The sequence below is a fragment of the Talpa europaea genome (assembly GCF_964194135.1).
Source record: "Talpa europaea genome assembly, chromosome: 10".
Taxonomy (NCBI): domain Eukaryota; kingdom Metazoa; phylum Chordata; class Mammalia; order Eulipotyphla; family Talpidae; genus Talpa; species Talpa europaea.
In genome coordinates this window covers 5,274,741-5,543,130 of record NC_140077.1, presented here as the reverse complement: position 1 = coordinate 5,543,130, position 268,390 = coordinate 5,274,741, and the positions used below count along the sequence as shown (strand labels likewise).

The 268,390-nt window shown below is 50.9% G+C and overlaps 4 protein-coding genes across 15 annotated transcripts; 3 read left to right on the top strand and 1 right to left on the bottom strand.

The window, feature by feature from the left end:
* Positions 1–46,456: 46,456 nt before the first annotated feature.
* PLEKHA1 (pleckstrin homology domain containing A1) lies at positions 46,457–86,614 on the top strand (the record flags this gene model as incomplete). 12 transcript variants are annotated; one of them, XM_084244577.1, is made up of 12 exons in its annotated part: positions 46,457–46,597; positions 52,796–52,852; positions 56,076–56,121; positions 61,710–61,807; positions 68,530–68,655; positions 73,801–73,944; positions 75,620–75,688; positions 81,473–81,537; positions 82,128–82,191; positions 83,652–83,741; positions 84,917–84,992; positions 86,303–86,514. In XM_084244577.1, the coding sequence occupies 12 exons, from the start codon at positions 46,457–46,459 to the stop codon at positions 86,512–86,514; spliced, it is 1,188 nt and encodes a 395-aa protein (XP_084100703.1). The 12 variants fall into 12 exon arrangements, with proteins under 12 accessions (XP_084100703.1, XP_084100709.1, XP_084100708.1 ...); XM_084244583.1 differs by having other exon boundaries at positions 61,710–61,774; positions 84,952–84,992; positions 86,303–86,510; XM_084244582.1 differs by having other exon boundaries at positions 68,539–68,655; positions 84,952–84,992; positions 86,303–86,510.
* Positions 86,615–109,364: 22,750 nt separating this feature from the next.
* On the top strand, positions 109,365–157,597 carry HTRA1 (HtrA serine peptidase 1). The gene is made up of 9 exons (XM_084246082.1): positions 109,365–109,854; positions 132,102–132,201; positions 132,841–133,045; positions 148,976–149,170; positions 150,054–150,086; positions 152,485–152,599; positions 153,770–153,827; positions 155,539–155,634; positions 156,924–157,597. Exons 1-9 carry the CDS (start codon positions 109,380–109,382, stop codon positions 157,090–157,092), a joined length of 1,446 nt encoding a protein of 481 aa, XP_084102208.1. The 5' UTR covers positions 109,365–109,379; the 3' UTR covers positions 157,093–157,597.
* A 30,950-nt stretch (positions 157,598–188,547) lies between these two features.
* LOC311178162 (scavenger receptor cysteine-rich domain-containing protein DMBT1-like) lies at positions 188,548–238,033 on the top strand (the record flags this gene model as incomplete). The annotated part of the gene is given in 29 exon segments (XM_084244538.1): positions 188,548–188,595; positions 189,615–189,655; positions 203,990–204,031; positions 204,201–204,296; positions 204,470–204,484; positions 205,306–205,347; positions 206,567–206,583; positions 206,830–207,153; positions 209,913–210,296; positions 213,052–213,435; positions 215,780–215,799; positions 215,801–216,180; positions 218,292–218,306; positions 218,308–218,708; positions 221,164–221,487; positions 221,866–221,892; positions 223,425–223,578; positions 223,862–224,064; positions 224,444–224,764; positions 225,354–225,374; positions 226,308–226,337; positions 227,220–227,249; positions 227,397–227,616; positions 228,868–229,076; positions 229,661–229,845; positions 231,463–231,851; positions 233,762–234,036; positions 235,591–235,660; positions 237,919–238,033. Coding segments are annotated over 29 exon segments (4,782 nt in total).
* A 4,996-nt stretch (positions 238,034–243,029) lies between these two features.
* On the bottom strand, positions 243,030–252,598 carry LOC311178161 (uncharacterized protein C10orf120 homolog; the record flags this gene model as incomplete). Its single annotated transcript, XM_084244537.1, has 4 exons — positions 243,030–243,773; positions 244,295–244,370; positions 244,444–244,517; positions 252,500–252,598. 4 exons carry the CDS (start codon positions 252,596–252,598, stop codon positions 243,030–243,032), a joined length of 993 nt encoding a protein of 330 aa, XP_084100663.1.
* Between the last annotated feature and the right edge of the window lie 15,792 nt (positions 252,599–268,390).

The following is a 268,390-nucleotide window of genomic DNA, read 5'->3' as shown; positions in this document are numbered from 1 at the left end:
CCCAGTGCTTGTATAAATAAATAAATAAATAAATCTTTAAAAAAAAAAAATAAGAATATGGTACCTCTGTACAGCATGCAGCTAAAAGATACTGGTCAAGTCTTCTCTTTTTTTTAAGATTTATTTATTTATGCATACAAGAGCTGGGGTACAGGTCACAGATGCAGGGGGTGAGAGGATTTACCAGAGACAGGGTGGGGAGCAGAACAGACAGACTGACTGAAATACACTGCTGAGGGGAGCAGCAGGCAAGACAAGAGAGGTCTGCTGCGCCATGTGGGTTGCTCCCTGGCTGGCCAGGGATCAAACTCCTGCTGCAGTGGCTGGTGATAGCTTTATAGTTCTGTCTTTAACCCCTGCACCACCAGGGAGACCCAACATGTGCATATTTTAACACAAAATTATAGGCCCAAGGTATGTGCAGATTTGACTCTCTATTGTGCAACTGCCCTCTGACAACGATGCTGCGATTTTCTCTCTCCACCAGCAGTGAGGACCTACCTGCCCCTCTTGCCCCACTCGCTCCCTGCCAGTTCTGGCTGCTTGGGAGAGGCAGGCCAATCCACAGTCAGGGCTGATGTGACTGAGGACAAAGGTAGCTTCAACCTCTATTCTACCAAACAGGATTTCCTGGTTTCTTGGCCACTGGGAGACACCTTCCCCTGACCCACTTCTCACCCAAACACAGGGGCCTGGTTTGCTCCAAGATTCCCTGAAGGAGAGGAAACACTTTTGCTGCAGCATCAGGAAAGCCCCTCTGGAAGCTGGCGGCTGAGGGTGTGACGGGCCTGCAGCTGGCAGCTTGGGGTGGGTGTGAGTCAAGCCCGCGCTCCCGAACAGCTCCCGAGTCCGGAACACAGTGATTAAGTTCTCCTAATCTCTGCATCACTGAACAGCAAGATCAACTGCTTGGCTCCCCAGCCAGCTCCCCGTGAGTCACTCGTGAGTCACTCGCCATCCTCACTCTGGCCAGGTGTGATTCTGCCTCAGGTGACCTTGAGCCACCCAGGGAGTAAAGGATGCCTGCTGTCTCCTCCCACCCCAGCGAGATGTGGAAGCACCACCGCTCAATATTGCAAACAAAGTCATTTGGCGCTAGAGTCTATCTTTCTGCTGGCTCAGCACTAGCAGGTAAGTGCCCCTTTCTCTCCCTATGTCCTGGCCATGGCACCCCAGCTGAAGCGTCCCGGGACAGGGGGCACCTTATTAAATGACAGGAAATGCATTCACGCAGGGGCCAAGCCCCAGCGGCCTGGGAGCACCCCCAGAGTAGCCCTTGACTGGTGTGGAGCCAGGCCTAGCTCTGCCCTGCTTAGCTCACGCTCCTGATGTAGGTTACTCCCTGAACTAGGGCAGGCTGCAGGTGCTCCCTTTGTGCTCACTCTTAACCCTTGAAAGAAAGAAGTAGCAACAAAGGCCCACAGTCATGTCAAGGGGCAGAAATCTCGGAGAGAAGTGCAGGCCTCTCTCACAGAGCAGATGCTTCGTTCTCGTCTTGCTCTTTTACAGATGCTGTTCATTTCCGTCAGCCTCGCACAGACCCGGTTCCACCTCCCTTCCCTGCAGTGTCTAGCTGTGTGACTTTTGTCAAATTGCATAACCTTTCTGGGCCTCTGTTCCTTATCCTCTCATTGGCAAGATGAAGGCGGTGAGGGAGGGGGGTGATGGGCAGGAAAATGGCCCCAAAGATATCCATACCCTCATTCCTGGCACCTGTGTTTTACTGTCTATGGCCAAGGGGATTTTGCAATTGTGATTAAGGATTTTGAGGGGGGGAGGGGGGAGGGGGGGTGGAGTATCCAGGTGGGCCTGATGCAATCACTAGAGTTCCTTTAAAATGGAGGCAGCTGGGTCTCCCTGGGCTAAGCACTGCACTGTGAAGCAATCCACAGCCTCTGCAGCACGAGTTCGATCCCTGGCTGGTCAGGGAGCAACCCACATGGGGCAGCAGACAGCTCCGGTCTTGCCTGCTGCTCCCCTCAGCAGTGTATTTCTCTCTGTCTGCCTGTTCTGTTCCCCACTCTGTCTCTGGTGAATCCGCTCACCACCACCACCCCCATCTCTGGCCTATACCCCAGTTCTTGTGTGCATAAATAAATAAATCTTAAAAAAAAAAATGGAGGTAGCAGATCAGAGGGACAGAGGGTGATGGAACAGTCGATGCAGTGATTGAAAAGATGCAGTGGGAACCCCAGGAATGTGAGCAGTCTCCAGCAGCTAGAAGGAAACAGAGTCTACCCTGGAGCCGAGGAGGGACCCAGCCCGTCCCAGCCCGTCCGCGCCTTGACTTAGGCTGGGAAAAACTGACTGTAGACCCAAGGCCCCTAGAGTCATAAGAGGACAAATGTGTGTAGTTAATTAAGGCAACTAAGTTTATAGTCATTTGTCATAGCAACCAGAAAAAAACAAAGAACAGGTGAGGCCCAGCTAGGAGGGAGGCCAATGAGCCAGCAAGGTGTCAACCTTGCAGGTAGGTGTCTAGTTGCAGGTTTCTAGGTAAGGAAGGTGCCTCCAGGGAGGTCTGTAAGAAGCTCAAGCAACGTCTGCTGCCCAGCTCTGCCTGACCACCCATCTGGAGCCCAGTCCTGTGGGGAGAAGCTCCAGGGAGAAGGACTGTATCCCAGGGGCCTCCCACAGCCTCCTGGTACCAGCCGTGCTGCTTTGAGCCCAGGCAGAAGCAGGACCCAGAAGGCAGAAGCCATATCTCCCCCATTTCTCATGCGACGCACCTGGCTGCGGCCCAGCAGGTGCTGGCTGGCATGTTCTGGCTCCCTGGGGGGTGCCAAGCCACACTGCAGGCAGACCTCAGGCTCGCCTGAGTCACCGCCCAGGTGGCCATGGAGAAACACCCACCTCGGCCACTCCAGGCAGATGGAGGGGCTGGAGCCACAGACAGAGCCGTCCTGAGATTCCCCTAAAGAAAGAACTCAGGGGGCCTCCCCGGTGGCGCAGCGGTTGAGCGCTGGGTTGCGAAGCTGCCCGCGGTCTCTGTGGCGCCGGTTCGATCCCCGGCTGCTCCCCAGCCACTGGCGGAGGATCCCACATGGCGCGCAGACCTCTCCTGCCGCCCACTGCTCCCCTCAGCAGTGTGCTTCGGTCCTTCTGCCTGCTCTGCTCCCCGCTCTGGCTCTGGTGAATTCTCTCACCCTCCCGCGCTTCTGACTGTACCCAGTGCATGTATAAACAAAACAAACAAACAAAATAATAAATAAATAAAACATGCCTCCATAAAAAAAAAACAAAAAACTATCCTTTAAAAAAAAAAAAAAAGAAAGAACTCAGGGAGTTCTGGGGGGTTAGGGGGCCCTCTATTGAAGCCTTGGGACCCTCAGGCCCCACGGGACTGGCCTGTGGGCATCACCAAGGTGGTATTCTGGGGCAGGAGATCCCTCGAAGATCCAGGAGCTGCTGCACAGCGGCTCCCTTACCTGCACAGGGCTGGTCGCCTCACACTTTGTAATGTGGCTGTTTCCTGGGACTCATGAGTGACTTTGGAATTCCCACATGCGTTCTGAGTCCACCAGGAAAGCCACCGACCTGGTGACCAGGTGAGTGGCCGAGTGTCACAGGCTTCTGCTCCAGGGCCCCTCTCCACATGCCCCCTTGACACCCAGCTTTGCTAAGCCAGCAGCCCTGCTGCCTCCACTGGCAGGGGCCTGCAGCCTGCGGCTGAGGCTGGGGTGGGGATTTGCTGCTCCAGTGCCCTCTGCTTTTGTGAGCCAGCACTCACCTGCTCGGCTGCATGCCTGCCCAGCAGTCTCTCTCCCTCCAGATGTGCTGCAGCCCCTCCTGCTCGCCCCACCACAGCCCTGTCCACACAGCAGGCCAAAAGACCCAAACAGGGCATAAATGGATCATATTTTCACTCTGTCACTTTAAAATCCTCTCCTGCATTCCACATTTATTAGCTAAAATAGATTTAGCTAATAAAATTCCAGGATGACCAGTTAAAACCTGGATTCCAGATAAATCATGCACCATATTTTTAGTCTGAGCCTGTCCCAAAACGTAACTGAAATTCAGATTTAACGGGGTATCCAGCAAATCTTAATTGAATTGGATGGATGCAAGTTCAGCTCCTGGCCTGGGCCAGCAAGGTCCTTGGGGCCCACCTTTTTCTCCTCTTGGACCTCATAGTAGGCCCTCATGTGCTCTCACACCCCACATTAAATATCGACTCCTTCTCTGCCTCAGAGCCCTTGCATTTTCCGTTCTCTCTGCCTGGAATGGTTCTCCCCGGACCTCAATGAGCTGGCAGTTTGTCTGCTCTGGGTCACCTCCTGGCAGGGGCCGGTGAGCTCCCCTGACCCCCTCCAGCCTCTCTCTGCCTCTTCAGCCTCCCATTTTCTCTCTGCTGCACACCCAAGTCCAATGCTCCCAGGGCTGGAAAATCTCAGGACCAGCCAAGTGGAAAAGGCACGGGAAGACCGTGAAGTGATTCTCCATCGACAGGGCCTGACGGAGGGTCAGGGCAAAGCTCTGGAAGAGCCGGCCTGGTTCTCCCGCCACATTACCTACGGTTCCCCCTTCTCTGAGGGTGCTGGAGAGAGCAGGTGGGGGAGGGAGGAGGTGGTGTTTCTCTCTGGGGTCTTTCACTCCCCAAGTCTCCCTGGGGCCTTGTTCGGAAGCATCTTGGGTCTTTCCCGCTGACACCTGCCTGCTCGCCCGCCTCAAGCTTGGCTCCTCTAGCCCAGTGGGAAGGATACTCTGGAAAATTCCTCCTGGTCACCCAGTGTTTAGGAAGACCTCGCACGGGGTCTCAGCATTGCTGCAAGTGTTGCCCTGAACCCCTTTCTCAGAACAGGACGTCCTGAGTCATTTTAGAACTTCAAATTTTGAGGGCAGGCAGGGAGAGAGGGTGAGAGAGCCTCTTTATTTCAACCAGATGCTCTCCTTCTGGACAGTCCTGACAGTCCCGTATGTTCTGGATTCAAGCTTCTTAAAGGACTGCAGAGGCGACGGTTGTCTGCGGCTGGGAGCAGTTTTCTTTCTTTTCCCCAAAATCTCAGAGGGTCACCCCGACAAAATACAGGGAAAGCAAACAACCAGAAAAGGAAAGGTTTGGGGCTGACCCTGCCCTGTCTGTGGCGCCCACAGCAAAAAGCTCTCAGCGTGTCTAAAGGCAGACATGCGGCCTGCACGCGTCTGTTGGGGTGGACAGTAAACGTCTGTGTCCTGGGACCAGCCCACGGGGCTCACTTCAGGTCCGTGGTGCAGAGCTGCACAGTCCACATCTTTGTTCGCTGAAGGGGAGAATCCTGAAAGTGGGCTTTATTCTGTAGCGCATGAAACCACAGTCCCTTTCTCCGCAGAAAAAGGGTAAAGAAATACGGGTTTGTGGTTTGCTCCTCCCTGGCCCTCACTGTCGGGGAAGAACTGAACCCCAAAGCTGCCACCCCAGGCAGGAGGCCGATGGCCGGCACGGTGTTCTAGGGGACCCACGAACGTCGCTGCCCCCTCAGGCCCCACCCTGACCACCTCCTCCCCTGTGAGCCCTGTCCCCTTCCGGCTTGACTTTTCCCCGTCAAGGAGCCTTAGAGTTCACTCTTTACTGTCTATTGTCTGCTGCTTTTGTCTGCCCCTCCCGCCCCGGCCCACCTGCTCCTCTCCCACCCAACCAGGAGGGAGTTCATTGTGTTTTCACCTGACACGGGGTGGCTGTTGGAAGTCTGCATCTGAATGTAGCTGGGAAGTGAGCTCTAGGGGGGCTCTTTGTTATGTGACAGGACCCCAGGAAGGGGAAAGCACCTCCTTTTGCATCCCAATGCCTGGGAGATTTGTTGGTCAATCTTCGCCTCCTGGGTGAGAAAGGCCTGAAAGCTAAGTATCCTTTTCAGAGTGCTGGTCTTGTGGGGGCCCCTCTCCCTCAGGCACTGCACCCCAGAGTCTATCAGAGTGACTCCTGGCTCACCCTTTTGGCAGGCCTGGGGCAGGGGGAAGAAGAGGCTACAGTGCAGGTGGAGGTGGCCTCTGGCCGTCAGGAAGCAGCAACCTGGGCCCAGACCTAGGCCCCTGCCTAAGACAGAGGTCAGGGGTGTCACAGGCTGGAGAATCCCCTGGACACCCGGCCCTGGGGGATCCTGCAGAACCAATCATGGCCCCTCGGGCAGATTGGACCCTTTCCAGGACCCCTCCTGTGAGCCTGGTGGCCACAGTGACAGCCACACCCCTTGACTGAACGCTGCACCTGGTCCCCCTTCCACCAAGACCTGAGTTGGTGATGAACTTTGAAGGGTTCTTGGTGAGCTACAGGATATTTTTGCCCTTTCTTGGGACACATCTGTCCTTGGGAAAACAAAAAGGGGTAGACTCAGGTAGGATTATGCCCAGATGGAGTGGTCGTGTCTGCGTGCCAAAACCTCAGAAATAATTTATCATTAATGACCTGTAACGCCCCTCTGACTCAAATCCCATTAGGCATCTGTTCTTTGGGGTGAAGCTCCGATTGTTTCTGGAAATCTTCTGCCTCCGCTCTTCTTGAAGACAAGCCTATCTTACTAGACCAGGTATCTCTGGGCCACCTGTTTCCCTAACATCTTATGTGGCCTCCAGTGATGCCCATGGGTTCCTGTTCCATGTGCCAGGGTGGGGGGGAGCAGGGAAGATGGTAGAGACTTGCTTCTCCCCACTCAGTTCTCCCCTGGCTGCAGAGACAAAAGACATGGACTTAAATAACCACAATTCAGGGAGAACAAGGAAGGAACTTGAACGGAGAGGCCTGGGGCTCCGGGCTGACTCCTCTTGTTATAGAGCAGCCCCGATATTAAACGGGTTCCTGGCTGTGGGTCCTCACCCGCGCGCTTTAAAGGGACTAATTGTTAGGGGGAAAAGGATGTCCCAAAGCAAATTCCATATAGGCTTTGCGGACTCCACCCCCACCCCAGGTCAAAGCCAAAGACACTGGGAACTCCACATCCCATCCCCACAGTGTCTTTGGCTTTGACCTGGGGTGGGGGTGGAGTCCGCAAAGCCTATATGGAATTTGCTTTGGGACATCCTTTTCCCCCTAACATTATGAATACTCTGCTACAGACACACACAAAAGGGTTAATAAAAGGTTTATTTACAAGAGAAAAAAAAATAAGGAAAATGTACAACTCAGGGAGAAAATAGGGAAATAAAGTCTTTAATGCGTCCTACCCGATCCGCCGACCTGGAAACCCAAAGGCCCTCTCAGAGCTGGCCGGACGCTGCGAGCTGGCGGGGAGCCAATATGGGGGATCCCCAAAGCCCACGTGTCTGCCTTTTGTATCCACCTGGCTGCTTCACCCCACCCTCAGGTCCCAGCCACCTTCCCTTGGGTGGTGATGGGATTTGGAGTTCCCAGTGTCTTTGGCTTTGACCTGGGGTGGGGGTGGAGTCCACAAAGCCTGTATGGAATTTGCTTTGGGACAGCCTTTTCCCCCTAACACTCTCAGCTGGTTGGAGAAATGACACGGGCAATGACTCAGGTTCAAGGTAGAGCAACAACAAAGCAACATCTTGGGGGCCCAGTAGGTGTGATCCTCCCCACTTCTAACAGAACCCCTTCTGTGTCGGGCCCTGGGCTTCCCCGCTGCTCAAGTGAAGGTCTCTCCCCAGCCCGTTATCCCGGCGTCCCTGCCAATTGCTCTGCAGAGAGGAGGGAGCTGGAGGGAGCTACAGAGGACTGACCACCAGCCTGTGACTTGGGTGCTGGAGACACCGGGACTCGAGAGGTGCCAGCTTTAGGTGGCGCTGGACCCGGAGGCCAGACTTCTGCCTGGTGGCCGGCTGAGGAAGGAGGGTGGACGCCCTTCACCGGCAATACAACAGCCAAGTTGCAGAAGTGAGGGGAGCATGGGGACCTGGACTTTGAAGAGCAAGGCTGAGATTCAGAGGCCCCGAGAGCACAATGACAGGGCCAGGAACGGAGCTGACTCAGGCCGGGGGATCCTTTACTCTCCCCCACCCCATGTGCCTGCTGGGCGGGTGTCGGCCTTGCTTTCCCCAGTCCCTGGGAGATGACGAAGAGCCACATTCTGGGGACCTGGACCGTGGCTCAAGGGTTCCTAGGAGAGGTGCAGAGGGAAGGAAAGGCCTGGAAACTCCGGTCAAGGTTAAGGGGGGGAGCATTTTCAGTCTTGGGGGGGGGGTGTCTTGGGGTCAGTCAACACTTGATTTATTTTAGCACGTGGAAGGAAGGTGTCAGCTTGGAGAATCAGCTGCTCAGGACCTGGCAGCCTTCAGTGGGTAGAGACTGTGAGACAGGCAGAGTAAACCAGAGACTGCGGGGAGCTGCTGGGAGGCAGATTCAGAGGAAGATTAAAAGTAACTATAATTAACTTAGTGCCCTGGAGTTAGGCAAGATAATCATTTGAAAAGTCCTTTTTATTTATTTTTTTAAAGATTTATTTATTTATGCATACAAGAACTGGGGTACAGAGGTGCGGGGCAGGGGTGGGGGTGAGAGGATTCACCAGAGACAGAGTGGGGAGCAGAACAGGCAGATCGACTGAAACGCACTGCTGAGGGGAGCAGCGGGCGAGACAGGAGAGGTCTGCTGCGCCCTTGGGTCAGCTCCCTGGCCAGGGTGCTGCCATAGTTGCGGATTGTGCTGCCACTCAAGCACCTGCACCACCAGGGAGGCCCCTGAAAAGTCCTTTTTATATAATATCTCACATTTGAAGAATTAGGTGGCTTGAAGAAGTATTTATATGGACAGCACTCTACTTCCTGCGCAGACCTGGGGACGGAGGAGCCACAGGCTCTGGGTGTAGAAAGTCAACCCCACCGTCAGCCCTTCTTGCTCCTTCCTTGCATGTTTGTGAAAGGTTCGGCGCGGTAAAGAAAAGGAGAGCCAGGGACCAGGAAAATGAATATAAGAAAGTGAAAATCAAAATCAACAAAAAACTATGAACCAGAGACACTTTTTGGGGGTGGGGGGCGGGAGGGGAAGGATTGGGGTCAGAATGGGGCGTTTGCAATTGTATGGGGGAATATAAAAATAAAATTTATTATTTAAAAAAAAAAAAAAAAAAGACAAGGAGAGCCAGGCTACATTTCTCAAAGGGAGGGAAAGTTTATTGCGCCCCGGGCGGACCTCACAGACCCAAGGCGGGGGTCAGTGAAGCCGCGCACGTTGTTAGGGGGAAGCAGGGTTTTATAGGGCGAGGAGAGGTCAGGTGGGTAGTTGGGCTCGTACGGCGGGAAAAGTTTGTAGGGCAGGTAGAGGTTCTTTGTCTGAGATGAGACTCGTAGTGGGAGGGGGGAGGCTCATTGTCTGAGTCCTCCAGGCAGGTATCCGCATTCCTGCCCCCCAGGTGGGCTTCCTGGTTGGCTCCTGCATTCCGGCCTGCTGCATGGACCTTTCATAGGGCGGACCTCACAGTTTGTCTCTGTGGGGCCAGACAGCCCCATAGAGTCGCAGGTGACTTACATTCCCCCCCAACATGGATGCCTACTTGAACCAGGTTATTGTGAGGAGCCAAGGTTCTTGGAAGAGGAAATGAGGAGGGAGGTAACTATAACTTGAACATGTTCAGAGTTCATTGGGGGTAAAAGGAAAGTAAGACTGACTGTTGGTGAACGGAGGGTTAGGGGTGCTTTGGTAAAAGGGTAAATTCACAGGGCCTCCCCGGTGGCGCAGCAGTTGAGTGCCGGGTTGCGAAGCTGCCCGCGGCCTCTGCGACGCCAGTTCGATCCCCAGCTGCTCCCCGGCCACCACTGGAGGAGGGTCTTGCATGGCGCGCAGAACTCTCCTGCCGCCCGCTGCTCCCCTCAGCAGTGTACTTCGGTCCTTCTGCCTGCTCTGCTCCCCGCTCTGGCTCTGGTGAATTCTCTCGCCCTCCCGCGCTTCTGACTGTACCCAGTGCATGTATAAACAAAAGAAACAAACAAACAAATAAATAAATCATAAATAAATAAAAATACATGCCTCTTTAAAAAAAAAAAGGGTAAATTCACAACCTTTCTAGAAAAATCAAAAGTCTTCAAAATTTCATTGCCCTTGGCTGGTATTCCACAACATGCAATTTATACAAAGATATATAAATATGATTTTTCAGCACAGTATTATTTATTAGGAGAAGTTGGAAGTTACCAAATTTCATCCAGCAGAACATAAACAGGTAGGTCTTTTTTCCCACAGGGAACAAAGGTGTACAGGTCATGTTGCCAAGTTCAAAATAAAAGACACAGACAGGGTCTTCCTGGTGGAGCAAGGGGTTAAGACGCAACCTGTGAAGCCATTGGCAGCCGCTGTAGCACTGGTTCGATCCCAGGCCAGGGAGCTGCCCACATGGCGCAGCAGACCTCTCCTGTCTCGCCTGAAATCCAGCAGTGGATTTCAGTAGATCTGCCTCTTCTGCTCCCCACTCTGTCTCTGGTGGATCCTCTTACCACCACGCCCACCCCACCCCCCGCACCTCTGGCCTGTACCCCAGGTCTTGTATGCATAAATAAATAAATCTTTAAAAAAATAAAAATAAAAGACACAGACATACTTATCCCCACCCCTTCCACTAAGTACAGCTAAGCACCCTGAATGTTTTCTACAAGACAAACACAGGGAGACTGTAAGGTGGAGAGAAGGCAGATTAGCTGGAGACCTCAGGAGACAAGGAATGGCTTGGCAGTGATTCCCTGGCTTTTGCAAGTGATTCCCATGCTGTTTGCAAGTCAGAAATGTCAGTGGGTGCAGACAAAAAAGCCCAGGAGAGCCTGCTTCGTCTCGCCAGAGGGCGTGGCAGGGCAGAGGCACTTGGTCCATGTCGGCTCCGCTTCAGCCAAACACTACAGAAAGTGTGACCCCCACCTCCGCCCAAGTCAGCAAAGCCAAAGTCTGAGCGAAAGCCCAGACTTCTGCCACCATGAGACGAGAGTGAGGTTCTCTCTCCTCCACCCCACAGGCAGGGAGTTGTCAGAACAGGTCAGGTGGGAAGGAGACACCTGTGGTAACCAGCACTCCTCCCTAGGTGTTGGTGCAGAACACCCAGGGAGCCTGGGCTCCTGCTCCCAGATCCAGGCGGCTCTGCCCAGCAGGGGCGCAGCCAGGTGTGGGAAGAGTTAGGGCTTTCACTAGTGAGAGCAGAAACCAAGCCCTCCGCCCTCAGTGTCCGTGGAGATGATGTGGAGAGCAAGATGAGCACCCCTATTTTTCGCAGCAGGGAGGTATCCGCTGAGACCTAGTGGGGAGCCAGTACTTCCAACTCCACCCAGCGATGACAAGGAGGCCTCCACTCTGGTGCAACAGAGTCCAAGCGGAGGGACTGGAAGTCTGCTCCTCCCCAGCAACCACAGGGGGTCCTTGCCACCTGCCAGAGCGGTGCCACCAAAGACCCACTAAGACAGTGTTATGGGGGAAAGGCTGTCCTAAAGCTAATCCCATACAGGCTTTGTGGACTCCACCCCTACCCCAGGCCAAAGCCAAAGACACTGGGAACTCCAAATCCCATCCCCACCAAAGGGAAGGTGGCTGGGACCTGAGGGTGGGGTTCAGCAGCCAGGTTGGTATAAAGCCAGACCCGTGGGCTTTGGGGGGGTCCCCCATTTTGGCTCTCCACCAGCTCACAGCACCCAGCCAGCCCTGAGAGTGCCTTTGGGTTTCCAGGTCGGCCGATCGGGTAGGACGCATTAAAAACTTTATTTCCCTATTTTCTCCCTGAGTTGTACATTTTCCTTATTTCCTTTTCCCTTGTAAATAAACCTTTTATTAACCTTTTGTGTGTGCCTGCAGTGGAGTATTCATAAGTCCCTTGTAAGCGCGGTGAGGACCCACAGCCAGGCACCCGTTCAATATCGGGGCTGCCCTATAACGACAGGAGTTCAGGATTATCCAGAATCTCATAATATTTGACCCAAATGGCCATATTCCAATCAAAGTCCGCTCATCATACCAAGAACCACGAAGGACTCAACTAATGAGGAAAAACAAACAGCAGACGCCCACCCCAAGGTGCTGCAGAACCAAACTGATCTGACGAAGATGTTAAAGCAGCATCACTAAAATGCTTCAGTGAGTAATTGCAAAAAGACTGAGGCAGATCGGGCCTCCCTGGTGGCGCAGGCGGTTAAGTGCAGCGCTGTGGAGCTGTCCGCAGCCTCTGCAGAGTGGGTTCGATCCCGGCCGGCGAGCAAGGGTCCCTCATGGCGCGCAGACCTCTCCTGCCGCCCGCTGCTCCCCTCAGCAGTGTCCTTCGGTCCTTCTGCCTGCTCTGCTCCCCGCTCTGGCTCTGGTGAATTCTCTCACCCTCCCGCGCCTCTGACTGTACCCAGTGCATGTATAAACAAAACAAAAACAAACAAGCAAAACAAATAAAGAAAAACATGCCTCTATTAAAAAAAAAAAAAAAATCTTAAAAAAAAAAAAAAAAAAAAAGAAATTAGAAATTACCAAATCTGAGCAAAGGAGAAAAAAACAGACTGAGAAATAAAATGTACAAAGAGTCTCAGGGACCCATGGGACTACAGTTAAAAGTATGTCATCACAGAGCCTCCCTGGTGGCGCAGGGGTTAAAGTCTCAGCACAATCAAGCTATCACCAGCCACTGTGTCCTGAGTTCGATCCCTGGCCAGGGAGCTACCCACATGGCACAGCAGACCTCTCCTGTCTCCCTGCTGCTCCCCTCAGCAGTGGATTTCAGTAAGATTAGCCTGTAGTGCTCCCACTCTGTCTCTGGTGAATCCTCTCACCCCTCATACTCTTGTTCCCTTGTTCTTGGCCTATACCCTTGTTCTTGTAGACATAAATAAATTAAAAAAAAAAAAAAAGGATGTCATCACAGTTTCAGAGTGAGGTTGAAAGGCATTCAAAGAAATAATAGCTGAAAGTAACCCTAATGTGGCAGAAAACATACACCTACAATTTCAGAAAATTCATGGCCCACTTGTGAAATCTACAGACAAATAAAGTATCTTAAAAGCAGCCAAAGAGAAATGATTCATTACCTGTAGGGAAAATACTATTCGCATGACAGCAGATTTTCTATCAGAGGCCCCGGGAATCAGAAGGTAGGGGCCTCGTGACAGAACCACCAACACAGAATTCTATATCCAGTAACAATATCCTTCCAGAATAAAGGACAAAGCAAAACATTATCAGATGAAGAAAAATGAAGAGAATGTGTTGCCTGCAGACATACAGACTCTCAAGGAGCAGCTACAGGAAGCTCCCCAAACACAAATGGCTGTCACTGCACATGCCATCGAATAGCTCAGATAAAGAGCAGCAATGCCAAATGCTGGTGGGAACCTGGAGAAAATTGAACTTTTGCAGTGCAGCTGCAAAAGGGCCCAGCCATGCTGGAAAATGTTTTGCAGTTTTCTTGTTGTTGGGTTTTTTTTTTTTTAAATATATTTTATTTTATATAATTCTTACATCATTTTTCATTTTTGCACAATGTATGCATTTTCATTTTGGTTTTATTCCCCATAAAATTCCCACCCCCCTTATTTTGACCCTAATCCCTCTGCCCCTTCACTCCCCCCAGTAGAGTGTCTCTGGTTTATGGTTGCTTATTGATTTTGATTTTTACTTTTTTATAATTAGTGTTTTTCCTGGTCCCTTATTTAGGTTTTACATTTTCTAAATTCCTGCTATGAGTGAGGCCATCCAGTATTTTTCTTTTCTTTCTGTTTTTTTTTTTTTTTTTTTTAACTGAACAGTTTGTTTTTTCAGTCATGTATGATGACAGACATTTTGGTCAATGAACCGCCTACAACTGTGTCCCAGGAGGCGGCACTTTATGGCTCAGGTGTGTAGAGTCCTCTACCGTTCAGGTCTGCAGAATGTTCACACATAACAAAATTGCCCCATTTCTCTGAATAGATTTTCATCAGTAAGCAGAGTGTGATCCTGCACTTACATATGCCCTAGAAATTGCACTCTTGGCTTTTATTAGAGACATGAAGATTATGTGCTCACAAAAATGCGTGTGAGATTGTTTCTATCAGTTTTTTAAAAAGATTTATTTTTATTTATTCATGCATACAAGAACTGGGGTGCAGACTAGAGGAGAGGGGGTGGTGGTGAGAGGATTCACCAAAGACAGAGTGGGGAGCAACAGAACAGGCAGACTGACTGAAATCCACTGCTGAGGGGAGCAGCAGGGAGACAGGAGAGGTCTGCTGTGCCATGTGGGTCAGCTCCCTGGCAGGGATCGAACTCATGTCACAGTGGCTGCTGACAGCTTCATAGTGCTAAGACGTAATCCTGTGCCACCAGGGAGGCCCGACAGCAGTTTTATTTTTAACTGTTCCAAACTGGAAACAGTCAAGACGATGCAAAGCATTGCAGTCCATCCTCCGTGGAATGCTAACCTGCAATAAATAAAAAGGAATGAACTGCTGGTGTGAGATAGACCTTGCATGGATCTCAAGGGCAATCTCAGAAGGTCACCTGATGTGTATATCTGAGTTCAGACCACTACTGAGCAGCTTGTAAACAGTAAACATTTATTAGAGTTCTAGAAGCCGGAAATCCAAGCTCAGGATGCCAGCATGGGTGAGGCCAGTGTCCTGGGCTCCAGACTGGTTGTTGTACCCTCCCCTGGTGGAAGGGCCAGGTCATTTCCAGAATCTCAGGCCTCTTTGACAAAAGCCATTAATCTCACTTGTGAGGGCTCTACCCTGATGATGGAGTCACTGCCCAGAGGCCCCAGCCACAAATAGAACAAGAATGGGGGCTGGGATTAGTACATATGAATTAAGATATGGGGCCTGGGGCAGCAGACACACATTCCGACCAAGAGCAGTCTAGGGCCATATATGTGTCATTCTCAAAATGTCAAAATTATAGAGTCATAGAACACATCAGTGGTCACCAGGGGTCAAGGATATTGGTGGAGGAAGAGGCGTGGTTATGACTATAAAAATGTAGCACAAGGGAGAGCTCTGTGGTAATGGAGCAGTTCTGTGTCTTGCTTATGGTTGTTTCCAGAACCTGTAAGTGTGACCAAAGGGTATGGTGCTATGCACACCTCGTGCACCAGTGTCAGCTTCCAGGTTTTGATGTTGTATTTTAATCATGTGAAATTGATTGTGAATCTGTTGGGGAAACCGGTTGAGGATGCATTATCTTTGCAACTTCCCATGAATCCATAATTATTTCAAAATAAAGTTTTGTGCGGGCCTCCCCGGTGGCGCAGCGGTTGAGCGCTGGGTTGCAAAGCAGCCCGCGGCCTATGCCGCGCCGGTTCGATCCCCGGCTGCTCCCCGGCCACCGGAGGAGGGTCCCGCATGGTGCGCAGACCTCTCCTGCCACCCGCTGCTCCCCTCAGCAGTGTACCTCGGTCCTTCTGCCTGCTCTGCTCCCTGCTCTGGCTCTGGTGAATTCTCTCACCCTCCCGCGCTTCTGATTGTACCCAGTGCATGTATAAACAAAAACAAACAAACAAACAAATAAATAAAAAAAATGCCTCTATAAAAAAAAATAAAGTTTTGTGCAAGAGTATATAGAGCATAATACCCTTTTGTAAGCCCACTTGGTGGTCTCTAAAGAAATATTTGTGTAAGAGAGGTGTCTGGGAGGGTGTTTGCCCAATTTTTGAGTGACTTTACTGAAAAGTGGTGTTGGGAATGATTTCCACTCCCTTCTATGAACTGTGGAAGTTGATTTCAACTTAAAATCTAAAGTAAATAAAAGGCCCCTGGTGGATGCTGGAAAGGGGAAGGGGAGATGGAAGGGATGTGGCCTGCAGAGGTGGTGGTGACATTAGTATGGCTGACTGCATGGATAGAGAGCCATGCTTTAGCCTCAGGGGAGAATCTGTTATAGGACAGGGAGAGGGGCAGCCCAAACCCCGCAAACCTGCCTATTTTAAATGGGTTTTGCCATCCGCCGCATCAACACAAAACATATGACACTTTAATGGGAAGGATCTTTAATAAAACTAGGAAACAATACAGGAAAGGCAAAGAGTCTAGTTTCTAAATGAAGCACCCAAAGTTACCCGTCCCCTTGTGGGTAAAACTCCATCCAAATGGGATCGGCCCAGAGCAAGGCCCCAAAGCCTGCCACAAGTCTAAAGCATCTTCCAGTGGGGACCCACAGAAAAGAGTCAGAAACAACCAGACAAGCCCGGAAGGAAAAGAGCAAAATCAACATCCAGATAAAAGCTGCCATTGTCACCTCCCCATGGGTCTCACCCACATCTGTGTCACCCAGTCCACGACCAAAAGACAAGCGCAGCTTCTTCACGTGTCTCTAAGCTCCATGTGCCTCCTCCAGGTCTCCTGGCTCCATCCTGCTTCCTTCCTCAGTCTCTTCTTCAGCTTCTCCTCTTCCTGCTCAGCTCCACCCTCCCTTGGGTGGGGCAGGGAACCTCCCCCTTTCCTGGGGACCACCCTGTTGCAATACCTCCCACCTTCCTTGGGGTGACAGCCCCTCTAGACCCAATTCTGCAGACCAGAGGCCCAGGCAATTAACTTACCTTACTCCCTATCTCCTCTTCACCATGTCCCTAAGAATCCCTCTTACTTTAGTTAATTTTCAAGTTCCCACTTCGTGCAGACACTTTTTTTAAAAAGATTTATTTATTTATGCATACAGAGCTGAGGTATAAGCCAGAGGTGTGGGGGTGTGAGAGGATTCACCAGAGACAGAGTGGGGAGCAGAACAGGCTGATTGACTGAAACAAACTGCTGAGGGGAGCAGCGGGTGAGGCAGGAGAGGTCTGCTGTGCCATGTGGGTAGCTCCCTGGCCGGGGATTGAACTCATGGTGCAGTGGCTGCTGATAGCTTGATTGTGCTGAGACTTTAACCCCTGCACCACCAGGGAGTCCCTCTTTCTTGTCTTTGAAGACAGACTAGTTGGCATGGCAAGAAAGTTAAGACTCTTTTTTCCAGGTGTGAGAGGCCTGTTTCCTCCTCTGTAGAATGGAGGAAATCCCTGCAGGGCTATTGTGAGCTAAAAAGGAGACAATTTATGCAAATCTGGACCTAAGTCTGGATCTAAAGCAGGTCTGGCCCACATAGTAGCTCCCTTCACCCTTTGTGTCCATCCCAAAAGAGATTAGAAGTCCTAGTCCCCCCATTGTCTTAAAGAAGTGGTGAAAGGCTAGATGCAAAAAAAGAGTAAAAAGATGCAGAACAGTCCTGGGGGAGAATCAGGCACCAGGTAAATGGCGGCGTGCAGACTCAGTGGATTTTTGTATGACATTTTTGGGGCTCTTTCATGTAACTGAAAGTGGGTTTCATCTTTCTACGGAGAGCCTGCAGAGAAGGGTGGGGGTGTCAGGAGACTTGAGGACTTTCTAGGCTCTGCTATGGGCAAGTCTCCTTCCCTATCTGGGCCCCCTTGATTGTGTAGGGTTGACGGAAGGACAAGGCTGGCTGCCTCTGGGCATGGTGATAAGAGAGAGGTCAACCCTGGTGAATGGTCCTCAGTTAGGGTGGCTTTGCAGATGGGGCTTTGTTCCTCGCCCAGGGGGAGGCTGTGACTGAAGGAGCTGTCTCCTCTCCCACTGACTCACAATGAGTAGGGTGACACCCCTCTCTCCAGATCACTCTTCCTGGAAGTCGCCCCCACTTTGCAGCTTGCTGATGCCAGTTGTTTCTTCTCCAATGAGGCAATGATGCCCCCTCCTCCTGAGAAAGAAGTGGATACTGCCCAGGGGGCAGCCCCACCCCAGACTGGGAGAGCCCCTGACCTGAGCTTGCCCAGACTGCTTGGAGTGGGCACTTTGTCTCGTTCACATAGCTCCGGAATATTCACCCTGTTGCCAAGCTAGACCCCAGTGTGCTTTCGAAGAAGCCACATGCTGCTTCTTTTCAGGATACTGGTTATGCTGGTTACTGGGCAGGGGCATCTGTCTGCCCCTGAGGGTGGAAGGCCTTTAAGGTAACTGGGATCTTACTCATACCACTAATGCCGGGAAGTGGGGGTGGCCTCTGGGTCAAGGGAGAACTGTCATAAACTGCCATATCTCTCCCATCGCTCATCTAGTGATTCACTCCAGCCACTGTTCATTCAGGTATTTGTTTCTTTTTTTTTTTTTTTAAAGATTTATTTATTTATGATACAAGAGCTGGGGTACAGGCCAGAGATGTCGGGGGTGGGAGAGAGGATTCACCAGAGACAGAGCGGGGAACAGAACAGGCAGACTGACTGAAACACATTGCTGAGGGGAGCAGCGGGCGAGTCAGGAGAGGTCTGCAAGCCATGTAGGTTGCTCCCTGGCCAGGGATCGAACTCATGCTGCAGAGGCTGCAGATTGCTTCATAGTGCAGTGCTTAACCCCTTGCGCCACCAGGGAGGCCCTCAGGTATTTGTTTCTCTTTGATTTCATTCAACTATTAGTTTATTCGCACACTCATTCATTCATTTCTTCAGCTAGACATACATTTGTTCACCAATCCAGTCATCCACCCATCTACCCACCCACCCACACATCCACCCACCTCTAGTCCACCCCGTGATCTGGATGGTCTATAATTAAAGCCAGGCAATCGACAGGCACAGATGTCCTCCCATATCTAAAGCATCATCTTTTGGCAGCGAGGAGGGCAGGGCCTAACACCCATTGCCAGGTTACTCTGTGCCAGACGCAGAGATGACCTCACACCACACTTGATCTTCACACTAATCCCAGAGGCAGGTACTAACCTCCCCACCTACGGAGAGAGAAATCAAGCCCAGAGAGACTAGGTGACCTGTTCAGAGACAGACAACTAGCAGGAGACAGAGCAGGATCCCACCCATTTTTCCTGGCTCGACAGCCTGGGCCTCCCGCGCTGCTGGCGGGGCTCACGGCACACAGGGTGCCTTACATCGCCGACACTGACCAGGTCCCCTCGGCTGTGTTGGACAGCCAGGCTGTGCACCTGGGCATTGCGTGCCTTGGAGAAAAACAAGAAGCTAAGAGTCTGAACTTGAACTCAGGACTTCAGACTGCGAAAGTGTGACTCTTCCCACAGCCTGCTCGGAGAATTCACCACCGAGGGCAGCACATTCTGAGTGGCTCCGGTCACGGGGTGCATGGGAAGAACTCTGGGTTCTGGGAAGGGGGCAAAATGTTTCTGGAGGAGAGAGAACCAAGTCAGGCCTGCAGGGCTGGGGACCGAGCTGCCAAGTGGAGGACACTCCCATGGGGCCGGGTACAGAGTGTCTGTTTAGGGGTTTGGCTAGAGCAGAAAAGGAAGGAGATGAGGCTGTCATATAGGTGGGGCTTCCCCACAGGAGAGATTCCTCCAAGGCCAGAACGTCTAACCCACCAACCCCACCATGTCCCTCTCTTACGTAAATCCCTCCGATGCCGCCTCCCCATGTTCCCTGCGTAAAGCCGCACCCTTCGCTGGCTCACAGCCCTCTGCCCTCTGCCACCCCGCCTGCCCACCCGAGCCCCGGGGTCCTGGCTGTGGGCCTCCCACCCTGACATCCTGTGTGGGTGCTTGCACGGGCCGGCTCCTCCCAGCCATGACTCAGAGGGCAACTTTTGTTTCAAGGCACCGCACGGGCAGGCCCGCCGCTCCCTGGCCCGGCTCCTGCACCCAAAACAAACAGTCTGGCGGGCGGCATGTGGGCACCAGAGTCAAGTGGGGGAGGGCATTTCAGGATAATCAGAAGAGTCACCTAAGAAAAGCCTGTTTGTTAGGAACTGAGGATGATGAATGCAGGAGTGGGGCTAGCGGGGAAGGGAGGGCCGCGGGGAAGGCCCTGGACACCCTCACAGAGCCCCTGGCAGAGCTCCCCCTCCCCCCAGCCAGCAGGGAGAGGACCCTGCCGCCCAGCACAGCGTTGCCCGGCCAGCGGGAACTTCGGGAGCCAAGGGCATCCTCTGGCGATGGCGAAGCTTCCATCACACCATGGGAGACGATCACCAGGCTTGGTAAGCAGCTTTCTCCACCACGCCGACCGTCTCTCCATGGCGAGAGGCATGAGGCGTGAGGAGCTGTTGATCCAGACTGGGTGTCCACAGGGCTCGTTGGGCTGCCAGCGGAAGGGAGAGCGGTGTGATGGCCTTATTCACGTGACTGAAGTGAAGCACAAGAGGGAAATCAGAGGAAAGGAGCCCTGAGGCAGGAAATGTCACGAGTCCCCCCCCTCCAGTCCCCCACAGCACCCTATACACTTTCTAGGCAGCTCTAAGGGCTCCCTGGGAAGGGGTGGCGATCCCATGGGATCAGGGCCACTGGAGGCCCTAGGATGGAGTTCCAGGTGGGCCAGGGTCCGCATAGCTGGGCCCATGGGTTCCATGCATAAGGGGTCCCTTCTCTGCACCCCCTGAGCCCAACTCCATGGGTGCTGTGTGGGCTCAGCCTGTGAATCAGGCCTGGAGGCCTGGAATGTTGTCCCCTGGAGCTGCCACCAGCAAGAAGAGCCTTGGACAACTGCACACCACCTCATGCCAGCTTATCTCCTGACTTCCTGCCAGGCTGTCCTTTGTGGTCTCCCAGCCCTTCTTAGACCTGGCACCTGCTTGGTTCCTGCCAGTCTCCTTTTCCAAAGCCAGGTCTGCCCCAGGGGGTACCCACCTTCCTGGCAGGAGGCCTGCCTTCCTGCCTATGCCTTGAGCTCTCCAATTTCCAGGGCACTGTGCTGGGGATGAGGCTATAGAGATAATTAAGATATGATCTCTACCCTTAAGGAAACCATGGTCCCCTGGCAGAGGCACCTCTATAATTTAAAAACGGAGAGCAGTGCGGTCGTAGAGAAGGGCAGGTGATTTTTCCTTAGAAGTTCAAAAAGAGGGGCCTCCCTGGGGGTTCAGGGGTTAAAGACAGCACTGTCAAGCTCTCACCAGCCACTGCAACAAGAATTGGATCCCTGACCAGGGAGCTGACCCACATGGCTCAGCAGACCTCTCCTGTCTCCCCGCTGCTCCCCTCAGCAGTGGATTTCAGTAGATCCACCTGTTCTGCTCCCTGCTCTGTCTGTGGTGAGCCCTCTCACCCCCCCCCACCTCTGGCCTGTACCCCAGTTCTTGTGTGCATAAATAAATAAATCATTTTTTTAAAACAAGAAATTCAGAAAGATTTGTTTCGAGAGGATGTGTTTTGCCTGGGGTCTGCATGCTTGCCTCTGTGCACGCAGGCTTTTTTGTGTGCGATTGGGGATGGCATTAGGAGTTGGAGGGAAAGCCATCTGGGACTATGACAGCAACATGAAAAAAGAAATGGGGGGGGGCAGGGAAAAGAACCAAAATGTCCTTCTTAGGAGACCGGATACACTGTGCTTCATGCAGTATTACCCAGCTGTGCATAAGAAACAACAAACTAATACAACGTACAATGACGCAGATAGACCTTACAGACCCACGCTGAGCCCAGAAGTTAGACCCCCAAAGAGTACATAACGCAGCGTGTAATGACGATTACATGAAGTTCAAGATGGAGCAAAACCCATGGAGACAGAGATGGGACCGTGAACCTCAGGCCAGAGGATGCCCCTGGAGAGTTACACGTATCTTGATGGGGGTTGGTTCCACTGTTGATCCGCTTGGTATGGGGAGTTACAGATTTAGTATCTGTCTCACTCAGACCAGGTGACTTACACAGAACTTATCCCTCACAGTTCTGGAGACTAATAAAGTGCACGGTCAAGGTGCTGGTGGGTCAGCCTGGTGCAGGCCCCCTCCCCGCTGAGTCCTCCCCTGGCAGGAGGTGGGACAGTGAGGGCGCTTCAGGGTCTCCATACGGGCACCAAGCTTACTGGATCGGGCTCCACCCTATGGCCTCATTTAACCTTAATTCCCCTCCTAAAGTCTCAGGCCCCAGATACAGTCATGTTCGACACAGGGATTTTGGGGAGGACACAAGCATTCGGTCCATGGCCCTCTATTTGAGAGCTACGTCAAAACAAAACAAAGAAAGAAAATAATAATAATCCCAGTGTCAATCCTCACTGGCACGATTGACTTGGTGGGGTGGGGTGGGGTCTTGCCCGTGGAATTTTTAAAAAGCGCTCCCCGTGTCTCTAACACCAGCTGGACCTGAGAGCCCGCTTGATCTCTTGAAGCTGCCAGCACTTGAACCTGGCGGGGGAAGCCAGCTGCAGCGTGGCTGAGGAAATCAGTGCAAAGCTCCCTTTTATCCGCAGGAAGTCTTGCATGAAGCGCGGGTGCAGAAGTCTCCTGTCACCCAGCCTCCCGCAGGCCCGGCTCAGCCACCCCCTGCAGCCCCTGGAACACCCCGCTGAGGAGGCTGGAAAGCCATGATTGCAAAAAGCCCCGGTGGCTCTGGGGATCCATGTGAGCGGAGACGCGGGTTCTCACAGCTGCGATGGCTGGGGGTCGCCGAGGGAACGCTGGGCATTGTTCCGGGCTGACTGCAGCTTCCATTGTCGGGCTCTGATTACAGCTTTTGTTTCACCATAAAGTACAGTTATTAAATGCCAGCCGGGAACAAAGATGTATTTACAAGCTAGGGGGTCGGTGAAGGCAAGCTATTTTCAGAGCTGCCCCTGCTGCGGCTCTGGGATGGGGAGGTGGGGGTGGGCCCCTTTCAGCTTTTAGGTGAAAGTGAAATGTTTCTGAAGGAGCCAGAGATGATTGAAAATGATGAAGAAGCCACCCCAGTCCTATTCTAGTCTGCCGAGGCGATCAATTTATGTTTACTGATTTTCTTTTCTCTTTTTTAAAGATTTATTTATTTATGCATACAAGAGTTGGGGTGCAGGCCAGAGGTGTGGGGGGTGAGAGGATTCACCAGAGACAGAGCGGGGAGCAGAACAGGCAGATTGACTGAAATCCACTGCTGAGGGGAGTAGCAGGGGAGACAGGAGAGGTCTGCTGTGCCATGTGGGTGAACTCGTGCTGCAGAGGCGCAGATATAGCTTCATAGTGCTGTGTTTAACCCCTTGTGCCACCAGGGAGGCCCTGTTTACTGATTTTCATGGCCAGGAGATGGGGGACTGGGTTGCATTTGGGAAAGGAAATTGAAGTCCTCCTGTATTAGTGGATTTCTCCAGGGAAAAAAAAAATTAACAGCACATAGCATGATAGATAGATAGATAGATAGATAGATAGATAGATAGAGAGAGAGAGAGATAGAGAGATAATGGGTGGGTGGGTGGATGGATGGATACATTTACTGCAGGAACTGTCAGGCTATTACAGGGCCTAGAAGCACTCTGATTTCTCTGCAAACTGGAGAGCCAGGAAAGCTGGTGCTGTAATTCCGCCGGAGTCTGGATAATTGAGATGCCAATGGCATAAATCCTGGTCTGAGTCAGAAAGCCCGAGAGCCAGGAATGCCCTATGTCTGCAGGCAGGAGAAGATGGAAGTCACAGCTCAAAGACAGTGAGTTTCCCTTGTCCGCCTTTTGTTTTCCTCAGGCCCTAACCTGTTTGGATGAGGCCCACCCACACTAGGGAGGCCATCTCTACTCAGGTTACAGATTCAAATGTTAATCTCTTCCGGAGACACCCTCACAGTCACACCCAGAATCCTGTTTTACCGGCATCCCCCAGCCCAGTCAGGCTGCAACACCAATCAGCCACCACATCCCCAGGGTTCCACATGACTTGCTGGGCTATACCCCATTCTCCAGGACCCTAGACCCAACACTGCAGCCTTCCACCCCAGTCTGCCCCTATATGTACAAAGTTCACAGCAGCTGAAGTGATTCTAGAACTTACTGCACAGGCGAGACTGAAGGTGTCATCCACCCTGGTCAGCTAGTATCAGGAACTGGGCTCAAATAATACAATCCCTGGCGTGGATGATATGACACATGGGTGAGATGTGTCTAGCGCTTTTGAAGGGCTTGACTTGCGTTAGTTCATTTAAGACTCATGATGAGGCTGTCAAGTAGGAATTGTCAACTCCATTGTACAGGTGAGAAACTGTTAAGGCTCAGAGATACAAGGTAACAAACCCAGAGTCACATCCAGCCAAGGGGGATGAGCACAGGCTCCTTCTTGCCTTCCCTGGGGTGGTGTCCATGAAGTGCAGAAGGATGCACTAGAAGCTTGAGGTGCTTAAGCTTCCCTTCCTCTGGGGGAGAGCATGGTGCACAGGCAGCCCTCCCCAATGCTTGAGGCATTGGTTCTTTTTTTTTTTTTTAAAGATTTATTTATTTATGCATACAAGAACTGGGGTGGAAGCCAGAGGTGTGGGGGGGGAGGGTGAGAGGATTCACCAGAGACAGAGTGGGGAGCAGAACAGGCAGACTGACCGAAACACACTGCTGAGGGGAGCAGCGGGCGAGTCAAGAGAGGTCTGCTGCGCCATGTGGGTAGCTCCCTGCCCGGGGATTGATCTCGTGCTGCAGCGGCTGCGGATAGCTTCATAGGTTGCGTGTTAACCCCTTGCACCACCAGGGAGGCCCGAGGCATTGGTTCTTGTTGAATTTAAATAAACTTTTCTGACCAAGATGGAGGAGAGAGACAGATGCCCTTTGAAAGGTTCGGCGCGGTAAAGAAGAGCCAGGCCACGTTTCCTTGGGGGAAGGGAAAGTTTATTGCTCCCGGGCGGACCTCACAAACCCAAGGTGGGGGTCAGTGAAGCCGCGCACTTTGTTAGGGGGAAGCAGGGTTTTATAGGGTGAGGAGAGGTCAGGTGGGAAGTTGGGCTCCTACGGCGGCGGGAAAAGTTTGTAGGGCAGGTAGAGGTTCTTTGTCTGAGACGAGAACTCGTAGGGGGAGGGGGGAAGGCGCAGCGCAGCGCCTGACTCCTCCAGGCAGGTATCCGCATTTCTGCCCCCCAGGTGGGCTTCCTGGTTGGCTCCTGCATTCCGGCCCCCTGCATGGACCTTTCACCGTTGACTTAAAGAAACATGGCTAGAACTGGGTAGGTGAGTTGCAGAGGTCTGAGGAAGAAATGTTACAGGCGAAAGAGCCTGTAAAGCTGTAGAGGTCTCTGGTGGCTGATTCCTAGATCTTCTGCCTGAAGTCCTTCACCTTCTAGAATGTTCTCTACTCTAGCACAGCAACTTATAACCTACCTGTGGTCTTGGATGAGCCCTCTGGTCATACAATCTTGCTTTCTCTGTTTTCCCACCATGCTGTGATCACACTGCCACCTGCACTCAGGATGATTACTGTAGGACTCAACTGGGTCCTGATGGGCCTGGAGTCTTGCCAGACCCCAGAGATCATGGGGCTGCTGGGGACCTTTGGGGCTCTGGTGCCATTGGGTGACCTTCAGGCTCCCTTCCTTGTTGCTCAAGACAGGACAGACCTGGTGCTCCTTTCTAGAAGTCCTGGAAACAATCATCTCCTCTGACTTCCAATTGTTCCCCCTTTTGAGCCTGTATCTGGGTGGGTTGGTGGCTTGTTGAGAAAACCTGTTCTTGTATTTCAGTGAGCATGCCAGTGTCTCAGAGCGCCTGCGTAAAGGAAGAGGGTGCTCCTGCGTGGGACCCAAGAACTTGCTCCCAAAGAAGAACGCAGGCACCTGATCTGTCATCAGGCAGGTCACTTAATCCAGCCCCACCCAGGAAATTGCTCACAACCATCCTCCTTCCTCACTCTTGGCTGGGGCCAGGCACATGGGAGGAACAGGAGAGGCGCCTCTGACTCCACTACCACAAAGCAGGCCAAGCACCCTTCTTGGTGTGTGGGGAGAAATAGGGAGAAATAGGAGAAATAGGGAAGCACTGTTTTTAACTCTCTGCCGCCCAGTTTCTGGAGGGGACATTGAAGCGACAAAGCAGGTTTCGGAGAGTTTCGTGCGTGGTTAGTTCTTGTTCAGTCTTGATCCCAGCTCTAGGGAGACAAGCGGTGTACCCCAGGAGTTGCTCCTCTCCTCTTCTGATTCTGACTCTGTCCATAGAGGGGGCTGGGAGCCCTTCATTTCATTTTTCAGCCAGTGATTTTCAACCTTCTGGGTATTGAGGATTCAGCGATGAGTAAAATAAATAAAATCCCTGTCCGTGTGGAGGTTATATTCTAGTGTAACATGCAGAAAGTAAACAAGGTATGTAAATAAATAGTTTGTGGAAAAGCTATCACTGCTAAGGAGACAAAAAACAAAGAGGGGAGGGCCTCCCCGGTGGTGCAAGGGGTTAAGTTGTAGCATTTTGAAGCTAGCACCAGCCACTGCAGCAGGAGTTCAATCCCGGGCCAGGGAGCTACCCACATGGTGCAGCAGACCTCTCCTGACTCCCCGCTGCTCCCCTCAGTAGTGTATTTCAGTCAATCTGCCTGTTCTGCTCCCCACTCTGTCTCTGGTGAATCCTCTCCCCCCCCCCCACCCCGCTTCCACCCAGGTCTTGTATGCATAAATAAATAAATCTTAAAAAAACCAAAGAGGGAAAGGGAGCTGGGAAGATTTGTTGAGAGGAGGGGTGCTCAGGTTGTGTGACAGAGCTCCATACCCTTCTGAGTGCCTTTGGATGCGGGGCATGGTTGTTCTATTTTGTGTCCCCAAAGCTAATGTCTTAACTGGAGGATCCGGGCTCACCATGGAAGCAGGTGGAAGGGGCTCCCACAAAATTTTTTTCTCCAGATTTTATTTATTTTTTGTGTATATGTAGTCCAGAGGTGCTGGGGGTGAGAGGATTCACCAGACACGGAGGTGGTGGGGGCAGAACTGGCGGATCCACTGAAACACACTGCTGAGGGGAGCAGCAGGCAAGACAGGAGAGGTCTGCTGAGCCATGTGGGTCAGCTCCCTGGCCGGGGATGGAACTCAGGCTGTCTCGGTGATAGTGCTGAGACTTAACAGTTAAGTTAGGCCACCAGGGAGGGCCCCTCCACCAATATTTTTGAAGGAAACATCAACAGGCGAGACATGGTGGTGACAAGGACAGCAATGGTTAAAAGGTGAGTTGCAGATTCTTGAATTCAGATACCTCCTCTCCCTTTTCTTCAGAAGAAAAGCATCTGTGGAATATTCCAGCATTCTTCAGTGCTGCCTGTCAGTCCTGAGTGTTCTTGGTTTGCTCCCAGACTGTAATTTCAACAAGGGAATATTCCACACACTTTTTTTTTTTTTTTAATAACACTGAAAGCACTGTTATGTAATAACCTCAACATCCAAAAAAAGTCTGGGGGGAGGATGGGGGGGGAATGCAGAGAGCTTGTCTTTTCTTCTTCTTCTTTTTTTCTTTGTTCTCTGAATTACACCATCTAACCCCGAGCTTTCCATATGGAAGGGTGTTAACAGATTCTGGTTAAATCCTCAAAATAGCCTGGGTTTTCCTTACCGTGTGCTTTGGGTAATTCAAGTTACTTCTTTCATTGTCTGTAGATGTGATTCTGTAAAGCATATATGTCTTGGGGCTTGATAGGTGAAAGGAAGCATTTAAAACCACTCAATCATTGATGCCAAAGAGCAGTGACAAATAGAAAAAAGTTTTTTTTCTGGGTCTTTTGATTCTCTCTGGACTAATCTCTGGGCTGGGTTTTCAGATCAAATAGAAGATGCTAATTTGAATTTCAGATACATAGGGAGTCAATTTTGTTTTTGTTTGTTATGTCCTAGATATCCCATCTAGAATGTTCTAGAATTTCAGAACTGGAGAACCCTTCTGGACCTCCTAGCTAGGGAAGGCAAGCTTAAGTGTCTTGAGGGATCAGGCAGCTGCCATCTGGGATTTTTTGGTGAAAGCTCCCCATTTTTAAATGTTAGCCACATATTTAGTTTCTGAAAGACCCACTGTGAGAAGGCCAGGAAACAAAGCTCTAGCCAGTTTATAAAGTTCGAGGAGACCAATCCTCTTCACTATTATACAGGAAGACACGAGGCCCCAAGAAGACAGGTGTTAGTGAGGCTACACAGCTAAGACTCTGTAAAAGATACTAGAACAATCATCTTGGAGATGTTGATGAGAAGCAGTTGAAGAGAAACAGTCTGAAAGAGTCAGGAAGGAAGGATTCCATGCAGTTTGCAGAACGTTTTCACCTCCATGAAATCAAGGGATTGTGTGAGACATTCTGTAAAATGAGTACATGAGGTCATTGTGGGTCAGAAAGAGAAAGGGTCGTCCTCTGCCTAAGGTCACGCATGTAAGTCCCCACAGGTAAGCCGAGGGTTATTTTTTCACTCCATCTCTGATTCAGATGAGATCCTATCAAACCTTCCCTGGGGATCCAATTTTCCTGCCTCATAAACAGAATGAAGTTAGGAGGCTGGGCCAGGTGTGCAGACTTTTAAACCAGCCCACCAATAAAAAAGGGCTTAAGCAGTCAGGGTCCACATGTCGCCAGGCCCCTGGGCATCATGCCACCAGGCTCATCCGCATTTACCTTGTGTTTTCTGTCTTAGCAGCTGTACAGTGCGTCTTACTGCTGGACCTTGATTTGTCCTCTGTACATCTTCTCAAAGGAAGGATGTCCTGAAAGGTGTTAATAAAGATTGTGAAGGGGAAGGATGTGATCTAAGGCTGCGCAGGGGAAGGAAAGGAAGAAGAACACAAATATTTATCCAGATCCCCGTGTGCCAGGCTCTGCGACGAGTGGCTTATATTCCCAGCTCTTTGCAGATCTGACTAATTCACATTTTTCGGGTTTCAGCTCAAATATCAGAGAGCCTTTCTCAGAGAACCCTGTCCCCGGCCCCACTATCACTTTAACCCACTCAGTTTCTCTGGTGCCTGACAATGTGCAAATATCTTGCTTGTTAGGGCTGCACTGCCTCCCCCTGCACAGCGAGGTCAGCATGAGGGTAGGAGGAGGACAGACCGCCTCGGCCTCCTGTGTGCCCAGTGTCTACACGGGGCAAGACACACAGTAGGTGCTTAACAGGCATGTTCACTGTTCATGAGCAAACATATATGAGGGCGCATATTTATGCTCCATCCTTCCTGAAAGACTTTCAAGTCAGCCTTCTTTAAGGCTGTCCTCGAAGAGGAGGAGGTGGGGTTTGCTCCAGGCGAGAGGAAGGGTTAGGGCCGAGGGAATGGCGTGCCGTTGTGAAGCGTTTTCCTCCAGGACACACACTGTGCATTCTTGCTTCCTGGACCGACGAGGGGCAGCTTGCAAACAAATGATCTAGGAACCAACGAAGTCTATTTTTAACGACCTCAGAGCCTCGCAGCTCCAGGCGATGACGTCAGAGAGTTCCTCCCGGAGTTCCACCCTGGAGCCACGCCCCGAGGCCCTGGAAAACTACGAATCCCAGGGTGCACCGCCGCGCAGGGACCCAGAGCTCCGTGCGCGGCCCTCCTCGACGCGCCCGAGGCCGCGTCCTCGGGAACCAGGAAGACGTCGAGACCCGGCCCGCCACGCCGCGGGGAGCGGCGCGGCGCCTGCCGGGACTTGTAGTCCCCCGGGCTGGGAGCGCCCGCCGGGATCGCGCCGCCGTCTGGGGGCCGGGGCGGCGCGTGCGCGCGTGCGCAGTGCGCGGCGGGCCGTCGTGGGCGCCGCTCGGGCAGCGGGTGCCGGGGCTGCCGGGGCTGCCGGGGCCGCGGCGCGCGGGGGCTGCGGGCCGAGGGTCGCGGCCAAGTTCGGCGCCGCGCGGGGCGGGGCCGGGCTCCGGGAGCGCCGCGCCGGCCGAGGCGAGCTGGAAGGCGTCGCGCGTCCGCCGAGGGGCCGGCGGGCGCTGGTGAGTGCGGGGCGCGGGCGGGCGGGCGGGCGGCGGCGCCCCCAGTCCCGGCGCGTGCGCCCCGCGCGGCGGCCCTACCTGGGCGAGGCCGCGGCGCTCACCTGGGCGCGCCGGGTCGGGCCGCGGGAGGGGGCGGCGTCCGGTTCCCGCGGCTCCTTATTGTTCCCTGACCTCGGCCGCGGCGTCCGGCCGGGGCGCGGGGGGCCGGGGCGCGCGGGGGGTCGCGGGGGGCCGGGGCGCGCGGGGGGTCGCGGGGGGCCGGCGGGGCGCGGAGGGACGCGGGGGGCCGGCGGGGCGCGGAGGGACGCGGAGGGACGCGGGGGGCCGGCGGGGCGCCGGCGGGGCGCGGGGGGCCGGCGGGGCGCGGAGGGACGCGGGGGGCCGGCGTGGCGCGCGGGGTCCGGGGCGCGGGGGGCCGGCGGGGCGCGCGGGGGGCCGGCGGGGCGCGCGGGGGGCCGGCGGGGCGCGGGAGCCGTCGCCCTCCTGGGCGCGGCCGCTGTCCCGGGGCCCGGCGGCGCCGACGGCCGGAGCGGCTGGACCCCCGGCTGCGCGCACCGGGGTGGGGGCCCCTGCCTGGCGGGCGCTGTCTGATATTTTCACGCGCTTTCACTTTAGGGCCGGGAGCCCCCGGCCCCCCGCCCCGAGGCCCGGGCCCGCGCGGCGTCCTCGCACCTTCCGGGGCGCCGGGGCGCGGGGAGCCCCGGGGGCGCGCAGGCGGCGCCGGGCGGGGCGGCCGGGGCTTCCCTCGGACGCTCCGGCGCCCCCGGCCCGCCCCGTCGGGGAGGCGCGGGCTCAGCGACCGCCGTCCTGGGGGTGCCGCGCGCGGCCCCGGCAGAACCCGGGGGCTCCGCGCCCCGGAGCAGGCACCGTGGACGGGGCGCGCCGGTAATGAAACTCAGCTGCTCCGTCGGGGACGGGGCCAGGAGGAGGTTCGGGGGGACAAACCCGGGCGGGTTGGGCCGTGCCTCCCCCCCCCGTGCCCTCCTGCACCTCTGTAGAACTTGGGGGCTCCTGCTCCGAGGGGTCATGTCCGTCTTCACGCGATTTCCTTTGCCTTAATGAAGTCGTCGCCCTCTGTGAATTCGCTTTCTAGCTAGAAAACCTTATTTCCTGTGTGTTAGTGGCTGGAACTAGCAGCGCTGCAGGTTTGTACCGTCGTCTCTTACCTTAGAGCCTCTCGCCTCGCTGCTCAGCCCCCTCCGGCCCTCGCTTCTATACTCTCTGTGTGAATTTCATGTCGCTGACACACTTCACAGCACAATTTGGGTAAGCTTTCCAGGATGCAGAGGAAAACTTGCAAAACATCGTTTTGTAAAATTATATTTTTATTTTGGAGAATGGCTATTTCAGAATAGTAAGAGTCAGCCTAGCGTGCCTGTGACTTTTCATCCTCAAGTTCTCAACACACTTGTGGGTAAAAAAAAAAAAAAAATGTTTCCCCAAACAGTTTGCTTAAATATTCCTTATCTTGCCATATCTCACCTAGGGAAATTGCATCTTAGAGCACTTACTGACATATTTAGGAAAGAATGTTTAAGCTTAGCAGAATTTGGGTGGAGTTAGTTTATTTAACATGGTGTTGTGGACCCACCGTGGGTTCCCTGAGAGGTTTCTCTTGAAGGGTAGACCTGTGTCAGGGGCTCTGGCTGTGAATCTGTGGTGAGCAGTGGATAACTTGTGACGTTAAGAAGGTGTGTGATTTATATATTAAAAATAGCTTCATAATCTCACTGCTAATTAGTAGTTTGTTGCTTGGGGGGAGGAGGTAGCAGGCTAGTATCTTTTTATTTTCCAGTTTTAGCAATGTTGCAAAATAGGAAAGAGGAGGTTTGTAAGTTTGAGATTGTCTGGGAGAGACAGTAAAACAGGATAAGTATACAATTGTTAGGAAACTGCCATGAGTTCATACACAGGAAGGATCTTTTTAGAAATGTTTAAGGGCATTAAGAATAGCATTGAATTATTCTCTCTGAAGAGTCCGTGGATAATAATACTCGTGTGTCGGCGGTTAACATATAGGATGTTGAAGGCTCCTAGGAAAATACTTGGGAAAGGTGGAAACGTTTTACATTTTCAGAGGAGCATTTTCCCAGAGATCATTTCATGCAGCTTTAAAAAAAAATGACTTTTGCTTCAACCTGAAAGTTTGTACTGTCATAATGCAAAATCCAGTCTTTTTGACTGTATGGTAATTTGTAACTCAGAACAAAATTTATGAAATAATTTATTAGCATAATTTAAGTCAGATTCTGACATTGAAATATTGCTTGGTATTAAATAGTTGCTCTTGTTTAAGTAACTGCCATTCAAGAATGAGGAAGATAAATACTTTTCTGAATAGAATGAATTACTCAGATGTGACAATAGTCACACTGCTTTTACTAGAGAAAATTTCAAGTGTTGTAGCAGTGACTGCCTCAGCTGTGAGCTGAGCAAATTCACAAGTACTGCTTTTTCACATGCTTGAACATTTACCTTTTGGTAATATTAAAATTTGATTTTAAATTTCAAGATGACTCAATCAGCAGTGCTATATAGTAAGATGACTTCAGTAGATGTTAAGCAATAGTTTTAATTCTTTTCACTTAAGTATAATATGTGGTGATTTTTGCCGTGGTATAGCAGAAAAGATTTCTCAGGGGCAGAGGTTTTTGGTAACTTTAGATGCTTATCTATAATGCTTGATTATTTTTAGAACCATAAAAACTGTGGGATGTTTTCCATTTAAAAATACAAAACCCTGTTGATGTTACATTCGCAGGACTCTTACACTTGATGGGTAACGTCAGACACACATTTGCACTCTTATTTCCCCTAGTAGCTGCTGTCTGATAAAGAATATGTGAGTTTATAATTCCTAGAAAACTTTTAATCAAATACATTTGCTGTTTAGTGTGAGATTTTTGACTAGTTGAATTGCTTTCATTCAGGAAGATAGTGTTTGGAGGATTATATGCTTTCTTTGCATTAGAATTTCTGTTTGGAGTCATTCTGCATTTTTTTTTTTTAAAGTAATAAGCCCAGAGTCTTAAATATTGCCTTAAATTTATTTTTCTACATGGCACCCTTATCAAACTTGACAGTTTTCTTCTCCCCACAGTTGCAGTTTTACCCCTTTAGACTGGCTAGCCGTTAGTCGTTTAGCCATTGAACTCTGGATTCCATACTCAGCTTAACCTCTTCCTGAGGAAAGGACAGTCACAGGCACTTAGACTTGGAAGCGCTCTCAGAGGACGTCTAAGGTGGCATCTCACCCAGGACAGTAAATCCCCCACGGGAGCGTCCAGTCAGGTGCTCCCTGTCATTACTCAGGGCAGGAGCGCGGGTCCCCGAGTTGTCAGATTATCCAGTCATCCGAGCGTGGTGAGAACAACCGTAGACATTTTTGCTTTTCACCGTTCGCTGCTTGGTTCAACTGTGCTTTGCAGGATCTCTCTCTTCCCCCTCTCCCTGCCTTATGACATCATGGGCAAATGATAGCTTTTCTATCATTTGCAGCTATTAAAAGCTCTGGTCTAATCTATTTTAGTTTAAACCTTCAATCTCCTGTACAATTTGAATCTCCTCCCCTCTCTTACCCCCCGCCAGGCTGCTTAGGGCTTGAAGCCCAGAGGAACTGCTGAGTTCCTGGGAATACGGAGCTGGGTCCCTTTGCTCCGGCCTCCTTGGAAGGGCACTCTTTAGAGGAAAACTGCAAGACAAGTATGTCTCACCTGGTGCTCTTGAAGCCTTCTCTGGGTTAACCGTGGCAAGCCATGGGTGTCCACTGATAGGCTTCCAAGCTGGAGTTGTGGGTGAGCACTCCCAGGGAGACGCCCCACTGCAGAGAGTTCCTGGATGGGAAGTTTGCGGCTAGACCCTTTGTTGGTCCATCGCCTCGTTCCTCTGTGTGCAGGGGTGAGGCGTGTTGGGGATTTTTCCTCTCTGCAGCCCTATTTTTTTGATAACATCAGCACAGCTCAAGTCCAGCTACCTGTGTAGTTGCCACACCCCACTGGAAACTCACTTCCTTATCATGCCAGATAGTGGCCCACCGGGGCCTCAGTGGTCCCCTTTCTGTGCTCAGCCACTTCTCTTTGTCCCGCTGCTCTGATAGGCACAGGGTTAGTCCCTCAGTCTGCTTTGTAAGCTTACAAAGCAGACTCTGAACTGGAGGACATGCCAGTTTCTCCCTCTTGTGGGCACTCCTGATCTTGGGGGTCCCCCTGTCCAGTTTGTAGGTGAAAACCAACTCCTTTCCCTCTGTTTGCCCTGATGACCTCGATTTTCCCCTCTCTTCTGAAAAGCACTCGCCTCCAGTGGCTTGATGGGCAGGCCCGGGAGACAGTGCCGCAGCCCTGAGGTGTGTGGGATGTGTCAGTGCCAGACGTTCTGCCCTTTGACCCCCAATGTCATGTAGCCTCAGATACGTTCGTCAGCAGTTTTGGGCCAAGAGTCTCCCTGCACATCCAGCTGCCATGCAGTGGGGCCCCGTGGCCCGGTGGGTTGTTGCTGTGCAGGATTTGCTTTTTCTTTTTTACTTTCTGACGTTTGTTTTTACTTTTTTGGCTCACTTCCTGGTTCCTGACTGGTAAAGTTTTAACTATGAATATATTAATTTATGACTAATTGTCTGATTTAATTACACCTTAGAGCATAAATAAAACTGAAGGGTAAAATTTGGGAAGGTTTTAATTTATCTGTTCTTCCCTCCTATTAGCTTTACTTAAATCCAAGCAGAAATACAGCTTTTGAACCTTTTTATTCCCATCTAAACAAACCAGTCAGTTAAATCTGCTAAATGATTTCTCATCAGGTGAGGATAAAACAACTTCTCTATCTGGAAACTTAAATGTTAATATTGGATTCAGTAATTAGGGATTCCTTAGGGCTTCGTTCAGGAAACACAGTAAGTCCTTATTTAGCATCGCTGATAGGTTCTTGGAAACAGCAACTTAAAGCAAAATGACATGTAACAGAAGCAGGTCCTCCAGTGTTTCAGTTCCACGTTACCTGGGATTGTTGTTTTAGATCAGAATGATGCTCCTTGAGGACCTGTGGTAGTTACTAAACACCTTCCATGTGTCAGTCATGCTAACAGGCACGGGACAAACAGTAAATAAGAAAGTGCCTGCCTTCTGGAGTCTGTTTCCCAGTGGGGGCAAACAGACAGGAAGCAGGTAGATAAGTAAAGGACCCTTCATCAGCAATAAATGCTAGGGATAGGATTGAAATAGGAAGATGGGAGGTGGCTAGGCTGCCAGGCCCATTTGCAGTTTTAGTTTGGCTTCAGGGCCTCCGGGTAGCCTAGGTGTTAAGTCTCAGTGCTGTCACCTCTGCCACCTGCGTTCCATCCTGGCCAGGGAGCTGACCCACATGACACAGCAGACCTCTCCTGTCTCCCCCGCTGCTCTCCTCAGCAGTGGATTTCAGTAGCTCCTCCGCCTGTTCTGCCCCCGACTCTGTCTCTGATGAATCCCCCCCCCCCAAATACTTCTGTCCTGCACGCCAGCTCTAATAAACAAACAAACAAACAAACAAACAAACAAATAAATAAATAAATGCCTTTTAAAAGAAGGCTTCACTGACAAGCTTTGGGTTAAAAGATCTGGAGTGGGGAGCTTGTGTGAACTAGTGGGTGTCCAGTGGACTAGTGGGTGTCCAGATGAGAGAGAGAAGGGGTGGGGCATTAAGGTAGGACCAGGGGCAGATGCCACCTGCATGTCTTTGAAGGGCTTTGCTTTTTACTGTGATAGAGGAGTTCACATTACAACAGTGATTCTCTTTTTTTAATTTAATTTTTATTTCCATTTCGGGGTTACAGTTTTGCTCTTCCATCAGTGCCCATGTCCCACTCACTGTCCCAAAGCAGTGATTCATGACCTGGGTGAGCATGCAGTTATCTGGGGAACTTTAAGAATGTGCTGATATCCGGAGATTCTGATTTAATCCCTCTGGAGGGGTCCTGACTAGGTATCGTCATTTTCAAAATATCAGGTAATTCTAACAGTCACAATTGAAGAGTTCTAAGCAAAGTAACAGCAAGTAGCCGGGGGTGTGGGCTCTGGAAGAGCGAGACTTCCCTGGTTTGTGACCTTGGACAAGTTATTCAAAAAAATACCCCGTGCCTCTGTTTTCTCATCTGTAAAATTGTTACCAGGATTAGATAGATTAGTGCTTATATGTTTAGGATAGTGCTTGGCAAGTAGTAAACCGTGAGTTTATTGCGTCAATGCTTGAAAATGTGTCTGTGCCGTCCTTTTGACTCCCGTGTTGCACAGAGCGGAGGGCGGAGGATGCAGGTGGCAGGGCCGGGCGGGCGGCTGGGCCGTGGCGGGCAGGCTCTGGGTCTCTTTTGAAGATGGAGCCGACAGGATTTGCTGATGGGTTGGGCATGAAAGGAGGGAGAAGTGGACTCAATCATGTGTGACTCCAGAGCTGTTTTGTCTGAACAGCTGGGAGAAGGGAGTGGCTGTTTGCTGGGAATGGAAAGACCAGAGGAAAGGCTTTCTGCGGGGAATATCTGGAACGCAGCTTAAGCTTGAGATTTGTGCTGAAAGAGTGTGTCAGCGTCGCGAAGGCAGTTGTGTGTAGGAGTCTGGCGTTCAGAGGGGTGAGCAGGCAGGACTGGGGGGAGCGGTTGGGAAGTTAGCAGTTTGTTCAGCCACAGGGAAGCACGACCATCTGGAGACTAAGTACCTGCAGCGAAGCAGGCCCAGGCCCGGCCGCCCCACACCCCATCATTCCTCTGAGGTTGGGAGCTGAAGTCTTTCTTAGGGATTCTGATGTGCTCTAGAATGAAAGATAATTCTTTTTTTCTTTTCTTTCTTAAAAAAGCTTTATTGAGGGCCCCCCTGGAGGCTCAGGGTTAAAGTCTCAGCACTATCAAGCTGTGGCCAGCCACTGTGCCATGAGTTCGATCCTCGGCCAGGGAGCTGCCCCACAGGGCTCAGCAGACCTCTCCTGTCTCGCCCTCTGCTCTCCTCAGCAGTGGATTTCAGTAGATCCTCCTCCTGTTCTGCTCCCCACTCTGTCTCTGGTGAATCCTCTCACTGCCTCCCCCTTACCCCCCACCTCTGGCCCACACCCCAGTTCTTGTGTGCATAAATAAATAAATCTTAAAAAAAGCTTTATTGAGATGATTCACCCATGTACAAGGTATACAAGTCAGTTATTTTTAGTATATTTGCAGAGTTACACGACCATCAGCACAATTTATGAATATTTTTTTCACCCAAAAAAGGAATCCTGTCTCCTCCCACCCCAGACATCACATCTCCCCCTCTCCCCTACCCCCAGGCAACCACTGACCTACTTCCTGAATTTAGTCTTGATGGATTTGCCTACTCTGGATATTTCATATCAGTGAAACCATGTAATAATTGTTTTGTTTAGAGAGCAGTGGTAATCATTAGTACCTCCTTTCTAGAGTCACTGGATACTAAGTCATTTGGTAAAGATGGGAGCTAGGAGGTCTTGCCATTGTAGAGACATTTTCCTCTATGTAATTAGTAAGAATAATTGGGGTGATATTTTCAGCTTGTATGAATATTCTGTTCCCTAGCAACCTGTTATCTAGTGGCTTTAGTGTTCATTGAAAGTCCTTGCTTGACTGCTACCTAAAGCCGTGCACGAAAACCAACTCAAAATGGATTAAGGAACTAGACATAAGACCTGAAACCATAAAATACATAGAAGGAAATATAGGCGAAACACTACGTGATATGCACATCAAAGACATCTTTACAGACACATCACCCAAAGCAGTGATAGTGAAGGCAAAGATCAACAGCTGGGACTACATCAAATTAAAGAGCTTCTGCACAGCAAAAGAAACAATAACAAAAACCAAGAGAAACCCCACCAACTGGGAGAACATTTTTGCACCCAACACTAATGATAAAAGACTGATCACAAAAATCTACAAAGAGCTGATGAGACTCAACCAAAACAAAGAAAATAATCCAGTCACAAAATGGGCAGAAGAGCTAAAAAGAAACTTCTCTGAAGAGGAAATGCAAATGGCCAACAGGCACATGAAAAAATGTTCAACATCACTTGTAATCAGGGAAATGCAACTCAAAGTACAATGAGATACCATCTTACACCAGTGAGAATGGCACATATTATAAAAACTAGCAACAAATGTTGGCTTGATTGTGGAGAAAAAGGAACTCTCCTGCACTGTTGGTGGGAGTGCAAACTGGTCCAACCACTATGGAGAGCTGTGTGGGGATTTCTGGACCTACTAAACATAGAGTTTCCATAGGATCCAGCAATTCCACGCCTAGGTATTTACCCAAAGGACACAGAAACATCAATTCCAAAGAGCACCTGCACCCCTATGTTATAGCAGCACTGTTTACAATAGCTAAGCTTTGGAAACAGCCCAGATGCCCAAAAACAGATGACTGGATCAAGAAGATGTGGTCCATATACACCATGGAATATTACTCAGCATTCAAAAAAGATAAACACATGCCATTTGCAGCAACATGGAAGGGATCATGCTCAGTGAAATAAGCCAGAAAGAAAAAGAAAAATACCAGATGGTCTCACTCATAGCAGGAATCTAGAAAAATAAGGGACCAGGAAAAAGAATAACTATAAGAAAGAAAATATCAAAATCAACAAACAACTATGTACCAGAGACACTCTGGGGGGGAGTGGGGGGCGGGGAAAGGAGGGCTTGGGGTCAAAATAAGGGGGTTGTAATTGTATGGGGAATATAAAAAATGAAATTTAAATAAGAAAATAAAATTAAATAAAAAAAAATAAAGCCAGCACCCCCTTGGAGTCAGGGAAAAAAAAAAAGTCCTTGCTTAAATCAGTGATATTGGGGTTGCAAAGTAATGATTTTCTATTATTCCATTTTCAAATATCCTAAATTCATAGTATCTCTAATTCAGATGCATTGTTAAAATTTTTCTGTTTGTTTATATTGTGAAAATCTTGGTTCCTAAAAACAAATAAATGCTTTATTTAAAAATGTCCTTTAATATTTAAAATATTTTTGAAAATATTTTATTTTAAATATTTAAATATTATATTTATTTTAGATATAATCCTGGCATCAGTATGTTTACCTTATCCTACAATGCTCAGAAATACTCAGTACATAAAATAATTTCAGAATTACAATACAATGTAGGCTTGCTGGATCATATATAATTCATGTGTGCTTTTGTAAATGGTGCCAGATTCACCTCATTAGTAATGTGCTGCTTTGCATTCTCACCAGCAATGAGAGAGAGTCCCTGTTTTCTTAAAATCTCACCAGTGTAGTATTTTGTCAAACGTTTCAATCTTTGCCAGTCTGATAGGTAGGACAAAGCATTTCTGTGTAGTATGGATTTTGAACTTTTCTGTTAGGAAGAATTGTGAGTATCTACCAAAGTAGGCATTCAACTGCTGTACATGAGGGGTGGAATCAATTTCCAGACTTCTGTTAATGTTATAGTTTGACCTTCCTCCCATGAATCATGAGTTCTCAATGGTGTTAATGAATCATTAAGTGTTCTTAATGGTGAATCTTTTCCACAAGTTTTTCAATTTATTTTGCTTGGATCCATCAGGCGGATCATTATCTATGGCAGCAATAATGTTACAGGGTGTATTTATTAAATAATGAGACATGAAAGTCAAAATTACTCCCTGGGCTGCGGAATGGATACTATATTAGGAGGCATGAAGACAGCTTTTATCTCCTTGTACATCTCCATCAGAGCTCCTGGGTGACCAAGTACACTGTCTGCGACTTAAATCCACCCACTGTCTCAGCACCTGACACTAGAGTCAGCCTGTCCTTAACAGCTTTTGAAGCCAGACATTGACTTTTCCTTTCTAGCTATGGGAGTCCTAGTAGGCGTCTTTCAATATCAGGCTGATTTGTCTGCATTGGAAATGTTTTTTAGTGTCACTGCCTTCATTAATTGACATCAGCACTTGCTGTTTCATTTTGTACTTTTTATGTTATGGAGATGACTTCCTTCCTTTAACCTCATGAACTGCTCTTTTAGTTTCTCACTTTTCATCTGAAGCTTCTCTCAGCCTTCATAGAATTGAAAAGTTAAGACCTTGTTACGGATTTGGTTTTGACTTAAGGGAATGTAGTGGTTGGTTTGATGTTCTATCCAGACCACTAAAACTTTATCCATATCGGCAGTAAGACTTTCACATTCTTATCAACCATGTATTCACTGACATACCATTTTATTTTTTTATTTTATTTATTTTTTTAAAGATTTTTTTGTTATTTATGCAAGAGATGGAGTACAGTTCAGAGACGGAGGAGGGTGAGAGGATCCACCAGAGACAGAGCGGGGAGCAGAAAAGGCAGAAGGACTGAAAGCACTGCTGAGGGGAGCAGCGGGCGAGACAGGAGAGGTCTGCCGCGCCATGTGGGAATCTCCCTGACTGCTGGGAATTGAACCTGTACTGCAGAGGCTGCGGACTGCTTGACAATGCTGTGCTCAACCCGCTGCGCCACTGGGGAGGCCCTGACATGCAATTTTAAATTTCCTTTGCATTTACAACTTGGCTAACTGCTGTAAGAGACCTGGCTTTCGGCTTATCTTGGTTTTCGTGCCTTCCTCACCAAGCTTAATCATTTCTAGCTTTTGATTCAAAGTGAGAGATGTGACTCCTTTCACTTGAAAACTTTGAGGTCATTGTGGGCTTATTAATTGGCCTAATTTTAATATTGTGGGATCTCAGGGACTAGGGAGGATCAAGGAGAGAGGGAGGGAGGGAGGTGAGAGGAAGGCCCATCAGGAGAGCAGACAGAACAGATAACAACTATTGTCTGATACGTTTGTTGTCTTTATGGTTTGTGGTGCCTCCCAGGCAGTTTCAGAAGTGGCAATAGAGATCATTGATCACAGACTGCCATGCAGAGATAATTTGGAAAAAATTGAAATATTGCAAGAATTACCAAAATGTGACACAGAGACACAAGAAAGCAGCTGCTATTGGAGAGTGGCATGCGTAGATTTGCTTGACACAGGTTTGCCACAAACCTTCCATTTGTTTTAAAAAAAAAAAAGGCAAGAACTGCACAATGCAGTGAAGCGAGGTGTGCAGCTATGGACAGACAATTTTACTGATCTTTTCACCCATATGTAGACATTTGGGCTGCTTCTAGTTTTGGGGCTATTATGAATAAAGCCACAATAAATATTTGTAAATTTAGTCTTAGCACACACATGTTTTCATATCTCTTGAGTAAATACGCAGGAATGGAGTGGCGGTGTTCCAGAGTGGGTGTACATGCAGTTTTATTGGCAGAACTTTTCCCGTAGTGGTTGTGCCATTTCCATCCACAATACCTGAATTCTGGATGTACAACATCTTTGACAGCATTTGACGTTGGCAGTGAGTGTGTGTGACATCTTTGCAAAAATTCGGGGTTATTCAGTGAGCCTTACCCTTCTAAAGTGTGTGGTTCTGAGCAAACATGTGCATGCATGGTGTCAGCTCCACCACAGTTAAGATAGTGACATGCACCCAAAAAATTCCCCTCATGCTCCTTTGTAGTCCCTCCTTTTCCTTGTCCTGAAGCCTAGCAACTCTGATCTGTACTCTTACTGGGTTTTTGTTTTATTTTTCAAATTTGCATGCAGTGATCTTTAAGGGCTTGGTGTGTGGGCCTGTGAGTCTTTTTTTTTTAAAGTATTTATTTATGCATACAAGAACTGGGGTACAGGCCAGAGATGTGGGCTGTGAGAGGATTCACCAGAGACAGAGTAGGGAACAGAATAGGCAGATCTACTGAAATACACAGCAGGAGAGGTCTGCTGCTCCCTGTGGGTCATCTCCTTGGCCAGGGATCAAACTGCTGTAGTGGCTGCTGATAGCTCCGTAGTGCTGCATCTTTTTCCTTTGGGCCACTGGGGAGGCCCCTGGGCCTGTGAGTCTTAACAAATGTGTGTGTCCCACCAATCTAGATATGGAACAGTTGAAGCTCTTCAAAAATTACCCTTTGAGTCAACCCCTTCACGACTCTCTCTTACCTACTTAGCTGTTTTCTGACCCTGTAGCTTTTTTGGTTTGCTTTTTTTCATTTAGCTAAATACATTTGATACTCATTATGTGTCAGTCGTTTGTTCCTTTATATTGCCAAGATGTGTATTCCATTTTAATTGGATCTAACAGTTTATTTACCAGTTGAAGGACATTTGGGTTGTTGCTGCTTTTTGCCAGTAGTGAATAGTGTTTGCTATAAACATTTACATACAGGTTTTTGTGTGAACATAAGCTTTTCATTCACATGTATAAATACTGAGCAGTGGCATCACTGGGTCATAGTACAGGGGCATGTTTGACTTTATATGAGACTGCTGGGGACCTCCCTGGTGACGCAAGGGTTAAGATGCAACCTATGAAGCAGACCTCTCCTGTCTTGCCTGCTGCTCCTCTCAGCAATGTGTTTCAGTCGATCTGCCTGTTCTGTTCCCCACTCTGTCTCAGGTGACTCCTCTCACCCTCCACACCTCTGGCCTGTACCCCAGTTCTTGTATGCATAAATAAATAAATCTTAAAAAAAAAAAAGACTGCCAACCTCTTCCCAAGTTGCTGTACCATTTTGCATTCCCACCAGCAGCGTGAGAATTCATTTGTTCTACATCCTTGCCAGCATTTGTTACCATCAGTTTTCTGTTTTTGTTTTAGCCATTCTATGAGGTATGTAGTGTTTTTATACTTTCCTGATTAATGATGAGTTTTTTAAAATGTGTCTGTTCAGAGTTTTGGCCCATTTTTCTATTTGTTGGTTTTGCCTTATTGAATTGTATTATTTTCTTGCTTGTTCTTGGATATCAGTTAATTAAAGATGTACTCAATATTTCCTCCCATTTTTTTTGCCTTGTCTTTTGGTTTCTGTCAAAGACTACATTTTAGTTTTGATTAATAATATACCCAGTGTATTAACCATTATATGGCTCAGACTGTGTCTTTTTTTTATCTTCACCCAAGGTCATGAAGACAGTCTCCTGTTGTTGTTTGTTTCTAAAGATTTATTTATTTATGCATGCATGCAAGAACTGGTGTGCAGACCAGAGGTGCAGGGGTTGAGAGGATTCACCAGAAACAGAGTGGGGAGCAAAACAGGAGGATCTACTGAAATCCACTGCTGAGAGGAGCAGCAGGCGAGACAGGAGAGGTCTGCTGCGCCATGTGGGTTAGCTCCCTGGGCAGGGATTGAACTTATGCAGCTGTGGCTGGCAATAGCTTGATAGCATTGAGACTTTAACCCCTGCGCCACCAAGGAGGCCCGGTCTTCTGTTTGTTTGTTTTTTTCCCCAAGCTTTATTGTTGCATAACTGATTGTTCTGATTGTTCCAACACTGTTTTTTAAGCAGGCTGTCTTTTCACTATGCATTGTCCTGGCCTCTTTGTTGAAAGTTAGTTGACGGTGTGTATAAGGTCTGTTTCTGGATGCTATTTTATTCCACTGATTTATCATATCTATTTCCTACCAATTCCGTACTGTTTTTTTGTTGTATCTTTATTGTTAAATCTTACAATCAAGTAGTATACGTGTTCCTGCTCATCCTTAGATTTACCTTCTCTCGATCATTTGTATTTCTATGTATATACTTCACTGTGTCAATGTTTAGAAACTGTCCTGCTGGAATTTGGATTACATCCATTATGTCAGTGCTTCGTTCCTTTCTCTGTGATTAGTATTCCATTATATGGATATAAAATGTTTTGCTTATCTGTTTACCTTTTGATGGGTCATTTCCACATTTTGGCCTTTGTGAGTAGTGCTGCTGGAAACATTCCCGTGTAAGTGTCCGAGTACCTGTTTTTCAGTTCCTGTGGGTAGATACTAGTAGTAGAAATCCTGAGTCATATAGTAATTTATATTTAACTTTTGAAGAACTATCAAACTGTTTTGCGCAACTGTTTTACATTCTACGAGCAAAGTGAGAGGATTCCAGTTTCTTCACCGTCTTGCCGAAATGTATTCTTTTCCAGCCATTCTGGTGGGTTGACGTGGTATCTCATTGTGGTTTTGATTTACAGTTCCCTAATGACTAGCGATGCTGAGTATATCCTTGTGCTCTGTTTGGCCAGGTCTATGTCTTTGGGAGAAATGTCTTTTCTAGTTCCTTGCTCAATGTTTTTAGTTGGGTGGTGGTTTTTGTTGGCGAGTTGTAAGAGTTATTTATATATTCAGGATACTGGACCCTTATCAGATTTATAATTTGCAAATAGTTTCTCCCGTTCTTTAGGTTGTCTTTATTTCTTAATATCCTTTAATACAGAGAAATGTTTAGTTTTTATGAAATCAAATTTATTTTTTCTTTTATGTTTTTGGTGTCATCTAAGAATTCATCCAAGATCATGAAGATTAACCCCTATTTTCCTTGAAGTTTTATATTGTCAGCTCTTCTTATGTTTAGATTGCTTATCCATTTCGAGTTAATTTTTGTACGTAGTGTGAGGGAGGAGTCCTGTTTCATTCTCTAGCATGTGGGTATCCAACTGCCCTGTTTGGTGAAGAGGCTATTCTTTCCATATCGTGTGATTTAGGCATGCTTGTTGAACATTAGTTGACCATAGATGTATGGGGTTTATCTCTGTGCTCTCAGTTCTGTTCCTTCAGCCTATGTTAGTCCTCAAGGCAATACCACACAAGCTAATAGTTGTGCTTTTTTAAAAATATAGTATATGTTAGCATAGCGTATTAATTCGTCAACATTTGATTATATTTTAGAGTTTTGTTTTAAACTTTGGGTTAGTTTATTTTATTTATTTTTTTAAAGATTTATTTATTTATTTGTACAAGCACTGGGTACAGTCAGAAGCGCGGGAGGGTGAGAGAATTCACCAGAGCCAGAGCAGGGAACAGAACAGGCAGACTGATGAAGTAGACTGCTGAGGGGAGCAGCAGGCATGGCAGGAGAGGTCTGCTGCGCCATGTGGGACCCTTGCCAGCGGTGGGGGATCGAACCTGCGCTGCAGAGGCTGCGGGCAGCTTCGCAGCCCAGAGCTCAACCGCTGCGCCACCAGGGGAGGCCCTGGGTTAGTTTATTGAAGAAATTGTCTCTTCTAAGTGCCAGGTTTATAATACTATAACACACGTACAAACTTTAAAAAAAAAAATGTATGCATGTAAGAGCTGGGGTGCAGGCCAGAGGTGCCTCAGGGGAGGAGGGGTGAGAGGATTCACCAGACAGAGTGGGGAGCAGAACAGGCAGATGGACTGAAATACACTGCTGAGGGGAGCCGTGGGGAGACAGGAGAGGTCTGCTGCGCCATGTGGGTCAGCTCCCTGGCTGGGGATCGAACTCTTGCAGCAGTGGCTGCAGATAACTTGACAGTGATGAGACCTAACCCCTTCCGCCACCAGGGAGGCCCACACACTGACAAACTTAATGGATCTTTTTTGTTTTAAAACTTTTGGTTTGTTCGACCATTTCTCTGGCTGTATATGGAGTAGTGATTTAGATGTGCAGTATGTACCAGGGTGTCTTCTGAGTGAAATTTTACTTTGGTTAAATTTACCTTTAACCTTTAAATGAAGAACTAGTTACAGAAAATCAACCTACCAAAAACTGGTGGTACTGGCAGTAGAAATGCCAGAAGAGGAATGATCTGCTGATTGACAGCATGTCAGAAAGGGATCATTTGCTATAATTTTGAGAGAAAAATGGCCGGAAAACTGCTTTTTACCCAAGTCCTGTTTTTTTTTTTTTTTTTTTTTTTAAAGATTTATCTATTCATGCATACAAGAACTGGGGTACAGGCCAGAGGTGTGGGGGGGGGTGAGAGGATTCACCAGAGACAGAGTGGGGAGCAGAACAGGCAGACTGACTGAAACACACTGCTGAGGGGAGCAGCGGGGAGACAGGAGAGGTCTGCTGCTACTTGTGGGTAGCTTCCAGGCCGGGGATCAGACAGGTGCTGCAGTGGCTGCCATAGCTTCGTAGGTTGTATCTTAACCCCTTATGCCATCAGGGACGCCCCCAAGTCCTGTTTTTTAATCTTTAATTAGTACAACAAAAATTTCAGTACTTGAGACTCAGGATATGACATGCCAGTGGAATCTCTTTTAGTCTGTGACTCTTTTTCTCTGCATTTATTTGCTGAAAAAAACCGGGCTATTTGTCCTGTTGTTTCCCACAGTCCGGCTTCTGCTGATTGAATCCCTGTGGGCGCGGTTTACTATATTCCCCTGTTAGTTCCTGCAGACTGGACGTTGGGCTTAGGGAGAGCTAGAGACTTGATCAGATTCAGATAGAAATTTTTTTGTTGATGTTCGCTTCTCTGGTGATGTCTGTGGCCTCCCTCTGGGGGCACGCAACTTGCTTCTCTCTCTCTTTTTTCCATTATGTCAGCTAATTTTATTTTGATTTTAGTTTTTAACAATTCTCAGAGCTTTCGAGGGCCAGGGTAGTATAGGGGTTAAGATATGAGCTAGGAGTTCCAGCGCCTGGATTCGTGTTTTGATTTATTACCTATGAGTTCTCGAACCTTGGACGCACGCTTCCCCTTCTGGGCCGTGAGTTTCTCATCGGCAGCAGCGCTCTGTGCACCTGTGTTTGTGCAGGCGCCTCTTTCCCTCTGCTAGTACACCTGCTTACTGAGTAAAAAGGAAAAGTTTCTTATCAGTGAAATGCGGATGGTGATGCCAACTCATAGAGTGGTTTTGAGAATTAAGTGGAAAAGAGTGTTGAAAAGAACCCCGCGTGGGACCTGTCCTAGAGCGAGGCCAGTGAGTGAGGGCTGTTCTTGTCGTCGTGTGAATTTTAGAGTAATTCTAAACCTGAAAGATTGTCTTGATTTATCAGTGAGGGATTTAAAGTTTGATAGTTTTGGGGCTCACTTGCGGTGGTTAATTATTAAACTGAGGTGAAAAGCACCGCTTTGTCCCCATTAGGGTATACAGTTCTCTTAGTAGCAGAAACATTAATTTTAATTTCAGAAGTGACTTTTGCCCATGCTTTTTGTGTGTTCATCTGAATGTTGGAAGATGGGCTCCTTGTTGAACAAACTGTATGTACCACAGCACATTTTATGCTCAAGTCCACTGAGAAATACTGTCGATGTCTTTATTTTACAGTGTAATGTTCAAGTTCAGAAATGCCTTATGTGGATCGTCAGAATCGCATTTGTGGTTTTCTAGACATTGAAGAAAATGAGAACAGTGGCAAGTTTCTTCGACGGTACTTCATCCTGGATACCAGAGAAGATAGCTTTGTATGGTACATGGACAACCCACAGGTTTGTAAAATCTGAGGACTGCCTTTCTTTGCAAGCACATGAGAGTTGTATTAATTCACGTCCTGACAGAATGTACAGCTGTTAGGACTGGTCTTCTCAACAGTGTGTGTTTGGGCATTTTTATTTCTACTGGCTGTGCTCTCCCTGGCCCTGCACGCCCCGAAGATGAAACTACACTTATTTGCTAAAAATGCATGCATGTATGTGTTTTTCCCTCTTTGGAAGAGAAACACTGTCTTTGTTATAAAATGCTCTAATTATTTAGGCTTAAGATGATAAGAGACTGGGCTAGAGCCTGCTCTGTTTTTTAAAGATTTATTTATTTATTTATTTACACAAGCACTGGGTACAGTCAGAAGCGCAGGAGGGTGAGAGAATTCACCAGAGCCAGAGCGGGGAGCAGAACAGGCAGAAGGAGCGAAGTACACTGCTGAGGCGAGCAGAGGGCGGCAGGAGAGGTCTGCGTGCCATGTGGGACCCTCCTCCAGTGGCCGGGGATCGAACCAGCTGCGGCAGCTTCGCAACCCGGCGCTCAACCGCTGCGCCACCGGGGAGGCCCGAGCCTGCTCTGTTTTAATCACCCTTACTGCTTGGCATATGTGGATTCTCTTCATCTTGCAGTGTCAGGCTTGAGTGCCCGCCGCTGTAGCGCCATTCCTGAAATTCAGTGCGCTTTGATTTCATTGTTGCCTTGCACAGCACTGGGGTAAATGTCAAATTAAAAACTAGAATCCTGGTTTTGAGATCTGTAAGAGTCCTTGGATGAGAGGTCCTCCTTCCAGGTAGTTTTAAGTTTTCTCTATCTGTGAAACGCTTCATTCAAGTTGAGATGTATGTTGAAAGGAAGTTTGTGTAAAGTAAGACCGGAGTCCCTGGGAAACCACTCAGCTGACCCGGGCTTCTTGTGCAGGTGAGAAAAGAAAGGTCAGGTTGTTGAGGAGAAAGCCAAGACTGCTGGAAGGACCATTGCATTGCACAGAGCAGGAGCTAGCGGTCCTGACAGCTAAGTGGAATTCTTCACTCCCTGACACTGATTTTTAGATCTATGCTAACGCATTTTTATTTGCTTATATTGAATTTGAGTTGTAAGGGACCTTAAGATTAATACAACCTCCTCCTTAATCAAGAAACCTACCCATCCCTGCTGTTCATCTTAGCCATCGTTTGAAACACACCTTGCTAAAAGGTATATTTGAGACAGCTTCTAGTATTATTTTTTCTGTGACACAGATTCTACTGCTTTTATTTTCTACCCATTTAAACCTACATCTGTCTTCCTGATTCTCTGTAAAGTAAGTTAAGTGCTGCATCTACATGCAGCCTTAAATTTTGGAGTGTGATTTATATTTTAATTCTGTTGATATTATATGAGCACTGCCTCTACAATTTTTCTTGCTAAGAACTGTCTATTCTCTATCTTTATCCTTATAGTGCCATTGACTCCCTGTTTTACTGGCTTATCTGGGTGTAACCAACTTTCTTGGGTGGTATAAAGCTGGCTCAGCAGCTACATGATTAATACTGTTATTTACTTGACCACAGTCAGTTGGAGAAGCAACAGGTCAGCAGAAAAATTTCATGTTTATCTTTTTTTTATACAAATCAGATTCCTCCCTCTTAATGACCCCATCTCTTTATCTGTGGCACAATACCCTTCCAAATGCTTTTTCCCGAGGTAGAAAGCAATTTAGTCCCCCTGACTCCCTCTAATTACTATTTACTAGTCTCAGTTTCTGGTTCTTCTCGCCCCAGCAAGCCGTTGCGTAGTTCTGCCCATGTTCTCTCCCTCTGTTGCTTTCTGTCCATGAGATCTGCTTGTCTGATCCATGCTTTCTCCGGAATTTCATTTAAAATTCCTTGATTGTTTTTCTGTCTTCATACATAATAGATTCTCCTCTGAATTCCTCATTAGTATTTCCCACTTAAACAGAGCGAAAGGGAAAAAAGTACAAATAGGGTATGTTCATTACACTGAGGGAAACGAACTTTGAATTCGGAACATGGGTGTGGTGCGTTGTGGAGGGAGCATGTCTGGATGGAGGTGGTGGTGACATTTGAAATTGACCTAGAAGGATGGCTGTGATTTTGGCTAAGAGGTGGAGTGTTCAGGGAACAGCAGGGCAAGAAATGGGCAAAGAGATAAAAGCAATCAAGCCTGTGACAGTTTTAGAGAACAGTGTCCCTGTGCTCTCGGCAGGAGAGTAGATGCTCATGTTCGCTCTCTGCCAGGTCTTGCTTGCGTGAACTTGTTTAAAGGCATCTTTCTGTGGTGGGATTAACGCGTTGGGTTTTCCGAATGTGGTGCAGGATTTTTAATGTGTTTCTATTCGGTTTGTTTTTACTCATTCCAACCAATGAGACTCTTACAGTCTTAATTTTGCCAGCCAGTATATTAGCCATCACTCCAGCTTTGTGTCACCTTTATACCTGTCAGTCCACATGCATTTCTTCATGGGAACTTTAGTAAAATAGGTTACTAAGATTATTATATGTTGAACCATATAAAATTGCCAATATAGATCATTTGATCTACAAAACGGCAATGTCATGTGATTCGGTCTAGTTGTTTTTAGGTTTTATACCTTGTTTATATTGATCATCATAACCCTTATGACAACAGATCAGTTTGGTTTACCTTTGTGTCAGAAGCCATTTTTCTTCTCCTATTTTTTTTTTTTAAGGTTTATTTATTTATGCATATAAGAGCTGGGGTACAGGCCAGATATGTAGGGGGGATGAGAGGATTCACCAGAGACAGAGTGGGGAACAAAACAGGTAGACTGACTGAAATACACTGCTGAGGGGAGCAGCAGGCAAGACAGGAGAGGTCTGCTGTGCCATGTGGGATGCTCCCTAGAGGGCTGGGGATTGAAATCATGCTGCAGAGGCTGTGGATTGCTTCATAATGCGATGCTTAACCCCTTGCACCACCAAGGAGGCCCCACACCTATTTTTTAACCACAAACCATTGGTTTAAGATCCAATCTAGTTGCTAAGGATCGACTTGGGACTTTCTGTGTTTTGATGAGGGCATGGGTAATGGTGAAGAATTTAATTAAAACAATCATATTATAAAATGAATTGAACTTGAAAAAAATGTTTTGGCAAAATGAGCGCAGGAATTCATAAGAATAAATGGCGTGGGCCTCCCTGGTGGCGCAAGGGGTTAAGCACAACCTCTGTAGCATGAGTTCGATCCCTGGCTAGCCAGGGAGAAACCCACATGGCGCAGCAGACCTCTCCTGACTCACCTGCTGCTCCCCTCAGCAGTGTATTTCAGACAGTCTGCCTGTTCAGTTCCCCACTATGTTTCTGGTGGATGCTCTCACCTACCACATCTCTGGCCTGTACCCCAGCTCTTATATGTAGAAATAAATAAATCTTAAAAAATAAATGGCTTAATTCCCTTTTTATCTTGAATATGTTATACAAGTTCTTTATTTGTTGTTCAGTACTAAATTACAAATTTTGAAGCCCACTTTGTTTTACTTGGCAGTAGTCATATTAGCCCACAGACACTTGCGTTGAACTGGTCTTTGTTTATTATCTCAGCTACTTGTATTTCCCTGTGCCACGCCGCTGCTGAATCTGTGGCCCAGTGTGTTAGACTGCCAGGACAGTTTCTCATTTCTCTTTCTCACACAGAGGCTTATAGCTGTATTCAGCCAGTTCAAATAAAAACAAGTCTTGAGTGGAAAGGTAGCAGTGTCTGAAAAAAATCACTTTGGTGGTAGTTAGGGGATCTTGAAGACATCCTAACCTTTCATTTCCTTATCTGAAAATAAAACAAACAAAAAAACAAGCAAAAGCCTCTAGCCACAAAACATTTTGTGTAAGAACACAGCCATTTAAAGTTACACTTTTCAAATTGTTATATTTTATTGTATATGCATATTTATTTATAATGTTATAGCAGATCAGGAGTGAAAGTTTTGAAAAGATCAGTCTCATTAATAACTGGTTCACGTGGGGACTATCTAGGAGTAACCGTTCCTGGCAAGCTTGTTGAGGTCAGAGAAAATTACCTCCTAATCTTTAGTGAGAACAAATGCATAGTTTTTTTTTAATGTACTTTATTATAAAGTCTGTTTAAAAGTTGATTCTGCACTATTTTGTACAACCTACAATGGAGGAACCTTGCAAAATAAGATTATTTTAATTTTATGTTTGAAATTGTCCATCAGTCTTTTAATTTCTCCTCCCCATATTCTTTTTTTTTTTTTAATTTATTTATTTATGTATACAAGAGCTGGAGTACAGGCCAGAGGTGTAGAGGGTAAGAGGATTCTCCAGAGACACAGTGGGGAACAGAATAGGTGTACTGGGCCTCCCTGGTGGCACAGGGTTAGGACACAGCCTATGAAGCTATTTGCAGCTTCTGCAGCACGAGTTTGATTCCTGGCCAGCCAGGGAGCAACCCACATGGTGCAGCAGACCTCTCCTGTCTTGCCCGCTGCTCCCCTCTCAGCAGTGTATTTCAGTCAGTCTGTCTGTTCGATTCCCCACTCTGTCTCTGGTGAATCCTCTCACCCCCCACATCTCTGGCCTGTACTCCAGCTCTTGTATGCATAAATAAATAAATCTTAAAAAAAAAAGAACAGGCAGACTGACTGAAATACACTGCTGAGGGGAGCAGCGGGCGAGTCAGGAGAGGTCTGCTGCACCATGTGGGTTTCTTCCTGGCTGGATGGGGAATCAAATTGTGCTGCGGAGGCTGTGGACTGCTTCATGGGTTGCATCTTAACTTAACCCCTTGAGCCGCCAGGGAGGTCCCCATATTCTTTTATCTGTTTTTCCTATTTCCTCCTTGACTCCTCTATAATCCATCTAATTTGTTATATTATAAAATATATTAATTAAAGCACTGTTTTGATTACAGGACTGCTCATAATAATTCTTTAATGGCTTCAAATTCTTAGTATAAATTTCTTGCTACTTTGTTTTATTTAGGTCCTGTGTAATTATGTTCTTGTTCAAGTTCCCAACAGCCGTTTTCACTGAAACCCTGTCTGACACCGCATTACGGCTCTACACAGTCCCTTTCCCTTTCCAGTCAGAGCACCCGGGTAGCCTCACCTGCTTGTGCTGTGGCTGGTCTTGTTTTCTTTGCCTGGAACATTCTCTTACCTGTTCTTTGTGTTTCAGAATTTTCTTTTAAAATTCAGCTTAAATGCTGTTCACTCCCCCAGAGTCTTTCCTGCTAGTCTTCGTGGGAATAACTCTCCTTAATTTTTTACCCTTAGTTCTTTCAAGACACAAACCACACATCAAATTTGTTAAGGACAGAATAAAAATATTTTGTATGAAAGTGCCAGTATATACATTCCTTGCTTATAGTTTAAAGAGTATCATTTAATATTTTTTTGGAAAATTAGTATCAATGTACGGTAAGTATAATGAATATTACTTAATTAATATAAATGATTTCAAGTGTATTTAAAAGTACATTTTACATGGGGTTGAATCCAATCTTTACAAGATACATTTGGTTAAAACTTTAATAGTACAGGGCCTCCCCGGTGGCGCAGCGGTTGAGCGCTGGGTTGCGAAGCTGCCCTCGGCCTCTGCAGCGCCGGTTCGATCCCCGGCTGCTCCCTGCCCACCAGAGGAGGGTCCCACTAGCATGCAGACCTCTCCTGCCGCCCACTGCTCCCCTTAGCAGTGTACTTCGGTCCTTCTGCCTGCTCTGCTCCCCCATCTGGCTCTGGTGAATTCTCTCACCCTCCTGCGCTTTTGATTGTACCCAGTGCTTGTATAAATAAATAAAAATAAATCTTTAAAAAAAAAAACTTTAAATAGTACAAAGTGAATATATATGTATATATACCCACATACATATATATGCGTTTGTTACAGTTGTATTGTTTCATGTCTCTAAATATTTTTTCCCATTGCTGTCAGGAAAAAAATCTGATCTTATGCCTTTTTAAACTCATGAAAAAGAAAATGAGTTTAGCAATAGTGATAAAAATGGTCTTTTTGTTATAGATTACATTGTGGTGGAATAGAATTCAATCTTGTTGCCCACATTGTCTGTTTGACTTCAAATCTAGTAAATACCTGAACTGAAAAGTTGTTTTGTAAAATGTGATAATAAAAAATCTAATTTCTTAACTTTTTTAGTGTGTATAGAACATCCATATATAAAATGAATTCTTAATATTGTGCTTTAATTATATATTAATAATTTGTTTCCAGAACCTGCCTTCTGGGTCATCACGTGTTGGAGCCATAAAACTTACCTACATTTCAAAGGTAACCTTTATGTGTTGTCTTATGTCCATGTAAGATGAAAATTCCTTAGAATGGGAGTAGATATAAAAGAAGTGACTGTCAGCAGCAGGAGCGCTCCTATTTTGCCCATTCTCTTCAACTAATCCACCTTTTCTATTTTCTACTCTGTCTCTAGTGACCTCCCGCACCTTTATGTGTCTGGCCTACACCCTGAGTCTTACTTGTAGCAGATACCTTGGATTACAGTTCCCAGCTTGCTCTATTGACGGGGAAGGAGCAGGGTGCATGTAAAAGAGAAAAAAAAGGAGTGACTTCCTTTCTTTGTCATTTAATGTTGATGTTAGACTCATATGCTAAAGATAGTATCTAGTTACTGTGTTTAGGAAGCCCTTTGATGATATTAGGAAGAACATAGGGTTAATGCAAAGGTTGTAGCAAAATGCAAAGGGTGACTTTTTAAAATTTTTTTTAAATATTTATTTTATACAAGAACCGGGGTACAGGCCAGATGCGTGGGAGGGTGAGAGGATTCACCAGGGACAGAGCAGGGAACAGAACAGGCAGACTGAGGGGAGCAGCGGGCGTGGCAGGAGAGGTCTGCGTGTCATGTGGGACCCTCGAACCAGTGCTGCAGAGGCTGCGGGCAGCTTCGCAGCGCAGCGTTCAACCACTGCGCCACCAGGGGAGGCCCCAAAGGGTGACTTTTAACTTTCATGATCAGGTACATGAATACTAGAAGTGGAAATCAGCTCACAGTTGGATTCTCTATTGGGGAAGTTTGGAGATTTTTCTAAATCTATTTTATTTGTTTTAAACTGTTCCTAATAATTTTTATTCCCATTACTTTGACTTTTGCTTATGTTTTATTTTGAGGGGTTTTAACCATCTTCATGATGGTTTCACTTTGTCTCTGCTAATTTCTGTTTTCTTTATTGATGTTTGTGGTATTTTTGCAATACTATTTTTTTCTTTTAAAACATTTAGACTTGATATTGGCAAGTAGTTTTTTCCTTGTGTTCTTACATTAGTGTTTTGGAAACTAAGATTGAGTTGCTGAGCTGCCAGCCCTGAAGTTTTTTTGTGTTTTACACAGAATGATAAGTTTGTTGATTATTGTTTAAGATATGGGCTGAGAAGAGTAGCAGCACAAAATGGATAAGTAATGTGCCTATGCATTCTGTTATGCATGAACATTCTTTTACGCATGCATTGGGATTTACTAGCAAAGGTTACAGCAGAAGATAATTTATAAATGTGCCTCTGTTTAAAAAAAGTTATTTTTATAAATAAAGTACTTGTTTTCAATTTTTTAAAAAGATTTATTTATTTATACAAGAACCGGGGTGCAGGCCAGATGCATGAGAGGATTCACCAGGGACAGAGTGGGGAACAGAACAGGCAGACTGACCGAAATACACTGCTGAGGGGAGCAGCGGGCAGGACAGGAGAGGTCTGCCGTGCCATGTGGGACCCTCGCCAGCTGGCCGGGATCTAACTGGCGCTGCAGAGGCTGCAGACAGCTTCACAGCCCTGTGCTCAACCGCCTGTGCCACCATGGGAGGCCCAATACTTGTTTTCAATATTAAAATAGAACTATTCATTTCCATTGACAAAAAGCCACTGGACAATAAAGATTACATATTTAAAGGGAAATATTTTATGTTAAAATGTAAATTTACAAAAGACAAATATTGTTTAAGTATACAAGTATTTCTGTCAGTTTGCAGCTTACATTCTATAGATAGTATTGTTAGGGGCATAGAATTCCATTGTAAATACATTTTAGAGTCCAGTTTACTAGATCGTGTACAGTCTGTGTATAAACTGTTGTAAGTAAACTGCTGGGCATCGCTTACTCTCAGTGACGTCGACAAGAAAGCTCGGCTTATTGGACTGGGCAGTGGAGGGAGAGCTCCCCTGTTGCTGGTGTCTTTTCAGTTGTTGTTGCCTAGACTCTTCAAAACTAGAGCTCTTTTTAAAACCAAAGTTATTTTTTCAGTAAAGCCAGCGGGCTGACTGGCCAGCTGCTTTCCCCTCCTCCCTTGTTCCCTTTTAAAATACAGCCTTCTCTCTGGTGGGCAGTTAACTTTCATTTCTGTTCCACAGCTTATTGTAGTTTAACTTATGTACGGTTAGTATTCCACTTTAGACATGCCACTTTTCCCCAGAATTTATTCCTAGAACAAATTTCAGTGTGACTCGGAGCTTTGAATTTGCTGGGATCTGTTAAGAACCCCAGACTTAGAATTCTTCTTGAAAGTCCAAGACAGTTGTGGAGATGTAAGTGGGCAGCAGCCTGGCAATTGTCATGAATGGATTTCTAGAAAAAGCGACATTGTCTGAAGAGAGAGCAGCAACTAGGTGCAGCCAGTTGCTTCACTTTCTGAAAGGAGCTGTGTGACCCTATTGTCCCTGGAATTCTGGTGTACAAGAGGGGTTCATGCCCCTTCAGGTTAATGCCTCCTGGATTTGGGGACTTTAAATATATACTCCACCCTTTCCTACCACTGTGCTCTCCTGCAGTTCTCAGTTAGTTTAGAAATAGTTTGGAAAGAATGCATCATTTCTGTGGCATATTCGTTGAGATTATTTTGAAAATTATCTTAAACTAAAAATATTTATATACGTAACACAGAGCTTAATGGTTTACTTTTTTTTTTAAGATTTATTTTTATTTATTTATTTATACAAGCACTGGGTACAGTCAGACACGCAGGAGGGTGAGAGAATTCACCAGAGCCAGAGCGGGGAGCAGAGCAGGCAGAAGGACCGAAGGACACTGCTGAGGGGAGCAGCGGGCGGCGGGAGAGGTCTGCGCGCCATGCGGGACCCTCCTCCGGTGGCCGGGGAGCAGCTGGGGATCCAACTGGTGCTGCAGAGGCTGCGGGCAGCTTCGCAATCCGGCGCTCAACTGCTGCGCCACCGGGGAGGCCCTTAATGGTTACCTTTCAATTGCACGTTTCTTTGAAGAAAAACAAGTTTGTTCAGAGAGATCATGGATGTATTATTTGTTTTAAACATCTTATAGTTGGGAGTCATATCCTATATTTGATTTACAGTTCTTTTTCAGTTTAATTTTAAAGTTGAAGCAGTTTAATTTTTAAACTTGAATCTTTAAAGTGTAAGTTTAGATCTCTGTGCTCCATGTGTAATTGTCGGGAAATCCTGTGTAGACGTCTGCACAGCATGTGAGGTTGGTTGTAGCATCACACGAGGAGGTGAATGACTCTTTTTTCTCTGGTAGGTTAGCGATGCGACTAAGCTAAGGCCGAAGGCTGAGTTCTGTTTTGGTAAGTAGTCATTTTGTTAATTATTTTAAGTTAGACTAATATAATTACACCCTATAGATAGGAAAACAGCCACAGAAAGTCCCACAGCACAAACCTCCTGGTCAATGATTATTCTAAGGCAAATTTCCTGAAACCACCATCCAGGTGCTCCCCTAAAGCCCCCTTCCTATACCCCGCCCAGTCACAGCCTCTCCTCCTGCCCGTGTGTAATCACTATGTAGGCATTAATAACGAATAGCCATCAGCTCCAGTGAGATTTCGGGTAATTCCCTACTTTCTACCTTGTATTTGTCTACATTAAATACATAAACGGCGAAAAGGATTTGGCTTTTAGTGGGTGGCTAAGAGGAGTTTACAGTTGAGGAACAGGGATAGTTGAGGGTAGCAGAGAAACTTGTTCAGCAAACATTCAAGGAATGTCAAGTGCAGCGGCAGTTGCTGTCCTTAAGGCTCTCGCGGGCAGGGGCATTGCAGGCTAATTACCTGTAATGACTGTGGTGCGTATCGCAGCACAGTAGGTAAAGAGGTGCACAGTCATTAAGCACTAAGGATCTTTGTGAGGATCTTCAGATCCTCACGTGGGATCTAGGGGTCAGGGAGGCCACATTGGATGAGGAGACACTTGAGTTGTCAGCTAACCCTGGTCATCCCTACCATTGGGGAGAAAAGGTGGAGGGAGGATCCCCCAGACAGAGGCAAAGGGAAGGGAGTTTTGCTTGTGAAGGGAACCAAACACTGAGTGAAGCTGGAGGAACTGAGGAGAGAAGAAGGCAGGCTGAGGGCAGGTGTCACGTGTTGGCAGGTGATTTTTTTTTTTTTTTTTTAACGAGTGGAGAAATTAGAGGGGAAGGAGAAATTAGAGGAAAGAAGTTTGTGGTTTCTTTTTGGCTAGGAGAGTTCTGATGCATTTAGATTATATAAGTGGCTTTTAAACTACTGTACTTAGGTAAAGACCTGAATTGGGATAGGGAAAAGAGGAAACATGAAAAGCACTAAAAGGACAAGTACAGGGACTAGATGACTGGATCTGTGGGAGCTGAAGGGAAGAGAGGTGCCAGGCAGGTCTACTGCAGTGGAGGGTGAGAATTTGAGGAGAGGCCGTGGGGTGCGCAGGGTGTTTGGTAAGGACTGTGAAGTGGTAGGGAACTTGCGGATGGAGCTGTGTTGGTGACAGTAATGCAGGACTGGATGGAGCTTAAAAAAAATGGAGAAGTTTGGAATCTCATAACCATGGGTAATAGTTGACGCTGGAGAATTGCTGGGCTCTCAGCAAGTGTGTCAGTGGGCATGTGTGATGAGGGCAGCGTGGCCGACTGACATCTGAAGGAACTATTTTACGTGGAGTAAAAATGATTGAGTTCCCTGATGGACTAGTGGTTAGGATCTGGCACTCTCATAAAGTAGAAAAGATCTTCCTCAGGGTAGAATTCATGTTCAAGTTCTAGTTGTCTTTTGTTGAGCCGTGGGGCTTCTCAGGGCAGAGTGCCAGGGTAGCCTTGACAAGGCCAGGGAGCAGAGGGCGCGTGAGCTGGACATGCTGGCCAGCTGACTGAACAGGGACTCCTTCTCATGCCTTCACCCCCACTGAGAAACAAAAAAAAAAGTTGCCTGTTTATAATTTGGTCATTAAATAGGAAAGTACCTCAGCCTTGTGTCTGAGAGGCTGGTTACTGGGGGCAGGTCAAGTCGCGGGGACTCTATGTCTTAGATTATATGCTGCACACACCCTTGACACGTCCTCTTGGTGTAAAACCTCAGAGTGACAGTTTGAAAGGACAGGGATATTCAACAACAGATTCGATACTCAGTTGGGGGCTTTAGAATGATGGATTTTGGTTGGAATCAAAGACTAATACAGCCATTTGCTGACCTGTCAGTAGTTGATGAGCTCTCTCCTGCTGGAGGAGCAAAGAATCACAGAATGTTTGCCCTCAGGAGGGAGGCACTGGCTTCTAAAATGAACCACAACTTCCCTTCAAAATAGCAGCATAAAGCGTTTCCCTCCCGTTTCCTCTCATATTGCCCAGAAACAGTGAGAGCAAGAAATACCCAAACCATTTTTCATGAAAGCAGCAGACACTGCTCTACCTATAGCCCGAGGGGTAGGACAGCGGGGAGTGTTTGGAGGTAAATACCATGGCAGAGGAGAAGAGGCCAAAGAGGAGCTGACCGTTCGGTGTCCTGCCCCTACCCAACTCTCACCAGCCTAGGTCCGGGAACTTACCGTGAAGGGTGGGGCAGAGAACAAGGCTTTTGCCTGAATGTCCACATGAGAAACCACTTCTAGTCCCTACCTCCATCTCACTCGGTCAGGCAGCCCCCGCCCCCTCCTCCAAGCAAGAACTGGCGTGTTTCGTGTCTGCAGAAATAGACTCAGTGATGTCCTGTGCTTGGAGACACTCGTCCCAGAGAAGGTGAGATGAGGCAGGAAACTGCAGATAGGATTACGTGAAAGTCCGCCCGCTGCACGCAGCCTTCTGGGGCCAGCCGGGGCATCAGGCAGCGCGGCACAGGCGGGATAAAACCTGGAGATGCCGAGGAAGAGACCCATGGGCAGGAACTGACCTCTGGGCATTTCTGCCAGGAGAGCTTGTCGATTAGTGAGCTCTACCAGCTGACAATACAACCCTGCAGCATTTCGGGGAGCTTTTGGTCTGTTTTTTTTAGCAACTTCTTTTAAAATATGAGGACTGTGCATGGTTACATGACATTTGCTGAGAGAAAACTATCATATAGGGAAAAGAATGTGAGAGTGAAAAGCTCAAGAAAAGTAAGATAAAGACAAAGCTAGATAACAGGAGAGAAATATAATTAGAGACTCTGTCAAGTCTAACACCAATAGAGAAGATGATGGAAGAACAGAGGAAACGTAGAAAATTGACAAAGAAATGATAAGATAAAATGTCTCAAAACCATTGATCTTCTCATATTGACATTTGAACCATAACCAGTTGACCCTACATTGTGAGATGACTTTTGTATGCAGTTAAGTTAATATTTGCACTTCAAGTTATATCTATTCGATGTTTTCACTCTGATGGTAAAAACTCAAAACGGAAAAGCTGTACGTCAGTGAAGGTGGCAAGAGCACTTGAGTGTTCTTGGGGATGTGCTCATGGACACGATGAAACCCTGGCTTTCAAAGCACAGCAGTGGACAGGTTTTGTACACTGTTTCTTAACATTCAGAGTGTCCTCCCAACTCCCACATTGCTGATACCCCACTTTTCAGTGATTCGCTCTACATTTTCACAGTACACTTGGCGGGACATTGTTCAGATGAGGGTGGGGTGCTACAGGCGATGATGAACAGCCATCTGTCCCCGGCACTGTGCCAGCTTCTTTATATACGTGGCCTCCTCCCCTCAAGGAGGGGTGGTGTCCTTCCCAGTTCACAGATGAGCAGGGTGGAGTGCAAGGTAGCAGCTGTTACAAGGTGATGTCGCTCGTTAGTGGGTGATGCCGGCAGCCTCATGGTGTCTTTTTAAAGGTGTATTTGCCCCTTGTCTGTCCTTGAAAGGAAGGTTTGTGTGTCTTGGGCAGGTCTACAGGGGTAGAGTTACTTAGTGCTTAGATTTTCAGACTTCAGAGGTTGTAGGCCGATGCCTTAACCTTGAGGAGGAAAAAGCCTGAGCTTCAGCCTACATAAGATTCATCCAGTCTTTTTAGAAATTAAAAACAAAAACCATATATTGATAGATATAGTATCTTAGCTATAATTTGTTAATGTGTATTTGTGGTGTTTGTAATTTCTCCAGTCTCTAGAATGACGTAAAAGAGCAATTTATAATGTGTTTAAATTTCTTTACTTTCTAGGCTGGTTGTTTTATAACACTTCACAAGATATGAATTGACTTCCTTTCTGAGACCTTCATCTCAATTCAAGGAAGCTCTGGTTTAGTGTATTGGTCTTAGTCCCAATTTCAAAATCTTGTGTGTTTAAGAAGCTTTTTTTCTCCTTGAGGGTTTTCATTTCCCCCTTCCCTTAGTCATATTCAACTGCATGCTGGTATATATCATTAAAAATGTTGATGAGTCTTTCGGAAGTTATTTTTAACATTTCAAAAATTACAGCAATGTAGCTGTTCAGATACTTTCGCTTCTAAAATAATGTTTTTAAAAGTAAATGCACATGATGTCTAATTAGTAAGCTTGAATTCAAGGATTGACTCTCTGCAGTGTGTAGACAACTGTGTGTGTAGGTAAATCAACCTTACACGGTGGGTAGTCACTAAAGGGGCATCTGTAACTTAAATTGCATTAATTCCAAATGTTTGAAGATTCTAAGTATAAAAAAAACATAAATGCTATAATAATGAAGGTGTTTACTTTTGTAATCCTGAGTTAGGGAGATTTTCTAAATATGACGTGAAAACAAGTGTTGTTAACGGAATAGCAAAAGATTGATAAACTGTATCTGTTTGATCAAAGATACTGTGATCAAAATGAGCAGACCACAGACAGGGAAGTGCTAGTGAGAGAACCGAGGGTTAAAATGAAAGCTCCTGTGAATCAATAAAAAATAAATTAACTCGAGAAATATGGGTGAAGAAAATGAAACTCATGAACCATCATGTGGCCCATAAACGTCGAGCTCATTGATCTTAGTGATCAGAGAACCTAAGATATGATCAGGAGGTGATTATTTACTGACTAGCTTGTGAAAGAGCCAGGGTCCAGCCAGGGAAGCACACTGTAGGTCTTTCCAACCCAGGGGCATCGTAGCCCAGCTGCTGGAAGGCTGAGAGCTCACGTGGGCTTGACGCACCTCCACAGTCAGGCCAGGGAGGAAGAGTGTTGCCAGATGTTAGAACTCTGGAAGGGCCGCGGTGCAGCTAGTGACTGGTGTCTGAGGCTGGAGTGGGGAGCGGCCAATAGCCTGGAGCTGCTGCTGCCACTGGAGGAAGGGTCAGCAGGAGTCTCCTTGCCCCATTTGCCTCCCCGTCCAGTCACTGGTCTGTACCTCCCATTGGCAGAACGTGACCCACCTGGCCAGGAAGTTTAGGAAATACCGTTTGCAGGCTCCCACCCCAGTCATGCAGCCTTGACAGCAAGGGGTGGTGCATTAGGAGCACAGCTGCCAGCAAGGCTGGGTGGGGATTAGCAGAGGAAGCCTCTGCACACTGTTGTTAGGCATGCAAGTGGATTTCATCTTTCAGGAAGACAATTTGCCAATTTATAGAGAATTTTAAGTGTGAATTCTCTGTGATTCAACAAATCTGTGTTAGGAATCTGTGTTCTACCCTGTAGAAATGCTAGCCAAATGCAGCCAAGTCTGAAGAGAGATGTATGCATGCTTTATTGGGGTACTTTATAGAACTTCAAAAATTGGAAATAGCTTAAATGTCCATTATTAGGGGATTGGCTATAGCTATATTGTTGTATATCCATTTAGTGAAAAACAAGTCTATTAAAAATGAGTTTTATCAGTGTTATTCAGTGATTAGAAAGTGGTTGTAAATACCGCCTAGTGTTTTCTCAAATCCAAGAGTCACAGTATTGAACCTAGCAGAGTTTTTAGTTGCTGCAAACAAATTTAGAGATAAGTGCAAAAGTTCGTATGTTGTAGTTTGTTTTTTCTCTCAACAGTTATGAATGCAGGGATGAGGAAATACTTTCTACAAGCCAATGATCAGCAGGACCTAGTAGAATGGGTAAATGTGTTGAACAAAGCTATTAAAATTACAGTAAGTATTTCTATTAATTTTTTTTGTTTAAATGCCTGAAAGTAATCTTTTTTTTTTTGAAAATACACTTACTGAATGTTATCAGCTCACCAACAGGTTGCACACTCAAAGTTTGTTTTAAAGACAGGTTTAGACTGTGAATATATTTTCTTGTACTTGGTGGTTATTGACCCTTGAGTGAGCTCATGAATGTCCTTTTTTTTAAAGATTTATTTATTTATGCATACAAGAGCTGGGGTACAGGCCAAAGATGCGGGGGGCTGAGAGGATTCACCAGAGACAGAGTGGGGAACAGAACAGGCAGACTGACTGAAATACACTGCTGAGGGGAGCAGCGGGCGAGTCAGGAGAGGTCTGCTGCGCCATGTGGGTTGCTCCCTGGCGGGCTGGGGATCGAACTCATGCTGCAGAGGCTGTGGATTATTTCATAGTGCGGTGCTTAACCCCTTGTGCCACCAGGGAGGCCCTCATGAATGTCTCTTTAGCCAATTCTATACCTAATAAGGATATATGTTCCTGTAGGGTTTTTTTTTTTTTTTTTAAAGATTTATTTATTTATTTATACAAGCACTGGGTACAGTTAGAAGCTCGGGAGGGTGAGAGAATTCACCGGAGCCAGAGCAGGGAGCAGAACAGGCAGAAGGACCGAAGTACACTGCTGAGGGGAGCAGCGGGCGGCAGGAGAGGTCTGCGCGCCATGTGGGACCCTCCCCTGGTGGTTGGGGAGCAGTTGGGAATCGAACCAGTGCTGCAGAGGCTGCGGGCAGCTTCGCAACCCAGCGCTCAACCGCTGCACCACCGGGGAGGCCCTGTTCCTGTAGGTTTTAACCACTGCTTATAGTAATGTTTATAGGGCAATTCATAAAGAGTCCTGCCGTGAGGACATGTTTTTATTCTTTGTGAGTGGAGTAGGGGGCTCTCTGCCACCTTCCCACGTGACAGCAGTAGACGGTCCTGTCAGCTCAGAGGACTAGGTCTGGCGTGAGGAGTGTGGTGAAGAAGGGAGCGGGGCGAGGGGAGGTAGAGACCAGGAGAAGGAGAACCCAGGGAGAGATAGGGCCTGGACCCAAAGAACTGTGGCTGCTAGAAGGTTCTGGACCCTTGGTCCTGGGAGCTGTCTAAGGCCGTGCATAACTTCTCTCCCCTGCATTTCCCCTCTAGTGTCAGGGCTTGGCCCTTGCACACCTCCCTGCTACAGCTGCTGGCTTCCTCCCTGGGCTTCTCCTCTCGTTTGGATTTCTAGTGAACATTACACTTAATGATCACTTCACCACACCAGAGGCAGGTTTTGCCCGCGTTATCTGGAGAAGTACAGATTAGGGTTGAGGGACAAACTAGCAGGAGTGAGGGACTTGTGCCAGTTTGACTAGTAAGTGGTTCTGGGTCCTGATCAAAGCATAGGGCCTTCCTGCTGCCAGGAGGAGTCCTGTCCTTACTCTTCTATTGCTGAAGCAAAAAGACAAGCTTTTCTGAGAATTTATTTTTGATGATGACAAGCAAGTGGATTGTCCTATTCCTTAATTAGATCTCTTTTTTCCCTCCTTATTCACTTTTGGAGAAACACATAGTAGGCCTTGGAAAGGGACAAGAAAGAATTTTGTGTGAGGTTTGTGTAAATTGGAAGTGTATTTTTGCTAAAGTACAGTTATTTACTCTAACCCTAAACAATTTATTCTCAGAAAACATATGTCCTGAAAGTCAGCATATGTTAGCCACTTGTTAGTCACCATCTGAGATGAATGATTTCATATTTATGTCACAACATAATAAAGAGTTAATGTCACTAGAGCTGTTCTCAGAGTGAAGTCGAATTTTTTGGCTTGTACCAGCACAGCTTGTTACCACATGACAGCAAACACCCACGCATTGCATCTGATCTGTACATGAAGCAGAAGTTATTTTAGGTTTGTGCAGTTTCAGGAAAGCAAATTCTTGAGGCAGTTCAGAAGTGTGTATTACTGAAAGAAATATTTAGCTGTTTTTAACTCTTTTAATAAATAAATTTTCCCTATTTGGAAAAATTTTCTTAGAAAAATGATGACTGGTAACTGGTGAATTAATTCATATTTTACAATTTGCAAGAATAAGCAGTATTGGTTTCTTAGTGCTTTATGAGAAAAAGCAGCGAGTATTATTAGGCTTTATCCATTTTGGGGTGCTTGAATTGCTGTATCCAGTTTATTAATAGCAGGAGACAATATAAATGACATTGTTAAGCTTATCTGAATGCAAGAGAAACTAATTAGGGTTTGGGTAATGTTTTAAAAATAGCTTTTGTGGTCTTGCAGCTTTATTTCACATGTTGAAAATTTTATACATTTTAAGATAAATCTGTTCATAAATGATATTTAGATTTTTATAATTCACATTTTGAAAATATAAATACATGTAGGATGTAAGAATCCTTGTCAACCAAGCGATTATTATTATTATATTAAGATGAATATAGAATTGCTAGCACTAGTAAAAATCATCTTTATATAGATACACATTTAACTCATAGGATAGCAATAAAAACTCTCCATGTTTTAATAAGATACATTTAATTTGCCCTTTAAAACAGTCTTTACAGCTTAAGTTTCATATGCATTTTACACATTTAAATGTATTAGTGTGTGGAATCTCTAATTTGCCATACTTCCTATGAAAATTGCTGTTGATATATGTGGATTTCTTTGGAAAATTAAAGTTTACATTTTAATATATGCACAGTTTAGTTTTCTGTGGATTCACTCCAAATGACATTTTGGCCAACTATGTAATTTAGTGGTCTGCTGAGTGCAATGTGATGTATCAACTTAAAATTTTTAGAAATCCAAAATTAGGTTTTAGAAATATGTGGTTTCAGAATGGGGGTGGTTAGAGGTAGTGGAAGGGATGGTGATTATTTAACTACTTCCTAATTATAGTGCCTTGCATCTTAACAGACTCCAATACCATAGTCTGGTGCTTTACATATTTCCTTGAAGTCTGAATATTTGTTGGTAGCTGCCATTTGAAGTGTTTTCCCCCTTCTTTGAATAAAAAGAAAGAGCCATAGGAGAGGAGTCAATCCTGAAGAGAGTGTTAATGACTCGAGTTCAAAAATCACTTTTGAAAGTCTGCTTTCCACCAGCTATTCATTTATCTGAATAATGTAAACATGGTGGCCTCTCATCCCTTACTGAGTCTTAAGGATTGGCCAAGACATAAGGTGCATTCTTGAACAGAAACCTGCTAGCTTTTAAAAGTATGTTTTCTCACCGTAGGTTTTAATTTAAAAATTAATACTGGATTTTAATTTAAAAATCCATGTTTTGAAAGTGTAGCAAAAATTCACCCCCTTTTCCCCCTTTAAATCGGCAGCAAGGAGCACACAGCAAGCTGAGTGCTGGACTCTGGGCCTGACAGGGGGGTCTGTGTGCAGAGGTGCAAGACTCCTCCTTCACTGCTCTCACTCCTGGCTCTGTGGGCTGCGTGGGCCCCTCAGGAGGGCCAGGTGCTCAGGAGTCTGTGTTCGAGCATTTTGGCTTCAGTCTTCAAGCCCTGCCCTTATTCTCCATTTCCTTCATCTCTTCATTCTTCAGTCAAGCTTACCTTTTCTATTCCTATATTACAATTTCCTCCTATTAGGATCCTACGTAAATGCCTACTAGAAATACATTCAGATCTCTCACAAAAAAAGTCACAATGAAAAAGGACAGAAAGCAAGAGAAAAGGAAGACAGGTCGCAGGTAGCGACCACACGTGTTTGTCCTTAACTCTTGCTCTGTGCGATGAGGTTCCTTTTCTGATTCTCTTAAACAGGTGTCTGATGGTGTCTTTTTTTTGTCCTAAAATATATTTACTTAATGATTGTACCAGTCCAGACTTTCCTTTAGAATTTTAAAGGGAGTTACCTATATCTGTGGGTATTTTGCTTTTTCTTAGGATTACTACAGTTCACATAGTTTTTTGTAAAAACGCCTTTCTTGTTTGATTCTTGAACTCTGGAACGAATCTGTATTCAGCGTTTTATTGTAAGGAGGAATTAGAACTAGTGGCTGTAACAGAATAGGCAAACAATTTTTTGGTTGGTTGTTTTTTTAAAGATTTATTTATTTATGCATACAAGAACTGGAGTACAGGCCAGAAGTGTCGGGGTGAGAGGCTCACCAGAGATAGAGTGGGGACTAGAACAGGCAGATGGACTAAAATACACTGCTGAGGGGAGCAGCAGGCGAGACAGGAGAGGTCTGCTGTGCCGTGTGGGTAGCTCCCTGGCTGGGGATCAAACTTGTGCTGCAGTGGCTGTGGATAGCTTCATAGATTGCTTCTTAACCCCTTGCGCCACCAGGGAGGCCCCGGAATAGGGAAACAATTTTTTTAATGTCATTTACTGGAAGAAAAATGGAAAAATCAGGGCCTCCCCTGGTGGTGCAGCAGTTGAGTGCTGGGCTGCGAAGTTGCCCGCAGCCTCTGCAGCGCCAGTTCAATCCCGGCCACCGGCAAGGGTCCCACATGGCGCCAAGGCCTCTCCTGCTGTGCCCACTGCTCCCCTCAGCAGTGTATTTCGTCACTCTGCCTGTTCTGTTCCCCGCTCTGGCTCTGGTGAATTCTCTTACCCTCCCGCGCTTCTGACTGTACCCAGTGCTTGTATAAATAAATAAATAAATCTTTAAAAAGAGAAAGAAAAATGGAAAAACCAGTATAAATTTTGTATATTTTAAGGTGCGATGAAGAGGGGTTTCGTTGGAAATTTCCATAGACATGGAAATTGACTGAATGACTAAATCCCCAACTAAATCCGTTTTCGTATTGCATTTAAAACACTGCAGACACCTAACCTCTTAGGACAGACTTTCCGATGGGTCCTGGAGTCAGTCTCTGTCTCTGATCCTAAGCCGAATAGCTGCCCATTTAGTCACTGGCCTCCTGCTGGCCGTCTGTCTCATTCCCCTTCTCTTCCATCCTTTCCCTGTCCACCCCTCGCCCCCCTGTTTCTGCCTGTGACTGGCACTGCGCTGTAAATGTGGATGTGAGGGTGGAGGGTGGGCTGAGGCCTGTGGAGAAAGCCTTAAAGGAAGCCTCTCTCTCGCAGTAAGCAGGAGGGAAGGAGAAGAGAGGGAGGCCGTTCAGAAGTCCCCAGACACCAGCTATTTATATCTGAAAATTATATTTATGTGAGTTGGGATCTACTACGCCTCGGCGCTTCTCATGCACAAATGGACCGTGTTTGCCCAATACTTTACAAGACCCGTCTTTGTAAAGCCTCGTCTGCAAACACGATTGTCTACCTGCTCTTTCACACAGCTGGTGGGAGTAGCCACCCACCTACACAAGGGCAGGGTCCTGGAGTAATGTTTGCCCAAGTGTGCTTTTTGGAACACCTACCTCATTGACATTTGGTGTTCTGCTTGAAGTACAGTTGTGTGGACTGCACTGTAGATTTGCTGCCACCGGATTCTGGATATGGGGCCTCAGGGTCTGACATTTTTAATAAGGTTCCTGGGTGATACTTCACATACGCCAAGGTGTGAGAAACCACACTGCTTAGGAGTCACGTTAGCCAGTGGTTTGGGTCTGTGATGTGAATGGTGTCCCCAGTAAGCAGAGCCGGACCTGTTGACAGGGTTTAACTGCATGGCAGGCAAGTGATTTAAGTTTAAATGTTTTTACACCACTATTCTTCAGTATTTGTTATGTTTCTGAAAGACTGCAAAGTCCTCAAATACCCTTTAAATCTTTGGAGAAACTAAATCATGGTCAGTATTAAAACTGGTATAGAGCATATTTTATTACTTTATTTTCAAAGCCTTATAAATTTATAATTCAATACAGACTACATGAAGCATTTTATAGACAGAAATACTGATAAGCCAGGTACCTTGTTCCCTGATTCAACAACAGAAGGAAAACTAAAATAGTATCATGTGTGTGTGTGTGTGTGTGTGTGTGTGTGTGTGTGTGAGAGAGAGAGGGAGAGAGAGAGAGAGATGTGTTTGATTCTGTTTTACTGGGGTATTGACATGTGAAACTTTGCTACTGCTGCAGGCATTGGTTGGTACACCTGTGATTTGTCATTGACACAAGCATTGGAATTATTTTCTAAAATTCCTTCTATGATTTAAGTTATTGTGAACATTTCAACTTTAAATTAATTCTAAGTATATTGTTTTTTCCTGCTGACTTCAGGTTTACCCATTGAATCTCTCAGCATTTATTGGCTATTTAATGTTTTCAATAGTAGACTGTCTGTGGAAGTCAGTATGCTTGGGATTGCCACAGCCCTGTCCTCGGGGACCCTGCAGAGTCATGGGTGGGCTTGGAGGAAAGGGAAGGTGCAGCACAGACCTCCACACAAGGCCGGGAATGTGTGTCCAGTTGAGTGTGGAAGAAGAAGAGCTGCACAGTCTCGGCCAGAGCTCAGTGCCGCTCCTACCTAAGTGTGTGCTTCCTCCTGCCTCTGAGCCTGTTTTCTGATCACTGTGGTGGAGAGAACCGCCCTGTACTAACAGGCTAATAGGAGGCTCAAGCGAGAAGGTGTGTGAAATAGTTCTCCCCTGGGTCAGCACAAGTACTATTGTAAAGCGTTGGTGTAACAGGAAAATTGGTATAAGGAGGTAAAGGGATACATATATTGTAAGTGATTTCTACGTAAGTCATTTATATCCGTGCACAATCAGCTGCCAGTTCTGAGATGAAAGAGCGCCGCACATGTCGTGCTGGGTGTACAGACTGATTCATTCAACTTACTCTTTTAGGTACCAAAGCAGTCAGACTCCCAGCCTCATTCTGAAAACCTAAGTCGGCCCGGTGAAAGCGGGAAGATGCAGGTGTCGTACAGGACCGACATTGTCGGGGGCGTGCCCATCATCACCCCCACACAGGTGAGGGAGAATGGCCCAGGGCCGCTTCCTGTGGTCACTGCCTTAACACGGCGCTCCATTAACATACGTGTGCAAGCTCAGATGTGTAATGCGTGGTGATTATATATACTGGATATGTAAGTAAAACCATAAAACTAATATATAAAATAATTTCTTTAAAAAGTATGAGTTTATTATAAAAATATTTGAAAGTCACAGATTAACAACGCTTACCACTTCTCACGGCTTCTCCGAGCCTTTCTTGCCCCTAGAAGTGGAGATACTTGGTAAAGAACTTTTTTTCACCTATAGCTCAGTATTTTCCAGGTCATCAAAAATTATTCTAGATCATTTTTAATGACACTGTAGTAGCTTTACTGTGAATTTGCCATACCAAGTGCTACGTTGCAGGACAGGTTCTTTTCTCATTTTGTCTTTATTTAATAAGACTCTGTGAGTAGGAAAATCCTAGGCTTTCTCCTGCGTCCTTCCCCTTGATTCTCAGGCTGCTATGGTATAGCATGGCGGGTTTGCCCCGTACCCAACAGTTCTGCAGCATCAACTGGGGGTCCTACAATTTAATTCAATTCTGGCTCTGCCTCGAGCCCACAGATTAAGGGCTCAGTCCCACAAGGCCCCCCATCTTTCTGCCCCCACTTCACTTGCCACACACAAGTTCAAATTGTCACCTGTGCTTCTGACCAATGGGCTATAATCTGAGGCTCCCATGACTTCCTCCTTGGAGCTGGTTAATTTGTTAGAACAGATCACAGAACTCAGGAAAATAGTTGACTTACTGTTTCTCAGTCAGTTATGAAAGGATTAAATAAAGGATACAGGAGCGCACCCAGTTAGAAGCGATGTGTAGGGCAAGGTGGGGGCAAGTGGGTTGGCGTCTCATATCGCTCTGGGCACTTCCCCATCACCTGAACGTGGTCCCCCCCCCCCGAAGTTCTCTGAACGATTAGGGATATTATGGAGACTTCATCACGTAGGCACAATTGATCCTTACTTCTGATTGCAGTCTTTCCACGGTCTGGAGAAGGAGGGTGGGTCTGAGCCATCCAAATTTCTCATCAGGACTTGTCACTGGTGACCAGTGGAGCCCAGTGGAGCCCCCTCATGACAAGAGGCACTGCCAGTGTGCTCACCACTTAGGAATCTAGGGTCCTGAGGAGCTCTGCGCCAAGCATGTGAACCGTGTTTAGACACATAGATAGTATTTTTTTTTTTAAAGATTTATTTAAACAAGCACTGGGTACAGTCAGAAGCAAGGGAGGGTGAGAATTATCCAGAGCGGGGAACAGATCAGGCAGACTGACAAAATACACTGCTGAGGGGAGCGGGGGGGGGGGGGGGGGCGCGGCAGGTTGGCTATGCCATGTGGGACCCTCGCCGGCGGCCGGGGATTGAACCAGCGCTGCGGAGGCTGCGGGCAGCTTCGCAGCCCAGCCCCTAACCGCTGCACCACCAGGGGAGGCCCCATAGGTAGTATATTTTAAAGGATAAAATCCTAGAAATAAAATTGCTGAGTCAGAGTTTATAAATAAACATAATTTTTTTTACAAATCTGTCTAGTCTTTGAGACTTCTTGTCCTATAGCTTGGCCTACACGAGCTAAACTGGGGTTTTGACTCAGTTCTCTCCCAGCACCACTCACATTCCAAGTCAGGTCTTACCTGGAGACAATGAAAAACACAACTTTATAAAAACTGGTGAAATAAAAACTTTTGTATGAACTTAAATTTCTTGTGCTGCCGTTGAATGGGTTTGTGATGCAAATTAAATTACCAGCTGGTTGAAAAACCAAAAAGGATATGGTAGGTAGTCGGTATTGCTAGTGTTGAGTGTGTTTATTGCTTGTGAGCCTTTTCAGACTTGCTTTGGCACGTCATAAACCTTTCTAAACTCAAGTTATTTTCTGGACCGTATCTTTCAGGTCTTTCATGAAGGGAGAGTGATTAGTAGAAATAGGATTCTTACCACATTAATTAGTTAGTGAATTAATGAGTGTTTTCTTTATGCTAGATAAAGCATATATTAATGAAAAAAAATTCCTGTTCTAACGAGAGCTTACATTTTACCCAAAGTTGGATAGAAAGTAAGCTAGGATTTTGTGCGTGCATGCGTGTTTATGTGCATGCGTATGCGCATGTATGCATGTTTACTTTTCCAGAAGCAATGCTTTTAACCTATAAAGCTTACAGTAAATCTGTAGCTGGACTAACCTACTTATATCTGTGGTACGTCTTGTGTCTGTAGTTGTATGATGGTAGTAAAGTATTGTAATCTATGGCTTTTAATTTTGAATAGAATCAAGGTTTAGTTGTCTCTTCATTTTGGTATAGACAATTCACTAAGTTCTGTGGTCTGTGGCAGGTGCCACATTGAAAAGATTCCAAAGATTGTTACTACTTTGTCATTTTGCATTTTTTTTATTTTAAGGTATTTATGTATCATAAAAGGATCTAGATCACAGATTACCGAGAAATATCAAAGTCTCATTTACATAACTAATTTATTCAGTAACTGTTGGGTTAGAAGTGAGTTAATTGCTGGGATTGCAAAATTTAGTACATTATTAGTGCTGTTGACTTCTCTAAATGTAGAATGTGAAATGATAGTAAATTATCAAAATTGACATTAGAATTTTCCACAGACCTTACTTGTTTTTGAAAATTCCTCAGGAGATACTTTGAATACTTAGTGTTTCTCTTGAAATTTAGGAGTTCTTGAAAGTAAACCTTTGGTTGACACATGTAGGATTCTAGATGAACTCATCTGTTGTATGTTGTATTTAAACAGAAAGCTGTGCTTTGAGGGAGCACAAAACCTTGAGTATAGCTAGTTTTTAAAAATACTGGGCTTACCTATAGATAAAAATAAAACTACAAAAACTACAGGAAAGAGCAAAAGAGAGATCTTCAGACAAAGATTTTTAGGACTTTGCATCAAAAGCATGGTACATAAAAGGAAAAAATTGATAAGTTGGGTTTTATTTATTTATTTATTTAAAAAATTATTTATTTATTGATACAAGCACTGGGTACAGTCAGAAGCGCGGGAGGGTGAGAGAATTCACCAGAGCCAGAGCGGGGAGCAGAGCAGGCAGAAGGACCGAAGGACACTGCTGAGGGGAGCAGCGGGTGGCAGGAGAGATCTGCGCGCCATGTGGGACCCTCCTTTGGTGGCCGGGGAGCAGCTGGGGATCAAACCGGCGCTGCAGAGGCGGCGGGCAGCTTCGCAACCCAGCGCTCAACCGCTGCACCACCAGGGAGGCCCAGATAAGTTGGGTTTTATTAAAATAACAAGTGTTTGCTCTGTGAAAGCCTGTTTAGGAGGATGATAAGCTCCACACAGTAAGAATTTATTTGCAGACTGCATTTTCTGTTTGTAAATTTTTAAGTTAAGCATTTGTAATATATAAAGAATTATCAAAACTGTATGGTAAGTAAAACAGGCAATCCAATTAGAAAATGGTCACACTCATGAACAGAGATTTTACCAAAAGATAAAAGATAGAAGCTGACAAGAAGCACTAAAGGGATGTTGGCCAGTCGGGGTACGCAAATCAGGACGACAGGGAGAGTCTCCTGCACACCTGCCAGAATGACTCAGAAATTGCTGCTTGCACACACGCTGACAGGAGGAGGAGAAACAATGGTACAGCCATTCTGAAAAATAGGTGGGCAGGCCTCCCTGGTGGCCTCAGGGTTGAGTCTTCGCCCCCATATCTCACTATGGCCTGAGTTCGATCCCCAGCCAGGGAGCTACCCACATGGCACAGCAGACCTCTCCTGTCTCCCCCACTGCTCCCCTCAGCAGTGTATTTCAGTAGATCTTTCTGTTCTGTTCCCCACTCTCTCTGGTGAATCTTCTCACACCCCTACACCTCTGGCTTCCACCCCAGTTCTTGTATGCATAAATAAATAAATTTTTAAAAAAAAAAAACAAGTGGGCAGTTTTTTTGTGCTGAAAGTAAACCTGCCATTACTCTGTGACCCAGAGCATAAACATGTGCTCCTTAGCATTTATCCTAGAGAGGTAGAGATTTACCTTCACAACACCTGTATGTGAATGTTTATAACAGCTTTGTTCTTTTTTTTAATAAGTTATATGTAAATCAATTTTGAGACCATTTGGCTTCACTTTTTTTAAGATTTGTTTATGCATACAAGAACTGGGATATAGGCCAGAGGTGGTGGGGGCGGGGGTGCGGTGAGAGGATTCACCAGAGACAGAGTGGGGAACAGAACAGGGAGATGGATCGAAACACACTGCTGAGGGGAGTAGCGGGGAGTCAGGAGAGGTCTGCTGCACCATGTGGGTAGCTCCCTGGCCGGGGATCAAACTCGTTCTACAGAGGCTGGGGATAGCTTCATAATGCTGGGCTTAACCCCTTGCACCACCAGGGAGGCCCAGCTTTGTTCTTGATAACTGAAAACCATAAACAACTCAGGTGCCCTTTCATGGGGTGGGGTGGGGAGAGCTCATACGCAAACATGAACACTATTTGGCACAAAGAGGGGCTGCACCATTGATGCAGTGAGACCCACCCTGGTGACGCTCCAGAGAATCATGCTGAATGACAAGCCAGTCTAGTCTTGAGAGCTGCCTCCTGTACTGACCCTTTCCGCCATTTTCTCTGCACGTCATAATAATGGAGTGGAGAACAAACTCATGGTCCCCAGGGATGGGGAATACTTCCATTAAGGGGGTTTCGCAAAGGAGCCTTGTGGTGGCGAACACAGTGTGGTGGTCATTGTGACAAAAATCTGTGTGGGATGAAGTAGTAGGAGGGTGCACGGAACCAGTGAGATCAAGTAAGGTTTGGGGAATGTTCCAGTGTCACTGTTGAGTATGTACATTTCTCTTTTAGATCACCTTCCTGGGAATCTGAATAATAATTTCAGAATAAAAAGTCTCCCTCCCTCTCCCCCGCAGTTTAGAAAGCATTGGTGACTTTTACAGAACTAGAGAAATAGAAATCTGTGGTTTAATCAGTGACATGAAATATATGAATAAGTATTTCAAATTAATTTGACACTTCAAAATCTCCTCCCTGAACAAGATAGATTGAGATTTATTACTAGGATGGCAACATGAAATGTAAGTGCTTTGAAATTAAACAAGCAAGAAAAAATTCTTTATTTTGCTTCATTTTAGAAAGAAGAAGTCAATGAATGTGGTGAAAGCGTTGACAGAAACCATTTGAAACGGTCCCAGAGCCACCTCCCGTACTTCGCTCCTAAGCCACCCTCGGATAGCGCTGTCATCAAGGCTGGGTACTGTGTAAAGCAGGGAGCCGTGGTGAGTAGCTTCACAGGGGATGTGATGTAATGAAAAGTATATAATAACACCCGCCCCAGATATGAATTGCTGATTGTGTCTGGGGAGAGACCCAAACTGTGAGCCTAGCATGGGGGGGTTGGGCGTTGGAGCTATAATGGGGGCGAGTCTGTGTTCTTAACTCATTGCTATATTTTTTTGGCCTGTGGGTGGTTGTGTAAGTTTAATGCTTGTTACCGCTGGCATTCCATTTTAAATGATTTCTCCTAACTATTTAAATGTATTCTAGAAAGTTTTTCTGTTGAGTTTTCCCTCCTGGGAGTGAGTCAGGGAAAGAGAGCTCCACTGGGCAGCAGGGAGTGGGGTGCAGAAGGGTCACTCTTGATTTGGTGGCCTGACTCAAAGTTCAGGACCTCGGCCTACTTAACCTCCCCAGCTCTCAGCTTCATTTTGAAGAAGACCATGTTCTGATGTAGCGTTTTCCTAAAAGGTGTAAAGCAGAAAGCGCCTCGTCCTCCTTAGAGCTGTTGTGGGTCACCCTGGGCAGCCCCACACAACCGGAGCAGTGAGGTGACTGTGGGAAGAGCAGGTACATTGACCAGTGTTTCCAGAGTTCCAAAGCCCCTTTCTAAAAATTTAATCATGTGAATTAAATCTCTAGAACTTCCTGAGGAAAATAAATGTCAAAAACATTTTCAGTGAGCAAAGAAGTACTTAAAACTCTGCCGGCAGTTGTGTTTGACTTCACAGCACTTTCTAACAATGCTTATTGGCTTAGGTCAGCTCAGGGAAAGACCTTTCACCGCTAATTATTTGACAACTCTAGGCTGCGGGAAATGAGGTGAGGGTTCTGACTAGCATGTCTGCTGGTAAAGCCAGAATTCTCAGGCTGCCTTAAGGAGACCTTCCTTTCTGTCTCACTCTTAAATCCAGGCTTTCACAAAACTGCCTTTCATTGGGGGCTGCCCTGGTGGCGCAGTGGGTTGAGCACAGCACTGTGAAGCTGTCCATACCCTCTGCAGTGCAGGTTCAATTCCTGGCTGGCCAGGGAGCAACCCACATGATGTGGCAGACCTCTCCTGTCTTGCCCGCTGCTCCCCTCAGCAGTGTTTTCAGTCTTCCGCCTGTTCTGCTCCCCACTCTGTCTCTGGTGCATTCTCTCACCCTCCTGTGCTTCTGGCCTGCACCCCAGCTCTTGTGTAAATAGATAAATCTTAAAAAAAACAAACAAAAAAACAACCTACCTTTCATTGACAAAAAATATTTGTATGAAGTAGGTTCACTTTATTAAATATTGTTTATTAAATACTGTCGCATTTTACTGATGAAACGATGCTGTTTAGTAACAGTTCCCGGGCTTGCTCTTGAACATTGAATGGCATTTACTTTGTGTGGCTAGGGGGTGGGCAGGATGGGGAAATGCTCTCTGTTTTTGGTAACTTTTAGAGCATCAAAAATATGCAAGCATATTATAAGTCATTAGAAAAAGCTAAGAGCCGAACGCCTAAGTGAATTAGGCGTTCACCGCCTGAGCAATGAGAGGGGTGAAGTTCCGTTTACTCCTTACACTGGGGGGTAGAAGGTTTCTTGGTGCTTGACATTTCTGACTGCGGGTTCCTATCAGAATAATCAAGTGGTTATTAACTTTTGACCTTCTTAGAAACAGAAGTCTTATGTCTGTGTTCATCTCTGCTAGATGAAAAACTGGAAGAGAAGATATTTTCAATTGGATGAAAACACAATAGGCTACTTCAAATCTGAACTGGTATGTTACTGTGTCATAAGTGTCACTTAGAAATGTTTGAGAACTGTTCCATTGTGATTGTCTCCGTGTCCTGTTCTCTACTTTTAAAATAATTCATGTCTGGTTTTGAGTGGTACATGAAATAGTTTATTTTGTTGTGATGCTTTTGATGAATGGTATTTTCATGTACTGCATCTTAAATAAAAAGATCCTATCTTCAAAGGCATTCTACCTTGAGCGAATTAAAAATATCAGAACTTCTCAGTCTACAAATTTCCTCTAAGAGGAAGAGGAGTGAAGAATGGAGTCTCTAAAGTCAGCATATTTAACCCTCTGTATTTCTACCTTCTCTTCTCTGCCCTGCCTTGACATTGTCTTACCCTATTTCAGATTGACTTTTGTCTTGATAAGTTTCTGTCTTATCTGGAGGTAGCATCAAAGATTGAATATTTCCTTTTTTCACTGTCACATGACCTGAGTTCTGTAGTAAGTTGCACGATAAATTGAATGCAGCGCTAGATGTGTTTGTACTGCACCTTCTTGTTTTATGGAGACCTTTGGGCGGGAAGGACGAGACTGTATACTTTATCTGAATGAAGGCACCCACGAAGCACTGTCATGTAGGGCTGACTGCACTGAGGGAAAGCTCTCTCTGCCTGGGCCAGTCTGCGTGCTACATGAGGCTCTTAGCACTGGAAATGTGGCTGTCCGTGCTCCCACGTGCTTTGGAGCCACGTGCACACTTGTCTCTAGCAGTGAATTACGTGAGCTCCTTGGGAACAAAGATTCTCTCAAACACAGTGTCTGGCCCTGGTAGGTAATCAGTACATGATTTTGAACATATGAAAAGTGGCATGGCATGGCAAGACTAGCCGCTTCAGCCTGGGACCTTTCTCAGATTTCAAATTCTAAGAAGTTTAATTGAAAGTAGTAGTTACATGGTTCAGCCGTGGGTCTCTGAAGGCTGTACTTGTGCTTGGTTGGCAAGCAGGTTGAATCGTTGCTTCTAATTACTGCCAGTACTTCTGGGAATGGCCATGCTTGTGCCAGACACCCATGAGCGTCCCATGGCCCCTAGTGCGCTGTTTTGGGAATTGAGAATAAGAGAGCAGGTGTGATGCTCTGACCTTCAGGAGTTCTGTTTTGCCAGCGAAATTGACAAGAATAACTCACCCACAGTAATTATAATGCAGTAATTCACCATGAAGGTGTACATCTACCTACCCCCCAAGAGTGCCTTGCTGTGGCGGCGGGGGGCACTGGGCAGCAGCTGTGCTTAGGGACCACTTCCCGCGTGTGCAAGTGCCTTGGGTGAGGTGCGTAAACACCAGTTTCAAGACCTGCAGAAAGGCTGCAGGCAGCTTGGAAGGAGATCTTAGGGACGTAGTGTGTCCTTAAGAAAGGCTGCATCACCAAGGTGCTCTCTGGCACAGAGTGGTCTGGAGTGGAAAAATGTTGACATTGATGGCTCCAACTTAGAAAGTGATTCAGGGCCTCCCTGGTGGGCTAGGGGTTAAGCACCGCACTATGAAGCAATCCGCAGCCTCTGGCCAGGGAGCAATCCACATGGCAAGGCTGACCTCTCCTGTCTCCCCGCTGCTCCCCTCAGCAGTATATTTCAGTCAGTCTGCCTGTTCTGTTCCTTGCTGTTTCTGGTGAATCCTCTCACACACACCCCCCCCCCCCCCGCATCTTTGGCCTGTACCCCAGCTCTTGTATGCATAAATAAATAAATCTTAAAAAAAAAACAAAACCTAAAAGTGATTCAGAAGAATTGGAATCTATATGTGAAGTTTAAAAAAAAAATCTTAACCAGTTTATTTGGTTTATGTATTTTTACTTGTGCTTGGAATGATGCGTGGTAAAAAATTGATGTTCAAGTTATGAAAGGGCTCGTTTACAAAACCTTTTGAGCATGGAGAAATTTAAACACTAAATAACTAGATAGTACAGTATTCTGGGTCTGTGGCGAGCCATTGCCCAGATTTCACCCTTATCAGCTCATGGCTGGCTTTTTTTCTGTGTCACTACCCACCACATGCCCCTTCACCTGTGAAGCAGATCCCAGACATCATTTCCTCTGTAAATAATTGAGTGTATATCTCCTAAGGATAAAGGTTTCTGAGTTTAAAAATTGGTTCCTTCATCCTTTTGTCCCCTTTTCCTCTTACTAATCCCAAACAAGTCAATCCTAAATGTTGTAGGTGAGGCAAGTCAGTGTAGTCGGTGGAGGGGCAGCGGCAGGGGCAGGAGCAAGCAGAGCCCGGTGTGATGCTCGGAGCCTAAGCGGAGCGAGGAGGTGCTCCTGGGGGCCAGCCCAGCACCGGTGGGAGAGAAGCATGCCGCGCTGGGAGAGGGGCACGGAAGGGCCTGAGGACTGCACGCATACTTGGTGGATGAAATAATAAATATGAAGGGTAGTGCTAGTCAGGGTCCTCACTGTCACAGAAGGGAGTAATACATACGGCAAAAGAGAAGATTTTTGTGTCAGTTTGGAATTGGATGTTGATTTGAACCTTTAATAAGTAATGATGCAACCTTTGAAGCTGTCCGCAGCCTGTGCGGCACCGAGTTTGATCCCCAGCCAGGGAGCAACCCACATGGCACAGCAGACTTCTCCTGACTCACCCGCTGCTCCCCTCAGCAGTGTATTTTAGTCAGTCCGCCTGTTCTGCTCCCCACTCTGTCTCTCATGAATCCTCTCACTCCCCACACACATTTTGGGCCTGTACCCCAGTTCTTGTATGTGTAAATACATTGTATGTATAAATAAATTGTATTTATAAATAAATCTTTAAAAAAAAGTACAGATCGATGAAGAAATAGATGTCAATGCAGTCATGCGTTTACACCTATCTATATGTGTGTAATACACTCCCCACCTCCATGCACTAATACACTACCAATTCTCACTGAAAGAAACCTAAACTTCATGGGAAAATGGCAAGATTTCAGACCCGAACAGGAGAAACATTAGGAGCATGGAATGTCTCGTGTCTAAGAGCAAGAAAGTTCTCACAGAACAATAGGGACATAGCAGAAAGACCCAGAATCCAACTTGAAAATGTTCCTCCTCACCAAAATTGAGACAATTTGAACATCTAAATAAGTAATGATGGTAACAAATTAAGCACAAGGTAGAAAGAGTATTTGGGCTTCATCAGTAAGGGGATGAATTCTGGTCATTTGCCACCTGATAAGATGGAAGAAGAGCAGTGCCGCTTGGCTTCCAAGACCTCTCTGCCCAGTGTGCATGACCTGAATCCCGTCATGAGGATGAGCGCACCTGAACAACAGGCATTCTGCAAAGTAGCTGCCCTGTGATCACTGCTAGAGTGGGATGATGGAAATCGGGGAGCTGGCTGCAGGAAGACAGGAGGTGTGGCACAATGCACCTTGGGATTCTGAACTGACGTTTTTGTTTTAATAACAGGTGTTGGGTGCAATGTTGTTTATGGTGGTTTTATTGTGCTAAGAGGAGGTCTTTGTGGGAGAGGTACCGAGATATCCAGGTTAGCAACTCACTCTTAAAGTGGGTTAGGAAAACCAGTTCTTTTTTAAGAATTGGGGTATAGGCCAGAGATGCGGGGGGTGAGAGGACTCACCATAGACAGAGTGGGGAACAGAACAGGCAGATGGACTGAAGTACACTGCTGAGGGGAGCAGCGGGCGAGACAGGAGAGGTCTGTCCCGCCATGTGGGTATCTCCCTGGCCAGCCAGAAATCAAACTCGTGCTACAGTGGCTGCGGATTGCTTCATAGGTTGCGTCTTAACCCCTGCGCCACCAGGGAGGCCCAGGAAAACCAGTTCTTGATGCTGTGTTTTCAACCTTTGTTTGATAGCTTCAAAATTTCAACATAGAAATATCGAGGTGGGAATATCAGGTAGAAAAGTGAGCAAAAGGTATTCGTGTAAATTCACAAGGAAATTAAAGTGGTCCTTAAATAAAAAGACACAATGTAACATAATTTGAGAAGGTGAAGTTCACAGATCTATCACTCACCTGTCATGAGAAAGCTGTAGCAGAGGGAAGAGTGGGCAAGTCCTTTCCCCCCAAACAACTGTAAATGCCATTCGCTAACAAAGGGAGCCAAAGACCCCTGGAGAAGTGCCTGATTTCAGAGCTGGGACAGACAGAGGACACGCGGAACCCAGAACATCCAGTTGTGACAGAAAACAGAAAGTGGCACAGAGGATGAGGGGAGGCCATCGACTGAAGGACCTTAGAAAGCAGCTGAAAGGCTCGCCGTGCCCAACATTCAGTTTGAATGCCAAGTAGTGACGATAATGAATTACAGCCCACAGCATAAAGCAAGTCCTGAGTAAATAAGTGGAGAAGGAAAAACATTACCTTATAGTAATATTCCAGCTTCTGTGTGTAGATGAATTGATGGGACTAGAAAAATTGCCATTTGGCAACCACTATGGAGATGATCCTTTCAGGCAAAAATTCTCAATGTTTCATAAAACGAGTGGGCAGATTATGAGGGGAAGCTGCATAGGGGCTGACTTTGTCCCCACAAGATGATAATGGCCAAGGGGAAAAAGTAACTTTACAGCTACTGGCAAACAGTTACAGGTCAGGGTTAACACACCAGCAGTGGGAGAAACCACTGTCATGTGCCTCTGAGAATAGTGTGCTGAGAACACAGCTTCACATCTGGTTTCCTGCCAAAGCTGTTCAACCTGAATCTAAGCACGACTCACATCAAACGAACCCAAAGTAAGGAACATTCTCCAGAGTAACTGGCCTCAACACTAGAACTCTAAGGCCATGAAAGAGAAAGACAAGAGCTTTTCTGCAATAAAGGAGACATGACAGTTACTAACAGGTGTGGTCCCAGATTGAACCCCATCACTGGTGTAAAGGAAGCTGGTGGGGCAATGAATGAAATCTGAACCTAGTCTGTGGACTAGGTAATAGTGTCGTATCAGTGTGGCATTTCAGGTTTTCATAACAGTATGATTTCACAGTTGGCATAAAGGGGACAGAGGTGTAAGCGAAAGCATTTGATGGTAAACTGCATCATAGTGACAGTTTGCCTTCAAACATTCCAAGAAAGCAATGCACTGCGTTCATATAAATATATTTACACAAACAACAATTTAGCAGATGTACAATTTTCACATTCAGAAAACAGGGTGCAAGAGATACAGAAATTTGTACTATTTTTGTATGTCTTAAAGTCTGAGATTATTTTAAAATGAACTGTTGTAAAACTTTAAATAATTTGTGGTTTTTAAGAAGTGTTTAGCCATGTTGTAATTGTTAATGCTGCATAAAATAGTAGTATGTCTTAATTTTGTGGTGTCATATTCAGTGAAATTCAGTTTTTGGTGTTTCATGGCATGTAAATGTTAATAGAACTAGTTATGTCCTCTATTTGGATCTGATATCTAGTTTTGAGACCCTTGGTGTGGTTTTTAACACCAGATGAATAGTAGTGAGTTGTGAAAAGTTTGGGATAACACATTTAAAACCTAGCCATGTCTTGGCACTTAGTAAATGTTCAGTAACTTGAGCTTGTTAAAATAATGGATTTCTATAAAAGTAATGTTCTTAAAATGACACATTTAGCTCAAAGAATGGTTATTAACTGCCCTTGTGCCTTTGTCAAAATAGCATTTCCAAAGAGGAAGTATCCACTTGCCAGGCACATAGGGCCCATCAAGGGAACGCCATGGTTAATGTCATTTAGTAAGCTGCCTTGTCATTGAGGCCAGAAATCATGTGAAGACAGGTTACATGCCAGTTTCAGAGATCTTAAGAATAGAGCCTCATGTATCTGTTTGCTCTCTTGCAGGAAAAGGAACCTCTCCGTGTAATACCACTTAAAGAGGTTCATAAAGTCCAGGAATGTAAGCAGAGGTAAGCCCCAGCCCTGGTGTGGAGCCTCGCCAGCTTCATGACACACCGTAGTGCTTGATTTGATAGATGTACCTACAGACTTTTTCTTGTATTACTTTTTGTGTTGTTTTTACCTCTTTATAGTTTGGATATGCTAGAACTTTCAGAACGCTCAGGTTGAAGTATCAATTTTTTTTTTTTTGTTTTATTTGAAAACTAAAATGTAGGGAAAGCCCTTATACTTATTAATGGAAGGGTAATATTTGTTGTGAACATCTTGTTCCAACATAATTAGCAACTTGATCTGTTATTAATTTTAGTATTTGAGGTTACTGTGCCAGCATTTCTTTGAGCAAACTGATTATACCTGAAAAGTTTGAACTTTAAAGTTGTTTGATGGACCTTTTCAAAAAAAAGATATTTAACTATAGAATAAGAACAATTTAATGCAAAAATAAATTGAAAAAGATAACTTGGTTTTATTAACTAGTACTTTATCTCTAATGCTTAATTCCTTACTGACAGATATTGGTACTGCCTAAGTTAAAAAATCAAATAATTGCCATTTAAGTACAATTGGAAAAATCTTTTCTTTTTTTTTTTTTTAACAGTGACATAATGATGAGGGACAACCTTTTTGAAATTGTAACATCGTCTCGAACTTTTTATGTGCAGGTAAGATGCTTCTTAGGAGATTATAGATCCTCCTGACAAGACATTAATAATTTCTAGAGGTGAAATAACTCTGCACTTGCTGCTTAGGAGAATAAGGAAAAAATATGGAAACTAAAATTCACCAACTTAACAAAAAATGTTATGTATGAGATTATTGGTCATCTGTTTAGCAAATAAGGGCATTTTTTGCTGTGAATTAGTCAAATTGAATTAAGTAGTAGTTGGAAGAAGGAAAATGCTGCTTAATAATGTGTGTACTTTAAAGTTTGATTATTTTTACACATACTTTGGAATTTCGATTGCATAATTTTTGGGGAAATTTTTTAAAGGGAGGAGATCTCAAATACCCATAATAAAAGTAGACAGATCTTAACAGTTTCACAAATGGTAGACAAGCATTCTGTATTTAAGTTAAAAATGACTAATTCCTGTCACATTGAATTATCTAGATTGGGAGATTTTTAAAAGAACAGTTTTTTTATTTTATAAAAATTACATAAGCCTATTGTAGAAAATATGGAAACAAGAAAGGAGTAATTTTAAAAACAGACTCCCACATCCGTTTTGATTTTTTTACTGCCTTTCTTAAGGCATCAGCTTTAATAACAAGGGGGTTCATGTACAATATTATATCTGTTTGCTTAATATATATGGATTTTTTTCCCACATTTTTTTCCCACATTACTAAATTTCCCTGAAAACATTCCAGAACCGCACCGTATTCTGCTGTGGGAATGCTCCACAAGTCAGCAGGCCTCTACTACTCCTTTTATGCACATGGATTCTTTACATTTACAGTGACACTATGGTCAGGAACATTTTTGTGCATAAATTTGCCGAAATTGTTTACTTTTTCAGGATGAGTTTGTAGATGTGAACCTTGTTAAAGTTTCCTGATGGAGAATAGCTCTCAGAGCATGAACCTTTGTAAGGTGCTCCTATTTGCAGTGAAGGAAAGTGTCCTCTTGACCTTTGCTTGCTTTGGGCTTTTCCTTTTAAAAAGTATTTGCTAATATTATTGGTTCAAAGAAACTATTTTGTATCTTCACATTTTTGAACGTTTAGATTCTAGAAATAGAGGGTAAAATAACAAGAAAAAAATAAATGTAAATGATGTCAAAATGGTTTTTAAATGACACGGTTACATCAGTACCCGTCAGACTCAGTGTAGCAGGAGGTAGGACGGAACGAGAAGGTGGTTCTTTGACTTCTTCCTTTTTTAGTTTTCTCTTTAGAAGAACTCATAATTGCAATTTTTAATGTGTCTGACCTTAAAATGTTCAGTGCCAAACTACGCTCTCTGTGATAACTTGCTTGGCAAAACCTAGTTTTAAAGAAGTCATCTCTAAACTCTTCCGGATACCACTGCCTACAAGTGATTTTGTGGTGGGCACTGCATGAGATCTGTGGAAGCGGGAGGCAGTTCTAGGCTGGGAGTGACCAGGCCCTCTCACCCGCAGGCCGACAGCCCCGAGGAGATGCACAGCTGGATCAAAGCCGTCTCGGGCGCCATCGTGGCTCAGCGGGGGCCTGGCAGATCCACATCTTCTGTATGTCTCCTGTTCTCTGGGGTGATGCTCCCTTGGTTCCCCCCATCCTGTTAAGTTCTCTTCCCTCATCTCCCCCTAATCCTCTGGTTCCCTTCTCTGTTGAGATTTATTTGCATGTTGACTTTTATACCAATTGGTCTTGCCAAAAAATAATGCATTTCTAATGTAATGCTTCCTTGTAGTGTTACGTAGACATAACTTTCTGTGCATTGTATTGTCTTAAATGCACAAGCAGGGCAGCTAAAGAATGAACGTTTCCTTGCTTTGTTTCAGGAATCTCCCTTGTCAGTATCCCTACGTTGAGTGTTAAACTTGACAGTTCCTAGTGTGGGATGTGGCTAATCACGTCTGTACCTTTAGCTGTAACACTATAGCTTGATGAACATCTCAATTCCCTCTGCCTCTAATTTAGTTGAGGGTTTTGGCTTCGTAAGTGCTGTGAGATCACTGAGTAGCTTAAACGCAGTTTAGTGCTCTCAGTCAGCATGTTCCATTTCACATTGTCGTTCTCATTTTCTCAGAGGTTAATTTAAAAGGCTGCTTCTTACCTTACCACTGTCGTATTTGTCTTTGTGGTGATGTAATACTAAGATCGAAACAGCCACACATCCTCAGAAATGATAAGAACAGTGTTTTTAACTTATCACTTCCAAATCATAGAAATAAGATTTGACGTTCAAATACCTTGACCTGTGGCCTCTGCCTGAAAATACAGATATACTAAGGAATGAAAAAATTTCAGGCGTCCCGAGATGAGGCCCTGTGGCTGCAGACTGTACACTAGTATGTGGCGCGATGGCCTGTGACTCCAGGCCACTGCCAGCGCTGGGTCTTCTGCACTTAGCACCTCCCGTCAGAGGTACCTGCTGAGCGGCTGCCGTCACGGTGCCCTGGCACTGACAGCTGCAGGCCGGTTTCCTCATTTCTTAGTTCAGTCGCTCTCCTCATAATCCTTTTTGGAATATCTCGGAAGTCACTTCATAGGTGTCAATCTCGTAATTGCCTGTGTTTTGTGTGACCTTTTCAGCAGTCAAGTATGAGACTCTCTGCAAAAACGTTGTCTGTTGGGAAGAGGAGAAGCTGGAGAAGGGCATTTGTGTTGGGTGCTTTGTGGTGGGGGCAGGTGGGACTCTCCGCTGTGACTCCAGCAGACATTCTCTTCCTCCCCCGTTCAGGTGAACTCTAATCTTAGCTTTGCACTGTGTTGCAGATGCGGCAGGCCAGAAGGCTGTCGAACCCTTGTATACAGAGGTATACACCAAGCGCTGGGGACTGCGGCACGTATGTGGGCGCTCACGCACACGTGCCTTCTTACTAGAGGGCCCGCCTTACTCACTACTCACCCCGATCCTAGAAAGTCGAGTTAACAAACTGCCTTTCGCAGTTACTGTAACGGACTTTGTCAACACTAACGCAACTGTTTCACTCCAGTCATCAGGTTGGATTCATGTGTTAAAGAAAGGAAAAGATAAATAATGAAAAAGAAAACTGTGCTCATTGAAAAAGTCACATCGAGCTATCATGTAGAAATTCATTTACTGAATTGCCATAAGTTTCAGTTTCTCTATTTGATGTATTTGTAAATTTTGAATCTGGCACTGCCCGACGTGCACCCCGTTCTAGCCGTGTGTGCAGACTCGGGAGTGAGCGAGTGTGGGGTGAGCCCTGCATCCTAGGGTGCAGGGTGCCGAGCACCGCCAGTCAGTGTCACTCTTGGGGGTCAGTTGGGGGCTGCGTGTCTTGGTGGCCCAAGCACCTGTTTCCCCAGTCCCTGAGTCGTAGAGGAACGTGCCCGGAGCTAGAAGGCCTGCGCTGGGGCATCCCTGTCCCAGGGTCTCCTCAGTTTTGTTCAAATAGAAGCTTTGCAAGCAGCACTCACCGCTGGGCTACTGCACCAGTTTTAGTGATTCATTAAACATGTGCCCCTTGTTACCTTTAGACTCTTAAGCCATCTGAATGTGGGACATAGTCAAAGCTAAATAAGTGAAATGAAATAAAAAATGGATGACCTCCACTGTCCTGGGTTACAGTGAAATTCAGAGAAGCAACAACTGAGTTGGTCAAACTGCCAGGCAAAAATCACAGCTCCGAAAAATGTTGAGTTCTGCTTCTGGAACCTACTATGGCCTTTTATTTTTTTATATTCTGCATTTTCATTTTTTATCTTTTTTATATCTGCAATAATTGCTAGTGTTGACTGAGAATATACTTTCAAATGAACGATGAAGCTGGGAGGCTCCCCTCTAAACACACTGGAGCCCCGTGTCCAGAGCGGCTGGCTGAGTTTTCATAGCGCCAGAAGCTGTCGAGTTCGACTTGGGTGACAGAGCGGGCTTCTTAGTGGACGTGGCGTTGGCTGTCCCTGCTTCACACTCGCTCTTAAATGCCTTGCTTTGGGGAGGAACTCGCACCTCAGACTGCATGGCTCGTGCTTCTGCTCTGTGTGCTGTGTGCGTGTGTGTTGTGCTGCGTTTGTTTTTCAGAGAATAAAGTCTCACACTGAGCTACTAACCTGCCGTTAATGATTGACCACGTCTGTCTGACCACTGGTCTCTCCACAGGAGCATTCCATCTGCCCCTCAGACTCCAAGCTCGCGCTCCGCCCTGCCGGGGCTGCAGCCTCCTCACATTCCACAGCCGCTCGCAGCAACTCTTTGGTCTCAAGCTTTGCCATGGAGAAGCGAGGATTTTACGAATCTCTTGCCAAGGTCAAGCCAGGGAACTTCAAGGTCCAGACTGTCTCTTCAAGAGAACCAGCTTCCAAAGTGACTGAACAAGCTCTGCTCAGACCTCAAAGTGAAAATGGCCCTCAGGAAAAAGACTGTGACCCACTGGACCTGGATGATGCCAGCCTCCCGGTCAGTGATGTGTGAGCTGCAGGCGCGGAGCCCGGCCCGCCTCAGCCCCTCGGTCTCCTATGAGACTCCAGCCAAAGATGATGAAGGGCGGAGCGGCTTGTGCATGTTATACTGCCTCTCAGATGCACTCTAGAAGCTGGCAACCCAAGAATCTAGGCCAAACTAAATAGAATTTCTTTTAAAAAGTAAAGAGGAAAAAAAAAACTGTCTCAGTATCAATTGTCTTAAGTTTTGTGTGTTCTCATTTGGGTGATAAAAAATGTGCGTGTGATGCTTTTTCATAGTGAATTCGACTGTGTCAATGTTTTAACACCTTAAAACATTAAAAATGCTTATTAATTATGTTGGTCATTTTTACAATGCTACTCTGACTTCCTGGTAGATGTTCGATATTTACACCTTCTCACTGGTTATTGAGTGAAATATTGCCAGACTAAGATCCTTACACCCACCGTGTCTGTGGTGCTGTGAAACACCTGCCTCGGCGTGAGGGGTTCTGCAGCGCTGCCCGCTCCAGAGGCCCGGGCCTTGAGGCTCGCTCAGCCCTGCAGAGCCGGGGCTGGTGACGGTGGCAGGCTGTCCCGGGGTTGAGTAGAGGGGAGAGTTAGGATTCAGAGAACTGTATCTTGGACGTTTGTGTGAAAAAGCTTAATCAGGATTTGCAGCAGTCAGTGCTTTCTTCAGTGAAAATTATTTAGTATGAAATTTTGGGGTGATGACTTTCTTATCCAGTTTTGTAAATGGGTCTTACCTCTATATTTGGATCAGTGTTAAGACCTCAAATTTATACGTAAAGACATCCTGCCCTTAGTCATTTTCAATTGTGGCCTCCTTTTTGTCACTACTAAACTCTATTCAAGTGCCTGTGCTTTTTTTATCTCGCTGAGGAAAGTTTTTAGATGAATGTGCTCAAAAGTTCGACAGGATTGCTTTTCAACATTGGGATAAAATTAATTTTCAGTAGCTTAGTTCGATGTGTTAAATAAAATACCATTTTATGTTAGGTACCAGAACGCTGGTATTCTATGACCTGTGCAATATATATATGTTTTTAAACAGGAATTTGAGTGCACACCTAACACGGGGGCGTCGTGAACACAAGCTCCTGTTCGAAAGGGTCTTAGTTTCAGGTGTCGATTCACAGACCAGCTCGAGCAAGTACCGTTCTCGTCGTTCAACCTTGAACATTCGCTTTAATAGTCTTGAACTTCACATGCTGCTATTTTTATATTTTGCCATTTTATAATACATTTGTTTTGATTCATCATCGTTTCCCCTCATTTTCTAAGATGACTTCTGGTCTGAAAAGAGAGACTTCTGCCGCTGGGCCAGGCCCCGAGGCCTTTCTCCACCGTGCCGGGGCCACACAGCACCAGTCAAATCCCAAGTGCATCAAGAATGCATCTCTCAATTCTTTATTATAAGCTAATATTTTAAAAACATACCTAGTTTTTTTTTTTCTTCTTTTCTGCAGCTACATTTGAAAATGATAGAATGCAAAGGTTTAAGTAGTTACCACTTGTCCGCTGACGTGGCTGTTAAAACGGTTCTTTTGAAAGTCGCTTTGTCGTGAGCACGGCGGCCTGCAGCTCTCAGGAGCCTGATCCTGTTTCCTTGTTTCCTTTGGTACACTTTCCACACTGCATGTTCATTTTAGTATATTTTGGTATTGGTAATTTGATATATTTAACAGTGGCAAAATATTAGCTCTATTTCGGGCTTTTTTATAGAACACCCTGGTCTTAGCCTTGGAAAAAAAAAGTGTGATTGTCCAGTTCTGCTAATATTTATCTCAATACTTTTATAATTCTATGAAAATTATTTAATTGTCTTAAAACTTATACTTTTCTTGTAAATACGTCACATCTGAATTGTCAAAGATTCACTTTGAACACCTTGATATTTGCTGCGTTTTGTCCCAATGTACATAACACACCTTGCAGGGTGGGGACAAGTGTGGGTCTCAGCGTCCGCTTTTACAAACGTCTGTTATCTTTATATGTCAAAGTGGTTGAACACTGTAATGACTTGAGAATAAACTGCTCCAAAAATAATTCTAACTTACTTCTTATTTGGTAAGTTCAGGTGTTTTGTGAACCAAGACCCAGGCCAGAATGTATTTGGTTAATTGACTCGAGTTTACATATTTAAAGACAGGCTACCTGGTAGCCTTTGAAAGGCTGGAAAACTTCAGGTCTAGCGCTGACCCAAGGAAAGGGGTCTTTTTGAAAAAAAGAATTCACTGGTTTTGCTTCCTTAGAAAACTTATGTTTTCAAAACCAAACTGAGTATGTTGGCTTCCGGGGCAGCCCTGGCCACGCAGGCTGCTTGGTCCCTGGCTAGACTGGGCAGGATGTGAGGCAGGCGTGGGTGGTGAGGGCGCCCTACCATCCCCAGGCGCCCCGCACGTGCCCTCATCTCAGCTGCCCGTCAAGTGTTAGAGGCAGCCGTTGTGGTAGAGCCTGGTGGGCACAGTGCCCTGGGGCGCAGCACTCAGAGACCTCTTGAATGAGGTGAATAGAACAGGACGACTTTGCGCTTTAGGAAGAGCATATCCCCGCTGACTTAGAAATAAAAGCCATTTTGAAATACGGGAATATGCCCTCTACAAAGAAGCCATCAATGATTTTAAACGGCTCCTTTTGCTCTCTGCGTCTGTCCCTGCCAGCTCCTGGCGTCCTCATTTGCTGCTCCCACTTTGTAATGTATCTGCCCCAGAATGCAAACGCTTTGAGATTTGGGTCAGTGTGTTTCACTTGTCAGGTTCCTGTGGTTTCTAATCACACTATGTTGCACACGCCTATGTGTAGTGTGTTTGCTTTTAGACGGGGTATTGAGGGTTAGTACTATTTGGGAAAAGCTCTATGTAGTCTGTGTGGATTTAGCTCTTGGTTTTCATTTTTTCATAGGTCCTGCCTTTTTTTCCAAAACATTTTGTGATTTTCTTATCAAAAGTGCTATTGCAGGGATAACTTTACCCATGTCTCCTTCACACCATGCAGGAGACTGAGAACTTGAACAATAGGCCCTTATCACATTTGGCCAGGAACCTCCCTCCTTGAGCCTGAAGGGTCCAACTTTGGGGTCTCTCCTACTGGGTCTCAAACACCTTACCTTTGCTGGGGTCCTTGTCTACTGCTGTCTGGTTCTTGTGGGTTCTGTTCCCCTAAATAAGTAACTCTGCTTAGGGGTGTGTACTTTTTCACTTAAAGTTTGTTCATGGGCACAATTTTTAAGAAGACCTTTTTTTTTTTCCTAATTTGACCATTAAAATCAGACCTACAGCACACAAAAATGGCCCCTTTTGCACAAGGGGTTTCTGCCATCATTTCTCAGTCCATATGTGCTGTCTGTTAAATCAGGAGGCCCTGGACTCTGCACTTGCTCTGATGTCTGGCTTGGGTCAAGTTTAAGTTTTCTGGACCTTCCCTTAGTGCATTCTGTAAAATAACAGTATTGGATAAAGGATATCTTTCTTGGTAATTTCTACTAGCTAGGTTCAACTCAATTTTCTTTCTGAGAAGTACTTTTTTAAAATTTTATTTTAAAGAAAACCCAAATGAACAATTCGTAAATTTTGTTGCTTTCACAAAAAAGAGGTCCCTTCGGAACTTTCCCTTTTACTTGTGGCTGCAGGAATTTTCTCATGTATTTACTTCATCTGTACCTTTACCAATATTTCTGTGAATGGCTGAGCAGGAAATAACGTGTAGCAAAAATACAATGATACAACCATTTAATAACAGATGTGGTGTGAATTTCCCTCATCTTTGAAGGGATCTGACAAGTCACATGGGATGTGATGAAAATGCATTCACCAGATGGGTTTGTATTTTTTGTTTGTAACCTATGTACCAGAGATCAAAAATTTTGATTATTTGTATATTATTTTTAAATATGAAAATGTGCTTTTTCAAACCTCAAATATGACGCGTTGAAAACATTGCTGAGTTAGTGTTAACATTGACGATTTTGATTGTTGAGATCCTGTTTCATTTTCTTGACATCGAAGGTGACTTCCTAGGATATCATCATGTGGTGATAGCGCCACCTTCTGGTTAGGTCATGGCTAAAATTAAAGAGTCTGGCTTTGTTTCACTCAGAAAAAGCGTTCAACTGCCTTGGGCAATTTCAAAATTAATATAAAAAATGAAAACATTGGAAATGAATTTGAATATTAAACTTGTTATGAGATAATTGTAGAGTCACTTGTAAGAACAAATGCAATAATTAGTATTTAATACAGAGAACTGTATTGGTCAGTTTTTCCCAATGATGATTTTGAATAGCTAGAAAAAAATAATATAACCAAGATAATAACACACACAGGCAGGATGCAGGACGAGTCCATCATCCCGGGGACCTCTCCTTGTCATCCTTTTATAATCACATCCACTTCCCATTTCACAGGTTTGGAAACAAACTTGATCACTTGCTCAGAGTCACATTAGGTTTAAGATTCAATCTTTTTTGATTTCAACACGTGGGCCCTTAGCCATAGGGCGTTACTCTCTGGGAAGAAGTCTTGGGAACTTCTCTGCTTATATTGTACTGTCTCCACATTATTAAATAAGTTGAATTTTCGACATTTTCCAGAACCATAATATCCCAAGTAACAGGTTTCCTTTCACATACATTTAAATTCGTATCTGAGAGAGTTCAAGTCTTAACATTTGATAATGTATAAATTAATAGGGATTACAGAATAGCTAGAAGATGCCAAATTTTCACTTTGAAAGTAGTGGTAGAGACGTCAAAACCACGAGGTGTGGGGAAAGGGAGGTCTCTTGAAGGTCTGGTTGCCATAGTCTTAGCAAGTTAGGAAACAGAATCCTCAATGGCAAGTGAGACAGGGAGGGAGGTATCGGAGGTTTGAGGAAGGAATAGAAATTGAGAAGTTGTCCAGAACCTGGAGCGAGAACGGGCCTGGCTTTGGGGGCAGAGACCTGGTGGTCTTTCCCCAGAAAATTTCTGGACCACTTTTTTTTTCTTTTGAAAGATTTATTTATGCACAGGCCAGAGATGGGGGGGGCGGTGAGAGGATTCGCCAGAGACAGTGGGGAGCAGAACAGCAGACTGGCTGAAATACACTGCTGAGGGGAGCAGCGGGCGAGACAGGAGAGGTCTGCCTCGCCATGGGGGTTTCTCCCTGGCCAGCCTGAGATCAAACTGGTGGTGCAGAGGACTCAGGCTGCTTCAGAGTGAAGTGCTTAATCCCTTGTGCCACCAGGAAAGCCCTGGACCTCCTTTGAGCGGTTCCCTTTGACAGTGCTCATTTCCCCCGTGGAAACCAATTTGCTTAGGTTTTCTGTCTTCTGAAATAGATTGATGCATTATATTCCTAGGGAAATATACATTCTAAGTTTTCAAATGTTTGCATGAAGCTGGAGTGAACTATACAGGGTTCTTGTAGAACCCACTTTGTCTTATTTCAAATACGTGAACTGCTATGAAGACTGTATGGCAAGCTGGGCCTCCCCGTTGGCGCAGCGGTTGAGCGCTGGGTTGCGAAGCTGCCCTTGGCCTCTGAGGCGCCGGTTCGATCCCCGGCTGCTCCCCGGCCACCAGGGGAGGATCCCACATGGCGCGCAGACCTCTCCTGTCGCCCGCTGCTCCCCTCAGCAGTGTACTTCGGTCCTTCTGCCTGCTCTGCTCCCCGCTCTGGCTCTGGTGAATTCTCTCACCCTCCCGCGCTTCTGACTGTACCCAGTGCATGTATAAACAAACAAACAAACAAATAAATAAAAAACATGCCTCTATTAAAAAAAAAAAAGACTATGGCAAGCTGTGCCACCTTCTGGATTTGAACTTGGAGATTACAGCCTGGACCTGACTCCAGAATGGGGTGGCAGTATTTCCAAGAGCCATCTAAATCACGCTGAGGCTTTAAAAAGTAAAAATTCAAGCTGTGACTATTTACAATAGCTAAGCTTTGGAAACAGCCCAAATGCCCAAAAATAGATGACTGGATCAAGAAGATGTGGTCCATATACACCATGGAATATTACTCAGCATTCAAAAAAGATAAACACATGCAATTTGCAGCAACATGGATGGCGCTGGAAGGGATCATGCTCAGCGAAATAAGCCAGAAAGAAAAATACCGGATGGTCTCACTCATAGCAGGAATCTAGAAAACTTAAATAAGGGACCAGGAAAATGAATAACTATAAGAAAGTGAAAATCAAAATCAACAAAAATCTATGAACCAGAGACACTTTTGGGGGGGTGGGTGGCGGGAGGGGAGGGATTGGGGTCAAAATGGGGGGGTTGAAATTGTATGGGGAATATAAAAATAAAATTTATTATTAAAAAAAAAAAATTCAAGCTGTGATCCCTGGAGCACAAGTCGAAGTCCCTGTCGGAGAAACAGGCTCCTCTAGAACAGAGTTTAATGCCTTAGCTCATGCTGGCACCCCCTCCTGGAGACCCTTCCTCGGTTAAATGAAGCCCTTCTTTATCTCCTGCCTCCCCCACCTCCCCACCCACACTCTCGCCTTGGCTTCTGCCGGAATGCCACTTTCCTCATCTCTCTGCTCTCATCCCACCCAGCCTTCCATTCTCAAGAAGATGCAACTTTCTTCTTGAGGTGTTGGAATCACGCTCTCATCTTTCCCACAGCACAAGTCACGGTGTCCCCAAAATACCAGGCTTCCGCCTCTCCCTCGGCCAACATCCCATCCTGCGCGCTGGCACTGGCGTTCACTTGGAGTTTTTGCTGGTCCACGGAACTGACTAAAGAGCTTTTCTCTCTGCTGCAGTCACTTTTAAAAGCCAACGACTTCAAGGTTTGGAAGGGCTTAGAGAATGGAAGCAGCCAAGCCTAACTCTTTGTTGATTAGATTGGCCCCAAAAGAAGTAAATAAGACAGGAAGCGAAACTCAAACATCCGGGCAGCGACTTCGCTCTGGGAGCTACTGGCAGCCCCTGGGGGTGTCAGCCGGGCTCAAGCTGTCCAGTGGGGGGGGGGGGGGGGCGGCCTCATGGAATCTGGAATTCTCTAACTTTATAATCTTGCCCGTCTGCTTGTTCCTGTTAAACCTGAGCTGAAACTCCAGATCTGGCCTATTTGGTGACTGCAGGCAGGTGATTCTCTGAATTAGGGGTCTTTCTCGGTAGCTGTTTGCGTTTTGGGGATTTCCGGGAGGAGGCTGTGAGGAGGTGTCCAAGTGAGGCCACCCGAGATTCCCAGAACTGTCCTGAATGTTTGGAGCTGAGACCAATGAAATCTGGCAGAGGAGAAGCTCTGGCCTGGCCTGAGGCTCGCCCTTCCCCCGCTGGAAGAAGGATCATCACTTCCTAATCTGTCCTTGTCCTCGCTGGAGAAGGGATCATGGCTCCCCTTTTTATGACCTACAAGAATGTGCTTTGGGGTGTCTCATCCACTTGTTAGGGTTATCAGTGGGCATGTCCTCACTATCTGAGAATCTCATTTTTACTCTAAGAATAAGGAGGGGGTCACCCCCCTTACCTGTCTTATGAAATGCCCCCCCACACACACACACCCCAGGTCCCTGAAGAGGGGATAAGTATCGCTGGCCCACTGTGTTGTTCTGTAGAAATGCTCTGCCCTATGTGAGCGAATTGGTTGCTTTTCCTTTACTGACCCTTTGATGCTGTTTTGACTACTCGTCCAGCCCAGGAAGGACTCTGAGGGTTCAGCTGCTTTCCTTTGCACCCTGACATGTGCATAGAGAGAGAGGAAGACTGGGGGGTGCTTGGATGCAGAAAAGGCTGCCTGCCAGTGAGCCCTGCAGCTGGAGGTAGGGACAAGAAGCACCGCAGCCTCAGGGCCAGGGTGCCAGAGGGGGGCAGGAGGTGGGGGATGGAGGCGTGGGGGGGGGCAGGTGTCCCTGACCCTGTGTTTGTGGCATCTGCCCCTCCCTGCACACCTTCCTTGGTGGGGGCTGGGACTGGCTGGTGAGAGCCCTCGGTTGGGTTTCAGGAGTCTTGCTAGCTGGCTGTTAACACAGCTATTAAAAATCAGCAGCTATAAACTGACATCAACCCCAGTAGGAGCCTTGTACTAAAAAGTGCTCAAAACTCATCACTATTTAGTCATTCCAGCACACGGTTGTGTGTGTGTGGTGAAAAGGTGCATGATGGTGAGCACAGCACCTCCCCACCCGCCCCCATTCCCTAGTTCAGGGATGAGGGAGTGAAATGGGGGGAGGCGAACACAACCAGGGTGAGTATTTACACCCTGGATCAGCAAACACTGCCGATTATGTAATAGAGCAGCCCCGATATTGAACGGGTTGCCTGGCTGTGGGTCCTCACCTGCGCGTTTAAAAGGGACTTATGAATACTCCACTGCAGGCACACATGAAAGGTTCATAAAAGGTTTATTGACAAGGGAAAAGGAATTAAGGAAAATGTACAACTCCGGGAGAAAATAGGGAAATAAAGTCTTTAATGCGTCCTACCCGATCCGCTGACCTGGAAACCCAAAGTCACTCTCAGAGCTGGCCGGACGCTGCGAGCTGGCGGGGAGCCAATATGGGGGCTCCCCAAAGCCCATGTGTCTGGTTTTATACCAACCTGGCTGCTGAACCCCACCCTCAGGTCCCAGCCACCTTCCCTTGGGTGGTGATGGGATCTGGAGTTCCCAGTATCTTTGGCTTTGGCCTGGGGTGGGGGTGGAGTCCACAAAGCCTGTATGGAATTAGCTTTAGGACAGCCTTTTCCCCCTAACAATTAGTGCTGCATCCATTCTTGCATGGATTGTCTAGATGAGAGGCTGGTGACTTTCTAGAAAGGGCCACACGGTCCCTGTCACAGCTACTAAAGTGGCACTGTCTCAGAGTAGAGGCAGGCACAGCACCAAAGGGCTAGGAAAGCTGGGTTTCAATGGAACTTCCTTTGTGGACACTGACATTTGAATTTCCTATAATTTCCATGTGTCACGAAATACTATTCTTGTGATTTTTGTCAGCCATTCAAAAATGTAGAAACTATTCTGAGTTTGGAGTTGCACAAAAACAGGTCATGGGTTGGATCTGGCCTGCAAGCCAGGGTGGGCTAAGCCCTGGCCTATAATTAAGAAAAATATTCTGTAAAAACAATTAAGAGGGGCCTCCCTTGTGGCACAGGAGGTTAAGACGCAACCTATGAAGCTGTCCGCAGCCACTGCAGCACGAGTTCCATCCCCAGCCAGGGAGCTACCCACATAGTGCAGCAGACCTCTCCTGACAGCCCGCTGCTCCCCTCAGCAGTATATTTTAGTGGATCCATCTGTTCTGCTCCCCATTCTGTCTCTCAACCCCCACACCTCTGGCCTGCACGCCAGTTCTTGTATGCATAAATAAAATTTAAAAAAAAAATAAGTAAAGTTTCAAAGAATTCAACCGTGAAATTATTTAGCTTCAAGAATTTCTCCAGAGGTGATTTTTGCTTGTATTTGGCAAATGTTTTTTTCCATGAATACTGGCTTAAGATTTATTTTTCTTTTGTCAATATGGGTCACTTATGATTTCTGAGAAAATTTCCCGGCCATCCCTCTTTCTAACCTTGTCTCCTTTCATCTGTTCTTAAACATTTAAAATGTCAACATGTCCTTCCTGGAGTAAAACCTTTGATAGTTTGGTTGGTATTGTCCTTAGAACAATGCCTCACCCCCAGGATCTCTGACCCCTCCCCCATCTAGTCCCAGCTTCCTCCGCCCTGCCTTGGTTTGGGGTCACGCTGGCGGTTGAATCCTCCTGCTTAGAACCATAGGAGACCCCCGAACAGGGGCTGGCCCACATCTGCTGAAAACTGGATTTCTCTGATTCTGGATACAGCCCCACTACAGTTTTAAAGGAGGCTTAATTGTTCTGGCTTAATCCATGAAATGATACAACTTGGCTCATGAAGGACTCTTGTCCTTACAATAAAAGGCCGAACAGGCATTAATATATGTCACAAAATGTTATGCTTGGCCAGCTCTCCCTCCCCCCAGCAGAGGCGTTGCCGTGCTAAATTAAACTCAGTCAATGATCTTCAGGGGTGTTCTATGCACGAGAAACTTCACTGGACTCTGGGATATAAACAATAAGTGAGGCAAGCTCACCACAGTCGCCAGACAGGCTGAGGAGAGCCTATTGGCTGGATATGCGAAGTCACGGTACAGTAACAAAAACCTCAGCAGTTTGTCACCAGGAAGGTGTCCAATGTGGGGTGTCCCTCGAGGCTTGGTTAAGCTGTGCTCTTGCAAATGGACACCCTCTATCTGGAAGAGGTGGCCACGCAGAGGGGGGATGGGCTCGCAGTCATGCAGACCCTCCTAAGACGCGGCCCTGAAGCAGACACCCCAGTAAAGCTCTTGCTTTGACCACAGGAAACTACATATGACCCCCAACATCAAAGGCACAGGGAAGTATAAGGTCGAACCTTGAGACCGTTATTCTATGAAGTCAAAATCACCAAAGATCAATAGTTTTCTATGGTTCAACTCAATATAATGCTCCCATAGGGAAGGAAAAAAATCTGACCAGTACCATCTACCCACGGGTACCAGCAGAATTGCCAAGTATCTGTAGTAACAGAAGATTTCAGTTTAGATGAGGTTAGACAGAGACTAAGTCACGCATCCTCCTTTTCACTTGCAAGAGCCACGTGCAAGCACAACTTTTTGTTGGTTTTGGAGTCTTTGGTTTTGGGCTCCGAGGAGCCTGTCTACAGAAATAAGGATCAAATAGTCATTAAAATGTGCTAAGTCCTTGCAGCATGCCAGGTTCTGGACTCAGTGTGGGATAGAGCAGTGAAGCAGACAGGCAGGCAGACAGGCAAGGTGCCTGTCCTTGGGGTGCTGACATTCTAGTTCCTGCTCCACATCAGGCACAGATGATTTATAGGTAGGAGGCAGAGATGGCTGGGGAAGTGGTGGGAGCTTGGGGTTCTCTTCTAAGCTCACTTGGTTGCTGGCCAATTTCACTTCCATGCAGAGTTCACGCGGCTGCTGCTCCAAGGCTAGCCGGTCTCTAAGCTCCGGCAGGCACAGGCTCTCTTTAAAGGTGCACCTGGAGGCCTCCATGGTGGTGCAGCGGTTGAGCGCTGGGCTGCGTAGCTGCCCGCAGCCTCTGCAGCACTGGTTCGATCCCCGGCCCCTGGGTGAGGGTCCCACATGGCGCGCAGACCTCTCCTGCCGCCCGCTGCTCCCCTCAGCAGTGTACTTCGGTCCTTCTGCCTGCTCTGCTCCCTGCTCTGGCTCTGGTGGATTCTCTCACCCTCCCGCGCTTCTGACTGTACCTGGTGCTTGTATAAATAAATCTTTTAAAAATAAAATAATAAAGGCGCACTTGCTCAGGTCCAGCCCACCGAGCCTATTCTCTCTTTTAATTAACTAAAGCTAAAGCTTGAAGACTTAGTTACATCTGAAGATCCCACTTTGGCCTGCAAAGTGACTACTAGCAGGAGAGTCACCCACCCGCCAAGTCTGCAAGTCCTGCCCGTACTTGGGGGAGGGGGCTATTTTGGGCTTGTGCACCAGAGGGCAGAAGCCTCATCCTGCTCTCATGTTGGGTTGTGAATCTTTTTGACATTGGCTTTTCTTGAGGGTGTGTCTCATTTGGCCCTTTGGATATGTTCTTTGGTGAACTGTCTGACCCAGATTTTTTTTGTCTTTTTATTTTTTCAGATGTATATCCTGAATATATATCCTTGATCAAGCATGGGTATTATAAATATCTTCTCCCAGTTGATTTACTTTTTTTTTTTGTAAACAGAAATTCCTCATTTTAATTGTCATATTCATCAATCTTTTTTTTTAATATTGATTTTGTTTTGCACAGGGAAACATTCCTCCACCCTTCTGGCTTCTCTTCAGACTGGACAAACAAATTAACATCAGGCTGATAGTAGGAGGAAAAGACCCAACTTAATAACATACAGAATTTACATGACTGTAAATTCTATAGTAAATGGGACAAACCAGGGGTTTATATTTCTGTGCTAAGGAGACTGGAGCATCAAGGAGAGGGGAGAGGCTTTCTCGTGACAAAGAGGAGATGACTTTAACTTCACATGACAAAACCTTGCCTCTGGATGTTGGATCTACCTTAGGGGAGGTTTCCCCAACTGTTTCTGGAGATCCCCTAAATCGAGGTAACAGTGATGGGAACTGTCTCTCCTGAGGCTCACAGGGCCTTGACTGGCTTTTGTTCTACATGCAAAAGTGACACGTAGGCCTACTTGGATATCTTGGAAAAAATCTATCTGAACCTTTTTTGGGGTACTATCCTACAGTGCCCTGCTTATGAAATTGGTCTACCCTAAGATCATAAAGATATTTTCCTATCTGGACCTTTTTTATTATTTTCACTTTTCAGTATAGGGCTATGATCCATTTTGAGTTAATGTTTCTATCTGATGTGTGCATGGGACCTAGGCTTATCCCCCCCCAAATAGTGTTTGCATGTGTGTATGTGTGTGGCGTGGAGAGAGAACTAACTGATCCAGTGCCATTGATTGAAAGTTGCAGTTATGCCTTTGTTAAGTCAGGTCTATCTCTGTATGAGTTTGATTTGGGCTCCCTCCTATTTGATTGTTCAGATGCAAATGCTAAACTGTCCTGATTACTGTAAAATTATGTTGTAAGGTCTGAACACTATCTTCATCTTCACAAGTATCCTAGGGGTTGACACCTCTGTAGAGTTTGCAAGGCCATTTTCTTGTGCCAGGAAACAGCACTGGACATTTGGATGAACAAGTGAAACAGGGAAAATAAAAAGGGAGTGAGGAAGTCTGGTCAGATACCATGAGACATTCCTAAAGACATCAAGGTCCTTTAATTTAGAGAAGGTGTGTAGATGTCCTGATAGATTAAAAAGCATGGAAGGGCATCCTCACTTTATAATGTCAGAAAGTATACAGTCATGGATTACTTGCTGATGTTTGGGTCAACAGTGGGCTTCCTGCATCACAGGGGTCCCAGTGGCTAAACCGTGCAGCCTAAGTATATAATAGGTGGTGCCATCAGCTCTGGGTAAGTGCACTGTGTCCTCTGCAAAATCATGGTACTTCTCAGAAAAGGTGTCTTGGAAAGTGCAGTCTCATGGTGAGACACACACACTTCCCTGGAGCAACAACCTGAGCCAACTTATATAGAATTTAGAGAAGGTGTTGTCACCAGACAGTTCATTGGAGGAAACTGAGAGTTTGATATGTGGTGACTCATCATTGGTGGGTTTATGGCGTTCTCCCATTGGTTGAGCTGTTGCTGGGGGGAGGGGTGGGGTGTGGAGAACCTCCTCCTTCCTCCGGATCATGGAGAACCATTATTTCCCGACAGAGATGCATGGTGCTGTTGGGTCTTGAAGTTTGTTGATTTCACGTGGATGAGAACTCTCTTTTTGCCTTAGATAGTGTTTCTGTGTATCAATTTTCATAGGAACAATCTATAATCTTTTGCATTATTTCATTGCTAAGCACTTGGTACGCAGTCTATGTGCTAAATAATAGAAGATGGTCACGAGTGGAATTTATAAAGGAAGGGGAGCAGGTATCGAGCCCAGAAGTAGGGCAGGGTGGGTTTGAGGCTCTCAGGGCACAAGAAGTGACCTATCACAGGGAGGGGCACTGCTCAGTGTTGATGGGGGTTCAGAGAAGGAACCCTGGCTTTCCTGAGTGGGCCTGGGAGCTGGGCTCACGGGGCTGTGGCTTTCTTTACCCTTACTTCCTTCTATTCTGAATGGCCTCTCCCCTTCAGCATTAATGCTTAGTGCGGAACATTAAAAGAAGCAGAAACCATCCATCAGCCAGGGCTTCTCCACCCAGAATGAACCACTGTTAACACTCGCCCGCTTTGTTCCCTCCTGTGTGTGTCTAAAGACCATTTTCTTTAACAATCAGGAGCCGACAGCATGCAACTTTATATCCTGCATTTCTTCCCCTGGGTCTTTACTGTGTTTCCTCTTGATTCTCAAACCAGGGAAGTTGGGCCATTAGCAAGCATTTCCTGATTTCCCTTTGAATGATCAGAGTGGCCGGGCTTCCTGAAGTCCATGGTTGGGTTATTTCTCCCTCCTCTCCTAGCAAGCTGCAGGTCTTCAGGACAGGAAGTCTGTGCAAATGCAAAGACAAGGCTTTCAGAACTGATTTCTTAAAGTGGTGATTATTCTTTTTTAAAGGAATAGTGAGTTAATTTAATTACTGGATGCCAGCACTGGGCTTGGCTTGAGCAACGAGAAACTGCCCACAAGAAGTGACATCCAGTGGGAGAGGGACCCGGCCTCTCCAGAGCAAGGTGACAGGACTCATGAGGATGGAGAGGGGACTGTGGCTGGGGCCCAGTGGAAAAGTACCTCGCTGTGATTCATCAGGGTTACGTGCGGCTGGTGCCACGTGTCACCATCCAGGAGTGGAGACAGCTGACAGCTGAAGGTCACCTCTGAAGTAAACTGAGTTAAAGGGAAGAAAGTAAATGATACAAATGTGTGGCCTCAGGGCTGTGCCTGGCTTCTGCGGGGAGCATCTGTGGCTCCCAGATTGTGTGGCTGACACTGGCTGGCACGGATTACATGGCTGGGCACTGGCCAGTGCAGTGGCCAAGTCAGCTTCCCACTGCAGGCGACTCCCAGCCTGCTGAGCACAGACGGGCTGATGAACCGAGGGTTCTGGATGTCACATGTGGAACCCCAATGTCCTTGAACGTACACCTTTAAGGGCATGGCCCTGGATACAGATGGTTTAAACATGTCACACATAGTGTCAGTATATAGAAATGGCCTGTTGTGGTTCTCAGCTCACTGGAGATACCCAGGGGCTCAGGGGTGCTTAACCACATCCCCTGCAGTTCACAGCTTTAGTGAGATACGATACCGCCCAATTCACCACATCAAAGTGGACAAGTCAGTGTTTTTTTAGTATAGCTACAGGTATGTGCAACCATCACCACTGTCAATTGTGTTTTATTTTTAATTTTTTTTAAGATTTATTTTTATTTATGCATACAAGAACTGGGGTGTAGGCCAGAGGTGCAGGGGGTGAGAGGATTCACCAGAGACAGAGTGGGGAGCAGAATAGGCAGAACTACTAAAATACACTGCTGAGGGGAACAGCAGGCGAGACAGGAGAGATCTGCTGCACCATGTGGGTAGCTCCCTCGCCAGGGATCGAACTCATGCTGCAGAGGCTGGTGATAGCTTGATAGCGCTGAGACTTTAACCCCTGAGCCGTCAGGGAGGCCCAACTTTAATCCAATTTAAAAACACTTTCAAAATCAAAGTGTTCCCCTCAGCTATTCCCTCTCTACCTCTCAACTCCCTCCAGCTCCAAGCAACCACTAATCAGTTTTCTGTCTCTATTGATTCCCTGTTCTAGACAGTCCACATGAAGCAGTCACGTAATGTGTGGCCTGTGTGTCTGGCTTCTTTCACTCAGCATAGTGTTAACACGGATCATCCACGTTGTGAGCAGGTGGCAGTGCTGACCAAGAGCTCGTTGTGCAGACCATTGGCGTCCACTGGATGCTGGTTATTTCCAACTCCTTGGCTACTGTAAGCCACGGGGCCGTGGGCATTTGTGGTAGCGTGGCTGTGGGGCTGCGTGCTTGACTTCTCAGGGGTGTGTACCTGGGCTGGGTCTATGGAAATCCTCCTTTAATCACGGGAGCCGCTGGGCTGCTTTTCAAAGCGGCTGCACCATTTTCCATCCCCACTAGCAGGGTCAGGTTTGCGTTTCTCCACATCCTTATGTGAGCAGGAAAAACATGAGGCTAAAATATAGTAATTGCGTTTATCGAGGTGAGTCTTATACTTGCAAATTGGGGGGCATATTTTCAGGTAACAGTCAGAACTGTCAAGCTGGTTCTTGGGTTAAAGGATTTTTAAAGGACAAAAGAAGGGTGGAGAAGGACAGGATTGCAATAGCTGTTTACCAAGAATTAGGGTTGGTCCTTCGAGTTCCTAGGCTTTGCTTTTCTGGAAACTGGCCTTGGTTTCTAAGGAGAGAAGAAAAAGAGAAACATTTATCTTTGCAAGCAAGTTCTCGGGGAAGGGGTGCCTAACTGGACTGGTTCTTGGCAGTCAGGAAATAATTGCTACTGAGCTTTGACAGTAGTCAAAGCTATAGCCGTCCTTCCAAGATGGAGCTGGCTGGTCAGCCAGCGGCAGACTCTGCTCCCCACTCCAGTTGTCACTGGCTTGACATGAGCCAGCTTGTGGGGTCTCGCTGCATCTTTTTTTTTAAAGATTTATTTATGCATATGAGAACTGGGGTACAGGCCAGAGATGCAGAGAGGTGAGAGGATTCACCAGAGACAGAGTGGGGAGCAGAACAGGCAGATCTATGGAAATACATTGCTGAAGGGAGCAGCGGGCGAGTCAGGAGAGGTCTGCTGCGCCATGTGGGTAGCTCCCTGGCCGGGGATCAAACTCGTGCTGCGGTGGCTGTGGTTAGCTTCAGAGTGCTGTGTCTTAACCCCTTGCGCTGCTGGGAGGCCCTGGTCTCACTGCATCTTGACTGCTGTTTGTTGATGACTGATGAGGTGGAGCATCTTTTAACCTGATTATTGGCACCTTTAAAGATTCAACCCATCTGGGGTACAGTTGTTGTTTTTCTTTTTTAATACATTTAGGTTTAGAGAAAAGCTACACACATAGCATGCAACTCTCATTTGTCCTTAGCCCAGATTCCCCACTTGCTGCAAACATTTGCCCAATCACCCTCTTTCTCTGAAATATTGAATCACAAGCTGCAGACATAAAGACCCTTCAATGTAAGTACTTTGCTGTTTCCATGTTCTTGAAACATGGTTAACTATATCAACTTTCCAAACTCTTTTGCTGTTATTTCTAAGCAAGCCCATCCTGGTGCTGGTATAACTACTCTTTGAGGTCAGAACATGGCCCCTTCTGTCCAGCGGGGACGGCCTCCAGGGCGCTCCTTCCACGCCTGACCCTGGGCTCAGTGTCCATATGGGGGTCTTTCCAACACACACGCATCTTTCCTTTCCTGGTTGGAGCTAAGTCCCTGGAGGAAGCCCAGCTCCTCCTTACCCAATAAACAGAACCCCCACTGCCCACAGGCCCCTAATGCTACCCCACTCTTAGGATTTACCTGGAGTGTCTCTGTGAAAGCCACTCTGAGACTGGTTTTCTGTTCCCCCAAATGAGGCTTTGCCCCATGACACCCCTCAGAGAGCATCTGTGGAGCTGGGCACACGAGCAGAGGTGGGGTGGCAGGGGGACACAGATTTTTTCACTTAGTGTCTCGTTAACCGAAGTGGGGTCCCCCAACTAGCAGCTTCAGTGTGACGTGCAGCTTGTGAGAAAGTGACTGGCTCCTTCCAGTGTTGCTGAAGCAGAAACTTGGGAGCAGGATCAGCAGCCAGGGCTCCTGTGGAACACCCAGGCTTGAGGCCCACTGCCTAGGAGCTGTGGCCGCCCAGGGGTCCGGCAGGACCAGGGCAAGCTCAGCCCTTCCCCACTCACGGAAGCCCAAGTGCATATTCTCTCCTGAACCAGGAACACCAGAAGACAAGCGACATGGGGAGCAGGGGGTGTGGCTGCGGGGGCCCACAGCCTGCAAAGGGCCGCTGGCTGGGGCAGCCCTTGTGGGTCCCAATACACTGAGAGGAGCAAAGACCTTAATGCCAGCACCTTCTGCTCTGGGTTGCCAGAGCCGTTGTTTGGGAAGTCGGACTATTCCACATTTTCCCAGCTTGACATTTCTAGTCCTCCCCTTTAGCTTAGGGACTGAAAAAACAGCATCTGGCAGTCTATGCTAGAAAGTTCCAATGCAAATTTGTAGGGAGAGAATCCGGGCCTTCTAGGTCAAGTTGGTTAAAAAATTTGACATCCAGGGGGCATCTCCAGTGGCCTAGGGGTTACGTCTCAGCGCTATTACTGCAACAGCCGGAGCTCGACCCCCGGCTGACCCACAGGGCGCAGCAGACCTCTCCTGTCTCCCCGCTGCTCCCCTCAGCAGTGGATTTCAGTCAGTCTGCCTGTTCTGCTCCCCACTCTGTCTCTGGTGAGTCCTCTCACCCCCACACCTCAGACCTGCACCCCAGCTCTTGTGTGCATAAATAAATAAATCTTTAAAAAAAATCTGTTTTATAAGCACATTTAACATTCTGGCTCATCATTTCCTGGATTCAAAGTCAAACAGTCTTGCCTAAAAAGGCAGCACATTCTAGATGTGATCTTTGCAGCTTCTCTCAATGCTCCCGCCTAACAGGAAGCTGACGGCTGTCACTCGCCGCACTACTGGCTGCCCGTGGGTCTCTGTGGATGTGTCTGACATTTGGTCACTGGAGGAGGAAAAATTTGGTCACATGCCATGTACTTTAAATTTCCTAATACAAATTTGTTGGAAGGAGCCACGTAAGCAAACCTGCTTTGTATGCCGTCTGCTGTAGGTTTGGGGGACAGGTGGGTCTAAATGAATGAAAGATCTTGAAGGTTTGAAAGGGCTGGAATGGTCGGAGGGTTCTTCAATTCATAAACATGGGTGTTTCCTAATTGGATATTAGAAATGCTAGCATTTTTTAAAAAGATTTGTTTATTTATACAAGAGCTGGGGTACAGACCAGAAGTGTGGGGGGTGAGAGGATTCACCAGAGACAGAGTGGGGAACAGAACAGGCAGATTGATCAAAGTACACTGCTGAGGGGAGCAGCAGGTGAGTCAGGAGAGGTCAGCTTGCCATGTGGGTTGCTCTGAGGCCGGCAGGAATTGAATCGGCGCTGCAGAGGCTGCCCACAGCTTCACGTCACTGTGCTCAACCCGCCTGCACCACCAGGGAGGCCCCAGAAATGCTAGCATTTCTAAAGTGCTTCAGGAGTTCTCAGAAATATTTTAAACATCCTAACCATTTGCACTGCTTTTAAAGGAGGGATTTGCAAGGAGGTCATGCTGGAGTGAATGGATGGTTATACTAGTGGAATTGCCCTACGTCTTGTCCTATCGGGCTACACTCACTATCTTCAATTTAATTCAAAGTGTTCCCTAACTTGGGCCTCCCTGGTGGCGCAAGGGGTTAAGCACCACACTATGAAGCAGCCTCTGCAGCACAAGTTCAATCCCTGGCCGGCCAGGGAGCGACCCACATGGCGCAGCAGACCTCTCCTGTCTCCCCGCTGCTCCCCTCAGCAGTGTGTTTCGGTCAGTCTGCCTGTTCTGCTCCCCACTCTGTCTCTGGTGAATCCTCTCACCCCTGCACCTCTGGTCTGTACCCCAGTTCTTGTATGCATAAATAAATACATCTTTTAAAAAGAAAACAAAAGTGTTCCTTAACCTAAAATCAACTACTGCACCTATATTTTCAAAGGTGTGTTGTGGAATCCCCTCCCCCCCACCCCCCAGTCTACCACCCTTCCTGCAGCCTGGTCATCTCCCCAAAACCAGGTTCTTCAAGGCCGACTGAGCCTTCTCACCCGCACCAGCCCAAGCCTGTGAGGAGGGCTGTTCTTCTCCACCCACCCTTCCCTCTAGCTCACCTCCTGCCCACGGGACCCCCTTTCTGCCAGGGCCACTCTGGACAGCTTGGAGTTCCCTAACCCCGAGCTCCCCCTTCTGCCCACCTGGTCGAATCCCCCTGTCCTGTCCATGCACGTAGAATCAGCGAACATTCCTCTAAGATCCGAGTCCCCCTCGTGGGGTTGCCTCCTGCCACGCTGCATTTGCTTCTGGCCCCTCTCTCTCCAGTAGAGTTGTCTCCAGTACAACAGGCACCACTTCATGGGGTTGCTGGGACACTCGTGTGACTGCTTCCACTTCAACAAGGGACAGTGAAATACAAATAAAAACTCAGCTCCTCAGCGGCAGGGGCTTCATGTCAAGGCTCAGTGACCACGTACCTTGAGTGACTCCTGTCTGGGATGGCAGAGAACACATTTCCATCACTGCAGAACGTTCTAGACTTAGAGCCCCTTGGGCCAGGTGTGTGTGGGTATTTCATGCTGCAACTCTAGTGCTTCCCAGAGTGTCTGCACATGGAAGATGCTCGAGAAGTTTCTCCTGAGAGAAACCAGCTGAGCCGGGCCTCCCTGGTGGCACAGAGGGTTGAGCGCCGCGCTATGAAGCTGTCCGCAGCCTCTGCAGCGCGGGTTCAATTCCCGGCCGGCCAGGGAGAACCCATATAGCGCAGCAGCCCTCTCCTGCCTCGCCTGCTGCTCCCCTCAGCAATGTCTTTGGTCCATCTGCCTGTTCTGCTCCCCGCTCTGTCTCTGGTGAATTCCCTCACCCTCCCACGCCTCTGGTCTGTACCCCAGTTTCTGCATAATCTTTTTTTTTTTTTTTAAAAAAAAGACCATTCATCAAAATCTAAAAAAAGGAAAAAGAAAAAAAGAGACCAACTGAGCCGACCCGACGTGGGACTGTCTTCCGAGAAGCAGGACCAGGCGTCGTGCTGTCAGAGGAGATGATGGCAGCACCCTCTCCGGGGGGCCACCGTTTCTGGGCACGGGGAAACGAGTTTTCATGTCTCCAAAAAAGGTACTTTTAAAGAAACTCGTTATAAAATGCATAAGGGGAAGGAGAAATAAAAGAGCAGCGCTGTGAGATCAAGAGCATTTCTTCCAGATGTGGAGAGATTAGGATGAAGGGACCGTCAGGGACAGACCCAGGTCTCAGCTGCTTTCTCCTGCGCACTTCCGAGCAGGCACCAGCCTCGCCCTCCACCTGGAGCCTGCGGGCCCCACAAGCCCTTCCACCGAGTTGCTGCCTCTCCTGGGAGACCCTGGCATCCTCAGAGCGGGGGTGGGGGAGCCGCGCTCACAGCTGGCCGGGGTCGCCATGTGCTCTTGGCCTTTCCCAGACCCTCAGCTTGTAACTCCAGCTTCTGGGGCCTGGCCTTCCACATCCCCCACGGCTGACTCCTCCGGGAGACCCGGTGGGGTGGCTGCCAACCTCCCTCCTTGGGAGGCTAGCCGGGGGGCCGCCATGGCCTCCACTTTCAGGGATCACCACCCTTACAAACATCTCTTCTGGGCTACGAGCTGACGCAGGGGGGGTTGCGCTGCCACAGGGAGGCTTACGGGCACTGCCACTTTCCTGGGGTTCTTGCCGCGAGTCACAGAATGAAGGGCCAGAGGTGGGATTTGGACTCAAGCTTATCAGAGGACACGGCCCGAGGCCATGGTAGGAGGTGATGCTAGCCCACACTGTAGGAGGGGAAGGGCATTTCAGGCAGAGGGAAGAGTGTGAGCAAAGGCTTAGAATTTTTTTTAAACAGGAAGGAATGTGCCAGAAAATGCAAGTAATTCAGCACTGGGGGTGTAAAGATGTGATCACATTTTGTTTTAATCAGCTCGTTCACGGCAGCCTGGCTGCTTGGCTGAGGCTGGGCTCACAGGCAGCCACTGCGTGGAGGTGTCCGGCCTCCCTCTTGTGTTGTGACGCTGGGATGAGTTTTCTCACCTTTAAGACAAGAGCATTAGAAGAAAAGAAATTTCACCCTATTTTCTTACCACCCAGGTCCCTGTATTTCAGCTGCTTGTCCTGCTGCAGGGAGGAGCCTTTATTTGCCCTTGGACTTTGCTAATTATTCCCCTTGCCTCACCACACCCCTCTTTTGGGTAACCACAGCTGGGAGACAGGGCTTCCAATCAGCAGAGGCACCCCCTGCCCCCCATCCAGGGCTGCGTGGATCCCTGGTCAAGGCCTCCCCTCTCACAAAGATGAGGTTCGGGTTTTGGGAAAAACTGTGGGGCTTCTAGGGAACCCTAAAGGGCTTTCCCATGTCCCAGGCTGCTGGGCCTCCCGCTTAGGGCCCCCTGGTCCCAGGGACCCCTCTCGGCCCTGCAAGCTGACAGGCTTCCACCCGGGAGGTGCTTTTGAGGGGACGCGGTTATACACACTTGGATGATTTTACTGTTAAGCTGTCTCTGCTGGAAAAGTCTGTCCGGATCAAGGAACACCCCAATTACAGGACGGTGCACAACCCCTAAGACTCCTGGCCCTTCTAGGGCTACCCCCCAAGTCAGTGCCTCCTGTCCACGCACCCGGGGCCGGGCCGCCTCCGCCGGGGCAGCTGCGCGAACCCCTCATTTCAGGGTCCTCGGGCGCGAGCTCTGGGGCCTGCTCCGGCCCGGAGCCACCAGGACACACCTCGCGGGGTCGCCCCAGCGCGTCCTGTCCACGGCTCCACCCGCCTTTGTGCCGAGGAAGCCCCGAACTCTCGCGCGGGGGTGGAAAAGCGAACTTTCTAGTTAATGGAACCAGCGCTTGGGACCACCACGCGCGGTGAGCAGTCGGTGCAAAGCGCCCTCCCGCCCGGGCTCTCCCGCCCGCTCTCCACCAGCCCCTCGCGGCTCCTCGGGGCCTCCGTGCAGGCACGAGCACGCAGCGCACCCCAAAAAGCATCAGCCGCGAAAGCCTGTGCTCCGGCCACTTCTGCGCGGGGCTCTCCCTCAGCCCGATCGCGCGTGCGGGACAGGGGCGCGCCCCCAGCTCCCCAACGCGGCGACCTGCGGGAGCTTCCCGCGGCGCCCGGGCGCGGGGCCCGCGCAGACTGTCCCCCAAGTTTCCAGGTGCGGAGTCGCGACGCGCGGGCGGCGGCGCAGGGCACCGGGGCGCGCCGACGGGAACCCGAGCCACGGCGGGCGCGCCCGCCCCCCGCGAGCCCCGCCGTGCCCGGGCGCGCCCGCCCTGCCCCCGCCGCGGGCCGGGCCGGGTCCGGCCGCCCGCCCGCCCCCCGGGCGCCGTGCCCGTCCCCAGGGCGGCTCGTCACCGCCGCGAGGCCAATGGGCTGGGCCGGGCGGCCGCGCGCACTCGCCCCGCTCCCCCCGCTCCGCCGGCTCTTCCCGGCGCCGCGCCCCGTCCCGGCCCAGCCCGCCGCCGCCGTCGACCGCGCCGCCATGCAGCCCCCGCGCGCCGCGCTCGTCCCGCCGCTGCTGCTGCTGCTGCTCGCGGCGCCCGCGTGGGCGCTGCCGCCCCGCTCCGGCCGCTCGGCGCCCGCCGCCCCCGGCTGCCCCGAGCGCTGCGAGCCCGCGCGCTGCGCCCCGCCGCCGGCCCACTGCGAGGGCGGCCGCGTCCGCGACGCGTGCGGCTGCTGCGAGGTGTGCGGCGCGCCCGAGGGGGCCGCGTGCGGGCTGCAGGAGGGCCCGTGCGGCGAGGGGCTGCAGTGCGTGGTGCCCTTCGGGGTGCCCGCCTCGGCCACGGTGCGGCGGCGCGCGCAGGCCGGCCTCTGCGTGTGCGCCAGCAGCGAGCCGGTGTGCGGCAGCGACGCCAAAACCTACGCCAACCTGTGCCAGCTGCGCGCCGCCAGCCGCCGCTCCGAGAGGCTGCGCCAGCCGCCGGTCATCGTCCTGCAGCGCGGCGCCTGCGGCCAAGGTACCTACGGCGGCGCCCCAGGCTCGCCCTCCCGGCCCGGCCGGCCCCCGCGGGTCGGCGCGCGCGCAGAGGGGTCCCCGAGCGGGGGGTTCGGGGCGCCCTCGGGCTTCGCGCCCTGCCGGCTCCGGGGTCGGGCGCGCTCGGTTCTGCAGGAGCGATCGATCCCCGGAGGCTGGATCCTGGGCACCGGCACCCCCTGGGCACCCACGCCGCGCCAGGGGCCGGGACGCACGGGCCGGAGCGGGGGCGCACCGGGGAGGAAGAAGTTGCCGCGCGCAGAAGCGCCTGCTTGGAGCCAGCCGGGGGCGTCGGGACCTCAGAATTCGTTTCTGGCGCTTTCCCCTCCTTCTGCGTCTCCGTCTCTCCCCCTCTCGCTCCCTGTGGAATCAGCCACGCGTTCTGGTGTTTGGCAGCCTGCGCCTGAGCACTTTCCACTTTTCAGTTGACAGGACAGTGCTGAGGGCCCCGCTCGCGCTCCTGGGGGCTCCCCGGGCAGGCGCGGGGCTCCGACCGCAGACGTTGCCGCGGCACCCCTGGGTCTGCCCGGGTGTTTCGAGCCAACCCTACAAAAATGAAAGTGGTTCTTTTGAGTAAACTGAGCGGCCTTTGGGTCCTGGACATCGGCAGCGGGTTCAGGGTGAGATGGAACTGGGCCCTTCTCGCCCTCCTTGAGCATCTTTTCTTGATACGGAAAGGCAAGGGAGGTCGTGGCAGGGCAAAGGGTAGAGAAATCGGGCCCCTCTCTTGTGGACCGTCCAGAGGGGTGCTTGCCCTCGGTCAGAGGCCATGGGGAGAGACAGTAAGGAGGCCGGGCAGCCAGGCGGCGGATAGGGCAGCCTGCCTTGTCCTGGGCAGCCGCCAGGCGTGGCCGCCTCTCCACGGAGACAGTGTGTGGAGAGGTGCTGGGGCGCCCAGTGCAGGGCTGGTCAGGATTTGTAGGAACAGGGTCCAGCCTGGTGTGGGTTGGCATGGGCACAGGGGGATGCAAGAGCAGAACAGGGAGCAGTGGGAACTCGTGTGCCCACCTGCCCAGGAGTAGGGAGCTGAGCCCTGGTGGGGAACAGCCTGGGGGAGGAGAGTTACTCTGGAGAGATGTGATGCAGTGGAGACTCGGACAGGACTGTGAAAGTCACGCCAGCTGGGCGCACTCTCTGGGCCCTGGTCTGGGCACAGGTCTGTTTCACGTGCGACCCCCGCTGTTCTCTCAGCCCCGGGAGGAGGGAGCCGCTGCTCTCATTCCACTTTCCAGGTAGGGGAGCTGAGGCTGGACTTTTTGGACTGACTTGGACGTTGGCATTTGAACCCAGATACCCTTACTAAGACCAACCCGGTGCCACCCCCAAGGCTGCGGGAGAGAGGTCAAGCGGGGTGACGGAAGGTTCTGGAGCGCGGGGAAGCGCATCCCAGGTGGAATGAGGAGCAGCACGAGCTAAGGCCGAGACTTGGCGAGAATAGATTGGTGTGGCTGGGGGCCATTCGGGGAGGGCAGAGGGGGTGACCCAGGCTGGTGGCGCAGAGTTCCAGGGCTGAAGAGGACAGGCTGTGCTGTGTCCTCAGCCGTCCTTGAACCAGGGCAGCTCCGGGACGAACCTGGCGGTGGAGCGCAGACTGCGCCAGGGCGGGGAGTTGAGGTCCTGCAATAGTCTGGGGGTGAGGTGATGACTTTAAAAAAGCATATGGGTGTTTTGGTCAAAAACAAGCCAGCTGTTCCTGTTTGCAGTCTCGCTGCACGGGGCTCTGAGTAACACCAGCCTCACGTCTAATTTATTGCCAGCGAGGTGGAGTCCCTTAGTGAGCGTTGGAGTTGGCAGGGTCCTTAATGCCCAGCTGAGCAGAGTTGCCCCATTGGGAGGGCCTCACGCACGGACCACCAGGCCCACAGCAGGCTCCCCTCACAGAGGCATGGGGGTGCAAGGCTGTTCTCATCCGTCTTTCTACCAATATCGACTGAGCTCAGCAGTGTGGCCGGCGCCATTTTGTTTTGTTTGCTGGCACATAGGCAGCACCTGGATGAGGATGATGGATGGACGGATGGATGGATGGACGGACGGGCAGATGGATGGGCGGACGAAGAGACAAGAGCTGCTCCAGATACTCGGCCACCCTGTCTTTTCTTAGTGGAAAGTATTGGTTTGCCACCCCCTTCTCTGCCCTCGACTTCCCCGAGGCACTGTGAGGGCACTGTGAGGGCAGCGCCCCCGCCAGGGAGCCGGCAGCCCCAGTGGCCGCAGCCCCAGTTGCTGAGCTGTTGAACTCTGGCTCGCAGGCTCGGTGGGCAGGAGCGCTCTTCCAGCTGGGGTGGACACAGGAGGCCTTTGGGGGAGATGCTCTTGGACTAGAGGCCCAAAGTTGGAGCAGGCCAGGGGAGGGTGTGCAAGGGCACTCCAGAGGTGGGAGTGGGCCTCACACTTTCCAAGATAGGGAGGCGGGTGTTTCTGGAATAATCGAGGGCCAGCAGGTGGGAAATGCGCAGAGCAGAGCTCCCTGGGGGGGGGGGGCAGCAGTGGGGTCAGGGCAGACTTTGGGTGGCATAGTTCACCAGAAAGCTGTTCAGCAGGACTTGAGAGCGCCTCTAGTCACGCTTCTCGAAGGGAAGGCAAGTCCTCTGTTCCAGAAGCCCACGCTGCTGCCAGGGTCTGTCTGGGGCGGGGAGTGCACGGCCAGACCAGCGCACGGGGACCTGCGGCCTCCCACTGTCCGCAGTTTGGGTGAGTTTAAAGCAAAGCCAGCTCGGGGCCAGGGCGGCCAGGAAGTCAGGAAGGGCTAGCGTGTATTTAGTGCGTGTTCTGTGCCAGCCTCTGTCACCCCGGTGGCTCCTCCGGGCACTTGGCCGAGGGGTGTGCTGTGCCCTCCCCGCGGTGCAGCTGGGAGACGGCGTCACCCGGCAGTCCCTTCCCCAGGACTTGAGCCCCATCCACGCATCTGCTGCAGAGCCCATTCGTAATCACCGTGCTGTGCTGTTGACAGGGAAACTGAGATTAGAAGCCAGCCCGGCTAAGCCGCAGCGAATAGCTGGAATCAGCAGCGCTCCAGATGGCCTTGGCCTGGAGATGGAGCGAGGGCGCGTCACAGCCGTCCCGCCACAGGTGCTGGAGCGGGAGGACAGGGTCCCCGCCAGTCACCGGGAGGGCACCACGAACGCAAGCAAAAGAGCAGAAAGGGAGGTGGCAACGTTTTCAAATCAGACGCCCAAGCCCCAGCCTGCTCGTGGCAAAGCCCGGCCCCTCCGGATCCCCAGCCCCCGCAGACCTCTGCTCCAGAAGTGGGCAAGAGGTCAGGAAAGAGACCTGGGGGAGACCCCCCAACACCTGAATCTCAGTCCATGTCTCCTCCCACCCGAGGTCGGGAGAGCCCCCCCCATCCCAGGCGGGGACCTGGAGCGCAGCGCCCCTGGTCCCAGCCGCCAGGCCTGGAGCCCTTCACAGTCCTGCTCCCGGCTTGGTTATCCTCTTCCATTGCTCTGGTGATTGTGCTGAGGAGTTAAACTATTACGGTTTCATAAAATTAGTAAGCTGACAGTATGAAAAGCCAAGCGTTTGAGTAACTTTATTCCCTCCAGGGCTGTCAATAGTTTGCACTAGGGCTTAAAAATAACTGTATCCAGTGAGCGATTATTGAGGGGCGGGGGCCATGAGGTAACTGTGTTCAGACAGCCTGGGGCTGCGGGGCTGGATTCTGGGTCCATTTGGAGTTGCGCGATCCTGGATGCAGTTTCGTGCCTTGGATTGAGAAATCAGACTTTCCATGAGCTTATATTTTGAATGAATAAATAGCTCTGGTCAGGCTTCATTTGAAGAAGAAATCGGGCTTGGCAGTGGTGGAGGGTTCCTTGGAAGGCAGGTGGGGCTGGTAGGGTGGGGCTGACTCTCACCCTTCACCGGCTGTTGCCTTACCAGGTGACTGGCCCCCAACCTCTCAGAGCCCTGGCAGTCAGGGGACCAGGCCAGATGTCTCTGAGGACCCCGTTAGCTGGAATGGTCTGCGATTCTTATAAGAAAAGTCCCTGGGTAACCACTGCGGTAACTTGCTCGTCCCCAGGAGACAAGCTTCCCCGAGCTTCCTCCCCCACTTGTTTGCAGGTGCCCCAAGACTAGGCTGCCCTGGGTCCTTGGAGATGTTTCCTCTTTCTTCCCTGCCTTTTCTGCCCTTTAAAAAAAAAGAAGGAAATTAATACTGCAGGAGAAATCAAAAAGTATAACCATCCCAAATGCTTTTCCAGAAGGCTCCAGCAGTGGCAGGGAAGTTGGTGTGACTTGGTGACCTGTGACTGGAACCACCCAGAACCCAGCCTGGGCGACCACCACAGGGCCCCAGGGGTGGCTGGGGGCGGCCTGCTGTCTGCAGGAGGGGGCAGAGTTCAGCTTTTAGAATCAGTGACGTGAGATGGATTTCTAAACTCATTCAGAGCATTTATTGCCCTCCTGCTGTCCAGGTCTAGAGGGCGGGGGAGTAAAGGTCGGGAGCCTGTGAGCTCGAGGGGTTTGCGGGAGGTCATCTAGCCCCCTTCAGCTTAAGGGCTCGGCTTCTGGGGTCAGATTGCCTCTTATTAAATACACTTCATCTCTTGGCGTCTCTGCTTCCTCATCAGTAAAATAATCATAAGTAATAGCATGTACATACGTGCCCCATAGGGTTGGTGGGTGATAGAGGCACCTAGTAACATGAAGTGCTTAGCACAGTGCCTGATGCGTTACTGCAACTCTGGGCACTAGCTATGATGAAAGAACAACAACAATAACAGCAGCATCCTCATCATGGAGACATCTAACATGGAGTCAGCTCAGTGGGAAAGAGGATAGAATGATCTAGTCTCCTTGAGGGTAAGGTAAGTGGGGAGGTGGGGTAGAGACATTTTCACAGGGCAGGAAGGTGACGTGGAATTTGGACTTGGAAGTAGCCGATGCCCATGCTGGGAAAGTTCTCTGAGTCAGGATGGGGGTTGCTTTGGTGGCTAGGAGGTGCTCGGAGGTGCTCGGATACCGCCCTGCCTTTCTCCAATTGCAGCCCCCAGGTGTTGTTGCTTGAGATGCACTTGAATGAAAAGCTATGTGTGGAGCGCCTGGGATTTTGCAAATATCATCATCCTGCTAATCCTCCTGGAGTGCGTGGCTCAGCAGCGAGTGGTTTGCAGAGCCCGGGGACCTGGGAGGCTTGCTTTAGCATCCATGCTTTGGGAATTCCTCACAAGGGAAGAACTGTCACATCTTTTTATTTTTTAAAGATTTTTTTTATACAAGCACTGGGGTACAGGCCAGACGCACGGGAGTGTGAGCGGATTCACCAGAGACGGAGTGGGGAGCAGAACAGGCAGAAGGACTGAAATACGCTGCTGAGGGGAGCAGCGGGCCAGACAGGAGAGGTCTGTCATGCCATGTGGGAATCTCCCTGGCCGGCTGGGAATCAAACCACGCTACAGAGGCTGCGACAGCTTCACAGCGCTGCGCTCAATCTGCTGCACCACTTGGGAGGCCCCAAGAATTGTCACATCTTAAGGAAAATAAAAAGGTTGGATGGAAGTTTCCAATCCCCTTTTCTTGTAGATTCCTGGGACAAATTGCCGAGTGAGCATATTTTGTGCAAACAGCCCTCAGCGGCAGGGCCACAGCAGCTGGGCTCCCTGGGGGAGGCGGCTGTCTCCTGGGGCACAGATGCTCTCCGCAGGCATATTGTTGCGGCTGGAATTTCTGATGATTCTCAAATTTGAATACCCCTGTCTAGTGAGTCAGAGTCTTGTGCAATACAGTCAAACCCCAGGAGGCATCTTTTTTATTAGTTGTGCAACCAGTTCTTGTGAAGATGGTGAGCCCGTCTGCGCGAGGGGCTGTGTTTTTGTGAGTTGGGCGAGATTGCGGTCACGTTCCCTTCCACACGGGCTCAGCACCAGCTCATCCGGTGGTTGAGTCATCTCGTACCCGGTGGAGGAGCGCGCTGTCTTTGGTGCCAGAGTGCCCAGTGGCAGATGGGCACTGACCGGACACAGGGTGCGTTCAGCTGTACCCTCTGCAATTCTGACATGGAGGAGGCAGGAGACAGTTAGGGGTGGAAACAGCACTGGGCAGAGCAGGACCTGAGGCCTACCCCCTCGCTGCCCTCTGGGAGCTGGGCCTGTCCGTGGGGCTCCTCCGTCTTCCCTCTTAGCCACTCGGGTAGATGGGGTGGCATCTCCGAGCCTCAGCTGAGGAAAGAGATGGGGTTCTAGGAAGTGAATTATAATGATTCAAGGCCACCCAAGCAGGAGACAGAGCCAGGATTTGAACCCGTCTGTCTGACACCCAAACTGTTTTTGGGTCTTCTTTGACTTGTGTTTTTAGAAGCGCGTTGTTCAGTCTCCAAATATTTGAGGATTTTTCCAGCTCTTTCTGTTGTTGATTTCTAGTTCAGTTCCATGGTGGCTGGAGAACATACATCATATGATCTCTGCTCTTTTACATTTCTTAGGGTGTGTTTTCTAGTCTAGAATGTGGTCTCTGTGTCGTTGACTGCCGGGCCCCATGAATGCCAGTTTGGTCTGGTGGATCATGGCGCTGTCAGGTTGGCTCTGTCCTCACTGATTTTCTGCTGTAGACAGAATAGACTCGGTCCCCCAAGTCTGTTCTGAAGCCCCAAACTGCTGTCTCATTTTTGGCTCCCTAGAGTTAACAAACCTGGAGTTTTTGGAGAGTTACTAGCTCCCTTCAGCCTCAGTTTCCTCTTCTACACACGGGTTCAGTGATGCTGACCTCAGAAGGACATGGTGAAGGAGATAAGGATGTGGGGGTGAAGGGGATGCTGGAGCGTTGCAGTTGCAAGGGACTGGGGTCTCTGGTTGGCAATTTTAGACTCTTCCAGAACTTCTGGTATTACCAGCACTGAACAGTGGAGCTGGAAGGATGAAAAAGTAACATGCTTCCTGGGTGCAAAGGCACAGGTCTCCACCCGGCACATCTTCTGGTTCCACTGAGGCTTGGCAGCTTTTGATCAAGGGGCTGAATTGACCTTGAACACTGACCTTCTGTTTAAGGGAAGCCAAAGGGGGAGTTCACTGCCTTCATCTCTAAGGGCAAATGCTTTGGCTCAAAACACAACCACCTAGTTATTATTCAGAGCACATAACTATCTCTTGTACCTGTGTATCGGGGAGCACATACTCCTTGTGGGCAGCCTGCTGTTGTCTGCGTTCTGGTATCTTCTCTGGGTTTCTGTTGAACATTCGCTATTCAAGAAATGGTGTGAGTTGAGAATCCTTAGCTCCCAACTTGACATTCTCTCCATCAGTTTGACGTCTTTGGCTCTGAAAAATACAGCTCAATATGATTCAACCGTCACTGGAAAAAACCCAGTAGGAGAAATCTGATACCAGCACAGAAGAGCTTGCAGGAAGAAGAGCAAGAATTTGAGCAATCTGGAAAGAACCTACGTACTCTGAAACCTTTCTGTCTGTGGGGTTGTGGAATACTCTCATCCGGTCTGTTTCCTTAGAGTGTTCATCACTGGCCAACCATAGAATTCTCCATCCTCTGGAAAATGCCCCTGCACTTTCACATTTTTCACAACCCTTCTCTAACCACGTCAGCTCCCCATTTTCATGTTTTCTTGGCTCTTGTGGACAAGGGCGGCTCTTTCCCTGCTGGTGTCTGGCCAAAGCCACCTATGGCTTGGAGAGAGGGAAGGATCCCAGCGCATGAAGCCAGAGTGTGGAAGGCCCGTGCAGGCCCTAAAGTCCAACCCTTCACTCTCCAGATGGGGAAACTGAGACATCCAAAGGAACCATGAGTCTCAGAGGCTCCCCAGCTCATCGGGGCCACGGGGGCAGTGTGGACTCTTGGGGCCTGAGGATTGATGTGGAGCCCTTACTCCCTTCTCATCTCAGCTGCACCTTCTACAGCTGGGTGTTTGGGAGAGGCCAGGATCCCTACTCGTGATTTTCCATGGAGGTGGAGAACGGTGGATACTTTCACACAGTGATGCTAAGGAAAGATTATCTCCTGCAATAGTCTCCTTGGATTGGAAGATTTCCCCAAAGTCATCCATATGGTGACTGATTTCTCCATTTGGGAGTTCTAAGTACACATTAATGCCCTTGTACCATAATTACAGTGCTCTTGCTGAAGGGGAAAAAATTCAGTATAAATATCCTGGTGGACAAGCCAGATAAATTAGGGCAGAGACGCTTAAGTGTCATCCAAGCGGTGGTCAGATTTCCTCTGGGATGAAGTCCCGAGTTTCTCCTCTCTTAGTGTAAATACTCTTTCAAATTTCTTTTTATCACGCTGTTTAGACATCATGGAAAATGCACTCACACAGTTGATGACGTATTGTGCTCAATCATTTCTTTTAATTTGTAAATATTTAATCGCATCAAAAGTGAGAAGGAAAAAGATCCACTTCATTATTTCTGTGGCGTGACCTAGTCCCTCCGTCCACCTGGTCTGTGTTGCTATTGCAAAGAGTGCCGGCACGAGCCTGCTTGTGTTCACGCTTATTTCTGTGTCGAGGGTTATTTCCTTGGGGTGGATCCTCAGAAGTGAGCAGACCGGATGGAAGACTATATGTGGAATTTTATGGCCTTGGTGTGTCTGTCATTTCCCAGGTGCATTGTACCCACCTTCACTGCCCTCAGCAATGGAATTACTCACCTTTCCGTCACTGAAAGCTGCGGCTGCCAAGAAGAAATTCCCCTGGAAGAAATCCTTTAGGACAAATGGAATCAGGTGGTACCAGACCAGTCATTCCGCTCAGTCTGGAAATTCACTGTTCTGCCTTGAAGTTACTTTATTCTCAGCTTGATCCTTTTCTTTTCTTTTTAAAGATTTTTATTTATTTATGTAAGAACCGGGGTATAGGACAGATGCGCGGGAGGGTGAGAGGATTCACCAGAGACAGAGCGGGGAGCAGAACAGGCAGACTGACGAAACACACTGCTGAGGGGAGCAGCGGTGAGACAGGAGAGGTCTGCGCACCATGTGGGAATCTCCCTGGCCAGCCAGGATCGAACTGTGCTGCAGAGGCTGCGGACAGCTTCACAGCGTGGTGCTCAACCCCTTGCGCCACCAGGGAGGCCCCTCAGCTTGATCCTTTTCAAGAGATCAACACTGTTAAGAGCACTTTTATAAATTGGGGGTGAGATAGAGTTGTGATCACAGCCCGTGTGGGCTGGAAGGGGCCATGTGGCTGTCAGGTCATCTGACCCAACAGTCATGTTTTCCTGGAGGAACTGAGACCGGTGAAGGGGCGTGGAGGCCTGAAGTCACAAGCCAGGAGGTGGCCGAGAACCGGAGTCCCTGGCCACCCAGCTCTGGCTTCTCTGCACGGTGCTGCCTCTGTCCAGGCTGCAGGAGGAGGCCTGGCTGTTTGAGCTTGCTTTGGAAAGTGAAGAATATGTTTATTCAGATGTTTCATATGCAGAGATGGAAACAGAACTTGAGCCACTTATGTAAAATCCAGTTTTTCTAGTAGTTATGCTACAAAAGTAAAAAAAGCAAGAGACGGCAGTTTTTTTCTTTTTTAATTGCAGCTTTATTGAGATATTAGTTACATACCATAAAACTCACCCTTTCAAAAGGGACAGGTCACCCTTAAGTATTCACGGGGTTGTGCCACTCTCCTCACGATCGAATTCTAGAACATTTCCCTTCCGGAAGAAGCCTAGGGCCCACGGGCTGTCACTCTTGCTCCCCTCTGCCCGCGGGGGCCTGATCTCTGTCTTCATGGAGCTCCTGCCCCACACCCAGGTCGATGGAGGCAGACGCTCCGTGCTCCTGTGTCAGCTCCCTCCGCTCGGCCTCCTGCTTCCCGGGTCTGTCGGGTTGTCTGTCACAGGCGCCAGCGCTGCCAGCCAGGCCGCCTACCTGCTGGGGGAGCCTAGGAAGGCCAGGCTTCGATTTTCCCTTCTCTCCTTTGATGGGGAACCCTAATTCCAGCCCCGAGGAAAGCCACTTTGGAAACTGCTGAGGTGGCGCCGGCTTGTCCATGGGGGGACCCCGGAGCACTGGGGTCAGGAGCCGGCCCGAGGACAGGCGTCGTCCGCACTGCCCGGGGCTGGCGCTGAGAGGAGCAGATCAGGAAATGCAGTTTTCAGATCCACCAGGTCACGTGACTCCCGGCGGAGCTGGAAAGGATGTTGGAAACAGTCTAGCCGGCCGTCACCTCGCCGATGAGGTAACTGAGGCCCAGAGGCAGGGGGATGTCTGGTCCTGGGTCTCACAGGCCCCCTTTTCGCTTGTGACCTGAGCCGGAGACTCTGCGGAGACTCTGGCTGGCTCCGTGTCTGCTCCGTGAGCTCCTGTCAGTGTCCTGGCCTCTCGAGGACGGTGCTCCTCGGAAAATGGCCCCCGGCGGACTTCTGGGGAAGAATTGTCCCCTTCCCAGAGGGGGAGAAGGGGGGCCCTTAGCCACAGGACCCCCTCCACCTGCTGGCCCTCCCCCCAGCTCTAGGTCTGCCCTCCTCCTTGTCTGGGGCGGTGGGAGGCAGCTGGTGACAGACCCTTCAGAAGCTGAGCCCTGGCCTCCCGGGCTGCAGCCTCTTGTAGCCGACTGCCCAGACACAACAGGCCAGAGCTGTCAGAGCAGGAAGAGAGGCCGCTGGGAAATCTGGGATGGTCAGGACTGGAGCCAGCTGCTTATCAAGAGGAAGGTTAATAGCGTTTGTGAACTGAGCAGCCCGCCGTTTTCCCGAAGATAATAATAGACACTTCTGGAAACAAAACCTCACACGGAGGAATTGATGGGAAGCTTTTCCCCCAATCCCACACCAAACAGGTCAGGAAAGGCCACCCCTTGTGACAGAGCCGACCCCACCCACACCCAGCACCCATCAGGGCGGGTGAGCAGTGCAAGGACTGCCTTTAGTTTTTTTGCCAGTGAGGCCAAAAGTGATTATCAGTGACAGGCATCTTGGTTCTGGAGAAAACTCCGTTTAGCAGGGAAAGTTGAAGCTGCAGAACTGAGCTGTGCTGCTGACTGACAGCGCACTGAGGGTTCACAGACAGCTGGCCCGGTGGCCCCAGTCCACCAAGATGGTCTCCAATGTGCTCCTTCTCCTCACCTGCCACAGCCCTGGCCCAGCCTCTGCAGGCAGTTCCTGCTCAGGGCGCCGTGGGCGGGGGAGGGGTGAGGCCTGGCATCCCAGGCACTGTTCCCACCCCAGCCCCGCCACCGTCTGGGAGACAGCACCGGAAAGAGAGGGCCTGTGAGCCTGGCAAGTGCCGGCGTGGGCTGGCAAGGCGGCGACCTCCTCCTCGGTTCATTCTGTGGAAAGAAATGGGCCAGCTCAGGAGCTCTCCTTAATCTTGGGTTTTTATTTCTCTGCAAAAGACAGCAAGTGTGGAAATCCATCATTCCATTTTGAACGTCTAAAAAGAAAAATCCCCATTGCTGGTGAGTTCAGTTTACTTGAACAGGAATAGCTCTTGGCCCTGCAGAAACTTGACACCAAAGGCTGTGTCTCTCTCCCGCTCCTTCCTAGCTTCAGAAGGATGCCCCCAGGCTGCCAGGCATTTCCAGGTGTATTTGCCACCTCACGTTGCTGCCTGGGCCACAGCCAAGTGGTACCTCACTGGAACCTCACGCCTTCCTGTGCATGTTTTCTGCGGCGCTCAGAAAAGCCCCATTCGCGCTTTGAAAGCTGCCGTCACGGCACCGATTAGAACCGGGGTCTGGCTTCCTGGAATGTACCTTCTGTTTCTGCTGCCTCCATGCCCCGCACCAGTGTGGGGCCAGACTCTGGGTTGGAGCCGGGGCTGACGAGTTTCCTTGGAATGTAAGGGAGCAGGACGGAGAGAAGGCAGTCACTCAAACTGGAAACAAGGAGAAAATGAGCCTTGCAGGCCTCTCTCCTGCATTCCTTGCCTGGTGCTTTTTTTTCTGCCCCAGGCAACCACTCTTGCAAACAGGAGGCCCCAGCCCCTGTGCAAGTCATGCCTCATTACCCCTTAGGAACCTGTTTAAATTGATTTCTGTGCTGATCCTTCGGGAGAAAGTAAAGTTCTCGGGAAGTGGCGGGACCGGTCTGTTTCTGTGCCATCCCGCTCCTTGAGCTGCAGTCTGCCGGCCTGGCCTTCTCCCCAGTGCCTCTCATGGCGGTTCTCCTGCCGCCTCACAAAGAGAGCTTTTCTTAGTGAAAAACCAGCCCCTCGCCCTCCCCGATGTGGACCAGCTCCTTTCCCAGCTGGATGGTGTCAGGTTAGTTAACTCCCTGCCTCCTGGTCCCATCTCAGTGTACCTACACACCTGGGGCAGGTGTGATACCTGGGCCTCAGGTACCCCTGCTCTCCAGACTTGTGGCCCCCCAGTTCCCTTCCTGACATCTCAAGGGAAGTGTGGCAGTGTGGGGGCCATCACTCCGTGTAGAGTTTGGTGTCCCAGGGCTTCTTCCCACCACCCAGGCTGGCCTCGTGGACAGCCTCATTCTCTCTGCGGTGTTTTCTCTGTTCTTGCGCCCTCCCCCCGCCCCATCAGACCTTTGGCTGTGGGGGCCTTTGGCTCAGACCTTTGGCTCAGAGCTGTTTCGTGCTGGGGAGCTAGGAGGAGCCCACTTGGAAGGTCCAGCCCTGAGGGTGCACCCTCTCTTCCCACCTCCCACAGTGAGAACAGGTGATGTTCCCGGGGTGCAGTTTCCTCCTGGTGCTCCCTTCAGCTTTGGGCCTGGGTTTATTTTTCCAGTACTTAGTTTTAATGGCAGTGTCCTAGGGACAAAGGAATATGTCGTGACCTTCGGGCTACCTAAAGATGAGAAAGGATGCTACACCCCCATGGCACAGAATTCCAGGGTGCCCCTGGATTATAGGTCTGAAGAAGGCTGCTCGCACTTGGAAGATGGGGCTCTAAACACTGCCTTTTCTGTGGGAGATTCCTTCTCCAGGGCTGGAGCAGCTGATGGCTGAGGAGGGCATCTCAGGTCCCATAATCCAAAGGCTGTTAAATTTTCATGACACCCTCTGGGCCCCACTGTGTTTGCTTGTTATTTATAGTTTCTGAGCCAGGGAGGCTGGCTTGCTGTGTGGCTGCTGGTGATCGTGGGAAATTTCCCAAGGCTCTTGGGCTGGACTTGGAGTCCAGCACAACGGAGGGTCCAGCTGGCATCTCAGGGATTGTTACTTCTGTTGTTAACCTGGTCTAGGGGGGACTCCTGGCCCTTTCGGGAACATGCTTTCTTGTGACCTTCATCTCCCACCTATGGACAATGCACTCTGTGCCCTTGACTTTGGAAGAACCTGGCCTCTTGTCCCTGTTGCCCAGGCCCACTTGATGATGGAGACAGGGACTGGCTTGGAAGTCTTAGGGAGCCAGGGTAGGAACAAGGATCTTCGAAGCCAGCAGTTGAGGCTGCATCACAAGGGGCCTGAACGAGCCGTACAGCTCGCCCCTGCCATCGTGTGAGCGGGCAGCATCCTCAGCACTGGATTGTGGGCACCTGCCTCTGGTGCTGGAGATGCCCCACCAGTGTCTGGGGAGGCCTGGGTGCCCGGTCCTACTGCTCCTGAGTAGGTGTGCTGCCTCTCAGGACTTCGAGTGCCCTTTGGGGTTTACATCAAATGCACTGGAAAGGCAGGCTGGGCGTGCAACTTACACCATTCTCCTGCACCCATGCTCAGAAAGGCCTGCACCTGGGCCAGTGCTCTGTTGTCACCTTCTTGGCATTCTCTTACTTGGGGAACCAGGGACCTTGCATTTTTATTTTGCACCCGGGCTTGCAGATTATCCAGCCGGTCCTGAATGTAGGACAATGCATTAAAATGCCAGTGATTTGATCAATCTGCTCTTGCAGCTGATTTGAATTTTGGGAACATGCTGTTCCCTGTGAATAAAGGAGGATTCATTTCTTTTCCCTCGAATACACTGCGTTCTGTTTTCCAAATTAGCTCTACTTATCAACTCTTGAGAAATTGGAAGGCGCGATTGTTCTTGCTGGAAGCGAAGGTTAGGTTGTTAATCCTGAGTCCTGGCCCTGAGTTCTTAGACCCGGAAGTGGGAGTCATGTTCCCACAACTCTGGGGGCTGCAGGGGCTGGAGTTTTAGTGAAAAAGCAGGACCTGGAAGCGAGGCCCCAGATGCAGAGCAGGGAGCACTGGCTCGGGAGCCAGTGGAGGGGCTGGGGTGGTGGGGGTGGGGGCTAGCCTCCCCCCTCTGCTCGCGGCCAGCTGCTGGACTTCTCTGACTCTGTTCCATCCCTGTAGCCCTGGAATAAGATCTAGCTGCAGGCTTGCAGGGATAAATAGCTTTGTGCCTGCCACAGTTCGTGCTCAGTAAACCATACTGTTATGATTCTGGTTAGTGTTACTGTTTTATTATTTGCAGTATTGAAGATGGGTGGGATTTAACTTGCTATAGGAGAGAAGAGAAATATGTATGAATGCAAAGAGGTGGGGTGGAGGCAGCATTTTTTGGATGCCTGGCAATAAGTTTGCAGGGTAGAGAGTGTGCCCTGAGAGGTACTGGGAGGTAGATTTGGGGTACCTGAGCAATGGATGCAGGGAGTTGTGGGTCAGATGAGAGAAAACATTGGAGGTCTGCAGTAAGTTCATGTACCCCAAGTGGGAATTATGAGTTAGGGGGAGACACAGAAGCAGGCCAGCCCTGTCTGTCCCCAGAGGCTTCTTCAACCTCTGGCCTGCCCAGGGCCGCTGCAGGGGGGCAGCAGCTCACAGGTTAGAAGTACCGGACACCAGGTGTGACTTCAGAATCACATGACTGTAAATGGCTCAGCACAGATTGGTCCCCAGTGGTGTTTCTAATTAGGCACATCCCCAGACGTCCACATACACCCCAACTGGCCAGGGACCTGGCAGGAGAGGCTCCGTAGAGCAGAGGGGGCGGTGCCCCCAACCGCTGCCGTTGAAATGTTTTACTTGTGCAGAATTTCCATGCAGAGAACTGAAGGCTTGATCGGGCCCCCGCCGCGCACTAGGAAGGCCCTGGCTGAAGCGTTGTGTGTCTTCCACTGTGAATCCACTTCAGAAATGCTGACTGCAGTGCAGGGATGCAGACTTACCTCGTGGAGACCTCAGGCCCAGGTTCCAAACTTTCATGGTTGTGGTACCCTGTATGTCTCAGTAATTTTTTCGTGGCACCCCAGACCCACAGAAAACCTCACAGTTCTATTTATCAAGTAAGTAGGTCCTAGCAACTTAATAATCACGTCCTTACCCGTTAGTGTTCATTAGAAAAAAGAAGGAAAGGTCTTTTAATTACGTTAATCACCAATCACACTTACCTACGAACAGGCTCTGTGCACCCACTGATGCCAGGGAACCTCTAAATCTTGGAATCAGGTTGGACTCTGCTGCCTCCATATCCAGTTCTATGCTGATTTTAGTTTTAATCACAGAGAACCAAGTTGCCAAACACAGGGAGTCATTAGAGGAATATAGTGCCATGCGGTTTTGAGACTGTGAACTACCTCGAGCTAGTTCTCAAGGTGTCCACCAGACCTCAGATGTCACGGTTTAGCCCCAGAAAACCTGATACTGTTTAGCCCCAGAAAACCAGCCCACCATCTGTCTGCATCCCATGGGTTTGCTGTGGCACCCTGGGGTGACTTGGGCCCAAGTTCGAGAACCAACATTAAGTCCGTGAAGCCTCGCCTCGCCCTTCCTCTGGCCGCCCATCTGCTCTTCACCTGACAGCCAGTCTTTGCCTTAAAGATGAAGGAAATGCACATTTTTTGAAGGCTTATATCCTATTTTGTGCTAAACCCTTGGCGAGAGTTACAAGCCCAGCCTTTGATTCATGGTCCTCTCATTGTGGCTTTCATTTTTTTCAGTGTGATAACGTAGATCAAGGACTTTACTTCGTGCTGGGTTCTCTTCAGTAAACACTTAATAATGGAGGTGTCTTATTTTATTTGATCAAATATTGAAACTTATCAACACGTGTGTGTGTCTTTCCTCCTATAATGAAGCTGTTGAACGTAAAAAATATTGTCCAGGGCTGGTGGTTCCAAGGAGGCAATATTTATGGAGCTGTGTGCTTGAGCAGTAGTTTATAAAGAGGAAATACAGATCACTTGTTATCTTCAGATGGAGTCCTGGCAGTTTTAAAACTCATAAAGTTATAGGAAATGTTGGCTTTTCTTAATGGGTCTTTTGTTACATGAAAAATCAGTAATGATAAATATTTATTAGGGAAGTGGAAAGGGCTGTCCCTGTAAAACTATGACTCATCATTCTACGAATCCTATTAGTTATTCAGATTTTTTTCTGCTGAAAAGAAAATCGTTCTGTTTTCTCTGTTCTATTTTGGATATCCTGGGTGCTTTGCTTTTTTCATAAATTTTAGATACAGCACTTCAGTTTCTACAAAAGGTCACGTTGGGAGCTTGGAACTATATTGAGTGTGTGGACCAACTTGGGGAGAATCGGTAACAAAAGCGAGTCTTCTAACCAGCGAAGCTGGTCTCTCCCTCCATGTATTCAGAGCTTTGTTTTATCAGTGTTTTTTGTAATTTATTCCAGTAGCTTTCAGTCTACAGATCTTGCACATATTTTGTTAAATATTTCTTTCTCTAAGTATTTAATATATTTGATGCTCTTAAAATTGGTATTAATTCTTCAGTTTCCAAGTGTTTCATGCTAATACATTGAAATACAATTAATTGTCTGTATTCGCCTATTATTCTGTGATATTGATAAGCTCACTTATTCTGGTGGAATACTTACACATTTCTAAGCACTTTCTCCAAGGACTGTTAGGTCATCTTCAAATAAAGACAATTATATGTTCTACTGTCTGTTCTCCATGCCTTTACTTTCTTGTTCTTAGTTGAATTATTCTGGCTAGGACTTAAATAAAATGGTGACTAGCAGTGGTAAGAGTGGCTGCCCTGCCTTCTTCCTGCTCTAGGTGGAAAGCAGCTCATCTTTCACCATTAAATACGATGTTAGTATTGGTGTTGACCCCCCATTTTTTCAGGCTGAGGAAGTTCTCTTCTGTTTCCAACTTGCTGAATGTGTTTATCATGAATGGATGTTCCATTCTGTCAAATCTTTTACATCTATTGACATGATCATTGGGTTTTTTCTCTTTTTTTAGTATGTTAATATGGTAAATTATACTGATAGATTATCGAGTGTTAACCAAACCCTTTTCTTCTTTCCTGGGATAAACCCCACCTGCTAATGATATAGTATCTTTTTTTATGATATTGCTGAATTCCATTTGCTAAAAATCTTAAGCACTTTTGGGTTGTGTTCATGAGGGATATTAGTCTGCAGTTGTTTTACAATATCTTTTGTCTAGCTTTTATAAATAAGTCATTCTGGGTTCATAAGATAAAGGTGGGTAATGCTTCCTCTCCTACTTTTGGGAAAACTTTGTAAAGTATTAGTATTCTTTCTTTCTTAAATGTTGGGTAAAACTCACTGATGAAGTCATATGAGCCTGAAACTTTCAGTCTTTTTTTTTTTTTTTAAAGATTTATTTTATTTATTTATACAAGCACTGGGTACAGTCAGAAGCACGGGAGGGTGAGAGAATTCACCAGAGCCAGAGCGGGGAGCAGAGCAGGCAGAAGGACCGAAGTACACTGCTGAGGGGAGCAGCGGGCGGCAGGAGAGGTCTGCGCGCCATGTGGGACCCTCCTCCGGGAGCAGCCGGGGATCGAACCGGCGCTGCAGAGGCAGCGGGCAGCTTCGCAACCCAGCGTTCAACCGCTGCGCCACCGGGGAGGCCCAACTTTCAGTCTTTTTAATAGGTAAATGATTATTCATTATTTTATCTTCTTGAGTGAGCATTGGTAAATTGTGTATTTTAAAGAAAATTGTCTATTTGATCTGAACTGTGAGATTTTTTTTTTAAGATTGATTTATTTATACAAGAACGGGGGTACAGGCCAGATGTGCAGGAGGGTGAGAGGATTCACTGGAGACAGAGCAGGAAACAGAACAGGCAGACTGAAGAAATACACTGCTGAGGGGAGCAGCAGGCGAGACAGGAGAGGTCTACTTCACCATGTGGGATTCTCACCAGTTGGCCTGGATCGAACCTGCGCTGCAGAGGCTTTGGACAGCTTCACAGTGGGCCCTCAACTGCCTGCGCCACCAGGGAGGCCCTGAGGTGTGAGATTTAAGGGCATAAATTGTTTCATAATCTTTCCTTATACTTTCAATGTCTGTGGGCTCTGTAGTGATGCTCCTGCTTTGATTCTCAATGTTGTTATTTTTGTCTTTTCTCTTTGTTAATGAGGACTGTAGAAGCTACATTACCTTCATTTATATGAGTTCAGATCTGCCAGTCCTTTGTACATGGCTGGCCATTGCTGAAGGCCAGCTAACTCCAGCTTTCTATACAGGAATGGCGCAGTTAGAAGGACCAGGCCTTGACTCTGCCCAGACTTACCTTCTGGCCTAACTGTATAAGGCCCTTACTTTCCCTCAGTCACTGCTGAGGGTGGCCACGATGACCCAGGTAGGAGGACCCTCAGCACCTACAGAGTTTGCCAAGGTGGAGACAGTGGTCCCCTGGATCCCTCAAGTTCCCTTTTCTTCTCTGCTCTACTTGCCCACAGCCACCAACCAAATAGCACTCTTACCAGTACTTTTGTTTTTATCCTTTTAAACTGTGTGCTCTTATTTTGCAAGTTCTTCATTACAGTAGCTCACAAAATCAAAAACACATGGAGGTGTGATCACCACACTTTGTGGACAAGGGAATGGGACTTGAAGGAATTAGCTGACAGACCTAAGGTCCCACAGCATTAGCTGCTGTGCTGACATGACCCTCTGAATCATCTGAGACTGAAGTGTGTGCTCCTGCCCGTTCTCACCATGCCGAGTGGCCCAGGGGCCAGCCCACCATCTGTCTGCATCCTGGAGCGTGGGTCGTGGCAGAGCTGGCCTGGTTGGTCTCTGGAAACTCTTCAATGGGTGGACTCCTCTGGAAGGAAGAGAGTTGAGTGACACTGGAGGTCAGAGCAAGCAGGGCCAGCTCGGGTTGCTACAGATTACAGGGCAACAGTGGCTTCCTCTGGGTGGGTGGAACAGCCTTTTCCCTGCAGCAGGCCTCTAACACTGAGCCAAGCTGCACTCAGAGACATTTTATTCCTCATCTTGAAGCTGAATTTGGAGAAGCCAGACGCTTCTTTGGTTTGACATTTTGGCCATCTTTGAACGGTTAGTCCATGTTCCTTAAGTTCGGTTGTTTTTCTGCTCTATTTAATTTTCCCGCTGACACTCCCTTCCCCCAAGAAGGTCACAGAGGTCAGTGGTTGCTTTCTGCTCTAAGCTGCACACATTAGACTCATGTCGGGCTTTTATTATGGTCTGTCCCCAGTCAGCTCCTTTCTGTTTACTCACCTGCAGAATTCCTGGAGTCCTGCGTCCAATCTCAAATCCTGCAGTCTTATAGCGGCACACGGTGGGGAGCAGGAGGCCATTGGACCTGGAATCAACTCTGCTGCTCAGCCTCCTGCGATGGGCCCCCCTTGACAGCAGGGGAGATGGAGGGAGGCCACCAGCAGATGGGGGATGGAGCCGGTGCTCCGGGGCCCAGGGTAGTACCCTCCCTGTGTTTCCAGAGTGGACAGACCCTAGAGCCACTTTGTCTCGTTTGTGTGAGAAACAACTGTTTCTCGTTTTAGCTGGAAAAATTGTGCCCATTTCCACCCCGACGTGTGCAGATTCTCCCCTGACTAATGTGGGAAGTCAGAAAGAGGAAGCGGGTTAATGGTGCTTAGAAGCCATCTTCCTCCTTGGGAGGGTCTCGGCAACCCCGCCAGTCCTGGGGGACGCCGCCTGGTTGAGTTCAGCCTCCCGTTGGGCTTTCCTAGGGAGCCCAGATGTGTTTATTTACAGCGGTCTCTGGGCGATGTTCCCCAGGCTCTGCCTTTGGGAGGACTCTTTCTGTCCCCCTTTTACTCTCCTGTTGGGCTATCCAGTGCGACAGCCCAGTGAACCGCAGCTACCTGGCAGCCTTGAGGAGCAGGTCTGCGCCGGCCAGCGCTCAGTGGAAAAGCTGTGGAGTTGCCCAGATTTCCCTGTGATTTATGCTGCATCCAGGAAAATTGAGCGTGTATGGAGAACTCATTCACAGCCGGTGTACCTCAGCCTTCCTAAATATAATGTAGGAACAATATTTGATTTTCCGATTCCACAGGGGAGGTGGGAAAAATGAAAACAAGGCAACATAACACCATTTTTGAAAACAAAAATAATTAAATGATGCTGCCTTGAATTTATTCAGCTGGTTTCTCTGCCCAGGCAGTGCGGATCTTATCCTGCACCTTAGAAAGCCATGCTATGCAGCAAGAGGGTGGACCCCAGCCCTGAGTTCAAGCTGCTCAAGGCAGGACCACAGGGGCCCTGGCTCACAGACGGCCCCCCACTCCCAGGAAACAGCTTGGGGGAGGCAGGCCATTCCCTGAGACGTCTCTATGAGCCGGGCGATGGTGTGGAGTACTCAGGTCGCTGGTGGGGACACCCAGCTGTGGCAGGGACCCAGGGAACAGGCTGGGGATGCCTGTGGATGTTCAGCTGAGAGGCAGAGGACTTGCACTGTGGCAGCACCGGCAGCCGGGCCTGGGGAGTGGCTGCAGTGCACGTGCAGGGGGGCAAGTGTGTCTGTGTGTGAGTGTAAGTATGTGGAGGTGTGTGTTTGCATGCTCGTGAGGGGAAAAGTGTGAGTCTGTGTGGGAGTGTGTATGCATGTGTGTGTTTGCTGCTTGTGTGTATGAGTGTAGGTGTGTGTGATATGCATGTGGACGTGTGTGGGTGTATGCATGCTCAGAGTGTAAGTGTGAAGTGTGTTTGTGTGACAGCAGGTGAGTGCATGCATGTGATTAAGTGTGGGTGTGATTTTGGGCTTGTGTGTGAGTGTGAGTGTGTGTGCGTGTTGGGGTGGGTGCCCAGGCCCCTGCTGAATGAGGGCAGTGACCTCCCTAACCTGCAGGCCTGTGTTGCAATCCTGCTGAGTGCGCCGTGACGGGAGCTAGCGGCCAGGCTTGGGCCGGGGCCCCTGGCTTGCCTGTGCGAAGGAACAGGCTTCTTTCTGGTGAAAGCCCAAGTTGTAAACGGAGGCCGTCTTGAATGTGTTAGTTTATCTCTCCTGGGGGGGTGAAGCAATTTTTCTGCTCCTTGGAAAAACATGCTTTGTGGAAAGAGGGCAGGTCCTCACCATTTTGCACACCATGTTCGAGACGATTACTGCCAAATGCAAGGTAAAAAGTCACAACAGAGTTAAAATTGAGATGCGCCAAGCTTCCGAGGACTCTCTCTAGTTGCTTTGAAGTTTTTTGAAAGCTTCTCGCCAACTTCTGCTCGGGCCCAGGGGTGCCTGGAGTGTGCTGTGTGCAGTGCTGAGCCAGACGGGTGGCGGGATGGGAGGAGAGGAAGGAGGTGCATTCTGCAGACCAGCCCAGATCCCCCCACCTATTTAAGCCAAGACAGCCTTGCTGAAGGGTTTCATCAGGCGGTGTGGGTTTGGGGCCAGGGTCTCCAGTAGCTCACTTCTGAATTGGATGCAGTGGGTATGCATCTGGCTGGTGGAAAGTTGCTTTGCCTTGCGGGAGCCCTGCACTGGGCAGTGCATAGCGGGGTCTGCAAGGTCCACTGTCTGGGGTTCCCTGCACTGGGCGGTACATAGCGGGGTCTGCAAGGCCCACTGTCTGGGGTTCACTAATCATAATGCACGTGTTTATAGAGAAAATGATGGTTGTTAGATTTCCCTCTCATTTCCCCCCAGCAGCAGCGGGCGCCTATTGTGCCTTTTGGCCTGGGATGCCCCAGGGGTTGGAAGGGGTGGTTAAGACGTGATGGGACACCTCTGGGGACAGACCGTGGCCTCTGTTTACCTTGTGGTGTGGGTGGGAGAGGCAGGGCCTGCACCTGCGCCTTCAAGCGTCCTCGTCTTTTAAGTCTGTTATTCCTGATGGGCACCTCGTCAAAATCAGCCGCAGCCTTGCCCTCTGTGGCGGCCCTGTGCTGGGGAGGGTGGGGGGTGGGAGGTGCTGGCTGAGGGTATCCTTTAGAGACCAGCGTGTTCTGGAATTGCTGAAGGAGGTACAGGTGTTCGCTGGGGCTGCTGGCTCAGCCTTTTCACAGAGAAACTATTGAGAAGCACAGAGGTCATGTTCAATGGAATGTGCTGTCTTATCTGAGCGGCTCGTTCCTCGAGCGCGGCAAGGATCTGTGCCCAGGTCTGGGACCTTGTCCTCATACCTCAGGCCTCCGTGGCCCTCTGGGTGCGTATTTTGGCTCCCTCTGAAACCTGCCTTTCTCCCGGCCACGCGGCCCCAAGCAGCGTCTGTAAGAGTCTCTTGTCTCTGCCTTTGTTCTCAGCGCAGGAAGATCCTGACAGTCTGCGCCACAAATACAACTTCATTGCCGACGTGGTGGAGAAGATCGCGCCCGCCGTGGTCCACATCGAATTGTTTCGCAAGTAAGCGGCCCGGCCCTCCCGGCCACTTCTGTGCGCGCCCCGGCCGTGCTGGCAACACCTCAGCTCACTCGAGACACTTTAAAGGCTCACTGAACCTTCTCCTTCAGGAAGATGGTGTTTCTCCCTTAGAGTGGTTTCCAGTTACTTTTTTTCTTTTTATAAAGATTGATTTATTCATGCATACAAGAACTGGGGTGTAGGCCAGAGGTGCAGGGGGTGAGAGGATCTCCTGAAACACACTGCTGAGGGGAGCAGCGGGCGAGGCAGGAGAGGTCTGCTGCACCATGGGGGTAGCTCCCTGCCCGGGGATGGAACTCCTGCTGCAGTGGCTGCGGATAGCTTCATAGTGCTGAGATTGAACCCCTTGCACCACCAGGGAGGCCCAAGTTTCTGGTTACTTTTTACCTTTACGTTCTAAATGTTTTGAGATACAGTGGCTCAGAAGACACTCTCTAGGATTAGATTGTAAGTGGAATTTTTTGAGGCGTGCAAAAATCATCAGTGGCCCCTTTCTTATTGTGAAATTAACCCAGTATCTACAGTGAAAGCTGCCAGCCACGTCGCTGGTGCAGAGTCAGTGTGATGAAGGGTTGCGTTGAGGTGGTTCAGGCTTAACCAGCCTCCATCCTTTGGTTCCAGGCTTCCTTTCTCTAAGAGGGAGGTGCCAGTGGCCAGTGGGTCTGGCTTTATTGTGTCTGAAGATGGACTGATCGTGACAAATGCCCACGTGGTGACCAACAAGCACCGGGTCAAAGTAGAGCTGAAGGATGGTGCCACCTACGAGGCCAAGATCAAGGACGTGGACGAGAAGGCGGACATCGCGCTTATCAAAATCGACCACCAGGTAGGCGTGCTCCCCACCGGCAGAGCCGAGGCCTCAGGGCCCTGGCTCAAACTTAGCAAAACCTGGCAAAGTCCAGAGGCACCAAGGTGCCCAGATTTTAAGGGATTCTCAGAGGCTCTGGATCTGGGCTGAAGCCAAGTCTGGGTGAAAGGAGAGCATTCGGGGGGCCTGGGTGGGGAGAGCTGCGTGGAAGCGTCTTTAATAAGCAGGCTCTACGAGATCAGAGCCTTTTTATATAGTGTTTGGAATTTTTATGAAAGAAAGCAATACGTTTAAAAAGAAACTAGGTAAGGCTTGGAAAGGGGGGGGCCCCTCCATTGCTCACCTGTTGTTCTGAGTTGGGTTCATTGGAGTGTTCGCCCCATGGAGAGGATTTATGGGGTTTTGAATGGACTTGTTCACAGCTGCTTTGAAAGCAAGCCAGGTCTCCCAAGTTGGGGGTTTTGCAGGGCTACTAGGGGTGTGTGAAAACCACTCCATGCCCCCAAAAGTTCTGGAAACCTTGAATTAAAACAAAGCCAGTGGATTTCCTTGTGACAGGCCTTCTCAGAGCTCCTGATGCACAAACATGCACAGGGACACATCTCAGGGATAACCACCTGAGCGGAGGACCTTTGTTTTTTTAAAAATTTTTAAACCCAGACACAGGGACTCAGTTTGGGAAATGCTGTGTTCTCAAATGGTTTGTTTTCTATTTAAATATTGTCCTTGAAGTCGTCTCTGCTCCGCAGAAGCAAAGTCTTCATCCCCGACACTAAGTCAGTTCTCATTAGACCCAGAATTCTGGAGGTTTGGTTTGCTGCGGGCTGGGGGCCCTGGGATTGCACTTCGGGGATTTTTTGTGCCCTTGTAATTTTCCCAGTTTTATGTAAAGGGAGAATCAGGGTTGGTTGGGATCAGGCTGACGGTGGTAGGACCTTCCGCCAGCCTCGCTGGGATGTGGCTGTGGGCATGGCCAGCGTGCTGTCCACGGGCCAGTGGGTAACTGGCCATCAGCAAGACCATGATGGGATCTTCTTTTTATTAGGCGACTGGCATTTTAGCAACAACTAGTCTTTCCAAATGTGTTGATTCGACACAACGACTCCTGCTTCATAAGCTCCATGCTGGGCCAGGCTCTGCCTTTGTTTGTCACTTTCACCTAATCTGTAAGATGTTGTGTTATCCCGACTTTATAGAGGAAGAAGCAGGCTCAGAGAGCCTAAGTAACCGGCCCGAGGCCACACAGCTCAGTGACTGTGAAGCCACTGCCTCTGGAGCCAGCCTGCTGCTATTCCCGATTGCCAGAGTCCACAGCCATCACTGGAGGGCTGGAGCCTGGCCTTTGGTGATGGGGTGGCTTGACTTTAAATAGCCAGAGGCACCCCCCCTTTTGGGAGCATGCTGCTAGAAGGGTGTCCAGGATGTGGTAGCCTCACAGGAAGAAGACGGCCAGAATAGCACATCCTGTGGCCACACCAGGACTTGTCAGCTTTGCCAGATCCCAGGGGTGGGCAGCAGTGGGGGCCCCTGGAGTCAGTGCGCTGTCTCCCCACCTCCCCCCGAGCGATTCCATGTGTGGAATGTGTGGGCGCATCCTGTGTGACTGCTTCTGGCCCGGGGAGATTCTTTTCAGACTTTGAGCCAAGGTGGAGCCTGGAGCCTTGTGTCATCCCTGGCGTGTCTGGGCAGGACTCAGAGAGCTCACAGGCCCGCCCGCTAGGGTGTTTCTGGCCTGGCTCTTGCTGTGCTGGGGAGTCTCCCCCTCCGCCAGCAGTGTGTGATTCGAGATGGGTTTGCAGCCCAAGAGCAAAAGAACTTGTAAATGTCAAGTTGCACTAGTGCGGCTTTTTGGAATAGACTGGGAGCCAAAGGGGGTTCCATGGCAGGTACCCACATGAGGCTGGTCTCCCCTGACTCAACTGCTTTCTTTTCTGCTGATTGCCATCCAAAGTGGGGAGCATAGAAACCTCTCTTCTGGTTCTTTCCCTGGGGTTTCCCTAGTTTGACGCCTGATTGTTGAGAGGGGTGGGGTGGCCTGTGATGAGGCCCGGTTAGGAAGGAGCTGCTCACCCGGGCAGGCGCAGCCTCACCCCAGCATGTGAGTTATGGACCTGCAGGCAGAGCACAGGTAGCATGTGAGCTGGTCACACCTCAGAAACACCCACAAAGGAGAAACAGAGCAGAGACCCCTGAGGAAGCAGGGTAGAACCAACAAAAATTGAGCTGGAGTATGGAAAATCATTGCTAAGGCTGCCATCCAGGTGAGACCACAGCTCTGCTGTCCAGACTATTTCCTGATAACCCCCTGAAGTGGGTGTGGCCACCCCTACCACACGCCTGGGCCCAGTAGCTAAAGTGGGGCCTATTATCTGCACCCCCAGGCATCATGATTTCACTTGAAGGGTTCACCATGCCTTAAGCAGCTGTTGTCCTTCCTGAGAGCTGCCTTCCTGCTGGCTTAATGGGTGGAGGTCACCATGGACAGCTGCTGTCATTGTCCTCTCATCATGCAGCCACCCTGGGAGAGCCAGCATTTCCTTCCAGGCCTTCTCCCCTGCTGCAGTCTTGATGGGACCAACGGTTGTAGAGGGTCCCCCAAGCCCCAGGGCCAACAACACAGGACCCATTCACCCAAGCACATCCTCCCCTGAGAATTGCCTCTGACTGTCACCCACAGAAAGCAACACGATTCATGGGGGGGGGGGTGTTGCTGCTGCTGGGACACCCAGGCTCTGCAGTCAGCCCACCCTTCTGAGCCAGATTTTCAGGCTTTCCCTTCCATTCTTGGACCTCCCCCTCACATCTCCAGTGAACCCCCCCTTAACTTGACGTTGCCAGAGACGTTTCTGGGCTTGAGACCAAAGAGCTGTGTTTTGCAGCTCAGTGCTGAGCAGACACAAGTGCGTGTCTCCCTGCTGAGCCATCAGACAGGGGGAAGCTTTGAAAGCAGGCGCCTGAGCCGCATCTCACTTGGTCTGCCGCCTTCTCCCATGCTGGAGGAGGGGGGCTCCCCCTAGGGACTGGCCCCCCAGCTTTTTCCGAGCAACCCTTTCTGTTGCTTCTGCCCCAGAAATTTCAAGTCCTCTTTCCTAGGGGCCGTGAGTGGGGCCAGCCCCCCTTGAGGGAATATCAGCTGCAGGAAGGAAGACAGAGTGCATGCAAACATTTTAATAGAAAGCAGCTTGGAGGGCAAACCAGTTCAGCTTGGGATAAAAAATGCTTCCAAATGTGTTTCGCATGACACTGGCATGTATGCAGAACTTTGTAAATGTTCATCCAAAGGCAGCATTTTGTCCATGCAGGTTTTCCTGAGTAGTTCTGAAGGAGGGAGGGAGGGAGAGAGAGAGAAATGTAAAAAGAAAGCTATTTGGTTTTTGTTTGTTTAGGCCCAAGTACAGGGCAGAAATACAGGGACTATATTGAAGGAGGTAAGAGGAAAAGTTCCTTTGCTTCCAGATGTTTTTCCAGCTGTGTTGATTAGGACATAGCATTCTCCCCCATCTTCTAGCCCCCACCTTCCCTTCCCCACGGTTATTGCCACTTTCAGATCAGGTCTTGTCTAGGGAATAAAACCCTCTGCACATCGCTCGCTTTCAAAGAGATCTGGCCGCCTCACCAGGGCCTTGAAGGCCGGGTGCTGCTCCCCACCCCCATCTGCTCACCAGGGCTCGGCTGCTTCCTGCAGCTCCTGCACTGACCTTCCCATCCTCGGGCCTCAGGCTAAGTGCTCCTTAGCTAGCCCTCCCCTGACCCCTGACCCCAGCCCTGTCACTCTGGGGACACATTTTCCCCTCCTTGTGTCTTTATTCTCATTTACAGTTGTCTTACTCGCCCCTTAGCTCCTCTCACCGCTGGAGTGTGAGGGACACACCTGTCCATCCACTGGTCAGGAGGTAGGTGCTCAACAGCAGTGTCCCAGGACGAATTTCAGGCCCTCAGCTCAGAAGGAAGCAAGGCCCAGTGTGTGTGAGGGGAGGGTGTGTATGTGGGGGAAGGATGTGTATGGGAGGGGAGGGTATGTGGGGGAGGGCCGGGGTCCCTGGCTTCTCTCTCATTTTCAGATGAGGAGGGGGCCCTCAGGGGCTGGCTGCGAGCCCCACCCGCCTCCCAGACTCCACGCCCGCCCCGTCTGGTCCCAGTGGCTGCTTGGTGTTTGGATGGTGGCTCTGTGGTCTTTACTAACTCAAAGCCTGGTGAGGCTGTGAGGTTTCCTGTGGGCGCGTTTCCCTGACGCCAACAACCGGGGAAATATTTGGAAACAGTCCTGTTGAGGCTTGTGAGGTGGTTTCTTCCCTCACCCCCAGGCCCCACCCGCCCCTGGTCACCTCGGCCCAAAGCCACCTTCAGGCCCATTTGAAGTGGCTGGAGAGTGAACCCTTTGGGCAGGGGGCTGTTTGTTTGCAGAGGGTCCTTTTACTGCTGAGCTGGCTGCCGGGAGGAATTGCTATAAGCTCAGAGCTGGGGTCACTCAGGGGTGGGGGCGAGGGGCCTGAGGCCTTGCAGGCACACGTCCCAGGAGCCTGTCACCTTCTCCAGGCTCCCGCCTCAGAACCTGGCCAGTGTGAGGTGCATCTGCCCGAGTTCTCTGAGTGAGGAGGGTCCATGGGGATGACCATGCGGGAGGGGGCCGGCGAGGAGCTGGCCAGGCCTGACTCACGTCAGCCAGTTCTCCTCAGGCAACCTGACTGTCAGAGGCGCTGACTAAGCCTCGCAAGCGTGTCCAAGAGTGAATCAGATAACGCGGAGCCTGAACTGGAAAGACTTCCCATCTTCTGGAGCCTGTCACTCAATCTTGTAAAGCAACTGGGAGCCTGGAATGTGGACGCACTGCCATAGTTACCCTCTTATTTTGTTTCTGTGTTTTTCCACTTGGGATTCTTTCCCCCACTTTCTCTGCACTGGTCCTTTGTGGTGTCTCTGCTTTCTCTCCCTGATCTCTGAGTCTGCCGCTGTGTTAGCTGGAGGTGCCACAGACCCTGTCCGTGTTAGAGGCTTCTATTACCACATTGATTTTTACCATTTTCAGGGGGCCAAAATCAATATTTCATGAGGTAACGTAAACCCAGACAGTGAAGTGGCAGCTGGCCTTATTCCTCTGTGCCAGCCTTTGTCCAGATGCTAATGGGGACGTGGCTCCTTATTGTCCTGATTGCTGCTCCTTCTGGAATGTGAAAATGTTTCAGCTCCCCAAACTTTCAAAACCGGAGCCCTTGTGTGTTCTCTGGCCCCATTTCAAGAACTTAGCTGATTGTTAAGGAAATTCTTTGGCTGTGTTTTTCTCTTAATATGGTAAGGCCTTTTTTCACTTTGGCACTTTCTCTTAAGGGAATTAGATCAAGAATGTTTTTTATGGTTCTGACAAAGCAGTTCCAGGTTATTGAAACTGAGTTTGTGGGTGCCCCACTGGCTTCTCGTGTCCCCTTTACTGAAGAGGGGGACATAAATTAGCTCCTTTCAATAGTTTAGTGAGCACGTAACAATGTGTTAGAGTCCAGGGCTGGCCAGCTGTGGCCTATAGACCAAATGCAGCCCTTTACCTCGTTTTGTAAATAAAGTTTTATTGAAACACAGCTGCACAGCTGTTATTAAGAATCTGTGGCTGCTTTGTTCTGTAGCAGCAGAGCTGAGAAGTTAGGAAGGAGACCAAATAGCCTGTGAGCCAAAACTATTTACTTCTTGGCCTTTCACAGAAGAAGTTTGCCAGCCCCATTGCGAGGTGATTAACACCTTGTCCCAGAGGAGCTGAATGCTGTGAGCTGATTATGCTCAGAAGTCCCAAGCGAGGTGAATTTGGTCACTGGGTGACCAAAGAGCAAAGGAGGAGAAGCTGATATCATTTGCTCTTTTTCTCTGTAGGTGTTGGGGGTGGTTCTTCTTTCCTGAAGATGATGTTTTGGTATTGTGAGGTCAGGCAGAGAGAGGCACCGGATTTTTGCCTTATTATTTCTCTGCAAAATTGGTAGAAAGAATTTACATAAATTCCTAGATGTTTTGCAAGTTATTCTTCAAGAACCTAATGCTATTTTAAGGTCTGGCTTGTTTGTTCATTCATTTGCTCCTTATTTATTCACTGATTCTATAAATAATCTCTGAGTATCTATCATGGCCAAACACTGTGTGGGAAACAGGTAAACTAGAATAAATATGGTGATGAGTACAAAAAGGAGGTAGAAGGTGTTGGGGAGACCTCCATGCATAATGTAGGCAGGGATCTTTGTCTAAAGTGACATCCAAGCTGAGATATGCAGGACAGGCAGAGCCAGACAAGCAGAAGAGTGGGGGACTAGAATTGCTCAGGTCTTTTCTGTCCAGTCTGAAAGACCTGGACCTTGCTCCAGTGCAAAATTATTTCCCGGCAAGTTTGTTAGAGGCCTCCAAAACACAAGCAAACAGTTTGGGTTAGCTAGTTCCCCTGTGTATTGTCTATTTCTTATTGGCTTTTGTTCTTTTTTTTTTTTTAAGATTTAATTTATTTATGCTTACAAGAACTGGGGTGTAGGCCAGAGGTGCAGGGGGTGGGGGGCTGTGAGAGTATTCACCAGAGACAGAGTAGGGAGCAGAGCAGGTGGATCTGTTCTGAAATGCACTGCTGAGGGGAGCAGCGGGCGAGACAGGAGAGGTCTGCTGCACCATGTGGGTCAGCTCCTTGGCTAAGGATTGAACTCATTCCACAGTGGCTGGCGATAGCTTGATAGCACTGAGACTTTAATCCCTGTAGCACCAGGGAGGCCCCTGGCCTTGGCTTTTTAAGGCTCCTGGTCATTCTCTGGAAAGCTCCCATTTCTTATGTAGTCGGTCTCCTGAGAGCCTGGAAGTGCAAAAGGTTTATAATGAGCTGATCAACTTTCATTCTTGGCAGTATAGATAGTTTCCCAAAACTCTTTTCTTGTAACCATCTAGATTACTTTCTATAGCAAAGGAGAAATAAGACAGTCACTGAATTGAGAACTGATTATTCTAATAAATATACTAAATAAATCACTTTTGTTAATCAAGAACATGTGACTTATAGTATTTCCCTCAGGCAGCTCAAGAAATTATTGGCACTGATTAGAACACTGTCTTTGTGCCCATTTTAGGTCATGAATATATATGTTAATTTAACGTTATGTCTGCTGTCATTGACCACCTCAAGTTATTTTTATTGATAGGAAATCATACATCTATCACATTTTTAAAAAGCAGTTTGAAAGGAATGATATATCTCCTCTTTGCCTGTGGGACCACACAGGCTATGAGTTGCTTATGTGAATGAGGAGCGTGTGCTTCCACTCAGTTCAGCACCACTGAGCGCTTGCTGTGTGCTGGCACTGAGCCCATCAAATAGGGTGAGAGCACAGCCCTCCCTTTTGGGAGCTGGTGGGTATAAGGTGTTTCCTTCGTCTCCCGAACCCCGAGCCTGGGATCTTATGGATGGCTGACACGCAGGCTGAATCCAGAGTCAGTTACCCGGACAGAAGTGTAGGCTTTGGCAGCCCTAATTCTTGGGCTAACCCCAATTTTAAGATCCCGATGGATCTTTCAAGAGCTGGTTTGGCCATCCTTCCATTTATTTGCTCTCACATTCATTGATTTTTGTAAATATTTATTGGCCAAACAGCATGTGGGAAGTATGTGGAAGCAGCACCAGCCAGGTTGACGTCAGTGGATGAAAGTGGAGGAGCCAACGGGCTGGCGCGGAAGAGACGGAGTCAGGCTTGAGGGCGACGCTTTCCGCCTCTGATGCGCGGGGCACATAGGCCGCTGGCCCTCGGCGCCGTAGGCAGCTGCCGACACTCTGTGGTTTAAACAGCAAGAGTAAGGACTGTTCGAACTGTCAACATCTCTTGCTGAAAAGAGACTAAATATTATGGCGGAGTTCGTAAACAGTGGGGAGAGAGGTGGTTTCCTTGCTCTTCCTCCCTCTGCCTTTGGGTGACCACCTCTGCCTGTCTCGTTCTCCTCCATCTCCCTGACTTCCCTCTCCCACCTGAGCCCCTTCCGTGCCCTCTACTCCCCCATCTGCCGCCCCACCCCAGGTTTCCCCTCCGTAGGCTGAGCTCTGCAGGTGTCGGCACTGGCAGGTCCTGCCTGCCCTGGCCTTCGGCTGTCCCCAACCCTGCAGCCATCCCCCAGGCGGTGCCCTTGTTTTGCAGTCAAGGATAACGTCCATCTTCTCTAATCTGAATCTCAAGCATCTCCCGAGTGTGGTCTGCCAGCTCCTCTCTGGCAGGACAGGTTCATGGCCACGTGACCTGTACGCACACAGGCGCTGTGCTCGGAGGCCCAGGCTTGGGGTTTGATGCTCTGAGGCTGCTGTCGTAATTTTATCTTGGAATTCGTGTTTTCTTTCTTTTCTTTTTTTTTTTTTTTAAGATTTATTTATTTATACAAGCACTGGCTACAGTCAGAAGCGCGGGAGGGTGAGAGAATTCGCCAGAGCCAGAGCGGGGAGCAGAGCAGGCAGAAGGACCGAAGGACACTGCTGAGGGGAGCAGCGGGCGACAGGAGAGGTCTGCGCGCCATGCAGGACCCTCCTCCGGTGGCCGGGGAGCAGCCAGGGATCGAACCGGCGCTGCAGAGGCTGCGGGCAGCTTCGCAACCCAGCGCTCAACCGCTGCACCACCAGGAATTCATGTTTTCTAAGTGCAGTCTGATGAGATGATGGAGTATGTGCCAGCACCTTAGGCCTTCCTTCCCCCCAGGGAGCGGGCACAGGGAGTATTGGGGTTAGGTGAGCATTCCCCACAGCATCTCAGGGCTGAGAGTGATTGTAGGGGCCCCACAGAAGATGACATGGGGTGAGCCAGCAGTGACCCTGGTGAACAAGTCTCTTCCACCCCAGCCAGGCATGGGGCATGGTGCATGGGCCTGCCCAGTGCCTGCTGGCAGGGCGCTGAGTCCTGAGGCCCCCGGGTGTCCCCTTTCATCCCATAGTATCTTCAAACCCCAGGGAGCATGGCTCTAAATAGCAAATAAAAAACATAAAACAAGTAGTGAGAGAGAGAACAGAAGAAAAAAAGGCTTTATTTATAGTTCAATTAATGGCCCTTTTTATGTGCTTAACGAACAAAGGATTTCCTTTCTACATTTCCCTGGGTCCCCAAAATTATGTAGTGGGTCCTGCGCCCTAGTAACTCAGCAAACTCCGGCTCACCTGGGCCTACAGCCCCCAGGTCCACTCACCTTCTGGTGCCCTCACCTCCTCCAGGGCTGATGGCCCTTCTCCCCCGCGGGGTCACGCAGACAGGTTTTAAATACTGACACCCCTAAACTCTTCAGTGACCTAGTTTGTTTTTGTTAGGAGGCAAGTGTGTTCTTCTGTTCTTGCTGGGTAGGGGGGCGAGTCATTTTCCCCACAGCCTATTTTCTTTTAAGAAAATGAAAGGTCAGCACCACTCTCCGGAAGGCGCATTGAATCACTCGGCTGAGCCGCCGCCAGTTGCTGCAACATTAGCCTTTGAAGCAAACTTCAGCCACCACGCAGGCCCAGTCGGCCCCAGGCCCTGCAAGCCAGGGTGCTAGGCAGCTGGCCGGCACAGAGGCCTTTTGCAGATTCAGCAACAAAAATATTTTAGTAACAGGAGCGCTTTCTACTTTTCAAGGAAGGGAGAGGAGTTATTTACCTCATCAAGTTAAAAAGTTGCCAGTTTTTCCTTTAATTTTTGGTTTGGTTTATTGCTCTTCTCTCTGGACTTCAGGGGATGAGTCGCTTAGGGCTGTTAGGTAAAACCCAGCATGGCCAGAAGCTGAAATATTGACGGGTGGTTGCTTTTAGGCCAGCATCTTGCGGCTGGAGGATTTTGCAGGGCCCACATGACCTCTCTGGAAACGTATTGAGAAAGCCCCTGCCTGCTTTTCTTTTACCAATTTAACCATTGTCTGCTAATAGGATTTTTGGACGTCAACCAGCTCTCCTGAAAAGAACCCTAACGGTCAGAGCTTGGCACCACCAGGCTCAACAACCTTACTTTAAAAGTGGTCAGACGGAGACTCAGAGTATAGGCCCAAGGCCACAGTGCCAGTTCATTCGGGGCCAGGAGCAGACCTGCATCCTGCTGCCAGGGCAGGTGAGCCAGGCGGCACTGTGTGTGCACGTTGTCCACATCCTCACTCGGCCACCACACTTGGCTGCTAGATGCTGGACAGTGGACCAAAGTCAGCCATGAGCTGGAGCAGCCCTCAGGACAGGCCCCAGTCAGGCTCCAGCAGTTCTGATTCACCTTCCCAGAGCCCAGGCCACGGGCACAGATCTCAAAGCAGGCGGCCGCACAGCCCTGCCCCGCCCTGCCTGGGCTTGTCTGCCGCCAAGCGGGGCTCCTGCCACAGGAGAGATGCAGGACCTGCCGGCCCTCGCCCTGAGAACAGAGGGTGGCCTCTCCCCTGGTTTGTCTTCAACTCCCCCATTGCCTGTGTGTCCCCGCCGCTTGCCCACCTTCCCCCGGGAATGGTCTGCACAGCAGTTCTTACCTGTTGCCCCACTGTGTGCCCTGAGCATCTGGCGGTGGGCAGAGTAGACTGGTCAGACATGGGATGGGTCAGGGACAGAGTGGGGGCAGTTGTAGTCCCAGCACCGAGGCTGGCCGTAAAGGCAGAACATAACACGGCATGGAGGACATGCGTGTGAGGGGTGGGCTTGTCTACACTGGCAAGGGGCGACCTTGTTTGCACTGGCTAGGCTCGCTTCACTCACCTGTATGCATATCTTGCATCGACCACCATGATATTCGATGCCCACTGCTGTCCTTGGAAACCTTGCACGAAGGAGCAGACACATATTAGAGTTTTTCCCAAGCTCCCTGATGCCGGGGGGCCTGCTGGCGGGGCCCCTCGTGTTGCTCTGAGTCCTCCGACCCTACCCATTTTAACTCAGCCACGTCCCCAGGGGCTGAGGCAGGTGCGGGGCTGGCTGATCGGTGCTGCCATGCCCTTCTGTGCTGGCCCCTTTGGAGAAGACGCCGCAGGGGCCGCACCACCCTCTTCCATCCCCGGGATCGGCCATCTCTGCAACGCCAGGCGTGGCGACGGCTGTCTCGGGACTCAGAACGGGCTGATGTGGATCAGACGGCAGGGAGGAAGGCGCCTCCTCTTGATGTCAACCTCGGGCCTTTGAAGTGATCTGCCCTGAAGTAGCAAACACCCTAATTGATACAGCCCCAGACCATTTTTGTGTTGCTCTATATTTAGACCTTCTGGAAGATGCTCCCGTGGGTATTGCTGGTGTTGTTGGTTTGTTGTCCTCTAATGACTGGTGAGCATCTTCTGTAATCACGCCCTGGCCGACCTCGGCCAGATTTTAGCATCAAATCTACCGCACAATTAGTGTCCTGCCTACGGCCAGGATTTAGGAATTTAACAGAGACTTGGCACATCTGGAGTCCACACCCAGGGCTTCTGACGCCCTCCCCGGGGCTGTTTGTCCATAGACCTGGGTGGCGGGCGCCAACCGGTCAGCATGGGGGGCTTCGGGTGACAGTGGCTTTCGCTGGCTGGGTTGCGGGCACCTCGGCATCCTGAGTCACCTGCTGCGGCTGGCAGGTGTGCATCTCACCTGGCCTTGCAGGCTCCTTCCCCAGGGATGAGTGTGCCCTTGCACACGACAGTGTGAGGGACTCACTTTGCCACATCCCTCAGCCTAGAAGGACTTAGGCGCATTGAGAGCTGCAGGCTCTGGGGGTGCAGTCCCAGGCTCCTCAGCTGCCTGGGGTCTGGCGCCTCGGAGTTTCTCGGTGGCCTCTTATGAGTTCTCCACCCTTGTGCTTTGGTGCCCACCCCTGATGGGCATTTCTATCCCCAGTGGCTGGAGGATCTGCTGCAACAAGTGGGAAGGGCGTGTTCCCCCCACCCCCCTTGGTCTCCCGTGAGCCCAGTGGAGGGGGCATGTGCGCTGCTCCACAGGCGGAGGGAAGGCTCTGGCCAGGTGGGAAGTGGCTGCTGGGAGAGGGACTGGCACCACCAGGCTGGGTTGGGGCCCGGCCGCTTTACACAGAGCCTCAGACAGAGCGTCTGCTGCTGGGCGCCTGCGCTGGCTTTGATGTGGCAGGCGTGGGAACCAGCCTGTGGGCAGCAGGGCAGGGCTAGCCTGGGAAGGAGGCCCGGAGTTCACAGCCTCTGTAGGTCAAGGCCTCAAGCTTCCAGCCGTATCTGCACTCCATCTCCCCCGGCCCCTTCGCAGACCGTGTGTCTAGACAGCTGTGGAGTAAAACACTCAGTATGGAGTAGGAATTCAGCCAGCCGCTCTGGCTGCGCCCAGCAGACAGCCCTGGGGTGAGGATGGGGCCCACCAATCCCCCTTGGAGCAGGCTGGAGGGCCTGATGCTTGTGAGGCCAGCGAGTCCTGGGGAGGCGGGGGCCAGATGGCACCCAAAAAGCATTTTGGCCTCCTGGACACGAGCATCTGTCTTGACCCACAGGTCTGCCCTGCTTTATGTACAGAGATTTCTGCCCACGACTAGAATTCCGGGTTAACATATACTAGGAATGCAGGTCTGAGAGCTGGAAGCCTGTGCTCATGTTTAATCAGGACGCTCGCTGGCTGTGAGAAGTCACTGCCTCTCTGAGCCTTTCTTCAGAGACGGGGGCACATGGGTCGTGATCCCCAAGGTGCTTGTGAAAGGGCTTTCTAAGCTGGGAGGTGAGAGATTCCTCCCTGTCTCAGTTCAGGGTTCATATTATAAGCCCCACCAACCCCCTGATCCGTGTCCACTCTCATTTCTTCCTGTCCCGTGGTTGTCCTTCACAGTCTAGGAAATGTTTGAGTGAATAAAAACCCAGACAAGGCCCTGTCGCTGTTACCCAGCACAGAGGGTGTGACTCCATGGCCTCTTGGGCCCCAAATTTCCTCCTCTTACATTCAGGTGAGAACTGGTTCTTGGGGAAACTCTGGGCTCATTTTGCTGGTGTCCACATCTCAAGCTCGCTTGGTCACTCAGGCGTGGGCGACCGGGGCTCTCCTGGCCCTGTTATCATCGGAGGCAGGCGGTGTCCCAGGAGGCCTGGCCCACCACAGTGAGCGGCACCTGGCCCTCGACAATCTCCCTTGTGGGGAAGTGCCTCCCCTCTACGTCAAGCTTCAGCTCCCCCAAAGCCTCTGCCTCCTTCCCTCTAAGACTGAGTTGAGATTTGGCAGAGAAGAGCCCCAGGGAGCTTTGCTTTTAGGTCCCTCTGTGTCCAAACCCCTGAGGCCAGGGTGGTGGGTTTCCTGTGGGGGGAGGCATGGGGGTGAGCTGAAAGCTAACTGAGGTCTCCAAGTGAGCCCAGCCCCCTAGCTTTCTGATGTGGTTCCAGTTGGGGCCGAGCTGACACGGACCGGGCCACCCATCTGTGCTTCAACTCCATCTTTGCCTTGAAGTTGGTGGAAAGCAACTCTTACTTGGGCGGAAGCCTGGGAGCCTTTGCTGCTATGTCCCCTTGCCTGCCCCTTGAGCCCAGCCCTGAAGGCCCCTCCTAGGCCCCAATGAAACAGTAGTGTCCCCCATGGGCCTCCGGCGAGTGGCTGAGTGCCCGTCACCGGCTCTGACTCCGGCCCACCCACCACTGGGACTGTGGGGTGAGGTCATTCCTGGCCAAGGCGGCTGGCTTGGGCCCAGGGTAAACAGGCCATGCTGAGCTGTGCTGAGCTGGCTGGGGTGCTGCTGGACGCCTGGAGGGGCGTGGGGAGGCTGTAGCCCTGCCCCCAGAGCAGCACTGTGTCCCCCGGCCTCAGCGCACCCAAGGGCGAAGGGTCGATGTCAGAGCAGACCTGCACCACCGCCAGCCGGAGACCTGGGTGACCAGACCAGCTGCTGCTGTTTGGTTGGGGTTTCCACCGCTGGGGCTGCGCAGACCCCACACTGACCGTAACTGACTCATGACGCTCTCACATGAGGACCCAATGCGAGCCAGGCTCGTCCAGAGGCCGTTAAGTCACTGACTTCCCACAGAAAGCCAGTGAGATGGTGGGATCTTGATCCCTACTTTCCAGAGGAGAACACTGAGGGCGGCAGTGGGGGGTCGCTCAGGCCAGGGTTGCACCGGACCGCCTGGCCCTGGGTCTGTGCTCTGACCATGAGCTGAGCTGGGCCTCCCGGATCTGTGATAAGGGGTGTTCCTTCTCATGCAACCTCTTTATTTTTTTTTATGTCAATGTTGCTGTTTATTTAACATCACTAGACATTCTTTCTGATAAATTCAATCTATTTCCACCCCAGACCATTGAGATATAGCTCTCCCATCTCTTCATTATTCCTCTGGCTCTTTTTGTTACAGGGCAGGGAGAGCGGCAGCCCAGACCCCGCAATCCTGCCTAAAATCAAGCACCCAAAGTCACCCGTCCCCTCGTGGGTAAAAGTCCATCCAAATGGGATTGGCCCAGAGCAAGGCCCCAAAGCCTGCCACAAGTCCAAAGCATCTTCCAGTGGGACCCACAGAAAAGGGTCAGAAACAACCAGACAAGCCCGGAAGGAAAAGAGCAAAAGCAAAATCAAGACAAAACCCGCCACTGTCCCCTCCCCACGGGTCTCACCCACATCTGTGTCACCCCATACACCACCAAAAAGCAAGCGCAGTTTCTCCACGTGTCTCTTGGCTCCATGCACCTCCTCCAGGTCTCCTCCTGGCTCCATCCTGTTTCCTTCCTTCCTCAATCTCCTCTGCAGCTTCTTCTCTCCCTGCTCAGCTCCACCCTCCCTTGGGTGGGGCAGGAAACCTGGAACCACCCCCTTTCCTGGGGACCACCTGTTACATTTTCATCCCACTTTCACGATGCTAATGTCACGTAGTCAGTCTGCTTCCCTTCAGGTCTTCAACTGAGTCTCCATTATTTTCAAGACATGAGAGTAAGTGCTTGTGGGCAGGCCCAGCTGCCTTCGGGTGCAGGACAGAGCTCTGGGGTGGAGCCACGTGTCAGGCGGCGCAATCAGCTTGGGGTCTGAGGTCCTTCCTCGCCATCCCTACCTCCTCTGACCCCGCATCTTCCCGGCCAGCAGCAGCCTATTTGAAGGGGCTTCTGGGGCCCAGGGCTGTTAGTGGATTCGAGTCTGGGTTTGGGGTTGTCGTCCCTGTTTAAAGCCCTGCTCTGTCTCAAGTCACCAGTCACCTGGAGCCTCAGTTTTCTCATCTGTTAAATGGGGCCAGTGGTCACCCACCGTGTCCACTGGCATCCCTGGCAGGGCGAAGCTAATGTAACCATCCTCCCACCCACCCCATCTTTCCGGCCCCCTCGCCTCTTTCTTGCGGCGGACATCTCAAGGACTCTGGGATTGAATTTGGCACGAGGCCTGAGTGGGTCTTTCTGGGCCTGGTCAACACTGTTCTGGGCAGCTGCTCACTGGACTCCAGGAATGAAGGCCCAGGGAGCTCCAGGGAAATCCAACTCTTCTCGGCCCTGGTGACCCTAGTTGACTTTGTTTCGGTTTGAAGAGTTGTTTGGGGCTCCTGACTCTGCCTGGTCTCCGCAGGGCACGGGGATCTGGGTTGGGGACCAGAGGTGGTCTTCTCGGGTCCTGCTGTCCGGGGTCCTTGCTGCCCCTCGTAGGAATCGCATGCACTTAGCACAGCGTGTCCTGGCCTTGAGCTGTCCAGGGCTTGGGATGAACATGCCCGTGGTAAGTGGGGGCAGATCCACCCTGTCCTTCTACCCCGGTGGGGGGAGGGGGAGCTCGGGATCCGCCGCATCGCTAAGCCAGCCTGGGCAGTCTGGCCCCAGATCCTGATGTTGCCCTCTGTCTCCTGGTCTCCAGGTTTGTGCCGAGAACTTCTGGTGTGGCGAGACCCTGAATGTGTCCAGTAACCTTTCCACGAGTACCTCGGCCTGTGGCTTCCGTGCCCGGGGCCCACGCAGCTCCGTGTTGACTCTAGTGGGTGGAAGGGAAGTGGGCCTGACTTCGGTTTTCTGCGGGGCCTGGTGCACACGGTGACCTGTGACACTCACTTGCCACACCCTGCTTGCCTGTATCCCCGGGGTGACGTCTCCAATCCTGCCTGTTCCAGGGGAAGCTGCCTGTCCTGCTGCTCGGCCGCTCCTCGGAGCTGCGGCCCGGGGAATTTGTGGTCGCCATCGGGAGCCCGTTCTCCCTCCAGAACACGGTCACCACGGGGATTGTCAGCACCACCCAGCGCGGCGGCAAGGAGCTGGGGCTCCGGAACTCCGACATGGACTACATCCAGACGGACGCCATCATCAACGTGAGCGCCCTGCGCCCTGCTGGGGAGGAAAGCCGGGCTTAGGAAGCAGACAGAGTCCTGGGGGCTCCGAGAGGCCCCTAAAGCAGATAGGCGAAGGCCTGGTCCCCGGCCCTTGCACTCTGCAGGGAGGGGTGCTCAGAAGTGCTGAGGTCTGCGGTCCAGAGGTCTCCCCAGCCACCCAGGGGCCAGCAGCCTGCGCTCCAGCTGCTTCTGCAGGTTCCCGGCAGGAGGGCAGCGACCTTGGCAGAGGCTGGCCCCCAGGAGGTGCTTGCTGTGCCCTGGGGCACCATCCCTTTCCACTACACCGACAGTGTCCAGGAAGGCCAGGCCTGGCTCCGCACTCGGCTCAATGGATCCTTTAAAAGCCCACCCCCTGACAGCTGCCCCCCCATAGGCTGGACATTTCTGAAGTAGCAATTTTTCCCCCACATCTGTCTCATAAACGAGAAGCTCGGCCTGTTTTGTGTGCTAGCCCCTCAAATAGGCTTAATTCCCAAACTTTCTGTGGACTTCATGAAATAGAACAGACTGGATTTCCAGCCCTAGCAGCAAAGCAGGGTCACGCGGGTGGGGGAGCCGTGCAGGTTTGTGAGGCTGGCGCAAGCGGGCACTCGGCCAGCTGCTGAAACAGGGAAGAGAGGGAGGAGGTGTTGGGGTTTTAGGGAGTTCACTGTTGGCTTTGGGGTTTGGAGCCAAAGAAGTAACTCCCATTTATCTTACATCTAGAACTTGCTGGAAACTGTTAAGGTCCTTCTATCCTAGCAAAATGTTAGGTTGCCAAGAACGAACCTTGGGAAAGGACTTTTACTTGGGAACCTGCTAGGCAGGGAAGTGGGTTGTAATGACAGACACTCACAACCTTTTCATTTTTGCTTAATTTCAGTATGGCAACTCCGGAGGCCCATTAGTAAACCTGGTAAGGCCTTTTTAAATCTATATACTTGCTCTTTTTTTTTTTAAAAAGATTTATTTACTTACACAAGAGCTGGGGTACAGGCCAGATGCACGGGAGGGTGAAAGAAATCACCAGAGACAGAGCGGGGAGCAGAACAGGCAGACTGACGAAATACACTGCTGAGGGGAGCAGCGGGCGAGACAGGCGAGGTCTGCCGTGCCATGTGGGATTCTCGCCAGCCAGCCGGTATCGAACCCTCACTATAGAGGCTGCGAACAGCTTCACAGCACGGCGCTCAACCGCCTGTGCCACCAGAGAGGCCCTTTTTTTTCTTTCTTTTCAGACTTGAACTTGCCCAAGCTCACTATCTAATTTTTAAAAAGTGTACACTGTGAATGTCCTGTATCCTTGGAAATTACCTGCCTTATCTTTTCTGGAAAGAGTAAGGCATGCTGGATTTGAGAGTTAAAAATGTTATGCTTGGGTTTTGATGGGAAGGGAGGGAATTTCCTCTGTCCTTCTGGGTTCTTCTCAGGCTGGCCAAAGAATCAAATTAATATTAGACAGATTAACAGGAGAAAAATATACACATTTAATTACAGATGGCCCGAGGGAAATTCAGACCCTGGGCTTAGCTGCTTCCCCAGTGTACATTTGAGGGATCGACATAGACATGGATTCCAAGGTCAGTGAGGAGAAATGAGGGTATTTATCCCGAGCTAAGGAATGGCTAGGGACCTGGGATTCTAGGAGAGAGAGGGGCCCCCACAACGAGGAGACGGTGACTCTGTGATAGAGGCTAGGCTCTGTGTCCTAAGATGTCTGTCCTGCCCAGAGACAGTTTTCTCTGATAAAAAGGTTATTTCTGGAGATAGCCCTAATTCTGGGTACTGTCCAGTTTTCCTCCTAGGTCGTCAGTGGAGTGGTAGAAGCCTCTAGTGAGCCTGCAAGGCCTCAATTGACCTCAGCTCTAAAAAATCCACACGCCAAAGTGACAGTGATAGGAAAAGCCTGTTCTGAACACCTTGGGGAAGCCTGTCCTTCAGTCTTAGACAAGTAAATGCGGTGGAGTTGAGGCCCCGTGCAGGAGTAGCTGAAGGAGCAGACCTTTGTTTTGAAGGTGTCAGCAGTTCTGTCACAGAGAGGCACATCCTTCAACTTTGTCTCCGGCTGCCGAAGGAGCTTGTGCGGCTGGTCCCCAGTCTTTGTCTTGGCCCTGAGCCCTGGCTGGAATGAGGAGCCCCCCTCCCACTCCTCTGTTCACAGAGACGTCATTTTAGTTGATAATTAAGTGCTAAAGCATAAAAGTGAGGCCTTAGAATGAGCCTGTCAAGGTGAGGCAGCTCAGGGTCACCAGCCCCCTCCCTCTTACAGGGGTGGTGCCCGGGGGTCCTTAGCAAGGCCCAGGATGGCAGTGGTCCTGGGCGGGCCCTGGAGTTGGGGGCTGGAATCTCAATGCTCCCAGGAAGTGTGAGAGCAGAGATGCACCCCCTCCCCGCCCCCCGCCCAGTCTGAGTAGAACAAACTGCTTAAGAGAAGTACTCAGGATAATGGGGAAATAGTGGGAGGTGGGTCTCGTGTTCCGGGCCTTGTTCTGGGGCGGCGCAGTCGCTAGACGGAAACTGGTCTGGAACTGAAGATAGAGACACCTTCGGGACTCGGTCTGTGACAGCAGAGGAGATGAGGCCTGGTCCTGCCCCTGTGCCCTGTCAGGCCTTGCAGGCCCTGGTGGCTGCTGCCTGGGTGGCATTTTCCTGGGAGAGGCATGTCTGCCCAAAGCAGGGTGGCTTTTCCCTGGTGTCAGCAGGGGGACCTTGGCAGTGGGAGAAGCAGGAAGGTGTGGACAGTCCATTGAAGTCTCAGGTTCTGGAAATGTGTTTCCTCTGAAAGGAGCAGATGGCATTTTGAAACTGTCGGATGCTGGGCTCCTGGGTGGGGAGAGGGAGGTCACTGGGGGAGACCAGAGGGTGTCCACTCGGCTGTGGCGGAGCTTAATGGCTCACGCTGCCCCGTGAGGCCTGTCCTCCTGTGCCCCCGGGTCCCCACCTCCATTCTTTTTTTTATTAAGATTTATTTATTTATTTATACAAGCACTGGGTACAGTCAGAAGCGCAGGAGGGTGAGAGAATTCACCAAAGTCAGAGCAGGGAGCAGAACAGGCAGACTGACGAAGTACACTGCTGAAGGGAGCAGCAGGTGGCAGGGGAGGTCTGCGCGCAATATGGATCCTCACCTGGTGGCCGGGGATCGAACTGGCGCTGTAGAGGCTGTGAGCAGCTTCACAACCCAGCGCTCAATTGCTGCGCCACCGGGGAGGCCCCCCACCCCCATTCTCTGCAGCAGCTCAGAGACTTCATACGCCGTCTCCATTCTGGGTGCATGGATTCATGGGTTCGCTGCGCTCCTCTTGCTTTTTCAGGATGGTGAAGTGATTGGAATTAACACGCTGAAAGTGACAGCCGGAATCTCCTTTGCAATCCCATCTGACAAGATCAAAAAGTTCCTTACAGAGTCCCATGACCGACAGGCCAAAGGTAAAGCCCGACCAAGACAGCCCGAGGGGGTTCAGACCTGGCCTGGCTGGTGTCCGGGACCTGTGGCCAGGGCACACGCCTGGCATCCGCCCAGCCTCGCGTCGGGAATGGGAGGGGTGCGGGTAGTGGAGCTGGTGTCGGGGTGCTGAGCTGTGATGCTCTCTGACCCCCAGCATGAAGGCTGGACACCGTCAGCCTAACACCTGCCAGGCGCTGTCCCAGGGGCTCTGCTACCCCATTTCCCATCATTTCATACCTCGGCCTTGTCAGGCAGACATTTAGTCTCAACTTACTGATGAGAAAACCCCGGTTGAGGAGCTCTTCAGTCTACGAATGCTGACTGAGCCGTCTGCTTGGGGTCAGGCTGCGGGTTCCACAGCCCAGCAGGGTCTCCTGGGGGTGGGGTGCGTACATCCTGCCTGGGGGAGGATGACAGTAGACAGACAAGCTCATTTCAGATAGCAACGTGTGTTTTCTAGAAAATACACAGGGCAGGAGGTGGGCCAGGGAGTGGCCGGAGGGCAGCTGGCGGGGCTGCGTGGCCAGGAAGCTCCCATGTCTAGCCCTGAAGAAGGTTGGGCAGGCAGGGGTGCGCGGGGAGAGCATTCCCAAAGAAAAGCGGCCATGCAGGGGCCAGTGCGGCGCGCCCGGTCATGCGTGGGCGGTGGGACCTGAGTGCAGTGAGCACGTGGGGTCACGGATGGGTGTGGGCGGGAGTCCCAGCTTGGGGTGAAGGCCGGCGCTTTCCCACTGCATGCGGACAGGGACTCATGGCCCGCCTGATGTCTTTGAAAGGCTGCCCTCGGGGCTGGGAGGGAACAGTGCTGGGGTGGGGGGTCAGTGGGGAGACCAGCTGAAGCTCCCCCCTCATCCAGACCCGGGGGAAGTGAAGGGGGTCACCCCCTGTATGTGCATGGGGCTGAGGAGCTTCCTCAGATCCGAGGCTGAGCACAGAGGCTGCAGGGTCACTCCTGGGCCTGTGTCCATAGCTGATGGGGCTTCTCGAGGTCCCATGGAGCGTTGGAGTCTGACCTGAGGTTTGACCTCTGTGAGCCCTTCATGACCTTGACTTCATGCTGCGAACTGAGAAGTTGAGGCTCATGTTCACGGTGCCCCCGACACGCCTGTCTGCTGGGCTCACCTTTGCTTGTCCTTTTCTGTTACCCCCAGGCAAAGCCATCACCAAGAAGAAGTATATCGGCATCCGGATGATGTCGCTCACGTCCAGGTGGGTGAGCAGGACGTCCCCTGGAGGATAAAGCTGAACCTCAGAAGGTCCCTCCTGACACCCCAGGAGAGAAACCTTGTGGCGTCTTAAGCCAATCTCATGTTCTGGTTAAAATTCAGTAATGTCAAGAAAGAGAGGCAGGGCTGCCGTGTTAGCCTTGGCCTCTTGGCTTCAGTCTTTCATTTTTGCTTGTGAGTTCTGAGCTGGTTTTCCACTTTTACAGCAGGTCTTTCCTTCTAGAAGGCTCTGTCCCTTTAAAGGCATGCCTGAACGCCACGGGGTATGGGTCGCTCTCCCTTATGCCTTCCTTGCAACCACTTGCTGTGTTGACACACACATTCCCGGAGTGCCCGAGCACCTCCCGCGCCCAGGGCGCCTGCCTTGCCTGCGCTCGACCCCGTGGGCTGGGGCCCTGGAATGCTGTGTTGGGCCCGCATGACAGATGGGCTTGTTTTCCCGAGTGATGGAAGTTATGGCATGTGGCTGCCAGGCTCACAGCAGCCTGATGTTTCAGCCTTGATGAGCAAATGTGTAATCCCCTGAGTCCTGGCCACGAAGGGCGGGGCTGAAACTGTGGCATGCAGTGTGGGCAAAGAGCAGGACCTACGACTGCAGGTAGTGACGTAGTCATGATACCGCTGACCCTTGGTGAGTCATGGGCTCGTTGCTGCAGTTGTATTCGTGCAATGAGTGGTGGCAACTCGCTCAGGGCTGTGGGGCTTGGGCTGGTTTGCTGAAGCTCAGGTGAGCTCTGCTGACTTGCTCTAAAGCTCTGGGAGGCAGGTGTCGGGGGAGGTTGTGCTACTTCCTGGCTTGTGATCTTGGGAGCCACCTGATCTCTGAGTGCCTCAGTGTCCCGCTCTCCAGGATAATGGTGCAGGCATTTTGGGGACCAAGTAATGTAGTGTCTCAAAGCTTGGCTCAGTGGGTGGTGATGGTGGTCACTGCCCCTGTGACACTAGCTGCTGTTTGTCAGGGGCTTACTCTGTGCTAGGTGCTAGGGAGGCCTCCATGCTGCCTTGTCCTCATCACAACCCCGAGTGGAGAGACTGGTGTTACCCGGCTCAGCAGGTGAGGCAGCAAGGCAGAGAGAGGTGAAGCCACAGCCGGGGGTCACACAGGTCTCAAGTGGCTGAGCTGGGGTTCCACAGGCCAGCAGCTGATCCCAAGTGGTGGCTACAATCAGTTAGCTAATAAAATTAACAATAATAATGATGTAGCACTTCCCCGCTCACCCAATAGGGTCTTGACAGCAGTGGTCAGACACTTTATTTATTTTTCTGTAATGGCAAAATTTTTTTTTAAAGATTTATTTACTTTATTTACTTATGCATACAAGAACTGGGTACAGGCCAGAATGTGGAGGGTGAGATGATTCTCCAGAGACAGAGTGGGGAGCAGAACAGGCAGATGGACTGAAATACACAGCAGAGGGGAGCAGCGGGTGAGTCAGGAGAGGTCTGCTGCGCCATGTGGGTAGCTCCCTGGCTGGGGATGGAACTCGTGCTGCAGTGGCTGCAGGTAGCATCATATTGCTGAGACTTAGCCCCTTGCTTCGCCAGGGAGGCCCGGGGCACTTTAAAACCGAATCAAATTCCTGGAGGGATTTTGCATCAGAATGGAGGGTGGAAAGGAGAAGCAGGTGCACGGGGCCTAGTGGAGGGCCTGTTCTCACATGACACTAACGCACGTGCTCTTCTTCCCGGAGCAGCAAGGCCAAAGAGCTGAAGGATCGCCACCGAGACTTCCCCGACGTGCTTTCGGGGGCCTACATCATTGAAGTCATCCCCGACACCCCGGCAGAAGCGTGAGTTGGGCTGATTTTCCCCTTTCCAAATATCCCCGTGGCTCCTGGGGGTGCGGGAGGGGCCGGTGTTCTTCTCACAGGGCTCAGGCGCTGTGACAGCCCTTGACCACATGTCGGAAACGTCCTGGTCCATCCGTGCCCGTCAGGCCGTCCGAGCTGGCTCAGCTCCGGACTCACCCCCCGAAGGCACATCCTGTCTTCAGAAGCCCCCACCTCACCGGGCTTATCCAGTGGAAAGAGCAATGCCGGACTCCTTGCGAGTCTCGGGGCAGGCCTGGCCGGGGAGGAGTGTCCCCGAGGGCTCACGCTGTGTCTGGGGAGGGGCTCCAGGAGGTGTCTCCTCCAGATCCTTCTCTAGTTGTGTCGCCATCACTCGGGCCACACCTGTCCAGCGCCAGAAAAGTAGCCCAGGGGACATCACCATAATGTGGGAAGAACCAGCTCCGCCAGCAGGCAGGGTTTGCTGCCTACGTTGACGTGATGGTCACAGAGAACCGCTAGACGGGGGGCTGGTAAATTATTTGCTGGGGACCTGAGCTGCCTGCTTGCGAATGACCCATGGGCTAAGAATACATTTTGCATTGATAAATGGCTGGGAAAAAGTCCCAAATAAGAATAGTCCTTTATAAAACATGAAAATTAAATAAACTTCCCATCTCAGTGTCTGGAAATGAAGGGTCGCTGGAGCCCAGCAGGTCTAGCTGACCTCACGTTGTCTGTGGCGGCTCTGGCCCCGGTGGGTGGCACAGTTGCATTGCTGTGATGAGACAATAGGGTCTTGCAGAGCCTACGGTAGTTCTCATCTGGCCCCTTAGGAAAGGTTAGCTGACCCCTGTGCTGGGCCATAAAGGGCCGTCCGCCGTCATATTTAAGAGCTAATGTTGCAGCAACAGCCACGCCCAGGGAGTGTCCACATCCACGCCCCCTCCCCTGGAGGAGCTGCTCTGCTCTCTGCACCGGGACACCTGTGACCAGCAAGCTGGCCGCGGCCATGGTCCATGGTGTGTCCTTGCTTCCTTTGTGGTCATCCGTCATAGGGTCCACGCAGGCGAGCACTGGTAGACCTCTCTGCCGTGGACACGATGGATGATTGTCTTAAACATCCCAAAAGGAAATGCAATCCGTGGAGGGTCCAGGCCATTCTCACGCTGCTCGGCCGCCCCCCGCGCTGCGTGCTCTGGCCTTTTCGGTTCTACGCTGCGCCCCGCAAGGGGTGCAGGGGTTCGCCAGCTGTGGCAGTGAGCCCGGGAGGGACAGAAACGTGACCGCCGTGTCTCCCTGTGTTGCAGCGGCGGCCTCAAGGAGAACGACGTGATCATCAGCATCAACGGGCAGTCGGTGGTCTCCGCCAACGACGTCAGTGACGTCATCAAGAAGGAGAGCACCTTGAACATGGTCGTGCGCAGGGGCAACGAGGACATCATGATCACCGTGATCCCCGAAGAGATCGACCCCTAGGCAGCAGCATGAGCTGGACTTCATGTTTGCCTCAGAGACTCCCGTGGACGCTGCATGATGACTGGGCTGCTGGCCCAGACGCCCCAGACTGTGGACCGCCACGTTGCTCATTCAGCAGACTCGTCCTGGGCAGCAGAATCCTTGGTAGTTTGCAGGCAAAACCAATGTAATGTCGTAGATCCTTAGGCAGAAGCTCGCCCTTCTGCAGCCCATGTACACGGTGTGCTTTTCCCTTTTCCTTGCCAGCTTGACCGTTCCTGTGCAGCCAGGATCGTCTCCTCCTTTAACCAAGTCGTCATCTTAGTCCAACTAAGGCAGTTGACGTAATGCATAGATCAGAGGACGGTCTCTTGGGAGCCAGGGTGGCACTGGGCGTGTGGCTGCTTCCCTCCGGAGACCACGGGCGGGTGAACGCTGGCTTCCAAAGTGGCCGGAGTTGCCTCTTGTAGGAATCTCTTCAGAACTGGGGCGCCATGACTCTGATTTTGGGCTATTAAAATACTCCTTCCTATTCTGCTTCCTCGTGTGCTTCCTCTCCCTGCTCACCAACAGCTGCCTGCCGTCTCTTTGAAATGATCATCATGTCCGTGGACTCCTCGTTCAACCCCACTGTCCAGGCAGGGTTGAGATCAAAGTCTTACCAGTTATTTCAAAATCATCCTGGGGGCTTTGCCATGTTATTAACAACTGCACGTGGCCATGCTGGCTTCAGAAAGTAGGATGTGAAGACGGTTATACCTGCGTCTGGAACTGCATCTATTGACCCCATCTGCCACGCAGTCACTAGTCAACGCAACTTTTCTGGGGCACTGCTTGGGGTCAGGCTGCTGCTAGGTGCAGAGGGTCTGTCCAGGGCAGGGTGGACCCGCCCCTCCTCTCCAGAGCTGAGTCTCCCTTTCTGAAAGGGAGTCAGTTCAGACAAGTGGATGGAGCTCTCTGTCTCAGAAGGCCCGGACTGAAGCTGATTCCAGTCATCCTGGGTTTAGAAAATAGAACTAGACCTTCAGCTTTGGGGGGTTAGCACAGGGCTCCCCTTGACAGGTCCTCCAACAAGAATGGCCTTAGGCACCTCTGTCTCCATGAAAACTTCCAGGAGTTTGGGAAGTGGATCCAAGGAGATCGTTGCAAAACTTTAGCTGGAAGTTTGCACGGGCTGAGTCCCGGCGGAGCAAACAGCAGAGCACAAGGCTGTTTACGCCAAGAACAGAGGAAAAGGCTTTCTAGTCCTTGGCAGTAAAAAGGGGGAACTTGGGCAGGATGGGGGTTCAGTTCTCTAGACTGTCCTGAGAGGTCTTGTACCTGCAGGTGTACTTTGTAGCTGGAAAGGCTGGGGAGGGCCACAGGTCAAGTTCAGTGGGCACCCTCCAATGGCACGTCCCGCATGAACTGTGGTGCCAGGCCCTGAGCCTGGACTTTGCAACCCTGGCGTGTCCTTTACTCTCTGCCTCAATGACCTTTGAGTCAGGAAGGAGCCAGAACATCCTTTCCCTCTTGGCGTGGGATATATAGTCCCTCCCTCTCCAATAAAGGAGATGACTCAGAGAGCAGCCTGGGACTCCAGGGGTCACCCTCCAAGTGTTGATTCCCTGGGCAGGAGTCAGCTAGGTGACTGGTGAGCCCAAACCCTCTGTCACATAGGCAGCCTCTCCCCAGGGCCACGGACTCTGGGGTGGGGGTGGGGGTGGAGTTTCACCCACACAAGTGGTACGTGCAAAGCCAGGCCCCTGTGGGCACACTGTGTCCTGTAGGCACACTATGTGTCTGTTTCCAGGGTTGTACTAACCCGTGTCCTACTCAAACTTGTTTTCATGAGGCCCCTGGAGACAGGTGCTTCAGGCTGTGGTGGAGGATTTTGCCACATACATTAAACTTCAGACCTGAGCGGCAGAGCTGAGTTGAAGGAGTGTGGCTTTGGGAGCTAGATGACTTGAGTTCAAATCTGCATCTTCCTGGCTGTGTGACCTTTGAGCAAGTTCTTAACCTCTCTGCCTGTTTCCCCTCTGCAGAAGGGGGATAGTGATAGTACTTCCTACGGCTGGTGTGGGAGTTAAATGAATTAATACATGGCACATGGTGAACCTTCAATAAATGCTAGCAACATACGGGTTACTTAATGCCTGTGAGCCTCAGGTGACCCCTATGTAGAATGGGGAATACGAATGATGTCCCCTTGTGCTGAGCTGCGAGGATTTACCACCGTGGCCTATGCCACTAGGTAAATACAGCTGCTCTTGTTAGCCTGCCACCATTCTGGCCTGGAGTAGCATGACAATCGCAGACATCTGTTGGGTGCTTGCTGCGTGGCAGACTCCGTGCTAAGCGTTTTACATTTTTTAGCTCACTAGTGTCTCAGATCAGTCCCAAAGTGGGTTCTACATGTGCCCCCCCTTTTTTTTTTAAAGATTTATTTATTTATGCATACAAGAACTGGGTACAGGCCAGAGGTGTGGGGGGTGAGAGGACTCACTAGAGATAGAGTGGGGAGCAGAACAGGCAGACTGACTGAAACACACTGCTGAGGGGCGCAGCGGGCGAGTCAGGAGAGGTCCGTGTGCCCTGAGGGGATCTCCCTGGTGAGGGATCGAACTTGTGCTGCAGAGGCTGCGGACAGCTTCGTAGTGCTGTGTCTCAACCCCTTGCGCCCCCAGGGAGGCCCCACCTGTGACCCCTTTAGACAGTTGAAGACACTGACACTCAGAAATTAGGCTCATGTCAAAGAGCTACTAAGTGGGGGCTGTGGCCGAAGCCCAGGAGCCCCTGCTCGGTGCCGCCGGCCCATCTTCACTGCCTTAGGCCCAGAACTCAGCTCCCCCTGCTGTCGTCAGCCTGTGGCCTTCTCCCTGTCTGTGGAAGTGGCCTCGGGGCCCCTGGACTCAGCCCCTGTGTGCTCTGGTTCTTCCTGGTGTTTTCAGGCCCTCACAGTCTCTGCTCTCTGTCCCCGAGTTCCCTCCTCCTCACCCCTGGCTCTTCCAAGCTCGGTTTCCTCTGAGCCAGTCCTCGGCTTCCTGCTCTGCCAGACGTCAAGTGACGCCAGTCGAGGGGGCTGGGCTCCGTCCGCCCGTTTGCATCCCTTGCCTGGTTCCCATCCAGCCGGGCCAGATGTTTCTGTGGATGCACGAGCGCGGAGAGAGGCCCAGCCCGCAGGCTCCGGGGCCAGCTGAGTGGGTGCTGTGCCGGGCCGCTCTGGCGGGGCCAGCTCTTTGCTGGCTCCACTTCTCCATCAGAGAATTTGAAAGAATGCTCGCGTCTGATGAGTGTGCCGTGTGTTTTTATTAGAATTTGCACGGTGCTGGTTTCCATCTGGTTTGCACATTAGACTGGCCGAGCCTGGCGTGGTGATGTTTTGATTGGTGGGCAGGCAAACTCCACTGCTATCAGGGCCAGCCTCGCTGAGGTTGTGCAGAAGCGGGTGAGGTCTGGTGAACAGGCGGTCCAGGCTCAAGGTTACCATGTAAGCTGCTTTCCCTTCCGAAGGGGAGGTAAGGGCTAACATGGCCCCAGGGTGCCTTTGTATTCCCTGGCAAGTAGGTTTCAGCGTGTCTTGCCTACAGAGCTGATAGACAGGCCCTGGACATCTGGGCCCAGCAGGTGGCGAGACTCAGTGCAAGGGAGCGATAAAAATCTCACATCTGGGTCTCGCTCTCAGCCATTCTGGGGCCATCATGGACACAGGCAGGCTGGGTTGTGGGGGGCTGTCTGGCCACTGCAGCCCACCTTCTTCCTGGGCAGCTCCTCCTTTCTCCACTGACTGCCCTGCCAAGTCTCACCCTCTCCCTGGTGCCTAACTCTCAAGGCCCTCCAGGGCAGCACCTGCTCCCCAGCCTGGCCACAGGGACCCCACACTGTTTGAAAGAGGCGCCACTGGAGCTGGCTGTTGGGAGGGCCTATTTGCTACCCGGGTGGGAGCAGGCATTAGGGCCTCTGGGTGCTGCCTGTTCTGGAACGTGTGTTGCTGGCTACACTTCTGAGCACCTGTCTCCCCTTGAAGCCAGTTCTAGGAATCAAATAAAACCCAGGTGTTGGAAACACATAAGGGCCCTGGCCTCCGTGGGGCACTGGGCCTGGTTCTGGGGGAGCCACCTGGGCCCAGACCCCCGTGTGTCCTGTGGCTGGGCCAGCTGGGTTGACTCACTATTGTCGTTCAGGCTCCCACCCAGGGGCGGCCCACTGGTGCTCCCATCAGAATGTGGGCGGAGTACGCACAGAGCAGGGGCCGCCCGCCAGCAGGAAGTTGTTTTATTTAGAACTTTAAAGTGATTGCCTCAGTGTGGGGCCTGCCAAGAATCAGGGAAAAAAAAAAAAAAAAAGAAACACTAACATGCATTTTTAGTTTTAAAAAGAGTGACTCAGACTTTGTAGGGAACAGTTTTCTGTTCCGTGGGTCTCTCCGGGTCAGGTAACTGTCATGCACGGCAGTGCCCGACCCTCCCCGCCCACCCTCCACGTCCACCACCATCGCCAGCTCCGCCAGCCACTAGGAGAATGTGCTGTGTGCACATCCGTCCACAGCTCCCGATGAGGCGGTTATTATCGGCACCCCATCTTGCAGATGAGGATGTTGATGCTCAAAGCAGGTAAGTAACCAGCCTGGAGTCAGGCAGCGAGGAGGGAAGTGGAGTCGAAGCACTGATCCCAGGTGTCTGGTTTCCAAGTCCCCCTTAACTGCAGGTGTACCCCCTTTGGTTGATGATGCCCATGGCCCCTCTCTGAAGCAGTCAAGGCTCAGTGGCTGGCGGTGAGAATGACTTTACCAGACAGGGAGGCTCACACTGTGTGGGCATCAGGCCCCATGAGAGGCCCTAAGTGCCGGGCAGAGAGAGCCTGGGGACACCTCCGTCCCCCAGATCCGTGCAGATCTCCAGGCTCCCTCCTGCAGCGGATTGTCCACTGACCATAAACCTGAACTTCATCTGACCAAGAATCCGCAGTGCTCAGCTATCTTCCGGTTTATTACTCTTGTCTTCCCCTCGTAGATAAATTGCCCTGACATCTAGAGAATGACCCGGGAGAGGTGCAGCCAACGGGAGAGAATGCGAGCTGCTCTCTTGTACTAATGGCAGTTGATCAAAGTGAAGAGCTCGCTTTCCTAGACGTGGCCACTGAGCCGGGGTCAGGCAGGCACCTTCCACTTTTACTCACAGCCCTTTGTCCTGCACTGGTTTGGGGCCCCCGCGCTGTGCTGAGGCTTTCCAGCCTCCACCCCAGTGAATTCTGGTGGCACCTGCATCAACCATGTGAGAACTCTGTTTAGGGGACACTGAGGCTCAGGCTGGTGGCTTTCCTTGCTTAGTGACGAGCTGAAGTCAAGAGCAAGCTGTCCACCTCGGATCCCATGGGCTGGTCCCCAGGGCTCCCTGCAAGATGCCACGAGCAAGCCCTGTCCTGGCTGCCCAGCGGTCTGGAGCCCCAGATCGGATACGGCCGGGAAAGGGGATGAACGCTTGTCAAGCAGTTTTCTCATTCGTGAAAATTACTTAAAATGTGCTAAGCCATAAGTCCGTAGCGTGAAAACACTTCCATGTATCTGGAAAGGCAACTTATATTCACACAAACACCTGCACCCAGATGCTGTAGCAGCTCAACCCATAATTGCCAAGATGTCCACAAAGAAATCAAGCCGCAGAAGGACATAGGCGTCGAGGCATATTATTAAGTTCACAAAGTCCATCTGTAAAGGCGGCATCCTTAAGGCCCCAACTATGTGACAGTCTGGAAAAGGCAGAGAGCCGTGGAGACAGAAAAAAATCAGCGGCTGCCAGGAATTCGGGGCAGAAGGGAATGAGTAGATGGAGCACAGAGGACTTCTGGGGCGAGGAACCAGTCTGCGTGACAGCGGAACAAAGGCTGCATCACGCTTGTTCGGCCCATGGAGTAAACGGCAGCAAGAGCGAAACTTGATGTAAACTGTGGACTTGGGTGACAGTGACTTTGGTGCAGGGGCATGAGCTGTAACAAATGTGGTGCTAGTGGGGGGAGGCTGTGCATTGCGGGGTGCAGGGGTTGTACGGGAATTCTGTACTTTCTGCTCAGTTTGGCTGGAGACCTAAACCTGCACTGAGAAACAGTCTGCTACATAAAATGAAGACACCAGCACGCGCCCAGGAGCAGGCGCACCAGCCCGGAGCCCGCGGAGGCGGCTGCCCGAGCAGGGAAGACGCAGGCCCCACCCTGTGTGGGCTCCCCAGCGGGCAGTTTGTGCTTCCTCTGACCCAGGTTGCAGATTGTCTGGGCAAAGGTGAGAGGAGAGTTTTTGGGAGAAGAACGTCCTGGAAGAAGGGATGGTGCAAGCCTGCAATGAAATGCAACAAAACCAAAGCCTGAACTAGCCCTCAAATAGAATGAAAACCCCAACTGCAGCCGGGAAATGGGCCGCTGCTTCTCAGATGGCTCCACTTTCCCGTTTCCAGAAACTTTCCCACTCTGCTCCCGATGCTGCTGCCTCTCCCGCGGCAGAAACAAGCACTCGCGGAAGGCACTTATTCTTGACCAAGGGGCCTGGGGTGCTGTGCCTGGGCAGGCGGGGCCCCCTTTGTGTGTATTTCTACTCACACCCCTCTCCTGTGGCCCTGACCCACCCTTTTGGCAAGATGCCCAGCAGGATGGAGGGGACTACTCCTCCAGGAAGCCCCCGCCCCGTCCTGGGCACTCTTGCCTCCGTATCACCCACCTGCCCGCTGCGCCCGCCTAGCTAGTGAGCTGTTTCCCTCCATGAACACCCGAACTACTACTGGATTTGAGGCCCAGTCCCTGCACACACAGGGCCCCTCCCCTCCCCTGGCTCCTTCTAGCCCCCTCTCTCCCAGAGCACCCACCTGCACCTGAGAGGTCGCGGAACCGTCCATGCGGGGCCAGGAGAGCAGGGAAGCCCCGTTCAGCCTCCGGTGTGATGACGACTCGGGGATGTCCACTAGGGGGTGAGCGGACCTCGTGAAACGCCAGGAGGCCTTGGGGTGTGAACCGGCACGGTGCCTGGAGGAAGCATCGGGAGAGGCTCAGCCTTCCTCCAGCACACACTGCAGACAGCACGTCAGCAGAGGGGTGGGGGGCGAGGGGCGGCCCTGCACCCACCACCTCACGCTGTCCCCTTCGCTCAGCCACGCCAGCCTCCCTCTCCACCAGCACAGCGACCTGGTGTCTTGGTTTGCTTGTTTCTTGCTGAAGCAGAAGCCCCGCGAGCTCAGGGACCTCAGGCACAGGCTCCCCTGCGCCCTGCACATTGGGGTGTGTGGGGGGCAGCAGGGGTTTTAGGAAGTGAGCAGTTGAGGGGCATCTACAGCACTCGCAGGTGTTTGCAGCGTCTTCCTATTCCTTGGGAAACACCGAAATTTGGGACTGTTTTTGGACCGAGGGGGAGGGGAGCACCCCTCAGGACTGGGAGCACCTCACTGTTCTTTGCGTGACTTCTTTCCTCTGCTGCCGTATTTATGGTCTCGTAGACATCTTTACTTGTTAAACTTTCCCCCACTTTGGAAGAAGAGCGGGCGCCGCCCCTCCCCGGCGCTGGGCCGGGACAGGGCTGACCCGCTGTGTGCTGTGCATTTGTCCACAGGGACACGGCCGGCCTGGGAGCCCCGGCTGACCCCCCAGACCCACCTGGGAGCAGAGCCCGGGACCTGCATGTCACAGGCCCGGGGGTCTCCGAGGCACTGTCCTCAGGCCCCTGCCTGGGAGGTCAGATCTGGCTCATCTTGCTGGGTCTCTTCCGCAGAAGGAATGTTGGGGATCGCGGTGGTAAGTGGGTCTTCTCCAGCGTGGCAAATGGTCAGGCCCAGCGCATTCCCTGACAGCCACCGCGTCTTCCTCTGTTCCTACTGTGGATGCAGGGCCTCCCGGGTGGCCTAGGGGTTAAGTCTCAGCGCTATCACCGCCAGGGCCTACTGTGGACACGCTGAGAAAAACCTCTGTGGTGGTGACAGACCCCACGCTCCTGTTGGATGCTCAGGACTGCTGAGCACACCGGAGATGAGTAGCAGGGCTCTCTGGATCCTGGACAACCTGCTTTGTATTGAGCTTCTGTGGCTTTTTCTGTCACATTCTCAGCTGTTCCTGGAACTGTCCCTTCAGGCAGGTCACATGGAAACTGCCAGGGCCGTCCAGGCAGTGTGTCCACCAGGGTGGCCCTGCCTCTGGGTACACTGAGCGGCCAGAACTCGCAGCTTGAGTAGGACCTGCAGCTGGGCCTCTGCATCCTTCTTCCTCGCCCCTACATCTCATCTCCTGCCTGTGGCCCCCAATCTGTTAGACAATTGACTCAGCTTATGTAAATTGACTCAATTAATGTAAATAGCTTTCCCCTCCTTGGTTTGGTTGCCACTCAGGGTTGCTGACCTCTTCAGAGGAGCAGAAAGCAGCTCAGGTCTCCGAGAGAGGCAGAGGAAACCCAGCAGGAGGTGGGGACAAAGGGTGCTGGCACTGAGAGGTGGGGAGGAGGGCAGGAGGGAGTGCCGAGGCGGGCAAGCCTCGGTTTCCATCTGGGCGCCGGCCCTTGGTGCCCATGCGCCACCCCCGATGCTCAGAACCAATCTCCTAGTCCAGTTAAATGCCTTTTTCTTGCAACCTCAAATTTGATGAATGCAAATACAGGGCCAAGTCAACTCTAGTGGCCAGACCAGCGCTCTGCCCGCCCCACAGGCACACCTGCTCCTCCGGGCGCCCGTAGAGGCAGGAAGGCCATAGGGCAGGATCTCTAGGACCCGAGCAGACGGGGTAAAGGAGGAGTCCTGGAGGCTTTGGTGGCTTTTTCAGGCTTTTATTGGGATTTACCAGGTACACGGCAGGCAGGGGTGCTGGGGGGCCGGGAGGCTGGCAGGCCTCCCAGCCCCCAGCAAGTCTTCACTCTTTCTGGGCTCTGCTGGCCTTCTCTCGTGGTTCTTCTGTTCGTTCTGCTGGCGTCCCCATGACGCCGCCCTCATAAGCCCAGTCTCTCAGCCCAGCTGAATCCTACCTACACATGCCCACGCCCTACTCCAGATGCCGCCATCAGGCGTGCATTCGGGACCACAGGGTTCCCTCATCCATCCTAATGGGGGGAGGGCAGAAAAGCCTGATACTTTTTACCTTACCCTGCACGCCCGTCTCCAGGGCCTCTCTTCTGGTGTCCTCAGATGTCTTTTTAAAAACACTAACCTAAGCACTTCTGTAATGTGTTTTTGTACTAAGCTGCTTCTGTGACTTTGGAAGGCCTCAGGACGCAGCACTGGAATCATTAAAACGGAGGAGCAGGAGAGGAAACTTCCTGTTAGAGAGCCAGTCTGGACTTCGTTAGGGACCCCAGTCCACCACTTCAACTGGTCCAGAGAGAAGAAGGCAGCTTCCAGATGGGAAACACCTGTGCTTGTAATTGAGCTGGCCCTTCATGCAACCAGAACTGTCCAGCGGAGGCTGCAGGAAACACGCCTGCTTCTACATCAGTCCCCTCCAGAAAGGAGGCTACCCCAGTCCACTCCCCAGTGGGAAGCTTGGGGGCTCGCAGAGCTGGTGGGGGGGCATGAGCAGCCCTGCCAAGGAGGAGGTAGGCACTTTGGTTGGGGCTGGAGCTCTGTGGATGGCCACCTTTGCTGATGTGCTGTCCACAATCTTATAAACTGGGTCATCTTTGCCAGGGCAACCTCTAATTCTGCATATTTTTATAAGTCTAATGAATCCTGGGTTATCTACTTCAAAAGACAGATGATGTTGTGAGAAGATGAGACTTTAAAAAAGGGGTGAAAAGACTTTTCCCAAGAGGTAATAATGACAAGCTCAGCTATGGCTTACTGAAGGTAGAAGCCGACCCTCTGTTTCCTCCTCTGAACCCCGTCCAGCGTGGAGTCAGAAACGGCAGAGCGGGCTCGGCTATGTTAACCGCTTGCACCGGCAGGCTCAGCTAGTGAGGGCAGGGGCTGACCCCAGGCGCGCCCTGCCCGCCGCCCAGGTCTAGGAGTCCCAGGCTCCTCTTCCTCAGGAACCCCTGGAAGGAGTGGCCCCAAGTGCAAGTGCGTGTTCTCTTAGGCAATGAGGTCTCTCTGAGCAAGTGTGGTTTGTGCAGCTCTGGTGGAAAGAGAGGACACTAGTTGCCGGGGACCAGCCTCCGGCAAAATGTCGTGTCAGGGGTTCCTGAAAGGATGAGACGGCGTCGGCGAAAACGAAAGGGCTGAGGGGAAGGGGATGAGGTAGAATGAGGAGACACTGACACTTGGTGAGGTTCTAGTATCTTCTGCCGAGAAACTCAGCAGGTCTTTTATTTATTTATTATTAGTAATAATAATAAGGAAATGCATTATCATGTGTAAAGCAAAAACAATTAGTATATTATGTTTCCCATAGACTACTGGCCCCTACAGGTCTCAGCTAGACGGCAGCTTTCAAGGTTAATAGATAATAAACCAGACCTAACATTAAAGCTACTTATTTTTTCATTTAGACAATTATTTAAAACAGTGAATAACCACCAGTGCATCCCTATCAGCTAAAGCCTAAGCATCAAAGGACTATTCTATTCACATGACCTTCAGCCGGAGACCAGCTGCTGCTTAGTTATCAGAACTTTTTTTACCTACAAACTTCTTAACACAGTTAACTTCATTTAAAAACTTTCCTAAGAAACTTCTAAATAAAAAGGAAACTTCTAAAAATCAAAACAAGGATATACTATAATTGTTATGCTGGATTGCTTGTCAGATATATACAATAAATTGTCTCCCATTGATAATTGGGCCGAATTATGTAGTAACTAATTTCTAAACAGGTAATTTTCTGTGCCAATTGCTTGCAGTCTGCTGATAAATATAATTTATAGCCTAATGTACTTTTCTGATAAATTTTTCTCTCTCTATGACCAAGAACAAAAAGCAAAGGGATGCCAGATCTTCAGCCCCACGGTATGAGGCCTTTTCTCTTAGCTGCTTGTCAGTATCCTATCTGGCTGGAGCAACAAGGCCTCCTGCAGCAACTAGTGTTGCATCTAGAATTTTCTGCTGCTGCTCTGCAGTGAGAATGGCCCAACTCACAAGGCGGATGGCTCCTGGTTTGGGGATTAACAATGTGAAAGCTCCTGTCAGCCAAACTCCTCACGTAGGAGGGAAAGGCAGCTGTGATGAGAGCTGACTGCTTTACACAAGAAGATGAGGGGGGGTTTGCATATTTCCTGGTGTAGGGTAAAGAAAATATCAGGCTTTTCTGCCCTTCCGCCATCAGGATAGATGATGGATCCTTGTCCTGAATGCATGCCTGATGGCGGGCACCTGGAATAGGGTGTGGGCATAGGTCGATGGGATTCAGCTGAGCTAAGACTGTGCTTTTAAGGGTGGTGTCCCGGGGACGCCAGCAGCAGTAGAAGCAGCAGCAGCAGCAGCAGTAGAAGCCGAAGCCGAAGCCGAAAGAGAAGCCGAGAAGCAGCAGAAGCAGAAGTAGAGAACGCCAGAGAGCCCAGATAGAGTGAAGATTTGCTGGGGGCTGGGAGGACTGCCAGCCTCCCAGCCCCCCAGCACCCCTGCCTGCCACGTACCCGCTGAACCCCAATAAAAGACCTGCAAAAAACCACTGAGAACTCTGACTCCTCCTTTACCCGGTCTGCATGGGATCAGAAAACCTGCCCTGTGGTCCTTCCTGCCCTTTACACCTGGGCAGTCCTGGAAGGGTTACCAGGCCCAGGAGACTGAGGGCAGGAGGTGAAAAGGCACAGAACATGGAAGGTGCGGGAAGGTGTGGGGGATTCCTCAAGGCGCCGCCAGAGCAGAGAGGTGTTGATGTTTTACATGAAGTTCTTGTTTTTCTGTGGACGCCTTTCATTGCCCCCCAAGTTGGGTAAAATTGCTGATGAATCTTCAGTTCAATGCTTGGCAGAGAGGAGCAAAGGGTGAGGGGTAAGACCATGGGGAGACCAGCCCCAGAGTTCCAGAGGGAGCCAGAGCCAGTGTGAGTTACAGAAACCCCGGGGACTGTAGCCCACATGCGCGTGTGAGCCCTTAGCTTTCAGCATTCAAGACCTGGGTGAACACAACACTGCAGGACTTGAGGATGCACAGGCAGCCGTACTCATTCTCTGTTCTTGTAAATGACCAAACTGCGTCTCTCGGTGCGGTTGAAGGAGTCCGAGTCACCGTTCATCTGTGGGCGGGGTTAACAACCTGTAGGGACCAGCATGTGCTCACCTGGGTGCTCGCCCAGGTGTTACCAGCCTCAGAGGAGTCGGTTAGAGAAGTGACACAATCATTTCTCAAGGTTCCTGCAATGCTGTTGGAGCATAAATCGCACAGGGGAGTGAGAGAGAAGGGAAAACAAAGGATGCTCAGTATTTATGCTTCATTCTAGTTTTCTAACAAAAAGTTTAAGCTACAGGTTGGGAGAGGCACCTGGCTACAACCTCTGCTTTCAATTTTCTAGCAAGTTCTGATGGCATCCAGGCACCGCTGGACGTCTGTCTGTGACGATGCTGGTCCTGTGGCCTTCCTCTTTCCCTGGGTAGGGTTTTGAGGGGCAGAAGGCCAGCTTCCCCCGTCCTCCAGATGAGCTCAAACTCCCAAACCCACAGCAGAGCCAAGCAGCATGGTGGAATCAGCTGGCCATTGGCATCATCACCCTCAGCCTTATCCTCACAAACACAAATGAATGTTTTAAGAGAAAGTCATGTCTGAAGAAGTCCAAGGAGAGAGCATTTTCCCTGGTGGGTGATAGTGATGGGCAGGCCCAGTCCAAGATGGCCACTGTCCAGCTGCCCCAAGGTGCTGGGTTGCTATGGGAACGGTTGCCCTCTGCCAGCAGCAGGCATTTCCTGGCTTTGACCACACCCCCAACTTCATTCTATTCTGGATCCCAAAAGCCAAGTAATTTGGCAGGAGAGCTGGACCACTGGACATGGAATTTATAACTTCTGGGAGGAGAGTGGCACCGTGAGATGTTTTCTTGGTCACTTTTGGGACACTGCAGTTTTCACTGTCAGTCCCCAGGGGTCTAGTCTGCTATGAGCTGTCAAGTTGGACGTCATCTCTGTCCTACATATCAGTCACTTGCATCCTCACCATGTGCCCGTCACTTTACATTTATTGTCTGATCCTCCCATAACCCTATGAATAGATGTGATGTTAATAACACATAAAGAAAATGAGGATTCAGTTTGCCTGACTCCAAAATGTCTGCTCTTACCCACCAACCTGATCATGGTTCAGCTGAAAGCGTTGTCTTCTAGAAAGCCAGTCCCTACCACTCCCACCGCAGGAGCTTCCCCATCCCCAACCCTGTGTCCTGGATCCCTGGATCTTTGCTGTCTTAAGTGGGCTGAAAACTGCCCCTACCCATGGATGCTCTCACCCTAGTCCCTGAAACTGATGAATATTCACCTTAGAATGCAGGAGATACTTTGCAGGTGTGATTGAACTAAGGCTCTTGAGATGAGATTATTCTGGACTATTCTGGAGATGACATAGGGTGGGCTAGTGTAATCACAGGGTCCTATACTCAGGGGTAGGAGGGTCAGAGGAGAGGAAGGAGACGTGACCGCAGGAGCCGAGGTTGGAGGGAAGGGCTTCAAAGACAGTAGAAGGGGCCATGCGCCAAGGAATATGGGCGCCGCTATAAACGGACAGAAATGGATCTCCCTAGAGGTGCCAGGAGGGGGACAGCCCATCACCGACACTTCAATTTGAGCCTATGAGACCTATTTGTCCTTCTGTCCTCTAGAACTATAAACTAATTTATTTGTTTTGTTTTAAAAGACCCAGTTTGCAGCCTGTGTGGTGGTTTCTTTTCTCTGCACTCATATCCACTTCCCTGGCCAGGATGTAAGTGCTTTTTTCTTTTTCCTTTTTTCTTTCAGGATGTAAGTTCTTAAAGCCAGCTCGGTAACTCTATTTTGAGACTTTGCTATATTTTTGAGCAAACTGCCTCTGCGGAAGGAATGCAGACGTGAGTAAAACATGTCTGTATGCTCAAGTAAAGCACACCTAAAATCTTTGTATTTTTAGAAGTCCTAGCTCAAAATCTTATAAAAAAAAGGGGTGTGTAGTAATTAGTGACCATGGGTCCCCACTGTCCAAAGAAAAAAATATGATAGTAAAGAAAACACAGATACACTTATTAGCATCTATAAATAAAAATAGAAATAGAAGATCCTATTTTTAGGATTTTTAATCTTGATTTTTAAATGAGTGACAGTGAAGACAATTTCTTTTTTTTTTTTAATGTTCACCAACTTGATTTTTATTTATTTAATTTATTTTTTTGGGGGGGTACTCCTGAGGACATAGCTTTTATTTTATTTATTAAAATAAATTTTATTTTTATATTCCCCATACAATTGCAACCCCCTTAATTTGACCCCAATCCCTCCCCTCCCCGGCCACCACCCCCCATAGAGTGTCTCTGGTTCATAGTTGTTTGTTGATTTTGATTTTCCCCTTCTTATAGTTATTCATTTTCCTGGTCCCTTATTTAAGTTTTCTAGATTCCTGCTATGAGTGAGACCATCCAGTATTTTTCTTTTTCTTTCTGGCTTATTTCGCTGAGCATGATCCCTTCCAGCGCCATCCATGTTGCTGCAAATGGCATGTGTTTATCTTTTTTGAATGCTGAGTAATATTCCATGGTGTATATGGACCACATCTTCTTGATCCAGTCATCTATTTTTGGGCATTTGGGCTGTTTCCAAAGCTTAGCTATTGTAAACAGTGCTGCTATAAACATAGGGGTGCAGGTGCTCTTTGGAATGGATGTTTCTGTGTCCTTTGGGTAAATACCTAGGCGTGGAATTGCTGGATCCTATGGAAGCTCTATGTTTAGTAGGTCCAGAAATCTCCATACAGCTCTCCATAGTGGTTGGACCAGTTTGCACTCCCACCAACAGTGCAGAAGAGTTCCTTTTTCTCCACACCCTCGCCAACATTTGTTGTTGCTAGTTTTTTTAATATGTGCCATTCTCACTGGTGTGAGATGGTATCTCATGGTAGTTTTGATTTGCATTTCCCTGATGACAAGTGATGTTGAACATTTTTTCATGTGCCTGTTGGCCATTTGCATTTCCTCTTCAGAGAAGTTTCTTTTTAGCTCTTCTGCTCATTTTTTGACTGGATTATTTTCTTTGTTGTTGTTGAGTCTCATCAGCTCTTTGCAGATTTTTGTGATCAGTCCTTTATCATTAGTGTTGGGTGCAAAAATGTTCTCCCAGTTGGTGGGGTTTCTCTTTGTTTTTGTTATTGTCTCTTTTGCTGTGCAGAAGCTCTTTAATTTGATGTAGTTCCAGTTGTTGATCTTTGCAGTGAAGACAATTTCTTTAAGTTTAAATTATTTTTTAATTTTTAATTTTTAATTTTCTTGATAAATTATTTTATATAATTCTTACATCATTTTTCATTTTTGCATAATGTATGTATTTTCATTTTGGTTATATTCTCCATACAATTCCCACCCCCCTTATTCTGACCCTAATCCCTCTTCTCCTCCCCCCACGCCCCACTGTTGTGTGTCTCTGGCCTATAGTTCCTTGTTGATTTTGATTTTTACTTTATTGCAGTAAGTCTTTTTCCTGGTCCCTTAGTTAGGTTTTCTAAATCCCTGCTATGAGTAATGAGTGAGACCATCCGGTATTTTTCTTTTTCTTTCTGGCTTATTTTGCTGAGCATGATCCCTTCCAGCTCCATCCACGTTGCCATAAATTGTATGAGTTTATCTTTTTTGATTGCTGAGTAATATTCCATGGTGTATATGGACCACATCTTCTTGATCCAGTCATCTATTTTTCGGCATTTGGGTTGTTTGCATAGCTAAGCTATTGTAAATAGTGCTGCTATAAACATAGGGGTGCAGGTGCCCTTTTGAATTAATGTTTCTGTTAAAAAAAACTAGCAACAACAAATGTTGGCGATGATTTGGAGAAAAGGAAATCTTCTGCACTGCTGTGGGAGTGCAAAATGGTCCAACCACTATGGAAAGCTGTGTGGAAATTTCTTAACCTACTAAAGATAGAGCTTCCATATGATCCAGCAACTCCACTCCTAGGTATTTACCCAAAGGGCACAGAAACATTAATAAGCTTAATTTAACTCCAAGTAATGAAGAACAAGAAGAGGAGGCAGCTGGAGCCCAGGAATTGTGAATGGCCTGGGGCTGGCAGGAGGACTGGGTGAAGGCTGCAGAGGCCCGGGGGCTGGGAGGTTTTGAGGTGAGGAGGGCTTGATGCACTGCTATAATCATAGCTGCCTCTATCACTCATAACTGCTTATTCCTGCCTTTGAACTATTGACTAAATAAATGAGCCGCCATCTTGAGGCCAATGGCCCATTATCCCAACACCTTAGCCCTAGCCCCTGAAAAGAGCAGTGCAGAGCAGGGGCTGGGTTAGCACTGCTGCTCCCTGCCCCGGGTGTGGGTCAGCCCATGGCATTGCTGGTGGGCATCCTGCCAGGGGAGGGGACTGCCCTGTGCCCAGAGTGGCCACCTGCATCCTTTTGATGTGCAATTCTGAAAGAATGTCTCAAGTGCATCGCAGAATTTAAAACACCCTCCCAGACTCCATGGTTCTGATGTAACTAAAGATTTAGAATGTGATCTCTCTGTATATTGGACAAGAATTTTTCAAAATGATAGTGAGTTCAGCAATTTTATGAACTTAATTCACATGAAGTTTGGGGCCTTCGTAGAACTGGGCTGAACCAACTGATTCTTGTGATGGATTTTTCTTTTAGATTTCAAAGAGTACAGAACAGATGATTAAAGATATCTCCTAATTGCCTTCTATTAAGAGTTATTAGGAGTAACAACATTGGGGTTTTATGGCACTTGCAGCACATGTCACTTTCAGTAAAAGGCAAAATTCATTTTTTGTCTGTTCGACCTATCAGCTCTGTGCACACTTGATTGGCTGGTGTGGCTCTCGGGAGTCTGACTTTGAGGAAGAGAGGTATACGTGCAGGTGGACTTTGCTTTGAAAACTTTTAGGAAGCAGACTGAGCCATAATAAAGCAACACCTGGGACAAGGCGTTTTCCCATTATCCAGGTACATGATAACCTAAATATCAGTAATTTAGTTCTTTTACAATGCAGTGGAGCAACGAAAACTAATCCTTCTGGCAATTATTTTCAAGCTGTGCACACTGTCGTTATGTAAGTCGTAAGAAATATAGTCAATGATTAATTTCAGAAGGAGAAGTGCATGCTCGATAATAGGGCTTCTGCACTGGGCGCTTGGAGGCTGGTGTTATTTCTCGTGCTCACTTTCACACAGAGAAGTCACTTGTCCAGTCAGCAGTCAGTGTTATGTGTCTCAGAGGCCCTGCGCTCCTGGAGGATTAGCTCTGGGTTTGCTAAGATGTGAGTTGCTTGTGATCCCGTGGATGGAAAATGGTGAATGGCAGCCTTCTTAAAAATGATGTTGATGAGGAAGGTCAGCGTGGAAGGTTCAGCTCTTCCCGGATCATGGATCCAGGGTGCATGGGGCTCAATTCTAGGATTACGCTGCATTTTACACTTTACTCTTTTCAATATGCTTTTTAGAAGACTGGGCATAGAAAACAGATAAACCAGAGGGTGCATTCCTACAGCAGCCGAGGATTTGCAGTTGGAGACAGTGAGAAGGAAGGAGGTAAACAGGATGGCAGTCAAGCTCTCGCTCAGCCACTGGGTTATTTGCTCCGTGCCATTTGGCAACATTCTCAACTTTATTTCAGCTCCAAGGCAGGTCAATACAATCCACAACCTACCTATAGGATTGCTGGGGGGTTGAGACACTGCATATAATGTACAGGCCTCCCCACTGGTCCTCATTCAACAGGACCAGTCTTCCTCTTTGTTATCATTCTTCAGTCTGATCCCTGAAAACCCTTAAGGCAATGACTTCTGTCTAATTTTAAAGACTGGCTTGATCACAAAAGATGAATGCTTGCTTATTTCTGCCAGGAGGGATATATGATATGTTTATTCGTCCTTGTGACCACCCTCCTTCCCCTGTGGCCAGGGACCTATTGCATTTTAAGTGGTAGGTGCTGCGTTGATTCTGGTTGAAGGAGTCAAATTATAAATTTTGGCAAAGCAGTCTTAACAGGGGATGGAAATGTAGGTTTTTCACCTTCGAGCAGACCATAATTAAGTGACTAGACCTGAGAAAAGTCAACAGAGACTATTATGTCCGTCTGTTGACCTGTAATTAAGATGCACAATAGCTCTTTGAAATGTTTGCACTGGGCGTCAGGGCTCCCAGCCATAATGAGATCTTGGGAACCTGTCTGCGTTTCCTCTTCTTCCGGTGCTGGAAACACCACTGGGGCTTCTGGTACCAGCTTTGGGCTTGAGTTTAACAGCAAAGGGCAGAGCGAGGGGCGCTTTGTAGTCATGGCGCACTCTGGTTCTCAGGAGAGGCAGGTCTTCTGACCAGAGGAGGAGCAAATACAGCGCCATGGGAAGCAGGAGTCATGGAACCATCTAGACCTGGGCTTGAGTCCAAGAGCTGTCATTTGTTATGTGTATAATAAGCAAGTTGCTTAAATGTCCCAAGCCTCAGTTGTTCTCCATAAACTGGGTGTGATACTATTAAGGCTTTTCTGAGGAGCTGCAGGCATTGGCAAATGACATGGTGCGGCTGAGGCGCTCAGCCCGATGCGTGGAGTCTAAGAAAGCCTATTGTTGTCACTGTGGCCTGGTCTTCTGGGAGGGTTGCGGGCCCTCCTGTGGGTAGGAAGGGGCGACGGATAATGAACTCACCGTTTTGCTTTGGGCTCTGCTCATAGAGGCTGCTTAGGTTAGAGGTTCCACCTCTATAGCTCAGCCCCTCCCGGGAACTGGATGAAAGCCAGGAACTCATGCCTAGGAAAATGCACACACCCTGCATTTAAAGGGTGCATGGGGCCCTCAACCCATAGGTGCATGGGTTAGGGTTTCGGAACCCCTTGTTCAAAGGAAGTCAGTGCACGGAGATGCAGCCCTTACAATACACCGTGCACAGACTCGAACAATGCAAATCACTCTGGCAGCTATGACTTCTCAGCAGCCCTTTTTGCTGCTTCTTCCTGAGTCAGAAATTCAGCCAAGTTCAGAATTTGGGACTTCAGTGTAGGGGACTGTCTCTCTGCTTTCTTGCCAGCTTCCCAGGAAAGGTCTGGATCCTCAGATTGAAGTGCCTTTATGGCTCTTCACTCCAGTGAGAAGGAATTCCGTGACCAAGTTTAAGCAGCCAGCCCAGTAAACCCTATGGGAAAAGATAAGGCAGATCCCAAGCAGCTTACACTGCTCTTCTCTGGTGGTGATTAAATAGGTCTAAATAAATTACTCTGTGACATAAACAAAACAGGAGCAGAGAAAGGGGAAAATGTGATTCTCCTTTGCCTGTTGTGTGCTAGCGTATCATTCCTCTTCTAGTCTGGAAGCCCCAGGAGGGCAGGGTCCTGTGCTCTGTGTTCAGCATACAGTACCTGGCACATAGTAGGTGCAATCAGCCTTTGTGTAATAAGTGATGGTCCCTGATCCTTAGCTGCCGTTCCGGGGCAGAAACCCTGTTGTCAACTAGCAAAAGGGACCCCTTGGGTGAGTTTTAAGGACCCAGGAGGACGTTGACCTTTCTATTTGCTGCAGAAAAAATTACTGAGAGAAAAATTGTGGTTCATCTAGATCGCTGAGCCTCCGCCGCATCATTCCTAAGTTCTTATAAACTCTCAACTGTTCGCGTGAAAGAAAATGCTGCCCTGGCGTGGTGGTCGACTCGGCCTGGGCAGTGATCGCTGAGAGGTGACTCAGCTGTTGTTGAGTTCTTGGCCCAGAACACAACCTCCGACTAGGACTTTGCTTTTAAAAGCTTTTTGGTTATTTGGCACCTTAATAGTTGCTTTGAGGATGAGTATTTTTATGTATGTGCAACAGATTCCAACAATGCCATGGTTTACCATGGTTTGTGCAGTGGTTTGTACAGTGGAAGGGAGAGTCCCCTCATAAATGGACCTACTTTCAGAGGTTAATAGTTTTCGCATCTGGCTGTTGGGTGACCCAGATCTTTATGAATGTCTTTTTGGGAATGACAGGTGGGCTGGGGCCCTGCAGGGCATGGGAGAGGCCGAGTGATCTGAATCTCATAGTGAGGGGCGGGTTCCCACCCATCCTGTCACACTCTGTTAAGATCTTCTGTTTGATGCTGGAGCTTCCTTTTAGCAATGATAGAGCAAGACTCAGGTTCTGATTCACATTGGTCCAATTGACTCTTTAAAGAGTAGAGTGTGTCCTTCTGAACACTTTCCTTGCCTCCAGGATCTGAGTTGAGCTCAGGAGGTGAGCAGTAAACATTTAAGAAATATAATATGCCAGATGGTGTATATGATCTGCCAGATCAGTGTAGTTTGCTGCCTAAGGGGGCAGATGAAGGTGAGTCTTGGGGGATGTCTAAGCTGCAGAGGGAGAGACAGGCTCCTGTGAGCAGATGAGTCAAAGAAGGTGAGGCCTGGTACTAGGTCATGGTCTGGCCCAGGGAAGAAAGCCTGTACTGAGGCAGGTAAATTGGATGGTGGACAACCTTGAACAACTTGGGAGTGTATCCTGCCGACAATGGGCATTGAAGGCTTCTAGATTTTTCTGATGGCAGCTCGAAACAGGTCAAAGACAAAAGAATTGGCTCAAAGCCCAAACAAGATGAAGCTAAGAGATGATATTCCAGGCCTCTAGGTCCATGAAAAATAGCTCTGGAAATGAATCTGAGTCTCCTTCCATAGCCATGAAAGCCCACCTCTCCCTGTCAGGGGCCCAAGATCAGGTTCCTGCTTCCCTTTGTGCCCCCCTCCAGTCACCACACCTCTTCCCACTTGTTGCTTTGCCGGCAATTTTCCCAAGGAGCTGTGCTTTCTCATCTTCATGGCCCTTCACATGCTAATCCCCTGCCTGGACGCCCTCCCACTGCCTCCCCACCCCAGCCTCCTTCCTGTGACTTGGCCCAGGCCTGACCTTGATGGCTGGTGCTTTGCTCTGTGCCACTCCCTGCTGCAAGGGGCCTCTGCTCTGCGCGCTCACCACCTGCCGGGTTCCCTTCTCACACCGAACTACTGTTACCTGCTCAATGTGTTGCCTTCACATCCGAAGCTGTTAAAGAACTTGTTTTATTCTCCCAACACCTGGCCCCAGGGAGCAGGGCCTCTCAATTCCTATTGGATGGATAATTCAGATCAACTCTTCAATCTCCTTGAAGGAACGGACTTCAACAAAGCAAACTGTTGTGGAGGAAAGTCAGTGTGGTGAGGCCCTGCAACTGAGGGTCTCAAAGGTTGGGCTGCGGAACCTCCTTGTGTTAGGGACTTTTCGCAAGAAGGGTCTGTAGAGTTGGTCAAACCCTTCAAATACAAGTGTGCTGCAATAAACGCTGTGTTTTGAGGTGGTGGTGGTGTTGGTCATGGGTTCAGAGGACTAAGCGGGGCATTTGAGGTGGGGAAATGCTTTTCCTTATGGCACTTCAAGGAAGAGTTAAGGGGCTTGGCATGAAATGAGACAGCCGTGGATGTGTGTGTACGAGTGGATATGATTGGCAGCAAACATCCCCGGGCATACCGTGTTGCGGGCCTTGTGCAGAGACACAGCAGTGGAGCATTCTGGGGTAAGCTTCAGTGTTGCTTTGAGGCTTCAAGTTTCTGCCAAAACTCCAGGAGGGAGCAGCTGCATGATGCCAAGCACCCGTCACCAGGCAGCAGGGGGCGGATCTCAGGGCAGAGACGATGGAGACTAGAGAGAGCTTTGGTTGCACAAGCTGGGCACCATTTTCTCCAAATTAATGAAATGGTAAAAAGTCAAGGGCTGCTTTCCTCCTATTTATGAAAATTTCACCCTTTGGCAAGTTGCACGTTGGGGTTTTTTTTTTTAAATCAATTTATTTTTTTATTAAGAAGATAAAAAACTAAACTCAGGAAATTGCTTTGTTTTTACATCTGATTTGACCGTATAATGGAGAAGTGACAATTTCTTCTCTTTATGAGGGCTTAGGTGAGAACTGTCAATATGCCGGCTCTAACAAAAAAGGTATATTAGACTATCTAATAAATGGAATTAAAGGGAACAAATTAAATGTCGAAAATCACAGGCGTCTCTCCTGGAGATCTCGGGGGCTCCTTTAAAGTTCCAGCATAGCTTATTTGCAATCAGGTCATTTCCTCAAGAGCAATCCTATTGCCCAGCCCCCGAAGGAAAACACTGGGGGAACTCATGGGTGATTTCACAGCTTCCTAGTGAAGCCCAAGGTCAAAAGGATGATCATCCTCTTTAAACTGGACAGAGGCTGCACGTGTGACAGTTGCCGGGGCCATGACTTTTCCAATTATTGCCACGATTCTAGAGATTTCTTCATCAAGAGGTGCCACCAGCCCAGTGGTTGCATTTCCCTTCTCCAGCTGGAAGAACAAACATTTTTCCAGTGGGGTGAAACTTTTCCAGCCTCCCTATGAAGCAGGCGGGCAGGTCGGTGAACCGAGCTGATGTCCTACTTGGGAACTGACATGGTGATTGTGGCCAAAATCAGCGCCACCAGGAAATAGTCTGAACTATGGCAGTTATTTAATCATTTCTCAACAGCAATCGTTTTCTTTTTGTTTTGTTTTGTTTTGTTTTTGGTCATGCTATTCTTGGGTAAATGATTTTCAGAATGATAAGAGAAAGGACACTGAAAATCACAGTACACAAACTTTTGCCTTTTATGATTTACCTGCGATTGCGTTAGTGGTTGGGTTTTTAGCCAGGGTTCAGTGATTAATAGCTCCCTTTCATAGATATCGCTTCTGTGTGTAACAATGCTATACCCACTTGATCTGGAAGTGTTAGAGAAAGACCTGCTAACCCTCACCATGGCGGTGGTTTTATTAATTTCTCCGTGCTTAGTGTATTTTAAGGTTACAATAGTGAGGACGTGGACACCTACATGCCATCAGCATGAATGGAGCAGGAGGAGGTGGTCTGCCCACACTCTGGAAGACTATCCCTCCACCAGGGACGATGGGTACAGCCATTGTCAGCTAAATGTGGGAGCTGGAGGGAATGATGTGTAGTAAAGCAAGTCATATGATAAAAACAAATACTGAACGTTTACATAGCGGGTGCAGGTGATTTGCTACAGTAAGACACTTACAAAAACTGCTGGATTTCAATAAACCCCAGAAGGGTCCTGAGGTCTTTACATGGGAGAGGAAGGACGCGCACAGGGGACATCAGGGATGGTGATGGGGAAAAAAGAAGCTATAGCTAATGTTGAAAATGTAATCCTTGCCAGTCCAAAATAAAAAAGTTTCAAGATTATTTTGGCAGATGCAACCAAATTTCAGTGGAATGTTCCACGGTGGGAGGTACATCCATATATGATGGCCCTGACATCGATGCTGCTACTGCTGATAGTGACACTAATAATGCCAGTAGTGCTAATTAGGACCTGGTCTCATTCATTATCTGGCGTCCACCTGAATCTCTTTCCCCCCTCGGCAGGTATTTGTGCCCTCACACGTGTGCACACAGACTTATTTAGGACAGAGGATGCAAGACAGCCAGGTTAAAGGAGACATAGCATCAACACAGGTCTTTCCAGAACATTCCAGTTTCTGCCGGTGTCAGACTGGGCATTGTCCTGGCAGTGCTGGGACAGAGGAGGCAATATTTTCCCCTGCTGGTTCTGGGCCGTGTTTAACAACTTTTCTTCTCATGGCTTCTCTGCTTTATTTCCCTTGAGAAAGGGTGACTCGGAGTCATGGGGTCTGGTTTCTAGAAGAAACCCTGTGGATTTTGGGGGGCAGGGGGGGTCAGTGTTCTTCAGCAAGCTTTGCTCTCCTGCAGAGGAGGGCTGGAGAGGGTGGCCTCCCCATCCCAGCACGTCCCTTCTGGTGGAAGCATCGGCCCTACACATGCTCTGGGGTAACCCCGGCAGTATCCGCCAGCCCCTCCAAATACCTCCAGGGGCACCGAAATGCACCCTGGAACCCTGGAGTGCTCATCGTCTGGCTCAGATGACAGAGGCTGAGGTGACGCCCTGGGGAACCTCCCCAGAGTGGGGTGCGGAGGAAGGCCAAGGCAGGGGCATGGAGGGTCCCCTCCCCAGGCACATACCAACGGGAAGGTCTTGGGTGCAGACTCAGGTGGGGGCAGCCGGCAGGTCTCAGGTCGGGGCCCAGGGCCCAGAAGTCCCAACCCCGAGGCAGAGCCACAGCTGCTGTCTGGAGGAAGTTGGGAGCGAGATGGTGACCCTGAAATGCAAGGGCAGGTCAAGTGTGTTGGGAAAAAAGAGGGAAGGGGCTGGAAGGGATGGGCCCCCTCCCCCGTGTGGAAAGACCAGCTGTGGGTGCTCAGAGCCTGAGGTGACTGAGCTGTGGATGACAGTGGGGCGTTGAGCAATCAGTATTGGCAGCACGAGCAGGAAACTGCCCCCCCCGATTCCTGTGCCACCTCTGCCACACAAAGGGAGGTAAAATAATCTGCCCCTTGTACCACGCTTCCCGGGAGCAGTGGGGCCGGTGGGTACTCATTAATCAGGCATTTGCTTGTCTTCTTCAGGAAGGCGGGCGCCTGTGCCTGGCACGGGCACACCCCAGTGAGGGGCCCCTCCAACTGACCTGGCCAGAGGAGGAGCAGGCCCGGGAAGCAGCAGGCTTGGGGCCCAGGATCTGAGTCTGGGCTCTTGGTTTGAACTCTAGGCAGCTCTAATGTTTATATTTTGCCTTTTATTATAAAATGAAACCTTTTCATCCAGTAAGAAGAAATAGGATTTTCCTTCCATCATCTAATTTTAAATGACCTAGAAATTAAATGTTGGTCACTTATGGCAGCAATGTATTGCCAGAGATCATTTCAAGTCCAATGATAAGGCAGGACTCAGTTGAGTCTTACTTTATCTCACCCCGGCTGCGGTTCTGCCAATGCATTGGGTTCTCCACAGCAGCTGGTGATTAGAAAAGATCTGGGCGCAGACCTCCCAAAAAAGGCAAGGATCCTCTTGACACTCTCACCTCCCGGAGGCCCAGCAGACGCCCCAACCTGTTCTGGAAAGAGAAGGCAGGTTCCGGAATTCTGGGAGGGCAACAAAGAGCATGGTGGCGTGATTTCATTTTTATCTTTGGAATGAAAAATATTTATCCAAGTAATAAGCCAACCAGTGGTTTTTCTGGTTATGAAGAAGCGGCATGTAACATACATGAGTATTTGAACTTACAAAGGTCCAGCACTGCTGGGTCTCACCTCATAAATCCTTCGCTGTTCTTTGGTATGTGGTTTAGTTTTGCTCAAGTGTAATGGACACGCAACATGATGTCACTTTCAGTGTGCAGCGTCGTGATTCGACACTTGTATACATAGAGAAATGGCCGCCATAGCGTGTCTGTCAACTTTTCTTCGCAATTTTCAAATTTGCAATATCAATTATTGACCATAGTGCCCATGTTGTACGTCACATCCCTTTGACTTATTTTATGGCTGAAAGCTGGTGTCTCTTGGGCGTCTTCATCCATATTTCCCTCCTCCCAAACCCCTGCCTTCTGGTAACCACCAGTCAGTTCTCTGTAGCTATGAACTTTGTTTGCTTGTTTTGCAAAGCAACATCATGTAGTATTTGTCTTTCTCTGGCTGATTTCTCATGGCTGTTTCATTTCAGATAGTTCCCTCAAGGTCCAGCCATGATAGGATGAATGGTAAATTGTTTTTCTTTTTTATGGCTGATTATCTCTCTCTCTCTCTCTCTCTCTCTCTCTCTCTCTCTCTCTCTCTCACACACACACACACACACACACACACAAACACACATTTTCTCTATCTAGGCACTTAGGTTGTTTTCGTATCGTGACTCTTATAAAAAATGGTGCAATGAACAGAGGGATGTACATATCTTTTAAAATTAAGGCTTTCATTTTCTTTGGGTCAATACTCAGAGACAGAATTACTGAATCTGATGGTATTTCCATTTTTTTTTTTTAGGATCCTCCATACTCTTTTCCATAGTGACTCTACCATTCTACATTCCCGCCAGCAATGTGTGAGAGAGACGTGATCTTACCTGTTCCCCAGATTCAAGCTTATACAAGTCGTGATCTCACCTAACTCCTTTTTTTTTTTTTTTTTTTTTACCAGTTGGATATAACATATTTGTTTCAGGTGTATCACACCACGCTTGAATATTGTATATACTGTGAAATGCTCACAAATCCAGTTAATATCCATCACCACCGATAATTTTTGTGTGTGATAAAAATTTAAAAATATCTACTTTTAGCAACTTGCAAACATACAGTACAGCATTATTAGTCACTGTTGTCACCACGCTGTATATTACATCCCTGTAATTTTTTTTACTTTACAACGGCAAGTTCATTCTTTTCAGCACCCTTCACTCTACCCCTATCTCTGTCAAATCCTGTTCTCTGCATCAATGGGTTCCATTTTATTGTTGTAACTGTTTTTGTTTGTAGTTTTAGATTCTATTTGGGAGAGCAGATGGCACTTGTCTTGCTCAGTCTCACTTAACGCCATCAAGGACCATCCACTCGCACAGGCATTTATTAATGCATATGGCGTAGATACAAGACTTTATCCTTATCCACCCATTGACTGGGGGACATGTAGCTTGTGCTCACATCTTGGCTTTTGTAAAAAATGTAGCAATGACCGTAGGGATGCAAATATCTTTTGAGTTAGTGTTTTCCTTTTCCTTGGACATCCATCCAGGAGTGGACAGACCGCATCAGAGGCAGGTCTAGTTTTAATTTTTTGAGCACTTGCCATGCTGCTCCATTGCCGGCACTGATTCCCATTCCTCCCAATAGAGCCCTTTTCTCCGCATCCACCCCAATGCCTGGCGTCTCCTGTCTTTTTTGCAACCGCCATTCTCTAGCTGGCATGAGATGGTATTTCATTGCGGTTCTGATTTGCATTTTTCTGACGATTCTTTTTCTTGCGGTCGGATGTGCTCTGAGGTCTCTAGTGGATGACTCCAGAGCCAGTTCTGATTCCAAGTTCTTGGAGGGATTTAAATGCTTACTATTTGAAGTGCCAGTGGCCAGTGATGTTTCTCTCAGCTGACTGGAAAGTTCCTTCTGGTAGCGGGTTGTTTTCTTCTTCCTGGATGACTTCCAGACCCTGGCCCAGCATGTGGCACTGGGTCTGCGTGCTCCTGGATGCACCCCAGGGCCGACACGCTGTCATTTCTCCTTCTCCGGCCGTCTTAATAAAACTCGTCTCTTCCCCACTCCTGTCCCTTATGCCCTGCAAGCCTCCCCATTCCCCAGTGGATGAAATACAGATCTTCTGTGAGCTGTTGCAGCCCCCTGCCTTGCACCCCAACCCCCTTTCTGCTGCTATTCCCAAGGAATCTCTGTGCACCCAGCTGAATTTCCCTCTGGGTTTGCAGCGAGCTGGACATGCTCAGAGCCTGTCTCTCCAAGTTCCCCTACCTTGCTGGGCATCAAAATCACCTGGGAGGTTAAACAGGAAGCTCTCCAGGGCCAACTCCAGACCGAGTGTATCAGGCAGGAGGTGAGCGCAGGCGGCTGGGGTTCCAGCCCTGAAGGTCAGCGGCTCAGTGGCCTCTGAATTTGGAAGCGATCCGATGGTGAGCAATCGCAGCAGCCAGCCACCACGTGGCTCCACTGAAAAACAACATGGAAATTTAATGCCCCCTACCCAGTGAAAGGTTCAATGGTCAATTAAGACAGCTTCCAGTAAGATCTGGAGAAAGCAACTTCTTGTCTTTCATCCTCAAGGAGGGCCCTCCTCACTCTGGGGCCAGAAGGCAATAAGAGAACAGGTAGCTTCTGGGTCAACCAGGAAGTCAATTTGGAAAAACCTGGCTTCTTATCTCCACTTATCCAGCAGCTTGTTTTATAGCTTGCTACTGGAAAGGGCTTTATCAAGGGGCCCAGTGGTAAGTCCTTAGATAGGTGGAACATGAAGACCTTCATTGGGGGTCAGGAGTCGGGGCTCCAGGCTTGGGGCTAGGGGAAGATTCGTAAAATTCTAGGGCTCAACTTCCTCCTTTGAAAATAAAGGGCATCGATTAGGGGACCTCTACATCCCCCTTTTGTCTTGAGAAGCAAATATTCCTTTGTAATAAATATACTTTACTGATTCCAGTACACATGGGGTTTTTTTTTTTTTTGGTTCCCTTTTTAACATTCTGAAATTCAGATGGTCTTCAATTGAGACACGCTTTTGATGTGCTTTCCCCCCACAACAGTGTTATTAATTCAACGGTGAGACTTACACATAATCTACAATGTACTAGTGTCAAAGACTTTGTGTGTATTTTATGTGGGAAAACACAGGCGTGGGGCTCCCTGCATGTGGCTGAGGTCTCTGCACAGAAAAGTGAGCGGCTCCTGAGAGTTCTGGGTGCTAGCCACTAGGACAACATGGAAGATTTTAATAAGGTCAAAGTGGAAATTCCTATTGACTGGGTTGAAATGCACCAGCTCCCTACTGTGGGCTGCCCAGGTCACCAGGGCATTCTACACATTACCCAGAGAAGAGGAGCTGCTGAGCTGAGCTGCTAGGAGGATGAGGGTGTTGATACATTTTCAGAAGTACATGTGCACGGGACAGGAAAATGCTGCCAGCTTGTTCTGGAGCGAGGCAGGGCACCGTGAGAAAATGTCCCTTCCCATCAGGGAGTCTCAGTCAAGAGAGGCAGCGAGTGTCATCAGGGAGTTTGTAGGGGCTGAGTCAGGCTGTGGGTTTGTGTGCTGGGCCTCGCCTCTCATCGCTCACCAGGATCTTGAGAACAAGCGAACAAGTGCTCCCTCCACAAGCCCCGTCTGTTAAGCCCTGACCTATTGCCACAACTGAGCCTCACTGCAGAGAGTGCGTGAAGCTTCGTGGGCAGGCAAGCGGCGTGAGAGTGGGGTGCTCCAAGCTTGTCCTCAAGTGCTGTGGGAGATCCTGCTGGGCCTGATGCGCTAGGCGGTGGCTGCTGTGGTCCCAGGTTTTACAAGAAGGCTCAAGAGGGCTGCGCCTGAAACAACCAGGCCCGCTGGACACAGCGGGAGCACCGAGGAAGACAGGGTGGAGGCTGACTGCCTGCGTGGAGGGCAGGACTTCACGGAGGGACACAGAGGGGCAGCCCCAGGGACGGGAAGGCAGTGCTGGTTGAGCACTTTGGTTCATGAGAAGGATTAAAGCACCCCCCGCCCTTTCCTGGCACTTTTGGCATGAGGATGGGGCTGGAGGCTGGCACACCTCTCAATCCGGAGCCCTCGTCAGAACCTCAGCTGCCAATTTCAGGAGTGACCCCGGAGGAGGTCAGAGGACTCCGGCCGGGGCTGTCCTCCCTGGGGGATGAACCCCTGGGACCCGTCTCAGCCTGGTCAGACCCATGGCTGGGCGCCCTCAGGAGGGAACGACATCTTTGTCCGGTGGCATCCCCAGAATGGGCAGCCGGGGTCTCCCGGAGGACAGGGCTGCGGCCTGGCTCTCTGGGGCTGGCACTGGAACAAGGAAGGAGGAAATGGGAACGAAGCACTTCTCCGCGAGGAGCTGGCGGGGGAGTCAGGGCTGGCTTTGTGGGGCGTCCCTCGCGGTTTCCCTCTTCACTGCACGTGCATAAGAGTCCATTATGGCCGAGTGGCTCTTAAGCCCCGCTGACACCAGTGGCCTTTTTGTTTGCTTTGGCCGCCAGCGGCAGCTTAACTTCGCCCCACACACCTTTCAAGCTCTTCTTTTGTTCCCATTTCCTTGGAGTCAGCGTTGTTTATTGTGGGTTTCAACACCACCTGTCAAGGCCCCGCACAGATGGATGTGGTGGTTGTTGGTGAACAAAGGAGGGGATTGGAACTATTTCCGTCAACCCGGTGTGAACCTCTGTGGAGCGCGGGGGCCCTGGGGACACCCTCCAGCCCCCGGGTCACAGCTGCCCCTGCGCGCCCTCGGGGACGCCCACGGGCTCTCCGGCCAGCGTGGGCAACAGGCGATGCTCTCGCTCGGTGAAAAGCCTCCTTTCGGGCACGGTGTCTCCGCTGCCCACTGTCCTTGGGGGGACGCCACCATCTCCACCGTCGGAGTCACAGGAGGGGGGACACAAGTGGTGTCTCCAGGGCTGGGGGACAGGGGCTGAGGGCCGGAGGAGGCCTGGAGGCTCCCCCTCAGACCCGGGTCCCCCTCGTGTGTTCTGCCCACTCCCGGACACAGTGGTGCGAGTGTCCCTGTCCTCGTTCTTGGCCCTCCAAGGAAACGCCTGGTCGTGACGGGGTCTCGCCAGCACACTGGGTCTGCGGCCAAAGTCGGTTCCTCGCGCAAAGGGATCAGGTCCGGGTCTGCGAAATGGAGTTAGTGTAGCCCGCGGACCTGGGCGCCCCGGGGTGGACCTGAAAAGGTGACCACGTCAGGCTGTGGCCTCCCCACAGGAGGACCCACTGGAAGAAGCGCCCCGTGGCCCCCACCCCACCTGGCCCCTGTGCGTGGTCCCTGGACCTGCACTCGGGGTTCCCTGCTCAGCCATGCTAACCCCCGGCCAGGCAGCGCCCTGGGCTTCCCGGACCTCACGCAGGAGACCCGGGGGAGAGAGTGGAAAATGGCGATGGCTGGTGAGGGAGAAGCGGCTGGTGTTTAGGTTGAGGAAAGTGGGGAGCAGAGGGGCGGGGGTCTCCGCCGCTGTCTTCCAGCTTCCTGTTACCGCAGCTGACTCCAGGCTGCGGCGCCGAAGCCAAGTCCAGCCTCGGGTCTGGACCTGGTGTCACCCTCGGCAGCCCCTCCCTCGCCCTCCGGGACGGCCACTTAGCATCTTGCGGGAGGCGTATGTCAAAAAACCGCGCTCATTCCGATGACCTCAGAGCTGTTTTCCGTCTCTACGGAATGTTTCTTTTGGATGTCTCTGGACAGCAAGACGTCCTTTGGTGAAGGGCTCTCAAATCCCCAGGCTCATCGCTTGACTGGAAACACAGTCATCTGGGGAATGGGGAAAGCTTCAGGGTCTAGTGGAAAAATCCCAGGCTCTGTGCTCACACTTTGGGCCAGGCTGTGGTTCGGCCACTTTCTCCTGTGTGGCTTTGGGTGAATGACGCAGCCTCTCTGAGCCTCAGCTTCCTCTCCGAAGCAGTCATGGAGGGAGCTCTCCCCAGCAGAGCCTTCCCTCACCTTGACCATTTCCTCCATAAGTCTTTTCTTTTTAAAGATTTATTTATTCATGCATACAAGAACTGGGGTAAGGCCAGAGATGCAGGGGGTGAGAGGATTCACCAGAGACAGAGTGGGGAGCAGAACAGGCAGACTTATGAAATACACTGCTGAGGGGAGCAGCAGGGGAGGCAGGAGAGGTCTGCTGCACCATGGGGGTAGCTCCCTGGCCGGCTGGGGATCAAGCTCATATTACAGAGGCTGTGGATCGTTTCATAGTGTGGTGCTTAACCCCTGGCACCACCAGGGAGGCCCTCCTCCATAAGTCTTCCTGTAATCTGAAATGCTTCTCCTTCTTTCCTTCTTGTCATTTGTCTGTGTTGTACCACTTGCTCAAATCCATTAGGGCAGGGACCTTCCTATCAACCTATTCGCTCAGGGTTTCAGCCCCACAACCCAGCATGGGGCCGGCATCGGAGGTGCTTAGCATGTGCTGGCAGAACGAACAGGTGAGTGAAGGCTCGTGGAGCTCTTCTTATAGCTCTGTTCACATTCATTTCATCAATTCAATTTGCAAATGTTTCTTGAGCACCTGCTAGGTGCTAAGCGTTGCTCTGGGCTCTGGGTATATGGCGGCAGCAAACACTCCTGCCTCACAAGGGCACTTGCGTTTCCGTGGGAGTGGACAAGGGAAAGAATAAAGAAGTAAAAATGCATGAGGCCAGATGGTGAAAAGTGCAATTGAGAGAGTTAGCAAAGAAGGGGCCAGGGAGAGCTGGGGAGCAGTGGTCAGGAGAGGCACCCCACGGGGGATGTGTCCAAAAGAATCTGCAGGAGGGTGGGGGGGATGAATTTCCAGATTTCTGGGGAAAAGGCCTTCCAGGAGACAGCAAGTGCAAAGGCCCTGAGCTGGAGCCTGGCGAGGGCGGACATGGAGGACAGACCACGGTCCAGCAGGGTGCAGCTCTGGAAGCCACACGCGGGCTTCGGCGGTGGGAGGACGCCTTGGGCTGTGCTTCTCAAGGGTCCGTAGAGGCGGTGTTTGTTGCTAGAAGATTCTGCTGTTGGATTTTCTCCTGGCTCGTACTGTCTCTGCCTTCCTGCCCTCGGTCCTCCCGCTGGACGCTGGCCCAGTGCGGCGTGGCACTTCCCCTCTCGGGGTTGCAGGCTGGTGACCCTGCTTCAGCAGCTGGTGTCTGTGCTGCGACTTCAGAGCAGCAGCAGGAAACAGGGACCCACTAGGTCCTCACAGCCTGGCAGGCGGGGGTCGGGGCCCTGTAATCTGGTTGGCAAGACTGAGAGCGGAGCTGAGCAGGCCGAGCCATGTTGTTGGCCACAGTGGGGGCTACACCGCCTGCTCCTCAGAGGGCAAGTTTAGACTCTGTGCGTCAGCCTGACACCTGAAGGGGAATCAGGGTCACGCAGACTTCCAGGGCCCAGTGTCCACAGTGAACAGTGCAAGTCTGTAGACCAAGGATCCAGGGCCTCCCTCTGGCCCCCGCCACTCAATGCCCTTGGTCTCTCCCAGGTCAAGGGGCTCCAGGCTCTGAGACCAGAGGCCCTGCAGAGGTGGGAGGGGCCCAGCGCTGCCTCCAGCCCTCAGGGTGGGAGGCAGGCTGCTTGTCTTTGGGAAGAGCAGCTTCTAGAAGTCAGCCACAGTTGCGTGCTCAAGGGAGTCCTCCTGGGACCCCAGCTCAGCATCGGGCAGAACCTCTGTGGCCCCCAGAGCCGCCCAGCACCTCTCAGTTCCCAGTCCTGTGAAAGGAGGGACCGGCCTCCGTCAGGGAGCTGCCCACAGCTCTGGAGAGAGGGGTTCGGGGTGGGGAGTGAGGAGAAGGTAGTGAGGACAGGCGGGGGCCTTGCCAGCCGAGCTGCCAGGGCTCCTCCCACCACCAGCATCATCCCGCTGGCCTGCGGTCTCCCTAGGTCTCTAGGGAGAAGATTTTGCTGCTTAAAAAGAAAAGAGAAAAAGTCATGTGTGACGGCTGTTGGGTTTCTTCCAGTTGGAGGCCTCGCCTGCAGGGCTGAGGGTCTACCTTCTGGAGTTTGCTAGGGCGAGTGGCCATCAGGCTGCTGTCCCTGGGGGAGTCCGTTAGGATGGGATCGCTCAGTGTCAGTTTTTCCTCCTCATGCTCTCAAGGGCAGCTTTGTTAGTGAAAGCAGCGCTGGGTCTTCTACCCAGACTTGCTGTTTATGCAGGTGCTTCCAGCCAGTGGGCAGGAGAAAGGTGAGTCCTTTGAGTCAAAGCAAAGGCTACTGGATGTAGGGGGTCCCCCCAGATCCCTTCTCCCCTTATAAGGAGACTGCCTCTTCTGAACAGGCCTTATAAACAGCACAAAGGGCCAGGGGATAAGGTGGGGCTCTTGTGATGAAGACCCCATCCGATTCTGTTTTTTTTTTTTTTAAAGATTTATTTATTCATGCTTACAAGAGCCTGGGTACAGGCCAGAAGTGCGGGGGTAAGAGGATTCACCAGAGACAGAGTGGGGAACAGAACAGGCGGCTTTACTGAAATCCACTGCTGAGGGGAGCAGCGGGGAGACAGGAGAGGTCTGCTGCATCAAGTAGTAGCTCCCTGGCCAGCTGGGGGATTGAACTCATGCTGCTGTGGCTGCGGATAGCTTGACAGTGCTGAGACTTAACCCCTTGCACCACCAGGGAGGCCCCCCATCTGCTTCTTCCCTCACATCCAGGACCTCCACCTTCCTGCTCCACTGGCATCATCTACTTCCCCATCTGCACCTCCTCGGCCAGATTTGAAATGACAGGTGGATTTCCTCCACTTCCTTCTTCCTGGAGTTTCTAGACACAGAGCTCACAGCTGTTGTTGTCTTAGAGTCTTTGCTAACCACAGCAGGGAATGGACAGGTTCACTGAAAAAACACAAATGGGGAAGTCTTGTCTTTGGGGAAATCTCACTGAGTTCTGCAGGAGGATGCGCCTGGTCTGAGCTGAGGTATCCACGGGGCTTATCCCCACCTCCCTTCTCACAGTCCTGGCAAGTGGCTCTTTGTTCCTCATCAGGTTTCCCCTCTCTTGGTTGCTGAAAGATTCCTGCTTATATTTCAAAACGAGGCTTAGATGTGACCTTCTCTGAGACACTGCCTCCATCATCTGATTAAGGTGCTTTTTCCCCGTATGTTCCCTTAGCCACTTGTTTTAACACCTACTACCCTCTGTTGTAATTGTCACCAGGCATGTCTCTGAGAGCAGGCCGTGTGCTTCTGTGGTGAAGGACCTTTTCCACTCCTTTCTCCCTCATGACTATCAATATTCCTACCCCCACCTCTCTGTGCTGTGCTCAAGACAGACCTTACCAATCTATCATAGCTCTTTTGATGATCCCATGATTTAGGATGTGTTTCATAAACCATGCTCAACCTCCTGAATCCAAAAGATCATAACCTCCTATAAGGAGAAATCAATGCACTGTTGTGAAGGCAGGAACAGGCCACAGTGCAGGCTTTCTGGGATCCCATGCAGAACAGGTAATGGAGGAGTCAGAGTCCTCAGTGGTTTTTTGCAGGTCTTTTATTGGGGTTCACCAGGCATATGGCAGGCAGGGGTGCTGGCTGGGGGGCTGGCAGGCCTCCCAGCCCCCAGCAAGTCTTCACTCTATCTGGGCTCTCTGGCGTTCGTTCTGCTGCTTCTCGGCTTCTCTTTCGGCTTCTGCTTCGGCTTCTGCTGGCGTCCCCGTGACGCTGCCCTTAAAAGCACAATCTTAGCTCAGCTGTATCCCATCTACCTATGCCCATACCCTATTCCAGGTGCCCGCCATCAGGCATGCATTCAGGATAAGGATCCATCATCTGTCCTGATGGCGGGAGGGCAGAAAAGCCTGACATTTTCTTTACCCTACAACTGTCTGCCTTACGTACCCCAAGAAGATGTATCCCCTTGTTCTTGTCACTTGACACTCACCAAGTGTTGGACTGACAGTCAGCATATGGCCATGAGGCTCTCCTACAGAGATGTGCCCATCCTCACCAAGGAGAAGAGGATCTTGGGCACAATAGGAAGAGCTGTAGGACTAAAAATGAAATCCACGCTTGCATGTAGCTTTCACTGAACAGGGCTCATCTGGGCCAAGATAAGAGACAAGCCCTGTAACGCCATCTGTTCCAACTGAGAGTTATCAGCCACTTAGGGTATTTTGATAAAAATAATGACTGACAGCCCTCTCAGTAGTTGGTGGTGGTTGGTGGAGTTTTACCAGAGTCCATGGATAAATTCTGGGAGGTTCTAAAGGGCAAAGTGATAGCTACACAAGACACACAAAAAAAGGGTTTCTGTGTAAGCCAGGAGACCCAGGCAGGTGAGGTGGGTTTGCCAAGGTCCAGTGTCATCCCATGTGAATGCCAGAAAGCAAAGCCTGTGAGGTGGCTGGAGGTGGGTCAGTTTGAGGTCACACGTGTCTTTGCTCCTGTGCCGTGGAATCAGAATGAGACCAAGGAGACAGTGACCACAGCTGTCACCGGCCCCCAGGACCCACGGCCTCATTCCTCAGGCTTCTGGTTCCAACTGCACCTGCACCAGTGTCATCCTTGTTCTTCCAAGGCAAGATTAAGTGCACAGGGACCCAGGAGCGTATGTCCTGCCAGGATAAACCATCCCAGAGAGATGCTTTTCCCCTTGGCACCAGGTCCTATATTTGCCCAGCAGCCCACATCCTGCTCTGCCCCGAATCTTGGGGCTGACTTCCCACAGTTTAGTTCAAATTCTCCAAGATTAAAATCAAGACTCTCAAGTCTTCAGGGAGCACTTGAGAGTCTTCAAGTTTTACCTAAAAGGAAGTTGAGGTGTATCCCTATTGCCAGTGCTTTGGCAGTTGGGGAACTGCCAGGTTGTTCATATGACAATCAATCAAACACACCTAAGTTGTTCCCACAGATTAGCCATTGACTATTAACAAAGTTCCTTACTGCCTTTGTATTGATTTATGGCTTCAGTGGAAATATACCGCTCTGGCAGACACGCCTCTTTTCAGCCAGAAAACTATAAATGTCAAGGCATTTTTAGTCAAATCGAGAAGAACCCAGCAAAATGGGGCACTCCACCATCATTCTTCAAATATGTCTGTTGCTGGGTCGAGTCCTATCTACAGGTATTATGTCTAACTTATTTGTTCATTTCACTCCTGCAAACACACATCAGGGCAAATTATGTCTTGCTGCTCCTTAATGCTGGACTTCCCATTTCAAGGGGAGTTTTGTACTAAGGAGGAGCTGATTCTTTGCTGCTAGTTGTAATCGCAAGTATTTGGAAAGAATGTCTCTTTTTTGTTTTATTTCTGGCTGGGAGAGGCAATCAGAGAAAAAGCGGGTCATCATGGCAGAGGTTTCGGTGAGCCTCTCCACTGAGGAAATGATTGATGGGTCTCTGGGAAAATTCCTGCAGTGAAGAAAAAGCATATGCGTGTTATGAAGAGGCCCTGAGTCTTTGCCATGGTTGGCTCAACACGCTGCAGGTGTGCTGTGGAGACGGGCGGGAGAGGTGCCCTTGCAGATGCTGGTGGTGTGACTTCTGTCTGCAGGTGTGTCTGGCTTGGTGATAAATACTAACTGAGAAAACCAGGTCCGCTAGCTGAGCATAGACAAGATTGAGACTCCAAGTTCGTGTCTGTCATTCCTGCTTCAGATAAAGGATTCGCAGCTCGGTGACTCAGGCATGTCATTGTGCTCTGAGCGTGCCGGGGACTAAGGTGTCCCGTGACAGAGCCGCTCGGTGTGACGGCCGCATCTCAGCGGCATTTGGCGGAGATGCTCCGCTGTCACCTCCTCCTCTGTTTCTCTGCCTCCGGCTCTGTTTCTGTCTCATCTATTTATTCTCCCTCCTTCCCTCTTTCTCTCCCTCCCTTCCTTCTTTTATTCCATGACCCTCCCCCTTTTCTTTGGTGTCACCTTTTGCCACATTCATGAGTTCCAGAGGACCGGGCAAAAATATCCTAATTTCCAAATAACTGCCAGAACTCTCACCCCACCCCTAGGGTTGGTAGGGGGAGTACAGGTTCATTTGCTTTCATGAAAGCAGCACCCCCAAACCAAGCCCCCATGGCCTCGGGGAAGGGGAGCAAGCCTGCATCCTGTGATGCGAGTGGCATGGTGATGCTGGCGGCCGGCTGCGAGGACACCCACCTTTCCTTCTGGTTAGGTTTTGGGTTTTCCGAAGCCTGGAGATGGTGGGGATCCATGTGCTTTCTTTCAGGCTTTATGGGTATGAAGTTATCCCCTTGGCCTGTGCTTGAAAAGTGACCCATTGTTCAGTGAGCCCTGACAGGTCAGGGAGTGAATTACTCTGTCCTGATCTGCAAAGGGCTTAAGGCAGCAGTGCTCTCAATTTGAGGGTGTTTGTGGTTTTCTACCTGCATGCATGCACGCATACATGTGCGCGCACGCACAAACACACACACACACAAACACATGCGCACGTATCTGCGCTGCAGTTGAGAGGCGAGCACGGACCTCTGCAAAGTACCTGCTCTGCACTAGGCCCTCCGAGGCCAGTGCCCCTCTGTGCTCTTGTCTAAATCTCTGTGGACAGCCCCGAAGTTAGGTATCGTTATCTCCACATTGCAGATGAGGAAACTGAGGCTCAGAATGGTTCTGGGCTTATCTAAAGTCAGCAGCTGGTGAGTGGCTAGGCCAGGATTGGTTCTGGGGGGGGGGGGGGTCTGCTGGCATTTGGGTAGCAGTTCTGGCCCCTTCATGTTCGAGGCCCCTTGCTTCATGCTGGAGGCCCTGCTGACGCAGCAGCTCTTCTCAGCCTGGCTTTGCACAAGCTCTAGGGAAGGCCTCGTGCCCATTTGTGTTGGGCAGGAGGGTCCCGCCACCCTGCTGACCTCACCCTGCTGGCTCTGGCTTTGCTGCTTGCCGGCTCTGGGACCTCTGTGAGCCCCAGTTTACTCCTTTGCACAATGGGCTTGTGTTCCTCCCGCATATTGTTGTACTGGAATGAGGTTGCCCACGAGGACTGGCACAAGAAAGGCGCTCAGGGATCATTCAGTTATTCTTCTAGGCATTTTCCTAATATTTTCTCCTAATGTAATTTCCTGAATGTGAAGTAGTATCTCAGATCAGATTCTGGAACAGGAAAAGGGAAAACTGGTGAAATGCAAATAAAGCTTGGGGTTTAGTTAATAACTGTGCTTTTAGCAATTTCATTCGGCTCATGGAGAACTGGGAAATTGAATCAAAACCCTCATGTCAACTCTCCACGCCTATTAGCTGGAGAGGCTCAATTTTCTCAAACAATTAGAAAAGCAGTGGGTTCCACATTCTTGCACACGCCTAATTTGCTTTCCCTTTGTGATGAAAGGCTAATGTTTATTTTAATGAAATAAAGAAGTACCTGTGGCAGGAAACACGCAGAAACAAAGGCACAAATTGTTGAGGAGTCTCTCGTTGAATGCATTTTGAAGAAATCAAGGTTTTGTTTTTTTTTTCTTACCACTTTTCCTGTGGAGTAATTTAGCAATTTTTCTCACATACACAGGAGACTTAAGGAAGCTTTATCAATTTGAATTAAATTTCAAAAACAGATGACAGAGCTGTTGATGTGGTTCTACACACATCTTGTGATCTGAGTCAAATCTAAGAGAAGCCAGGGTCCAATGGCAGATTTTGTGGTCAGGATCCCCGCAGATGAATCACATGCATGTCTGATTTTTCTTTTATTTCTTTACAGCTTCCTATACAAAAATTCACACAACTCCTGGTAAGTACTACGAAAGAAAAAAAAAAAAAAAGCCCTGTATTTGGTTCCTAATTTATTTTTCCTCCTATCCATTTCTTTACACTTTAAGATTGACATTGCCTCACTGAACTTGAATGAATGGCATGAAGTCTACATAAAAGTTTGATTTATGTCCCTTCTAGAAATACAAAGATAGTGACGGCTTCCTTCAGCTGCAGCATCAACGAATTATGCGGATCTGCTGTATGTCTTGTCATTTTATTTTGCCTTTGCCTTAAACTTCAGAATCAGCCAGGGTATTTGTTTGAATGCAAGTCCTAGGACTTCACTTCTCCCTCTCACCCCTGATTTGGGGTCTTGGGGTGAGACTTGGGAATCAGCATTTCCATATAAACAAAACTGAGATGGTCTGCAGGCCAGGCTGCACAGCTACCACCGAGATAAGTTCATGCCGTGATATAATTCAGGAAGTGTGGCTGAGTTCCCAAAGGCAGGGACAGAAGCTATGTGTATATATTTTAAGAGTCACCTATTTTCACTTTTCTTCGTGTGTGTATTTCAACATCAAGTGTATTGACGTTTTTAACATTTTCCTGAATGCTTTTTGGCTCCAGCCTAAGTCTGAATTGTTGATAGAGGAGACCGCAAATGCATTGCTAACAGGAAACATTTTCACCTTTTTCTGAATGGTGTTGTCAATATCCTTACTGCCTCGTTGGGTGAGAACCAGTCTCAGCGGGACCCTTCTAAGCAGGAGCGACCACAGCGTGGTTTCTCCGTGGCGTTTCCAGGAGCGTATGTCTCCTGCCTTCAGGATTTAGGGTCTGATGGAAAGATGGACATTCAGAGTCAGAATAACAGCTGTGATAAGTGTTGGAACAAGAGGTTCAGGGGGAAAAAATGGGACCAACCCCAAGAAAGTCACAGGTGAACTGAGTTCAGCACTAATATGGAGTTAGCCAAACAGGAAGAGTTTTTCTGTTATTCCCGGGCATGGCTGTCAGGGACTTGAGGGGACAGATTGCGATATGGGGCGACTGTAGCCACCCCCACCTCCCAGCTGTTCAGTGCTGCCTTCCGCCATGCTTGGCCATTCCATCAGACAAGTTTCCAGCCAGGGTAGTGCCCCAATGGGAGGTGATCTCGAGGGCCCTCTTCCCAAACTGTGCCCTTGACACATTTTCTGAAGCTCTGAAAAGAGGAACAGTGGTAGAGTTTTTTGAGCAACACACTTTTGGAAGCGTGGTCCAGGCCTAGAGGCACCTTTTGTCCCTTGGAGCCGATGGGTAAAGAGCAGGTATGTGGACAGGTGGACAGGTGTAGTCAGGCCAGGTTCTCACCTGCCTTCTAAGGAAAAATTCTAAATCTGGAGGGAGATGTTGGGAGCAAAGCTAGAGCTGCACCCCTGAGTAGAGGTGCACCCCTGAGTAGAGCGCCCCCTGGGGGGGGTGCTCATCCTTGCTTGTCTTTATGCTCAAGCTTCAGTTTTGCCTCTGTTAGTACAATAATGTACCCAATGTCCAAATCTAACAACAGGTACTTTGGGAGGTTTAGGGCAATGTCTGACTTCAGATGAGAAGGTATCACCAGCCCCTTTGGGAAGTGATTGGGTCATTGGGGTTATCTTTGAGTGATTTCTTTGTAGCTTTTCCTGGACACCTATCCCCAGTGGCAGAGGATCCTGTCTCATTTCCTGGAAGATAAACAAGCGGAGGTTTTTCTCTCTGGTTGATTGGCCATCATTCCCCTAATGGGAGTGGGTGTCATCTACAACCATGTGGTTGGTTGTTGGAGGAATGCCGATTGGTCTCATACATCTGTACAAAAGGGGTATTCAAAACGCGTGGGCACAGCCCAAACACACAGCTTCAGCATGCTGTCTGGCGCCGTGGGAGCAGAGCTTCTGAGCTGGATGCAGATTCTGGCACTGACTTCCACGTAACTAAGCCAGGTGCGCGGGGTGGCAATTGTGTGGTGTCGTCTGTATTCTCTCTTAAAGGCAGAGTTTGAATGGAGAAGTCTCTCCAGCGTGTCTGTCAGCATGTCCTTGAGCGTGGGAGCAGGCGTGGTATGTCAGAAATGAGGTGGGGATGTTCTGCTGCACACATTTCCTAGATTTATGGTCTCTGTTGAAAGAATGTTCTGGCTGCCTGTTTATTGCAAATTGCTTCTTTATTTTCAGGGGTGTGTAACACGTGACCTCACTAGTCCTGTTACTGGGCCATTAACAATGTGAAAGGGGCAAACGGAAGGGTCCATCGTGGACCCCACGTTTAAGGGGTTGACCTAGGTGGTGCAGTTCTGCCACTAAGTCTCCCTGTTGCTTCTCTTAGAGAAGCTCAAACCCTTGGCCCCTGATAGCTGCTCCTGGCAGGACTTATGTTTTAAAGAATCTGAGAAGTTTGTCACATGCCCTAACATCCCTTACACTGGCAAGAAAGGGGATCAGGAAAGCAACCTGGTTAGAAACTTTCAGAATTTTAAACTAGTACATCTCTTTGTGTCTGGTATACTTGGATATAAAAACATCATAAAGGATGAACCAGGATGACTGCTGCAAAATACAAGGGATGAAATACTTCCCCTTGAAGTAGATGAGAAGGCCACGATTTTCTTTTGTACTTAAGAGCTATCTCACAGCCTCCTCCACATTGGCTCCCCAGCGAGGATGCAGGAGAGCACCACCGAAGACTCACAGTCTGAGATTTCACGTGTGCGACCATCTACTCCTCGTCTCTGTCTGTTTACATTCCTCTTCTGATTCATCTAAGTATTGTGAAACATGTTCATCAGTTTTCTTCTCTTTGCCACCATGAATAGAAAATTAAAAATTCTGAATTCTTAACTGCATTCAATGAAATCTAAAAGCACTCTGCAAGGCACTTGTGTCTCCAGTCTTAAAAAAATAGCTTTCGGAAAGTAACACAATATTTTGGGCACTGAAGAACAATTTATTTCCCTATTTCATCTTCTTTTTTGGGCAATGCCGCCATTCTTCCTTCTTCTTATTATATGTCTTTTCTATAGTAGTTAATAATTGATGAGTAATAATGAACTAATTCCCTAAATGATGAAATAGCAAAATGTTTCAAGACATAGAAAAAACGTGATTACTAAGAGCTGATAATGTATCTCGGATTTAGAAATGAATTCAGTGAATACATATAATGATCGTAGAGAGAATGAGTCTTACTCTATTTTTTTAATGGGCATTCTTTTCATGCTTCCGAAGACCTCTCAAATATACACAGAAGTCATAAAATATCAATTCTCACAAATATAGATGCCCTGCAACTAAAATTGCATCTAATGGACCCATATACTGAGGCTGACCTGAAGTCGAAGGTCTATGGGGAGATTTAATCTGGCTTGACTGATGAGGCTGCAGATTCGGGGTTCTCCAGATTTTGATTTGCTTCAAGATAGAGTGAAAAAATTTCAGGAAGGAACAGAATATTTGACACCAAATGACTTATTTAGGGGGCTTCTGAGCAGAGCTGACTCTGTTCAACTTTCAGACTGGAGGGTGAGTTCAGCTACCATCAGGGATCCTTGACAACTAGTTTAAACAGCCCTCTGTGGGCATAAGCCGTATCCTGTGACTACACACTATAGTGTCAGCGGTCTAGTAAAAAAACATGAACTTTATTACATCTAAGATTACTGAATACCCCAAAGCCCAGTGACTACTATCTCACAACCAACCCCAAACTCATTTAGCAAGAACTCTGGGGCAGGCAAACCCAATACCGAACCACAGCGCCCCCTGGCATGACTATGAAGAAGCTCAAGCCGACTTCTCTGTAAATCAGTTTCAACAGGGGGTCCTCTTTACTAAGATGAGTTTTGTTTCTTTCCAGTTGTAATGACCACCCAGACTACAGACTTTGGTAAGACCTTTTTGCTTTACTTGTCTTCCTGGGGTTTGCTCTCTGGCTGGGTGGGCTGGGTAAGGTCTTGCTGGTCACAAGGATGCAGGGTAGAGAGTGAGTGTCAGGGGCGCTGAGATCCAACGCATGTCCCGGATGCACACTCAGCTGGCCCTGCCTTTCATTCTCCTTCCCTCCTTTCTCTGCCTTTCACTCATTCACTGCATGAAATCAGCTTCAGCTTGGTGTCAGGAGAAAGAGGTGAGCACAAGTCAGTCCCTTCACCGTGAAGGACAGCTGTCTTGGAGCTAGCAAACACCTCCCAAGCACACGCTGTGTCTCCTGCACAAAATTACTTTCATATATCAAATGAGTTGATATATAAAAAAAATTTCAAATGCTGCCTGGCACAAAATAAGTGCTCAGTGAATGCACATAGGAAGGGTTATTATCATGCACTCTCTCTGACAACACTTTGAAGAAAGTAGTATTATTACCCCCATTTTGCAGATGGGAAATCAAGGCATAGTTCGGCAATTTGTCAATAGTTATGTCTAAGGTCCCACGGCAGGAAAGTGGCAGGGCAGAGATCTGAACCCGCAACGAGTTCCTTTGCCTCAGTCCATGATTCTCATTAAATGCTTCCATCTCTCCTCTTGCATCAAAGTTGATTTGTCAGGGTCCTTCAGTGCTCATTTAGGACAGCAGGCGCTGCCAGTGAGGCCCAGAATCTGTGAGACCAATGCCTGCTCTTTCAGAACATGTCCTGAGAAGCCATAATGGCAGGGGACTTGAGGCACTTTCTGGTGATTGACACCCAGTTGGGGACAGGCTGAGGCAGAGAAGACTGTGGGCTCTTCTGAGAGGCTGTTCACAGGAGTGACCAGAAAGGGGCAGCAAGGAGGGCTGAGGAAGCACCTTGACTGTGGAAACTTCCACTGGGCCTTTCCCCACTCTTTCCTTGACCCTGGTCTGCTCCAGGATCCCCACCCCCACCCCGGTTGAGGGCCCCGGCTGCCTTCCGTTCTCTAATCCAAGCACATTCATTGATTCAGCATTTACAGAGTCTGCTCTGTGCTCCCGAGTGGACAGGATTCCTGTCTTCCCCAGTCACTTTACTGCTCAAAAACCCCCAACATACTCTCCACTCCCACCCTGATCAAATCCAAGATAGCATCCATTTGCCTTCTGGTCCCCAACTGGGTGTCAATCACCAGAAAGTCCCGCAAGTCCCTGCCATTATGGCTTCTCAGGATTTTCCCTTATAACCACCACAGCAACCACCTGCCTGCTTACCTCCCATGCATTTCAACCTCTCTGGTCACACTTGAGCACAGATATCTCCTAGCATCAAACTAACCACAAAAAAAGCCACCCTCAGGCCTGACTCCAGCTGTCAGGAGGCCGGGCTGGATCCCTGGGGACCTGCTGCCTGTTTTCTTCCATAATCTGCACACCGTTTCCCAGTGGGGACTTAGCAGGATCATGGCAGACATGAACTCAGTGTTTCATGGTTAAGCCCCTCACAAGAGGCTTGGAAGGTGGCTGAGCGTCTGCTGTTGGAGATGGATGCCATGTGGGATTCGATCGGGATGGGAGTGGAGAGTATGTTAAGGTATTTTGAGCAGGAAGGCGACTGTCTGGGGAAGACAGGAATCCTGTCCACTCAGGAGCACAGAGCAGACTCTGTAAATGCTGGGTGCATCAATGCCTGTGCTTGGGGCCAGGGCCCCCAAGGGGGTGAGGGCTGGAGACCAGGGACAAAGAAGGACGATCTAACGCAGCAAAGCGGCGGCGGGGGTGAGAGCGAAAGGTGACCCCGGCGGCAAGCTGGATATAAAAGGCGAGGAGAAGGCAGCGTCAAAATCGACAACCAAGTCCTAGCACAGTTATGTGGAGCGAGTGACACGCTGGCTCCACGGGAGGGAGGAGAGCCGCGTGGAGGCTGGGGTGGTGGGCGGGATGGGGGGACGCCGGCAATGCTGGTGCGTAGCTTGTGGCTGGCTTTGAGAGGGCCGATCGGGCCTGGAGAGGTGGTGGGGGGTGCTCCCCTTGGAAAGCCGGGGAGTACACGAGGACAGGGCAGTGGGCTGGGCGGGCTTGCCGAGTGGTCCTGTCACTCGGTGTCGGCCCCCAGCAGGGCCCACTTTGGCCAGGGCTCGGGGAACATTCTCTTGGTCAGTGTGTGCTGCTCAGTCTGGGGGCCCGACCTGTCCAGCTGCCCCCACAGCGGGTGGTACAACCACGACTGTGACCACAGGGAAGACGCCGGAGTCTTGTGCTCAGATAGAGCAGACGCGACCTCAGACGCGGCCTTGCGCTGTCACCTGTGCAGCTCTGAGGACAAGCCCCCACATTATCACGGTGCATGCGCATGACTAGAGTTTCCCTGCTTGGAGTCATGTTGTGTGAGGTTGGAGGGCAGGTATGACCGTCCCTTTCACAGAAAAGGACATGGTGCCCCAGGGAGGGCGAGTGACTGGTCTGAAGTCCTAACCTGGGAGATGGGGTTCTAGCTCATGCCCTCTGAAGCTCATGGATGCAGTGAAGCTGTGGCCTGACCCGCGAGCAGCAGGACATCATCCCTGACCTGGGATGACCAAACAACTTCCTGAGTGGCACTTTCTCCTCCTATAAAGGTGGAGAGAAGGATTGGGGACTTCCATCCTTAAAACTTAGATCTATACCAAACTTCCGCTGAGGAGGAGCCAATATCTTCTCTCTGTTGGAGAATCAATGACAAGCAGAAGCTGTCTACACCCCTAGAGAAGAGAGGAATTCTCCCTGACTCTTTGCGGAAAATCTCCGCGTTCTCCTTTGTTCACAAAGGATGTGCTGGTCAATGGCGCCTGGGAGTCACTTAATCCACAATTAACCCTCTGAGGATACTGCCCATTGTGTGTCCCCCAAAGGGGAGTGTGCAGCTAAATTATGTATCTTTAGAACAACCTCTGGCACTTGCTATGTGGAGGGGTCTGTGCACACACCACGAGGCTCAGGATGTGTCTGCGATAATCCAAGCCCACAGGCCTGGACTCCCTGAGGAGCGGCCCCCAGAGGCGTCACTCTGGAGCAGACTTGTCCCACCTAGAGGAGGCATCTTGGAAACTTGTTTTTCCCAGTTGGGACTGTTCTCAGGAATGCCTTAGTGATGGTAGATATCCTCACTGGAGGGTGTGTTTGAAACATAGAAATAGGCATCTGGTATTTGAAAGCCAATCTTGTGAACAGGGCAGAGCTGTCTGCATGGAGACTGGAAGCAGAGGAGGAAGGAGAGGGCAGGAGCAAAGATTGTCCCTGGTGGGAATTGAATGAGGCTCAGCAAAGTGATAGAAACATTCTGATTCCCAGGAAACCCCCCAGAACCTGCTTGTAGTGGGCAGGGCCTCCTGGCCAGCATCAGAGCCCAGGAAGCAGAGGACCAGCCCCCCGTCATGAGGGCCAATAGCCAGTGACCCCTTTCTCTCCCCTTTGTGCATGCTTTGGCTGCGCAAAGACTCCCCAGCGGCAACTCTGGCAGAAGGTGATGTTTGTTAGGTGATATCCCTGTGGGCTCATTACCCCACTGCATGAACCCCATAGATTCATCTTTGATCCAGAAGACCTGCAGAAGGAGTAAGACATGGGGGTGCTAAAACTCCAGGGCTCCTTCTGCACCAGGCTCCAGGCCTGAATGGGTGTCCCCTCCTTGCATTGTGTCACTGAGATTGGGGAGGAATCCACCTCCAGGGGCATCTCCAAGGAGCTCCAAGAGGTGTCCTATCTCCAGCGTGGCCCTGTGACCCATGCTAGGGACCCACCCCTGTGGTCTTCACCTACCCATGCCAGTCGGGCCAGGCTGTAGCCAGTCCCTGGCTGCACTCGTGGAGAGGTGAATGTAAAACTGCACGGGCAGCCTCCTTGCCTATGTCCTCTCCTGAGGCTTGGTCCCTTCTGTAGGTGGAGGAGCCCTGGGGCTTTAGCCTGTGGGCCTCAGCAGTCCCATCCATCCCTCTGGGCCAGTTGCAGAGAGGTGGGAGGTCAGCTAAACAACCTCAAGTTCTGGCATGTGGGCTTTGGGAAGGAAATTCTGGCGCTCCGCCTTAAGAAACTTTAGCCCCAGAAAAAGGGCAAGAAAACAGTGTCCCCTTACTATGGAGAGCAGTAATATCTGCTCCTTCCTGTGATGAGGCTGACTGGAGGGTATGATGAGAGGTGCTTGACTGCCCAGAGGACACTGGCCATGAGAAAGTCCCCTGAGTCCGGAAGATTCCCGAAACACTTTTGTTCTGCTGTTTTCTGTGGTATGATACTGAGGCTTTTACCCGCTCAACCCCTTCACACCATTTTTTCTCCTTTCCAGATTTCTGGACAACCACCGACACCACAACTACACCAACACCAGGTAACTCCTGCTCCCAGCGTCCTGAGCGCCCTCTCTGCTCCTGGTAACTGTGCTTTGTCCATGGGGAGGTTGAGGTGGATTGTGTCCCTGTGGGTAAAATATCGTCTACTGGAACTTGCTAGAATCCTGTCATACCCTGGTCTTGACAAGAAGCTCTGCATTGCTGCAGGGTCAGGGCCTACACATACACCACGGAGAGCCCCTGGGCCCCAGACTGTCTGTGGGAGACGGTCCTGCTCCTCTTCTTGGGGCTGGACCTCTCTGGGTGAGCGCCCTCCCATAGCACAGGCAGAGCCCGCTCGCTCCTGTGTCGGCCATGGCTGTGTGGTTTCCAATCACTGGCTGCCCCGGCACTCTGACCTCCAGACCTGGAATGTCAGTCACATGTATTTTTCATTTTCCCATGTATGTCTGACCTTTCTCTTTTGTCCCCTGCAGAGACAACAACGACAGGTAATCAACTTCCCTTCCTGAGCTCACTCTCTCCCTGTGGATAATGGTTGGTTTGAACATGATAGTGGGGGGCACTGTGGTGTCCCCCTTATCTGTGTCCCTGGGGCCCAGGTCTCACATCCCTGGGATTTTGTCAGGTTCCTGTCACCCTACACATGTGAGCAAGCCCCGAGCAGGGGCAGGTCTGGCGACACACCCAGCTGGAGGAGCCCCTGGGCGTCCTGTTCTCCCCTTTGGGCAGGTGGGGGCTCTGCTGTTACCAGAGAATCGTGAGACGGGGCAGGAAAGTCAGATGTCCTTGATGTGACGGCGGGAAGTAGGGCATGTCCAGTCACTGGCGGGGCTGGGACTGTTGACCCTAGGAGTCCCCTGACACTGACTGTCAAAAACTCCCATTGATTCAGGACTTTCTCCTGAATGAGCTTCTGAACCCCCAAGCAACCTTTTGTGCCCTTTCGGATCCTGCTTTCCCACACCCTGAACATCAGTTTTCGCCCAATATTTTGATACCGGGACGAGGTTTGCTGCCTGTAATCTGTTAGTCAGTACCTGTTCCCTGACTGTTCACCCCCTTGGGGCTCAGGGGATCCCCCTACAGCTGAGCCTCCATAGACAGAGAAGCACAGGAATATCAGCTCCTTTCCTGTGATGAGGTGACCCTGGGCAAGATGGGAGGTGACTGGCTGCCTGGGCCGCTTTGGCCATGGGGAAGTGCCCTGAGTCTGGGGGGGACCCCAGAAAGCTTTGTTCTGCTTTCTTATGATGTGATACTGGGGCTTTCATTCCCTGGCTCTGTTGATCCAGTTTTTTCCCCTTTGCAGACTACTGGACGACCACCTACACCACAACTACACCAACACCAGGTAACTCCTGCTCCCAGCGTCCTGAGCGCCCTCTCTGCTCCTGGTAACTGTGCTTTGTCCATGGGGAGGTTGAGGTGGATTGTGTCCCTTTGGGTATAATATCGTCTACTGGAACTTGCTAGAATCCTGTCATACCCTGGTCTTGACAAGAAGCTCTGCATTGCTGCAGGGTCAGGGCCTACACATATACCACAGAGGCCCCCTGGGCCCCAGACTGGCTGTGGGAGATGGTCCTGCTCCCCTTCTTGGGGCTGGACCTCCCTGGGTGAGCGCTCTCCCACAGCACAGGCAGAGCCGGCTCGCTCCTGTGTCGGCCATGACTGTGGCGTTTGCAATCATTGGCTGCCCCGGCACTCTGGCCTTGAGAAGGCCTTGGACCTGGGGTGTCAAACGAGTGCTGTGTTTTCCCTTTTCCCTTGTTGTGTTTCTGACTTTCTCTCTGTCTCCTCCAGATTGGTTCACCACGTCCACCACAGAGAGAGCATCTGTAGGAGGTAATCACCCCACCTTCCTGGGCTCGGTCTCTCCCTGTGGATAGTGGTTGGTTTGAACATGATAGTGGGGGATGCTCTGGTGTCCCCCTAACCTGTGTCCCCGGGGCCCTGGTCTCACATCCTTGGGATTTCGTCAGGTTCCTGTCACACTGTGCATGAGAACATGCTCCTGGGCTTGAGCCATCTGAGGTGTGGCAGAAGAATGTCGGTTCTCTCCCTTTGATGAGAGGGTCACGTTGAGCCCCTTCCCGGGGTCTGTGAAGAGACTCTCTGAGGCTGGCATGGCCTTCCCCACACTGTGGGCTTGTTGGGGTGTCTGTGTATTACTAGGGAATCCTGAGACATGCTGGAAAGTCGGTTCTCACTGCGCAGGATGAAATGAAATACGGGATTGTCACGATTCTAACTGGGGTGGGAATGTTGACCCTGAGGAAGACCCCAGGCCTGGAAACTGTCAAAGTCCCTTTTATTTCAGCATAACTCCTAAATGTGCAACTGACCCCCACAACCCTTCTTTTGTACCCCTTCCAGATCCTTGGTTTACCACATACTGGCCCTCAGGGACAGGTAACCCTGCACCCGTCCCAGGACTCGCCCTTTGCTTGCAGACACATTTGGTCGGGAGGGACATGGGGGTGACCCTGTCATGGCTTCTCTGTGTCCCTGGGTCAGGGTCTCCTGTCTGGTGGGGCTTTGTCTGATCCCGTCTTCCTGCTTGTCCACAGCACCCAGGTGCTGCCTGGTCTGTAACTGCAACTCCCACACAGAGGACCCCCGGGTGTCCCCGGTTCTGGCGGGAGGCGTCTTCCAGTTGCATGGGGTGTGGGTGCCTCTCCTGGGGCTTGGGCCACCTGGGATGTGGCAAAGAATGTCGTTTCTCTCTCTTTGATGAGAGGGCCGCGTGCGGCCTCCTCCCGGGGTCTGTGAGGAGCCTCCCAGCGCCTGGCACCGCCTTGGTCTCACTGGGTTCCCTTGTGCCCTCCTGCAGAGAACCCATCAGGTCTGTCCCTGAGGCTGGTGAACGGAGGGGACCGCTGTCAGGGCCGCGTGGAGGTGCTGTACCGCGGCTCCTGGGGCACCGTGTGTGACGACGCCTGGGACATCAACGACGCCAACGTGGTGTGCAGGCAGCTGGGCTGTGGCTGGGCCGTGTCAGCCCCAGGAATGGCCACATTTGGTCAAGGCTCGGGCCAGATAGTCCTGGACGACGTGAACTGCCTGGGACACGAGTCCTACCTGTGGAACTGCCGCCACCAAGGCTGGAACTCACACAACTGTGCACATAGCGAGGACGCCGGCGTCATCTGCTCAGGTGGGCCTCAGACCCCATGATCTGTCCAGGTGATCCTGACAGAGAGCAAACTCCCAATCCAGGGGCTCGCACAGGACCCTTGGAGATTTCACTTACCCACACGGGCACCAGGGACAGCTTGCGCTGAGGTCCATCTCCAGTGTTAAGGAGAGCAGCCCCAACCCCATATTGGCCACAGTGAGCCCAGCAGACTTAGAGCAGCAGTGGCAGAGTGGGGAGCCACTGTTCTGCGGGCATAACCCATGAGCTGTGTCCTCCAAGCAGGATCTGTGGCTCAGTCACTGCCCTGTCATGGGATCTTTCAGGGCCACCTTGTGGGATGTGATTGGAGGAAAGTCCCCGTCAGCCTTGATGCAAGTGCTGATTGGAGACTCTAGACGCCGATTCAGGGCACAGGACTGGGGAGTCCACTGTGAGGAGTGTCGTGGCTCAGTGAGCCAGCGCCTAGATGAAGGAGGCAGGTGTTGGGGGGAAGCTGACGGGCAGCTGGCATGGGCTGGCCTGGCTCCTCTGCACACACCTGGGCACCCCGACCAGACTAGCATTGCCCCAGGTTGCTGGACAGGCCTCCTTGCTCACGGTGCAGGGGTCATTCTTGTTGCCCACGTGGGGTCCTGAGGCACAGGCCAGAGTGACTTGTCCCAGACATGACAGTGACCCCTGCATGGAACCTCATCCCCACCCAGCCAGGAGCAGGGGCCTGGGCAAGGGGTGCATCTCCCAGAGAACTGAGGACGAAAGTTGGGCCTGGGTGTCCTTTCTGAGGACTCAGGAAAAGCACAGATCCCCATGTGTTTGTGGGGGTCCTCCCTTTTAATGCAAGAGCCCACAATGCCCTGCCTGACTCTGCTTCTCTCTCCCCAGCGGCTCAGCATTCCACGGCGTGGCCAGGTGAGTCCCAGGTGCTTCCCGGAGGTCTCTCCCACCCACTGCTTTTCTCCCCACTCTGGGGGAGCCAAGCTGCTTGCTGACCTTGGGGCAATTTCCCGTGGGGTCTCTGCTCTACCCCCTGCTGCCTCTTAATTGGACTTGGGAGGCCCCAGAGGCCCCTTGCCAGTGCTTGCTCAATATTTTGAGACCTTGACTGCTTTAGCTCCGGTAGATTTTTAGAAGTTGATACCTGTTCCCTGACTTGTTACCCCACGGCCTTGGGGGCAGATCCCTCATCGGAGCCCCCAGAGACTGCAGACAGGGAAATCTGCTTCTCTCCCTGTGATGAGGTGACCCCGGCATGGTTGGAGGTGACTGGTGCCTGAGAATGTGGCTATTGGCCAGTGCCCAGGCCTGGAGGGGACCCAGACTTTTGTCTGCCGTTGTCTGTGATATGATAGGAAGCTTTCACCCCGACTCTCCTTGACCCTGTGTTTTGCCCCTTCCAGACTACTGGACGAGCCCTGACACCTCAAGTGCACCCATACCAGGTAAATACTGTCCCCCATGTCCTGAGCTCCCTCTCTGCCCTGGTAATATATTTCACCATGAGGAGGCTGAGGTGGCTTGTGTCCTGAAGGTAAAATCTCACCTTCTCCTGGATCCTGCTAGATCCTGCTCTTGACAATAATCTCTGAATGCCTCAGGCTCAGGCCTACACATATACCGTGGAGAACCCCTGTGTCCCAGACTGGCGTGGGAGACGGTCCTGCTCCCCCTCCTGGTTTGGACCTCCCTGGGCGAGCGCCCTCCCACAGCACAGGCAGAGCCCACTCACTCCTGTGTCGGCCATGGCTGTGGCGTTTGCGATCACTGGCTGCCCCGGCGCTCTGGCCTTGAGAAGGCCTTGGACCTGGGGTGTCAAACGAGCGCTGTGTTTTTCCTTTTCCCTTGTTGTGTTTCTGACTTTCTCTCTGTCTCCTCCAGATTGGTTCACCACTGCCTTACCTGAGACATCAACAGCAGCGGGTAATGGACCTCCCCTCTTGGGATCAGTCTCTATATGTGGATGAAGGTTGTTTTGAAAATGATAGTGGGGGACACTGTGGTGTCCCCCTTATCTGTGTCCCAAGGCCCAGGTCTCACCATCTCCTGGAGGTTTGTCAGACTCCTATTGCCCTGCACAGGTGAACATGCCCCGGAGCAGGTGCAGGTCTCGCTGACACTCAGCCTGAGGATGCCCTAATCCTACTCCACACTGTGGGCATGTTGGGGTTTTGGTCTGTTACTAGGGAATCCTGAGACATGCTGGGAAAGTCGGTTCTCACTGCGCAGGATGAAATGAAATACGGATGGTCATGTCTCTAACTGGGGTGGGAATGTTGACCAACGTAGACCCCAGGCCTGGAAACTGTCAAAGTCCCTTTTATTTCAGCTTAACTCCTGAATGTGCAACTGACCCCCACAACCCTTCTTTTGTACCCCTTCCAGATCCTTGGTTTACCACATACTGGCCCTCAGGGACAGGTAACTCTGCACCCGTCCCCAGGACTCGCCCTTTGCCTGCAGACACATTTGGTCGGGAGGGACACGGTGGTGACCCTGTCTTGGCTTCTCTGTGTCCGTGGGTCAGGGTCTCCTGTCAGGTGGGCCTTTTTCAACCCCGTCTTGTCGCTTGTCCACAGCTCCCGAGTGGTGCCTGGTTTGTAACTGCAACTCCCACACAGATGCCCCCCAGCTGTCCCTGGTTCTGGCGGGAGGCATCCTCCAGTTGCATGGGGTGTGGGTGCCTCTCCTGGGGCTTGGGCCACCTGAGATGTGGCGGAAGAATGTTGTTTCTCTCTCTTTGATGAGAGGGCCGCGTGCGGCCTCCTCCCGGGGTCTGTGAGGAGCCTCCCAGCGCCTGGCACCGCCTTGGTCTCACTGGGTTCCCTTGTGCCCTCCTGCAGAGAGCCCATCGGCCCTGGCCCTGAGGCTGGTGAACGGAGGGGACCGCTGTCAGGGCCGCGTGGAGGTGCTGTACCGCGGCTCCTGGGGCACCGTGTGTGACGACTCCTGGGACCTCAACGACGCCAACGTGGTGTGCAGGCAGCTGGGCTGTGGATGGGCCGTGTCAGCCCCAGGAATGGCCACATTCGGTCAAGGCTTGGGCCAGATAGTCCTGGATGACGTGAACTGCCTGGGCCACGAGTCCTACCTGTGGAACTGCCGCCACCGAGGCTGGAACTCACACAACTGTGCACATAGCGAGGACGCCGGCGTCATCTGCTCAGGTGGGCCTCAGACCCCATGACCTGTCCAGGTGATCCTGACAGAGAGCAAACTCCCAATCCAGGGGCTCGCACAGGACCCTTGGAGATTTCACTTACCCACACGGGCACCAGGGACAGCTTGCGCTGAGGTCCATCTCCAGTGTTAAGGAGAGCAGCCCCCAAACCCAGTTTGGCCACAGTGAGCCCAGCAGACTTAGAGCAGCAGTGGCAGAGTGGGGAGCCACTGTTCTGCGGGCATAACCCATGAGCTGTGTCCTCCAAGCAGGATCTGTGGCTCAATCACTGCCCTGTCATGGGGTCCTTCAGGGGCCACCTTGTGGGATGTGATTGGAGGAAAATTCCCATCAGCCTTGTTGCTAGTGCTGATTGGAGACTCTAGACGCCAATTCAGGGCACAGGACTGGGGAGTCCACTGTGAGGAGGCCCTGAGCTCAGTGAGCAAGCGCCTAGATGAAGGAGGCAGGTGCTGGGGGGAAGCTGATGGGCAGCTGGCATGGGCTGGCCTGGCTCCTCTGCACACACCTGGGCACCCCGACCAGACTAGCATTGCCCCAGGTTGCTGGACAGGCCTCCTTGCTCACGGTGCAGGGGTCATTCTTGTTGCCCATGTGGGCACAGGCCAGAGTGACTTGTCCCAGACATGACAGTGACCCCTGCATGGAACCTCATCCTCACCCACCCAGGAGCAGGGGCCTGGGCCAGGGGTGCATCTCCCAGAGAACTGAGGACGAAAGGTGGGCCTTGGGGTGTCCTTTCTGAGGACTCAGGAGAAACACAGATCCCCATGTGTTTGTGGGGCTCCTCCTTTTGAACGCAAGAGCCCACAATGCCCTGCCTGACTCTGCTTCTCTCTCCCCAGCGGCTCAGCATTCCACGGCGTGGCCAGGTGAGTCCCAGGTGCTTCCCGGAGGTCTCTCCCACCCACTGCTTTTCTCCCCACTCTGGGGGAGCCAAGCTGCTTGCTGACCTTGGACAGTTTCCCGTGGGGTCTCTGCTCTACCCCCTGCTGCCTCTTAACTGGACTTGGGAGGCCCCAGAGGCCCCTTGCCAGTGCTTGCTCCATGTTTTGAGACCTTGTCCAGCTATAGCTCCTGTATATTTTTAGAAGTTGATACCTGTTCCCTGACTTGTTACCCCATGGCCTTGGGGGCAGATCCCTCATCTGAGCCTCCTGAGACTGCAGACAGGATATCTGCTTCTCTCCCTGTGATGAGGTGACCCCGGCATGGTTGGAGGTGACTGGTGCCTGAGAAATGGGGCTATCGGCCAGTGCCCAGGCCTGGAGGGGACCCAGACTTTTGTCTGCCGTTGTCTGTGATATGATAGGAAGCTTTCACCCCGACTCTCCTTGACCCCGTTTTTGGCCCCTTCCAGACTACTGGACGAGCCCTGACACCTCAAGTGCACCCATACCAGGTAAATACTGTCCCCCATGTCCTGAGCTCCCTCTCTGCCCTGGTAATATGTTTCACCATGAGGAGGCTGAGGTGGCTTTTGTCCTGAAGGTAAAATCTCACCTTCTCCTGGATCCTGCTAGATCCTGCTCTTGACAATAATCTCTGAATGCCTCAGGCTCAGGCCTACACATATACCGTGGAGAACCCCAGTGTCCCAGACTGGCGTGGGAGACGGTCCTGCTCCCCCTCCTGGTTTGGACCTCCCTGGGCGAGCGCCCTCCCACAGCACAGGCAGAGGCACTCACTCCTGTGTCGGCCATGGCTGTGGCGTTTGCAATCACTGGCTGCCCCGGCGCTCTGGCCTTGAGAAGGCCTTGGACCTGGGGTGTCAAACGAGCGCTGTGTTTTTCCTTTTCCCTTGTTGTGTTTCTGACTTTCTCTCTGTCTCCTCCAGATTGGTTCACCACTGCCTTACCTGAGACATCAACAGCAGCGGGTAATGAACCTCCCCTCTTGGGATCAGTCTCTATATGTGGATGAAGGTTGTTTTGAAAATGATAGTGGGGGACACTGTGGTGTCCCCCTTATCTGTGTCCCAAGGCCCAGGTCTCACCATCTCCTGGAGGTTTGTCAGACTCCTATTGCCCTGCACAGGTGAACATGCCCCTGAGCAGGTGCAGGTCTCGCTGACACTCAGCCTGAGGATGCCCTAATCCTACTCCACACTGTGGGCATGTTGGGGTGTCTGTGTATTACTAGGGAATCCTGAGACATGCTGGAAAGTCAGTTCTCACTGCACAGGATGAAATGAAACACGGGATGGTCACGTCTCTAACTGGGGTGGGAATGTTGACCAGACGTAGACCCCAGGCCTGGAAACTGTCAAAGTCTCTTTTATTTCAGCTTAACTCCTGAATGTGCAACTGACCCCCACAACCCTTCTTTTGTACCCCTTGTAGATCCTTGGTTTACCACATACTGGCCCTCAGGGACAGGTAACCCTGCACCCGTCCCCAGGACTCGCCCTTTGCCTGCAGACACATTTGGTCGGGAGGGACATGGGGGTGACCCTGTCCTGGCTTCTCTGTGTCCCTGGGTCAGGGTCTCCTGTCTGGTGGGGCTTTGTCTGATCCCATCTTCCCGCTTGTCCACAGCTTCCAGGTAGTGCCTGGTTTGTAACTGCAACTCCCACACAGAGGCCCCCCGGGTGTCCCCGATTCTGGCGGGAGGCGTCTTCCAGTTGCATGGGGTGTGGGTGCCTCTCCTGGGGCTTGGGCCACCTGGGATGTGGCGGAAGAATGTTGTTTCTCTCTCTTTGATGAGAGGGCCGCGTGCGGCCTCCTCCCGGGGTCTGTTAGGAGCCTCCCTGCGCCTGGCACCGCTCTGGTCTCACTGGGTTCCCTTGTGCCCTCCTGCAGAGAGCCCATCGGCCCTGGCCCTGAGGCTGGTGAACGGAGGGGACCGCTGTCAGGGCCGCGTGGAGGTGCTGTACCGCGGCTCCTGGGGCACCGTGTGTGACGACTCCTGGGACCTCAACGACGCCAACGTGGTGTGCAGGCAGCTGGGCTGTGGCTGGGCTGTGTCAGCCCCAGGAATGGCCACGTTTGGTCAAGGCTCAGGCCAGATAGTCCTGGATGACGTGAACTGCCTGGGCCACGAGTCCTACCTGTGGAACTGCCGCCACCCAGGCTGGAACTCACACAACTGTGCACATAGCGAGGACGCCGGCGTCATCTGCTCAGGTGGGCCTCAGACCCCATGACCTGTCCAGGTGATCCTGAGAGAGAGCAAACTCCCAATCCAGGGGCTCGCACAGGACCCTCAGAATATTCAGATACCCACACGGGCACCAGAGGACAGCTTGCGCTGAAGTCCATCTCCAGTGTTAAGGAGAGCAGCCCCATCCCCAGTTTGGCCAACAGCGAGCCCAATAGCCTTAGAGCAGATGTAGCAGAGAGTGGGAGGCCCTGTTCTATGGGCATAACCTGCCCCATGTGTCCTCCAAGAAGGATCTGTGGCTCAGTTACTGCCCTGTCACAGTTCCTTCAGGGGCTTCCTGTGGAATGTGATTGGAGTAAAGTCCCCATCAGCCTTGATGCAAGTGCTGATTGGAGACTCTAGACGCCGATTCAGGGCACAGGAATGGGGTGTCCACTGTGAGGAGTGTCCTGAGCTCAGTGAACCTGCACTGAGACAAGGGAGGCAGGTGCTTGGGGGAGGCTGACGGGCAGCTGGCATGGGCTGGCGTGGGTCTTCTGCACAAACCTGGGCACCCCGACCAGACTAGCATTGCCCCAGGTTGCTGGACAGGCCTGCTCGCTCACGGTGCAGGGGTCATTCTTGGTGCCCCGTGGGGTCCCGAGGCACAGGCCAGAGTGCCTTGTCCCAGACATGACAGTGACCCCTGCATGGAACCTCATCCTCACCCAGCCGGAGCAGGGGCCTGGGCCAGGGGTGCATCTCCCAGAAAACTGAGGACGAAAGTGGGCCTTGGGGTGTCCTTTCTGAGGACTCAGGAGCACAGATGCCCATGTGTTTGTGGGGCTCCTCCCTTTGAACACAAGAGCCCACAATGCCCTGCCTGACTCTGCTTCTCTCTCCCCAGCGGCTCAGCATTCCACGGCGAGGCCAGGTGAGTCCCAGGTGCTTCCCGGATGTCTCTCCCACCCACTGCTTTTCTCCCCACCCTGATCGAGCCAAGCTGCTTGCTGACCTTGGACAGTTTCCCGTGGGGTCTCTGCTCTACCCCCAGCTGCCTCTTATCTAGACTTGGGAGACCCTAGATGCCCCTCCCCATCATTTTTCTGTTTTCACCCAATATTTTGATACCACGACCAACTTTAGCTGCCTGTAGGTCTGTAGCAATTTCTCCCTATTCCATGCACTTGTTCACCACATGGGGCTCAGGGATATCCCCCTATATCTGAGTCCCCTTAGACACTGAAGCACAGAAATATCTGCTCCTTTCCCCGTGATGAGGTGACCCCCTGGGCATGTTCGGATGTGGTGAGGGAAGTTTGTCACGAGGATCCTTGAGTCTAGAGGGATTTCTAAAATGTTTTTTCTTTTCTTTTTTTTTTTTTTTTTTGGTCATATGTTACTGACACTTTCACCTCTCGTCCCTGATTTTCCCCCTTTGACGATCACCTACACCGCGGCTACCACACCAGGTAACTCCTGCTCCCAGCATCCTGAGCGCCCTCTCTGCTCCTGGTACCTGTGCTTTGACCATGGGGAGTTAGAGGAGCTTTATGTCCCTGTGTGTTAACCCTCCTCACCTCCTGGAGTTGCTCGAATCCTTTCATACCCTGCTCTTGACAGCAAGCTCTGAATTGCTGCAGGGTCAGGCCCTAAAACTGTACCATGGAGACCCACCTGGGTCCTCAACTGGCTGTGGGAGACGGTCCTGCTTCCCCTCCTGGTTTGGACCTCCCTGGGCGAGCGCCTTCCCCCAGCACAGGCAGAGCCATTCACTCCTGTGTCGGCCATGGCTGTGGCGTTTGCAATCACTGGCTGCCCTGGCCCTCTGGCCTTGAGAAGGCTTTGGACCTGGGGTGTCAAACGCGCGCTGTGTTTTTCCTTTTCCCTTGTTGTGTTTCTGACTTTCTCTTCTGTCTCCTCCAGATTGGTTCACCACCTTTTGGCCTGAGTTATCAACAACAGGTAAGGAACCCTCCCTCACGGGGCTCTCCTCCCCCTTGTGTGTAAAGGTTGGTTTGAATACGAAGTGGGGGGCTGCTGTAGTGTCCCCCTTACCTGTGTCCATGGGGCCCAGGTCTCAATATCTCAGAGACTTGCTCAGATTCCACTCCCCTGCACATGTGAACAAGCCCTCAGCAGGGGCAGGTCTGGTGACACCCCAGCTTGGAGGTGCCCCTCAGAGTCCTGTTCTCCTCTTGAGGCAGGTTGGGGTGTTCTTTGTGGTGAATATATGTAGACAGGAGAGAAAACTCATCTTACTCCCTCAGTCCTCACTGACAGTGGTCATATATCAGCTGTCATTCATTCCCTGTGAAGAGAGACCTGGCGATACCAGGTCACGGTCACAGTTCCAAGGAATGTGAGCTGCTGGCGCATCCTGAACAGGGAGCAGCACTTGGCCTGTGAACTAAGCTAGTTGTCTCCCTTGGGACAGATTCAGGTTTGGCCCTGAGGCTGGTGAACGGAGGGGACCGCTGTCAGGGCCGCGTGGAGGTGCTGTACCGCGGCTCCTGGGGCACCGTGTGTGACGACGCCTGGGACATCAACGACGCCAACGTGGTGTGCAGGCAGCTGGGCTGTGGCTGGGCCGTGTCAGCCCCAGGAGGGGCCAGGTTCGATCAGGGCTCAGGCCAGATAGTCATGGATGACGTGAACTGCACCGGCCACGAGTCCCGCCTGTGGAACTGCCGCCACCGAGGCTGGAACTCACACAACTGCGGGCACCATGAGGACGCCAGCGTCATCTGCTCAGGTGGGCCTCAAGATTTAGGGCCTCCCCCCTTTAGGTGTATCTTCAACCAGAGAAATCTTTTTACGCGTGTGCTGCAAGGGTTGTCTTCGTCTCGTGATTTCCTGGTGTCTTAGCTCCCCTCCAAGATCGGTCCTAATTTGTGTCTGCCTAATGACTGGATGGTCAGTGCGGAAATGGCCCAACTGACTTACCCCTTAGCCTGAGTGGTGATGGAGCATTCATGTTAGGGCCGAGGGAGGAATGTCTCTGAGTGGAGCTGGGAAGGTGGTGTTGGCGGGGGTGAGCTGGGCCGGGTGACCAGAGGCTGCAGGGAAACAGGACCCTCTGGCTCTGCATCGAGATTGCTGAGCGCGGCAGAGGCTCTGAGGCTGGCCAGGGAAGGCCTGTCATTGTCTCTGGGGGAGGCTGAGGATCACACAGGGCTCAGCCTGCACTGGGACACCCCAGTTGTGTTGAATCAGAGGGGTGCTCACTGCTGGAAGGGAGATGGCAGATTTTGGGTGACCTTGGTGGCCACTGCAGGCACTGAGCTCCTCACCTTGACTTTGACAGTACATGGGTGGGGGGAGCCAACCACTCCCCTGGAGCATCATCCAGGTTTGTGGATGACCACCAAAGTCTCCCTGACAGCACCAGCCCACCTGGGCCCTGAGCCACACGCTTTCCACCCCCGTCCTTCCAGTGGCGCCAGGGCCTTTGCTGTGCCTGACGTGACTTCTTTCTCCCACAGCTGCCAGGCCCCCGTCCACGACCAGCCCAGGTGAGTCCTGTGCCCCTATTCCTGGTGATGCCAGTGTCCCTGCTACTAATACCCCCACCCCACTTCTTTCGGTAGGGACTTGGCATTTCTGTACCTCGTCCCACCAACGGCCATGACTTTAGGCATCTGTGCCCCACTGGTCTGGGTCTGGGTCTGCAGGCTCGCAGGCGACCAGCGTGCTCAGGCTGCTCAGGCCACCAATGCTGCCGTGACAGAGGCGGCCTCTGTCCTAGGCTCAGCTCGGATTTCACCCAGAGCCTCTGTTCTGTGTGAGGAGAGATGTTTCTTGTCCTATGTAGCAGGCAGAACTAAGGGGTGCTCTCCCCCAGGACACCCTAACTGGAGAGGGTTGGGATGGCTCTTGAGGGCTTCCCCACCTCAACGTCCTGGTTTTGATTCAGTAAAAACTCACGATGGCCCCTTCTGCTCCAGCCCCCGCAGCTCTCGGCCGCTCTGTCCCTCATCTGGGTTGTGCTCTCCAGGGTCCAGCTAGCCGCCCCCTCCTTCTAATCCTGCTTTGTCTTCTCTGTAGCTTGGGGGAACTCAACCAATCCTTCCAACATTAAGCGTCACTTTCCACCTGGGGTGCACACCTGTGTGTGCACTGCTGATTCTGGGAGCTCCACCTTAACTCATTGTGGAAACTCCCACCTGCTTCCCTGTGGTTCTCTCAGGAGGGCCTAGTGGGGTGTGAGGTTCCCACTCCTGCATCCTCACCAGACTGTCAGCTACTCTGTGCCCCCCGTGGCCTTCCTAGTGTTCAGAGGCACCACCTTGCTGTGGTTTAGACGTGCACTTCCCTGCTGCCTCAGGATGTGGCTTCTTGCATGTCCTGGTGGCCTGAGTGTCCCCTCTATAGAGAACCAGGACGTGGAACTGTAGAGTCCAGGGGCCCTGACTGAGCCCTGGAGCAGCTCACAGGCTGGTGAGGCAGGAGGGTTTGAACGTGGCAGGAGTAAGTGCTGAGTAGAAAAGGAGTCTTGGGATAGGCCTCAGGTTTTGTGGATGGGGTCCTCGGGACTGGGGAACATGGAAGGTGGGGTATCCAACCAGCATGTCCAGTTGCTCCTTGTGTCTCCGGTGCCTTCTACCCATGCTGAGGACTCCGTGGTCAATGCCAATGACCTGATGGCTTCTGGCCTTCCCTCACCACAAGGCTGGGCTGGGCCTTTGATAGTCTGGTCTTCGTGGGCACCATCATGGAGCAGGCAGAGCTCAGCCCACATGCAAATGGGTCGAGAACAGCCCAGGGATAAGGAAGGGTCATGAGCAGGCTTCAGGGAGGCCTGTTGCTCAAGGTCATGACCCTGCACCCCCAGGTCTTGTCCCTGCAAGAATGCTGACTCTCACCCTGACCTCAGGGGCTCTTGCTTCAGAACATACAGAGAGATGAACTGTCATGTCCCTTCCAGGATCTGATTCTGCCCTGGCCCTGAGGCTGGTCAATGGAAGTGACCGCTGTGAGGGCCGCGTGGAGGTGCTGTACCGTGGCTCCTGGGGCACCGTGTGTGACGACGACTGGGACATTAATGATGCCAATGTGGTGTGCAGGCAGCTGGGCTGTGGCTGGGCTGTGTCAGCCCCAGCAAGGGCCTGGTACGGTCAGGGCTCGGGCCAGATAGTCATGGATGACGTGAACTGCACCGGCCACGAGTCCCGCCTGTGGAACTGCCGCCACCGAGGCTGGAACTCACACAACTGCGGGCACCATGAGGACGCCAGCGTCATCTGCTCAGGTGGGCCTCAAGATTTAGGGCCTCCCCCCTTTAGGTGTATCTTCAACCAGAGAAATCTTTTCATGCGTGTGCTGCAAGGGTTGTTTTCGTCTCGTGATTTCCTGGTGTCTTAGCTCCCCTCCAAGATCGGTCCTAATTTGTGTCTGCCTAATGACTGGATGGTCAGTGCGGAAATGACCCAACTGACTTACCCCTTAGCCTGAGTGGTGATGGAGCATTCATGTTAGGGCCGAGGCAGGAATGTCTCTGAGTGGAGCTGGGAAGGCGGTGTTGGCGGGGGTGAGCTGGGTATGCCCGGCCCATGACCAGAGGCTGCAGGGAAACAGGACCCTCTGGCTCTGAATCGAGATTGCTGAGCGCGGCCGAGGCTCCGAGTCTGGCCAGGGAAGACCTGTCGTTGTCCCTGGGAGAGGCTGAGGATCACACAGGGCTCAACCTGTACTAGGACACCCCAGTTGTGTTGAATCAGAGGGGTGCTCACTGCTGGAAGGGAGTTGGCAGGTTTTGGGTGACCTCGGTTGCCACTGCAGGCACCGAGCTCTTCACCTTGACTTTGACAGTACGTGGGTGGTGGGAGCCAACACCTCTTACCTGAAGCATCATCCAGGCGGGTGGATGCCCAGCGCAGCCTCCCTGTCAGGCACCAGCCCTCCTGGCCCTCGAGCCACATGCTTCCCCCCCCACCCCCCCGTCCTTCCAGTGGCGCCAGGGTCTTTGCTGTGCCTGATATGACCTTCTTTCTCCCACAGCTGCCAGGCCCCCATCCACGCCCAGCCCAGGTGAGTCCTGTGCCCTTATTCCTGGTGTTGCCATTGTCCCTGCTCCCCCCCATACCTCCCACCCCTCTTTTCAGTATTTTCTAAGGGTTTTTGCACCTGGTCCCTCCCACGGCCATGTCATTGGGCATCTGTGCTCCACCGATGCCTGGCGCCTGGCTTCCACTCTTGGCCCTGGGATGAGGTGCTCTGGCTGCTCTGGTCACCAGTGCTGTTGGCACAGAGACCGCCTCTGTCCTAGGCTCAGGGCTGCGTGACACCAGGGCCTCTGTTCCGTGTGAGGAGAGCTCTTTCCCATCCTATATTGCAGCCAGAACCAAGGGATACCTTTGCCCAGGACACCTAGTAGCAGACGGTTGGGATGGCCTTGAGGGATTTTTCTACTTCAAAGTCCTGGTTTTGACAGTGAAAACTTTCCCGAAGTCTCTTTCCTGCCCCAGCCCTGAGGCTTCTCATCTGCCACTGTCCCCCATGGGGTATGCTCACAGGGTTACCAGCTGGCCACCCCCTCCTATCTTTGTATCTTTTTTTTTTTTTTTTGGTAAAGATTTATTGTGTTTTTGCATACAAGAGCTGGGGTATAGGCCAGAGTTGTGGGAGGGTTGGGGGTGAGAGGATTCACCAAGACAGAGTGGGGAGCAGAACAGGCAGATCTGCTGAAATACATGGCTGTGGGGAGCAGCAGGTGAGACAGGAGAGGTCTGCTGTGTGCTGTGGGTCAAGTCCCTGCTGGGGTTCGAGCATGTGCTGCAGTGCCGGGTGATAGGTTGATAGCTCTGAGACTTAGCCCCTAAGTGAGCAGGGAGGCCCCACCACTCCTTTCTAATCCTGCTTTGTCTTCTCTGCAGCTTGGGGGAGCACAGCCAATCCTTCCAACGGTAAGTATCACTTTCCACTTGGGGTGCACTGGGGTGTGGCACTGCTGATTCTGGGAGAATTCCACGTTAACTCGTGGAAATTCCCACCTGCTTACTCTGCGGTTCTTTCAGGGTGGGCCTAGCGGGAGGTGAGGGTCCCACTCCTCACCGGATTGTCAGCTACTCTGCGCCCCACTGCCCTGTGGCCTTCCTAGTGGGCAGAGGAGCCCCCCGCTGTGGTTTAGACGCGTACTACCGTGCTGCCTAGGGATGGTGGCCTCTTGCTTGTCTTGGTTGGCCTGAGTGTCCCCTCTCTAGAGAACCAGGACATGGAACTGTAGATGCCAGCCTGAGGCCAGGGGGACCAGACCAAGCAAGCCCTGGCAGCTCACGCTCTGGCAAGGGCAGGAGGGTTTGACAGTGGCAGGAGTAAATGCTGAGTGGAACAGGAGCCTCAGTATAGACCTCAGGTGATGGGTTTGGCCCCCGGTACTGGTGAGGCATGGAAGGTGTAGTCTCCTGAGACCACGACATCCGGCTGCTCCTTGTGTCTCTGGTGCCTTCTACCCGTGCTGGGGACCCTGTGGTCAATTCGGATGACCCGATGGCTTCTGCCTTTCCCTGTACTCCAAGGCTCAGCTGAGCCATGGAATGGCTGGGCATGGTGGGCTCCCATCAGGGAGCATGCAGAGACAGCCTGCACACAAATGGTCGTGAACAGCCCAGGGATGACAAAGGGTGATGAGCGGGCTTCAGTAAGGCCTGTTGCTCAAGGTCGTGACCCTACACCCCCAGGTCTTGTCCCTGGAAGAAACCTGACTCTCACCCTGACCTCAGGGGCTCCTCCTTCAGAACATACAGAGAGATGAACTGTCATGTCCCTTCTAGGGTCTGATTCTGCCCTGGCCCTGAGGCTGGTCAATGGAAGTGACCGCTGTGAGGGCCGCGTGGAGGTGCTGTACCGCGGCTCCTGGGGCACCGTGTGTGACGACAGCTGGGACACCAATGATGCCAACGTGGTGTGCAGGCAGCTGGGCTGTGGCTGGGCCACGTCAGCCCCAGGAAATGCCTGGTTCGGCGTGGGCTCAGGCCAGATAGTGCTGGACGATGTGAGATGCACCGGCCACGAGTCCCGGCTGTGGAACTGCCCCCACAGTGGCTGGAACTCTCACAACTGCAGGCACTCTGAGGACGCCAGCGTCATCTGCTCAGGTGGGCTCCCAGTAGCTGGGGTCTCTTCACCGTGGTCCAGGTTGGCCCTCATTTGCACAGGGCTCTCCCCCCTGTTTCCCTGCACGCTGGCTTGTCGCCACGGCTGCGTCTGAGTCTTGTAGTCCCCCTGATGTCAGGCGGGTCCTCTGTGTGGGCCCCAGAGCATGCGAGGATTTAATGGACATTAAGGTTTTCAGAACAAATTTCCCCAGCAATTTTTTCTTTGGAGACTGACCCAGCACTGGTATATTGTTCTCCTCTTCTGGAAAGTCCCCGGAAGCCTCACTTAGTTTGTGAGGCACCGGACGCAGCTTCCCTCCCTCGTCCTGGGCTCACGTTTCTCGTCCTGAGACTCACGTTTCCTTCTCTCTCTCACAGCTTCTCAAGGCAGTGCTACCACCCCAGGTGAGTCTGTGCGGCCAAGCTGCCAGGTTCCTCTCTGGCTTCCACCCAATCATGATTCTAGATGTTTGAGGAAAGAAGCAAAGTCCTCCTGGGGAGTCATTTTCCTTTAAGGGCCTGTGACTTTCCACAGAGACCCTTCGCGCCCTAGGACCATTGCTCCCACTCTGCTCAGCCCGGAGCACTCCTTTGTGTTTGTGAGGAATCCCGTCACTAGGCGGACACGCCCCAGGTGCTCTTGTGTCCCAGTACAAGTATTCTACGCTGGATGTGTTGGAAGAGCTACGTTGCCCGCGCCCTTCTGGCCATTCAGTGTAATCAGAATGTCAGGGCTCCGGGAAGTCCTGCTGGGAGGGAAGGGCTGAACTTTCTCCAGCAAACTAATGAACATGGAGCTAAAAGTTATCTACTGAAATGCTAAAATAGCTTCGTTTTCTTTCTAGGTTGGTGGCCCTCGCCCAATCCAACCTCTGAGAGTAAGTATCATGTTTTCCCACCTGAACCACAGGATGTTGGTTTCTTAGCCAGGGACTTGGAGATTCATATAATAGACACTAACATACGCAGGACCCTGGCCTGACCCCCACACACTCCCCTACTGCCCATGGGGGCTGCACTGCACGCCCCCATGGCCTCCATCCCCTGCCCCCACGGCCTTCTCATCTTCCTGGCTGGTGGATGACTTGTCTAACGGGGGCGATCTGCTTCCCTTTCATGCTGGTAGGTTGGGTAGAACCAAAAGGTCAGGGAACAGCAAGTGTTGGTGAGGGTGCGGCGGGGCACCCCGCACACCCTGCCAGCAGGACTGTGAAGGTGCGTCCATTTTGGAAAAGGCCCTGGCGGCTCCTCGCAACGTCAGCCGGGGCCGCCCTGTGGCTCGCACGCTCCCAGGCGTGCGCCACAGAAGTGGGAGCAGGCGGGAGAGACTGGAACACTGAGGTTCAGAGGCAGCAGCGAGGCTCCCAAAAGACCTGACATGGAAACAGCCCGAACACCCTTGTGGTGAACCATGAAATGGATCTCTCCAGACAGGGGAAGTTAGACAGTGGAAGTTACTTGGCGATTAATGATAAAAGCAAACGTGGGTGAACTTGGAAACCTTGGAAACCTGCTCATTGAAGGAAGCCAGTCACAACCCGCCCCCGCACTGGTCCCTCCATGTGGCTGCCGGGACAGGCACCTCTGTGGAGAGGGAAGAGACAAGGGTTGCCTGGGAAATGGCACGACCCTCGTGGGTGCATCCCCTAGTGGGTGACAAGAACGCCCTCTCTGGGGCAGCTGAGAAGGGATGACATGGCCCTGCTGCTTTCTTGGTGCTTTTGCTGCAAGGTGACCCGGCCCGGCCTCCTCTCCCCAGCAATCACTAGGCCCCAGGGGAGGGGGACACAGAGACTCACATCGAGGACCCTAAGGCGGGCAGCCCAGGACCAGGCCCCAGGAGAGGGGACCCGTGAGAGGACAAGTGGGCTGTGTGTGGAGGACAGGCCCCGCACCCGCCTGCAGACCCACCACAGCGGGGCCCCCCTCTTCCGCAGGGCCCTCTTCCAATTGCGGTGGCTTCTTAAACACCACCACGGGGGGATTTTCCAGTCCATTCCACCCGGGCTACTACCCCAACAATGCCTACTGTGTCTGGACAATACAAGTGGGCGCCGGCTACCGTATCAACCTGGGCTTCAACAACATGAGGTAGGTCACCCCAGGCCGGCTGTGGGGGACGGTCCCCCAGGACGCCAGGGGCTTGGGCTGTGCCCCGGCCAGGCGGGGTCCAGCTCACATGCCATGGGCAGGCTTTCAGGGCACTGGGCCTGACCTCCTGGCCTCAGGCGGCACCGGGGAGTCCTTTGGCTTGACGGGGGAAGAGCAGAGGACAAACTTAGATTCCAAACGTGGCTCGTCATCCAAAGTCTATAGAGTAGAGGCACCGCGGGCAGGTCGGGGTCAACACAAAGTGGATCCCTTTGCCATCCAGCCTGGAGATGAGCAGTAACTGCGGCTTTGACTACGTGGAAATCCTTGACGCGTCGTGGAACGGCAGCCGTGTCCTGGGGAAAATCTGCAACGCCACCAAGCGGGTCTTCACGTCTTCTTCCAACAAAATGACTGTCCGATTCCGAAGCGATGGCAGTGTCCAGAACATCGGCTTTTCTGCTTGGTACAACTCCTTTCCAAGCGGTGAGTGCCAGCTCGCCGTGCCGTAAAGGCCCCTGCGTGTGGGCGGACCCCTCTGCTGTGTGCCGTGGCCCCCACCTGAAATCAGAGAAGCGCGTCAGTGACTTGGGGCCACAGCTGAGGTCCTCATGCAGCCGAGCCAGGGCAGTGAGGTGTGGGGGCCACAGCAAATCCTGGGGGCCCTTACCAGGTCTACACCTCCCCATCGGGAGAGTGAGAGGTCTGCGATCTGACATGGGGAGCCCCTTCCCGCATGGCTGTGAGCCATCTGTGTCCTGGAGGTGTGAGCCTGACACATCTCCCGTGCCAACTTTGGGGGCCTTGGGTCACTCAGCGCAGTGTCGGGGAGCACGGCCATCACTTTTTGTGACATGTCTTTTAGATGCCAGCTTGAGACTAGTCAGTTCCAACCACTCCTCTGGAGCGTGCGCGGGACGTGTGGAGATCTACCACGGCGGCCGCTGGGGCACGGTGTGTGACGATTCCTGGGATATTCAGGATGCCCAGGTGGTCTGCAGACAGCTGGGGTGCGGACATGCAGTGTCAGCCCCCGGGAATGCCTATTTTGGCTCCGGCTCTGGCCCCATCACCCTGGATGACCTGGGGTGTTCTGGGGCAGAGTCTACTCTCTGGCAGTGCCGGAACCAAGGCTGGTTCTCCCATAACTGTGGCCACCACGAAGACGCTGGAGTCATCTGCTCAGGTACTGCACGTTGTCCACGCCCCGCCAGCCCACCCTGACCAGCTGCAAGGGGGAGCTGTGGGCTGGGGACTGACGGCCTCTGTGGCTCAGTCCTGGGGGTGGGCTGGGCGGGAGCTTGCTGGGGCAGCCCCTTGGCCCGTCCACTCCAGCAGACTGCAGGGGCGACTCGTTCTTGGTCCACGATGCATGGTGTGTTCTTCTTCCACCATTTGCTCTGTGACCTTGAACAACAAATTAATCTCTCGAAAGTTCCGCTTCCTCTTTTACTAAGAGGAGCCAGTCAGGATGGCCCCTGCTTCCAGTGGTAACTGGAGGAGTAAGTGGGTGAAGCAAGAGAACTAATCTGGGCAGGTGGAGTGTGACGAAGCAGTGCAGGTTCTGCCCCCTGGACTGGGGTCCTGATGACCCCCAAGTTGCCCTGGGGCTGGGGAACTCCCAGGGGAAACTCACTTAAACCTCCTCTTGGGGGCAGTGCCTCAGAGGGGCCAGGGAGCCTCGCTGGTGGGCTCTGCATCCCAGGGCGCCTCTGCCTCCCCGGCCCCTCCTTTCAGCACCCGGGTGACCGGTGTTTTCTTCTGTCCCTTTTCAGGATCCCAGCTCATCACCCCCAGTAAGTGCGATTTCTGTTTCACCCCCGCTGCCCCTCCGTTGCTGGTCCCGGGTGGTGTGGGCCTGTGGGCTTCCTGCTGCTCATGCGTGTCCCCAGCCCCAGGAGGACCGGGCCTCCCTCTGGGCCCCAGGACCATCCACCCACTTTGTCCTTCAGTGGCCTGGCCGGTCTCAGATCTGGCTCTCTGTTCAGTCAACTGTGGAGCTCCTGCCTGCCCCTTGTATGCCCATGAGGCCCTGGCAGTGCAGGCGGGCGGTGGGGGTAGGGGGAGGCTGCTTCTTCCCTGCATCCCAGTAGCCTCTGTCTCAGCAGGAGCAGAGCCTGTCCTGAGTTCTCCAGCCCACTCCTGCTCCTTGAGTTCGCCCCCCCCATCCCCACCCTCACCTCTGCGCCAGCAGCTCCTGCCCCTGCAGCAGCTTCAGCTCCCCTTCTGTCCTGGGCACCCTGGCCTTCCTTGGGCAAACAGTGCAATGCTCTTCTCCCGCGCCCTGCCCTGCCAGCATCCTCAGGGCCTCAGGGAGCTGATCCCTGCTCAGGACAACCTCTGGCGCCAGGACCCTCTCCCTTTGTCTAGCCCACTCTCTCCCTCCCCTTCCCTCCCCTCCATTTGCATGAAGGCTCCCCAGAAGAGCCCTGGGTCTCTGACCCGAGCACCTCTGTCTACCTTTAGGCCTGCAGCGTGCCCTGCCCCGTCTTCCCACGCATCTTGTCTGGTGCCAAACATGTGCTCCACCCGTTTCCTGGACTTTCCTCAAAGGCAGCCTCCCCCTGCCCTGCCGGGACCCCCTCTTTTCCAGCTCCTCCTCCAGCCTGTGAGCTCCTTGAGGGCAGGGCCTGGACCCCACTCCTCCCTTGAGCCTGGGGCTGGACAGTTCTGACTGCGATCATGTGGGGGATGCCAGAAAACTGATGAGCACCTTTTCTTGTCCACAGCTCCTGTTTACAACGTCACCTACCCCAGCGGTGAGTCTCAGCTCCCCGGGAAGCTGGCGCCCTCCCTTCCCTTTGGTGACGGTGACCCTGGGGAGGGGGCCTGGGGTGGACGGACACCATGAGGCTTCGCTGCGGGAGCCCCGAAGGGCATCAGATCTGGCTCTCTGTTCAGTCAACTGTGGAGCTCCTGCCTGCCCCTTGTATGCCCATGAGGCCCTGGCAGTGCAGGCGGGCGGTGGGGGTAGGGGGAGGCTGCTTCTTCCCTGCATCCCAGTAGCCTCTGTCTCAGCAGGAGCAGAGCCTGTCCTGAGTTCTCCAGCCCACTCCTGCTCCTTGAGTTCGCCCCCCCATCCCCACCCTCACCTCTGCGCCAGCAGCTCCTGCCCCTGCAGCAGCTTCAGCTCCCCTTCTGTCCTGGGCACCCTGGCCTTCCTTGGGCAAACAGTGCAATGCTCTTCTCCCGCGCCCTGCCCTGCCAGCATCCTCAGGGCCTCAGGGAGCTGATCCCTGCTCAGGACAACCTCTGGCGCCAGGACCCTCTCCCTTTGTCTAGCCCACTCTCTCCCTCCCCTTCCCTCCCCTCCATTTGCATGAAGGCTCCTCAGAAGAGCCCTGGGTCTCTGACCCGAGCACCTCTGTCTACCTTTAGGCCTGCAGCGTGCCCTGCCCCGTCTTCCCACGCATCTTGTCTGGTGCCAAACATGTGCTCCACCCGTTTCCTGGACTTTCCTCAAAGGCAGCCTCCCCCTGCCATGCCGGGACCCCCTCTTTTCCAGCTCCTCCTCCAGCCTGTGAGCTCCTTGAGGGCAGGGCCTGGACCCCACTCCTCCCTTGAGCCTGGGGCTGGACAGTTCTGACTGCGATCATGTGGGGGATGCCAGAAAACTGATGAGCACCTTTTCTTGTCCACAGCTCCTGTTTACAACGTCACCTACCCCAGCGGTGAGTCTCAGCTCCCCGGGAAGCCGGCACCCTCCCCTTCCCTTCGGTGACGGTGACCCTGGGGAGGGGGCCTGGGGAGGACGGAGACCATGAGGCTTCGCTGCGGGAGCCCCGAAGGGCATCCCCACTGAGCCCGGTGCCTTCCAGGCCTCGGCCACCTCCAGGGAGGCTGTGTCCTGGGCCCCGGGGTCACCTGCATTTCCATTTGCCCCACAGCAAATTACTCCTGCGGAGGCTTCCTGTCCCAGCCCTCGGGGCACTTCACCAGCCCCTTCTACCCGGGGAACTATCCCAACAATGCCAGGTGCTCGTGGAGCATCGAGGTCCCGAACAACTACCTCGTGACGGTCGTCTTCAGAGACGTGCAGTAAGTGCGCGGGCGGGCGGCAGGTACCAGGACAGACTGGGCACCTATTGCTCACGGGTTCAGCTTGTGACCCAGCACAGCGGCACCTGGGGGGCGCGGCGGGGGGCAGGACGGGAGCCCTGGTTTCCCGTCCCAGTTCCGCCACCATGTGCTGAGTGGCTTCACCGCCCTGAGCCTCGGTCAGCAGAAGGGAGTGAAATGCCAGCCTCCCTCCCCTCGGCGGGCACTGGGGAGGTCCCAGGAGAGCAAGGGGTGAGGGCACTGGGAGAGCTGGCCGCGGGTGGCCGCCGTGGGGGCAGTGGCTGGTGCAGGAGGGGTGATCATGGCAAAATCCCCGCAGGAGCCCCGCGGGCGCCCAGCCCTTTCCTCTCCGCGCCCGAGCTGGGGCCAGGCGGAGGTGGCGTGGCTGCGGGCAGGGCAGGGGAGCTGCTGCTCCCCCCATGGGGGTGGCAATCCGTGTCTTCAGAGCCACGTGCTTGGTCCAAGGAGGGGCGCCCTGCTGACCAGGCAGGGCACGGAATCTTCTAGTGTCTGGAAAGGGGCGGCCGCAATTCCCGGTCAAAGCCGTTACTGAATAAAATCATTTTGCCGATTGATTTCTTCTTTTCAAAAATTGTATGGAGGTGACATCGGCTTATAACATGTTAGGGTCCAGGCGGACGGTGTCATCACATGGCACCTGTGGGTGCTTCAGTGGACCCCACCCGAGGGGCTGCTCCGGGGCTTCAGTTCGCATTTCCCGGACTCCGGTGCACCTGCCGCGCTGTCTTGCTGGGGCCGGCGGGGTCTGAGCTGCGAGGCCTCCGCCCCCGGGACCCAGTATGCGGTGCCGTCTCGGTAGCGTTTCGTCCGCCCGTGACTGCGCTGGCCCTGGCCCCTGCGGGAACAGGACTCCTCTCTCTGCTTTGCCAACTCCAGAGAGGTTATTCGACTTGCCCAGGATTTACTTGTTCAATTATTTATTTCTATCACCATGAATTCATGGGTTTTCACCCATGAATGGGAAACAGTCTTTTTGATGGAAGAAAAAGCTGAAGCAGGACGGCCCCTGGGTTTGCTGGGGCAGAGGGGCTGAGGGAACGTGGTCCCACCAGTCAGGACAAGCGCAGGTGCAGGAGCCGTGGGGACGACCCTCTCCATCTCGGGGAACCTGTGGGGTTTCATTGCTCACTTGGCCAGAGCTGCTGCGCTTCCAGCCCCGGCGGCACATGCTGTGGGAGGCGCAGCCTGACTGTGCGCGCGTCCCCGCAGGCTGGAGAACGTCTGCAGCTACGACTACATCCAGGTGTTCGACGGCCCCCAGCACAGCTCCCCGCTCCTCGGCCGGGTGTGCAACGGGGCACAGAGCTCCTTCACGTCCTCGTCCAACTTCATGTCTATCCAGTTCGTCAGCGACAGCATCGTCACCAACAGGGGCTTCCAGGCCAACTATTACTCCAGGCCGGCCAACGACAGCACCAGTAAGGCCTCTCGGAGGGTGGGTCAACAGCAGGGGCACCCCGGGGTCCGTGAATCCGGACGCAAATGCAGCCTTGTCAAGTCCTGGAGGCTCGGCCAAGAGCAGTGGCACTTGGGACCCTAGCTGCCCGGAAACAAGGCCAGGGCCCCAAGCGGCTGCTGGCTGGAGGACTGGCCTGCTGGGGGGGTCAGCAGAGGCGGAGTAGCGGGGAGCAGGGCAAAGCGCCGTCCAGGCTCTCTTGCAGCAGGTCTTTAAGCGCGATCTGCTCCATACCTAGATGACCTTCTTGCCCCCTGTCCCCACAATTAGACCAGAGCGTTACTTCCTTTATGGATAAGGGGTAACTTGGCCGGACATTTCACTCAATCCTGGCTCCATGTCTCCTGAGGGCGATCCTCTGTCCCCTCATCAGGACAGACAGGGGTTGGGAGGTTGGTGGAAGGCAAAGCCCAGCGAGGACCTTCTTTGTCCACCATCGTGATCTCTGCTCCTCTGGGACGGGGCAGGGCAGGGGGGGTAGCTCCTCATGGAATGGTGAGGCTCAGGGTACAGCCTCACGGCCCCCCTCTCTTCCCTTCCCACCAGAGCTGGTTTGTCTTCCAAACCACATGCAAGCCAGTGTGAGCAGGAGCTACCTCCAGGCCCTAGGCTATTCTCCCAGGGACCTTGTCATTCCCAACTGGAGCGGGAACCGTGTGTGTCAGTCCCAGATAACATCGACCCAGGTGACCTTCCTGATCCCCTACACGGGCTGCGGCACCACCAAGCAGGTAAGCCCAGGGCTCCCCGCTCTACCGCCCAGCAAGCAAGCCTTCTCACGTGACGAGCACGATGCCCTGGAGCTCCGGGGCACGTAATCCTGGTGTCACCAACATGTAGCCAGGCAAAAACAGGTCACATGTGCACACTGGTGCTGTGGCAGCTGGGGCTGCCCCCAAGTCTCAGGGGGAGCAGGAGGATAGCACAGCCAGCACTGAGGCCACCAGACGGGCCACCCCATGTCGGCAATGGCAAGAGCGGCCCCCAGGCGTAGCTCCAGGGCTGGGGGGCCTGGGTTCTGGGGTTGAGGGGGTGGACGCCTCGTTCAGCGGGGCTTACAGGCAGGACAAGTAGCTGATGCATCTGCGACACTGCGCGTTACATGCTGCATCCCTTCCAGATGAGCAGGCGGCTGATGGTGAACGTAGTGAATTAATTTTTATTGCATGCGGGGAAAGAGGAGAGCTTGGCAAGTAACTCTGGGCCACGGGCCGCCCTGTCCGCCCTCCCAGGGCCGCCAGAGGGCGCGGTGGTCACCCCTGTGTGTACGTCTCAGGTGTGCACCCTTCTGAGGCCGCAGAACAGCAGGGTCACCGCCGTCCATGCCACCCTGCTCCACTCGAGTGACCTTCCCACCTGATTTACTTGACCCCAGCCGCTTCCCTTCTGCTAACCACTAATTGGTCTCTTAGTCTAAAAGTTTATTTTTTGTTTTATTTAGTTGATTGGCTTGGTGGGTGTGTATAGCAGAGGCAGGAGAAATCACGTTAAAAGAATTTTTATTTATTTACTCAAAGATGGAGACCGAGGTACATGAATTTTCATTTAAACTCAGAAATACGTCTTATGATCAGGAAATAAACCTGCGCTCTGTGCTCATCAGTTGGCGTGGATTCAGGTTTGGCTCAACCCCAGGAGCCACGGGCAAGCGTGGGCCCTAAGGAAGCGCTGTCGTGCTCATGTTCTGGGCGGCACGGAAGGCTCCTCAGCTTATCCGTGAAAGAATAACATGATACTTCAGAGGCTTATGTGACAGCCAGTGCCCCCTAAGTAGAAAGCAAAAACCGATTTTTAGAGACGGTAAAGGCAGAAAGGAGAAGGCACTGTGGACAGAGCGTGGGGACTCTGGGTCCTGCAGGACCTGAGTCCAAAGTGCGGGTTCTGGCGCCCCCTGCAGGCCAGGTCGGGAGCTGCGGCCCTGGAGGGCAACCTGACGCCGGTGACCCAGGGCTGGCAAAACCACCCTGAGTTACTTGTCAAGCTCTCTTCTTTCCCCACATTTTTCTGGAAAGGGTGCATCCAGATACAGTTCTGCAGCTGCAGACCTGAAGGGAAAACCTCTCAAAAATACACCATTCTGAAGAAGAAACAGATCTAAGTTGTACCTGTGGGAAGTTCAGAAGGGAGCTGGGCTAATGCCCCGCCAGGGTGGGGCACAGGGAAGGAGGCCGTCTCCTCGTTACTCTGAATGCCCGCCCAGTCGTGTGGCCAGGCGGCGGGCCTGTGTCATCTCTGGTTGCGGGAGGGTCCTGCAGCCTTGGACTCTGCCCTCTCAGGCTACCCCAAATCAGCCGCGGGCTCCCTTCGCCTGGCCTTTGCCTGACTCTGCCCTCCTGCTGCGTCTCCAGGTGAATAACGACACCATCGCCTACACCAACTTCCTCGTAGCATCGGTTTCAAGAGGCATCATCAACCGCAAGAAGGACCTGCACATCCACGTCAGCTGCAAGATGCTGGAGGACACCTGGGTGGACACCATGTACATCAGCAACGGCACCCTGGAGCGCGCGGCCATCCAGTACAGCAACTTCGACGTCAACATCTCCTTCTTCACTTCCACCTCGTTCCTGTACCCCGTGACCAGCAGCCCCTACTACGTGAGCCTGGACCAGAACCTGTACCTGCAGGCTGAGATCATGAACTCGGACATGGCCCTATCCCTGTTTGTGGACACCTGCATAGCGTCGCCGTACGAAAACGACTTTACATCCTTGACTTACGACCTGATCCGGAGCGGGTAAGGCGGCCCTTTGCAGGTGGACATGAGCCTCAACCTGGCCACTCACATACACGTTGCCCCAGAGGCCTGCGGAGTGTGGCTTTGGGTCTTAGTGGCTCAAGCTTAATCAGCCAGGTCACCACCTCCGGATGCTACGCAGGTGCTGGGGGTCTGGAGAATCGAACCACCAGTGGCCCCCAGCAGGCTAGTTGTAAACTGCGCTAACCCCTAGATGACTGAACCCCTGCAAGCCTTCATGTTAAGCAGGTGTGCATGCCGTGGGTGCGGGGTGAGACAGCACAGGCGTTCCCAGCACACACCTCCAGGGCTCGCCCCACTGTGCTCCCAGGGCAGCATCTCCACCGACCTGGTTGCCATAGTGACGCCCACTAACACTGAAAACAGCACCTCTCTGGCAAGCTTGACTCTGCATCGGTTTGGTAAATTGGGGTCACAGCTCGTTGAGTTCACACCCAGTGTGGCTGGTTCCATTCACGGCAGCCCCCTTAGCAGCAAAGACGAGGGAGAAGGCCCCCCCAGACCCCCATTCCGTGGGAACCTATGTCAAAGGGTTGAGATTAGTGAAATGAAGGAGCAGTTTGGCTCTTTCCTGCTGCAAGATTCTTTTTGATTCCATACACACACTGGCATGTATGTCACGGTGCGAACTTCTGGGGGGAGGGGCCGTGCACGCGGAAGAGTTGAGTCCCCGCTGCACCTGGAGCACCTGGGCTGTTGGCTACACCTGCCCACCAACCAGCTCCCTCACCTGGGTGCCCATGAGAGCAACATGGGGCTTCAAACACACTGTGCTCAAGCGCCACCTGTGTCTTCCCGTCTGGCCTGGGTGGGGCTTGGTATTCTGATGCCTTGGCGGGCTGTGTGAGAAGTGCAGTTCCTGCCCTGGGCAGCTTCAAATACCCCAACCTCAGTTGCATCTGTCCCACCTCCCAGTGAGCCCCTGAGCTCTTCCACCCCTACCCTTGCTGCTAAGGGGATGGTGTGGGAAACAGTTGGCATTTGAGAGAAGGTGAGTTGAGAGTGGGCAAAGGAAGCTCCAAAGACAGAAGGGAGATGGTGCCGGGCCGTGGGCCACACCTGCAGGCAGAGTCAGGCTGCCTGGTGACTGCTCCTGTGCACCCACAAAATGCCTACCTGTTACCCGCCAATGAGTTCTCCCACCCACCCAAGCCCCAGACAAGCCCAGGAGCCACATTGACTCAAGATTCGAGCAGCAGAGGGCTCCACTTATTGGCCAGGGAGTGGCAAGGAGGGCGTGTGCTCTGAAGGCCTCTCTGGCCCTGGGGAGGGGCAGGCGCTGCTGTGGGGAGGACCAGGACAGGGGAGCGGCTGACGGGCCTGCGGGATTCCAGAGAAACGGGCAGGGATTCCGGGACCTGCAGTCACGTCCATTGCCTTCCCAGCGCGGTCCTGGCGGGTCCGTCCTGCGCTGGGGGCGTCTTCTCACCGTGGCGACGAGGCTGCGGCTTGGCCTTGTCTTACTTCTCCTCCATCTTGGTCTCAGCTGGTTTTGCCTGGTTTTCTGGTTTTGTCAGCAAGAAAAGATGAGCAGGAGCAGAGTCAGGAGGAGCAGGGCCAGGACGAGGAGCTTGTGGCTCCCAGGCCCAGAGACGCCCCAACTCTGCTCTTTGTCTGACACAGCTGTGTGTGGGTTGTGGGAGCAGGGCCTCCCGCTGGGGTGCAGCAGGAGATGCACCCTCACCCATGTCTTAGTAAAATTTCTTTCAGAGGATTCTTGGGTGGTTTCCTCCCCACAGCAGCGGTGAGGCAGCTGAGGGAACGAGGAGGTGGTTGGCATGGCGGGAGCGTGGCTGCATCCTTGCTGCTGCTGGGCCTGAGCTGGGGCGGGCTGTGAGGAGGGCCTCTGGGGCCTCTGCGAGCGCTAGCGGGTCGTCCTTTCCTTCCAGGTGCGTGAAGGACGAGACCTTCCGCTCCATCCAGCCGCCGGCCCCCCGCATCGTCCGCTTCAGCTTCAGCTCCTTCCACTTCCTGAACCGCTTTCCCTCGGTGTACCTGAAGTGTAAGATGGTGGTGTGCCGGGCCTACGACTACTCCTCCCGCTGCTACCGCGGCTGCGTGATGAGGTCCAAGAGGGACGTGCACCCCTACCAAGAGAAGGTGGATGTCGTCCTGGGGCCCATCAAGCTGCAGACCGCAGAGCACACCCACAAGAGGAGCTTGGGTAGGTGGCCCGGGCAGACAGGCCCCCAGCCCGCAGGGACACTCTGGTGGTGCCACGCCCATCCCAGATCAAGCACCTGCTGTGTGCCCGGCAGGCTTGCCCCTGGGTGATGCAGGCTTAACCTGGACCGGGTTCTCCCACAGCTGCCTGTTCTCGGGGGCCCAAGCTAGGTCCCGAGAGCCCAGGCTGGGTCACGAGAGCTCTGACCTGGGACACAGGCACCCCTTTATCCTCTGGGCTCTGAACCCCCACCTCCTACTGAAAAGGACGGTGTTGATAGGGTCAGAAGTCCCTCGGGGCAGGCAGAGGTTGCAGGAATCATGTTGATCAGCAACCTGGGCCTCGGCCTGCAGCCTGGGCCTCAGCCTGGTGCAGGCCCTGGCGGCCCTCCAAGGTGGCTAGGTTGCTCTGGTTACTGCCACGCTCTTAGGAACATCCATGATAGCATCATTACTCTTGCTGATGATACCCACAAACGGTAGTCCTGGGGGTGACAGACTGGGAGTGGGGGTGCCTGCTCACGGGGTCCATGCGAGACCAGCCGGCATTTCCTCCCCCAGGAGGGATGGTATTTCCTGCGGTGGTGTTTCTAGGGGGGTGGAGGAGGACACGTTTGCAGAGACCTCCAGGATGGCTGCAGGTCCAGGCCGGGATCAGGCCCCCAGACGTGGCTTTGGTGACAGGGGTATGGGTGGAGGTGGTCACAAGCCAACCGGTCACCCCAGGGGTCCAGGAACACCTTGCCAGCCCCTGCCTTGTGCCCCATGTTTGGCCATCCACAGGCCAGCAATTCGGGGCTTTCTCACTTACTCTCTCCATGCATATTTGTTAAAGGCTGATTTTGTGCCAGGAGACAAATAACTAAAAACAAAACCAGACCAAACCTCCACCCCGCGGAGCTCACATTCCAGGGAGGGGATGCGATTCAGAAATTAGTCAGTGCTTGGACTTTCTGATGGGGTCCCAGCTCCAGGAGGGGACAGGGCGGGCAGGCCCGGGGCGTCCCATGGGCCCTTCACCTCTTCCCCTCCTCCGCTCCTGCTGGCTCTGTGGGAGCCCCTGCCCGGGACTCTCGCACCCATTTCCCCGCCAGTCTCATGCCCCAGCTCTGCCCCCCTGGCCAGAGTGATGTCGCAGGACCCAGGCCGCTTCCCACCCCGAGGCCTGCCCTGTGGCCCTGGGCTGGCAAGACGCTGCCTCTCCTGGACGCTGGGATCGGGCCTTAGTTTCCCATTCTGATTTCTCTCCTCTTTTTCTCCTCCCACCAGACAATTAGTTCTGACCGCCGCCAACCCGCCATGGACCACCCGCACGACTTGTCTCTCCGCTGCATCTCGCTGGCTCCTCCTGTCTTGACTGTGTGATTCTGGCTCCCTGGCCCTCCCAGAGCTGCCGGTGGCTGCGTGGGGTCCGGCCCATGCCTAGGGAACTTGCGCAGCACCATGGGTTCTTCCTGGTCGTGGGCCTGGCGTGGCGGCCTTTGCCCTGGGAGGAGCACCACACCGCCTGAGCACTGAGTGTGGAGCCAGGAGAACACACGCTCTGATCCCCCAGTGAGGGAGGAGAACGGAGACCCCAGAATGCTGAATCCTGGTCGCTTTGCCCAGGTGCACGGTGCGATGGGGTGAGGTGGGTGCCGACGGTGGTGCCAGGTCTTCCCAGAGACACAGGCTGGGCTTGGGGACAGATGTCAGGGAGGCGCGGGACAGGATGTGGATCTTGTGCGCACACTCGTGACAGCGGAGCTCTCTCTGGGTGGAGTTTTTCTCCTGGCCTCTTATAAACTGGCCTGTTAGGCCTCTAGCACTCCTCTTAGCCTTTCCTTCTGTAGGATGAGCTGAATAAAGACCTTTTTTGCAAGAGTTGGTGGTCAGTGTTTTTCTTCGACTCGCTTAACTGGACCCTTTCAAATTCGTAGGGCGAGCTTCCCCAAGGAATGATAGAAGCCAGAGGACTCTGCTCTGTGGCTTCCAGAAGCTTCCGGGGAGTAGGAAAGGTGCCCCCTATTGTCCTTGGCATGTCTTCATTCTGCCCAGAGCAGGAAATGCAGGAAAGGCTGAAGAGCAGCCTGCTCAGGGCACGGTGGTGGGAAATGCGAGATGATGGGCCTTTCCTCCTGGATGCTGCTCTTCTGGGGAGGAGGGAGCTTCACGTCTACAACGTGGGCTGGGCGGTGCTAGATGGGCCCCCCGGGGCCTCGGCCTTACTGCGGTGGACTGGGCACTGGAGCCCCGTGTGCTTGAGGTCTCTGTGGGGCTTGTGGAAAATGGGGAAAATTCAGACTCTGGGCCACAGATCAGGCATTTGCAAACCGCCCTGTGAATGCCAGTGTTTGTGTCTCTGAGACAGGCCGAGGCCCCTGCCCTGAGGGGGCTGCTGAGCTGAGTTTAACTCCAAAGGTGATTTGCACAGGAGAGACCGAAGTTGCAGGGGAAGCCCCAGAGAGTCCTAGCAGTGCTGTGGCCACAGCTGCCAGCCAACAGGAGCTGCCTGAGAACTTAGAAGCAGCTGTGGCCTTGCACCTCCTGGGATCTTTGCTTTCCTTGGGAATGTGCCCCACCCTGCCCCCTGATGGGTGCTGCTGTGTCCAGACCCACTCCCTGCCCCTTCAAGACTAGCTCAGAGGCCACCCACCCTCAGCTCCACCCTTACAGGAAGACTGACTCCCCCAGACCTCTACAACTGTTGTAGAGCAACCCCGATACAAAACGGGGTGCCTGACTGTGGGTCCTCACCCGCGCGCTTAAAAGGACTTATCAATGCTCTACTGCAGGCACACGTGAAAGGTTAATAAAAGGTTTATTGACAAGGGAAGGGGAAAGGAGGAAATGTACAGCTCAGGGAGAAAAGTGGGAGACAAAGTTTTAAATGAGTCCTACCCGATCCGCCGATCAGGGATCCCAAAAATGGCGCTCTCAGAGTTCGCCGCCAGCCAGGAGCGGTGAAGCCAGGAGGTGAGCGATTGCGAGCCAGAGAGAGACCAAGGCCCATGTGTTTGGTTTTTATATCCAACCTGGCCGCCCAACTCCACCCTCAGGTCCCAGCCACCCTCCCTTGGTGGTGATGGGATTTGTCTTTCCCAATGTCTTGATGGCTTTAGTCTGGAGTGGGGGTGGGGTCCACAAAGCCTGTATAGGATTAACTCAGGACTTCATTTCCCCCTAACAATTCCCCCCTTTCACTTTTTGCCACCATTTCCATGGTGATGAAGATCAAACATATGGATGCTGGGATACACTCTTCCCCCTAACACCCCCACGGCCAGGAGCACAGCAAGGCCGGCCACGGCCCTAGTCGGGAGCTCTCTCCTGGCCACGGAGCCTGCTACAGGCCTCCTCAGGGGAGTGGCCCAGTGCCCTCCCACTCACAGGCCTGTCACCCATGTGGACACCAGGGGGCACCACTTTGATCTTGGGAACAGTTGCCTTGTTTCAGTTGGGATCCAGCAGTTGTCCCAGGAAGCCACCTGCAGTTTCCCTCCCTGATTAAGAACTCCTGGGCCCTCCCGGTGGTGCACTGGGTTAAGTCTCAGGGCTATCAAGCTATCAGCAGCCACTGCAGCACGAGTTCGATCCCTGGCCAGGGAGCTGGCCCACATGGCGCAGCAGACCTCTCTTGTCTCCCCGCTGCTCCCCTCAGCAGTGTATTTCAGTAGATCTGTCTGTTCTGCTCCCCACTCTGTCTCTGGTGAATCCTCTCGCCACCCCACCCCCCTCACCTCTGGCCCACACCCCAGTTCTTGTATGCATAAAGAAAATAAATTAAAAAATAAAGAAGTCCTGTGAGTCAGCCATCCCTGCCCCCATTTTTAAAGAAACAGAATTCTATTGTGTTCAACAACAGAGGGCTTGGTCACTCCCTGCTGGTCCTGTGCCTCCACAGGTGGAGCCAGGAGATCTCGCGCCGCCCCCCACTGCACCCCCACAGGCTCAAGGACCCCTGGAATGTTGGAATGAGGTTCTTCCCTGAATGGGGGCTCATTCCTGAACAGGGCTGATGGCATCAGCGGCCTTTCCTACTCAGACAGTCTTGGCGGGGGCCATGGGATTGGCCCGAGTGTCCTCCTGGCTGGCTGTGTTGTCAGGGACATGGGTGTTGTGTGTGAGCTCCTGGAGAGGCGAGCAGAAGCCGAGCAGAGGCGATGGAGGGAGAGGTCAGCTGAGAGCTAGGGGGAATGAGAGCCTGCAGCTTTGGAAAATTTGCAAGTCTCTTTAGTGTTATGCAACTTTAAACTTTACAATGAAATAAACCGCATTCATACCGGGACATACATGTGCAAGAACATTACTTTATAATCATGCAACTTGTAATTATCAGCTACTTGCCTCTTGTACCTGTCGAGTGGAAACTGTAAGGTGAGCAGCTACTCGGGCCTTCCCAGCCCTGTGTGGGGCATCACGTTGGTGGCTTAAAAAGGGCCAGTCAGGAGCCAAGTGCATGACTGTAAGGGCAGGACATGGGCAAGGGCAGGTTTTCTGATCCCATGCAGACCGGGTAAAGGAGGAGTCAGTCCTCAGTAGTTTTGCAGGTTTTTTATTTGGGGTTCACCAGGCATATGGCAGGCAGGGGTGCTGGCTGGGGGGCTGGCAGGCCTCCCAGCCCCCAGCAAGTCTTCACTCTATCTGGGCTCTCTGGCGTTCTTTCTGCTGCTGCTGCTGGCTGGGGCTGCTGGCGTCCCCCCGTGACGCCGCCCTTAAAAGCACAGTCTTAACTCAGCTGAATCCCATCTACCTATGCCCACACCCTATTCCAGGTGCCCGCCATCAGGCATGCATTCAGGACAAGGATCCATCATCTATCCTGATGGCGGAAGGGCAGAAAAGCCTGACATTTTCTTTACCCTACAATGACCTTCCCCCGCTGCAGCTCCGGGAGGCCCCAGCTGAGCACAGGGGTGCAGGGATGGGGGACACAGACACATGGGGCTCTCTGGGTCTCTGATTACATCTGCCCTTTCTCCAGTGTCACCGCAGGTGTCCCTGTTGGTTCCAGGCTCGGGGCAGGGACAGTCACGTGTAAGCCACGGAGAAGCCCCTGGGAACGCAGAGGAGAGCGTGGGCTCGGAGGGCAGGGCCCGTCAGAGAAGGGGGGGGGGGCACAGACTCACAGAACATTTTCATCCCAAATAAAGTTCTGGACCCACTAGGTGGTCGAGTCTGCTCCCCCCTCCCCAGACTCTGGCAGCCACGCCGTCTCCGTGGATTTACCAGACGGTGACGATTGTGTATAAAGAACAATTCTGCAAAGACTTGCTGGCGATGAGCAAAAGTAGCACTGAAGGCAAAACTTCAATCATCCAAAAATAATAATATTTCTTGAAGTAAGTTCAGACTTAGAGAAAAGTCGTGAGGTGCTACGAGGAGCCCTCTGACGTCGCCAAAGCGGGTCCCCGGTCGGCCTCTGGCGCCTGCTCCCTCTGGCCTGCGCCATCTCCACTTCGTGTCATAAAGCCTTTCATCCCCCTCAGCGTTTGTCCCATCAGTCTCCCCACAGGGATGGCTTCTTCAGCTGCCCTCAGGGGACCCCACCCCGTGCCCCACATGCCTGGGGTCCCCGAGTCAGCTGCCTCCACACCCACGCTGGGCCTGCTCCCCCACGGCGCCCCGTGGCCCTGGCGGGAATGGCCGTACCTCCCCCCGCCCGTGAGCGCCCCGCGTGGACGCTGCGCCTGAGCCCGGAGAGGGGAGGGAAGGATTGGAGAAGAGAAGGGAAGAGTTTCCAGCTTTATCTAAAACGAAGAAAGGTAACTTGCTACAGCTCCACACACCCGCCGGGTACTGCAAGGGGCCTGCTGAAGGTGAGAAATGCGTCGCCGGGAGCCACGTTTCCGTCAGTTCCAGACCAGGCCACACGACCCACGTGGGGGCTGAGACTGGCGGCGAAACCTGCGTGGCGGGGGCGGCTCCGACAAGCTGCTGGGGGCTGGGGTGCCCACGAGGTGCAGCAGGTATCTGGGGTGACAGACACGGGGTGATGGCGCCTCAATAATGAGGGGTGGGCCAGCTACCCAAAGACCCCAGGGCTGAGGGAGCCAGGCATTTCCCATCACCCTTTCTTTAAGGGCAGAGGACGGGACTAGTCTGACCCTGACCTTACTTGCCTTTCGTTCTTCTCAAAGACTGATCTTTGATGTGACTGTTCTTGCCACGAAGGCGCAGCTCAGGCCAGGCCGGGAGCAGACGCGTGTAATGGAGCCTTCAGTGTGTCCTGGTGGCTTCTCCCTCCGCATCCAGCTTCAACCAGGGAGGCTCTGCCAGTTCCCGTGAGGGAGACGAACGGCCACTGGCTGCGAGGACGAGGATGGGCTCAGGCCTTGAAAGGTACGAGGCGGAGTGGCGACGACCCCAGGTCACCTCGTCCCCGGGAAGGGGAGAGGGACGCTCCTCTTGTCTCTGTGTGTTATGGAAACCAAGTTTAGGGTTCTGGGCCCCATCTGCCAGGTGGAAGGTGAAACCAGGGTGTAGGGCAAATAAAAGGTATCAGGCTTTTCTGCCCTCCCGCCATCAGGATAGATGAGGGAGCCCTGCGGTCCCGAATGCACACCTGATGGCGGCACCTGGAGTAGGGCGTGGGCCTGCGTAAGTGGGTTCACCTGGGCTGAGACTGGGCTTATAAGGGCGGTGTCACGGGGACGCCAGCAGAGCGGGAAGAGCAGCAGAACGAAAGAGTGAAAGGAGCAGAGAAGCAGAGGCCGCGAGAGAAAGCCGGAGAGCCCAGGAGTGAAGCTACACCAGGGGCCGGGAGGCCTGCCAGCCTCCCAGCCCCCCTGGCACCCTTGCCTGCCATGTACCTGGTAAACTCCCAATAAAACTCTGAAAAAGCCACTGAGGGCTCCAGGACTCTCTCCTTCACCCGTCTGCTTGAATCACAGAGATCCTGCCCTGCGGCCATCCTGCCGCTACACAGGGTGCCTCCACACGATGGGACCCCCCCACCCCCGCTGTGCCTGTTGTCCCAGGGAACACTGGCAAATGTTGGCTGAATGTTACTCTCAAAGGGCCTGCAAGACAAGTGAGTGCTCTCCCCAAATTCCTGTGTCGCCATTCCGGAGCCCCGGTGGGCTTGCAGGAGATGTGGAAGCCTCCTGCACCCCAAGTGGAGAGGAGGTTCTCTTGCAGAGGCAGGAGGGTCCTGGGGTGACCTGCCATTCCCGAAGAGTGACACTTTCCTTCCCTTTTCTGCACCAGGCCCGGCGCTACCAGGAGCAAAGCTGATGTGAACACGGTCAGTCCCAGGCGGAGAGGCTGCCAGAGGGAGATGCTTAAGCACAGACGCCTGCCCTCCCCTGCCCCCAGCGCCTCACCTGTGCAAAAGAACAGGAGAATACTGTGCACGGATCCCCAGGACCTGCGTCTCTGGGAGGTCTTGTGCAGGTTTTGGTGGTAACTATGGATCTTCTCCAAACATTACAAGCATTTCGTACTCCAGAGAGTCTGCCCACCCAGTGCCCTCCTTTGATTGACACTGTGATGGCGACGTGCAGGTAGGAAGGTGGTGGAGGGTGACACTTGCACCCCTTCCCTTATCCACACCTGTCTGTGCTATTTCTTTTCCAGTGACTCTTTGCGTGTCAAATAAGGTTGGGTTGAGGTTCTACTGAGCCATCGTGGGGGTGGAGAGGCAGGGTGACCCAGTGATCCCCAGGAATAAGCACATGACCTGTATCATAGATTTGGGGAAACTGGATTTGAAAACTCCTGTTGAAAATCTACCTGCCATCTTGATGGGCATCTAGATCTCAGAATATACAATTTCTTCAAAAATTCTCGTTATTATCTCTTTGGATTTTGTAGTGACTATTTGAAAATGTGTCTTGTCCATGTTAAATACAGAATGTAGACTAGATGCCCTCTGTAAATATACATGCATACTAATATACACATATCCCTGCGCAAACTGGCCACAGACCTTCAGATTCTTGATCTTTCTCATCAGTGTTTAGCTGAACTTTTCACTTACCAATTGGAAGTAAAATGTTGTTAAATGAAATCACTTAAGCAAACTCTTTGGCTGGTCCCTGCCCTCTGGCTCTGACCTTTGACTCACACCTGCCCGCAGCCTCACCTCCTGCACATTCTAGCCACCTCCCCGTAGGGAATTTCCATTCTCCTGCCCTGTGAGAGCCTGGGCTCTCAGCCTCCTACTTGGTGAAATTTCTTTGAATAAGTCTCTTTTCCTAAATCTCAAGAAGAGAATTTGGCGTCCTTGGCATCATTTATGTAGGTTTTAATGGAAAACGAGGCAAAGAAGCCGGAAGGGAGACAGCAACTGGAGCCCCCTCCCCCAGAGTGATGCTGCCTCCACTTTTTTTTTATTTTAAAGATTTATTTATTTATGCATACAAGAGCTGGGGTACAGGCCAGAGATGTGGGGGGGTGAGAGGATTCCCCAGAGATAGAGTGGGGAACAGAAGAGGCAGAAGGACCGAAATACAGGGCTGAGGGGATCAGTGGGGAGTCAGGAGAGGTCTGCTGCACCATGTGGTTTCTCCCTGGCCGGCCCAGGGATCGAACTCGTGCTGCAGAGGCTGTGGATTGCTTCATAGTGCCCTGCTTAACCCCTTGTGCCACCAGGGAGGCCCGCCTCCACTTTTTATCCCCTCCCTCCTCGGTACAGGTATGCACACTTGCGTGCACACACACACACGCATCCATGCTAAGGTGTCCACAGTCAGGCCCACGTGCCCCACACCCACACGCTGTCTACATTAACAAGATCAAGCCACAGAGGCCAGTGGCGTGAAAAGCCTGATGGACTCCATTTACCCTCTGAGGCGGGAAGGAGGCGCTGACCCCTTGGGAAGGCCGGGGCGGTAGGTGAGGGTTGGAACTGAGAGCAAAGTTTCCTGAGAAAAAGAAGCCTCAGCAGCTAGGCTTTGTCTGGAAGCCCCTGGAGGTCAGGTCCCAAAAGAAAACGAGGAAGGAGTGTGCCAGGGCCTGAGCTGCAGGGGTGCAAGGACCAGGACACTCGCTTACCACGGGGTAAATACCGCTTTAGTCATCCTGAGAGGCAGCTCTGCACAAGCTCTCTCTCCACATCCCTAGGAAGCAGGTCTCCGCCCCATCTTTGGGGACGGAACCCTGTGATATTAAATCCTGATTCATCAGCATCAGGTCTCCAGGGAATTCAGCCACGTGTAAAAGGTTCCGATTCGTTAAACCCGTGATGCACCGCTCCCGCTTCGAGGGCAGGAAAGGCCTCCGGTCACCTAGACAGCAGGTTAGCGGTTTCTTTGGTTCTCCTGCCTTGAAAATCACCTTCATGTTTGTGTTTTGTCTTTCTGTGCTTTCCTCCTCTGCCTGGTCCTCCTCCTCTTGCTTGGCCTCCTCGAGGGGAGCGGCGTCACCACCCTCCTCCTCTTCCCGGGCGCGGCCCTTCGCCTCTGGGCGCTGGCTCTCTCCAGGCAGGGGCCACGGATCCCTGCACTTTTCTATGCTGGGCAAAATGTGCGCACTTCGCAGGCCCCGGGCGAGCTGCATCCTTTCTACGTGTTTGCTGACCGTGAGCCTCTCTCGCGGCGGCATCTGGAAGTCCTCTGTGGCCACCGTCACTTTCGCCGTCCATATTTTCTCCAGAGGCCCGTCACAGGTGCAGGAGGGGGGGTGTTGCCTCTTGTATTCCATGGCCCGTTTGTAATCTGAGGACAGCAGGCGGAGCTCTTTGAGCATCAGCCTCTCTTCCTCTTGCTTATACTTCAGAAACCTCCTTGCTGCGATGGTGTGAACGCCCCCTAGACGCTGACAACAGGGCGGGCGTTAAGGCCTCCGTGGGACAGGACCGGGGTCCCCACAGATAGAATTAGCGGTGGCACCTTCTCCCCCCATTGCTGAGTGCTTTGAGCCCCCATAGAGGGAAAGAGGGCAGACCTCGGGGATCAGACAAGCCAGGGTCCAAATTCTGACCCTCCTTAGTTACTATGGATTTGGAAAAATATAATTGACCTGACAGGGCCCCTGTGGGCGCTGGGTGAGGGCTCAAGACATGGCAGCTTCTGTCCCTTGTTGTCACTTATAATTAAATTTCTAATTGGGATTTTTGAAATGAGAGTATTTTGCTCTGCAGGGGCGGAAACCACAAGCAGACTCAGCCAACACGGGCCGCTGTTTGGGAAACTTCCACCCCCATCCTGAGGTTGTTAGGGGGAAATGATGTCTATCAGGGTTGCTCTACAACAAGGTTTCGCCTCTGGCTCCCCCCTTGCCTAACCAACTGGCTTCCCGGGAGGGCCCCCCCAGTGTGCACGCTTCAGGGCACTTACTAGTATCTCCTTCTCCAAGGGGGAGTATTTCCCGAGGGCAATGTGTTGGTCTGGCTTCTGCTGTCTGGACCATATCCTGGAAGGCAGGGAAGCAAGCGAGTTAGAAATCCAGGAAATGTTTCCTCTTTTCCCCTCTTGCAGCGGGAAACCTCACGTTGGGAGAGTCCAGTTGTTCAGGCCAGACCACCCAGCCTCTAGGTGCTTCTGCAGCCTGGATGGGCTCCTGTGGGGTGGATGGAGACAGCTGGATGCGCGGGGCACCCTCACCTCAAGGGCGAAGCGGAGCACAGGCCCACCTGGCAGCACTGCAGGTTTCTATCCTGCAAGTTATCGCTTGCGTGCAGTACTTTGAGGGACATCCTATTCTTATCTGGCTCCTCTTCAGGGCTCCTTCCTTGGGCCCTTTGATCTTTAGCCTCCTGCTTTCTGGTTTTCTGATAGAAAGTTTCCCATTCTCTGATCATACTGTGGCTGTCGGCTAGAATGGGCATGTGACTGCTGGGAGCTTCCTCTAATTCAGTTTATTGGTGACAGCAGGGACAGTCAAGGGCCTTCTTGCATCATAGCTGGCCTACTTGGGAGCTATTATGAGGTCGAATTTAAGGCATCAGGATGATCCTCTGGGGGAAATGAGCCCACACTGCAGCTCGTGGGCTGGAGTCAGAGGGCTGGGCTGGGCGGGGAGGGGAGGGCGTGGATCACAGCCAGAGAAGCTGAATCTCGGTCCCTCCTTGCTGATAGTGTCTATGCCCTGGGCTTAGACTACTCCAGTGTGGTCATGGCCATGAGTTACATTTGAACTGAGGAGAGGGAGGGAGAGTGGAGAGTCGTTGTGAGACCAGGACCCTGGAATGGCCGGGTTAGTGAGCCTCAGGCCAGTGGGGGCATGGACCAGGCCTCTGTTGCCCTGCACTGGCCATCTCCGGTGTGTCTCTCCCTGCCAACCGCGGGGGATCTGGGCTTGACTTGATGGTTCTAATGAAGAAGTGACAGCTACCCAGTTCACGGAAGACAAACCTGGCAGGCGGGGGTGTGGGTCTCCACACGCAAGAAACAGCAAAGGGGCAGAGTGGGGGAGCGCCTGGTACGTCCAGGAGCTGGGAGCAGTGGGTGCTGAGGGGGAGACGTGGTGGGGCAGCAGCCAGACCGGAGGCTTGGTGCCTTTCCCTGCGGGGAGAGCAATGCGGACGGCACCTCCCTTGGAAGAAGGTTGATCTGCCACAGCTTGATTTTTTTAAAACAATTTCATGGAGGTGTAATTCACATACCAAAAATTTCACCTGTTTTAAATAGGCAACCCAGTGAATTTTAGTAAATATATACCAAGTTTTGTGCAACTGTCTCTCTAGTCCGGTTCTGGAATTTTGCTAGCATCGCCCCAAACGATCCCTCGTGCCCACGTACACCTGTTCCCCTGGGAGCGACAAGACTCCTGGTCTACTTTCTATGGCTCCAGATTTGCCTTCAAATGTTTCCTCTTAAAACAATCCTGTCCTTTCTAGCTTTCGGTCACCCCTCCTCCTTGGCCTTTGGTGGTAGAATCGGGGTCTTGTCTCTGTCACCGCTAGGTCCAGGCCCTACGACACCTGCCTCCTTCCCACAGAGCCGGAAGTCCCTGCCCGAGCTGTAGCTGGGATAAAGCCCTAGCTCACCGGGCTTAATGGTCCCTCTTGAGAATCGGGCTGGAGATCCTCTTAACTCCCCTTCGGCAAACACAGAAATGGCTTAGTCGTTCTGAGACTCCATCAGATTACGAAGGGAGGGTGTGAACTGTGGTTTCCCTTATCTCTAAATAACAACTTCCTGTATTAGCCTGGCATGAAGATGGCGCCTGGCAAACCCAACTGTGATTCGAGACCACAGCATTCCAGGCAGACAAGAAGATGGGCCTCCTCTTTGTAACAGGAACACGCCCCCGCCTGTCAGTGGCAGAGGGACCCGGAGGAGGGATGGCTTGGGACAGGACACATGGGTTAGTCAGAATCGGGGCTCCATCCTTGTCTTGTGCCCCCTGACCCCTGATTCAGCTCGGCCCACTGTCTGGGAAGAAAACTCCCACAAAGAGAATGTGAGAAAAAAAGTGGCCTCCCAGGAGGACCCTCACGGGGATGGGGGTGGGCAGGCGTCCCTGGCTCCCCACCTACTCACTCTCCCAAGGTGGTGTCTCTCAGTTTAGCAGACAAAGAAGCCAGTGTCCTGGGGAAAGTTTCAATGATTTGCCCAAGGTCACAGTATTTAAAATTAGAAAAAAGAAAACAAAATGAAAACCCACCAATCTCCATATAATCTGAGGTTAGATGCCCCAGGAAATGGCGTGGAGCTGGAGGTATAAATCACTCTGATAAGGAGATTGAAAGTGAATATGACACTGGGGAAATTCACAAGGGTGTTTACCGAGAGGCCAGGCCGCCGAGGCAGTGCTGACCACCCTGATGTGGCAGGCTGGGTGTGAAGTAAGAAAGCCACAAAATTAGCAGGAACAAGGACTGATATTCATGGAGCATTTATTATAGGCAGGCTCCAGTCTGTGATTATGCATGCCTTGACTCATTTAAATATACATTCATATTTAAAGATGTGCTAATCACATTTCTAATCTAATCAGCTTCCAAAACACCAGATTGATAGCTTCAGTAATTGCTGTCATAGGTTGGATGATATTTGAAATATCGAAGCCTCCATATCAGACACTGATCAGACTTACAGCTGTGTTTACACTACGTGGTGGGGGTCTGAGTCCAGGAAAGGGCCCCCAAGTGGATATAGGGCTAAGAAACAACTGCCATCCTTAGAATGGTACAGCCGTGCCCAGCAGTGGGCAGGTCTCAACCCTGCATCATCTTCAGATTTTCGGGAAACTTCACCAGGCTCACCCATCATGGGGTGGATTCTTCTGTATGTTTCATAAAATGCAGGGTGTAGGTAGCTCCCTGGCCCCAGCTACTCTTCCTGCCTGGACCTGTGATGTGTTCTGAACCTTGGGTGGCCCCGCTTATTTCTGTGGGTTTGCAAATGTATGAGACACTGACCTTTTCCACAACTCGAGGTGGAGCTTAAAAGTCACTTGGAGGGCCTCCCCAGTGGCGCAGCAGTTGAGCGCTGGGTTGCAAAGCTGCCCGCAGCCTCTGCAGCACCGGTTCGATCCCCGGCTGCTCCCCGGCCACCAGAGGAGGGTCCCACATGGCGCGCAGACCTCTCCTGCCGCCCGCTGCTCCCCTCAGCAGTGTCCTTCGGTCCTTCTGCCTGCTCTGCTCCCCGCTCTGGCTCTGGTGAATTCTCTCACCCTCCCGCGCTTCTGACTGTACCCAGTGCTTGTATAAATAAATTAATTAATTAAAAAAAAGTCACTTGGGGTGCTCTCTCTAACTCCCTAGGATGGTGGGAGAGCTGATCTGTCTGAACTGTCCCAGTAGGCCCCTTGCCCCACTTGGGACTCAACCAAGGAGAGGCCTAGTTCTTTGGAGAAGGTTGAAGCCAATTGAGCATGTATTAAAAAGATTGCGTGAGTTATGGGATACAAACATGAAACCGTCTTATCTTAAACCCTGGTTGGCAAAGCATCTCTGAAATTACTGGAACTCCTGTGGGGCAAGAGGGCGGGAGATACAGTATATCTTATTTGGGATCTGACCCCAGGGTGAGGCCATTTGCATGGTTTTTCAGCTGTGTGCCTGGAAGAGAGTCCTGTCAGAGACCTGGATGGCCAGTGCTGAGGACCCAAGCTGGCAGCCTGCACACTCACTTGGGTTGTGCGATCCTTTGCCTGCTTTTCACTCAAGAGTCCACTTGATTCCGTCAATAGGAAATCAGTCGTTACTATTTCCAGAGCAGCGTTCAAAGCAAGCAAACAGAAGTCGTCCTCTGTGGAGCCTCACCGCGCGGCTGGGCTCGCCATCTGCTCCTCCTCTGCCCCTCCTTCCCTTTCAGTCACAGCCGTGGCCTGTGGGTCTTGCAGCTGGGGCACCTCAGTGACTGTTACTATTGTCATCCCCTCGTGGCAGCCTCCACCACTCCCGCCATCAGCGGAGACACATCAGGGAGGCCCAGCGCCTTCCCTGGGCCCAGCTGCATCCCAGCTGCAGCCGCTCTTTGTGGACAGCTGGAGTGCCAGGCCCCCTTTTAACCCACCTGATATGGTGTCAAGGAAGTGCACACACAAGGTGGTCAACTGACCATGAAGCATAAAGGATGAGGAGAGGGCAGGAGTCACGGGGTCAGGAAAAATGCAAAAGCCACCTGCCACTGGCTCCTCATACACTGAGTGTAAGATGTGCCACTTCTGTGGAAGCCGCTTTGCTGCAGTGCTAACTTAGAGCCCCTTCTCCATGACCACACCTAGATCAAGAGCCCACTCCCTAGGTATTTCACAGGAGATGACAAAGATTACTGTTGCACCGAAACTCAAGGTGTTGGCGAGAAGGTAGTAAAAAGTGCAGCTCAGAAAAAACATGGGGCAAGAAAAAGAACAACCATCTGTCCAGGTCCACTCGGCAGAGTGCAGGCCACACGAATCAGGGTAGGAGGACACCACGAGGAAAACCTGGACTAGACCTCTCTGTGGCTTAGAAGCTGTGTTTTGTGTTTAAAGAAAGCAAGTTTCTTGTTCAAAGTGAGAGTTTACCAAAACCAAAGCCAATAGCAAGCCAGTTTATCCCACTTTGAACTGGGATCATATGTTTTGTTTTTTTTTAAGATTTTATTTATTTACTTTTGCGTAGAAGAGCTAGGATGTAGGTGGGAGGTGAGGGCTGGGGTGGAAAGAGATGAGAGGATTCACCAGAGGCAGGGTGGGGAGCAGAAATGATGATAAAATTCTAATATACCTTCGAGGAAGAGGCTACTCACCTGTGTCACCTGGCTTTTTAAGACCACGGAGAATATGAAGACCAGCCAGCTCCATTCTCTCACCGGCTAGCTGGCCTTGAGCATAAGAGCCCATTTCTACATGACTCAGTTTCCCCTTCCGTAAAGTGGAAATAAGACTGACTGTTCCGGTACTCTCAGAACTACTAAAATAACTAAAATGAAATAATAAATGTGAAACACTCGGAGCAATAAATAAGCACTAGACAAACAGAAGGAGTTACATGAATACCACTTACCTCCTTCATAGTGCCAATGCCCTTTTCAAATTTAATTTATTGTCCAATTTTCCTGCTTTCCAACATCTGTTCTAGGCTTCAGTGGTCCCCCCTGCTCTTATTTTACTTCACCTGAGCTTCTTCACTTAGTTTAAAAAAAATCTTTTTAAAGTCTATTCATCTTTATAACAACTTGAGATTCTTTTTCTCGAAGGAGATGACCTAACCGCAAATAGGCAATGGTGCCATGAGCTCAGCCCCAGCGATTTCAGGTTGAAGATGAGACGGTTTCTCCACTCTCACGCACCTTACCCTTGGCCCGTGTCTTGGGGTGAGCGCTTTTCCCACCTGCGGGCTGTGGATTGTGCTGTGCAGCCTGCAGGGTTTGGTTTGAGATCCCTGGATTAAAATCTTTGTGTGCCCCCCATCATCTTCCCGAATGTCTACAAATTCATTCATTTTTTCTAAATAAATATAGGCGCTGCAGCCCCAGGGAGGGGGAGACGGGACAAATGTGGTGACCCGCCAAGCTGGGTTTACCGACCCCACATCTGTCAGCGTTGGTGTGGCCTCAGTCACCTCCTGGGGGTGGGGAAGGTTAGGAGACCTCAGGCAAACAAGTGGGCTCTGGTGGGGATGTGGGGCCACTCAGGGCATGTCGGCCCCTCCCCGGCTCAGGCAGCCTGAGACCCAGAGCCCAAGAGACAGGTGGTCCTGCAGGATTTCACCCGCTGCCTCTGCTGCCTCCTTGCCCCCGGGGTCTCACGAGTGGCCTGGTGATGTTTGTGAGGTGTCCACAGCTCTCGTGGAGTAAGTGGGGTTTGGTTGGAGAAGCTCGAATGTTTTCTCTTGAATGCTGATGAAGAGCAGGAAGTCTTGGCTTCCTCCGGGGCCAGCGTCGTGCACCCAGATTGCCCCTGATTCCGCTGGAGGCATCTGTTGTTTCTGCGCATGGTGGACACCTGGGGAATAGGCATTTCTTGTTCTTTTTTTTAATTGTACTGTTTTTTTTTTTTTAATTGAGGTAACCACAGTTTACAACACTATATGATTTGGGGTACAGGTTCACACCTCTTCAGATGTGTTTACACACCCAAAGAGTGTGCTTGGAACACTGGCACCAGGGTGACCCCAAAGAATCTGCCCAGATGGACATTCCTGCCAATGTCCAGAAGTCCTCTTCATCCACCTGTTCGGCTGTCCCTTCTTAGATGCCAACTTCTCCGCCAGGTCTCCCCTGGCAGAGCTGTGTGCTCCCCCACCGCGTCCTCCACAGCACTTGCCACCAGTGACACCTTTCTCGTCTCACTCTGTCCCCATCGTCCCTCTCCCCCGAGGGGAACTATGGCTCCGCAGGGACAGGGCACACCCTGCTTTCTCTGAGGGGGCCCCTCGCCGGGAATGGGGTCTGGGATGTAACAGGAGCTCGGTAGGATTTACTGGAAGGAAGGGAAAGAGGAGGAGGAAAGAAAAGTGCGGTAGGGGGGAGAATCAAGGTGTGGGCAGGACTTCCCCCTCCCCAGAGTTGGCAGCAGCTGGTCTCTGCTCTCTAGAAGTTTGGTGCCTTCCTAGAGCAGCTTCCAGAAAACTGCCCAGTCTTCCGGGGCTGGTTGCTGAAGGGGTGCCCTCCACCTCTTCTCTCAGCCTGTGCTTTCCTGGCCTCGTTAAGTCTGAGAAACCTTGGCCGTCCAGCTCGCCACCAACAGTGGCTGCCGTCGAGTGTGCAGGAGGCTGAGGATCAGGCAGAGGGCCCTGAGTGCTGAGAGTCTCTGAAGCGGGGGTTGCATGCTCCCCACAGCAGGTGGACCGGGACCAGACCTTACAGTGTCAGACTATGCATCGCAGTATATGAATGTTCAATGTGCTAATAAACTTTTAAGAATGATTTTCCCAGGTTTATCAGGAGGTAGTCGACATATAACATTGCATCAGTTTAAGGTGTACAGCTTGGTGATTTGATCTATGTATATGGCATGAAATGATTGCAATAAGATAGTTAACACCTCCAGCACCGCACACAGTTGCCATTTTTCATGTGTGTATGGTGGCAACATTTAAGACCTATTGTCTCAGCAACTTTCAAGTCCACTGCACAGTGTGGCTACAGCCACGGCGTGGTTTCTGTGGTCGGCATTGCACGTGGATTCCCGCCACCTACGCATCGCATAACAGAGTTCATCCTGCTCTTTTTATTTCAGCCCTTGAGTGGCTCAAGCCCCTGAGAAGTTTGCAGAAATTAGAGTGGGAAGCGAGAGCGTGAGTGTGAGTGAGGGAGTCGATGTGACCATGGCAGGTGTGACCACGGGTGCCAACAAGGAGAGTGGGGACCCCGCAACCTGGGGCAGAGGGAGACACAGACCTTACTGAGGACCACTGGGGAGAGACACCCTTCTGAGACCTGGAGAAGAGGGAATGTCTGTCTCGTAGACAGCAGTGTGGATGAAGCCAAAGTTCAGGAACCGGGGCTCCCAGCTGAAGCCCACAGTGTGACTTCAGATGCCAAGGACTTAGAAGGGAGGGACGGAAACTGGCTTTTCTGAGACTAGACCTGAAATGCAGAGTTTCCTTACACTTCTAACAGCTAAATAGTATATTCCGTAGTCCGCCCTAGACAGACTTCCAGTGTTCCAAAGACAGGTAAAGTTATAGGGAAGTAGAGATTCATGTTTGGTCTGTGAAATATTGCACCAGTGAGGGCTACTCTTGTCTATGAAATATGTCTGTCTTATTTCCTGCCTTGGTTAATGTTGACTGAATTTATTTTATGATTTATTGGCGTGGAGGTTACCAGAAAAACTTAGTCTCTGTCACAACAACATCTATTGAGAAATCGTATCTTTGCTTGTAAAATTGCCTGTCCCACCCCTCAGAGGGCTAGAGTGTCCACCTGCCTAGCCAGGAAGCAGCGCACAGTCTGTGTCTTCTCTCTGATGTCACTTCTAACTGTCCCATGGACCGTCCCCAATAAGAGCAATCGCCGTCCCTTGCAGATAGCGGAAGCAGACGGGCCGCCCTGCCCTGAACGCGTGCCAGTCCAGCCTGGGAGGCATCCGGTTGCAGCCGCCCGCCCCGGAGCCCGAGCGCATATAAAGCTGAAACTCCATGTTTTCCAGGAGCTGGAAACCTTCCCAGCATGGGCGGCCCAGCCCTCCTCCTTTGGCTGCTGCTCTTCCAGGCTCTTGTTCTCCATGAAGCAGGTACGGCCACGAATGCCCAGGGCCATTTTGCTCATGCCTTGTTCCAAGCTTGGAGGGAACGCGTGACTCGTTGCTCTTACTCCACTGCTGGAGAGCCTGGCGCCAGAGACTGACGAGCAGGTCTCTATGGGGCTTATACAGCCCAACCACTGTTGGGGTGTCCTGTGATTCCGAGGAGGGCAGGCATCATGAGCAATTTAGGGATGTAGGGGCAAATAGGTCCTGTAAGATCCATGTTTTGCAAACGAGGCATCAGCTGAATTACTATTCTTTACAAACACAGCTCTGAGTCTAGGATTCTGAAGAGAGGTAGATAAAGGACTACTTGCCCTTAGGATAATTAAATGAAGATTTTGAAGATGCTCTTTGGCTTATATATTGTTGCTTAGCGCTAAAGGTATTAAATTATTGTCACCATCTCCTTGGTTGAGGAGTTGGAGTTGTAAAATGTAGAGTAGAAGAATGTTTAAACTATTTGAGAGGATCTAAAATTATCTGAACTTGATTCATGGAGTCTTCTAATCTGACAATCTGTGTCTTTCTGTAAAAAAGGATTTATCAATTTGGTGTTCTTGATCTTAATTTAATTTGGAACTAAACCAATGTAAAATACCTGCATAATGTCAGTTGTTTTTATTGTTACTTTGTGGCTTGGGAGGAAAGCCGTAAAGTTCTTTGTTACCTCACTTTCCCATTTATAGTAACAAATGAGAATTTGGAAATACGCTTGACCAACAAAGAAAAGCATAACTCACCAGCTAGGGAAGAAGGTCTGATTGGAATGCTTGTGCTCAAGCTCTTTTTGTGTTCTGCACGTAATTATATAGATATGTTTACGTCAGCCACTCAAACATATTAGAGTATTAAGAGGATTTAAATGATTTCTTGAATCCTTTGGGACTCTAGGGCTTGTTTCTCATTTCTGTCTCCAATGAGGTATGCATTTGGGAACATGATTTTAGGACCAGAAAGATCAGGATAGTTCAAAAGTCCACACTTACTGGCCATGGGAACTTGGGCAAGTTTTTTAACCTCTCCATGCTGCTGTCTTCTCCCACATAAAAAATAGTTGCTTCATTGGATTGCTGGGTAGTTTTCATCAAATAATGTTTGCAAATTACTTGAAAGAATGCCTCACATATAGAAAACGCTTGCTCACTCAATATTAGCTATTGCTGTAGAAGCTGAAATTCTGAACTATGTATTTCAAACTGAGAAGAGATGGAAATATAGATCATTGGGTTCAGATTGAAAACATTTTAAATTCCCCCAAGGAACCAAGATAGTTTCCTCTTTCAATATGTCAGTAATAGGTTTCAGGTAATAGATTCAATATTTTGAACATCTGTGTCAGGGCAAGAGTGCTCTCCTTCCCTGTATCAATGCGAGGCAGCTGGGTGCACTGGGGGTTTATGAGCTGTACCAAATGGGTATGGAAATGGATGGGGCTTTCTGAAGCACTGCAGTGCTGGAACATTCTTGAGATAATTTGACATTCAGATGGATGATATTTGTTCCAGTTGTGGCCAAGGGGGTGCTGACTTGCATGGTGCTGACAGTGGCCGAGATCCCACTTTGGGAATGAAAGTGATCCCCGGGATGATGTGGCCTGCATCTCAGTGACCCTGACCCTTGGGCTTTATTTGAAGTGTATTGCGCGTGTGGGAAGTTGATTGGACTATGCTTTAGTCTGTCTGGAATCAGAGACCTCGTGAATTTAGGGTACACGTGAGGAGGGAGACGGGGGAGACGGGAGAGACAAGCCAGCCTGGAATAAGCGAGTTTAATGATTTCTGGGAATTGGAAAAAGAGCCACCCTAAAATTCAGTGATTCTCTTAAGGCTGCACCCTGATGACTGCTTGATAATGTGTGGGAGCAGCAAAGTGGGTCCCTGGGAGCTAAGATAGGTCCACTCCTTCGTCACACTGAAAAGCCGTGTCAGAAATCAGCCAAAATAAGGGCTGTCGATCATGTTCACTGGATGTTTTGGAGATTGGGTCACAACATTCAGCTCTTCCTCCCTCTGCATTACCCTGTGGTCCTTGAAATGTGCAAATTCACCACCCAGCCCCAGCGCTGTTGGCCACACTGAGGATGCTGCCTCACTGGGACCCACTTAGCACAATTTCTGGCTCAAGAGAGGGGGCTCCATAAATAGTCCAAGTAAACAGTGAGCAGGGCTGTCACCGCACTGGCTGATGCTGTTTATGGAGCCTCTGAAAATCAAGACAACAAGATTATGGGGTTCCTTGCCCTGAGTTGCTTCAAATCTGAGGATAGTCAGGAGGCTCAGGAGACTTCTAGACACGACTCGCAAGTATCGATTATCACTGAGGCCGTTTTCTTGACGGCTTGCGGGCCCCTCCTGTATCTTCACCCCTTCCCAATCCTCTTGCCAGGATGTACACGCTCACCTCGCCACTCACACGACATGTGTCAGTCGCCCTACAGTTTGTGGGGAGAGCTCGTGAGCTTCCCGGAGCGTGTGATTAGTCATCCGAGACGGCCTTAGCAGCTTTTTTAGGCTCCGGTGCTCCTATTGCACAAGAATCTCCCAGACAATGAGGCCAGTGAGACCTCCCAGGAACAGGTCCCTTTTACATAATGCGGCTCAGTGCACAGCTCCCTGATAGCAGAAGGGGCTGGGGAACCTGTGTCCACTAAATTTGGCGGAGATCAGGTGATTTGCGAGTAAATTGTGAGGACAAAGGGCAATTTGTCAACCCCTGGAGAGAAGGGCTATTTCTGAAAATGTGATTGTTTCCTGGTGTAGAATTTATCCAATCAACAAGACCCATGTTAAGTTGCTGAAATCATCTCTCAACCCACAGTGGGATCAAGTTATACCCCATTAGCTGTGGTGCTCCCAGACACCTTTCTCTCTTGTGCTCAGAGCTGACCCTCTGCTCCCCCCCCACACACACACGCACTCACTCATGCACACTTACACACACACACACTCATACACTCAAATCAAACTGTTCCGTCCAGCCTCTCCTTGTCCCCACCCCAGAGGCAGCTCTGTCCTTCCTCATCCCGCCCAGTGCCACCCCCTCTCCCCAGGCCATCAGTTGTCCCCTTACTCTGGCCTGAAGCCCTCCCCTCTCCCTGACTCCCACTCTCACAAACTCCCCCAAACACGCCAAATGAAACAGATCAAAACGCTCTGACAGCATCTGCTGCCTGGGTCAAGCACCCCTCCTGCCAGGGCATCCACATTCTGCAGAGGAGGGTGGGGCAGCCACAGGGGAAGAGCATCTCGGCTCCCAGGGGATGAAGCAGCCCAGTGGGGTGGGGGGGAATCCCCCTTGTGTCTCCTCAGGATTGAGGACTCCTCCATTTTCCACCCGGAAGACAGGAGCTGGGCTGAAACCTCCACCCTCCACAGCCCCCCTCCACCACCCCCCGCTTGTGGACACGCCTTCCCCACCCAGGTGACCCTGACCCCGGCTTTTCTCCACCACTCCTGGCGCCTCTGCTCTCTGGCTTCCCTCCCTCTCCTTTCTGAGGCTGCTCTTTTCACAGGGAGGTGTCTCCTGGCTTAGGGTACCAGGGCAGGGCCCGTGTCTGGCCATCCCCTTCCCGCAGGCTACAAGGAAGGCCCCCGCGCCTGGCCCTCATCCCAGGCCTGGTGACTGGGCCTCCTCCTCTTTGCTGAACTGATGAACTCAGGAGGCGTCCAAAAACATCGAATTAACTAAAAAATGTGGTTGAACTTGTGTTTAAACGGCTGCTTATCTAAAGAGAAGGCTTCAGCCTTGACTGCAGTCCGCCGGGATGCGCGATGCATGCACTGCCTGGCATAATGGTGTGAGCACGTCTGATTAAATGGATGTGTCATGGCCAAGTCAGTGCTCCCCCCACCAGGGCTAAGGGAAGTGAGTCCGTAGCACGGGTTCCTGAGGCTGCCTGCAGGCCTCGCCACCTACATGCACAAAATCCAGATTCCCAGGCACCTCTGCTGAGCCTGAGAGCCGGGGGTTTCAAAGAGAGGCCCAGGGAACATGTTGGGGACCCCTGCTGGGGAGGATATTTTCTCACTCCCGGTTCTGGACACCGGATTCTGACATGGCTGATGTTTCTTAGTTTGCTCCAGGCAGGACATCAGACCCAGGCCCTTGGAGGGACGCCCTAAGAGAAGCACCCCACAAGATCCACCTGCGGGCCAGAGAGACGGTGAGTCAGAGTCAGCTCCATCCCTGGGGTCTGGAGAAGCGGGGAGGCGAGGGCAGGCGGCACTTGGAGAGGCTGTGATGGCCCCTGGGGAGGGAAAGTCCCCACCAGCAAGGTGAGTCCCTCAACCCTGCAAATAGAGACACCCTGTTTTCATTTCTGCTTACCAGTCTTCATATAGTTTCGTAGTCCTTCACGTTGAAGACTTCAGTGTCCCTATTAGCTGCACTTAAGTGTTGGGCTGTGTGATCATCACCCCAAGAGCTTGTCCAACAAGCAAAGCCCTGGCCCCGCTCCCAAGCATGGGCTATGCTCCAGGAATCTGCACTCACTCTCCCTAGCATGTGGAGTGCCAGGCCCTTTGAGAGGCGGCTCTGGCCATGCGAAGAAAGGAGGGCCACCGGCTGAAGGTGCCCGCCAGCAGCCAGCCCGGGATACACATCCGTCTCTTTACCTACCTAGTTATTGGCAAAAAAGAGCTGATGATAACTGCAGCTCCTAGTGCTCCCCCTGCATTGGGCACTTTCTATGCATTTCATTCAATCATCTCCTTCCAAACAGGTAGCGTGCACCTGTCCCCACTCTACGGTGAGGACCGTGGCAGCTAAGTGACCCACACAAGTCGCATAGCTACTGTGTGGCAGCATTGGAGCCTCCAGCTCCAGGCCTCCTATCCCAGCAAGCCTCACCTGCCCGCAGACTGTGTGTGTCATGACCTGATGCCACCCCCCCCCCCATGTATTAAGACAGGTGAACTGTAGGAGCAAGTTGATAGGAGAGGATGGAACCTCATGGGGATTAATCAGTTTGCCCTGCACTTGAACTTCCCGACACCCTCCACTCCACACAGGAACAGCACAGCCGAAGTCCCAGGGCCCAGGCACTGTTTCTTAAGGGCCCAGAGCCTGAGAGCTTTGTCTTCTTGGATGTGGATCCTCTTGCCAGAGCGGGTGGGAAGATCCAGAATAAAGTTCTTTTGAAAAGAACGAAGCAGAACCTGATGTCCCACCACGAGGCACCCCAAACAGTTCCCAGGGCTGCCCCACCCAACACAGGAGGGTCCTCAGAGACCGGATGGGGAACCCCCAGGAGCAGGAATGAGCTAGGGTTCTGCCCCTCACTCTCTAGTGACCTTGGGAAGCTGCTGCCATTGTCTGCACCTTGAAAAATGGGAGCAATAATGCCCGGGAAGGGAGTCATGAGCCTTAAAAATATATCTGCTGCCAAGGTGTAGCCAGTGCCCCGGCACAGAAGCTCTTGATAAATAACAGTCATCATCTCCATGACAATGGGGGGAGAGGGTGGCTCCACTCACCAACATGTTGTTGGGGGTTGGGGGTGCTGCCTTTCTCCCAAAGATTGGCTTGCTGTGAAGCTCGTGGAAGGTTCTGGAAGGTGTTCAGGCCGTGTGGAGGTGTATTTTGAAGGCGCGTGGTGCACAGTGTGTGACGACCTGTGGGACGAGAAGGAAGCGCAGGTGGTGTGCCGGCAGCTGGGCTGCGGGACGGCCGTTTCGGCGCCCGGAGAGGCCTACTTTGGCCGGGGCACTGGCCCCATCCTTCTGGACAATGTGCAGTGCTCTGGCACCGAGGCCTCCCTGGACCAATGCTCCCACTCCGGCTGGTTCTCCCACAACTGTGGGCACGGGGAAGACGCTGGCGTCATCTGCTCGGGTAAATGTCTCTCTTTTCTGTGAGTTGCATTTTCATCTTTCCAATCATTATCTGCTTCTCCCTGAAATGGCTGGCACCCCAAATCAAACTCCCATCTTCTTGTGTCTATTTGAGAAGCCACAGGTAGTCATACTGGAAGGAATTTGGTTTTGGCGTGGAAAGACCCCCTATCGCTGGGGCCCAGGGGATTGCAGTCTCTGTGCAAAGCACAAAGTAGGTGCCTGCTTTCCCAAGAGGCCCGCTGCCTCGGGCCCATGAGCTTGCCATTGCCGCTCCCGAGAGCCAGGCCACCAAGGATGCTGTGCCCGATCGTGCTGCTTTTTGAGGAATTCTATCTCCTGGAGGCCAAGCAGCCCTGTCCTGGCTAAACTGACTGTGGCTGAGGGCAGGGTCTGGAGTCAGGAGCGAGCGGAAGCTGCCCCAGCCCTCAGCGGCCACCCAGGAGTCAGAGGAGATCAGCCCCACTCCCCAATTTATTCCTCCAAAGTCCTCCTGCCAGGAAGCAGGACTGGAGCCTCCTCAGCCCGCCAAGCACCAAGCACTTCTCAACAATATGAACGTGGGTACCCAGGGATCCAGCAGCCAACACTGCGTCCGTGGCCGAGGCTTCTGCCCCAAGCATCAGACTCTGCTGTGCTGGGGCCTTCCCACTGCAGGTGGTTCTGGAGGGCGGGGTGAGGGGCAAGAGAGCTCTGGTCCTGTAAACCATCATCCCAGGTCCTCTCCCCGGGCCGCAGGGTAAAGGTGGCCTACGGCCTCCTGCATTTGGGATGCCTGGGATGCCTCGGGTCGATCGCGCTGGAGGCTGGGAGCACTGGGCACATCATGCTGAGGATGGGGAGGACTGGGCAGAATCACCTCTGCCCCATACAGGTGCTCCAGCGGCCTAGGCCAGTGGAGGGAGGACTCAGTGAGCCTCTTAGAGCAGCCACCTCAGGAGGAAGGAAGGGGCTGAGAATAACGGCTGGCGGGTGGTTGTAAGGGTATTGCTCGGGGGATTTAGAGACATCTTGAAGTGTGCTTTGAATAGTCTGAAACAGGGTGATTTTGTCCCTGTGGGGACGTTTAGTAATGTCTAGAGACACTCGATTCTTCCAAATAGGGGCTGCAACTGGCATCTTCTGGGGGAAAGCCAGAGGGGTTACTAAGGATCTTAGAACACCCAGGACATCGCCCCATCCCCCGAGAATCTCCCGGCCCCAAATGTCAACAGGGATGACATAAGAACCCTGCGTTACTAAAAGCAAGCATCTGCAATTGAATTTGCTTATTTTAATAAGTATCTATCAATCAATAATCAAACGATAGTTCATTGTTACTTTGCTAATGAAAGTGAAGCTCTCTGTAACCCCTTCTCAGCGTCCCTCCATTTCCCCCCGTCCTCCCCGATGATTGCCCCCTCTACTGAGTAACCTTGATTAAGTTTTGCTTTGTCATTTTGAGGGGAGTGCAATAACCTAATTTCTTTCAAATATTATATGCTGATGGATTTATTAAGTCTTTATTATAATCTTAGTATGTCTCACCTCCAGGGTCCAGGGCTATGGAATCTCTTGAATGGTTTTGCCTCAAAGCATAAAGCCCACAACTCTCGTGGAGCTGCCCATCCGCTGGGCCTTCCTTGGCATCCTTGGGCCTCTCCCACCTCACCTCCTCCACCACTCAGGCAGCCTTGCTCTTTGATTCCTGTTCTAAGGTCACTGGGGTTCGGCAGCAAAGCTAAGTCAAGGTCAAGTACCTCCACCATAGTCGCAAGGTTGCCAGGCTTGACCTCCAGGGCTCTGTGCCCTGCACCAGGGACACCTACACTCTGGAAAAACTAGCCTGACTTTATGCAAAATTTGCAAATGCTGAGAGGTATCTTTGGTGCACTGTTAGCCCCTCCTCACCTATTGCAGGTTCCCAGAAGCACTTCCATGCCTCAGGCTCTGGCAAGCTCTCCACACAGAGAGACCCCCCCCCCCCGCCCCCGGCGCTGCCCCAGACCCACCTTCCATGTCATCAAGTCACACTACCTTTGTCCTGTTCCTTATACACTGTTGACTATATGAACGAGAGAATGAATGTTAATGATGTGATCAGTTCTAGTGTTTTCCAGACAAATGCTCCAAACGGCACAGCCCAGGGTTGCCGGCCCTGGGCAAAACCCCTTGAACTCCTTTTGTCCCATATAGTTTTACTTCCAAGCTATAATAAGTCTGTGTTTATGTTAATATGAAAACAATGTTTTAAATACTCAGCGACCAGTCATATTGGGTCTGTCCCCCTCCCCCTCCACCCCTGATTTCAAGTTGAGAGACTTAAAAGGCCAGCTCCGCTTGAATGGATCGGACTGCTGCTGAGTGCTGGTTAGACTGAGATGTTTGTTTTTCCAACTAACGCAGAAAATAGTCAAAAGCTCTCCCCTTTATGAGTGCTTTTTGGAATAACCATATGTAAGGCTTACTCCAGCCTGGACTTTTCCCTGGGGTCACAGCCATGGACAGCAGTTGACCCTTCCAGCAAATGCAGGGCATTCCAGAAGTTTCATCACCTCTCATTGATTCAAGATAGATTCAACTTTCTTTTCTTTCCCCTAGAACATGAACATGAAGCTCCAGGAGTTTGGGGTAAGAATCACACTTTAGTATATCTTTGACAGAATGTCCACAACCCCCCTCAATCCTTGAACTTCGTGTAGCCATTGCACAGTGGAGGAGGGGCAGAAGACAAACAGAATTCACTTGCAAGGACTCAATAAAGGAAAAAAGAAAAACAGAACAAAACCAGTTAACCAGGCCAGAAACATTTTCTCCCCAAACTGTTTTATTCTTATTGCCTGAATGTATTTTAGAAAACCGTGAAGTGAGGATAAAAGTGATTCAATAAATTATTATTCAAAGATGTAAGTGAACTACAATTGGACTAAAAATGGTAACTTCAGACACCCTAATAATGCTTGCAAATCTGGACAGTCCAGCAAATTCCAAAATAAATGAGAAAAACACATTCATTTTGTTACTGAGCCCTTCAGTAACTTTCTTCAGAAATCCCAGAAGTACCAGAAGAACACACTGGTGTGAGCAGTTACCCCTTGGCCTTTCCGGCGGGGGACGCATTCCCGCAAATAATCCCATAAACACACCCTTAAGAGAACAAGTGTGCAAGGGACCAGGAGCTGCTCAATAACCGATCGATTTCTCACCTGCCACTGATAGCGCCTCCCAGACACATTCCCCAACACATGTGCTCGGCTCAAGATCATGTGCACGCAATGCTCCCCAACAAACTTGGGGGGACTATTTTGCATGGCAATGACACCTCACTTCTTTCTCTCTGCTCTTAGATGCTGAGAGCCTGACACCGTTTCCCGGCGGTGAGTCAAAGCTTTCTAACCCTTGAGGGATGTGTTCTGGTGGGTCGTGTGCTCCTCAATGGTGGCAAGGTCCCCAATCTTACAAATGCTGCCAAACAGATGGACTCATGGGGAGCCCTCTGCACTGCCTCCCTCACAGCCCTCTGCTCCCAATGCACCAGGAAAGTATCTGCCCTCTTCCTCGCCATCCTTGTCTGCTTAACTCCTTCCTGCTCATCTTCCAAGCCTCGGGGACACCATCATGTCTTAGAAAAGATATGCTGCAAATCCCAGCCCCGCCACACATGTGCAAAATATGACGTGGTACCGCTTTGCTTCTTAGCTCTTAGAGTAGTTGTAAATCTAAACTCAACTTTCGGTTAATGAAACTGCCTCATCCAATCTCCTCAGCCTGGAGTCCAAACTCTGTGTCAGCAGAAAGCAGGTCTGTTCTTTGAGCCCCGGCATCCGCCTTACTCTCTACTGACCCAATGCACATTCTAAACATTTACGCTTGGTAAATGTTTGTTGAATGGCTAAGGGAGAGTCGATGCAAAAGATGCTCCTTCCTCCACCGTGTCATCCTTTCGTGTCTTTAACAGACTGGCTCCAGCTGCAGCTGGTGAACGGGTCAGGCCGATGTTCTGGACGCGTGGAAGTTTTCTACCACGGCGAGTGGGGCAGGGTCTGTGACGACCATTGGGACATGAACGAGGCTGACGTGGTGTGCCGGCAGCTGGGCTGTGGCCGCGCCCTCGCAGCCCCTGTGGAGGCCAAGTTTGGCGAAGGCGAAGGCAGGTTTCTGCTGGATGACGTGGACTGTACAGGAAGAGAGCGTTTTCTGCGGCAGTGTCCCCACACCGACTGGTCCCTCCATAACTGTGGCCCTGGGGAAGACGCCAGCGTCGTCTGCTTAGGTAATGGTCATCTGTCCCTCCAGCACAGAGCTTGTTATCTGCTGCTTCTCCATGAAGCCCATGAGCAGGGCTCACACCTGGGGAACCACTGGCCACTGCTGACCACTGTGTGAGCCGGAAGGAAGAGGCATCAGTGATCTGAGAGTGTCAAATTCTGCCATGAGGCATTGATAGGAATGTCATGGCAATAAATAATGGAAGACATTGATGGTGCCATGACAAGACTAGAATTCATAATGACTTGCGAAAAGGCACAGGAGTCAGCTGTGACATGACTCCCCGAGTGCGTTCTGCCTTTATCAAGATAGACACTCATGTCTTTGATGGCTAATTAATCATCCCAGTGACGGCAGGCAGAGTCAGCATCTCTAGCTGGGAGTCAGGTTCTTTCACTTCAGAATTCACTTTGCGTTATTTGAAATTCCTCTCTAGAAACAACTGCCCCTTTCCAGAGGAGACCTTTTCTTTCCTCTCATATTAGCAGAGCCTGAGTATCTAAAACCTCAATTGGATAAGTTTATGCTTTCGTGTTTTCAGCCTGACAGTTTTCATTCTACCAGCTGCCTCAGCAGCTGATGGGTAGCTCATAAAGAAAAAACTGGAATAAATAGGGGGAGGGGTCGGATTGCCATATCGTGACCATTCTTTGCCATTTCTTCCTGCCGGCACCACTCAAATGATCCCACCATTAAGTTCAAAGTGCTGTGGGCCACTTTCTTCCTCCCACAGGATTTATCTTTATTTTCATTCAATCATGAGGGTTTTAAGTGACTCTCTAGTATTGATATTTTCATTTTTTTAACAATAAATTTTATTTTTATATTCCCCATACAGTTGCAACCCCCCCTTTTTTAGATGAAACTGCTGTCGAAAGCATTATTCCTACCACCGTGTTAAGAAAAACTTAGTAAATTAGCTGTGTAGCTTATGCAGCTGTTCAACATGGACCCTACCCACTCCGTGGGCTCGGTGTGGCTGGAGGAGAGCGTGAATACTTTCACATCCTAACGGTGAATTCTCAACCCCTCTCCCTGCAGAGAATGCCGAGGAAGCACTGCCGATGGCCCCAGGTAGGCAGCATCTCATGTTGGATTTGCAGAACCCATCCGTCCTTGGTAGAAATTTACCTTGTGGTATAACTCAAGTGTTTCTTGATGAAACTGCTGAGTCGAGTTTGGAGGGAGAACATGGTGTGTCTCCCGTACAGTTTAAATCCTAGGAAACCAGTGAGTCCTGCCTCTAGTCAAGGCAGTGGGAACACATTCAAGGAGGATTCCCTGGCACACACAATGCGAAATAACTCCCTCCTGTCACTTTCTACTTTATTAACCTGTTGTTTATCTCGTCTTTATCTGAAATAGTCTTTATCTTTTTCTTTTGTTTACTTGTTATCATGTGTCCTCCCACCCACTACCCAAAATGGGAGTGTGTGAGAACAGGAGCTTTGACGATCTGGTTATCCCGGGGCCAAGGACAGCTCCTGGGCCATAATAGCTTCTAAAGAAAAGCTTAATGAACAAAAAATACATCCCGCCTCTCTAATAAAGTTTCTCTTGAGGATATTGTATCATTAAAATGTCCAGTGGTCCCCAATGAAAGGCAGTAGCTTCCTTCTGGAAGACATCCAGCCAGGTAAGGGGGACTGGATCACGCTCCCTTCAAATTCCAGGACGTCCAGAGCTTAAGTGAATAGTCACTTCTAATAATTAGCAAAGAGCTTTTTTGGTTGATTGGCTGGTTGATTTTCTACTCATTTCTCACTCATCCACATGGTCCTCAAGTTTGTATTCTGCTTGTCTGGTTTTGCTATATAGATAAAAGTATTTTACTGTCAGTATATTCAATCTTCATATAACAGATTGATAGGAATGTTCACTGAGGGGCTGGGGGGATGTGGGGTGGCCACTGGGTCCTGAAGGAGGCACAGGAAGCTGAGGTGTGGGGCATGCCTTGCCCATCCTGCCTTGATCCCACTTGCATACTGCTGCTCTGGACAGGCAGGTGGCCCTGACTTCAGTGATGCTGGCCAGCCTTGGGGTGTGGACATTCTGCAAAGCAGACTCATGTGTTAAAGCTATTGCCTTTAAAGTCTTCAAAACAGTGAAATCAGCAGCTACTACTGAGAGCCTATTATGTCCAAGGGACCGTAGTTTACCAAGAGTCACCACATTATATATATATATATTTTTTTTTTTTTTTTAAGATTTATTTATTTATATCAGCACTGGGTACGTCAGGAGCGCAGGAGGGTGAGAGAATTCACCAGAGCCAGAGCGGGGAACAGAACAGGCAGACTTGACGAAATACACTGCTGAGGGGAGCAGCGGGTGTGGCAAGAGAGGTCTGCGCACCATGTGGCACCCTCGCCAGTGGCCAGGGATCGAACCGGCACTGCAGAGGCTGCGGGCAGCTTTGCAGCCCAGTGCTCAACCGCTGCTCCACCAGGGGAGGCCCCACATTTTATATTTTTGATCTGTTATATTAAAGATGGGTTGAAAATCAGTAACTAGATGAGTGAAAGTTTGTCAATTTGATAGAATAAGAAATATTCCATTTTATTTGCACCAACAGATGATGGAAATTCAGCAACCATATTATCAGGTAAGAGAACATCTTTGTACTATTTCCCTGGCACATTTCTGACTGCCCCACAGTACAGAAGAGAAACAATGAAAGAGTTGCTGAGGAGTTATTCTGCTGCAAGTGACTCATTACAGCCTCCCCTATGGTTGAGGTTTTGTAGAACTGATTTTGGGGTATTGCCCCCAATAGATTCACTAACTTATTTTTAAAATTAGATAACAAGTTTTTGAAACATGTTTTTGAAAAAAAAAAATACTGGAAGCCATCTAGAACATAGAGGTTTTATAGTTGTATCTTTAAATTTCACTTTGGCCAGCTGCTCTGAGAGTATCCTCTCAGTTTTCATCAATGATGTTTCAAATTTTGTTTGGAGAAAGCATCATTTGATCATGTGCAGATATGCTGATTGCATGGGCTTCCTACTGCTGTAACAAATTCACATAAACTTGGTGTTTTAAACAATGCAGATTTATCATCTTGAAGTTACAGAGTCAGAAGTGCAAAATGGGCCTTGCTGAGCTAAAACCAAGATGTCACTCGGTCTGTGCTCATTCTGGAGCTTCTGGAGGAAGGTTCATCTCTTGCTTTTTTCAGCTTCTAGAGGCTGCCTGAATTCCTTGGCTTGTGGCCTCATTTCTGTCCTTCATAGTCAACAGTGCTGTGCCTTCAAATTTCTCTCTGCCTCTCTTCCCCTACCTGCCATTTCCACTTTTAAGATGGCCTGTGATTACAGGGGACCCACCTGGACGGCCCAGGGCACTGTCCTATCTTAAGGTATCTAACTAGCAACCTTACTCCATCTGTAGCCTTCATTCCTCTTTACCGTAAACCAAACATGTTCACAGGTTCCAGAGATTAGAATGAGGGCACTGGAGGCCGAAGCAGTATTCTACCACCCACACTTAGTAAACACAATTTTGTAGTTGCTCCTGTGCAGTGGCACACAACAGACACGTCTCTCAGGACATGCACTGAAATAAGGTGCTGTCAACAGCAAGCAGGGAGAAGAAAGATGCGCTAGGAGAGGGGTAACATCTACCCAGTCAGTACAAGAGGATGAGCTAAGGGGCTCTACCCCTGTTGTTCCTCCTGCCAGTGTTCCTTCTGGACATTGTAAGTCCCATGATCTCTGGGAGCAGAAGCCAACCGCGATGTTGTAGAGCCATGGAGAGTCTTCATGTGAGGGCACAGTGACCTGTCAGTAATAAAACAGGCTACAAAATAAGCAGAACAAGTGAATAAAATTACCGGCAGGTCCTAATGGCCAAAGCCAACTCTTAAGGGGAATGTGAGGCTCAGGATACATAATTCTTATCACAAAATACCAAATACCTACACTTGGACATCGAGTTTGGGAGAGAAAGGCTGCAGATGATTCAGCTGCGCAGGACTGAGGATGGGTGGCTAAGAGGTGGCATGTCTATCAATTGCACAGTGGTCACCTCTGGTTGAGGCTAAGCGACAGGGCTGGCCACAATGCCCTCGAGTTTCCTACCAGTAACAGGAGTCTCTCTGTTGCAGTTCTGCCGGCGGCCGTCTCCACTCCACGCTCCCCTGTGACGGCGGCACTACCCACATCACCAGGTAGGACCCGCCCCCACCACCCTACCTGTTTTCTCACAGCTCCGAGCTGCTCTGTGGTGAGTGGTCTGGCCACCATCACTGATAGTGGGTCCTTTGATGAGCCCAGGGGTTCCATTTGAGGTTGAATGATTTGAGAAGAAGGGGCAAGAATCCCGAGATGGATTTCACGCTGTCCAGCTTCACGGTTTGGTTGCCTGTAACTTTACCGTCAATAGACATCATAGCACAAGATTACTCGTTTCATGTGTTCACAAGTGCAAAGAGTGAGGGGAGAAGAAACGTGAGGGTGGGGTTAGAGCAAGAGAAATTCTTTGTGTTACCTTGCGTCTTTGAATCTAAGAGAGTGGCGTGTCTGGGACGTTTCTAAGCAGGAAAGATTTCATTATCTGTGGGACACAGAATGCAAAATTGATCATTTTTATACTGATTAAACATTAAAAATGATAATATTTTGGACTTATTGAAATATATTATTTAATTTCATTTTACCTGTTTCTTTTTGCTTTTAATGTGACTGCCAGAAAAATTTGAATTACCGATGCGATTCATGATTTCTCTCTATTGGACAGCATTGTCTTTTGCCATGTCAATCCCTGTCTGCACTGCCTTACCTGGATTTTCTTAGCTAATCCTGCCAACAACTGGATGAGGGAACTTCTACAACCCCTATTTTCTAAATGGGGAAACTCAGGCTCAAATAGGCCAAATGTCGAGGGGATGACAGTGCAAACAATCTGACTTCAGAGCCCTAGAGCTTAAGCTCTGAACTATTTGAACTATGAACCACATTAAAACCCTATTCACTACTGAAGAGACTGACCACGTGTGTGGCCTCTCCAGAAACTCCACGGACCCATTTGAGACGAGGGTAACTAGGATAAGAAGATGGGCTGACCTCTGGGGCAAGCCTGTGTTTCATTGTCTTACTCTTGTGCTTCTCCCCAACCCATGTGTTCATCATCAGCAGGATACACACTGAGACCCCAGCCTCAGCCCCCTCGCACGCCGCGTTCAGCCCTCCACCCCCTCATCTCAACTCAACTCTCCCCTGAGCTGCGGCACATTCAGTGTCTCCCAGCAGGACCCTTCCCAGCACCATCGCCAGATTTATGGTCCCTCTTCTGGACTCCGGCAGCTCTGCCCATCCTCACTCTGCACTCACATTCCTTTCCTGTGCGGTGGCGGGTAGCTGTGTGTGATCCGCTTGTTCCTCCAGTGGTAGTGGCAGCGTTTTGAAGCAGAATCCATCTTTCTCATCTTTGATATTGTCCCAACTCCCCCCAACACACAGGCACCATCACACACATGCATGCACACACACGCACAATCACATGCACAGTCACACATATGCATGCATGTACACACAAGTGTGTGCACACACACACATGCAACACACAGTCTTGAGAGCAGTGTCTGCTGTCCGCTGAGCATTCGTGCTTGCTGAATGAGTAAACAGCAACTGCTGGAATGAGTGACTGAGCACCACTTGTTAGATCCCAGGTTGCTTACTTGCGTCCATGTCCAAATATTCACACCGAGCGCACACACGAAAC

What these genes read in the sequence shown, in the direction of transcription:
- HTRA1 (XM_084246082.1), top strand. Translation starts at nt 109,380, where the DNA reads ATGCAGCCCCCGCGCGCCGCGCTCGTCCCGCCGCTGCTGCTGCTGCTG. An exon ending in CACATCGAATTGTTTCGCAA is followed by an intron (nt 132,202 to 132,840) that starts GTAAGCGGCCCG and finishes CTTTGGTTCCAG; the next exon opens with GCTTCCTTTCTCTAAGAGGG. An exon ending in CCCGACACCCCGGCAGAAGC is followed by an intron (nt 155,635 to 156,923) that starts GTGAGTTGGGCT and finishes CCTGTGTTGCAG; the next exon opens with CGGCGGCCTCAAGGAGAACG.